The sequence below is a fragment of the Zootoca vivipara genome, chromosome 3, assembly GCF_963506605.1.
Source record: "Zootoca vivipara chromosome 3, rZooViv1.1, whole genome shotgun sequence".
Classification (NCBI taxonomy): Eukaryota; Metazoa; Chordata; class Lepidosauria; order Squamata; family Lacertidae; genus Zootoca; species Zootoca vivipara.
In genome coordinates, this window is record NC_083278.1 from 60859763 (window position 1) to 61085153 (window position 225391).

The window sequence follows — 225391 nt, forward strand, 5'->3', positions numbered from 1 at the left end:
TTGGTTATTAAATAAATGTCCACCACAACATACAGCAAATTTTAACTCAATGCATATTTGGGGATTTGTAGCTATTTGTGTGAGTTTGGATATTTGAGGGTACCAGTAGAACACTTTAAATTACTGCTTTCATGGGTACAGGTGTTAAGATAAAAATGGAAACTCCATGGGGGTTTTACTCATGGGGTAAGCCCAGCTTCACAGCTGACATGACAGATAAGTATACCAGCAACTGAATACATGCTCAGCTGTTGGGTAGCATCTCTCTCCACCCCCTAATGAAGGCTTTGTTATTTTTTAAAGTGCTGCATGAGTGCACATATCCATCACCTTAGTTGTTTATTTAGAGGGAACTCTATTTAGAACAGGGACGCGGGTGGTGCTGTGGTCTAAACCACTGAGCCTAGGGCTTGCTGATCAGAAGGTCGGCGGTTTGAATCCCCGCGACGGGGTGAGCGCCCGTTGTTTGGTCCCAGCTCCTGCCAACCTAGCAGTTTGAAAGCATGTCAAAGTGCAAGTAGATAAATAGGTACCGCTCCGGCAGGAAGGTAAACAGCGTTTCCGTGCACTGCTCTGGTTCACCAGAATCAGGTTAGTCATGCTGGCCACATGACCTGGAAGCTGTACGCCAGTTCCCTCGGCCAGTAAAGCGAGATGAGCACCGCAACTCCAGAGTCGTTCACGACTGGACCTAATAGTCATGGGTCCCTTTAGAACGCAAAAACTGCTCAAGGGATGGAGAGGGAGATTTATTGGTGACATCACAGGGACCAACCAATCAGCAGCACTGTGCATAGCTACTAGGGCTGGGCAATATAACAATATGTCGTCCAAAACTGGTTTGAAGTTCACATTGTGATAATTGTTTCATATTTGAGCTGGCAATATATCGCGAATCACAATGTGTGCAAGGGCTAAGCGATATCTGGTTTTCAACATTGCGATAACTCACCTCACTCATTTCATGCCATATAGAACACACACCATTCAGATGATCATAGTGTGTTTATTCCTTTCTACAACAGAGCCACTTCATTATCTTCCTAGTCTCCACCACATGCCAAAGCCCAAGCGAAAAACTAAAATGTGGCAATCTGGGAGACTCCAAAGAGGTAAAAAGCTGGGCTGGAATTATTCCCTCCTGGGCTAGAAACTGAGTTTATTGGGAACTTGATGGAAACATAGAAGAAAAGGGTATAAACATCTAAGCATTGCTGAGAGATGTGACTGCTGAAATAGACCAGCTGAGAAAGCAATTCTGGGATATTACAAAAATGTGCCCAAAATTCTCATGTTGAAACTGCAAGTATTGATACTGAAATTTTACTTCCAATTTGAAAATTTGATCAACTTTGTGTTAAGATGTCATTAGATGTCATGTGATGGAGTTGAGGGCATTCTCCATGGCTGGCTGGTTGTGAAGGGGCACGCTCATAGGTGAGCAAAAGGATGGGGAGATTAATCTGGCTCCTGAGTGGAATTGCTAAGGAGCTGTGTGCATGTTAAGATTGTTAAGTGCATATCACAAATGTGTAATTCAGTGTGACTGGAAGCAGACTGAATTTTTATACTGTTTTGATTGATTCCTTGTTCATTCATTCATTATACTGTTTTGATTGATTCCTTGTTCATTCATCTCATCTTTCTATGCTATCGATATGCTATTCTCCTCTTTCAGCCAAAAAGTGGTATATAAATCTTAACAACATGTGGGGGTTTGTATTAGAGATGCACCAGGGTTTTTTCCCCCCCTCTTAGTAGCACCTAAACTTTCAGAGTGTGAAGAGTCTTGCTCCCTTTTCTAGTCTGTGCTATGCTTTTGCTTCCCTGACTCTTTTACCACCTTAGGCAGCATTTTTTATGACTCCTGCTGCTGCTTCCTTCTTGAATTACATGTGGGGTCTTCCCATATATATATATATATATATATATATATATATATATATATATATATATATATATAAATTGTAGACCGCCCTTCATCCAAAGATCATGGGGCAATTTACAACCTTAGAACACTTTGGGGGAATTTGAAAGAGAAAGAAATCCTCAAGGCTCATTTCCCTAAAGTATAAAGACACATATTTCCACAACAAAATATTCACAACATTCTTAAAAAATCCTGAAAGACGGAACTTCACTAAATGCTTTCAAAACATAAAAAACCCCAACCTGATAGCAGTTCCTGCTCATTTTTAGAACATTGTTCTGATCCAGCACAGCTGTTCCTAAGGACTATCTACTGGCCAGCCAGGTGTCCCAGAAAAGCCCACAGGACAAGAGTGCAAATGTTATAACCCAAAAACTGGTATGCAGAGGCGTGTTGCCTCTTATCTTCTTATAAACATCATGATTAATAGCCACTGACAGCTTTATCCTCCATTTAAAATTTGCATTGAAAATGAAAGTCTATGCCTGGTGCCAAATATTTAAAAAACCACAGAGATGTATTTTCTTGTTTGGCTGATTCTTTAAAGGCTGAATTAATCATTACTCTCACAATCAGATTTTTAGTTAAGCTCCATCAAACTGTAGGAGACCCAACATCTGGACCACATCTTCATGGGCACAAACAAAAGCCAAGGCTTCATCTATTCTACATTTAGACAGTTGTCTGTGTCACTATAGAGCCATTCCACTCAGATTACACTGTCTCCACTGTGTTTGATAGAGAGGCTGCTGGGGCTGACATCATCCCACAGCACAGAGATACAACTTTGCTCAGAATACGCCATCAAAACATGGCAGTTTCTCAATCTGCCAGTTTAAAAGGAAACCTGCCTGCCAGAAACCAAGGAGCACATCAGCATGCTCGTGAGAGAAAGAGCACTGGCAAAAGAGACGGGAATGAGAACGTGGCAGGTGCTTCCCATGTAGACAACTCTCTTGGAAACCGGCCATTTTGAGTGAAGGGATAATAATAAAACTTGAGCATTGCATCCAGTCTGAAAGTGAGCTTCAATTTTCAAAGCGACAATGCCTTCCTTTATGCATACAAGACATACCTAAACATATAATGCAAAGCATTTACCTCAGAGATGTTAGGCTTGCCCTCTTTCCTTTGAGGCTGTAGGCCACAGCTGGATAGCTTGAACCAACATGTGGGAAGGCTTGGCAGACTCCTCTTCTTCTTCATTCACATCTGGAGTTGGAAAGGGATTTTCCCTGAAGTAAAAAGAAAAAAAAAGCATGAGGTAATTTGTTCAGAGTCTTTGGTTATGTTTTTTTCTTTCTTTCAGGGTTTTGTATTTGTAAATCTAGTAAAGCCAGCTTGCTTTCAGCAAGCATAGTTGCAGTCCTGGCTGCCACTGGAAACATGCCCTCTCTCAGACCAAGGATTTTTGTCTTTAATGTGTGAAAGAGAACTCCAGTAGCATTCAGTTCTGCCACATGCACTAGTGGCACGGAGCCACCTTCCTGACACCAGTATTGCTGCAGCTTACCTAGGCAGAGTGGTGCTGAGTCGGGGCTGTGCAGACACACACTGGCAGAGCTAATTCAGTCTGCATAGCCTGTCCCTCACCTCCACCCTGTCCATCCAGGTAATCGCTGGTAATCATGAGAGTGGCTCTGAAGTGGCTTGAACCAAACTTCTATCTAGCTTGCCTCACTTCTGCAAGCAGCAAAAAGTTCCAGGTGCAGCAACACCAGCATTATTTTCCACCAACTGAGAAAGCATTAGGGACTTCCATGATGCCTTTGTAATATTTGCTTGAATTATAAAGATTAGAAGAGCACAGTAGAGGCAAATCTACTTATTCTACACACACAGAGAGACCTGTCCAAGAGGTCACCCCAGTTTAGCTGACCTCCAGTTAAATTCTCCACTCCTCTCCAAATTTGAAAGCTGGCTGTTTCTCACAAAATATATGCATTTGCTGAAGATTGCCCCAGGTCTGCAGGTAAACTGACTGTTCAGAAAAGCATTACCAGTCATTGATAAGCATGAAATAATTTGGGGAAGTTCCTGACTCCCACAAGGCAGCCTATTAGGAAAAGACCATAGTAATAGAGGCAAATTCAAAGTAATCAAGACAGCCCAGACTCAAAATGCTCTGTTATTCCTAAACAGCCACCCCAAACGGAGGTTGATTCACATTTACAGGTGGGAACACACACACACACACACACACACACACACACACACACACCCTGCTGCACTTTAGCTTCTAGTAGTATTTTGCTATGTTAGAACTGCATCCCATATGTGGAAATAATAAGGCGAATTGATAGCTCAGATGGTATGAGACTCGGGTGTACCATCTCGGCATACCATCTCAGGACTGTGGGTTTGAGCCCCAGGTTGGGCAAAATATTCCTACATTGCAGGGAGTTGGACTATGATGCTAAGCACAAGACTGGTGTTAATCCTGAATCGAATATTAGCTATAGTTTTTCCTCAAGGACTATGTGGAGGGAGGGCAGGGTGTAAAAAGTGGTGGTTTCAACCCACCTTTTAAAACTTACTGGAAAAATCAGGAATGGGTAGAAGTTTATTGTTCTGAAGGAAGTGATAATATTTGGACATTGGTTTCTATTTTAGATCTCCTCTGAAACAGGTGAGGCTAACAGTGCAATAATAAAGCACCTGGCAAGTGTTGAATGCATTGGGCATACAGCAAACCTTGAAGCAAGCCTCAATATTACAGGGTAGTATTCATCCTAGGACCAAGGAGATGGGCAAGCAGAAATGCTTGTGCTGCTGGACCAAACAGTACAATCATCCCCCATCAGCTGTACTGGGGGCTCGCCCAACCCTCCAGAGCAGTTCTGAAGGTGGGGCATGGAGTGAAGTCCATGTACTCACTTCCACAACTACTTAGATGAATATGCCCCTTAATTCCCATGTTGCATGTGGAGGGGGAAATCTTTGCTTAAGGCCTTTCAATTAGCTTTTAGGAAGTAGCCAGAGCAGAGTTCTTTCTGGGCTGCCTCTGAATTGCACTACTCAGTTCCTCCTTGTGTGCCTACTGCTCTGATCAATTTAGATCAGTGAAAGGCACTGGAAACATTTGAATTATAAAAAGTGCACTCAAGGCTGAAATGAGATGTGAACAAGGAATTTCTAGCTCATTCTCTTAGCTACTGCACTAAACTATAATACAGTCTATTGTCTAAAGATGAGGTTATTTTGATGGTTATGGCTGTTGGTGTTGTGTAAATCTAATTTACATTTAATTGCAACTACAGTTGTCATGATTCTTCAAAAAATGTGGGTCCCAGGTCTGCTGTATTTTCTGCAGAGACAAGATCAGGCCCTTGCTAACTTTTTAAAAGAGAGCTTGGATCTGTGGCTTGGGTCTGTGGCTGCTGTTGCTGAATATCAGGTCCACTCTGAGTGAGACCTTCCTCATCCAATATCTGATTATGGATCAGGAGGCTGATCTGTTCTGCATCACTGAGATCTGGGTGGATGAGCAGGGTACAGTTGGTCTCACCCAGCTGTGCCCAACTGGCTACTCAGTGCAGAATCAGAGCAGACTTGATCAGGGAGGGGGAGTTGCTGTGGTCTATAGAGATTCCATCTCTCTCTCCAGGCTCTCTGCCTAGTTGAGGGGGAATCTAGAGTGTGTGTTCCTGGTGTTGGGCAATCAGGCAGGTTAGGGATTTTGCTAGTTTATTTCCTGCCTTGCTGCCCAGCAGTCTCCCTGTCTGGGCTGACAGAGCTGGTTTCGGAGGTGGTGTTGAGGACTCCCAGACTGCTGGTTCTGGAGGACTTCAACATCCATGCCAAGGCTCAGGACATCATGGCTGCCATAACAACCACAGGGCTGTCCCAACATGTCACTAGCCCAACCCATGTGACAGGCCACACTCTGGACAACTGGGCAGGAAGAGGCACTTCTTCCTGTGCCTCCCCTGTCAGAGGTCTGGAGAGTGGCAACACAAAAACTGGCCTTTTCTGCAGTGGCTCTGCATTTGTGGAATGCTCTCCCCAGGGAGGTTCAGCTGGTGCCTTCATTATACACCAATAGCCACCAGGCAAAAATGTTCCTCTTCTCCCAGGCCTTTGGCTAACTAAGCAATCTATGGCCTTTTACACTCTGTGTGGGGTGGGGTATTGTTTTTGTTTCTTATTATGGTATAATCCAGAAACACCAAATGGCAATCCCCCCAGAATTGTATATACAATAGTAAATTCCTTGGATATAGTAAGCTAGAATGTCTGGGAGACAATGAATCCCGTTCCCTTGCCCCTGTCAACTAGCTTTCTATAGGCAGAGATTTCATGATGTTATGGGGTATTTCATCAAGTATTCTGAATGGCTGCCATATTGTAGTCTCAGAGATGCTGTACTTCATGTTACCTTATGAGCATGTGGCTTTTTAGATAATTGGAAATGAACACACTTTAAATTCACCAACCATTCATTTTTGTGCACTAGTTCTAGAATCTTAGCTGAATGAAGTTGAGTCCCAGCTGGCCAATTACTGAAATGTACCATTCCTGTATAGCACTGAATCAAAATGAACATTTCCAGTGACTGGTGGAGCAAATACCAATTCGCAAAAGTACTCATAAAACAGAAATTGCCTTCTCCCTATCCCGCACCCCCTCCTAGCCTTATTTGGGAGCACAGATGAGCTCTCAGTTCCAAGAAAATATATTAGCAATGTTAAAAATAGAATTTCCACCAGACAGCAAAGAAATTAAGAGGCACAGCTATATGGCATGCTCAAAATCTTCATGCAAGTTACTTGTACCCTGAGTACATATATAAAAGCTGAGAAGTAAAGAACATAGCATTGCCTTATTTTGCAAAGTATTAGCAAATTCGATTGATGTTTAGTACTATTAAGGCAGTAGATCCTATAAACCTATTGTGCAATAAGATTAAACTTTCAAATCTGAAAGTAAATGTGCATTCTTTAATGACTGGTAAGAGAGTGGCTTATTTCAGAGCTGGGGATGGGGGAGAACATATGACCCAATGCTGCTGGGCTCTAATTCTCATCAGCCCCAGTCAGCATGGCCAAAGGTGATGTTGGGAGGGTTGATGGGAGTTGTAGTCTAGCAACATCTGGAGAGCCACATCTTCCATATCCCTATTTTAGAGGTACAAACGCGCCATGTTCTTGTCTACTTGCAGGCAAGTTGTCATGACAATAGACATAGTTGTCTCAGCTGGCTTTAACCATTTCACTCACTTTTCCGTGGAGCCTCTTCCTGCTATACCAGCACATCTTTCAATCATTTGAAGGCATCCCTTGATGCTGCTGCCTCACCATCCAGCAATTCTGCAGCTGGCCATAAACTCACTTCCTAACAGTGCCTCATGGATAACATGACCATGGGGGTGGGCTGAGTCTACACGTCTCAGTCCAGGCCCATTAATATCCAGAATGGATGGGCTTGTTGGCACCCATCATGGTGTGTGGGTGTGGGTAGGTGTGGGTGGGTGGGTGTAGTATCCACCCAACAAAAACACAGCCCCATTTTCACAGAACTAGAATTCCCAAAGATGTTTCCAGCCACAGAAAGAGGCACTCAAAAGATAGTGTGTATATCTGTACTGAAGGAAACTAGGCCTCTTCTGCAATACTATGTTCCTGCTGATTTGTGTGCTCAGCTGTGGTAAAAGAGCTCCCTTCATTTCAAAATGAAAAAATAATGTTTTTGGCTGGTCAGAGGTATAATTTAAAATTTGTGTTTCCCCACCTTAAATAATGTGGTTGTTCCCTGGTTTCTGGTACATTGCTAGTAATTAAGGCAGCAAGGCAATATGAAATAAAAGGTAGATTTCATGGCAAGATGAATGTTTTTGAAAAGAATGGTTTAAGTTTAAACAATTCTTTAAACTCTTTTGTGGTTTTAATTTTGCTGATATGTTTAATGGTTTCATCATTTAGTTTATTGAAGGATACTAAGTTCTCTTTCCATGCATGATACTGTGAACCCAATTCTAACTCTGATATTGTGATTTTTCAGCAGAAAGGAAATCTCTAAGTATATTATTTATCATTTCAGCTAATACAAATACAATGTATAACTTATGGTGGCAAATTCTTACCACCAGAACTTACCACTTAAATATTAGTATCTCATTCAAGTAATCTGCTGTAGGTGTAACAGTTTTAATGCCTGCTACAATAGAATCCCTTTCATTTCAAGGCAATTAATCAATCCACATGCCCATTTCCATCACATGTGCAGATGGGTTCCTTCCATTGAAATGAATGGGCACTATTCTCCATTTAGGAGTGACATTGGAACATATGTAGCATTCTGGATTGAAAGGCAAGAGATGTTTCAGAAATAGAGAGATTCTAACTTGATTCACAAATTCAATCTTGGGAAGTTAAAAGCTTTCTCCTAGTTTTTAGGTGAAGCCATTAATCATATCAGTAAAAAGGACTTCAATAAACGTTCCAAAAGTAAGTTTTTAATTTAGAGAAGAAATCACCCTTCCTGAAGAAATGTCCTTCACATGGCCTGAAACTAATCTGGATAAAGCACTATAGCAACACAGTGGAATGGATTCAGGTGCTATTTCTGTGGTTCTGACCTCCGTTTTCAGTTGCATTCCTGGCAGTCCCTTGGAAATATTAAGAGACATGCCAACACATTACTGGGCTGTGTGAGCTGTGGAATTGAAACCCCCCCTCCCTTTTTTCTTCATTGATCATTTATTAAAATCCAGTAAGGAGGGAAAGCCAACTTTTAAGTGCCTGCCTGGTGTCCTCATTCAAGTTTGTGAATCCTTCCTGTCTTACTTAATGAATGGTCTGTAATTTTCTTACATTTCAAGGGCAGGTCTGCATAAATCCACACTGCGCTGGAAACCTCATTTTGGATTCTTCTAAGGAAAGTTATTTTTACAAAATATTTTTCTTCCTCCCTTCTCTTTCAACAGGATTATCTGGCTTTTTTCATATCTTATGTTTTCCTCCAGTCACTTTTGCTTCGGGAAAATAAATCGCTCCCAGATGGTATCCTCCTTAATGAGTCTGCCAACCCAAATAAATGGCATGCCATTTACTGGCAAGGTGGCGGTACTGATTCAGACCCCTTGGATTTTCCATCAGATCTCTCTTGGCTTGTACAGAAAAATTCACACTAGGACAGGGGGAAAGATTCAGTTCGTTATATATTTATTTGATGGCTAGGCAGATATGTGGCATGGGAGTGTTATTCATCTAACAAGCAGGTTTCACCCAAGTAAGTAGGCAGTGGCTGTGCTGCCTTTATTTCAGTCCCTCATTGAGAAGGGACTTGGTCTGATGACAGATGCTAGCCATTTATTACAACCGCTTTCTGAACTGAGCCAAATTTAAAGCTGGCTCATGCATGGATGTTCATGACGAGTACTCCACACTTCTTGACCTGAAACTGAGTGTGTGTGAGATAGAGTGTGCAGATATAGATTCTATTTGGACATAATGTCAAACTATGGCTTGGTGATATGAGAATATCACCTATGGCGTGTGCACTCTAATTTCCCCTTGAGATTAGGTTGCACAATCCAGGATTCCCCATCCTTGTGCCCTCCTGATGTTTTGGATTACAAATCTCTGATCATGGTCATGTTGACCGAGGCTGATGGGAGTTGTAGTCCAAAACATCTGGACTGCATCAGGGTGGGGAAGGCTGGTGCAAACCAAAGTTGTCGGTGTGGGCTCTGAAAGAATTTTTGCAATGAGCCACAAACTGGAATCTTGGCACACAAGATTGCAATTCCCTCACTCCAAATGGATAAAGGTTTTCCCCCCTTCATTGTGTATCCCACACAATGATGGTTTACAAGCCATAAGGAACACCATTTCAGATAAAACCACAGCGGACTTTGCTACCAAACTCTGCCACTTTGTCCTTACCCACAACCACTTCAAATTTGGTGATGACCTGTTCCTCCAGATCAGCGGCACAGCCATGGGCACCCGCATGGCCCCACAGTATGCCAACATCTTCATGGCAGATTTAGAACATCGTTTCCTAGACACCTACCCACTCAAACCTCTCTTGTACCTACGATACATTGACGATATTTTTATTATCTGGACACATGGACAACAGACCCTGGAAACCTTCCACCAGACGTTCAATGACTTTCACCCCACCATCAACCTAACAATGAACCAATCTATGCAAGAAATACATTTTTTGGACACTACTATAAAAATACAGGATGGACGTATAGACACCACCTTATACAGAAAACCAACTGACCGACAAACATATCTACATGCTTCTAGCTACCATCCCAAACATACCAAACAATCCATCGTATACAGCCAGGCCCTACGTTACAACCGTATCTGTTCCAACTCTACAGACAGAGAATCTCACCTAAGAGATCTACAGCAAACCTTTTTAGAACTAAAATATCCACCTGATGAAGTTAAACAACAGATCAACAGAGCCAGACTGATACCTAGGGAGAACCTGCTGCAAGACAGACCCAAAAAAGAAAATAACAGAACACCACTAGTCATCACATACAGCTCCCAAGTTAAAACAGTACAACGCATCATCAGAGATCTACAGCCTCTCCTGGACAATGACAGCTCCCTTTCTCAAGCTCTGGGAGGAAGACCTTTCATTGCCTACAGACAGCCACCCAATCTTAAACAACTCCTCACCCACAATAATACAACCACCAGACTTAACATGGACACTGGTACCAGAGCCTGCAATAAACCCAGATGCCAACTTTGCTGCCACATACACCCGGACAACATCATTACTGGCCCCAACAACATCCAACATACCATCTCAGGACTATTTAATTGCTCATCTTCTAACATTGTGTATGCCATCAAATGCCAACGGTGCCCTTCAGCTCTCTATATTGGACAAACAGGCCAAACCCTACGCCAAAGGATAAATGGACATAAATCTGACATCAGGAACCATAAGACTGAAAAACCAGTAGGAGAACACTTCAATCTCCCAGGACATTCTATACAAGATCTCAAAGCAGCAGTTTTATTACAGAGAAATTTCAGGAACAGACTGGAAAGGGAAGTTGCTGAATTGGAAATCATTACCAAGCTTAAAACCATGGAAGCACCTGGGATGAATAGAGATATCGGATTCTTATCTCATTATGCATGATCAAGCTTTCTTTAGCACCTCAGCCCAGGACTAATTGCAGCCATCAGCAGCCATTAACACCCATCTACAGGTTTACCACTCCCATCAGCCCATCTCCCATTCCCACCCACCCCCACCACCCTCTGTATATATATAGGGTCTGACACTTCTGTTTCTAGTGTATCTGAAGAAGTGTGCATGCACACGAAAGCTCATACCAAAATATAAACTTAGTTGGTCTTTAAGGTGCTACTGAAGGAATTTTTTTTGGTTTTCCCCCCTGTTCAACATTGGCCCTGTGAAATAGTCCAAGGGGAGTAAAGCTTCTGAAGGGGTTCATGGAAAGTGCCCCCCATGATTAGCTGTTCCCTCCCTCCTCTGCCAAACAGCTTATTGGCATGATTACCAATTGTCTGGAAACATTTACATGTGGGCACCATTTGATCAGAGCTTTCACTGTCAGGCTAGTATCATTCTGACCTAATCCTTCCTAATTATGCCTTCCAATTATTATTATTATTATTTATATATTTTAAATCCATATGTCAGCAGAAGAGAAAAGCAATTAGAAAAATAGATTCTTTTTGGCAAGAATTATTTGTGAGCAGACCAAAAACTACGTGAGTCCAATAAGCTTTAAAGATCTCCATAGTCTTCTCATCACTGACAGCATAAAAGTAACTAAAAATTGGAAACATTCCTGGCCTCCCTGAAGTCCATATAAATCACATATCTTTGTTAGCCTTGACTTTGTTTCTTCTGAGGGAAGGATGTTGGCAAAACCGAACAGCGCTGGAGGAAATCTAGTCATCTTACAAAAAAAACCCTAACCCACATACCATGTATCCAGCACAAGAGCTTAATAATGAGTTTTGAAAATCTCGTTCAGGGAACACTTAATATTTTTCAACTGGAGTAATGAATTCCATAAACTTCTATGATTTATATGTACATTTTGTAAGTTTGGCAATTTTGAAAGGAGAAGGTTATTGAGGCCAGGAGGACTGCTTAAAGTGGGGTGGGGGTGCATTTCTGACAAGGCTGCCATCCAAATGTAGGCTCAATGCAAAGTGGGCAATGCCAAACACTCACATAATCTCTCTCTCTCAACACACACACACACACACACACACACACACACACACAGTCATTTAAACCTCAAAAGCTGCCTCATACTGAGGCAAACCATCGAGCTCAGTATTGTCTACTCCGAGTGGCTGTCCAGAATCTCAGTCAGGAGATGCTGGAGATTGAACCAGGGACCCTCTGCATGCAAGGCAGTTGTCCTACCACTAAGCTATTAGCTGTTCATCACCGTATCCACATCCTCAGCTCTGTGTAAGGATTCCTGAACAGGATGGCTAGTTACAAATTGCCAAAAAGGGGAAGTGTGTCAGCTCCATAGCTGCCAAGTTATCCATTTTTTAAGGGATTTTCCCTTATGCTGAATAGGCTTCCTCGCGAGAAAAGGGAAAACTTGGCAGCTATGGTCAGCTCCACAAGAGGACACAGATTTCATAGACTTTGCCTCGGCTAATTTATATGTAGCAGGTGCACATTTAGAAAGAATTAAACAAAGGGTCTGCCGGTTTCTCTTTAAGGTTTCCAGACTCAAAAGAGAGCAGGGCAATTAAAGGCACAGAAGTCCTGTCCTCTATTGAGTCTGGCAACCCTAGCCCTGCCTCCTCCAACATCCCTGTGTGTGAAGGCCCCACCCCTCTGTTCCCAACTTTAATATACAATGTGGATGTCTGAAGACTGCCGGGAAGTCATACCACATCCAGCTTATTGCAATGGGTTCCCTGATTGCAAGAGAAAAAACTAGCTATGGTTCAATGGAAAGAGGTGGAATCCTCCTTTAAGACCTTCACACTTAATCTGCAATGGTTTGGAGAGGAACCAAACAGATGTTGGGATGTTGGGGTGGGGTCTAGCTCTACTCCATCTTCACTTTAAGCACACCTGTGTTATTTTGGATGCCTGAAGAGGGCTATAGTCTTTCCTTTATTGTGTCAAGTAGGCTTGCATACAAAAAAATCCTAGTGAGTCTTATGAGAGAGTTGATAATAGCTGTGGCATGCAGAGGTTTTAACAAAGCCACATGGGGTAATTCTAAGCAAATCTGTTTCCATTTTTTATCCTCTTTTTGATGGTGTATGAATAGCCACCCTTTTCAAAAACGTGGGTCTCAAGTACAGGACATGTAAATGGGACTGGTGAGGAATGCCCATGTATTCACAAATGGCATTTCTTAATGGATGTAAACTCAAGAGTAATTATTGAATTTGCAAAAAGAAAAAAAGTAATGTCTGAATTAGAACTGAGCTTTGTTTTCATGTACATGTTTATCGCTTGATCTCTTGCAATATCAAAAGATTACTTACATGTGTGAAAGGAAAAATAAGTAAAAACAGATAGAACTATCGTATAGCCCAATGCTTTTCACAGGAGGCAGTTTTTATATTAAACTATTAGCCATCGACAGAGGACGAGATGGTTGGACAGTGTTCTCGAAGCTACGAACATGAGTTTGACCAAACTGCGGGAGGCAGTGGAAGACAGGAGTGCCTGGCGTGCTCTGGTCCATGGGGTCACGAAGAGTCGGACACGACTAAACGACTGTTGTTGTTGTTGTTGTTTAGTCGTTTAGTCGTGTCCGACTCTTCGTGACCCCATGGACCATAGCACGCCAGGCACTCCTGTCTTGCACTGCCTCCCGCAGTTTGGTCAAACTCATGTTCGTAGCTTCGAGAACACTGTCCAACCATCTTGTCCTCTAACGTCCCCTTCTCCTAGTGCCCTCAATCTTTCCCAACATCAGGGTCTTTTCCAAGGATTCTTCTCTTCTCATGAGGTGGCCAAAGTATTGGAGCCTCAGCTTCACGATCTGTCCTATTGTTTAGACTAAACGACTAAACAATAACAAATTAGCCATCAAGTGTACACTGCCATAATTAAGCATAATGACTCCAAGTGATATTTGTGTGTGTGTGTGTGTGTGTGTGTGTGTGTGTGTGTGTGAGAGAGAGAGAGAGAGAGAGAGAGAGAGAGAGAGAGAGAGAGAGAGAAACAGTCCCAAGAATGAATATGACAGATTAGTCAGTTTTACACTGAGTATATTTCTGTTGAACAGACACACAAGAAATAGAGCAATGTTTTGCTCAATATATCTACTGCAGAAATCTGAAATGTCATTATTTCTCTTCTATTATTTCCCACTAATCTTATTCAAAACCAGCACTTGGTTTTTTGTTATTAAAAAAAAAACCACAATCCTTAAGTGTACACAGTTTTACTCGTAAGGGGAGGTTAAAAGATTTACAATGAATAATCCTGTTTCTGCACCAAATCCAGTTTTGCTTAAGGGCCAGATTTCCATAACATCTGCTTTTATAATACAACTCTCTCTTCTTCTTTTTTCATCATAAAGTAAATGAACCAGCTGAAAAAAGTTCCTTTGTTGTCCTTCTGCTAGGAATCTGAGAACAGCCTAGACAGCGCCTGCTGACATGTTCCATGTGCTAAAGCTTATAAGGGAAAGAGAATGCAGAGCAGCACCTATCCCGGCACTTGCATTTCACTGCTAATATTTCACTCTTCAAAGAGTTCATTGAGGAAACAGCTCCCACTTTATACATATATGTACAATTCCAGGTCTTATCAGTTTGGTCTGCTCTATAACATAAAAATAGTAGGTTGCATTTGCGGTAGCCTTGCCTTCACACATGTTTGGCCCTGAGGTCTTGTGAGGCACCCCAGTTTGGCCCATGAGACTGTTATTCCAGGATTTGGAAGGGGAATGCAGGAATAATAGAAGAATGCCTGTGTTAGGGACCAAGAAAGGGTTGAACTGAGGAAACTTAGTGACATGTGCAGGTGCCAACTCTATGGGACTGAGGACAGCTCAGCGCCCACCCACCCCCCACAAGTATATGGGGATGGGGCTGAGCCCCTCCCCCATTCTTCAGGTGAAGGGCCCCACCGGGCCTCCCCCCAGTGGAGGAGGGCCTCCCCAGTCTTCATGGCCTCCTCCTGTCACATATGTGTGTTGCACTTGTGACATCACACACACACAACAAGCTCCCCCCCCCCCGGCAATGTCGTGTGGAATTTGGCACCTCTGGTTACATGTGAATTGCACTAGTCAAATGAGAGGGAAAGTGTTGCTGAAACCAACGAGTTGCCTGGCTGTGAATTTGTGGCCCCAGGCAAAAATGTGGTAGTGTGGCCTGTCACAAGCACCAAAGTTTTTGACTTTCTAGTCCTTTTTACAAATCTATTTTAAACCTCATGTAACTTGCATGTACCTACAAAGCCAGTTCAGCTATTTCCCATTCCCCAAACAGGTCTTCCTTGGCTAAGGTTAAATCACAGTTTCTATTAAAAGGAGTGGGCTGAATCGGAGAGCCTTGCTCTGCCACTGTCCATGCTACACCTGTTTTGTGGATAAATGGGAGGTTTGTTTCCAGTGTTGTCCCTTTGGCATTTCTCCCCACCAATAAACATGCCTTCTAATAAAATTTAAAAAGTCACTTCGTTGCAGGATTTCATCATTAATCTTGTTCCGCTAGACCATTAGGATGCCAAGATTAACACCAATCTTAGAAAAAGCAATTGAACTGTAAAGGTATGTTGGCATCCTGTCTGGCACACAACAGGCATTCATTCTGGCCAGCCCAGTGCTCCCCGAGCTTCTCATAAAGGGGGGCTTTAAGAAGGCTATGTACAAGATCCAGATATAGAAATGTGAGACCAGATGGCGAGGTAGTGCTTGCTGCATTGACATCAATGAAGCAGCGCCAGTTTGCACTAGCTCAAGCCAGAGCTAGCATGGCTTGCTAAGAGCAATTTGTTGTATAGAAGCGACATGAGCTGAATGATCACATTATGCTCCCTTCCAGTTGACATAGGCAGCCATTGCCGTGTGATTGTTTACATGATCCAACTCCAGATGGCCTCATGGGCCGCAGTACGATCTTAAAAAGACCATAAATGTGCCTGAGATGTATATTTTTAGGACCAACCCTATTTTGTGTGTGACTACATACTTTGTAATTGCAAGGTTTTTTTAAAAAAAATCGTTGCTAATGTTGCATCTTAAATTGTTGTGATCTGTCTGGGGGGATCTTAAGTGAAGATCAGGAAATAAATTAAAATATAGCAACAACAGTAACAGTAATACAGTCGTACCTTGGATCTCAAACGCCTTGGCTCCAGAACAAATCGGCTCCTGAACGACTGAAACCCAGAAGTGAGTGTTCCGGTTTTTGAACAAAGCTGTGCTTTGGTTTCCGGATGTTTTGGAAGTCGAACGGACTTCCGGAACAGATTCAATTCAACTTCCAAGGTATGACTGTAGAAGAAAATACCATCATTATGTACCAAAAAGCAACTATGAATCAAGTGTTCCAATAGTTTTCCGCTGTAGGACTGCTAAAAGTGACTAAATGTCAGTGAGAGTCATGTGGCTAAGCTTAACTAGGTCAAACCTCTTCACATGTTGAGCTTCTCAGGTAGACTGGGGGCTTGACTACCTTGTTCCTGACAAAGTGAGGGGAAATGGACATAGCTAAACTGGGCATGACAGCTTACTCTATGGTATTAACCCCTACATGTGTTAATTAGACTTGCTTATATGAGGCTGGTTATCCCACAGCCTTGCCTTAGGATAACAGGGTGCTTTTGTGCTCCGCTTTCTCCACAATTCCATGCACAGCCACTAGGATCTACCTCTCCTCCCTGACTCAGAGGACTCTAGTCCCAAGATCCACATTCATGCTGCAGTGTTTAGCAGCCCTGTCAGGTCCAGCTTTCCTGGCACCTAGGATCAGATTTGACCTAGAAGTTGCTTCCACTGGGAATTCAGACCGTCTCCTTTCCCAAATAGATGTTCCTTTGTGCTACATCTCGATGGGACTATAATAGATCCCAATCATTTTCACATTGAGAGTTAGTTCAGTGTTTTGACCCACTTTGGGGTACACCTCTAAGGCTGTGTAAATAATGGCATGGGGTAAGGATACTCTTAAAATAAATTGAAACATTATGATAGTTGAACACTTAATCCTTTTTTTAAAAAAAATGCCAAAAAAAGTCCTCTGTTGTTTCTTGGGATGCTGCTTAATGAGTTGACCAGAGTCCAAGGAGACTGAAGTGCAGCAGATGTTTAGCACTTCCTTTTGTTGGATGCGAACGCAGTCCCCATTATTTCCCGATCATGAGGAGCCTCGCCTCTTTCTGGGAAAGGAACCCTTTGCTTTTGCTGTCTAGCAAGTTTCTTTGTTTATCAGTGACATACTCAGGCTTTGGCAACCAGCAATGTAATAGAGACATGTCAATGGAAACTGAACAACAAAATGGGAATTCCGAGAGGAGCCCTGGCTCCATCATTTTGTCTCTAATTTGGGTGATTTACAGCTTTACTGGAAACAGTAGACATCTGGGATTATCACATTTCATTCCATGGATACACAGAAGGCTGATAATGCACCTAATAACAGGCCTGGGAAAACTTTGGGCTTGGTCTGATACGTACAGAAAAATGTTCAGTTATGACAGCAACTGACATCATTTGGTTGTGACTCTGAGCAGAATATGCTGGGAGAATCTTGAGGTGGTGCAATTGTCTATGCCAGTTTGGACTACAAGTCTACGATGCTGCTTTTGAATCTACTAAGCACCTCCCTGCACCTAAAAACCCTAACCCTAACCCACCTATCCCCTATCTGCAGTGTGTAAGAATAGTAAACTCATGTTTTTACCACATCAGAGCTCAACACCACATTCTACTGCATGTGTAGAACCAGGACTGAATCTACACTGACCTTTTTAACGTTATTAGAACGATAATGCCAGTTGTCTTTGTCCATGGAGTTTTCTTGGCAGGGATACCGGAGTGGCTTGCCAGTTCCTTCTCCAGGTGGATCACGTTTAGTCAAAACTCTCCACTATGACCTGTCCATCTTGGGTGGCCCTGCATGGCATAGCTCATAGCTTCTCTGATCCATGCTTCTTGGGAGAAAATCAATGACAAACCTAGACAGCATCTTAAAAAGCAGAGACATCACCTTGCCTACAAAGGTCCGTATAGTTAAAGCTATGGTTTTCCCAGTAGTGATGTATGGAAGTGAGAGCTGGACCATAAAGAAGGCTGATCGCCAAAGAATTGATGCTTTGGATTATGGTGCTGGAGGAGACTCTTGAGAGTCCCATGGACTGCATGAAGATCAAACCTATCCATTCTGAAGGAAATCAGCCCTGAGTGCTCACTGGAAGGACAGATCGTGAAGCTGAGGCTCCAATACTTTGGCCACCTCATGAGAAGAGAAGAATCCTTGGAAATGTTGGGAAAGATTGAGGGCACTAAGAGAAGGGGACAACAGAGGACGAGATGGTTGGACAGTGTTCTCGAAGCTACGAACATGAGTTTGACCAAGCTGCGTGAGGCAGTGCAAGACAGGAGTGCCTGGCGTGCTATGGTCCATGGGGTCACGAAGAGTCGGACATGACTAAACGACTAAACAACAACAACAACAAGAACAATAATAAGCTATATTGTTTTAAAACATCACGGGGTATACTGCTTTAAAAAGTTCATTACCTTAACGTTGGTTCCTCCATAACAGCAGTTTCCCTTACTGCCTGGTTTCTGGTCACTCTGCAGCATCATTGTCACATTTTAATAACACATTATTAATGTTCTAAGCTAAACGTAATGTGTCACTTACGTTTTGAAAATCTTTCCTTAACCCTTTCTTAGCATTATAAACCATGAATGTAGATCTGCCCCAGGTCCACTTTCTCTGCTGAATCACACACATTGGCCCATCTTGCAATTATATGCAAGAACAATAATGAACCTTGGGCTCACATGCTCTCCCACGCAGTCTCCACTCCAACACAGCTGTGAGGAGACTGGAAACATCAGTTTCCACTTTTAAGCTAACTAGAGTTTCCCATTAGATCCAAACTTAGGTTAAACTATGGGTTTGCTAACAAGCAAGGAACATGACTGTGGTTGATCCTGGCTCGTTCAAAGAAAGTGGAGTTTTAACAACAACAACAACAACAACAATATCTTTATTATTATTATTATTATTATTATTATTATTATTATTATTTCTATCACACCCATCTGGCTGATTAAAAAGACATTAAATCAGTCATTAAAAACTTCCCTCATTCTGCCCGGACACTGAGGTCCAGCACCGAGGGCCTTCTGGCAGTTCCCTCATTGCGAGAAGCCAAGTTGCAGGTGATTAGGACAACGCATGAGGAATTTGTTATAGACAAATGTGGGTGGCAGGAGGGAGGGTAAACCTGCACATCTTCTTCAGCCTTGGGCTCCTAACTACAAATGGAATTCATTATCTGACGACGTGGAATAGCTCTGTGTAGAATATTATCTGCAGTTGCTACTGGACAGCCAACAGTAGCAACAGAACTTCCCTATGATTGGTGGCAGACGGGCAAAGCTAAAGTGTTGTCCAACAAAACGCAACCACTAACATCAGTAGAGTTGTTCAGATGATTAATATTTATTCCTGAGAACTTTATTTAGTTATTTTTATTTGCATGGAAAGTTCTGTAGCCACAATCTGTTGGTTAATCTTTGTTCTGAAGCCAGAACATTTTCCCATAGCATCTACACAATGTTGTTGGCATCAAAATGGAAGCTCAGGATACTACCGGTAAATCTAGAGGTCTAATTTCAAAACAATATGAATTTCTCCCAGAAGATGAATTTAGCAATTTAAATGGTGCTAAGCTGATGTGGAAGAAAGACCTAAATTGTTCCATCAATGAAGATGACTGGAATAGTCTGTGAAGACAGCCACCATACAAAATCCATCTCCATGAGAAAAAGAGAATTAACTCTGGAATTAATCCATAGGTGGTATTTAATGCCTTGCAGACTGGCATATATAGCTCCTACGTCCTTGCCAAGATGTTGACAAGAAATATATACATATGTGATGGTCCTGTGCCAACATACAACCCTCCTGGAACTCAGTTTTTCAAGAAATAAGTTAAATTATTAACCGTATGATTGCTGTTTCCCACCAGATGACACTTATAAACTGATTTGAAACTGGACAGTTACTTACACGCTGCAGAAAGGTGGTATCCCATTTATTATTGGCCACCAGGGCTATTATTGTCGGACACTGGAAAGATTTAAATGAGGCTAACCACACGGTACAATAAAGTGTGGGAGATAGTCCTATTGGGGAAAAAAATCTACTTTCAAATTAGAAGAAGAAGAAGAAGAAGAAGAAGAAGAAGAAGAAGAAGAAGAAGAAGAAGAAGAAGAAGAAGAAGAAGTGGGGAGGAGGAGGAGTTTGGATTTTATATCCCGCTTTATCACTACCCTAAGGAGTCTCTTTTCCCTTCCTCCCCCACAACAAACACTCTGTGAGGGGAGTGGGGCTGAGAGACTTCAGAGAAGTGTGACTAGCCCAAGGTCACCCAGCAGCTGCATGTGGAGGAGCAGAGAAATGAACCCGGTTCCCCAGATTACGAATCTACCGCTCCTAACCATTACATCACACTGGCTCTCTTCTTTGAGTCAAAGGATGACTCACACAATTTGAACCCATATCCAACATTCAGAAGTCTATGGTCACTTTAAGAAAATACAGGTGACAATCTGCCCTCTCTACATGCACCAATGTATAAGTGCAAAACAGACTCTATTTTTTGTTTACTGTTAAGAAATGTATAAATAAGCTTCTGATTGGTATCCTTCCCCGGCACCCTGACCTTTTAATTGTTTATTGCATAATTCTTCATTATTATTTTTAGCTGCCATAAATTTTTGGAAACTTTATCCCACAATTATTTTGAATTTCTGTATCTTTTTAAAATAAATAAAGATTACTTTAAAAAAAAAACCAACCACCCCAAAATGGATGCTCATATTTTTTCCCCATTTAATCTGGAAATATCCTTTCTGGGAGAAATCTGCTAAATTAAAAAAAGAGAACTTGGTGCCAACAACTCATTTGCAATGTTTCAACAACCCTTTTAAAACATGCCTCTTGAATTTTGCAGTCAAACTCTCTATTCCTAAACTATTCCTCCTCACGTGTACATTCTCCAGGAAAACACCACAAACGTCCTGCCCTCAATAGTCTCTCCTCTTTGTCTAGGCAAATGTGCCAGTTTCAAGAACTGCAACTGAACCCTGAGAGGAATAAGGGCAGAAAGTTATAAGCTGCCTTCAGAGGTGAGAAGAGGCCAGGAGGTCTGTCAGTATTACTTTTGAAAGAGGTTTACTAAACTAGAAGCTGTGAATGGCCACCCAAAATTTAGACTGTGTACCACTGGGACTCTCCCTCCAAACACTCTCCCACAAGCAAAGTCCTCCGCCTTGCTGTAGCTACAACTAGAACCTTCTTTCTGAGAAAAGAACACAAACATCTCATACACAGAGAGATCTCTGGTACTATTCTTTGGGCCAACACTTCAGATTTCTAGGAGCACCAGGACTCCTGCCAGCAAGACTGGAAGAAAGCTGCTTCTGTTCACCAGCACACACAGCATCTGTCTGCTTGAGGTTTGCCGGCAAGTGGAAAGTGCAGGGATGTCTTCAGTCATTTTTGAAGAGAAGGCATGGAAGGAGGAGATACCCAGACTTAAAATGGTGGCTACTCTACTTTGTTTTGGGTTTTCAGCGCTGCACAAGATTACAATTGCACGAAGGGGAGTGCACTTGTTGGTCACACCCCAGACAGACCACCCCTGCCACCATCTCTTCATTGGGACTATTTTGTGTACATAGGTTTCCCTCACAAACGAGAACCCTGACTAGGCAGGGGGTAAAATCGTTTGGGGAGTCTAGATATGTAGGGTGGGCTCCTTCTTTTATACCTTCAGCCCCAACTCATGGCCATGGATGGAACCAAAGGATAATGACTCAAGGCAAGGCCAGAAAGCATGACCCCACTCTCCTCCTTTACATTATGGTAATCACACAGCCCATAATGCCTGAATAAGTCTTCTAGCTCTGAGCCATGCCTTCATATACTTGGCACTCAAAGTCTCTCAGAGAAAAGGGAAGTAAGGGCAAGTAAGGCAGGATTTTTTTGTTGCTGTTCCTTTGACAAACCTTTGGGGTTTCTATAAGATTCCCCAGGGACCCAGGAAAATACAGAGAAATGCTGTAAGCAGGGTACAGTTTTGTTACCACAGTTTTCATATCAAATATGTTCTTACATTAACATCTACCAAGATTATTCATAGGTGTCTGCCTGATCAAGGTAGAGAGAGAGAGAATGAGAATTTGAGTCCTAAATAAAACCTGGGTCATAACTACTCCAGATTCTTGTATGCTCAGACATACCGTCCAACTTTTTCAGACCCAAAACTGGGATGTGCTCCCAGGCTAGTCACATGACCTGTGCCTTGCTCTTGCCTGGAAAAAGTGCTTTTTTGGGTTGAGAGTACAGTGTGAGAGTGAGAGATAGGCAGCCGAAATGGCCAGTGCAATCTTGCGCATAGAAATGGCACGCCTCTTTTTTCGGGGCACTTGGCAGGTATGCTTGGACTGCGAAGGTAACCTCCAGACTGTCAGTATTTTGAGGGGAAAGATTAAAGTGCATACTGGAAATTTAGGTTTGCACAACTAACATGGGTAACACTCTGTTTGTACAACTAATGTGGGTAACCCTAGTGCAATAAATCCACTTTTTAAAAGTCAGATTATTTATTTACTTATTGTATTTAGGAAAGTGACTGGAAAATCTGTGTACTGAAAAGTGTGAGATGAATGATTAATGAGAAGATGTATAATCACCGCAGAGTAATGCTCATTGCTGTCTAACGAGCCAGAACAAATGCTCAATAAAAACAGGGCATAGTCTGACTTCTGCATAAGCATTGTGCAAACAAATAAACAGATCATGGGGAGGAACTCAAGAACACTTCTAACCATTCCTATATCAGCCATACTCCCCTCATGAACACTGGAATAAAGTTACTATTATGAGCTGCACCCAGAGCCTCACTCAGCAGGATACACTGGCAAGAGGAAAGGAGTAGTCTACTGGTCCTCTTGGCTTGCTTCACCTGGAACTGCCCGAGTCAGTTCTCACATGCTATGCTTTTAGTTTTAGTTCTGCATTACAAGCCACAGTCTGCCTGTAGGTGTGCTGGCTGGGGCAAAATATCTGGAGGGCTACAGGTTCACAAAAGCTGCTTGGATTAATGGTCCAGTTTTCTAAGACTTTAAGAACTCTGGATCAAAACAGCGGGAAGAAACTAATTTTTGAAGCTCCATCAAGAGTCCCTCTGCCCAAGATACAAAAGCAGATTTTACTTTATTTTGCTCTAGGGATCTGGGAACCAATCCACATGCCCTCTCTCTCTGTCCAAGATGTGCTCACAAGAGGAACAGAGAGCGCTGTCTTTGCTGGTTTTGCAAGAGGTTTACTAAAGAGAAGGCACTTGAGAACTTGTGGCTGCTTGCTCTAATACATTCCTTTGAATTGAGATATCTTTGCTTTTCAGCTGTTGTTGAGAAACTGCAGAAACCCCATGTACCCAAGAGGCCACCAATTGCACTCATTTGTAGAAAAATTTTTTAAACAAAAAAAGTCTTATGGTCACATTTCTAGTTTTCGTTCCACACTTTTCTGAGAAATAGTCTCAAAAAACTTATTTTCTAAGGATTTATGCACACAGTACTGTCTCATTGCAGCAGAGCAAGACCCAAAGTCACAGCAGGATCATTCATAGCTGACTAGCAGCCTTGAAAATGTTCCATGAATTAAGCTAAGTGTTGTAAGAAAATGAAGACTCCCTCATTTCTGCTATGGAAGGTTCCATATATTACAGAATATGGCTGTCACTTCCCTGTTCTAATCCAACTCATGTCACCTTTGGGACATTCATATTATTTCATTCTCTCTCTCTCTCTCTCTCTCTCTCTCTCTCTCTCATTTGTAAGAGCCAAATTTAATCCAGAGTTTTTCCACACTTATTTGCTAGGCAGGTATAACTAGCCCAACATCTTCTTCTAAGGGCCTATTCAAGTGGCTTGTCATTGTGGTTGTGGCAAGGTCTCACGGGATTACATATAAAGGTGATTTGTTGCTGTGGCCGCTGTTCCTGCCTGCCTGAGTACTTGTACAAAGTGCTGAATAGTCCATTCATAAAGGAGGCCTCCCTGCCACCAACACAGCAGCCGTTCGTACTCCTGACAATCTGCAAGAGTCAGAAAGCTCTGCAGTATGGCCGAGCGGGAGCTTGGTTCCTTCCCCTGTCCTTACATCTGGTTTCAATATTTCTTGCCTTAATCTTCAACACTGACTCTTCTTGTTTGGCCCTGGCCCTGGGCTAGTCATTGGAAATCATCATGAAGACATTTGGAAGAAGTGCTAGGGAAAATGCTTACTTTTTATGAAGGATGTGTCCCAAACTAGTTACATAATATTTAATTTCAGCTTCAATACAGTGGGTTTTTCTTTTAATCTCATTATCCTACTGCATTCAAATCCTTTGCTTCTGTCTGATAAATGAACGAAACTCTGCACCCCAAATCCTCATCCCCAACTCAAACCCTCAAACTCAAGGATAATGGTAAAATTTGAAAAACACAATACTGTACAATTAAGTTGTTTGAGGGTCCCTTCAGACTGGTTTTTATTGTGGGTGTATTCTGCATCGTGTTCTTAATGCAGTAACAATCCATTAGTAGTGGATTGATTCTGCTTTAGTTTGTTTTGCAATGTTTCCTGTGTTTTTGCTGTCTGGAGAGGCTGTAGCAGGACAAAAGTAGGACACAGTAACTTTTGTGGTATAAGAAGTTGTGGAATTGCAGTAGGATGTTATGGAGCAAGCACTGGCTAGAAGTGAAGCAGTGTGACCACCCCAAAACTTTTGCAGTGACAAAGTGGAATTATAGGGTTGCCATATTTTGAAGAGCAAAAAAGTGGACATATTTGCTGACTTCTACTTTTAACTATGGATCACTATGATGACTCATTTTACATGCCCATGAAACAGAGGATGTGTCCTGGCAACCCTGCACAACCCCCTCAATAGCATCAGAAATACAAAGCGACCTGAATGTGCAAGAACAAAAAGATGTCAGCGGGTTCCTTGATCTTTCACACTGGAAATTAAAATAACTAACAGAGCACTGGTTTTGCATGGTTTGTTCTTCAAGTTTAGTCAACTGGTTTTGTTTTGCTTGACCTCCCTGGTTATATTTATTCTTAATTTCTTGAATAATTCTCTTAGCAACCCTTCTATTATATATATGATTTATTTAGAATATTTTGTTTCTACTAGAAATGTGGCCTTTGACCAAAAATTTAGGACATGGCTCAGTCAAAAATTAAGCACTAATAAGTTCATTGTTTTCAACTGGAAAGAATTAACAGTGCAATCCTGTGCACATCTACCCAGAGGTAAGTCACATTGACTTCAATGGGGCTTACCCCCAAGTAAATGGTTATAGGACTGCAGCTTTAAGAACATCCAAATGCTTCCACATAAATTAATGGGATGAAAAAGTAATTCTCTTTGGTTGGATTGCGGTTTTGCTTGTGCACACTGCAGGCTTCTTGTTGTTTAATTATTTTTCGCAAGATTTGTACATTCTGTAGCTTATAGAATGGGGCATATGGGGATTTCCAGTTCTATTCCACATTGCTACAAATGAGCCCTTTGGGGCCTAGAAACTATTTCTTGTGAGACAAGAGTCAGACCATTGGCCAACCTACCTCAGTCTTGTCTACACTGACTGGCAGTGGTTTCAAGCAGGGGGCATTCCCAGGCCTACCTAGAGATATTAGGGATTGAACCTGAGGCCTTCTGTATCAAAGCAGATCTCACTTATACACCCTTGATACATCACTGAGCTACAGCCTACCCATGTTGTTTTGTATGAATAGTATGAATATATAGTAGTAGAAATATCATAGTTCAATAGTATAAATATGCTGATTTTCAAACACAACCTTAAACCTGTGCAATACATAAATCCCGCTGGCATCTCTTACCATAACTTCTCACAGTACAGTAATGCATTCTTAAGGTACATTTTAAAATTATTATTAAATGAAGAAAGAACAAAAGAATGAATCAATGAATGAATTGTTGGACATTTAATAAGGCACAATGGTTTTTTAAAAACATATTTTTATTAAAGATTTCTTGATTTACAAAAGTATGTGCAATGTCTCTTTTTTCAAGTTACATTTTCTACATATCAGTTTCATTTGTTGAGACATTAGTGTTACATTAGAAAGAAAGGGGGAGAAGAGGTGGATTGGGGCATGGTGAGTGGGAAATTGTTTAAGTCACAATGGGCTTCCATTTTCCTGCCAAAGTAATGGATAAGCAAAGAATAATTGAAAAGTCAATATAGTCTGTAGATTTTAGACTGGAACCAAGACAGACCTGGGTTCAAAGCCATAAGGCTCACTGCATTGTTGGATGAGTCACTCTTTTTCCTTCTTACCTCCTTTCTCAAGGTTATTATGGAGATGAAAGAGGATAAAATACTCAGTCCTGAGTGGGAGATGAGAATTCAAACGTGATGTGTCAACTTTCCTGAAACATGTGGGCTCCAGCCCAAGATATTTTGTTTCCTCTTCAGCTGCTGGGGAACCATGGAGCAAAATTCACTTAATAGAAACCTGGTTATCCTTCCTGAAGTGAACTCTGTTATGCATCTGAAACTGATTTGCAATTCAAAGTCAAGATGCTTTATAGCATTCCTACTTCCTTGTGCATATAATGGGAGTGAGTGCTTCTACTGGCTTCAATTCCAATAATTCTGGCAAGTCTGGCTTGGGAACAACTGTATTCATGATGATATTCTAGTTAGGTGATAATGTCTTCTCCATTTGGATTATCACGTCTAAAAGTATCTGACAAAGATGGAGATAAAGATTCTTCTATTGTTGTGGAACAAGCTCCCCACATTTTTGTCCACACTTTTCACTTCTGGGTCTCTCTCTATTTAGTCACCGAAAATAGGCAAAAATAATAAGATCTCTGCCCTGATCTAAATTTCCATAGGGAGGGAGAAAACAAAAGATGAATATAAGGAAATGCATTCATATCTGCTTTAGGTTCATCTCAGTGGAGTGAGGAACAAGTATAATGGCCATTATTATGGGAGCACATGTTGCTTTGTTAAAACCTCTGCATGCCACTGCTATTATCATAGAACAGGTACTTCATGTACCACATCTATTTTCCATACCAATGCAAGCAAAGGTTTTGCAGAGTTGCATGAAGGCAACTTCCACACCCTCTTAGTGGCAACTGAAGTAGCTATGCAGCGTTTGTTGAGCCATTAATCCTGGGCTGAACTTAACATCTGATAGTGTCAAAAGGCTGTAACTGTTTAGGAGACACAGGGAAGGGTAAATTCTGTAACTGGACAAGGCAAGCACAGAGGATAAGAGGTGCTTCCTTTCCCCAAGACAGTAGAGCCAAAAATGTCTTGCACTACCTCTAAACCCCAAAAATGGTTTGTATAGGTGGATGTAGGGCCAGTGTGGCACAGAAAATCTGAAGGTAAATCTCTGCTTTATCTGAGCAGCCTGTTGGACTCACCTCTGTAAGATGGAACATGCAAAAGTGAAGAAGCTTGGGCTGGGTAGCAGAATGAGTCAAGGAAAAGATGGTGTTCCTTCTCTAGAGGGAAAACTTGGTATAGTCAGAATATATATTTTGGGGGCCCAAGAAGAACTCATATGCCTGTATGTCATACCCTGAGACAGCATAGGATAAAGAATCTGCTGATTTGGCAGCAAGGCAACACTGGTAACCCTGGTCTTCATACAGCATGGAAAGCCATGCAGATGTCAATGATATTATTCTTCAAGTGAATTTACAGAAACTTTCTTTCCCAGATGTCATGCCTGTGCTCCAGTGTTCGCTTATGTATCCCCTATCCATTGCAGGCAGAAATGAAATATCCTTTGGTGAGTGAATTTCAGTGGGGAATGCAACAATGAGGATTCTCTGAAGACAAAAGTGAAGGATGGCTTGTTTTGAAGTGGTTTTTAGTTCCAGGACTTTGGTTTCTTCTGTTCATTATGGATTCATTTAGGCTTCTTTGTGTCTCAAGGCTTATTTAATTTTTTGATTTTTTAACATGTAGGATATATATATATATATATATATATATATATATATATATATATATATTCCCTACTTTTAATGAAATTTCCAAGAGTTTGGATGTAATCCTTGATGCCTCCCTTTCCATGGAGACACAGGTTGCAGCAACAGTCAAAGTGATAGTTTTCTATCTTCGCCGTATCAAGCAGTTGGTCCCTTACCTTTCCCGCCCCAATCTGGCCACAGTGATCCATGTGACAGTCACCTCCAGGCTTGACTACTGTAACTTGCTCTACGTGAGACTCCCCTTGAAACTGTCCCAGAAACTCCAGCAGGTGCAGAATGCTGCAGCGAGGCTCCTCACGGGGTCCTTACCATGGGAGCATATTCACCCAGTGCTCTACCAGCTGCACTGGGTCCCGGTGGAGTATCAGGTCAGGTTTAAGGTGCTGGTTTTGACCTTTAAAGCCCTATGCGGCCTAGGACCCTCATACTTACGGGACCGCCTATCCTGGTATGTCCCACAGAAGACCCTAAGGTCCATGAATAATAATAGCTTAATAGCTTAAGGCCCTAAGGAAGCCAGATTATCCTCCACCAGGGCCAGGGCTTTTCAGTGATGGCTCCGACCTGGTGGAATGCCCTGTCCCACGAGACTACCGGTAGGACCCTGTAGGACTTGATCTCCTTCCGCAGGGCCTGTAGACAGAGCTATTCTGCCTGGCCTTCAATTGGAATTAGCCTGACCCTCCATTCCCTTTTCCCTTTCCTTTTTCTATGAAGAAACCCTTCTGGGACCCCACATTTAAACTCTTCCCTGGTCTCCTTGCTGGCTCTAGCAGGACCAACTTGGCCAGTTAGCCCTGGTGATCACTTGACATTTACTGAACTGGGTAAACGACCCTGAATTTTTTGAAATTTATTGACATGGATGCTACATTTATGTTGTATTTTATGCTGTTTTTAAGAGGTTTTTAAGTTGCTTTTAATTAATGTTTCATATTTGCTGTTAGCTGCCCTGAGCCCAGTTTTCAAATCGAGCAGGGCGGGGTATAAATAAAAAAATATTATTATTATAAAACTGTAGGTTCCAACCTGGGGTCTTCTTCCATGGGAACTTTAAATTGCTTTCTCTCCCCCCCCCTTAAAAAAATCCATGAATTTTAAATTGCTTCCTACCAGTAGTTACTATTTTTTTGTAGATATTAATTTTGTATCTAGATTCCCCCCCCCTTAAATATTCCCAAAAAGGGCTAGGGAGAAAGTTTCAATATTCGAAAGAAGTTTCAATATTTCAAACAGAACCTTTGTGAGCTGCCTATTTATGGGATCCCCATGCTATCGATAACAACAAAGGCTTGGGAAGCCATTCCCCCACCCCACCCCACTTCACCTAAAAGGGGCAACAAGTACTGCTTTCTGATTAAATGAGATCATTTTGACAGTGAGAACTATTCAAAATAATGGTGTTAAAGTCTACTACAGCCCACCGAAATGAAGCAGTAAGTGCCTTAACCAGCCACACAATGTCGGGAGAATATTACTGCCCAATGGCAAAGATTGCTTTGGAAAATGATCATCATTCTAAATAAATGAATCCAGCCTGCCACTTGCTACCAAATTGATTCCTGTTCTAGGGTCAGGGCAACCCTTCCGTTTTTCTCAGTTTGACTTTTGGTACTTTTGGTCGAAGCATGTAAATATTATGTTTCCTACAGTAGGTGGCAGAGAAGTGCTGATTCACCCCCCTCCGATTTCTGAGTGACAGAAAGCTAGAGCATTCCACTCAGCCTGTCTTACAGGCAGAATTCCCACTTGTTCAACTCATGTCCATCAGGAGAAAATCTGAAACCCTGCAGGGATTCCCCCATTGCTTTAACATTTTGTGCATTCTGCTCTCAGCTTTCCACTCTGGCTCCACGCCTGATTTGGGTCTCTTCAGTTGCCACCCAGGCATTTCCATTATTGAAATGGATCCGGTAGCAGCACCACAACCCCCCACTCATTTCTTTTAGGTTTGTGGGGACCCATGCAGAAAACAAAGGGCATCCAGGGTCCGTGCCTCACCAGATTTAGTATTGATGTGTTGCTAATGCTGCTCAATTATGGCGCTTCTCAAGTTGCCTACTTAAATTATTTACACTATAAAATAATTACCTGCTATAAAATAATCATGAAAGGGAAATGAACTCCTAAAACCTGACAAGACAATTTGCACACTGGGTGTGGTGTCGCATTATTGTAACATTTGATGTTATTGTAGCATCCTGTGATGGCCTGTTTGAAGAAGGAAGTGCTATTTGTCTCCCATCCTTCCTCCAAGGAGCTCAGGCTGGCGTCTACGGTCTATCTCAGGGGTTCCCAAACTGTAGTCCATAGACAACTAATGCTCCATGTCTCTTCTACAGTGTTTCATATGGCATTCTATGTAATTCAAATTGTAATACAATATATGGAATAAAAGGAGCAATGCAAATAAAGTTTTAAGATATACAACATCTAGCACAGCAGAGTCCAATGCTGGAACAGGCAGAAAAACCATTAAGTGGCCTGCCAAAACTCTCTGCAATTTTCAAGTGGTCCAGGTTGGGGGCAGGGGCATTGGGGAATGACTGGTCTAATTCAAAGGCTTATTCAAAAGTTTATCTTAGCCACATGAATGAAAACTCCCATCATGCCTGGCTAGTGGCATTTTCTTCTGGGGACAAGCAGGGTTGCAGCTCAATTCTCATGATCCCAAGTGGGCTTTTATTCAAGCACATAATGCCTTCTTTTCGTTTTATCAACTCACTGACCCTTGTTTCCCTCTTTTAGCATACATCACAATATTTTCATCTCTGGAAGAGCTATACAGTTCCCGTTGCCTTAAAAAAGCAAATAATATTTTGCAGGATTCAACTCATCCTGGATATAGTCTTTTTGCACTGTTGCCTTTGGGCAAGAGATACAGAACAATTAAATCAAGAACAAATAGATTAAAAAACAGTTTTTAATCCAAGAGCTATAACCATCTTAAGTGCTGTAACTAAATAATATCATCTGGGGGGGCTGCGATGTGTGTGTTTTATGTATATGGTATGTGTGGTTGTAACTCCTGTAACTGTGTTTTTGTTTTTATGGGATGGCATTCAATTTCGTTGTACTATGTACAATGACAATAAAGTAGCTATCTATCTATCTATCTATCAGATCCAATGAGCTCTAAAGCAGTAGAGTGCTTTTTGTCCATAGCTGTTATTTAAGGCAAGTCCTTAAGAAAACACCATCTGTAGTAGTGCTATGGAAAAATGAGTGTTTCACACTCCAGTATATAACTTAGTTTCATATTGCATAAAGCTCAGTCCATAATAATGCTTGGAAAGACATACCCCGAAGGGCAGAAAGGCAAGACACTTTAGAAAGGATTCTTACCAAATCAGATAAATGTATCTTAAAACTAAAAGTACAGAGCGCATTTTGTTCTCTGCAATACCAGCTGATGTTGCTCTAAATATAGCCCATCTGGCATAAACGGGTTACATGATGTTGTGTGGTGCTATAAAGTTTTAATAGATGCTTATTCGATTAGACCATAATCATTCATTCGTAACTCAACTACTTGTGAGTCTTGAGCAATGTGGCTGGTTTGTATTTGGGGCCATTAAAAGTTTTTTATTACACCCCATGCCATTATATAGCCTTCCTAATAGTTCCTCCTGCAGCCCCCATTGGCCACCTGCACTCTCAGAAGGATTAAATGAATGACACGTATAAAAATGGCAGCCTCCATTTTATATTATATTCAAGCCAATGCAGTAGACACAATCAAAAGGCTTAACATTTTCTCATATGCTACAGAGAGCAAGATAAATGTAACATGTCAACAAGACATGCCACCTGTGCCCAGTTCACGCTTTAAAATATTTGTGTGCAGCTAAACTGACAAGTAAAATAAAACCACCCAGTATGTGGGACTTTCCAAACAACCCACAGGATACTGTAGTTCTGTTTTTGCATCAGACATTTTGCATATAAAACCATCTCACATGTTGTTGTTTTGCTTTGTTAACAGTGTTTTATTGATTGTAATTGTTGCATTGATGACTTGTTAATTATTCTGTATGATTTATGCTGCATTTGTGATGTTATGTTTTATCATGTTATTATTTATTGCTTTGGGATTAATTTGAATGAGAAGTGGCATAGAAATATAACCAATCAATCAATCTCTCATACACACCCTCACACCCCTCACCTGATTCAGGTTTTATACAAGACTAATTTCCTTCATGGATAATACGCCTGGGTAGAAGACTGCACATGTACATATAATCATATGTGATGAGCACACGCATGCCTGCTTTGCCATGCCTACATGTATCATGAAGTCCCTAATGGCAGGCACCATGCTGTGTGCTTTTATCGGTGAGAAACTCATGCTCTTAACACTCCTTATGTGTTTTCTGCTTGAAAAGCAGTTTTCTGCTTTGAAGCAGAATCCATTTGGTACAGTCATATTGTAGGCTGTAGTCCTAAGTCCTGGAATGGCTTCTGTCATCCCAACAGAATTTCCCCACCCACAAGGAGAAACCACAAGAGGAAGCTGACAGAGGCCAGCACTAAGTGCTGCCTGGAACTTCAGATGGCAACAGTTTACTGATTCATTTGACAATTGCCAAAAGGGGCCAGAGCTATCAGACCAGTCAGAGCTGGAGGTAGGCAATCCTAGCCACTGAGGCCACCTGGACCTCAAATGACAATGTTGGATCCAGAAGTAGCCCCAGCAACAAATCTTCTTTCAGGATACAGGTAGGTAGCCGTGTTGGTCTGGATCGAAGTAAAATAAAAAAATTCCTTCAGTAGCACCTTAAAGACCAACTAAGTTTTTATTTTGGTATGAGCTTTCGTGTGCATGCACACTTCTTCAGATCTGAAGAAGTGTGCATGCACACGAAAGCTCATACCAAAATAAAAACTTAGTTGGTCTTTAAGGTGCTACTGAAGGAATTTTTTTATTTTACTTCTTTCAGGAGAATGCAACCCCATCCAGAACAGGCCATCTTCCCATCTCCTGCTATCAAGAACAGCTCTGTCCTTTCAGGATTCAGTTTTGATTTGTTGGCCCACATCCAGCCCATCACTGCCTCCAAACACCTGTCTTCCACCACAGCCATCCCTCCTGATTCAGATGGAACAGAGAAATAGATATGGGTGTTATCCACATATTTATGACACTTTACTCCAAAGATGGCAATTTTTTCTCCTGCTAGTGTAAATACTGTGTTCTGCTAAGGTAAGGAAATCTTTGAACATTCCTACCATATCCAGCAAACATAACAAGGATAGGGTTGCTTTTCTCGTGCTCTGAAAAGTATCACATTTTATTGTGTGTTTAACCAAGTTGCTTTGGGCTGACGAGCACCATACAAATAACATAAATAAAGGTGTTCTCTTTAGGCCAATCAGTGTATTGTTAATGCACAAAACCCCAGCCATGCCAGTTTGTTGTGGTCAGCTGGCAACCATAGCCCACATTCCGATATAATGCTGGGTTGAAAGCCTCACTTGTATAAAATAAGATGCATAGTTGTGAGAAGACTCATTGCTTTCGTATATAACACTGACAGAGAGTTTTATCTTCTTTGTTCTCACTACAACAGCTCTTGGTCTATTAATATGCCACATGCGCAAAACATATAGTCTAGCACCATGAAGTGGGAAAAAGTGGTAATGAGAAGCATCTCAAACCTCAGGTTCTTCTGTAAGGCACCAAACTAACTCTGAATAATCAGTAGCGCAGTTGGGACTGCAAATTCTAAGAGGGTGGGTGGGGAAATTAGCCTAAATTAAGTAACACTCTCTCACTCTCTCTCACTTTCACTCTCTCTCTCTCTCACACACACACACGGTGGCCCATAAGAAAAATGGCATGTCTGCTACCTCCTCCCACATTCCATAATTAAGACTGGTATTCGATGCAGACTCCAGGGCTCCATCAACTCTCTCTCCCCACCCTACCCCACTATCTTGCCTGAAGTAGCATTCTAGAGAACTCAAAAGCTTGCACACTTGTTTGTAACATTTTGGTTGGCCTAATAAAGGTATTGCCCAAATATAGATTCTGAAAATTAAGGTACACCATGTTCTGAGTTAGTTCAAGCCAGCTAACTCAACCAAGAACAGTTTAGGGCCATTTCAGCATGTAGGTGTGACCATTTTTATTTTATTTTTGCAATCATCCACACATGGCTTTCATGTTACCCAGTTTTTTTGTGTGTAGATCACTGCAAGTAACAATTACAAATGTCTGTACTGTATATAAATATGCATCTTGAGTAGCTACGTCTGGAGTGGGTGAAGGTTCCTGAGATTATACTGGACACCAGCAGATCATACCAGCAAATTACACATGTTCACTGGCACCATAGGTGCCAGCTCCTGGGGGGCTGAGGCACTTTCACCCCAATGTTTTTTTAGGGGACAGGCCCCCTCAATGATCAAAAGGCATTTGGCTCTGCCCCCTGGCTCCTCACAACGTCATGTGTGTGACATCAGGATAGTACAACACTGGAACCCTCAATCATCTTGAGAAGATGACGCCTCTGACTGACACAGTGTAGCTTAGTGAGCCATAATAAGCTCTGAACCAAAATATATGCATTTGTCATCTTATGTTATACTCACTTTCACCATGTCAGGAGAGGTATTGCAACAGTCACCCTTGGATCCCTGGAAATTAGCACCCTTCTTACTTGTGCATAAGCAGAATCAGACACAGTCTGTGAATTCTGGTTTTGTATGCAAAGAGTGTAAGAAATATCTGAGCAGAAGAAAAAGAGAGGCTGACTTGTTTCTCTTCTTCATCTTTCTCTTATCCCAGAGAGGTTTCACATTATATTAGTGTTACCGAGGGTCCCCTCTGTACTCTCCGCAGCCAGTGCCTAGAAGCAAACCTGATGATAGTCAGTCTCTAAGGATGAGAATGGGAATCTTGTCACAAAGTGACAGTGCTAAGAGCCTTGGGCAGAGAGTCTGAAGTCAGCCAGCTGACAGCAGCAGTGACACCGGACGGCAGCTCTTTTCAACAAGACCCACCATTTCCAGCTGCCCTGAGGTTGGTGTTTCTCAAGGCAGCTCTCTAATCTGACTTTGACAGCATGTCTGGCTCAGCGTCCTTCATTGTACATCTTTCCCCATATGCAGAAGACAAAGACAGAGGAAAAAGGATAGATGACTACACGGTCATTCTCACATAAGCCAGAGAGCTTATCTTCTGACATTACTGAATCTCAACAAGATGATAATGTTTCTGTGTCAGGGCACCATTCCACCATGCATTTCTCACTCCTTCCTTTAACCCTGGGCATGAACACCACATGGGCTTTGTTGAGAGCTGCAATCACGTAATCTTCCTTAGTGGTGGGGGTTGGAACTAGTTCTGTTATGAACAGATGGACTACAAAAAGATCTCTGCTTGTGGTAGAAGGGACTGCCTTTCAAAAACACACCAGAAACTTGTATGGGTTCAAAATGTAGAGGCCAAAGTTTGGTTCTCATTGCTCAGAACACATAACTCTGTTTCTGTGTCAATTTCACTGTCTTTTGGTTTCTGAGCTCAGCAGAAAGTACTGGTCTTGGCCTTTAAAGCCCTAAATAGTCCAAGACCCAGTTACCTTGAGGACCATTTTCTCTTATATAGTCCTCCCATAGAGGCCTTGATCTCCATGCCATTGTCTTAGGCCCTTTGATGAGTGAACACGAGTCATGAGTCCTTTCTATTAGCAGCTTTGTGGATGTAGAAAGAGTGAGGAGACCTATCAGGATTTATTTATTTTGAACAGCAATTAAAAACTTCTTTAGCAACAGGGATTTGATGTTTAATTATATTCCTTCTCAGCTCCTGTATTTTAGACTGGTGCTTTTGCTTAATATAATAGTTGCATTGGCAATTGCATTGGCTTTAGCTTTTTGGGGGTACCCACAGATGGTCAGTATTTTGCACATACCAGAACTTTAGGTCTGCACAATTAAAAGTGGATTAAAGCACACAGAGCACAACAAATCCACTTTTCTATAAAAGCAAACAAACCAAAAACTGCCTTTTTGCACTTTGGAAAGTGACTGAAAAATGCGGGCTCAATAGACAGTTAATGGGAAGATGTGTAAACATAAGCAAAATCAGGATGAATTTAGGGTGAATTCTCATTATCATATACTTGTCCAATAAACAAAACCAGAGAAAAATGATCTGTAAAGCTCAGGCACAGTTTAATCACTGCATATGTTTTGTGTGAGCAAATCAGGATGAGAGTTGAAGAAACAGGTCATCTGCGGGAGGCCTTGATATGTACCTCTGCTTTGTTTGAATTACTTATTTCATGCAGTTTCTCTGAGTGCTATGTCACTGCAATCAGGTACATGTAGGGCTGCCTTACATGATCTAAACATTTGAGTTGGGCAGCATGGATGTTAACTGGGACCAGCCAATACAATCATATTATGCCAGGCCTCTGTCATCTTCACTGGCTTCTACTACTTATTTATATACTGTATAGATATTGCCCCAGTCCATTAGGATCCAACAACTTCTGGAAAGCCACAGATGTTGCATCCCTGATATAAGCACATAGTACCTCACCTGGCTCAGAGGCCTTTTTATTTCTTGGGGTATACATTCAAGAAAAGCAGGTAGCAGCATTTTGTCACAATTACATGCTTTAAGATTTTCCAAGTTAAATCAGTGCGAGTTAATTGCATGCTTAATTATCCTGTGATTTTTTTATTGCATAGGATTGCAAACATGATTTGCGCTCTCTCTCTCTCTCTCTCTCTCTCTCTTTTAAGCACTTTAATCCTACCTCTCCCGCCGTTTAAAAAAATAATAAAAAAATAACCCCGCCTAGCATGGCCAATGATTAAGGATGCTGGAAACTGTAGTCCAGCAACATTGCTGTTTTTGTAAGCTATTTTTAATCTGTATTTTATTAAAATATTCATTATGTTGTATAAATGGCCTTAAGAAAGTTTTTGTAGGGTAGGATATAAATCCTGAAATAAAGAAATACTACAACAGCATTATTCCAAAAGTGCTTAGTTTGAGCTGAATTATGTCCGTGCTTCCTAACAATACTACTGAGTAGAATGGGATTCTGTCCTTTTCCCAAAATGGCCATACTATATCATTATCCTCTTCTCGTTTTCTTACAGAATGTAACTGTGTCTTACCAGTTCAATGAGCATTAAGGGACTGGAAATTAGAATGTCACATACATAATGGAATACACTGAAGAAAAACAGTGAAATGGGTTGAGAGATGTGGAAGCAGCAGCCCACACACTCTCAAACAAAATTGTCTAGCAACAGGGATATTAATAACTACTCTCAGCCATTCTAGAATATTCTTCCGTGGCTCTTGCTGTATCACCTACTCAGTTTCACTTTATAAGAGAGATACCATTCTTTTCTTGGGTCAGAATATTTTGGTCTCTTCTAATTCTTATTTAAAACCCCACCACCACCTTACAAACAACGAGGTCATGCCACAAAGTATCAATCATGCCACAATGCCAAACCAGAATGCCAGGTACCTCTTTACACACCCCATAAGAAATAAGTGGCGTCCTTCCCGATTTGCTACAGAAATGAAGATTCAAAACGAGCACACAAAATAATAGCTTCAAACCAGCCTCCCACTATGTAATGCTTTCCATATGCTTTGGATCACAGCTCCCATCAGCTGTGCTAGTTGGGGCTGATGAGGCTTCACTCATGGGCACATGAAACAGCCTACCAGAAAAAAAAATGTATAGACATCATAGGCACATCAGTGCTTAGTCAATAAGTAGCGCAATGCAAGTGGTTCAGATCAGGGCAATGCCTGCAAATCAGGCATCAAAGTGGTGAAACAAGCTAGAAAAGCAGTAAAGGGCAAGGTGAGCAAACTTTGCAGAAATGGAGAGGCGTGGCACCTTTGGGTGTAGGACCACGCTGTGTAAATCTGGGTAACAAAACATGGAACTGATTGAGAAATCATGGGGAGATAAAACACAAGATTTGGGGATGATTTTAGTACTCCTTGGTGCCAGAGAACCCACATTATTTGATCTAACAAAAAAAGACAATGGAATGTCTTAGGCAGTTTGTGGGCTATAAAAAGGCCTCTGTGCATCGCAAGTTTCCAGGCATATGTTGCCCACCTGAGAGAGTAACTGCTTAAGGTTGCAGTGGGTTTATATGCTTCGGAGTTAAGCTATGCAAGGAGATTTACAATACCTGGAAAAAGAAGTCCTTTGGCTGAATGCAGGGCTATAACAAAATGAAAATGGGTATTTCTATAGCTCCTTTTATCCACAGATATCCCTCTAGTGCTCTTGAAACCATTAAGATAAATGTAAAAAAAGGAAAGAAACCCTGAAGCACATGATGCTGACAAAATGGAAAGCTATGTAGTTTTCTATTTAGCCAGAAATAACCTCCTTTTTAAAATGACTCCTTTTCAAAACCAATGTCAGATTCTCTGTTGACGTGCGTACACAGGAATTGAGCCATTAAAATGCATGAGCCTGCCCCAGTTTCGAAGAGGAGAGATTTGGGATCTTGATGGCTGTGCAATACTGGATATAGGAATGAACCCACATGATGGAAAAGCTACCACTGAATTTCAAATAGATCTTAGAAAATAGTAAATGCTCGACCCTGGCTGTCAAATCAAGCAGTAAAACTCGAATATGAGGAATTAGACATCAAATATTATTGCACATCAAATACTGATAACAAATATCAGGTGTCAAATATCAAATACTGACAGCACGGTCAAATGTTACATTGTCACGACAGTCTATTCCTCCTGCCAGCATGTCACAGTATGGGAAAATGGAAAGAAGCAAAAGTGAGGAAATACTAGGCTGAGACAAAGAGGCATTAAGAGAAAAAAAAATTAAGAATGGAATACTAGTCTGAAGGGAAAAGATGTTACGTATATATCATCCCTGCCCTGCAAAGAGGCACATCCTTATTTCATGTGATCCACATTTTTACTCCTTACTTGGTTTTGTCTTTCATAGGAACACAGAAACCTAGGAAGCTCCCTTATATTGGTCCATCTAACTCAATATTGTCAACACTGACTGGCAGCAACTGCCAGGGGTTAAGGCAGGGTTGTATCCCAGGCCTACTTGGAGATTGAGCCTAGGACCTTCTGAGTGCAAGGCAGATGCTATGGCCCTTCTTTTTTTCAATACTTTAAATCAGCCTTCCCCAACTTAGGCTGTATACTATGGGATGGGGGTTGACGGGAGGTGTACTCCAAAGATGCCTAGGAAGGGCCGGGTTGTAGAAGGCTGCCTTAAGTGAATCCCATTCAGAGCACCCTAAGAGAGACTTTCTTCTGCCATCTCTGTTAACAATTTTCTTCTGTGTTTGTGACAGACAGTAGGTGAGGGAATAACAACAGACAGACAAAAACATGGATGGAATTCTCTAGCCAAGAAAGAAAAGGGTTGGCCTTAGGTACATCTTGCAGCCGTTTCTCTCTGTGAGGAGATAAGGAAGGCTCAGGAAGCACATGGCTGCCTTTTCTTGTTGCCATGCCTCTTGGAACAGAGTATTTCAGAAACTGCTCTTGAGCTTAATTTTTCATTTGTTAGTGTGCAGACCACCTTTCTGTATAGAAATCTTCAAGGCAGCGGACAGAGCATAAAATCAAGCTATTCTATGTACAACCAAGGGTTCCCTTGTAGGCGTTATTCTGCTGTGCTTGTTACAATGTGTCCAGAAGGGACAATTCTGCCACAGCGAGATCTGGGGAAACTCTTGCTTTGTTTATGAAAGAAACTTTCTGACAATATTGCCAGCAGAGAAAATGCTACTAGGATGGGTAAAATGCAGAGACATCTTTTTTTTCCTGGCTTTAACATTGGAATTGAGCTTTTATTATACTGTATCTTCATCCCATCCTTAGGAAGTCTTGCTTAAATCTTCTCTATTCTGACCTTGGCATAATTTGCTTCAGTTTATGAGCCTGGAAAGGTGGGAATGTTCTTGGGGTTTGCTGTCCTGTTCAGTGTCTGAAAGTCATGTGTATAGGGTTTATGAAAGAACCTTTGTCCTCCTAGGAATGCTTTCAGAAAGCCTCTTTCATAAGTTGCATGTGCATTGCATTCTCTCAGTAGCTACAGTACCAGAAACATGCAGCTGGTGTTTACTTTGGGGGCAAATCCCCCCATTGACACCAGTGGGGTTTTTCCTCTCAATGCAAAACCACCTTCTAGATGAGGGATGACGAGCACTTCAGCAGGGGAAGAAAGGGTTAAATTTCCCTTACACAGCTGACAGTGTTCCTGCTACTGGTCAGCCACTGCCACCCCCAGCTGGTGCTAACTGCACCTTTCAAAACCTGCACCTTAGCATGCAAGTAGCATCACATCAAATTTGACCTGAAGACATTGCACATGTGAAAATGCAACCTCACCTTTGCTTCTTAATTACAGTTTTGCCGTTTCTTTACCATGACAGGCGTCATCAATATTTTTGGACTAGTGGGCACATTTTGAATTCTGAGGGAATGCTAGGGGTGCCGGTCACAAAATGGCTGCCATGGACGCAACACAAAATGGCTGCCACAGGGCGCATAGCATAACACAAAATCACAGAGAGACAACAACAACTAAGAGCCCTAGGCTTTCCATAGGAAATCAGCTATGTCCTGCTGGTCCTGACTATGGAGATCACTCTCTGACACACAAACATCAATGTTATTGCTATCTAATAACAACAGGGAGAATTCCTTGGTACCAGGAAAAATATGCAAGGAAGCTGCACCAATCTCATTTCACAGAGTGTATCTGCATTTTTTTTGCCTCATAACTTTTTTTCTAAGAGGGCTGGAGACTTGATTTTTAAGAAAGTGATAGCTTAGAGTTTGGGGCACCCACCCAGGGGCCTTCAGAGGTGCCATAGTACCTATGGGCCCCAGGTTGGGTACTTCCATATGATATCAGGAGAAAAGGACTCTTAAGTACATGAAGAAATATTCATTTGAGGCCCAATTGATTTTAGCAATTGTGAGGGACACAATAGATATGAGAAATAAATGGGAAATGCAATAGTAGTGTACAATGCACTATCAACGTCTTATAGTAAGTAAATATGAAAGTAATTATAAAATTGTTTATAAGAGCTCTTGTTAAGCAAAAACTAGAAATATAAAACAATATACACTGAGGAAAAAAGCAAATTAAAACCAGAACAAACCTCTAGATTGAAACAGAAAAACCCTAATAAGATGTAATTATTAATTATTACCCTAATTAATTGAGATGCAAGCTAGAAAACTTTTCTCAAAGCAATCTAAAAAATGATGTCCACATTTTAATGATACAACCAAATATCTGTAAACCAATGGTTATGAATAATGCTTACCCAGTAGAGAACTCCTCCTGCAGGAAACACGCAAAGGCCAGAACCAGTTGCCTCAGGAGGAAACCTTTAACAGGTGCAACGATTAGAGTTAATGGGGGGAATGTTGAGAGTATTTTAACCCTTTAATGGCTTAAAGGAACTTGAAGAGCTAAATGCATTTAAATGCCTGGACATAGGTGGCAAAAAAATGGGTTTTCTCCAATTTGACATTTGCTCTTAGTTACAGCTAAAGGCCAGGTAAAAGAGCAGGGCAAGGGGGTAACTGCTTGTAGGAATTGTGGACGGGCCCTCAGGTGAAGGTGTGTGGCTCAGCTCAGCAATGCACATCTACCATAGTATGCCATGTTATCAAGTGAGACACAATCCACTGCTAGCACTATCAAGCTGAAATAGCTCTTTAGGATCTGACAGCTAAAGGCTGTGGAGTTTTATCACTGTATCCTTCATCTGAATGCTCTGTGGCAACTTCTCATCTGAAAGGATTTTTTCCCTCCTGATTTTAAGGGGTTTTTTCCATTTGGAAAAATAGTGCACATGATAGGATATGTCGCTTCCCCCCCCCCCCCCCGGGCCTGGAGGAACAAAGTGGGTGGGTCTTTTCCATAGCTGTCAAGTTCTCCCTTTTTAAAGGGAAATTCCCTTATGCTGAATAGGCTTCCTCGCGAGAAAAGGGAAAACTTGACAGCTATGGTCTTTTCTCCCACCCTCCTGCTACCTAAGCACAACTGTGCAGCTGTGACATTTCTCAATGTATAGGAAAATGTGATCCTTTTCACTTTTCTTCGGGGATGAGGCAGCCCTTTCAAACACAGAAAAACTCCTCCCTGGATGATGGACACACCAAAGAAGGTTTCAGGCTGAAGCAAAAACTATGCCGTCGCTTTCCACTGCACAATTTCAATATTTGCTCATTGCCTGGTTCCTTAATACTGCGTTCAATTTAACACTGTTGCTTTCAAGGGCTAATGCATACCTCTGTTTTGTATTCGTTCAGTTAGGGCATCATGTCTTGCTACTGAAATGTGCATGAGCTGATCAGCTGGCATTCAAGGGTCAAAGCGTATAAAGTAGCCTTCGCCAACCTGATGCCCTCCAGCTGTTTTGGACAGCAACTCCTAATGGCCCCACCCAACTTGGTAGGACTGACTGGTGGAAGCTGTAGCACAAAACTTCTGGAAATCATGAGGTTGGTGAAGGTGTCTATAAAAGTTGGTGGTGGACTACAATTCCTATAGTTCCTGACCTTTGGCCATGCGGACTGGGGCAGGGACAGGTAATCAGGTTGCCTCCTCACATATAGGAGCTCTCAGCATGTACATCTTTACCCCAAATGGCTTCTAGCCCTGTATACCGGTACCTGAAGGAGCATCTCCACATCCATCATTCAAAAGAAGCCATGAATGTGCAGATTTGATCTGCCCCCCCCAACAGGGCTGTAGTTAGGGGGTGGTGAAATGGGCAGTGGGGGGGTGGGGCGGCACAAAATTGGCTTTAAAAAAGATGCCCGTAAAGATTGATTGTTGCCTCATAAAAATTGGTTTTAAGTAGAGGGTGAATTGAATGGGTGGAAGGGGGTTGGGGTTGGAGGACAGGCAGAAATAAGAGCTACATAATTTGTCCATGGCTAGGGGGCGCAATCTGGATGGTTCTGCCAGGGGCGCAAGATCACCTAGCTGCGGCTCTGCCCCCCAATAGTGGGCTTAGCATCAGAAGTAATAATACTGATAGCTATTTAAGGACAGTTGCAACCATCTATCTTTCTTTCATAACTTGCTTTATTTTTCTTTGCATCTGGTTCCATTTATGACTCATACTTCCCAAACATCCATATGTTGCTGCAGAAGGACTTCAGCTTTACTTGCTTCATAGTGAGTTGTAGCATTGGCTGCCAGCCAAATAAATGTAATAAAACCACTCCCCCTCCCCCAATCCAAAATAAAAATGAAATCTCATTTGCAGTGAGAGTTAATTAGCAGTCTGTAAGCCATTTAAGCAACTTGTGTTGTGTTGTTAGAATCATAGAGTTGGAAGAGACCACAAGGGCCATCCAGTCCAACCCCCTGCCAAGCAGGAAACACCATCAAAGCATTCTTGACATATGCCTGTCAAGCCTCTGTTTAAAGACCTCCAAAGAAGGAGACTCCACCACATTCCTTGGCAGCAAATTCCACTGCCAAACAGCCTGATATGCACCTTCCAACTCTGTTGTGGCTTTTCATTAGCTACAATATGGAAAAGGCTGGCTGCACATTCCAAACCTTGGCTGCTAGAGTAAATTTTGGACAGTCCCCCTGTGGGCTCTCTGGGTGTCACTTTTTGCATCACCTGTTCAGAGCACAGTGACACTGGTGAATCTTAACGCTTTCAATATGGAGCTGACAACAATGATTTTGAGGAAATAGGCAGCTTGTCAAGAAGCTTGTGTACGAATGTTGTTTAGTTGTTTAGTCATGTCCGACTCTTTGTGACCCCATGGACCAGCGCATGCCAGGCACTCCTGTCTTCCACTGCCTCCCGCAGCTTGGTCATACTCATGTTCGTAGCTTCGAGAACACTGTCCAACCATCTCATCCTCTGTCATCCCCTTCTCCTTGTGCCCTCCATCTTTCCCAACATCAGGGTCTTTTCCAGGGAGTTTTCTCTTCTCATGAGGTGGCGAAAGTATTGGAGCCTCAGCTTCAGGATCTGTCCTTCCAGGGAGCACTCAGGGCTGATTTCCTTAAGAATGGATAGGTTTGATCTTCTTGCAGTCCATGGGACTCTCAAGAGTCTCCTCCAGCACCATAATTCAAAAGCATCAATTCATCAGCGATCAGCCTTCTTTATGGTCCAGCTCTCACTTCCATACATCACTACTGGGAAAACCATAGCTTTAACTATACGGACCTTTGTCGGCAAGGTGATGTCTCTGCTTTTTAAGATGCTGTCTAGGTTTGTCATTGCTTTTCTCCCAAGAAGCAGGCGTCTTTTAATTTCGTGACTGCTGTCACCATCTGCAGTGATCAAGGAGCCCAAGAAAGTAAAATCTCTCACTGCTTCCATTTCTTCCCCTTCTATTTGCCAGGAGGTGATGGGACCAGTGGCCATGATCTTAGGTTTTTGATGTTGAGCTTTAGACCATATTTTGCACTCTCCTCTTTCACCCTCATTAAAAGGTTCTTTAATTCCTCCTCACTTTCTGCCATCACGGTTGTGTCATCAACATATCTGAGGTTGTTGATATTCCAGTTTGGGATTGTGTACAAATGCAAGTGACTAAAAATGTCCTCACTACTGAAGTTTTAGAATCTGAAAGACCTGAAAGACCAGTGTGTGTGTGTGTGTGTGTGTGTGTGTGTGTGTGTGTGTGTGTGTGTAAGAAGAGTTGGGGAACACCATTTTCAAATTACTTTTTAAATGTGATGTTTTCCATTCCTATAATTTAGCAAGACCTCGCTAGATATTGTGGATGGTATGTCTATAGTCGAAATCACTCCTAGCATCATTTAAATAAAAATATATATTATTTGGAGCATATTTTTTTTAATGAGCTTGGGTGCCTTAAGAGTTTTCCTTCCCCCAGGAAAATGTATGCAAATTTCACTTTCCATGAGGGAAGACTCTCAGGAGCCCAACCTCTACTACAAATTGACGTTGGAAGGGGTAAGGGGAAGATGGGCATCATCTCACCTCTAACACCCTGCATGCTTTCAGATCAGGATACCAAAAGAATATCTTTTCTGGCATAATCCTGCCCATTCTTTATGATTTGCTGGGGAGGCACTATTTTGTATCTCATCCAGATCTGAACAAAATAAAAACTATGGCAGACCAACATGGCTACCTACCTGTATCCAGATCCGAGACGTGTTTGGTAGAGACAGGTGGCTGGTAGAGAGGTGGCTCCCTGGAGATCCCTCTCCTTGACATCTTTCTATCACCTTCTTCAGAGGTGGCTTCATTTCTTATTCATTCATTAAATTTGAATGCTGCCCTTCATCTGTAGATCTCAGCTGGGTTTGCAACATTACAGCATAAAATACAAAATACCGTACATGATAAAAACAAGGACAAAAAACACAAACCAATAAACCTCCCTCCCCTCCCCCTCCCATATCAAGATATCTTAAATGCATATCTTGATATGCATTTAGTTTTTAATCTCCTTTTTAGCAGGCGCATCACATAGTGAAACGATGGAATTTGTAGCAATGGCCACCAACTTGGATGGCTTTAAAAAAGGGTTAGACAAATTTACGGAGGAGTAGGCTACTGGTGGCTTCTAATCCTGATACTTACAGTATGTTCTGCCTTCACTGCTGGAGGCAGTAATGTTTTTGAACACCAGTTTCTGGAAACCACAGGAGGGGAGAGCGCTCTTGTGCTCGAATCCTGACTGTGGGTTTCTCACTGGCATCTAGTCGGCCACTGTGAGAACAGGATGCTGAACTAGAAGGACCGCTGGCCTTTACCAGCAGACTCTTCTTAGGTTCTGAATTTTATTTTCTCTCTTAGTCACTTTAATCCTGTTTAACTATTACTTTTATTTTTAGCTGCTTGGGCCTTTTCCTAAATGAAAAGGTGTGTTGAGGATGTACTGAAATAAACAAGACTTCTGCTGATTGGTGTTTTCTGAGCGATGTTTTCCCAGTTTGAGCAAGAGCCATTGAAACATCTTCCACAGGAATGTGTGGGGTGCTTGTGGGTGGTGGAAAATGGAGGGATGGAAAATCTCCTTCTCCCGCCTTTCTGTGAATTACTCTGGGTCATAAATTCTCATTGCCAATTATTGATCCAGTTGCTGGAATTTACCGGGTTACTCTTTCCAAGTTGAGGTCACCACATGTCTTGTTAGTTGCATGCCCTGCTAGTTGTGACTAGAAATGAAGGGATCTGCACATACCCATACATACTTGCCCCATCACACCTGCTCCATGCCAGCCTCTGGGATTAAAGGAAACCTCTCCAAACAGGCAGCAGCAGAGACTGGAGTTAAGTGGGGGTGGCAGAAAGAGCAGTTCTAACCGTGAATGCAAAGTAAAGAAACCCAGGAGACTTGAGTAAACGATTGCAAATGGCAAGAGCCTGGAAGCTTAAGCAAGAAGAGTTTGGTAGATACAGCGAGACTTATGGGAAATGGAAATTATGTTCAGCAGAAAAATGAGAAATTCCAGGACATACAATGAAATTTTTCTCGACCTTTTTCTTGATTCCTGGCCAGATGTCTTCTTCTGACCATCTGCAGTGCTCCCAGCTATCACCCACCATTTTATTTGTACTGTTGTAAAAGAATTTGATGCATATAAAAAGAAAACAACAAAAAGATGCAGCAATGAGAGACTTGCCATTTGGAAATGCACAGAGATATTTGTACTGTTAGAATTTAGTATGCAAATCTTCAGTTTGGAAGAGATTTGGGACAATGTTTCTGCATCCCTCTGCTTGTGAAAACTTAATTAAACCCTTTGGGACTGTACTAGAAAGGCAAGTGTGTGTTTAGAAGTGGAATCCACTTGCTTAGTGTAGGTATTCAGGTGCCGTCTTCTACAGATATTTTCACGTAGTGAGATGCTGGATGGATGATATCATAAAGACTGCACCAGATGTTTCTCTGGGAATGCAGAAAAAATATCGGAAGGGGCTAGAAATGTGTAGGCCTATCTTTTCTTCATGAGTGTTTGGAAGCCTGAATAGGTATTTTATTTATGAACCACTTATAGCAGGAAATCAGAAACACAATAGCAGGAAATCAGGATCACACCTCCCCTATAGATATGATGCACTAAGGCAAGCATTGAAACTGTTTACATATACTGTATTTACTTTTTAAAAGCATAAGCCTTATTTTTTGTGTTACAGAATTGGAACATCCTTTTTGTTCATGTTTTATTTCTAGTTCAGTGGATACTAAATGCAAACACTTAAAAGTATCTGCATAGAGATGAATAGCTTGCTGTTTACATTTTTATGTGCAGATCTCAAATCCCTTGGAAATGGATGGCCCTGTTCTAGGACTTGTCTGAAAGAGAGGGAAGAATTCAGTTTGACAGTACAATATGCAAACTGGCGTTTGCAAGATGCAAAGCTGCTGCTTACACAGAAGGCTGCCTTACTGAGCCAGACCACTGGTCCATGTTTAGCCTTGTGTTCATCAACTGGAAGCAGCTCTTGAAAGTTTCAGACAGGATTCTTTCTCAGACATAACTGGAGATACCAGAATTGTATGTGGCATCTTTTGCAAGCAAAGCATGTGGTCCAATACTGAGCTACATTCCTTTCCCCAAGTTCTGGATACTCTTAGTTGAAAACAAGCTCTTCTGGTACATAAATGAGTTCAAATTGCTACCATATAATGAAGCCTGGGGTGAGAGAGAAATACAGTCAAACCTTGGTTTACGATTACCTCGGCGAGCGACCGCCACGGACCTGGAAGTGTTTACATCCGGGTTCCACGGCGTCGGGTGCACAGAAGCGTGCCTTCGGGGAGCGACCGCCTCCATGGAACGGATTGCGGTCGCAAACCGAGGTACCACTGTACAAAGATTATGGCACCTACCAATTATAGGAACGATCCCAGATAACTATTGTGTCATGCCAAAGGGGTTGTCCCTGAAAAGTGATATGGATAAACCAACCCAAAATAGCCTTTTTGTGTATATGTCTGTCCAGGAATGTGTTCTATATATTATTGTGCAAAAATGAGGGGGAGCTGGAACTATATTGGAATTATTATTATTATTTATTAAATTTGTATACAGTCCTTGTATACAGTATACAGACCCGTAGATCTCAGGGCAGTTCACAGCAATCAGCTCAAACACGTAGCAAACACAATGAGGAAGAATACCACATCCCTGTTCCTTAATTTAACCAAAGATATCCACATTTCATTGACATTTTACCAACAAATTAAAAGAAAATGAGCCTAGGGTAACAATGACACCCTGTGTCTCTTGTTAAAAGCTACCAAAGAGAGGTAGGTCGTCTTTTACCAACATAGAACACGGTATCGGCAGAGACTTAGCACTGCTAATCCCCCCCCCCTGCTTACTCTTAAGTACCTGGACTACAATGGAATATAGAGGTAAGTGCATTGCTTATTTAAATCATTGCTGGGTTGTAATCCTGAAATATGTGCAGATTAATAATTACAGATTTGTCAGGTTGTTTACAGACAACAAGCTGTTGCAGACTCATCTCTTTGGAAGATACTCAGGTCAAGAGGTTTAAACGTTTGAGTATGGGCGGTGCTCAGATGATGTTTTATGCTGATTTTTTCCTTATTCAGAAGTGTGCAATGGATATAAAATATTTGGCAGAAACATAGCGATAGGCAAGACAGCCAAAGCGTCAATAGCCCATAGGCTTTTACTGTTATTTCATGCAAAACCAGGCCAGTTACATGCGTGCTCATGCCCAACCAAATGTCACATTATGCAACATGCCGTCCAATCCTATAAGTCTTTATTTGGAAGTAGACTCATTTCTATGGGGCTTATTCATTCATATAGAAGCATAGGATTGCAGCCTAAGAGAGCGTCATTGCTAGCCTGGAGGAAAAAAAATAAAACACATGAAAACTAGACGCTAGGTATGTAATGTAACTGTATATTTATTTCTTTTTTTAAAGAACACTCCTTAAATGTATTGCAATTCAATATACAAACTTTTTTCACAGAATTATAATCCACTAAATAGCACAGAAATAGACCCCAGAATTTTCTTGACTTGCGTGTATGTATATTGGGGAGGGGCAGGGTGAAGGGAGCAGCCTCCATCATGCCTTCCAAACAAATAAGCAATGGTTCTTTCCTGTCTCCTCCTGAAACCACTGCATGCTATAAATGCCCTAAATCTCGAAGGAGAGAATTTATTTTCTCCGCTGACCTTTTCCCTTAGATAAGACATATGGGGATGGTAATTTTTATTCTGGTGAAAAAATGCCTACCGGTTGTCTTGGTTGTCCAGAAATGGCTGTCAAGCCTTCGTCTAAAATTCCCTCCCCTAACCCACCCTAAAGTCCCCACATACGAGTGAGATAACTTGGCAATATGACTAGGCTCCTTGGCTATCAACTGGTATGGAGCCCCCCCCCCCCCAGGTCATTTCCATGGCTCCACCTGCTGCATGCAGTGCCCAGCACTGACGACCACAACTACCGGCCCCGCCGATAACAGAGATCTATACAGTCAAACATGCTTTCTCACCTGAGCTGGAAGCCTGATTCCGCTATAGTCAAAGCCAAGGGAGCCAGAGTTCCATTCTTCTTCTTCTTTTCTTTTTTAAAGACACTTTAATAAAGATATGTGGTGCCCTATCACCTGATCCTGCTTCCGTCCAAGTCAAATTCACAACTTCCACTGACTTCACTTGGAGCAGGGTGAGGCTTTTAAGTGTCCAAACAATCTACATGAAATTGCACCGCTTTTTTTTCTTTTGCTTTTTTTAATTCGCACATATTTACATGGGGTGGAATGTTTTCCCATTTTCTTTTAAAGGAGCATATAGAGCAACATGTTCACATAAGACCAAATACTTTTAATATATTTATAACTGTTTTATAAAGCTTTGAAAAAACTCACAATAGCACATGGTTTTACTTTAATGCTTTACGGTACTATCTTTTTAAAACCACAATCAGCACTTTTAAGTTATAGTCGATCCAGCAAACAAGAGACAAAAAATTACAAGAGTTAAGAATGGACTGATACATCCTTTTATCTTATTTTTGTTTTAAACTAATGCATAAGTGCAGAATAAGATACTCTAGTTTAAATATCTTGTTTACAATATACATTTTTTTTGTTCTAATAATGCAACAGTAAATCCCATGCTTCACATAGAAAAGCAATCCGCAACATTAAGAAAAAATGTACAATTTATGAAACAAAGTAAATAAATATTAGTATTACAGAATCAGAGCTGTACATAAAAGCTGTTCAGTTTTAATCATATAAAAATATTTTAGTGCAACCTCACATATATATTGATGCTTTTTTTGTTTTTTGCTTTACATCGTTTAGGTCAAAGTGTCCAAAAAAGGAAAGAAATTACATTTATTACAAAGCAGATACACAAATTCTAAAATATGTACAAATTACTGCTAAAAAAATGCTTATAAGAATATAAGCAAAAGTAAAGAAAAGGCACAAACATCTGTACAGGTTAAAAGTACCAGACCCAATAAGAACTTTGAAATTTCATTTTGGTCAGGCTCATGATGACTCGTAGTTTTACTCAATTCTTTTGATATAACAAAAGTATATATAATAGCAAACTACTGTAACTTAGAACCGGCATGCTATAAAGATGAATACTTCCTTCTATCACTAGGGGAGGGGAGTCGGGGGTCGAAGTAAACACATGTATTAAAGTCTTCACACATTTTCAGATCGCTGTGGGTTGCTTTTTTCGGAGGGTGATTCTCTTCTTTCCGGTGTGCTTGATGGGGAATCTTTCTTACTAAGATAGCCTAACTGTCTGACATCCGCACTGCTTTTGCTGTAAAAGGTGGAATGAGATACTGCAGTCTGTGATGTACCAAAAAGGTCCTTTTCGCCACTGTGCAAGTCAGGGGAGGTGGCTGAGGCACAGATCTGGCCTGGCTCAGAGCCACTAAAGTGTTTAATGCTAAAATGTGCACTTTCCGAGGGTTCCTGCGGAGGCTCAGAATCCCTCTGCGACTGCTCTGTCCCATGTAGGCCTTCCTCGGCTGCGATTCGGAGAGAAGCTATGGCTTTTGTACAAGTCTGTATGTTTTCCTCCTGCTCCCTCTCGACGACGCCGTCTTCCGAAGTGCTTTGTTGCAGCAGCAGCAGCTGAGAAGGCGATGCAGCGCCTTGAGCCGCAGTGTGCAGAGCGTGAGGGCAGGTGCGCTTCTCATGGTGCTTCAAAACAATGCACGATTCTTGAGTGATGGTTTCCGAAGCTGCCCTCTTCTTTTCACCAGAGCCCTCTTTGGGGAGGGACAAGATGGACGGAGGATGTAAACCTGAAAGGGCTGAAGGTACCGAGTGGACCATTTGGATGCCGCCAATGGGCATCATTGGGATGGGTGCACGAAGCTGCTGCTGAGAGTGTAGTGGGAGGTGGCTGAAGACATAGTCAGTAGGACTCTCAGGGAACAGGTTAGATCCGTGATGCTCCAGAAGTCCCTTTTCTCCAGAAATATTGAAATAAGATCCCTGGAACAATCCTGGTCTTGAACTCTGCAAGCAGAGAAAGATATTGACAATTAGCAGCAGCTATCACAAGACTAGCAAATCTATTCTACAATGCTACCTACGGTTCAGCAAAATGTGTCATAAAGGACAAGAGGTAACATGCAAGAGACATTGTGGCTACAAAACCTTGCCACTCTGCCATCTAGAGCAAATTGCCACTATAAGATGCTCTGCAGAGCAAATACTATCATTCAAGCAACAGTAGCCCTCTTTATACATTTTAAATTTGCCTTCCGAAATATCACACACAAAGGCTCAGCTTATAAACAAATGTCAATAGCTCAGACACATATGAAAGCAATGTTGATAGATCTGCAGGAACACAGACATGTCCCCTATTCTTTGTTTTCCTCTATTTGTCAGTTCTTGTAATGTAATATTGAGAAGGAGGAGGAAAACAGCCGAGGCCAAAATAGCCGACTGGTTAATTAGAGGCAATGCGCCCCTTTCCTTTCTGTGACAGTAACAATGGTGATTGGTTTTCAGTTGTTGCCTTCTTCTTCCCCCCTAAGATAACTGAAGGCAATAATATTAAGGTCTGTGGGAGTGCTCAAATGCATCAGGAAGCCCATTCAACGATTCAAAAATTGCTACTCTTGTGCATCCAAAATCAATTCTTTCCATCCACAGGGAATAATCCTAATTGTGGAGAACAAAACAGATGATAGAAAGGCAGCTGTACTAGCTTGTTCTAGGAAGGATCTTGAGAGTCTAACTCCTGGCTTGCCCTTCCTGGGACACTTTCCTGAGAAGCAGAGAGTGAGGAAGTTAATCTCAATCAGCCATTGCCAACCTGCTGTCCTCCAGGTTGCAGGTTTGATCTCCTGAAGGGAAAGCTACATATTCCTGCATTACAGGGGGTTGGAGATGATCCTAAGGGCCCTTTCCAACTCTATGATTCTAGAGTTCAGATCCAATGATGTTTTGGACTACAACTCATCTTCAATGTTCTTTCCAGACAAAAGCCAGCAAGTCAAGGCACACTGAACCTTCACTTGCCTATGTACATGGATGTTCTTTCTGGTATTTGCCAATGGAAAGAATGATAAGGTGTAGAGTCATTTTAACACAGTACGATAACTGATGGGGCACGGGAGAAGGCTTTTTTTTGGGGGGGAACTATTCAGCTCCCAACAATTGCAACAGGACTACCAGGATGCTGTTGAGGAGACCCCTGTTGATCCTTCCATTAGTTGTCTATGCCACATGGTTTTCAGCACTCACTGCGGCCTGCCAGTGACTCTTCCATAAGGTTCTGTTGTACAAATCACTGCCCCTTTTATCCATTGTACCTCTGACTAGAATAAATAACACAACTCTGTTTTATGCTTTGCTTATGCCAACAATTCATAGTTACAGAACACTATCAGATACATAAAGTTCACGTTTTTGATTACCATGTTCTTTTCAACTCACCGACTGTCCCAATGGAACTGATTCCGACTGCAAATACTGGCCCATGGGCAATGTTGGGTTATGGTACAACCCTCTTCGGGGTGATGCTGCTCTAACTGAGGCCAAATACCTTCTCTCTCTTCGTGGAGACAGATCTCTTCGGGAGGATGCGTCTTTCCCAGGTGACATGGGTCTCCTTGGTGATAGATGGCGTCTTGGTGACACATCTCTCCGTGGTGATAACTCTCTCCTCAGTACAGCTTCCTTCCTGGGTGATACGTGTCTGATGGGCGAAATCTCTCTCCTTGGTGATAAATGTCTTCTAGGTGACAAATCTCCTTTGGGCATCAAATACCTCTTTGGCGAATTATCTCTGTACGGTGAAGAATCATACCCAGGTGAGGACTGTCGGCTAGAAGATGAAAAGTCTCTAGGAGAGTTGGACTCCAAAGAAACAATGTAGTCTTCATCCATGCAGCAAGGTATGTCAAGTCTATCTTTGTCCGGTTCTGAATCTGTACTTTTGTTCTGGAAAAACCTCTGATATTCTGTCATCTGTGAATCATCACAAGTGTCACTTGGTGTGAGGAGCTGAGTAACCTGAATGCTTGGTAAAGTGACCAGTAAACTTATCAAGGATGAATGTCCCACTGAACTGTCAGGAGAACCCCCATAGGATGCTGTAGCAGCATTCACAGATGAGGAGAACCTTGGGGGTTGGGGGCTAGTGCTTCGGGATCTTGTTTTGGGTGTTGAATCTCCAAGGGTGTCATCAAAATCATCCTCGTCTTCATCATCATCATCGTTGTCCTCTCCATCATCTCCATCAGATTCCTCAGCATCAGAGAACTGGTGCTCCATTGACGAGCCAGCCATGCTGCTCTTCTTGACTTCGTGATGTGTGTCATCCATATTTTCTGAAACAATTGTGACAAATCATAAGTCAGAGACATACTTCCAGACTTGACCATACAGCTTTCCCACACACAAAGCAGCTGTCACAATCAAGCACTAAAATACCATTGTTTTCTATAGTCTCTAAAACTTCAGCATGGTAGGATGAGAACCCAAGTCACATGGTGACTGGTAGGGGTTTGACAAAATAGCACTTACAGGGTCTTGAAAAGCTACACAAAATAGCACTTACATGGGTTTTGAAAAGCTACACAGTAACTCTCAGTGAACTCAATGTGACTTACTTCCAAGTAGACATGTTTAAGATTGCACAGTTAGCCAATCGGTGCTTGGCATCTCAAGTCTTTACCTATTAAAGATTTACTCTGTAAGCATGAGGCCTAAATTAAGATTTTCCCTCCCAACAGAATTAGGAACTAGGATTCTCAAGTGCCCAAGGATGCATCAAACTGACAGGAGTATAATCTGGATTCCACAGTTTGCAGAAAAATTCTGCCCATTATCACCTTGTACACCTTGGACAGGTCTCAAACAGCTTGCGAGGCGCAGAATGTTTTCACACTAATTGGGAATGTGTTTGCATGTCAACCTTTAAGAATACTCTGCGTGCTACAAGCAATGTTTATGCTCCATTCGGGATGGGGTGGGGGCAGGGAAGCCATTTTCACAATCAAGGAAACCCTACACTCAGTAAGCCTCAGACAAAAATGTCAAAATTGTTTCGATGCTTTGTGTTGACATGAGAAAATCGGGGGGGGGGGGAGGTTCTTAACACATCCTCTCTTGTCAGCAAGTGATAAAATGTGATGCGTCATTTGCATATTGCAAAGGCCACAGCAAGTCACTGAACTCATTGTGACATACCTGCTTCTTCTGTTTCAGCATCATCCACCGATGTCATAGATACCCCCAGCTCCAGGCATTTTTTCATGTGTGCCTTAGATTTCATATGTTTTGTCAGATTTCCTGTGGAAAGATGACACTAATTAGATGGCACTGGGAATGGGGAACTTTGTTGGCGTTATGCAGTCTCTCCCCCCCCCAAAAAAAAACCTAGATAGAGAACAAATAAACTGGACAGACAGATGCAACATATCCACTCATTTTGAACGCCATTGTAGCAAGAGTAATTGCATATACAGTATTTGCATGTATGTTCTCAGGTGCTGGTATTCTTAGTCCTGGTGCTCAGGACTGTTTAGCCTATCTTCTTTTTACTGTGCTGCTCAGACAACCCTATTATTATTATTATTATTATCAGCAGCATCAGCAGCATCAGCAGCATCATTATTTCAATCGTGTTTAGCATCATCCTTACAATCAGTCGGTGATTAGCTGACGGAAACATGCTGGGAAAGGATTGCCACTCAGTTGTTTGCATCGGATCCTAATACAAGGCCCCAAAACAGGGCCTTTAAAAGACAAAGCACCAAGGGACAATCTAGGAATGATTTAAGACCAGACTGGGGTGAATTCTGATGCTGCCTTTCCACGTGCAGAACGGCTTTTAATTCTGCAAAGGTAATAGAAGGGAAGGTGATTTTTGTCCCTCTTTCCCCTGCAAATCCCCCTCAACTTCTGAAAATTAGTTTCCAGATGGTTGTGTGATTTTCCAGAATAATGTGGCAGAAGGTGACACAGTGGGCTGCAGAAGATTCTAAGATGGTTACTTCCCTTTCAGCTGTGTTAGGGGATGCCTCTGCTGAATCAAAGCCACTCTGCAAGCAGAACAGCAGCACTGATTTTCAGCCCCTATCTTCTAGCTATGTTGGCTGAAATACAATTCAGGAAGAGACTTGTGGAGTCTCTTATGATCACACAAGCTTTCGTGGGCAAAAGTGGGCTTCATCACATGCTTCACTTCTACAGACTCACAAAAGCTTACACAATAATGACTTGATACGCTTGGAGGTGCCACAAGAGCCTGTCGTTGTTTCTGCCGCAACAGACTAGCACAGCCACCCTTTGCAATTTGTTACTAAAATATAATCCATAACCATATTTGCCTGAGAATTTGAGTGCACAAAGAATTATATTAGTTTTTAAAAGTCTCCCCTTGGTTCTTCGTTGTCATGGGTAACACCTCAAAAATGTACAGCCAGAATTTAGGTAGCATTTAGAGTTTTAGCACGCTATTCATTTTTGTTTGCTTATTTATTTTGCAATCTACCCAGAGTAGATGCAAGATAATAGAACATTTATTTATTTGGAGCTGTGAGGACAAGATTGGAAAGGAAGGGCATAAGTACCATTAATTTAATAAAATGAATGATGGAAGCCAGGTCTTGGTCAGCCCCAGTTGCGGCAGTGTTAAAGATATTCTTGGCTGCTGCAACTACTGTCTCCACCAACAAACAGAGCAGCTGCGTGGCATCAAGGACCACCACCCAAAGACATGTGTACTTCTGAAGGAGAAGCATAATGCCATCAAGGATGGACAATGTTCCTGACTGCACATTCTTGAAACAGCTAACTATCCACCATCTTTGAATTGTATGGCGCTTTTGAGAGTTGGAGCCCAGCAACATCTACCAGGGCCACCAAAGCAGCTTCTGTCATATTAATGCTGCAAAACCGGCAAGGACCTGCATCTTTCATGCAATACGTGCACACACACTACAACGTCACCATGGCCAAGAGGTATATTAGAAGCAGGGTTTGCCAAGATTTAGGGAATGTAAACAATAAAAGAAAATGCCAATGAAATATCCCTTTAAAGGATCTGGTTCCATGGGAAATCCTGCTCCAATGAGTACTGCTATATGTATTGCCTCAGGCTGACAAATGGAAGTTTCTCCACCACCCCCTCTTTTGAGTTGGTAAGTACATGTGAACACAAGCTATCATATCTCAATCCATAATTAATACCACTGTGGATGGAGTGGCCCATCTGGAGTCTGTGGATTTCTGCATTATTTATCAATGTGAAACTGACCCACCATAAACGCAGATCAGGAATTCTCTGCCCTGCAGCTAATGTTCTGCTTCTGCAATGTGCCACTGCAAATGTACAATCCCCTAATGTAATTAATACTTGCACCATAACATTTGGAGCACAAAAGTAACGTTTGCCAAGGCAGTTTTTCTTTTTCTTTTTTTTAATTTTATGCCACTACATTTCCTTTGCAGACAGATGGGCTGGGCAGAAGCCCATATTTCTTAATTAAGTTATACAGAGTGGCTCTCCGTCTCACATAAATCCTTGAATCACTTAGATAAAGAGGTGAAAGTTGCATTTCAAGAAGAGGTCTCGTTTTCATAAATAAAACCACCTTGCTTTAAGAAAACCTCCTTTGCATTTGGAAAGATGGTTGGCAGAGAGCCAAGAAGAGACCACCCCACCCCCGCCGCCCCAGCATAAGAACAACTAAGTACCTTTTGTTTTGAAGGCAAAATTGCACAACTTGCATATATAAGGCCGTACATCTGTATGAGTTCGGATATGTTTTTTGAGCATGCTTGGCTTCTTGCAGCGAATCCCACATTCTTCACAAATGTACTTTCCACGCCCTCGTCCTCTGACATATACATAATCCTCGTTGGATTTATACCTGTTGGAAGAAAGGCAATATCAAAATGGTGTTTTTAAGCATCCAGATACACAGCCAGTACCTTACAGCAGCATCTTTAGTTTTAGGTCACATTCTGTGGCTCCACTAAGAAAATCAATAAGGTTTCTAAGCACTGAGCATTTGCAAGATTAGGAACCAACTTGGACTTGGAAGAAATGCTACTCTCATGCAGGCTGGCACCCAGCCCTCTGAAGAATGCACTCTCTGTAGGGCTGTCCTTCGGCTTGGCCTGGAAGCTCCAGCTGGTGTAGTACATGGGGGCTGGGCTGCTGATGGGAGCACGTGGCTGACAGCATGTGACACCTCTGCACAGGCTACCCATAACCTACCAGACCAGAGTCAAGGTTTTTGTGTTGCTATAAAAAGCCCTGAACAAACATGGGCCTAGGGTCCATTAAGGACTACCTCAGCCCTTATATCTCAGTTCGATCACTGAGATCATCGGGGAGAGTTTAGTTATGGAGGCCTGAGTGGCATTCACTAGAAGTGGGGCCATGCAGTGGAACACTCTTCCAGCATCCTTACTTTTGACTTTCAGGCATCTCTTGAAGACCTTTTTATGCTGCTGGGCCTGTGCACTTGTTTAAATTGGTTTAGCCCATCACTTTAATTATCATGTGTATTTTTTATGGTGTTTTACGTTTTATAGTTGTGCCTTACCCGGGTATTTTATGAGGGGGCAGTATAGAAATGCTTAAATAAATAACCAAGAGCCTTTACTTTCAAGACATTCACCAAAAGGGAGAATCTGATCTGACTCCTAAGTCAGGTGCTAGAATCTTAACTACTGTATTTTTTTTAATCTTCATGATACGTATGCTATTTTTATTGTTGTTCTAGCCAAGACCCCATCAGTATGATACTCTGAATTTTCCTTCTCCCGTAAAATCTCATAGACTAACCTCCTTACTCTTAAAAAAAAACCTCAACACCTCTCCTATTTGCCCGAGCCGATTCTTTTCAATGACACAGGATGATCTGCAGAATTCAGAACAATATCAACTGAGCTTACTAAATTAGTGAATTTCCTGAAAGGTGGCTTCTGAAATCCCCTTGGCATTTGGAGTTGCAGGTCATCGAAAGCAAATTTTGCTATTCAAATGTCTTCATTTGAATCATGCTACCTATCAGTGGCTAATGCTGTTTGAATGATGATAACAAGACAGCTTTCACCACCCAGGCACACTAAGTGAACTTGCAAAAAGAGTAAACTCATTGCTGATATATAAGTTTCCAGAAGATAAATGAACTTCAAACCATAGTTTCAGAAGCTGCCTCCATCTTTAAGATTAACCATTTCAGTATTACATCCAAACCCTAAACTGTGGTTAATCGAAAATAGAAGCAGAATCTGCTCATGGCCATGCTGGAGAGAAAAGGAAAGGGGTAGCCTATGAGTCTGAGGCTGCTTGTTCTTAACATGCTAAGCCATGTGAACCCTTCCATTTTAGTAAACCACTGTTAAGGCTAACTACAGTTTCCTGGGTTTGGATGGTACAGCAAGCTGTAGATAGTTTTAAAAAAATGTATATGGATGCTTCAAAACTCCTCCTCATGGTTGTATTGGATGGGAAGGACAGAGCTGAGAACTGTTCCTCATACATCTGAACTAGTTCAATATGCTTTATTTTAAAATATTTTTGAAGAACGGGGGGGGGCTAATATTAAAATTTACTTGGGCAATAATGAAGCAAAGACTTTTGTCTACAAGTTATTGTTTGAAATTGTATAAGGAAGTGTTTAAATAAGACACAGGAGGAGCTGGTGGGAAATGCGTTGACTGTGGTTAAAATAGTAGCAGCAGGAACTGGAGAAGTAATAGGAAGTTGTCTGTTGAGGAATGTCTTGGAAAATCCTCATCTGGAATACCAAAAAGCAAGCTGACTGCTAGTGTATATATATATGACTGGGAAGGGCAAATGTTGGTGCTTAATTTAAAGCAATGCATCGTTTAATGTTTACTGGAATCAGAGTCAATCTATAGAGGAAATACTTCAATGGATCTTGTCAACAGTTTAATGAATAGTACATATCAAGGGAAATCATAGGAGTTACTTGTTTCTTTATTAGCTTGTGACCCTGCTCTTTTCCCTAAAGGGCATTCAGAATGCCTTTAGTTCCATCTTCTTTGTTATATTTTATATGGTTGTTTTAACTCACTGGTAGCATGCATTTTTGTATTGTTTTGCCATATAAATGTTTTATTGTAAGACCACTATCTACCTAAACCCTTATTTATAAAGGCAAAAAGTAACTTACAAATGGCATATTTCAAAATTACAGAAGAATAGCTGGGATACAAACAACCTCTAGACTTTTGCCCATAAATCCAATCTAAAGAATTTTAGATTCCTTTTCATGACAGGGTAATTTCTCCCATCCTGTCAATGCCTGATAATAGTTTCAAAAGTCAGAGGTGGTTGATGGCTCAACTATTTAAAGAAGAAGAAGAAGGAAAAAAGCAAGAATTCCAGTGGATTTTTAATTTCTCGCCTTTACTCCCTTAATTCATGGTGCAATATCCCAGATTTTCAGCAGTTGTCCATTCAGGTAATGATGAGATCCAGACCTGTTTCACCTCAGTTCACTTGGTCGACTCAAGACCATGATCTTGGACCTAGCACAAGCTGCTTGCATGAACCCTAAATTGGACCCTGTTCTAAAAAATAACAGAACACACATGATATTTCCAAATGTATTTTCTTACCCTCCTTCAAAAATCTTAATTCGCATTGGCTCAGTTTGTTTGGATACGATATCTTTATCACCATGGCTGTCTCCTTTAATTCTTTCTTTGATAACATTCCCCGCTACTTTCTTTTCAAACTTGCTGCCGTATAGGAAGAACGGCTCCTGTTTCATCTGTGAAATGGAAAAACAACAACACAGAGTCACTAATTGTTGTTAATGCTTGAAACTCGGAATCAGTGCCACAAACGTAAACAGTAAACTGCATTGTGTCATATTACTGTAAATGCTTTAGGACATACTTAGACCTTACATCATCCTCAGACTCAGAAAAGCCAATTAATCTGGCCCTTTGACTTTGTCAAGGAATAAACAAGATAGGCAAGAGGCAGCAGAGGAAAGTTTTTGAAGTGCCCAGGGATGCTGTAAGCACAACACCTCATCATGCCGCCATATAAACACAAAAAGGGAAAGATAAAGGAGACTTACTAGGCGATCAAAATCTGTCCACTGCTAGCACTGGGATTTCAAGGCACAGTCTGCTCAAAGCCATCTGGCCCATCGGGGTTGGTGTGGTTAAGACACACTAGTTTCTCTGCCTACAGTTCAAAAGGCAGTGATGTGGCAACAACCCATGTCCAACTGCCTTTGATCTCCCCAACCCAAAGCATTAGGTACTCATTCATAGCTGAGACATAAACCCACAACTTCATGGGAAACAATCATGTGCTCTAACTAGGAGGAATAGTATAGTCATGTCAGGGCTGGAAATATCCTGGGCCATTCCACATTTATTGCTAGTGCCTCATTATCTAATTTATTTGGGCTTTTAAAGGATTGTCACCTACAATGTTTTGGTTTGTTGTTGTTTTTTTTAAAAAAAAAAGGCTGGTGCCTTGAGCTGGACATGTTTTTCCAGCCATAGTCGATAGCTTCCAAGTTTCTAAAGCCCATGACTAGGATATGCAGATTTATCTTTAATACAGCACTAACTTCTGGCAACAACCTGTCTAATTTTCATTTATTCATCTTTTAACCAAGAGGTATTAACAACACTGGAGAAAATGAACATGGAAACTAGGGCCTCCAAAGTTGTTGTCTAGATTTACCAGTTTTTCAAAGCCATGAATTTTATCTGAAGGCAAAATGATATACAAAGAGACAACAGGGTTAAAAATAAAATAAACAGAGGCCACATCTATTTCTCAGAGTATGAGGCACTTATATAGGTTCATTGCGTTCTGGTTAGAATCCAATCTTCTATCTTGCACTTGGGAAGAATTTATATATAGTGTATTACAGCTATTAAATATATATATACTGTGTGTGTGTGTGTGTGTGTGTGTGTGTGTGTGTGTGTGTAAAATTTAAAATAAGTACATCTTCTGACACATTCTGAAATACCAGATGTACTCATTTTTTTCTGGTTTTTATGCTTTATAACAAGCCAGTTTTAATGGCTCTTTGGAACAATTTCTGAATATACTTGGAAAGTGTTGAAATTGTTCGGGGTGAGATCCATGACCAGGATGCCACATCCTTGTTTGCTCCTGCTTCCTGAGAAATCCCCTCAGAATTTGCATTCCAAAGAAAGGTATTCATTACTCATTACACTGAAAAGACTTGAGTGCATTTCGGTTTGCTGTATACTGTAAGGTCTAAATAAAAATGTGTGACTCTTTAAGAATTGGTTAGTTACCTGAGCAAACTGTTTCCATGCACTTGATGATGTCAGTTTCCCTGTTCCGGGCCTATACATTGGAGCCAGTGTATACATTTCCGTGCTGTTTTTCTGCTTAGACCGTAGGAGGGCAAGGGTAATCTTCGTACTCAATCCTGATGGGTTTGGGTTACAAGAACTAATGCACCATGAAGCATAAACAGAAGATTTCAGGGTTGTTTGCTGAACAAAACTAGGCTTTGTGTAGTTTAAGAAGCACCAGCTCACAGTTGTGGTAGTGCGCAAACTAGGGAACTGTAGGATTTGCTGGAAGTCTGTGAGATCTGTCAGGAGAATTGTCGAAGTCACCGCTTTCCCACTTGGCTGCGATGCCATTTTTACCAACATACCAAACGGCAATTTCTGTTGCTTGGGTTCATCTTCTATCTGGCTTTCCGCTGATGGCAACCTGGTGGGGCTGAGACTCATGTCAGATGATGCTTCATCTACGTCCAGTTCTTCTGGGGATTCTTGGCCTTCCGAGGTACCACTAGACTTTTGCCCTGGAGAAGCAGAGTCAAAGCTAAGGAGCTTCTCCCTGCTTACTGGGGAAAGTTCAGTGAGAGGCATGTTGGTAGCTGGCAAATCTTGAGATGATGAGGACGGCAACGGAGAGGAGGACGGCACACTTTCTTTTGGCTCAGTAGTACAGCTCTGCCTAACCAGCTGAGGCTTTTGAGGTCTGGGGAAGCTTTTCTTTATGTCTGAACTGGTGAGTTCTACAGCACTTAGCTCCTCAACAATCTGCCCATACATCTTTTCATCCTTTACTCTCTTTTGTTGCTTGGTTTCCATGAAGAGCTCCAGGCTGCTTGCCGGTGAAAGCATTCGCTTGTTTCCGCCTAGGGTAGAGGCACTATCTGAGCTGGAGGTTAAGCACAATGGGATGGAGGGATCTAAGTTCAGGGACAAGGTCTGCGGTACTTTCCACAACCCTCCATGCTGGCCTAACATCTGCGCTATGTTGAATCCTATGTCATGCATGGTTGCACTGGTGGCTAATGTCCTTTGAGAAAGAGTCTCGTCGACTTTGCAAATGACAATGGCAGGGCTGCTGCTCTGAGCAAGAATCTGGGAAATGCTTGTGTACATAACACTACCATAGGATGGCACATGGGTCTGGATTCTGACGGGAACAACTGTGCCCGGTAACGATTGGGCAGGCCCAATATTCTGGGTTTCAAAATCCACCTGTAGCTGTTGTTCAGAAGAGGTATCGGTTGATTTAATGCTACAATCGGGCTGGTATGTTGCAAGTGCATTTTTAGAATACTGTCCTGATGTTCCTGAGTAACGCTGGTAGGTTTGCTCTTTAGCATGCACATAATCAGCAGTTTTCTTTCTGATATGCTCCTGAGCATATTCCAGGTGGTAACCAGGGTGGCTTTCGGTTGAGAAAGGTTGCTTGGAGTAAGTTTTCTGAAGCTGCTGTACAAAATGATGTGGAAAGGGGGACTGAGAGAGTTCCGAAGGCCACAGGGGCTGAGAGGGCAAGTGAACCATGCAGACCGACGGATACGGAAACTGCAACAACGTGTTCTGGAAGGGGAGAAAGGGAACCTTTTCCTGCAGTGCAAACAGATGTTGCTGTTCTGTTGAGTATTTGCTTGGAATATAAGGTGCTTGCGGGATTGAGGAATGGGAAAGTGGAGATAAACTGGTGCTGCGTGGGGGACAAGAACTGGCAGACTGCTTCCCAGAGTCATCCGATTGGACAGAAGAAGGGGAATGAGGCCAAGCCACATGGGAAGACCGAAGGCCGGCGTGCCCGTGCTCCGTTTGCTCTTGCTTTATATTTTGTTCCATGCTTGGATCAGCTTGGGAAATCTCCGGAGAACCACTGAAAGAAGCCTGGCGAACCAAAAAGCATTTTTTCCTTTCTCTTGCTGGAGATAAAGAGGTAGGAGGCAGACCTACTGCAGAAGCATGAGTCAGATTCCCGTAGTCAAAGGATTTGCTTCGGATCTCAGGGATTTCAGCAGGGTGGGGGCAGGGCATCTGTTCGGACGAGCAGCGCCTCATTTCCTTCTGTTGGTGATGCCCAGGGACAGAGAGTGAGTAACCGCCAGCCGGGACGGTTAAAAACTCAGACTGTTTGCCAAACTCATCCTGCCTTGTTGACGTTACGAACTTGATACTGTCCTCCCTCTCGAAGGACATGGACAAACTGGAACTATGGGACAAATTGCTCTCTTGGCTAGGGCTGCGAGAAAGGCTCGTCCCCGTGGACTCAAAGCTGGACTCTCCAGAGGAGTGCTCCAAGTCGGCCAGCCGCAAGCGTTTCTTCTTCGGAGGTAGCTTCTCGGCTGGCAGCTGAGAAAGGGTTTCACTCCTCTGTGGCCACTGGAACTCTTCTGCAGGCTTCTCCGGCTCTTTGGCTGGGGCTTCCCTCTCTCTCTCGGGTTTATCGGGCTCCTCCGTCACACGGATTTCAGGTACCTGTATATTATGCTGGCGAACAAGCCTGGGCTGCATGTGATATGACTGAGAATGTTGGGACAAAGAAGGCTGCTTGCAAACAATGCTGTCCGCATTTTCCATTTGCGGGACCCTATCTGGGCTCATTGGGGAATCTGCAACCTCACTTTCACAAGTCTCAGACGATGAATACATCTTATCTTGCTGGCAAACGACAAGCTCTGTAGATTCAGACCTTTCAAACGAGTTGGGCCGGCTTAATGAATTTGTGTGTTGAATGACAGAGATTACGTTGCCTTTTCTGTTCAGGGACTCTGAAGCCTTTTCTTGATCGCTTGTCAAGGAGCATTCTTCTAAACTTGTGGCTGGGCTTCCAGACTGCAGGTGGGATCTGCAAATTTCAAAGCGGTCCGGGTGAGAGTGCACAGAACTGTCGTGGCTTTGGATGGCATATCTGGTCCTTGGTGCCTCCTGGACCTGTAATTTAGGATCAAAATCGCCACTCATAGGGCTGCCGGAAGCACCGCTGCACAGGGATGGAGTGTCTTCCTCATCTCCAACACTCTTTTGTATTCTGCGCTTTCTAGTTTCAAAGGTAATGCTATATGAAGAAGATACCGCCTGCAACTGTGCAGATGATTCGGGATAAAATTCTCCCCCTTGCTTTGACCCGCCCAGAGATGGTGTGTCTCTATAGCTTTGCTTCAAAGGCCCATAATCTTCCCATTTCCTGTAGTGCTTTCCAGAGGCATCCCCCTCGTAAAACGGCCTCTCCCCTGTTAGCAACTTCTTCTCTCTCATGCCTGACCCTTTTTCTCCTACAGTTGACCTGCTGGAAGCCACCATAATGTTCTTTGCTATTCTCCCATGGTACTCTGAATCCGAGTGTCCTTCCTGCAGCGATGGCAGCTCAAAGGCTGCTTGTCGTATTAGCATGCGCTGGTGGGGGGTTCCTATTGTCCCAGGGTAAAACACATCATCAGAACCAGTCATCCTCTCATCAAATGAATGGCTTCCTCTTAAAGCTGGAGGGACATTCAAGTTGGTTGCAGATGAAGTTGGCATGGAGTTGCTTCTAATAAGTGGGTTTGTATCTGCTGGCGGCTCTAGGAGAGATGAATCACTTGGGTGGCTTCCTGGATAAAGCATTGATTCACTTTTGATGGATGATGTGACATTCTGAGACTGTTTGGATTCCATACTGCTGTCGTTAAAGACTTGGCTACTTTTTATAGTGCTCATTTTGCTAGGATCAATTAGTGCTTCTTTATTTGGAGACATTCGCTCTTCGAGCATCTTCATTTCTAATCTAGGGTTTGTGAGAGGTAGGGGCTCTGCCTTGCCTTTTCTACCCATCGAGCTACGATCCTGATTGGCTGTCGCTAAAGGTTGTGCCATCCTTTGATTAATCCTATAGAATTTTCCAAAGATTATTTCTTCATAAGACTTTGCGTTTGTATTTGGTGGGCTTATTTGCTGCTCGGCACTCTCTGAGCGCGAAAAATAACCAGAGTCAGTACTTCCTTTGCTGTGGGGGCTCAAGAGATTTAATGACTGCTCAGAATCCTGCCCTTTTTTCTCAGATAGTCTTAGTGCAAGTCGCTGCTTAACTGTGTGAGAGTCATCAGACTTACTAATTAATGTGTTCTGCAGATTGTCAGATCCAATGTGTGGGGAGCTTTCACATGGTAACTGCACGCCACTTTTGGGAATAATCAAAATGGGGACTTTCATTGGGTTGCCCAGGGATTCTTCTATGGATGAGTGAAAGCCACTTCTGCTACCAATGTCCAATGGAATCTGCGGAACGGGGCTCAGTTTGTCAGAACCTTCGACAAATATCGAAGTCTCTTCATCAGTATCTGTACTCTGCTCGCCATCTGAATGTATCTCTGCCTCCACATCGATAAAACTGGCGTCTAGGTCCAATTTAGATACCGCCGACTCTGTGAAAGGTACTAATCCCGCTTTGATCGCATGGGCATGCGATTTCCTGTGCTTGTATAAATTGCTCTTTGTCTTAAACGAGAAGCCACAAGGGACACAAGGGTACGGACGTTCCCCAGTGTGAGACCGAATATGTTTCTTAAGTACACTAGGTTTGGCACAAGCCCGGCTACAGTATGGGCAAATGTATTTGCCAGGCTTTTTGGGTTTGTGTTCTTTCTTATGCCCATCTTCCGAATGTTGCTCTATACACTTCTGAGAATACTGGCTATAAGCAGGGTTCAGACTCGAAATCTTCTTCCTGGAGAAGCTTCCGCTATGGCCATGCACGTGAAATGGAAACAAGTCCTCGGAGGCAACCGGCTGCAGGTGGCCAGGAAACTGCCATTTGTGGCCTTCTAGGCTCTGATGCGGTTTCAGGTTGTGCAGGAATCCTTGTGGCAATGAATGCTGGGGGAAAGAAAGTGAATGTTGACATGAGTACGGACTCGGAAGGTGCTGCGTGTATTGCTTGTCTGTGGCTTGCTGGGCAACATCGCTAGATGACACTCCTTTCCCAGAATTGAAAAGCTGTGCAGATGCCGGGTCCCCCATGTGTTCGGGGTCCCTTTGTGTCTGTCCTTCCAGGCTGCCAAGTGCGCTCATCTTAACATTAGCCGAATGTTCCTGCCTCCATCTACTTGGTACTTTAGCTGTTTCTCCAGACCTTGAGGTAGCATTTTGCCCTACAGCTGTATCTCCGGAGTCCATTTTGTCGTGCAAGGTCTTAAGTGCTAGTTCACTTGAAAGCTGTTCAGGCACATGAAGTGTCTCCAGTGCTGTGCTTTTTTAAAGTTAAGTTGCTCCCATTTCTCCAGAGCTGTTCCAAGTTCACAGACTTCTCTTTCTCTGTGGAACAGTCCACGCAGTAGTCTTATAGGCATTAGATCTTTCGTAGCTCTATGCTAAAAAAAGGCTAAATTGTCACACAGTTCTGTTCATGGCAGGAAGTGTCTCTGAACAGTTTTATTATACATCCATCAAGACTTGCTGTGGCATTTGAACATTATCCATGGTTTTTAAGTGTTCAGAAGAAGAATGATCCAGGGGGATATATTTGCTCGTCAACTAAAGCAGGCTTCTAGACATTCCTCCCAAAAAGATGCAGTAGTCTGTAAGAGAGAAAGTTAAAAGAGATCAATGCGACAAAATACATAAGAGAGAAACATTCAATCGAGTGAATGAGGCTGGAACTAGATGTTCTCTGAGTCACTTGGTTGTTGCTGAAAGCAGCTGTCTCCCATCTCTTCCTCCTTTTTTCCTAATGATATTCAACAAGCCAATGTGGTGTGCAGTGGTTAGAGTGCTGGACTAGGACCTGGGAGATCAGGGTTCAACTCCCCACTCAGCCATGAAGTCTCTTGGGTGTCCTTGGGCCAGTCACCAACACTCAGCCTAACCTGCCACACAGGGATATTGTGAGGATAATATGGAGGTGGGGGAACCATGAACACAACCTTGAACTCTTTGGAGAAAAGGTGGGATATAAATGTAATAATGATTTCCTTAAAAATAAAAATAAAATGGAAAGTGTGTGACGCGGTGTTACTGAGCTCTGATTTTCCCGAATCTTGCTTCCACTTGATAACAGCTCCTTAAAAGGTAAAGGGACCCCTGACCATTAGGTCCAGTCATGATCGACTCTGGGGTTGCAGCGCTCATCTCGCATTATTGGCCGAGGGAGCCGGCATACAGCTTCCAGGTCATGTGGCCAGCATGACAAAGCCGCTTCTGGCGAACCAGAGCAGCACACGGAAACGCAGTTTACCTTCCCGCTGTAGTGGTACCTATTTATCTACTTGCACTTTGGCGTGTTTTCGAACTGCTAGGTTAGCAGGAGCTGGGACCGAGCAACGGGAGCTCACCCCGTCGCAGGGATTCGAACCGCCGACCTTCTGATCGGCAAGCTCTAGGCTCTGTGGTTTAACCCACAGTGCCACAGCTGCTTAGAGGTGCCAAAAAGCTCACAACATCATGCTGCTAGATGTTACAGAGGAAGGGGAGGACCAAGGACCACTGTTTACAGCAATAACAATGCAGCTTCTACAATGTCTAGTTCTGGCCTGATACCACCAAATATATCTATTAAGAAACAGTGCTTCCACTCAACCTATCTGTGCAGACAATATAGGGAAAATATCTATATGGAGAAAATGCTAAAAACAAACAAGCAATGGCTCGAATGGAAGTTTGTGAAGTTGCACACAAAAATATGTTTGGGTTTTTGTTTTTGTTTTAAAAATGAAACGACATAGATTGGAATAATAATAATAATAATAATAATAATAATAATAATAATAATAATATATTTATACCCTGCCCATCTGGCTGGGTTTCCCCAGCTACTCTGGGCGGCTTCCAACAAAATATTAAAAATACATTAAAACATCAGTCATTAAAAACTTCCCTAAACAGGGCTGCCTTCAGATGTCTTCCAAATGTCAGACAGTTGTTTATTTCTTTGACATCTGATGGGAGGGCGTTCCACAGCGCGGGTGCCACTACTGAGAAGGCCCTCTGCCTGGTTCCCTGTAACTTGGCTTCTCGCAGTGAGGGAACCACCAGAAGGCCCTCGGAGCTGGACCTCAGTGTCCAGGCTGAACGATGGGGGTAGAGACGCTCCTTCAGGTATGCTGGGCCAAGGCTGTAAAGGTCAGCACCAACATTTTGAATTGTGCTCGGAAATATACTGGGAGCCAATGTAGGTCTTTCAAGACCAGTATTATGTGGTCTTGGCAGCCGCTCCCAGTCACCAGTCTAGCTGCCGCATTCTGGATTAGTTGTAGTTTCCAGGTCACCTTCAAAGGTAGCCCCATGTAGAGTGATTTGCAGTAGTCCAAGCAGCAGATAACTAGAGCATGCACCACTTTGGCGAGACAGTCCGCAGGCAGGTAGGGTCTCAGCCTGCATACCAGAGGGGGCTGGTAGACAGCTGCCCTGGACACAGAATTGGAAACCACACCAGTAAGCATATATTATCCGTGGAACAATAGCAGTAATTGTGATGGGCAGCAGGACTACCTCATGTCAGAAGCAGCAAAATGATATAGTGCTGGAAGGGACTATGGGAGATAACGACCAACTAAAAGATACTCTGAATAGACCCGCTGAAAGTAGTCAGCTTAAGTCCATTGATTCTACAGGGTCTACTCTAAGAAGGATCATCTCTGTGTTTCCACCTGGCTCACAAAGTAGGAAGGAGAAGCTATGTGTCCTGCCAGACACTGGCTTTTAAGGGAAGATGATTACAAGATATGCATATGCAAATCTTGTTCTTGTGGCTCCCTACTCATATCCACACAGATTAGGTCATGCTAGGTCCAACTTACGTGTGACATGCAGTGGGTCTCTTGATGTTTTGAAATTTTACTGAAAAGCAGCAGCAGGGGGGCACCAAACTAGACCCTTTCCACTGAGGATTCTATTCCCAATCTAAATCCCCTACAAACTGCAATTAGCCCACAGCTGCTCTGTTCCAATTCAGAGCCCCTGATATATGGTTTAACATGTAAAGAATTAATATACCAGGAATTCAGCCCATACATTAGCCTAGTTTGGTCCTTACAACTTATGCAGCAGCATCCGGTGCCAGCCTGTTTGTTGAAGACCTGCAGCTAGCAAGATTCTTTGCAAGTCTTTGAATGCAGAATATGCAAAACTATCAAACAACTAAGGCAATTACTAGATCAGGCCATTGGCATCTAACCCCAAAAAGCTGCATATGTCTAAGTTTTACTTAAACAGTTTCTGCTTGTTTTCCGCATAAATACCCTGTTTCTCCGAAAATAAGACGTAGCCATAAAATAAGCCGTAGCAGGATTTTTAAGCATTCAAGGAATATAAGCCATACCCTGAAAATAAGACATAGTGATAGGCACATCAGCAATGTCAGCCACAGCAGCAGGAGGAGGAAAAAATAAGACATCCCCTGAAAATAAACCATAGTGGGGGGTTTTGAGGAAAAATAAATATAAGACGGTGTCTTATTTTCGGAGAAACACGGGTAAGAGCCATGATACATGCTACTAAGGATAGGATATCTCCATTTCGTTTTGAAATCTTTCCTGTTCTAGTGCCAGAGCAAAGGATATCTTTAATTTGAGTATTGTTGTTTTTTAAGTTACCTGCATCTTCTTGGCATCTACTGTACATGACTATCTTGAAGCTTCCTAGAGGGAAAGAAAAGACAAAACAAAAATAATTAGGAAAATGTTAAAAATTTATATGGACCTTGGAGAGAGAGAGAGAGAGAGCGTACTATTTTAAAATTGTTCCAGCGCTTATCCATCTTCAATGAATAGAAACTAGGGTGGTTTTTTGGGGGGACGGACGGACACATTACCTTCTGTTCTGAAGAATATGTTTTTTAAAAAAAGTCCTAGCCAATATAGCTTTTTATGCTACATCTTTGAGTATACAGTCAACAAACTCCAATATCTCTGCCACTGGCCTCCCCAGCAGTGCTAAATAAGGAAATGAAGCTGTTGTATAGTGAGTCCAGGATGGGGGGTGAGAGACAAAAACTGACAGAAGAAACAAGGGATGGAGGAGGGGAAAGACCTCTGCAGGAGATCAGTTCTTACCTGTGTCCGTGTAGGGGGTGGGGAGAGAAGTGGGGAAGGCTAAAGAGGTGGAGAGATGGAAGGGAAGAGGAGAAAGAGGAAGGGAGAGGGAGGGAGGGAACAGGTAGAAAGGAGAGCGCAATGCAATTATGCAACATTGCAAATCCCACCTACATTTGTCTTTGGCTCCACACACTTTTGGATCTAGATCTGCCCCCCCATTGGTTGAAACTCTGTTTTCCCAGTAGTCAAAATGTCCTCAATGAGGAAAAGTCCCCACACCCCTGTCATAAAAGGAACGTCTGTTCAAAAGGATGGGAGAAATCAATAAATTATTTTTGCACCATACTTACTATGTTTCTGAATACATGGCTTCATCTAAAGAACAGGTGTTGGCTTACAAATAATTTTCAAATTGCAATGTACAAAATACTGGCTTCATTAATAAGCTAATTAATTATCTCACTAGCCAAGCACCAAATAAATAAAAAGGCACAGTTGCTTGGGGGAGGGAACTGACTCTGAAGAAAGCCAGATGGTTACGAGCAAAATAACGACGCTATTACATAAATAAAGGAAATAACATCTTTCCTTCTTACCAAATATCTCTCTCGGCCACAGTGATGAAAATGTAGGTTTATTGTACATTTTGCCACCATTGCCGCTCCCCTGACTAATCTGTGTAAAAAAGCATTGCCCACCAAAGTAACTTGGACGCCAGAGTGTCAGCGAGCTTTTGTGTTGTTGAAACAAGCCCTGACCAGTAATAAGGTGATGCTAGCCCCGGACCAGCAGAAACCCTTTGTGGTCCAAACGGATGCTAGTCATACAGGGCTGGGAGCAGTCTTGCTTCAGAAAGATCCCGAAGGGGAGTTGAGACCAGTGGTTTACCTGAGTAAGAAGTTATTGCCCCGTGAACAAAATTACTCCACTGTGGAAAAAGAATGTTATGCGCTCCTATGGTCTCTCTCTAGGCTGAAGGTTTACCTTTGGGGGGCGGAGTTTCAAGTGCAGACTGATCACTCGCCTTTATGTTGGCTATCACGCATGAAAAACTCCAATCAGAAATTGTTAAGGTGGAGTTTGGCCTTGCAGGATTACAATTTTACTGTGGTTCATATCCCTGGAAAGCAGAATGTTGTGGCGGATGCCCTCAGTCGCTTGTACCAGTCTGTTGAGTAGCTGTTATGTTTATTATGATCCTCACAGGCTGGGTGTCCTACCTTACAGGGGTGTGCGGAAATGTGGGACGCCTTGACCCCAAATTTCCGTTAGGGAAGGGGGTGTCATGGATTTAGGCACAGAGCATCATGGGAACTGCAGAGATTCATGGGACTTTGGCCATCGAGAGGGAGAATGGCCTGGGAAAGTAAACTTCTGAACCTTAAGAGAAAGATTTCTGACTCCTTTGATCCCGTGTAACCTTGCAGCTGTGAAATCTCCCATTCCTGTGCGATAAGAAATTAGGGAGGAAACTCTGTCCGGTGTGCTCTGAGAACTGAAGGCGTTAATTGCCCTGCAGGTTGATTAATGGGTAAACACAAGACATCTGTGTAGCCTCTATTTGATTGACAAGACTAACGGTTGTAGGTCCTTTGATTGGATTATTCAAACCTCAACTCTAACGTAGATTGGATAATGATCCATAAGCCCACGTGGAACACCTTAAGAGTTCTGGGGATTTAAGTCTGTTAGAGATGAGCTTCTTTGGTTCCTTTTGTCTTGCAAAATGGCCCAGCAAGGTACTGCTGTTCTGTTCGTCTTCAAAGAGCCTGAGAGAGACTGAGGTCTGCTGATGGCTCTTGACTGCAATTTGCCAGGATGGAGAGATGCAGTCTTGGATCAACCTTATTCTAAGTTTGTACTTGTAAGTTAGCTATTCTTTTCTTGTTTTATCTTTGTATTCCCTTTACTTGAGAACTGTTGCATGTTACCTTGTTTAAGCTATTTTATAATAAATAGTTAAAAGAGATTTCTTGTGGATCTTGGTCCTTTCTGGTTGCATTGCTAAACCCAGTCCTAGGCTGCTTTGCCCTCTACCAGGCAGAACGTGTATTCTTTGTCCCGGAGGTCTGTAAGGGGACCCTCCCGGGTGGTGGCAGCGATACCGGTTTAAAGAAGTGTTTTTGAAACCCCGTTCGAGCCATAGAGGTACAGCCAGACCCTTCCCCGGGTAATAGAGCAGCCCAGCAGCCTCCGGAGGGTGAGTGGGCAGTGCTAAGGGGAAAGAGGTTGAGGGTACTGACGGGCACGAACATCACAGCGGCCCTCCAGATGTTTTGGCCTACAACTCCCATGATCCCTAGCTAACAGGACCAGTGGTCAGGGATGATGGGAATTGTAGTCAAAAACATCTGGAGGGCCAAAGTTTGGGGATGCCTGTTATAGAGTTTCATCTGCCTCCATGCAGCAGGTCTCCATAAGTCAAGTGCTGCATGCTGTGCCTATAGCATCCACTAGAAGTTACCTGTGCACTGTCACGATCTGATGGAGAGTCTCTCTGCTTTTGCCAGTTGTGCCTGGCAGCAGTGGGGGGGGGGGTACCATAGCTCAGTGACAGGAAAGGTATCCAATTCAAATAGTCTGACCTGGTATGAGGCATCTAACATTCTGACTAACACACAAGGTTCTCCAAGCGACAGTCAGGCAACTCCAAGCAGTATAACATTTGGACTTCAAATTGCAAACCTGTAATAAAAGGAGGGTCTGGTATTCTACTCTTCTCATCAAGCATTATTGAGAAACAAAGTGAAAACTTTCTTTGGATATATCAGTGATGGAGTAGTATTTATTTTACCAGATCAGATACATTTTATTTCAGATGTTCAATATTTACTTATAGAGCAGGGGTAGAGAGAGGTTATAAGTCTCTTATGATTGTGGCTTTGTAGCTGGCAGTCTACACTGTTTCCCAAGTTTTTCCATGTAGGAATGTAATTTCCAGGACTTTTCACTGGCTCTTCATGAAAGATTGAATGGTTGTTTCACACACACACACACACACACACACACACACACAGAGAGAGAGAGAGAGAGAGAGAGAGAGAGAGAGAGAGAGAGAGAGAGAGAGAGAGTTATACTAGCTCATTAGCTCATATAGAATCCTTTTCCACATGCAGAATGAACTCAACCAGGAGAAACTTTTTAAATGTAGAAAAGGGTACACTCTACTTCCAAAACTTACTGAATATTTTAAAGTTCTCCCATGCTAGAAAAACCAAAACAATACGATTCATTAAGCTTAGAGAAAGTGATTTCCCCAAAGTTGCAAAGCATGTTCCAAGACCAAGTGGGGATTTGGACTTCAGCGTCCCAAATGCCTGGCCATCATAGTAGCAACTGCACTACACTGGCTCTATTGCAGGCTTGTCCGTAAATATTTACATACAGGCAGCAACCGTTTTGGGTGCGTCCAATATGTGAGCAACCACACACATCACACTGAAGCTGGAAGTGTCCCAAAAATGTCACCAAAAAGGGGCGGAACAGGGTGGACTTACACAGGCCTTGCTGGTGCATGCAAAGGCCTGGAATGCAGCAAATCGGTCACCACCTGTATATGTTTGCTCACCTGTGTTATATATGCTGCTCCATCTAACTAGATGCTGGTTTTCTGAAGCAAATCGTATATTAAAAACTACACTAGATATATTTGATTTAATACTCTTTTGTACGTTATTTGTCGACAAAGGCACATCTGCCAAAATGTGCACATGGGAAAGGGCAATCTGATGCAATTACACCCATGCTGCATGCCTATGTGACATGTTCACATGCATTGTGTGAAGCAGCCCCTGTGCCTTGGTGCTGAGCCGAGCTCTGCCACTCAGAAACATTTAAGAGAAATCAGCATGCATACGTCTCTTCTCTTCTCCCTTCCACATTTTAGGGCGCCTTGAGATGGTGAATCACTACAAGCCAGTCTTCTTGCTTCTTTCCTCAAAAGACACACAATAGTTGCAAAAATAGTTCATGCAAATGAAGCTCCTACAGCGTCACCAGCCAGATGAGCGTGGGTGATCAGAGAAGACTCTGCAGTTGCAAAGAGCAAACTGTTTAAGGCGAGCAGTTGTCTTTTTTTGCCGGGGGGGGGGGGGGGAGAGATTGCTCTTGCTGTTCACTGTTATATTAAGCTTTGTTCTTCCTACCCCAAAAACCACCCATTTGCAATGCAATGATAAATGACACCTGACAAGATCTGATCCTCCTTTCCTACTAACACAGGAAGCAGTGCTTTGCTGAGAACCGAAGGTACACTGGAGGTGTCGTTAAAAAATAAAGGCAAGCATAAAATCTAAATATAGCCAGGACTACCCACTGGGTATGACTGTATTCATATTTTTAGCAAGTCTAACACTTGATGTTTTAGGTGGTGTTTTTTTTTTAACCTCACCTAAATGCAAAGCAGCATCCTGGTTTTCAATACAATTGTCTGCTTGCTCAGTTACATTCTTATACATGGCAGGTTCTCTGTGGTGCTGCTAAGCACAGTGACGTTGGTGTATCTAATATGCATCCTTGAGATCTATACTAACTGAAGCTCCTGCAATTGTTACTTTTCACTCTCTCTCTCTTTTATGTAGGAGAAAAAGATAAAAACCCACATTACTTCAAGATATCTCTAAAGAACCAGGGAACAGCTACTTATTACAAAATTCAGATAAGAAAGCTAACTGAGCTAAGGAATGAAGGCTAACAAACATAAAAATCTAGTGCCATTTCAAAAACGAACACCTAACAAGTCCAACTGCAAATCATAAAGGTATTATATACTAGATGACAGCATGCTACAAACCAAGAGAAGTATTGAGAAAATTCTACCTGAGCGGGCTGAAGGAGTCTGATGTATTTCCATCTCTGAAGCTAATGTGGTCTAGGCCCCAGGTAGTAAAAGGGTGAGAGACCTCTTAGGGACACCCTCTCATCACCCCACCCTGGCCTCCTCACAGAGAAGAGTGAGTTGCAAATGCATCAATGAAATAAGGAACAAATGTTATGTTCAGGTAGTTCAAGGCATGCCCCCACGCGACTGAGGGAGAGGAAGGAAGAATGTCACCAACCCTTATGACTGGGTCTTTCCACTTCCACCTATGGCCTATAATTAGAACAGAGGTAGTCAACTTAGTTCAGTGAAGGGCCAGACTTCAGCGGAAGGAACTGTGAAGAGAGGCACAGATTTGTCATACTGCACATGTAGTAAGGTCACAGAAATCCACATAAAGATTTATTCTGAATGTGGGCACGCTCACTAAACTGTATTTAGTTTCCTTCTGCCGGCTTCAGCCATCCAGAAGTGATGTACTGTATATGTCTCAAGAGAAAGACCCCCTTGAAAAATCCAGAGTGGTTCACAAATCTGAATCCCTTCCTCCCATGGCAGCAGGTAACTTCTTCCCAGTACCAAACATATGGTTCCCCCTCTTCCCCGGACGTAACATTTTTAGCACATGGTCTGTTTTCTGGGAGTGGAAGCAGCTTATCGGCAGGTTTCCAATTACAGTGGTACCTCTACTTACGAATTTAATGCGTTCCGAACACACATTTGTAAGTAGGAAAAAAATTGTAAGTCGAATCCCATAGGAATGCATTGGGAGAAAAAAATCGTAAGTCGAAGCAACCCTATATAAAAATTCATAAGTATAAAAAATCCTATCTAAACCGCATCCAAGATGGCGGACGGAGCTCCATTCGTAAGTAGAAACATTCGTAAGTAGAGTTATTCGTAAGTAGAGGTACCACTGTATCCTCATTCATTTCCTTCTCCCACATCCACCAGCACCGTCTTCTTGGACTGTCCTCATCCTGCACCCTCTCCCAGACCACATGATGCTGCTTCCTACCTGCTGCTTCCTGTACCTGGCAAGCCTCATGCTCTCTCCTGTCCTCAAATCCGTAACATGCAGACCCAAACACTAAGCCATTCATGGCATTGTTACTGTCCCCCGGCTCTCTCTGTTCCTCTGACAGGTCAGTCAATGTTTAGAGAGGGTATCCAGACAGTCAGAGAAGGTGCCATGCAGCGTGCATGTCCTTGGCACTGAAATTTGTGGGTCCCCAGAGCTAAGGGGTGCCCAGCCCCTTCATGTGGATTTTGTGGGTGCTTGGACACCCAGGGCCCCAGGGAGTTGGCACCTATGGCTCATGGGCTCTCTTACCAAGAGAGAGAGAGAGAGAGAGGAAGGGAGGGAGGGAGGGAGGGAGGGAGGGAGGGAGGGAGGGAGCTTGTTGAAATAATCTTTCCACCTGTCAAAATGTTGGTAAAATTATTGTTTACCTGATATGGTTAGTTGTGCAACTGCAGCATGACTCCTCCCTTTGAACCACTGATGATCTCTGGGTTCCTTGTGAACCCACCAACAAAAAACAAAATATGGCTTTAAAATATAAAGATTATTCCTTTACAAAAACACTGGTGAGGTATTGATCCATAGCAGAGTCCTAAGTAGTCCCAAAGTAACTAGGGTCATGGGGAGGATTCAGGAAAGATATGTGTCAAGTTAAGCTCAAGTGGAGGAAATTCTGGAGACATCCTGAGTCAAGTTAATTGAGTGTCATGCCACAAGATGAAAGCCAAGCCATGGGGCAGCTCTGCCCTACTAGTGCTCCTGCTTTCGCTAAAAACTTGGGAATTCTAAGGAAATGGAGAAATTATGGTCCAAATTGTGCTTGAGGGCTGGGAACCATTTACACACAATGCTACTTGTGATTGGCACGGACTGGGATCAGCATTTACTCACACAACAGAGGCTCTCTCTCATGACCACCAGGGCGACTTCATTGCTCAGAGCAAAGCTAGATCGCACATAGTCTTCGGCTGAAGGGTTTCAACTTCCTGCCATGAGCCATGAAGGTGAACCCACCAGTCACAGTAAAAGATCTGAAAGTTTGGGCTCCGGTCATGCTGGGACAGGTAACTTCTTTGTTTCATGCCCTGTACTTCTTACTCCCTTCTGCATTTTCTCAGTTTTGCCTACCTTTGCTCTCATGAGACAAGAAAACTACTGCTTTGCATGTAACCTTTCCCCCTTCCTGATTCTTTCACTTTCCTCCAAACAAAGACTCTGCCTCCATATTCAGAGATTCTCTGTTTCGGTTTTCTGCAATAGCAACTAAGGTTAGGGTCCAGGCAACTAGTGGTTGGGTTAGTCTGTGTAACACATTAACCCTTTTAATTCTATATGTTATGTTTCTGTACTGGAAGCAGAGCAGTGTGTTGCTTATACAGTGGTACCTCGCAAGATGAATGCCCTGCAAGACGAATTTTTCACAAGACGAATGCGTCTTGCAAACTGATGGTGACTCACAAGATGAATTCGTTTTGTGAAAAATTCATCTTGCGAATCACGGTTTCCCATAGGAATGCATTGAAATTTAATTAATGAGTTCCTATGGGCAAAAAAAGAAATTTCAATGCATTCCTATGGGAAACCGTGATTCGCAAGACGAATTTTTCGCAAAACAAATTGACTCGCGGAACGAATTAAATTCGTCTTGCGAGGCACCACTGTAAATCATTTCATATTGGCACATTGGTACTTTTAAAACTTCACACCTTTTATAAATAAGTCAGACAGTCAGGTTGCGAATCCATAGCAGTGACCAGAGGAGGAATGACCACTGCGAGGAGCACAGAAAGAAGAAACGAGGCAGCAGCACAACCGGGTTCCTTCAACTGCCCTAGCTGCAACAAAACATGTCTCTCATACATCGGTCTCTACGGCCACAGCAGGTGCTGCAACTTTCCAACAGTCTGACTTCACCCCCAAAGGCGCACTCCTTTATTGTCTCCTGGGATAGACGGATGCCAACAATTGCAATAATGGTGTGGTTCCTGCTAGCTCTCCAAAGTAAGCAACTGATGTTGGTTTCCTTATTGGTCAATGCCAGGTTCTCCCAAAACAAGCAAGGTCTTAAAAGCCAATGCAATTCAGTCTATGTTTACACAAATGTCTCGAGTCAAGATCAAAAGAAATGCACTGCTCATTGCTAATTCTCCAGTGAATACATGGCCAGAACAGATGTTCACATTCATGTGTGTACATGGCACACTAGCAGATCTTGCAACACCTACTAACCTTCTATAATTGCCCACGAGTTTAAAAAGCAGGCAGGATGGGCATGTATATGTAAAAGGAAGATATACACTGGGCATGTATATGCAAAAGGAAGATATATGCATGTATGGCATTGCAGGCAGGCAAGATTATCGTGGTAGCAATTAATTATTTACAGCAGACGAAGCAGTTCCTGTTGAAGTGATGAGCTACACATAGTGGGCTGAAGTTCTTTAAGTTCCTGATTGGTTAATATAATGCATAATGTATAACACAATGTAATGAAGTAATGTGGTATGTAATTAGAGATGCCATAAAACTCTTGTGTCTTAGCTGGCCATAACTGTTTGCATCCTGCAAGCCAGGCGCATAAATATTTTGCCCAGTCTAGGACAGATATTTCATGGGATATGGTTTATTATTCAGGAGTGCTCTAACCCTTTCACAAAGTATCCTTCCAGTCTTCTTTCGGCATATTTCATGACTAGCTGTCAGGAAGTGACACAGCAATTTCTGCAACATGAAAGTTTATGTATAATTCCTACCCTGCCCTTTTACCCCCCCCCCACACACACCAAAAAAGAAAGTTTTATTGAGTACCCATTTACAAAGTGAGCACTTACAGTTTTCCAGATATCGCCCCTGCATTCCAGACTCCACCAGAATCAAGGAAGGGTTTGAAAAAAAGCTGTAAGCCATGATACAGAACACTGGAGCCTGCTGAGATCTGCCCTACCGCCTCATTTGGCCTTCCTCATAAGGAAAACCAAAAGGAAAAGACTGAATTTGCAGGAAGAGTTATTTCTTCTTCCAGCCCTCCTCTCCTCCCATGTTGGGGCAGCAGCAGTTACCTGACCACCTGTCACCTACTCACTGGGGAGTACCAGGAAGGAGATGGGGCAGAAAGGTCACCATGGTGTGAACGCACTGGAAGAGCCAATCCAGGGCTCCTACTGGTGTGTTTGCCCCTCCCACTGTTACTCCCAGTGCGCCACGGCACCATGGGTGGCTAAAGGTCAGGTAAACGCTGTCAACCACTGTTGCATCTATCTCTTCTCAATACCACAGAATGCCTCTTACGTTTCAACAGAGAAGACAGGGGCAAGATATTCCGGCTAATTATCGGACAATGGCGAAAGGTTCCGAAGAACCATAAAGGGAGGAAATTGCATCATCATCATAGTGATTGCTACTAGTTTTTCAGGGATTAAATTATAGCAGTTTGGCACCCATACAAAGCTGCTAGCTAGACGGTGGAGATAAGGTGAATGTAGGGTTGCCAGACTCAATAGAGGGCAGGACTTCTGTGCCTTTAATTGCCCTGCTCTCTTTTGAGTCTGGAAACCTTAAAGAGAAACCAGCAGACCCTTTTGTTTAATTACCAAGCAAAGGGTCTGCTGGTTTCTCTTTAAGGTTTCCAGACTCAAAAGAACAGGGCAATTAAAGGCACAGAAGTCCTGTCCTCTATTGAGTCTGGCAACCCTAGGTGAATGTGATCCCAATTTTTCAAGTTTTTTTTTTTCAGGGCCATCTCTAAAGACACACATCCTCCTTGTGGTCAAATAGCAAGAATGTCGCTCTTCTCCCCAGAACTTGCTGATCTCCTGATGATCCCTCACAATTTCAAGCTCCGGAAGCCACTAAAGTAACTGCTGATCCTTGTTTGCCTAGATAAGACACCAGCCAACACAGGAGCATCCAGGTCTCTAGCGCCATCATGTGGCAAGTCCCCAAAGGCCACACTACATTTATTTAAATGTAAGACTTCTTAACCTGCCCTTCACCACATGGTACCAGGGCAGGTTACAATGCAATAGGCAAGTTATAAAAACAAGCAAAATAATTTTAAAACAAGTAAGACAGTAAAAACAAACAAACCATAACAACATAGATTCAACAAAAGCAGTGGGTCCCACAAAGCAAAATAGAATAAGTGTCAATGGTCACTGGCCAGGCTAAAGTTATGGTGTGGAAGATCCAAACTAGATTGGAGGAAGTTCAGTCCTTCAATTGGCATCATTTCCCTAGTTAAAAACCAACACCCTTCCAAAGCTTGCCAACCATCTCCAAAGTATCTGAAAGCACCAGATTTTATGGTTTGCCAACTGTACCATATTTTACGTATTTATTCACATCTATAATTTTGTGGAATAAACCAGGTGTGGGTTTGTTGTTGTTGTTTTTGCTTTGTTTTTTTGAAGTAGAGGGTTTAATTTAGCCTCCTAATGAACTGGTGCCCAGATCTGCCAGGCTTCAACCTATAACCTGCCAGACATGGCTATGCTCTCTACCTCCTGACCCACCCAGACCCACCTAGTGTCCACTCAAAACCCACCCCTGCATTTATCCACTGACCAGGTATTTTTAAAATCCCTGATCTGGCGAATTATCCAAGGCGAGTGCTGGGTGCTATCGATATATCGTCCAAAACCAGTTTGAAGTCTATATCGTGATATCAGTTTCATAATTTTTGGCCTGGCAATATATCGTGAATCATGGGATGTGTGGGTGTGTTTGTTTATGCAAAAAATAATGACATGGGGGAAATTGTGAAACCAGCCAGTGCCTCTACATAACTCCATCCTTATTACAGACATCGTGATATATCAGTATATCACAATGTTTAGCTGGTGATATATCGCAATGTTGAAAACCAGATATTGTCCAGTCCCAGACCTGAGACAGCGAAAGGACTTTCCCATTCCCTAGATGCCTGCCCTTTATAACTAGAAATGCCCAATGTTGAGCCTGGGGTCTTCATCATCCAAAGATTGTGCTCCATCGCACCTCCCTCCCCAAAAGAGAGGACAGCCCTGCTCTCCACCTAGGTAGCATTTAAATGTTTATGTGTTTGACTGACACGTCGGATAAGAAGCTTTATTCGTAATGCACAGAAATATATGTGGATGATTTCACCCAGGAAACCAGTACAAACATGGGAAGCACGGTGCCACAGGCACTGTTTGTCCTGGAGAATGACGTACATCTCCATTGTTTGAGGAAAGGGCAGGGCCAATCAGGTGCCTTGTATTATTAAAATTGCGTTCCCTCATTTGCTCGTTACGTAGGCTATTCTCTGCCTACGTATTTCACCAGGTTAAATAGATGCACTTGCATTGCAAAGGCACACTGACCTTGCAAAAGGCTCCCCAGTCACAAAAACAAAACAAAACAAAAAGGGGTATAGAAAAGAACCATATCAAACCAAGTCAGTTTAACTGGGATTCTCTGGCTAAAATAGGAGAAATATGAGATGTGTGCCTGACAGAAGTAATAATTATAATGCATTATTAACAAAGCTCTGGTTTCATCATTAACAGTGCTCATGTTTCCACAAAAGATCACACTTTAACCATGCCCAAACCTGCACTGAAGGCAGTCCTCACTGAGCATCAAAATTATATATATTTCAAGAGCTGGAAGCACCAAGCTGATGACTAGCAGGACAAAGGTTCTCAGTAAAATGGCCATTATTTATTTATTTGGGAAGCTTTCCGCACTCAACATCCAATTCTTGTTTTTGTAGCAAATATTTATTCAAACAACCCTATGAGCATGGTTAAAATAATACATATATTATATATTTAAATTTTGTTTTCTATCCCACCTTCCCTCCAAGGAGTTGAGGGTGGCATGCATGGTTTCCCTCCCCTCCCCATTTTATCCTCACAACAACCCTGTGAGGGAGGTCAGGGCTAAGAGACAGTGGCTGGCCCAAGGCCAAACAGTGAGATTCATAGCACTTAAATAAATGGTAGCACTTAACAGTACACACACTGAACTTAATGAAAATGACTAAGTTAGGCACCTTAATTCCCGTAGTCCTTCTCTGAGTACAACATAGTTGAATAACACCCACATATGTAAGCTCCTTGGAGCAGAAACCTATATTCTCTCTCTCTCTCTCTCTGAATGGATGAACTAATGTAGTGTTACACATACCGAAGATGCTGAATAAAGAACATTTAAACAAAAACCACACATATTTAAGCTCTTCTTCTGCTCTCTGAAAAACGTATTTGCTCTCCCTCTTTCAATGTTTGTCATCGCATACTCCTTTGCCCATTCCTGCATGCAATCTGTTAGCCCTTTGCCTATTGAACATGTGAAATAAGTGGCTAATGGGAGCAGCAGTGGTATTCTATAACCCTACTTGTGATGTGTGTCAGAAACTTCAGTTAAGATGATCAACTCCAGCAGGGAAAATTTATAATCCCATTAAGAGATGAAAAACTAAGGCGGAGTGTCACCTGCTTCGGACTTTACAAAAGCTTGCCATTCAGCAGAGAATTGAATGCAGCACCTTCACGTTTGATTTCTACACACTCTTTAGCAGATCACACTGATTCAAATTGCACATTGATGAGGTCTCATTAATTTGGCTCTTTGTGAGGATGCATAAAGACTTAAAGACCATCTCAGATCACAGTCTAAATACAATACAAGGTGCAGCATGGCCGTTAGAGACTTCTCCAAGCCACAGGCGAGAACAATTTTTCATGCGTGTCTAGATGGGTGGGTGGAAATCATGACCTGAACTGCACACAAATTGCTCTGGTCACACAACGTGACCAGAGGTAAATTCTCAACATCCGTCTAGCTGTAACCTGCCTCAAATTTGCATGTGATCAGGACTCATGCACACAAGTAGCATTACTGACATCACAGTGGAAAGGGGGCAGGGGGGGGGCTACTTCCTAGCACTGAGTTCATTTTATACAACCCTCTTCTGGGTCTGGCAGCTGAGTGACTCAAACTATAACCCTCTTACTCAAATATCCCGCCAACTCATTCCACAGTTTCTTGTAGACAAAGCTCTGTGCCCTCCCTCATCTGCCAACTGGCTTGGTTTGGGCATGAGGTGGGGACAAGGATGGAAGGCAGGATAAATGTAAAAGGAAACAAGGGCTGAATTCAGAGAGTCTGAGAAACGCTATCTAGACAAGCACCTTATATCTTTTGGCTAAACAAGGACAAAGCTTTCTATTCCTTGATTTAAATATTGCTATTAGCTTTCTACAAATAATTTGCTATGACCTATCTAAAATGTAACATAACACACACACACACACACACACACACCCACACACCTCTCCATCATCCCAAAAAGAGGGAAAGCACAAACATTACACAAAGGGTCCTTCTTCTGCTATAGCTGATAATATGGTTGAAAAATGGAAAGTTTTAGTGGCTTTTGTTGTTGTTGTTGTTGTTGTTTGTTGTTGTTGTTGTTGTTGTCGGTTTCAGATGTTCCTTCTGTTTCCACTGACATATGTACAGATGCAACAGCATGTATATTATATTACATTTTAGATAGGCCATAGCATAGATAGGCAGGGTCAACCTGTGGCAGCGTTGTCCCCAAAGGGAGAGACATCAAATGGGATTCCCCTCCCCCCTTTTGGTCTACACTTCAGTAAGTTTCCAGTGTGCCCACCCTGCCTGTCAGGATATGAAATTGTAGGCTTTGCACTGTGGACAATAAGCCTGTGACCTTTACCTAGGGTGAGAGCCTGAGAGATGGGACGTTTGGATTGGTGATGTTCCCCCTGAGTGAGAGGCAGAGAGAAGTGTTGCAATGGCATTATTGCATTCTGCCTGGCAACGTGAGGTACTTGATACAGCTTAATATTTGTGACCCTATTTGCCCAGCAGCATATAATCATGATGGTGCTAGGATTTGTCTTGGTGGGCAAGTAGCAGGAAGTTGCAAAGGTGCTGCCCCCATTTCAGTGGTGGTGGGAAAGAAAGGTAAAGTCTGAATGGAGGGGCTGACCACAATCTGAGGCCCGGGGCGGGAGTCTTGTTAGAATAAAGTTATAAACTCAAACGACAGAGCTGCTGGTCCCTGGCAGGGCCCCTGGGCTGAATTAGCTCTCCGAGGCCCTGGGGAAGTGTACCCAGCTGCCCTCCCTACACAGGCCTGCCTAAAAGTTCCTTCAACTTTCCCGTGTCCCCAGAAGTTGCAGGTAGTTTATCTATTGTGTGTGAATGTGCACAAATTATATAATTTCAAGTATGCCACATATTTGGGTCTCTGTTCCATGAGAACTATCTGCACTAGCTTAGATCAGCAACATTTTATACATCCTCATTTATATTTGGTCTTAACTTGAAAAAGTTAACGCCATCAGAAAATATCAGGACAGGAAAGCTTTGAACTCTTCCCTCCTACATGCAGTCCTCGCACAGCTGCTGGCAGGTTACCGTTGACAATTTCCTGTGTAGGGCAAACTGCATGCCACCTCCCCTGCAGAAATAAAAGACCCAACTTGCTCTTAACTGCTGATGGAAACACTGTCATATTTTCCACGAGTCAAGCTTGGAACCATTACTGAACTAACATTCTCACATTTTTCCATATTTTGCAAAAAATAAAATAAAAACAATTCAGTAAACAGCTGCAACCAGAAACAACCAAGGGTTCCTGTCACTGTTCTTTCACTGCACAATGTGGGTTTTTTTTTCCATATTGGAAGCCCAGTTCTGATGAATATAAAAATCTGAACAGGACCCAACTGTCCAGGTTTAGCTGTGCAGACACTTTTATGAGCAGCACAATAACTTGTACAGTTTGGAACGGCATACTTCTAGGAAAAGATTGCTTCCTGCAGATTGCTCAGCTGTGTCTTTTTTGGATGAAATTCAATGAAGTTCATGACTTGCAGTCAAGTTACATTTGCCAGTCAAACTGCTAAAACTGAATGCACACAGAAAAACAAACACACATACACACCAGTGTTTGCTGCCTTATTGCCTCCCTCGAAATACCCCCTCCCTCTCTCATTCAGCTATACCATGTGGCAAAGATGGCCACTCAGTGCATTGCATAGTTTTTTGTTTTTTGTTTTTGGCAAAAACAAGTGGAATAGTATACCTCATCAGCCCATGTATGCTTGTTCCACTGATGCTTAGTTCAAAACAACACACCACCATCTGGTGAAAGCTGCTAACATGGATCTGAGTTTGCTTGCCAGCTCGGAACATATTCAGCCTCTGAACTAGATGGCAAAGTACCAATGGATCAAAACGAAGACACGATACAGGACACAGGATTGTCACCGTGCAATGAGCTTTGAGACTGCAAATGTTAGTGAGGCAAGTATAAAGTGAGTTAGCTCCCAGTAGAGAGCGTTCGGTAATTATATCATTTGAAATGTGACTTACAGGGTAGCGACAATCATCATATGCTGCTACTGCTGCACTCGTGATTCTGAACAGAAGGACAGAAGGGCTCTCACTCTGGAATTTGTCCCTAGAACAGTCACTAACCCTGTTACTTGACTCAAATCTTTAGGTCTGTAATTCAAAGTATTGTATTGCCAAGAGGTTTGGCACTGGGAACGCTGCAGAAGCAGGGGTTCCACAGAACAATAATAATTCAGTGAGTCCCCACCCAGGGAGTTTGCAATCTACATTAGACAGATATGACTAGGGGAAAGGCCGGGAAACAACAATGAGGAGTGAGAAAAGGAGTGTCAAATAGCAAGGGAAGGGCAGGTGAGGTGAGGCCATTACAGTTCAGGAAAGGCCTTTGGCATGCGTGGACCAGCTGTTCTCTCCCTGGGCTGCGTTCCAGGGACAGCCGCTGTAGTCAACACTGCATTCTAGAAGAAATTGCTGGTTGGGGCTCCACTTCTAGGTTCAGATGTTGACTCTGTAGCTCTGTTAAAGAGATACTAGGTAAGCTGACAGTGTTGGCTCTCACAACATTGAACGGCAGGCTCAAGGTGTGCACGTTTAACAAGATACCCTCTTGGGAAGTCAGTCACCCAGGCTTCCTGGTTCAAACAGCAAACTGAGCGATGCTCCCCTGCCAGTGAATCTGGTGGCTGGGGCAGAGTGGGTCTACTCTTACGTTGTAAAGATGAAACCCTTACTCACAACCCTGGCACACTCATATGCACGTCAGCCTCTGACTGGCTTCAAGGGCATTGCATCTCAAAATCTTGCCAAGAATAAGATACAAACACTTATGGTTCTTTCAGGAGAGAATGTTAGCTATTTCAATACACAGAAGTGCATTCTATATTTTGGGATCAGAAGCTCAGTTTGTCGTGCCTGAATTGACATCCATGCAGACAGACTCTATTCAAACAGGTTTGTATGGCACAGTACAAAGTAAAGGTCTTTCTCTTCATCAGGTGTTTGGTACAAAATACCTAAATCACAGAGGCAAACTCCAGAAGGAAATACTGATTTCCCTATTACTGACAAGTAACAAAATATATTATTTAAACACTTGTAAACATCAGCTATCCCCAGCAATAAATCAATGTGAGCATATGAATAGAGTATACAGCTAGTTCATCAATGAAACTTAAAATGATTTACCACACTGAGTTGCTTTTCATAATAATAATAATAATAATAATAATAATAATAATTTATTATTTATACCCCGCCCATCTGGCCGGGTTCCCCCAGCCACTCTGGGCGGCTTCCAACAAAACATTAAAATACAGAAATCCATCAAACATTAAAAGCTTCCCTAAACAGGGCTGCCTTGAGATGCCTTCTAAAGGTCTGGTAGTAGTTGTTCTCTTTGACCTCTGGTGGGAGGGCATTCCACAGGGTGGGTGCCACTACCGAGAAGGCCCTCTGCCTGGTTCCCTGTAACTTGGCTTCTCGTAGCGAGGGAACCACCAGAAGGCCCTCGGCACTGGACCTCAGTGTCTGGACAGAACGATGGGGGAGGAGACGCTCCTTCATTATTAATTTGAGTGTGTTTAGGAAAGTGTGTGTGTTTAGGATGAAGGGCCCAGCAACACTTTCCCTTAAGTCCCTATCTCTTTGCCCTGCTTCCAATATTGTCCTAGGCTGGGTTTTCCCACTTGTGATTTTTTACCTCAGGTTTTACTTGGCCAAATACTCCTGAAACCCTTTGTTTTCCCATTCATTCTTCCTACAATCAATAGTCTGCTTATTGTGTCATCTCCACCTTCAGCTCTGCTTAACTATGGCAGAGAGTCAGAGAATCAAAGAACTAGAGAACCAGAAACTCATAGAATCAGAAACGCAGATAATCAGGCAATGTGAAGGCGGGAGTTGGGAGCAAGTCAGCAACAACTCATGAGGTGTCAATGTAGTTAACACTTTATTCAAAGAAACAAAACAGGCCTAGTGATCACAGTGACTTTTCTCAGTAGGTCTTGCCCCAATGAGGCTGTTGTCAGAACTGAAGTTCCCTGCTTTCCACCACTCTCTAAGGCTCCTACTCCCTCAGGTCCTTCCCCAGCAACCTGAGGCTCCTTTGTCTAGTGTCTCTTTGCTCCACCCTCTTCATACCTCTTTGGGTTCTGGGAGACCAGGAAGGAGAAGAGCTAGTCATTGAAGGAGGTGGAGACTTCAGCAGCCTGCCTCCACTCTGCTTCTGCCTCAGAGTCTGAATTGCTCTCTGCCATAGCCTCTTCCTGTTCACTATACCGTTACCTCTTCAGTGTCCAACATCTCCTCCTACCAATCGGTACCCTCTCCTCCCTCTGACCACTCATCACCGTCCCACTACCAACCCCCTAACTCTGAGCCTTCTTCCATTGGGCGTTTGCTTGGGGGTTACCCAGCTGTTGCCTCTTACCACTCCTCTGCATCCAGCCAGTCCATGACAATCAATCATTCAACATAAACCAAAGGAGCCAGGACCCTTCCGCTACATCAGTGGTGGCCAAACTTGGCCCTCCAGCTATTTTTGGACTACAACTCCCATCATCCCTACCTAACAGGACCAGTGGTCAAGGATGATGGGAATTGTAGTCCCAAAACAGCTGGAGGGCCAAGTTTGGCCACCACTGCGATACATATTATTTAATACTTACGGTATTATTAAAGACTAAAAATAAAGCTGTGATGGGAACCATCACAACCAATCAAAACAAACAAGCCAGAACGAACACACACACACACACTTTCCACACATATTGTTTAATTGCAATTTAAGCTTGTCAAGAAAACTGGAAGTGCACTGCTTGAAGCTGGAGAGACAACTGGGAAAATTATCTTGCAGCAGTAGGCAGAGATATAATGAAAAGAGGTGGGAGTCGACAGCCCAAAACACAGCTCGAATAAACAAATACCATTCAGGAGTGTTTTAAGACCAGTTCAGAAGAAAACATATTTTCCTTCAGGTTTTCCATGGGTTGATGTTTGTTCCAATTTAGCAGTAAATGGTAGGTTTCCTCAAGGAAAACAGCAGGTCAAAGGAAAACGCCTCTCAGACGCATGATGAGAGATCAATACAAAATATTAGAACTCTCAGGACAAATGAAACCGTGACTGGGCCCTAAATGGGAGAGTGGGGAACTTAAGCTCATTTACATGGAAATAAGTTCCGCTGAGATCAACAGGACATGCTTCCAAACTAATGCGGTTACAAACAGGGTGTTAGGCAATTTATACACACAGCAGAATTCTGGATTGCTTTATTTACTATTGTACGAGGAAAGAAGACTGTGTAAACATAGTACTCTTAATGGTTTAGTGTCAATACAGAATTTCTCCTTCAGACTATCCTTGTCTGTCTGCATTTTAGTTTCAAAACAGTGCCAAAAGGATTTCAAGAACTGTCTCCAAATACACAGAGTATTAATGCCCTGCAAGCACTCAGAATGCTTCCTCACATTGAAAGCTGAAATATATGCAACAGAAACACAGATGTCTTATTATTTCCCCCTAAAATTGGTTTAAACTTTTTTTTTATCACGGTCTCATTCTAAGAAACCCTGGGAAAATAAACCATTTGCAGCACAAGTCCCCAGCACTTCAAAGTTGAATGAAGAAAGGCTGGCATCATCAGATGTCTAAGCAGCAAACAGTAGTGCTCATAGGTTTGGGAAAAGGTATGGTTACAGACATATTTGGAATGTATATCCCAGGTCTGGGAAACCTATGGCCATCCAGATGTTGCTGGGTTGGGTTAGTGGGAGTTGCAGCCACACAGCATCTGTAGGGCCACAGCTTCTCCACCCTTTTGCTCTCCATTCTGGAAAGCAGCAAATACTATAGACAAAAGACAAGCAGGATTTCCTAGTCTATGAATCACTGGAGGATCACCAGAAAGATGCTTGTAAGCATTAGGCAGGGCTAGTCAACCAAAGCAGAAATGTATCTGCAGAGTGAGCTCCAGAACGTTCTAGATCACAGGCTGTTCTGACCTACTGAGTTATGCAAACCAGAATGATCAGACACCAGAACTAATACCAAGGCCTACATACTACCTTGATGGTGTCTGTGTGTCTATGGCTTCTTTGCACTGCAAGGAACATTGTTAAGGATTCTACCCACACACCTGCATAGTCAACAGCTTCATCCCAAACAGATGTTAGACACTTGTCTGCAAAGACACCACATTCAAAATGCAGGTCTCGGGAGAATCAAGTGACATTTCCCCCCACCTTCTCCCATAATAAACAGTGTATGTGTTGTGACGTGGGGTTTGTGATTTCAGCTCTCTTGACATAACATGCTGGAGACAGTTCTCTAGTAACAGCTCTTTATTAAAGTGAACAAGACTGAAGACTGAGGAGAGGAAAGCTACATTTATAGGGACAGGGGACTAGCTAGGAAGGGATACATTTTGGAGGGAACAATATCAAGCAATCACAGTGCTGCCTTTTGGAGGAAACCAATAAGACAGAGGATCCAAATACAGCAGCTTAAATGAACCAATAGTAGCTGTACCCTCTGGAACCAAAAGGCAGTTACTTTATCCTAATGCAAATACAGACAATAATAATACAGATATAAAATCCTTTGACTCAATACACAACACCCCTCCCCCCCTAGTGAGCACAGCAGACGTAATCCCTCAGGTACTGTGGGGTCCTACAACTTCTACCTGATCTCCTGACAACAGGTGTTGCAGGTTCTGGATTGGGTGTTACCTGTGGTGGAGGGGCTGCTATAGGGGTTTCGTCAGGAACAGATGGAGTCCCAGACATCTCGGGGTTCCCGACCTGTACCTCGTCATCCTGAGGACTAGCAGACCCTGGTTCATTTGCTGAAGCCCCTGGTGACTGCACCTCTGGGCCATCTTCACTCTGGTCTCGCAGCTGTGCGTCATTAGCCAGGGATGAATTATCTGACTCCTCCCTGCTGAGCGCCCGGCGCCTCAGCTGATCTATATGTCTCTTCCAAACTTGCCCATTTTCCAAGGTCACATAATAGGACACAGGTCCACTAGCCCGGGTGATCACACCGGCCACCCACCGCGGACCTCGTGAATAGTTCCTCACCCAGACCAGATCTTCAGGGGCGAGATACCTTGTTGTGTCAGTCTCAGCCTGGGGGGTTGCTCTTGAATTACGGTTTGGCATTTTATCTGGGTGGACATAATCCAGCACCGTTACCAGTCTTCTACCTAAGAGCAGCTCGGCTGGCGACTTGCCCGTCGCAGTACACGGCGTCGCATGCTGCAAAAATAACATTCGCGCAATGCGAGCCGACCAGTTACCCTCCATTAAGCGCGCAATGGATTCTTTGGCTGTTCTTACCATGCGCTCAGCCTGCCCATTGGAGGATGGGTGAAAGGGCGCGGATGTGACCCCTCTTATAAAGTTATCAGCCAAGAATGCCCTGAATTCTTGGGATACAAAAGCTGCCCCATTATCTGATACAATGGTCTCAGGTAACCCGTGGGTAGCAAACAGCTGCCTCAACACCTTGATTACGGCAGCTGATGCCATGCTAGGGACCATCGCCACTTCTAACCATTTGGAATATGCATCAACGATAACCAAAAAGACCTTCCCTTGGAATGGCCCAGCAAAATCTATGTGCAGCCGGCTCCAGGGAGTCCTGGACTGCTCCCACCAGTGGACTGGTGCTCTGGCCACTTCTGGCCGCACCTCTTGGCATGCCTTGCATGTTCGTACCCATTGTTCTATGTTCTGGTCCATTCCAGGCCACCACACATAACATCGGGCTAGCGACTTCATCCTGACCATTCCCGGGTGTCCCATGTGAAGCGTCTCAAGAACCCTGTTTCTCAGTGGTGCTGGGATGATCACCCTATCTCCCCATAGGAGACAACCCTTATGCATGGACAATTCGTGCTGCCTTGTCGCATAAGGCCTGAATTTTTCTTCATGCGGACCACCTGGCCACCCCCTCCCCACCCAAGTGAGCACACGGGAGAGAACAGCATCTTTCCTAGTTTTCTCAGCTATATCCGTAGCTGTTACAGGAGCCCCCGGAAGTGTTTCTAGCATCATAATGTGCTCCGCCGGAGCAGGATCCTCATTGCTCCCGCCAGGAAGGGGCAATCGACTCAGCGCATCAGCATGGCACAACTGTTTCCCCGGCACATGGGTCAAGGTGTACTGGAACCCATTCAGGAATATTGACCAACGCAACATTCTGGGGGAGAGAATTTGTGGCGTTTGTTTGTTTGGGTTGAACAACCCTAACAGTGGTTTGTGGTCCGTTTCAATGGAGAAATGGCGACCGTACAAATAATCATAGAACCTTTTGATTCCGGACACAATAGCCAGTGCCTCTTTATCAATTTGAGCATAGTTGCGCTCTGTGGGCGACAACGTACGGGAATAGAAAGAGATGGGCTTTTCCGACCCATCCGGTTCCCTATGACTCAGCACAGCCCCCAGACCGTATTGAGAGGCATCACATGCCAGGACCAGCGGCTTTGACTCATCATAATGAGCAAGGACGCTCCTGCTACTCAGCATTCCTCGCAAGGAGTCAAAAGCCTTCTGCTGCTCCCGCCCCCATCGCCACACATTCTTTTTCTGCAATAGTCTATGTAATGGTTCAGCTACCGAAGCTTTCTGGGGTAAGAACGAATGATAAAAGTTAATAAGTCCCAGGAATGACTGCAACTCCGTCTTGTTCTGTGGTCGTGGTGCCTCGATGATGGCCTTAATCTTAGCATCTGTGGGGTGGATGCCTGATGCATCAATTTTAAACCCCAAGAAATCCACAGTTGGCACCCCAAAACTGCATTTTTCTTTTTTCAGTTGCAACCCCACCTCCTTGAACTTGAGCAACACTGCACGGACACGCGCAACCAGTTCCTGTGGGTCTTTTCCAGCAATCAAAACGTCATCAAAAAATGGCAAGACCCCCGGCAGACCTCTTAACAGGCGTTCCATGAGCCCTTGAAAAATCCCTGGGGCCACACAAACTCCGAACTGTAATCTGTTAACTCTGAACGCCCCTTTATGTGTGACAATAGTCTGTGCTTCCGCTGATTGTGGGGTTACTGGCAGCTGTTGGTAAGCTTGTGCCAGGTCAATTTTGGCGAACACCTTGCCCCCAGCCAGTTTAGCCAACAGATGTGATACAACTGGAATGGGGTATGAGTTTCCCCTGAGTGCCTTATTGATAGTACATTTGTAATCTGCACATATCCTGACTTCCCCATTTGCTTTAAGGGGCGTGACGATTGGAGTCTCCCACTTAGTAGAGTCCACGGGTGAGAGAACTCCCTGCTTGACCAATTTATCCAGCTCTGCCTCGATCTTGGGTTGCAGTGCAAATGGCACTCGCCTTGGTTTGAGTCGGATTGGGGCCACACCGGGGTCCAACTCGAAGTCAACTGGGGGCCCTTTATAACAACCCAGTTTTCCATTAAAGAGACCAGCAAATTCCTTGCATAATGCCTCGCTCATCTCAGGGCAGGTTTGGATTGAATTAAGCCCTGAGATACTCAGTCCCAGGGCGGGGAACCAGTCAGTGCCCAGGAGACTGGGGCGACTGCCCTTCGCAATCACCAGTTTGAGTACAGCCTGTTTGTCCCGGAACTGTACTCTCACGGCACACATTCCCATAACATGGATGCGGCCTGCTGAGTACGACTGCAAGGTTGCCGGGAAGGGCTCCAGAGGGGGCAACTTACCCCTGGGGAAGAATGTCTTCGCGGTCTGGTCCGACACGATGGTGAATGCAGATCCGGAGTCCACCTCCATGTCGCACTGCTGACCCTCAATCTTCACCTTGACGTGTGCCTTGCCTTGCGCTGGAAACTGCACGGCCCTCCCGTTGATCTCCGTTACGTAGTGGCAGTCCTTTAGAAAACGAGTTGCTGTGGGCGGTCTGCGATGCTCCAGTCTAGGTGCTCCTGTTGCTCCCGACGCCGCCGATCTACAGACCCTGGCGATGTGACCCGTCTTTCCGCACGTCCGGCACATAGCATCCCTGAAACGACAACTCTTCCGCTCATGGTTTCCGCCACAACCTGGGCAACTGCCTCGGCGATCTTTGTGCACTGTGCAGGCCTGACGCACCAACTCGACCCCACGGACTGGGCTCTGGCTCGGAGTAGCCTCTAGCTCGTCCATGGCATGCGCAACTTCTATCTGTGGCTTAGTGGCCTTGCGACTGGCATCAAGCTCCTCTCTTTCATAATTCTCCGTGGCGGTGGCCTCCTTCAAGGCTGAAGCAAGGGTAACCTCTTCTTTAGCCACGATGCGTCTTCTGGCTTTCTTGCTGCTCAGACCACCAATAAACCGATCCAGGAGAGTCTCTTCCAGATTTTGGAAGCCGCAGTGCTGAGCGAGCTTCCGGAGTTCAGCCAGAAATGTGGATACAGACTCCCCAGCATGCTGCTGCCTCTTATGGAACTCCATCCGCCGGGCCATCTTGGTCTCAGTAGGCGCCAAGTGGCTTGTTAGGCAGGCAAGAATATCTTTGAGAGATGTCTCACTCAGCTTCGCTGGAGCAAGTAATGCCTTGGCCAGCTTGAAGGTCTCGGGCCCACAGTAGCTCAGGAATGTGGCCCTTCTTTTGCTGGCATCGGTGATCCCTTGAGCCACTGCAAAGAACTCGAAGCGTTCGACGTAGTCTTCCCATGTGTGGGGCTCTGATGGCTGGAAGGGCTCCAATACCCTTGGACTCTCCATTGTCCTAGCGGGCAGGGTCGTCTTCTCAGCTGGCCAGTGAGTCTTGTTCTAAGCTGCAATCCGGACTCTGAGGCAGGGCTGTGTTTAACCGCTCCTCAGCATTCCGGATCCCACCTTCGTCGCCAGTTGTTGTGACGTGGGGTTTGTGATTTCAGCTCTCTTGACATAACATGCTGGAGACAGTTCTCTAGTAACAGCTCTTTATTAAAGTGAACAAGACTGAAGACTGAGGAGAGGAAAGCTACATTTATAGGGACAGGGGACTAGCTAGGAAGGGATACATTTTGGAGGGAACAATATCAAGCAATCACAGTGCTGCCTTTTGGAGGAAACCAATAAGACAGAGGATCCAAATACAGCAGCTTAAATGAACCAATAGTAGCTGTACCCTCTGGAACCAAAAGGCAGTTACTTTATCCTAATGCAAATACAGACAATAATAATACAGATATAAAATCCTTTGACTCAATACACAACAGTATGAGTCAACATTCTCTAATACAAACCAATCCCTATATATACAAAAAAATAACACAGCAGGGACAAGGGTTCTCCTCCAATCTGAAGTAGCATAAAAACTTTACCTCTGACAAATATACGAAATGGCTCTCAGTTTTCTTGCCGGAAATGAAAACTAGAATCTGTTTTTGGTGGTGGTGGGGGTACAATCACTACCACTATCTCACTTATAAAAGATCTTTTGCTCACAGGTTCAAGGCAGCAGGAGGTTTGCCTGCACTCTCTGAACCTACTAAAGGAAATGAACTTCTCTTCTTCAGAAGCAGCACTGAAATTAGGCCAAGGCCTTTGACATGGGCGTAGGCAGGGGGCAGGAGGGGGCAGTTGCCCCCCCTAGAAGCAGGCAGGGCCGCTGGCCAGCCTGCCCCACTGCCCGCCGCCGCCTGGTGCCGTCTCCCTTCTCCCTGGCTGGCTGTGGGGCGGGTGGAGAGAAAGCCCCAGAGCCGCGCAAAGCGTTTGGCTGGCTTTCCCTCCGCCCGCCCCACAGCCAGCAAGGGAGAAGGGAGACGTCCCTTCTAGCCGGGCTTTCCCTCCACCCGCCCCACAGCCAGCCAGGGAGAAGGGATGTCTCCCTTCTCCCTTGCTGGCTGTGGGGCGGGAGGATGGAAAGCCAGGCAACCGCTTTTCGCGGCTCTGGGGCTTTCCCTCCACCCGCCCCGGCGATCGCGGAGGGGCAGGAGGGGATCAGAGCAGCTCGATTTCGGGCTGATCCTAGCACCCCCTCGCCCCTGCCGATCGCAGAGGGGGAGGGAGTCGGAGCAACCCGATTTCAGGCTGATCCTGGCGTCCCCTCGCCCCTGCCGGTCGAGGAGGGGGAGGAGGGGGTCGGAGCAGCCCGATTTTGGGCTGATCCTGGCGCCCCCTCACCCCTGCCAGTTGTGGAGGGGGAGGAGGGGGTTGGAGCAGCCCGATTTCGGGCTGATCCTGGCGCCCCCTCGCCCCTGAACGACCATGGCTTTCCTTGCCCCACTGTGGCCCCTCCCCCCGCTCCTTGGCCCCCCTAATTTTCATCCTGGCTACGCCCCTGGCCTTTGAAGTCACTAATCTTCCCCTCCCCGCCTGCCCACTGAAAAAAATGTTACATAGGTCTACAAACTACTCTGCAAATTGCTCTATAGATCTATAAACCACCCTGCAAACATTAAACATTTGCTTTCCATATCAGCACCACCGGCATAACCTAAATTCAGACCACCAATAATGTGTACCTAAAAATCCAGCCACATGCATGTCTCTTATATTGAGAATAGATAGATAGATAGATCAGGCACACTCATTATCACTGATAGTATTATAAAGATACAAAAGCTTTATCTACATGAGCCTCAATTCACAGAAGGACCATAAACTCTAATGCTAATGAAAGCTAAAAGCCCTATTTTAAAACACCACTTAAAAGGAACCGATGAAACTCTTTATCAGGCTGCATCATAGGAAAGGGCATGTTTTCCCTAAGGACCGCTTGTCCCAATGCTGAGAGGTAGCCATTCATTCTGATGGCTTCCTATTTAAGTCCCTGCTGACCTCTCTCTCTGCGCTGTTTCAGTAAGTTAGAATTGGCTGGGACTGTGCTACATTCCTCAACAGTCTAACGAAAAGCGCCCCATGCCGTTGTTTACATTTTTAAATGGCAAGTGATATTGTGTGCATATGGCATGTGCATTCTCTTAGAACACGGAGCACTCTCTGAAGTTCTGGGAGAAGAGGAGGAGATGCTGCCTCTTGTTATCTTTTTCAGACAATCGCTACAGAAGCACAGGGCAGGATGTTATGCCTAGATAGGATGTTATCTTGCTTCCTCCCCAGGCACTCCATTCTTTCCCCTCAGCATGCTTGGTCCTGCCTCTTCCCCACTTGATGCCTAACAAAAACTATCTGGCCAGACTCCAATATTTGCGGGGGGGGGGGCAGGCTGACGTATTATATTAGACCATCTTAAGCAGTGAGAGTAAGAGAGGGAGAGACAGTGCAAGCTTTGGGGCTTTACGGAGAACTTTGGCAAACATATGTTTCTACTTAGGAGAAGAAAAACTTTCCATTGTGGTTGCTTTAGCCTGTGGTCCACAGGTTTTATTCTCTAAGGTCTTGTAAGGTAACACACCCCACAAACTTTGGAAGCAATATTTTGATGTTTTTACTGGTTATCCACCAGAAGCGAACAGCACACTGGAGATAACTTTGGTCCCTTTCTGCGCATAAGTGAGTGGAGTGAGATGCAAATGTGCGTGAATGCATAGCCAGTTTTTCCCAAACCATGGCGGAGTGTTAAAAATCAGCCTAGCGGATGCTGCATTTGTGCTGGAGAAATCCAGACACAAGACACACACACACAACATTGAGGGGGGAATAACGTATTTTCTTAAAGGTTTTAATGTTATTCTACATAATACAATTCAAATAATTTTTTTTTTTTTAATTTTAAAAATAAACTTTATTGAAAATCTGGTTTTAAAAAAACGAAGAAAAATACAAACAAAAAAAACTCATCCATACTCTTACAAAGTACAACTCATAATAAAAAATAAATCTTAGATTAACAATATCCACAAATGAAATTAGCTTAATATCCATCCCTCCTAAATGACTTCCCCTCGTCTCTCTCTCAGGTTCCCTAAATTTTGTTTATCATTACTGCTTCCCCATATATCCACCAATATATGCCTTAAAGTAATTTATAAATAAAAATACATCAATTATCATCCTAATCATGTTTTAATCAATCTATGATATTCAATACAAGAACTAAAAATGAACCCAGGACTTTACCGTGGGGCACTGTTTTTTTATATAGTCCCCAAATTTGGCCCAATTGAGTTGAAATTTCTTATTCGAATATCCTCTAATTGAATTCGTCAAATTGTCCAAATCTAAATATCCAAACAGCTTTTCCCTCCATTCCTCAATATTAGGTATATCTTTGGTTTTCCAGTACGATGCGATCAATGTTCTTGCCGCTGTTATAGCGTACAAGAACAATGTCTCGTCTTTTTTCTTAATTGTGTTGTCCATAATTCCCAAAAGGAAAAGTTCTGGGGTCTTTTTTATATTATATTTAAACATTTTTTTAATCTCTTCAAATACTTGGGTCCAAAATTTCTTTATTTCCCCACAGTGCCACCACGCATGTAAGAATGTTCCTGTTTCTTTTCTACACTTCCAACATAAATTGTCCCTGGTTTTATACATTTTATGAATTTTTACAGGAGTTATATACCATCTATAAAATAACTTAATCATATTCTCCCTTATTCCCTCTGAGGCTGAAAATCTCCAAGTTCTTGTCCATAACTTCTCCCATTCCTCCGTGTTTATATTTCTCCCTACATCAATAGCCCACTTTGTCATTACTTCTTTAACCATCTCGTCCTTGGTCTCCCATTCAAGTAATGTGCTGTACATTTTAGAGATTAATTTGGTGTCTGGTTTGATTAAATTTTTTTCTAATAAAGACGGTTCATTCAAAAATCCTTGTCTATGTTTGTGTTCTTTAAATTTACTGTGGATCTGATGGTATTGTATCCAACCCGTTAGGTGCTGTTTTATCTCTTCATACTCTTTAATTTTCAAGATTCCATTTTTTTCCTCTAGCAGGTCCGAGTAGTTTCCCCACCTCCTCTCTAAATTTACCTTTTTAACTGTAATTATTTCCATGGGGGACGCCCATCTAGGTGTTTTCGGCTCCAGCAATCTCCTATGTTTATTCCAAATACCCATAAGGGATCGTTTGATGATGTGGTTGTTGAACCCTTTATGGACTTTCAATTTATCGTCCACAAGATAAGCGTGCCACCCAAACTTATTTTCAAAGCCCTCCAGGTCCAGAAGTTCGTTATTCTCTAATGTTAACCAATCTCTCAGCCAGACAAATCCTGCTGCATCATGATATATTTGAAAATCTGGGAGTGCCAATCCCCCCCTTTCTTTGGCATCAATTAATAATTTATACTTTATTCTTGCAGGTTTGCGGTTCCAGATGAATTTAGTGATATCTTTTTTCCAATTTTTGAAAATGTTATTCCCTGTTCCCAGGATTGGTATCATTTGAAAGAGAAACAGCATCTTGGGGAGTATATTCATTTTCACTGCTGCAACTCTCCCTAATAGTGATAAATTTAATCTCTCCCAATTGCCTAATTCTTTTTTAACTTCCTTCCAAACTCTATCATAATTATCCTTCACCAAATTATTTGTATTATTGGTAATCCAAATACCAAGGTATTTTGCTTTCTCCACTACTCTTAAACCTACTCTATCTTGCAATTGGCCAATTTCTTCCTTTGTTAGATTTTTTGTAAGCATATTAGTTTTGGTCATATTTAAAGTAAATCCTGACAGCCTGCCGTATTCATTTATCAATTTTAAAGTATGGGGAATGGAATCTAGCGGCTCCTCCGTTGTAATAATAACATCATCCGCAAATGCCTTCACTTTGTGGGCGTCTCTCCCAATTCTTACTCCCTTAATTTCCTCATCATTTCTAATCCTCTCTAACAAGAATTCAAGGCTCAATATGAATAGTAAGGGCGATAGGGGGCACCCCTGTCTGGTGCCTCTCTGGATAGTAATCTCTCCTGATATCTCATTATTTATTATCAGTTTAGCTCTTTGTGTTCTGTAAATTGCCTCAATTCCATTACAAATTTTATCTCCAAATCCCAGATGTTTAACACTTCCCTTCATAAAATTCCATGCTACTTTATCAAATGCTTTTTCAGCATCTAATAGAAGAAACGCTACTTTTTTGTTTATCTTTACACTCAAATACTCTAGCAGATTCATTATATTCCTCAAGTTGTTATGCATATATCTTTTTGGTAGGAAGCCGGATTGATCTCTATTTATTAAATTTCCCATTACTTTTTTCATTCTCATAGCTAATAGGTCTGCGAATATTTTATAATCATTATTGAGCAAAGAAATTGGCCTAAAATTTTTAATTCGAGTGATGTCAGCACCCTGCTTAGGGATCACAGTAATAAAAGCTTCTTCCCAGGATTTTGGTATCTCTCCTCTCTCCGTAATATTGTTCATTAGGTTCTTCATTGGTTCAATTAAAATTTTTTCAAATTTTTTATAAAATAGGGCTGGCAGCCCGTCAGTTCCCGGTGATTTGCCGCTTTTTGCCTTCCTGATTATCCTCTGTATTTCCATGGTCGAGAATGGATCATTTAATGACATAGTAGTCTCTTCCTCTATTCTTTTTACCTTTGTCTCTTCCAAATAACTTCCTATTTTCCCTTGGTCTATTTTATCTTCCCTATACAAATTGGTGTAAAAGTGAACAAAAGATTCTTTAATTTCTCTTGGGTCTACTATCACTCTACCCTCTTCCATTAATTTATCTACAATTTTTTCTTTCTGTTTTTTCTTCAACTGCCAGGCTAGGTATCTCCCGGCCTTATTGGAAAATTCGAAATTTTTTTGTTTTAGATATCTTATCTTGTTTTCTATCTCTTTGTCTAATAAGGAGGACACTTGGTTCTGCAGAATTTTTATAGCTCTTTTCAAATCTTCCTTCCTTTGACCTTTTGATTTACCCAAATCAATCTCTTTTCCCCTTAATTCCTTTAATAAATTTTCCAATTTCTTCTCCCTTTCCCTCCTCTTCCAGCTACTTTGATTAATAAAAAAAACCCTCAAAACGGCCTTCCCGGCGTCCCAGACCACATTCAATGGCATGCCTTGCGTTAAGTTCATTTCAAAGTACTCTTTTAATACACCTTCTGCTTTTTTAACAACGCTTTCATCCTCCAGTAATAACTCATTCAATCTCCACCTTCTTTTTATTACTCCCTCCCCTTTTATTTCCAATATAATTGGGTTGTGGTCTGAGATACTTTTTGGTAAAATTTCTATTCTCTTACTTCTCATTAAGATCTCTCTTGAGGCCCAAATTTGGTCTATCCTGCTTTCAGAGTCCTTGGGATGGGAGTAAAAAGTAAATTCTTTTTTTAATGGATATTTGCATCTCCAAATGTCCTGAAAGTCAAATTTTTCTATCAATTGGAAAAAACTTCTCGGTAACCTACCCTCATTTTTCTTTCCCCCACCCTTTGATTTATCCAATTCCGGTGATACCACCCCGTTAAAGTCCCCAAGAAGGATAATTTTCTGATCGCTAAAATCCAAAAGCAGATCTTCCAGCTTTTGATAAAATTCTGCCTTAGCTTCATTGGGGGCATAAATTCCCACAACAATAATTTTTTCAAGTCTCCCCTGTATTCTAACCATCAATATTCTCCCATCGTTATCTTTATATACTTGTTCCGGTTTCCATTTTGGATTTACATAGATTACCACTCCTTTTTTTTTGGTAACATCTGATGTTACAAATTCCTCTCCTAATTTTTTGTTCACAAGCAATCGGCGATGTTTCCTTGTTATATGCGTCTCCTGTAGACAAATTACGTCTGGTTTTTTTTTCCTTAGAAAATGACCCACTCTATTGCGTTTCACCTTGTTGTTAAGACCGTTCACATTACACGTAATAATTCTTAAATCCATATTTTAATATCTTGTTAACTTTATTATACCTTTCAAACTTAATTTCCTCTACGGGAAAAGGAGATTTCAACCCAGCTATCAAACACCTGCGAGGGAACAAAAGAGAAAAAGGGAACAAACAAAAAAGAAAGAAAAGAGAAGAGAGGGGAAAGGAAGGAAGAGCAGCCTCGCAAAAACAAACCATCAAACAATAACAAAAACAAGAAAAAAAGAAAAAAAAGAAAGAAAGAAAGAAAGGAAAGAAAAGAGAAAAAAGGAAAAAGAAAAAACCCCTTCCAAGGGGATCAAAAAGACATATCTTAAAACTCCTCTAACTTATGTTAAATCAGTAAAGCGAAGTAGCTAATTCACTTAAGTATCTTGGTCTTCCTCACTCTCTGAACTTTGTTTATCACCCTTGACTTCCTTCTTGTCTCCACTCCTTCCCCCCCCAAAAAAACTTTGCATACTTCCTCCAGAACTTATCAACCTCTAGCTCGGTGGTCAGTCTTTTCTTACTCTGTTTGTAGGTAAAGATAATCCCTTCAGGGAAGTCCCATTTATAATAAATGTTGTTCCTGCTTAGCGCCTCCGCCAGAGGCTTATATTTTGATCTTTTTTTCAACAGTCTTGGTGGGATTTCTCTCATGATGACTATATCAGTACCGTCTATTCTTAATTTCTGGGTTTTCTTGCGTTGCATGATTTTGTCCCTCAATATTCTCGAGTTTAGAAAAACTAGGCAGTCCCCTGGCCAATTATTTGCCCGTGCTTGTTTTGATCTTATTCTGAATGCTCTGTCAATGCATATCGATATATCTTCTTCTTGAAGTTGCATCCACTCCGCTAGTTCTTTAATGATGATATTTTCAATATTTTCATCCGCCTTTTCTTTCAATCCTCTAAATCTCAACGTCAAATCATTTTGCTTTAATTCCTGCATCGCAAGGGCATCCCAGAGGGCTTCTTGGTTATCCCTTAACCTCTGGATCTCCTCCTTGAATTTTTCTTGATTTCTCCTGTACTCTTTACCATCTTCCATAGATTTTTTAACCACCTCTTCTTGTTTGATCAGTCTCTCTGTTAAATTCTGGGCGCCTTTATCCACCTCCTTATTCTTCTCTTGCAGGTCTACAACTTGCTTTTCAAGATCTCCAATTGCTTTGGTGTTCTGTTCAGTTTTTTTCCAGTTTTCTTCAATCCTATTCCCCATCTTATCTAGTTTTTCATTTAGAGAATCCATTTTCTCGGTTAATTCTGTTTTCAGTCCGAGAATTAGCTCTTTAAGATCTAAAGTCTCTGCCTCCATGTTGGATGTTCGCCTTTGCGTATTGGCCGGGGTTGTTACAGATTGACTCTTAAATTTCTTATTATCATTCATCTTGTGAAGATCTTTCAATTTCAAATTTAGTCTATGGATCTCTTCTATCACTTTTTGGAGGTGGAAACAGCGCTTGATTATTCTTCAGCATAAAATGTGGGGGGGGGAGCATGCGTTGTTTAGTTTGCCCCCATATCTCTGTTACCGCTATTAGATAGGGGTAGGATCCGCATGAACACCAGCTCTCTAACAGGCGTTATAGGGGACCGCCACTGGGTGTCACTGTTTGGCTCCTCCTTTGTCGCTCCCTCTCCTTGAATTCTCTTCACCCCCCTGTCGTCTGCTTCTTCTTCCTTCTTTTGACACGCTGGGTTTCACAGAGTATCCTGGTTACAATGAGTCAGCAGTCCCCTGCCGCCATTATACCACCAGTTCACTCTCACTCCCCGGCCACCGGACCTTCGTCCTGCCCCGCCTTTGATTTAAACGTTCACAGTCTTAGGGTCTTTCCTTTCCTTTCCTCTCCTTTCCTCCTAAATTGCTCTCCAGGTTTATCGCTACTTTAGTAGCTATCCTTTACTGCTTTCTTCGCTACTTTGTAGTCGCTTTAGTTGCTCTCCTTCCTCCCCTCTCCTTCACGATCCAAAGTTCCCCTTTACTCTCCGCTTGTTACTTTGTATCCTTCCGCGTCTCTCCAGCAGACAGCCACCCCTCACTCTCCCCCTTTCTCCAGAGTTGTTTATAACACTCACTTTTAACGATGTTCACCTCGTCCTTTCCCCAACAATCTGGGTACCTCCAGACTCGGCACAGGCTGAGGGGGGTGGGGGTGGTTGCTCAGTTCTTGGCTGTCTGGATCCCTGGAACGCGTTCTTTGCTGTCTCGTACTGCTTTTTTTTACGCAGTTCGTAAGCCCACCGAGAGTAGAGACGAGCTCCTTTGTCGTACCTTAATCCGTTGTTGTTACTAAAATAAAATTGCTGAGTGTAGCGGAGCTTTCTGGCTGCAAGACAGCACCTTAAAATACCTTCAGCTCCGCTCTTTAGTCCTTCACTTGCGCTGAGGTACTATCGCTAAGCTGTGCTCCGTCCTGAGGCAGCTCATAGGGGAGCGGGCCGTTCCAAGCGCCAGGGCCCTGTGTTATTAAGCTGGAGAACCCCTCGTTTTCGCCCCTTTTCAGGCGCCGCTTTTGCCCAAGGACCTCGAACTTTTCCTCCGAGGTTTTGAGGATCCGCTGCCTTCGGAAACCCCCTTTTCTCCTCCTAAAATGAATCGCGCTGAGTCTCCTCTCCGCGATTCCAACGCAGCCTCAGCAGCGACCAAACCGGAAGTTAACATGGCGGAGTGTTAAAAATCAGCCTAGCGGATGCTGCATTTGTGCTGGAGAAATCCAGACACAAGACACACACACACAACATTGAGGGGGGAATAACGTATTTTCTTAAAGGTTTTAATGTTATTCTACATAATACAATTCAAATAATTTTAAAGATGTTTTCATATGTGGCTAACTTTTAAAAAATCATTTTTAGCAGCTGTAATTCTAATTCAAATGCTACAATGGCTACATTTTCTAAATGACGTTTGCTGAGAACTGGGTGGAAGGAATACATTCCTGTTGATTCACTCAGCAGCATTCGATACCTTTGACCACAATATGCTTCTGGACTGACTGGTATGGCATTAGCAGGAACTGCTCTATGATAGCTCCAGTCATTTATTGAGGGATGGTTCCAGGAAGTGATACTGGGAACTTCTGCTCAGTGCCTTAGCCATTGGCTGATGGTGACCTGCAAGGTTAATCATCCCTTGCCTTATTTAGCAGAGACTGTCCAAAGGTTTAGGGCATGGGTTGGCAAACTAAGGACGGAGGCCAAATCAGGCCCAATTGCCTTCTGGATCCGGCCTGCGGACGGTCTGGGAATCGCCATGTGGATCGCCAGCGTGCGTGTTCTTTCCCTCTCCCTCCCATGGTGGTGGCGGCAGCACCACCTCCTGCCTCCTGGCTTCTCCCCGCCCTGCCTAGAGGAGGAATGGGGCTGGGCTTTGTTGGTGCCAGCAACAGCAGTGCTCGAGTGGCCGCCATTTTACGCAGCCCCTCTCTAGAGCCCTTTCGCATGCCACTCATTGTCCCTCCACTGCCGCCAGCCCCTGCTGCTCTCAAGACACAGGTAAGCAGCCACCAGGGCTCGTGGTGCTCTTGCATCACCCCCCCCCCAAAAAAATATAGTCTGAGGGACAGTGGACCGGCCCCCTGCTGAAAAAGTTTACTGACCCCTGGTTTAGGGTGTGTTATACATAATATGCAGATGACATGCAACTCTATTTCTTCCTTTCACCTAATACCAAGGAAGATGCTGATGTTCTGTATCAGTAGCTGGCTGGATAAGGGCTAACATATTAATGCTTAATCCAGACAATACAGACACCCTCCAGATCAGGAAAGGGCCTGACTCAGGTATAGGGATTCAGAGTATTTTGGAGGAAGCAATAGCTCCCCTGAAGAAACAGATTTGCTCCTGGCTTTAGCTTTACACGAGGATGACCTGGTGGCAGCTGTGCCAAGTGTGCTACACCAGCTGTGCCTATTCCTGAAGAGGTCAGAGCCAGCCATGGGAACACTGGTCTTTGAAAAGGCCACCTTTGAACAGGGCCGTCTTAAGCCCATCCAGTGCCCTGGCACTAAGGTCCCTCCAGCGCCCCCCTCTAAAAGTGCAGCACCAAAGCGATCATGCTGAGGCAGCCGCCCTTCTATGAGCTGGTGGGCTACAAGCAGCCCCCTCCCGCCTTGCTGGCCAAACCAGCTCCTGAGCGGCCAGACTTGGCTCCAGAGCCTCTCCAAGGACCCGGGAGTGCCAAGCAGCAGCGGGAAGACTCCACGCTGCGCCTCCTTCTTGTTTCCCCAGCGCTGGGTTCCGCTCAGTCAAGCTTCGCCACCAGCGCGCGCACCGCGGGACCAGCAAGAGCTGCTTGGGCGCTGTGCGCACGCTGGTGGCAAAGCTCAACTGAGCGGAACCCAGCGCTGGGGAAATGAGAAGGAGGTACAGCGCGGAGTCCTTGGAGAAGGAGAGAGACGCGGCACAGCCTCTCAGCTCGTGGAGCGCAGTCCTGGCCAGATCGCCGGAACCCTGCGCTCACTTGGCACCCTTCCAGCGCCCGGCACCGTGGTTCTCCACGCCACTAGCCTCTATGGCTAGGACGGGCCTGCCTTTGAAAAGTTTCTGGAACTTCAGCTGGTCCAGAACACAGCTGCAAAGATGTTACAGGCATACCAGATCATGCTGCCCAACAACAAATACTATAATACAACAACAACAACAACAACAACAACAAAGAACTGTCAATGTATACCTCACATTATATCATGTCAGCCCCCTGCAAAGGCTAAATGAATAGAAAAGTTTGCAAAAAAGCCAAAAACTAAGCAATGATAGCATCAATCTGCTTTGCACCAGAAGGGTACAATGCCTTTGCACCAGAAGGGTACAATGCAATATTTTAATGTTTTATATATTTAAAAGTACTATTTCATTTTCAGTACCTAATCTCTGAAGGTTTGACCTGAACGTTATTGTGCGTCTTTGGAAAGGTCTTCCTACAGAGAAGAAGAGGTCTTCTTGTTTTCACAATTGATGAATCAGATATTACTAGCAGGATCAAGACACTTGCACTGTAGTCTCTGCCTTGCCCCACCAAGTCTGGGTTAGATTCCACCAGTACTAAGCTGCTTCTAAAGACCACGTTGCTATTCAGAGCAGGAGGTGGGGTGCTTGGACTGCTTTCCAGACACTCCCCCTTTAAGGGAACCCTAGCAATATCTTCTAGCAAATCCATGCATAATAGGGCATGTTGATCAACCTGTACTCTTAAGTATAAAAGCAGTTAAGTCCTGAGTAGGCAGTTGCTGTTACAACAACTTTCAGGGACCCTGCCTGCCCCCCGATAGCCAAACCATTCTGAGCATCATCCTCGACCTCATTCTCCTGGTGCCATTATATTCTGCAAAGGTGTAACCTTTTGATTCTTCCCAATGATCTGCTGCTATTGTACCCCCTGAACCCAGCTCCAGTGTAAGGCCAAGATATTGCATTAACAGCATTCAGAAGTGATGTGTTCTAGACAATAAGTTTTCTTAGTGTGACATGTACAAACAAAAACAGCAATTAGTGTATACGCAGTCCCAATCTTGCACATGAATGAGTATACCAAAGAAATGCATAACTGAAACACTGGCACATAAAAGCAATGCCCTCTCATCATAGCTATGTTAGCATGCTGGAAATAGCATATGGCAACTGTTAGTTTCTTACCTCTCTGTTGATGTCAGAGATGAAAGTGAATAACGGTGCGACGACTACTTGGTTCATTAATCCAGTTTAGAAATGGCTCTCCAGAATATTCTGCACCTATTTAAAATAATAAACAAACAAACAAATAATAAAAAGGTTCAGAGGAAGTTGAGCAATATCATCCATATTTTATCACAGTCTAATGTACACAATACTGTTGAGGACTGTACAGAGTTTGCTTTAGAGTTCCTGAGTAAATTGTTTTTAAGTTGATAAATAGAAAGCACAACTTCTTAAGCAAATTCCACTTCTGTACTCATAACAAAAAAAAATTTTTTTTTAAATCCTTCCAGTAGCACCTTAGAGACCAACTAAGTTTGTCATTGGCATGAGCTTTCGTGTGCATGCACACTTGTTCATGTACACTTATCTGAATACAAAATATACACAAATCAGGTCTGCTTGAAGGAGCACATGTCTAGACACAGATAGTTCTCCCTTTAGGAGACAGGAGTAGGGGGGAAATCTAACCCTTTTTTTGGTTGTTATTTTAAATAGGGCGGGGAGAGCAATTTACATGCATGTGCAGGTCAAAGCTGACAGGCTGTTTTGGATACACAATGTAATAAGTGTCCCTAAGTTACAATACATATGCAAAAGAGGCTGCAGGGAAGGTACCAAAATGTGGTGTTAGCACCAGCAAAGGATGCAATCTCAGTCACCAGCCATGGTACCATGAGCAGCCACAAGATTGTGGCCTTTCCAAAGCAGTAACTGCACAACCAGCTGTTATCAGTTGTCCAAGGGCACTGGCTGTTTTACATTTATTTATAGAATGTTATGGCAAAGAATTTTCTCTCCCCCCCTTCTTTCCTTCCATTTTTTAAAAAAGTGCAATTGCTGAAGGAAAAATACCCCTCCCCCCCATACCCCTCAGAGACTAAGGGAGATGGCTAGACGTAAAACTAAATAAATAATTGAGTGACACATATCAAATAAAGTTGTTCATTCCCCCACCCACCCACAAAGCATATAATTTTAACAATGTGCTTGTGCAGATTTCAAATTGTGATATAAACATTTTCCCTAGGCTTGGGCTCTTACACCATTCTATCTATGGTTTTAATAACAATTTCTTTTAAAAAAATAAAAATTAGCTGTTGCCAACTGGAAAATGTGCTTTTGAAAATCTGGGATCACTCATTTTGTATGCGTATCTCACAGTCATTTGTTCTTAAAATGGCTCCTTTTGCACTGCATTAATTGCCTTCCAAGAAGTTGTGGAAGCATCTTGCAAATTTACATTCCTGGTGCTTTAAGCTCGCAAAAAAAAAAACCTCCAAATGCACTTTCAGGGCAGTTATTCCAAATTGTTTTGCAACAAATGGCACATTCATGTTTTATGGATGTTCCAGATATGCACGGAGATTTTAATATCTATAAAATACTTCTAACCTTCTTCTCCGCTCATATTTCTAATGCATGTTAAATTCAGTAAGTAGGTAATAATCAACAAAACAACCCCAGTTGAGCAACTTGAACCCAGGGTATGCTACCCAGGAGCCTAAATGCTGCTTGCAATTTACATACAGTACTTTCAATTAGTATGCTTTTAAATTTCAGATGGAATTGTTTTCTCTTTAGGAACAACACTTCCAAGAAATTTAGTGTCTTGGGTTAAAAATTTCATGTCAGCCCTCACAAAACTAATTGACCCCATCTCCGCTCAACTATCTGTCCTAGGAAATAGATCATGGGGAAGGGATGAAAGAGGGTAGAAAATATAACATCTATTGCTGTTTCTAAATTAAGGCAATTTAATCTCCCCCCCCCCATGCTTTCCATTAAATCTGAGAAAGAATGTTTTTTTTAGATATATTGCTAAGGTAGAATCCTCAAAGGTAGGCAGGAACAAGCTATATTGAATTCTGCTGTGCTGATGCAATGGAACAGAAAGAATCCTGTATTATACACACATACTTAAGAAACCCACATTATATTTTAAGGAAACAAAGCTTCTAGACCTCATAAAGCATACTTATGTGATACATCCTCTAATGGTCCCTTCGAGCATCTCGTTGTATGATTTGTTTACACATTCAGAGGTACTGTACAATCTGAAAGCAGGATCAGGAAGGAAAACAGACCCCAAACACACATTGTCTGTTGATACATTTCTGGTACAATGACAGTGAAATAATGGAACGGTCAGATGGGTTTCAGAATTTACAGCGAGTTTCTAGAAAATGGCCAGAGATACTGAACAAAGGTGTATTACAATCTTTGTGATTCCTAGTACAAATATATAATTGTTACTAAAGCAGGATAATAATTTCAGGTGCTGAAGTAAAGAAACAGAAGGGAATTTGGAAATATGCCAGCTGTTCCTTTAGAACAGAGCTAGGTCAGGAGTCTGTTTCCCTCCACATGTTGCTGGACTACAACTCCCATCATCCTGACTACTGGCTATGGTGCTAGGGCTGCTGAGAGGGTAACAACATTTAGAGACCACAGGTTTGGCTGAAGCTCAAATTTTCAAAAGGTCTGGGTCATGTTTCCAGGGGCAAGAGGGAATTTTCTATTCTCTGCCTTGGGTTTGCCAAAGCAGGGTACGGGTGCACAAACTCTGAGCTTGAGTTTTTAAAATAAATAAATAAAAGGAACACTCTTAACACTTGCAGAATGAAAATTATGCGAGATGTGAAGGTGCTATTCGAAGCAATTGTTTTGCGAGATATGAGCCTGCTCCTGCCTTTCAGTGTTTTTAGCCAATTCATAGCTATTGAAAAAATTAAACATGCGTCAGGGAAGACCAACCAAGAGGCAATACAGAAGGAGCTTGTTGGTTTTGAAGCTGTTTGAGGGGTCTTCCTGGATACATGTACATTTATTTTTTCTGGAATCAATGAAGAAGAGGCTACGTGTGCAATTTTAAAGGGACATCTTAGTTCATTCTGGAACTGCTTTTTCTTTTCATTGTCCCTGGTAGAGAAGTGAGAATTATTATTTTTGTCAATTTGAAATCATTGTAGCTGTGATTGAACAGTAACGTGTCCTTCCAACAGCAAAATGTGGCAGAAAACTCATGTGCATTCTATAACTCGGGTTTCGTTCTATGCAAAAATGATACTGTTGTTTTCTTAGTATGTAAACATTTTTTTAAAAAAATACCCTGTTAATGTGAATGTAAATAAACTCCATACTTAGTTGATCCATATTGCTGGGGATGGACCATTATGGTTCGGAGAGTGTGGCCTACATGAACCCCTGTATGAACTGATGGAACACCTACAGTGACGGAACAGGTTTACAACTCATGAAACTTGAGATCACTGCCTGGTTTAGGGTTGGCACTGAAGAAGAACAGGGCTCTTGTGAGAAGCAGAAACTGGTGAAGCCTTTTCTGAAACGGAAATGTGATTCTGGAGAAAGTTTCACCTGGTTACCTTGAGCTTAGGGCGAGTATGTGGGCTCTTGGAGAGATCACAGCTGCTGTGCTCCTTCTAAAGTCCTCTTCCTGCTGCACTGCTGTGAGCTAAGACATGACTGGGCTTACCACGTCATCCAAATCTAGGCTCATGGTTTGCCTCGCCCCAGACAAAACCATGAGCTGCGACCAAGTTTTGTTCTTCGGTTTATGTTTTGTGGTTTGGCTGGAGCAAAACAAACCACAAGCCCCAGTTTGTATAGTAGGCTAAGCCAAACCATTGCTTAGCTCACAGCAGCACAGTCATAGGAGGAGCGGGGAAGAACGGCAACAATTGTGATCTCTTCTCCAGTAAGCCTTGCATTAAGGCTGAGCTGCCGTTTGGCTTAGTGTTAACTTACTGTTATGGGCTACCCCAATCTCTGCTGAGCAGTGCAAGATTCCAGGTCTCTTGGTATTTAACCAGGGTTTGTGTTTCCTTTGGATAAATGAGGCATAGCAGAGACTGTAGTGTCTTAAGAGATGTGGTTTTATTTACACATATATGCACCTGAGCCTTGATGGTGGGAGTATGGAGCATTACACACCAAGACTGTCTCTTGTTGCTTCTCCCATAGCTTCAGCAAACTTGAGTCCAGAGTTGAAGCCAGCCATGCCCCCCGGTCTCTGGGTACAACCTCTCCCAGCCAGTCTGCATGGAGTCCTGTCCTGTCCTCCCTCCCTTTCTTCTTGCTCTTTTCGAAAACCCCTGCAAAAGGACACTTTCTTCCTGTGGTGACATCATGCCCACTGTAACCCTGGCAACCTCCCCTTCCCAATTTTCCAGTGTCTGTCCATTACTCAGAGCCAGGGGAATGACAGCATTTGCATTTTCAATTGCTCTCAATGGCCCAGTAATTTGATCTGTTTCTTAATGGCACCTCTATTAACTGATCTCCTGAAAAGGAATACAGGTATAGCATTTATTTTGTTTACACTGTGCCTGGCATCTTCCCATAATACTCCAAATATTAGCTAAATTATAACATTGACTAAATTAAGAATTTAGGGGGATCTGCTACAAACCACAGGAAAGACTTAGTGGGCCCATTGCTCTGTTTTCATCAAAAGAGTTAAATGCATAAAAGTATGTAGACAAGACATCAGATTAGAAAAGGGATTCCCACAATCTTGCAGAATGCAGATGTGGTTTTGAAGGAATACAGTGTCGAAATGTAAAGGATAAAACAGGTCTGGAACCCATTTGCAACTGGAGGATTCTGAATATTATTCCCCCTCTCTCCCTTCAGTGTTTGCTATCTGCAGCAAGAACAAACCAACAAATGCGTTACTAATCAGTAATGTAAACAGTGGTCTCTACAAGCATTTGGGCATATAAGAAAACATATGTTTTGGCTTCAGACCCCTTGCATTTTATCACTTCATTATGTAATTTTCTAAGAACATTTATTTTGTAACAGAGGCAAAGAAACAAGAACACCAGCACATACTGTAACTGGATCCCCAGGACTATTATTGGCTAGACCTAGTGCATGCTTGTCCCACCGCAGGAAGTTGTGGTGCAGGCAAAGGGTGGCATTACTAAAAATAAAACAATAAAGGACTGGTAAGAACACGGTGGGTCTAAGGTACCGAGTTCTAATTGGGTCCATTGTGATGAATATTCATGTAATATTCATTTTTTAATTCATATGTCTGGGAGGCTTTGGAAGTAAGTCCTGTCTAGTTGTGCCACTGAATAATAATCCCCTATACAATTTCATTTTCTTTTTTATGTTTAACTAGCTGTACCCAGCCACGCGTTGCTGTGGCTCATCTCTGTGACTCACCCCACCCCACCCCACCCGACCCTGTCCCGACCCATGACCTGTCCCGACCCTGTCCTACCCCCACCCCCAACCCAGGCAAGCCCCCACCTCCACTCCCTGTAAAACTGAGCTGAGGTGTTTTGGAGAGGAAAGCTTTTCTAGCTGCAGTACCAGTGGAGTCACTTCTAGAGGGCGATGTTTTGCAACCTCTCCTGTTCCTGTTTTTCTGATTTTTCAAAAAAAAAGCATGTTTTTACCTGTGACAGGTGTGACATTTGTATAATCTAAGTTTATACAAACACTCCCATATTGGACCGCAACGTTGTGTCATTTCAACTCAATCGGTCAGGCGGTTTCGGAGCAAGCTGAGCACACACAACCTGGCATTTTACATTTTTATTTATATACATTGGAGGGATTGTCAAATACACCTCATTGTTTTGCTTTGTTTTAAATAAATGAGGCCTATTTTATCCCAGTCTCAGATTAGGCAAATGCTTTTTAAAAAAAACAAAAAAATGCTAATTTTTGCTTTCTTTTGAGTCTCTTTGCTCCTTTTTCTGTAAACCTAGTATTAAAATGTATAAAATATATTTTCTTTTTCTTTTATGTTTTTCTTGTTTGGAATAATAAATAACATTATTTTTAAAAATTAAAAAAGTTTATATAAAACTACCTCAAGGCATTGAAATGTGGCAAGCAATAAATTCTAAGTTCCATTATGTGAAAATTTAATAAGTACTCCAAAACCTTTAATTACAATATAATCTTTGCATAGTTTTAAAAGGTGGAACAAGTTGTGGGTGTGATCCACAGAAAGCCTGTATAAACATAAATCCAAACAATGGGGGTCTCACTGATTTTTAGTGGCAGTTAAGTGTACTACATATCCTTTGGGTTACCCTCCTGTGGGAAGCCAGGGCCTGAGGGAATAGCCCTGAACACGGAGGTGGAAACATTACCATGGTGACAGAGAAGCAAAATACTCCATGGTTCGAGAGAGGGGAATCTCATGGGGATTTGTGGGAGAGAAAAGAAGGTGCAGGTTACATTAGTGGAGGCAGGCCAAGGTGGAATCCCACAAAGATACCCTCGGTCACTTTCTGCCTCAGTTCAAGCTCTTGGGCCTCACCTGTGAGGGTACCCACCATAGCTGCCAAGTTTTCCCTTTTATCACGAGGAAGCCTATTCAGCATAAGGAAATTTCCCTTAAAAAAGGGGATAACTTGGCAGCTATGGTACCCACCCCCTGCTGTATTGTGACCTAGATGAGTAGATATCTGAGCATTCTCGTCAATGGACTGCTTTTAAGAAATGTGTTTCAGCCCTGCAAACTAAGGGTCAGAATATGACCAAGGCATCGTAAAAATCAAATGCTGGGAATGTTCAAAAGCGGTGTCACAGTGCATAGTGCATCAGCTTTTGTTTTATACATTGGGAAGTTATTTTTCTCCCTAACACCCCTCCTAAAAACACACAACAACAACAACAACAACAACAACAACAACAACAACAACAACAACACTTCAGGTAGACCAAAATGAAGCAGCCAGATTACTGACTGGGTCTCACTTTTAGAACTCAAACAACCACTGTTTTAAAGCAGCTGAATTGTCAAGCCACTTTGGTCCCAGGCCCAACTCAAGACGCTCACATTAGTGTTTAAAGCCCTAAAAACATAGGTGCCAAATACCTGGAAGACTGCTTGCTTCCCTACAATACTTCTCAGATGCTCAGATGCCCTCTTGGTAGTTCCAGCTGCCCTCAAATGTTTGGAGTGGGTGAGTGGGTGACCTGGAAATTCTTCAAGGTTATGGAATTCACTACCCACAAGGTGTGTCTGATGTTGTCATTTTATAGTTTCCACTATATCGTGACACTTGAGAGATGTGTTTCACTCTATTTCTGTGACTAATTTGCTTTAACTGTTTTTCATATTGAATGTTTAATTGTTGCAACCCAACAATAATGGGATCTGATGATGAAAGGTGAGAAATACATTAAAATAACAATAACAATAACATACAGTGGTGCCTCGCTAGACGAACGCCCTGTAAGACGGATTTTTCGCTTAACGAAAGGATTTTTCGAGCGGAGGTTGCCTCGCTAGACGAATTCGTTTTATGAAAAATTCGTCTAGTGAATCGCGGTTTCCCATAGGAATGCATTGAAATTCAATTAATACGTTCCTATGGGGGGGGTTTCAATGCATTCCTATGGGATTCACTAGACGAATTTTTCGTTATAAGAATTGATCCGTGGAACGAATTAAATTCGTCTAGCGAGGCACCACTGTAATGGGAAGTTTATCACTTTACCAACCATGGAGTGTGTAACACTGATATCATGTCACAACTGAGTATTCTTATATTTTAACAGAGAGAGAGAGAGAGAGAGAGAGAGAGAGAGAGAGAGAACACTCAACACAGGGATACCATTTACAATGGCAACCCTGTGTTAACTGTAACATGCAATTCTAGAGATAAACCTCTTTTGTGTGCTGGTTCCTTCAGCTACTTGCAGATAGCAGGGATGTAACCCAGGAATGCCATCAGTAAAGAAAGAACTAGATGTAATGCTTCTGAATAGGCCTTCTTGGGAGAAACTGGTCATTGTAGAAGACCAGGTGATTCCTGTTAAAATATGCTTACAAAACTGATTGGTATGGTATATTACATGACTAGACACTGTCTATTTCACAGGTGGAGAACCTCAGGGCCTAGAGACTGGATGTGGCCCTTCAGAGCTCTCCACCTGGCCCTTTGACCACTCCCCTGGCCATGCCTCCTTTTCAGGACACACTCTTGCTGCCTATGCCACACCCACCAATACTCCTCAAGTGCTTTTGTCTGGCTGGAATGTGTTCTTGAACTTTGAAATGCCTCTTGGTTGCCTGGATGGAGAAGGGAGTATGTTTAGAAACCATGATTTTTGCTGAAGCATAGACACCTTCCTTGCTCCACCTACTTTTTGCCTCTGGCCCTGGCTACCACTAGCATGCAGCCCTGGGAAGACTGCTCAGGAAGAAATGCAGCTTTTGGCCTGAAACAAGGTTCCCACCTGTGCGCTACTTCCACAAAGAATTCGCATTGCCATTTATAAAGTAACCCATCCGTCTGCAAAAAATAACAAATCAGTCATACTGCTTTCCATTCTATGTCAGGAAATCTATTGCAGCTCAAAGCAGGCACACACTCTTTTCACTAAACAAGTTCATTTAACCTAAGGTACCACCTTAACTATTCTGGATTTTATTTAGATCAACAGGCAGCACAATCATAGCACTACACTGTAGGGTTCAGCAATGCAAACAGCGGCCAGTTGCTATTGTAAGGATAAGGGTAAAGCACCAGCAAAGTAGCATCAATGGTGGTGGTGGGAGGCAGTTTCAACCACCAAAGTGTCCCTGGGGCTAGTGCTTTGAACCATCCACTCCATCCTGTTTACTGCTTTGCTTCTGCAGTCTCTCCTGGCATCATACTGTGAGATCCTGGCTAATCACAGAGCTCAGTACAGAAGATGCTGCTTACATTCAATTGCCTGTACATTCATCCATAATCTTTTATTGACATATTTGTTTTGAAATAAAACAGCTCATTGAAAACAAACTTCTAAACAGCTGGTTCAAACTGTATTAAATGCAAATCTCCTAGAAACTCCCTATAAATAAAACCATTTTTTCTGCCTGTCCAGAGCACCATTTTTATGCTGCTCTTCACAAAGCCAGTTCCTTTATTCTAGCCAGAGGCTAAATTAGAAAGTGCACATCCTCCTAACCACAAACTTCAGTGCAAATAGCAATTTAGACACCACCAGCTGGGATTCATGCCCTAGCTAGCCAGGCTTGATGTGCAAAAACAGCAGGATGGCTGATGCTGTATCCACATGTAGAAAGGAAGGAGGAGCAACACCAAAGAGCAAAACACAAAAAGGGCAAAGCCTCAAACTGGTAGCCCCCAAATTATCATTTTTTCCCCTACATGCAAATTGCTCATTCTGTTTGGATACAAAAAGAAAGTATTCAGGAACACTGTAAATTAAAAACATACATGAAACAATCATTAAAGTGAATATAAAATGCTAAAGCAAATCAATGAACAATGTCTGGCCCCAGACGATGTTCCCCATGCAACTCAAAATGCCAATAAACAATCCTGTATCATCGTATGTGGAACAGGAAAAACATGTAATATGGTGACATCATAGGATGGCCAAAGTATTTCTGTAAGTTGCAGGAGGAGAAAGAAGAAGAACACACAGCATCAGCTGCCACAAGACCTGGGCTGTTGCCACCCCAACCCTGCAGTTGCCACCCCAACCCTGCAGTTCTTTCTGCCACTATGACACGATAGGAGTCACTATGACAAGTAAAAGATAACACTTTGATGCCACAGATGTGGGCTAACATGCCATCTCTGCCACAGTGACCTCAGGCTCAAACCTACCAGGGCTGTTAAAGTGTACAAACAATGAAAGGTGAGCACAATAAAGACCATTATTTGTTTGCTTGTATTTGATTATATGCTGTTCTTATATTCAATAAATAAAATATTTTTTTTTAAAAAAAGACCATTAAGTACTTTGCAAATTCAAAGCACTGTAAGAACTTGCCACTGAAAAACTTCCAGCTTGCCTTCTGACGACAGGGAAGCTAGAAATGTGCCATACAACTGAGAGTCAAAATTGGAAGTAAATACTGTATAGAGGCATTTGCAGCTGTCAACAGGAAAGGCTGTGAAGCACCGGGTGCCTTAGATGCTACTAACAACCACTTAGGATGGCAAGAAGTATCTCCCAGGAAAGGCACTCTGTGGGAGCCTGTGCCCACTGCAAAATAGCTGGCAGAAGCACTAGATCTCCGCAGTCAGAACAAATGCTAACCTGCCCTGAGAAGCTGGTGATTAGCCAGGGATGGAGAGCACCAGCCAGAAAGAGAGATGCCCAGGAACAAGAGAAATCTGTCACCATGGAAAACCTGCAAATTCCTCCAAGCTGGCCTTCTCTCCCTACCCCCCGGACGTTTGCGTTGCTAGGCACAGAAATTGTTATCTGAAAATAAAATAGAGACTTTCTATCTTTGCATATAACTGCCCACCCTTTGTTCCCTATGCAGCTAAAATACATTTGAATCAAACTTCTAAAAGCCGTGTTATGTGCAGAATTCAGCCTGGGCACAATCAAAACACACTTGGTGCCAAATCCATCAGACAAGGCTCCTGTGTACAGACACATTACTGCACTGAGGCTTCATTAACAGATGGGAAACGAACCCTGTGACCTGTATTTTCGCAGAAGGGTGAACAGGCATGCCTGCCACACCTGGCCATTTAAGCCCAGCTAGGTGGAGGAAGGATGGCCATATTTTTTTTTGGAAATTTTATGTAGCTGATGGAATGGATGGGGGTGGGAGTAAGCAGAAACAAGTTTACATTTGTGGGTTTAGACCAAATGTTTAACAAAAGGCTTTCTTTCCAAACAAAAATGTCTAAAGAGATGGAATGTGCCCCTGCACATCATGGCTGAGCGTGAGAAACAACAGCATGTGAGTGATGAACAAATACATAACAATATAGAAGCAGCCTTTGCATAAAGATGCACTATTATTATCATTGTTGTTGTTTATTGAGTTTATATCTTGCCCTTTCTTTCAAAGGAGCCAAGGAGATATGTATAAAGATTAGCTACCAGGTCACATTCTGGGTTTTCTGATTGACTTATAAACCCCCAAACAACTTGCAAACAGGTTACCTGAAAGTCTGCTTCCACAGAGCTGTTCAGCCACTTAGGTAATTGCAGCAATCCTTTTAGTGTTGCAGGGAAGTGACCCAGAAGCAAGCGTTTCAATGGTGGTCCCTGAAGTCTGAATCTACAGAGTTCAATCATCACCATCAATCATCTGTTATAGGCTGCTCCTGAAAACTCCCCTCCCCCACCCTCAAACCTTTCCTGGCCTCTAATGTTGGACTTTTCAAATCTCTTTATCTTTGTACTTCTGCCAAAGGTGGCCCACAACACAAACGGGGGGGGGGAGGGAAACCTCAAATAATTTTGCAAAGTGGTATTGAAACATTTATCCCTATTTTCACATCTCAGATGTAATTATCATGGAACCCAGCCACTCACTGCCTTTTGGCAATTTTTCACCTGCCATTTTTATCTCTCTCTGTACTTGTAGTCCTGAAATGAAAACCAAAGATGTGGATAATAGCTTTGCATTATATGAAACAGTCCAGCAGAGAAAGATAGGACAGACTCACAATATTCTTAGAAAAACGTTTATAAAATAGGAATGGTGCACTGTATCATTCACATTTCAGTTTTATTTTCATTTAACAAAAGAGGTGACATTAAGGCAAATGCCTCCAAAGTTCTACATTCTTCAATAGTATTACCAAATATCATCACTGGTCCCTAGCTGTTTGGATGCAGAGGCCACCTATAATTTATGAGGTCATTCCCTATTTGCAACTAAGCAGACAAAACATCTTTAAGTCCAAGCCACTCTCTACTATGGAAGTCATAAATCTCTTCTGCACAGTGGCTACAATCCAACAATATGTGCCTGCCATGTTGTCATATGTGCATTTTTGCTTGTCAAGTCAGAAGCACACCAGCTGCTTTTACATTCCTTTGAGTTTAAAAAAGCAACTTGTAGTTTAGCAGAGAGCTGCTGGAGAAAAGGAAAGATGAACTTGTCGATTACTTTTCTATGAGTACACCTCAGTTGATTGGGGGCAGAGTTTAAGACTGAGGTGTACAGCATTAATTTAAGGTATACAGGGTGAAGCACAAAGTGTTAATTAATATGTGTTGTGCATGTGAACACACACACACATTCAAATATAATTGCTTAATAAAATCATAAATTTTTATTTAAAATGTTTACCCCATATTTCCTTTAACAATGAATACCAAAGTGTCTAGCAGCATATTTTTAGCTACACACATCATTAAAAGTAATAATGCAACAAGGAAAAGTAAGGGGTGAACGATACTATGAAATATTATCTTTTTGTTGTGATAAGCAACAATATGAAGCTAAAATCTCAGCAACAGCTAAAAATCAAAGTACAATGAAACTAGTTCTTCATGCTTAAAGGCACTTTGGGCTTATATGCTTCAAGCCTATAACTAGAGGGACTTTTAAAATAGGTTTCTGATATGGCTTTTAAATTGGCTGTTCTAAGGGGAGGAGTAAATAATTCCCACATGGTATGATTTAGGAGTTCTTTGGATTCTGGACAACATGGCTAGGCTGTGTTTTACAAAGAATGCCATTGGTCCAAGCGCCAAAAAGTTACTTGGCTATGGATAATAGGACATTGTGGCATGTCTTGATTAATTATCCTTTTAGTTTATGCTCATTCTAATCACCAATTTAAACTTGTCGTGTGTGGGTCTTTGTCCATACATGTCACGCTGGAGGAGGGAATGACTTCAGACTTTTGGTTTCTATCCAAGTTGGGATTGCCAAAACTTGGAACTTCTGAATCTTGAAAGTCCCAGTGCTTGAATTACAACATCTTGGCTAAGCAATCAGCTATAACGTGTGACTCTTAAAACTTTTGCGGCTAACACTGACGGGGGAAGGGAGTTTCAGGTAAAAAACCAAAAAGTTTAAAATGATCCTATTTTAAAGTATATCAGTATAATGGACATTTATGCAAGGTTGGAGCAAGCAGGGCAGGGGAGTAGCTTTCTTTTCGTCCAATAACCCAGGGATTGCGGCTGCCGTGAGTGCTGGAAGGAAGACCAGCTCCCTGCTGCAAGGCCCATTTCCACCTGGCCTAAAGGGTGGGGCCCAGACTCACTTTGAACAGCTAAAAGGTTCCTGGGAGGCTGGAGGGACATTGCTGGAACAACTCTAGGTTTGGGGCAACTGGCTAAAATGTTTTACAGTTCTAATTTTGGTTCCTCTGTTTTTGTTTCGTTGGGTTGTGTGTTTGTTAAATGTTTAGTTGGGGTTTGCAGTTATTTAATTTGGGTATAACTGTTTATTATTGTTGTTATTGTTGTTGTTATTATTGGTTTCTATTGATTTATTTGTTGCTTGTATAGGATATTTTTGTTTTTAATGTTTGATGTTTCGTCGTGTTTTTATATATGTTGTAAGCTGCCCAGAGTGGCTGGGGAAACCCAGCAAGATGGGTGGGATATAAATTTTAAAAATGTTGTTGTTGTTGTTGTTGTTGTTGTTGTTGTTGTTGTTGTTGTTGTTGTTGTTGTTGTTGTTATCCATTCAGATATGAAAAGGCAAATTAAAGAAGAATGCAGCTAAATTTTTCCTGAGAAAGAACACTTCTTTGAAATGCAGAAGGTATTTTCTAAGTAACATATCAATGTACAAGAAATATACCTTGTGCCTTCAGTCTTGGTCTTTTGGGTCAGAAACATTTTCATGGTGGTGCATGGTTTGAAGAGCTGCCAAACCACCCCTTCAACACAATCATCACTGCTGCTTGCCTGCATGGGGTTGGGATGAGGCAGGTCGGGAGCAAGGTTTGGACTGTTCAGGTACATTGCCTGTGCACCTACAAATCTCACCGAAACCCAGCCCCAATTCTTTTCAAGTTAGAAACAGAAATTCTGGCATTGGGAGGGCATCTCCACCCCACCATACATGGCACTGCTGGATTTACCATCAATTTACTATAAACAGAGCAATGCAAAAAGCTAGTCTGAAACAAAGTAGCTGCCAGCTTGTAAACTTTTGAAAGGAAAGCTCTGTGCTGCAGTGGGCAAACAAAAAACCAATAGGGATTAGAAGACCACTCTGCCACCTCATACATTCAGTAGGATAAATGCAAAGAACCCACCCCGCTGAATATTCTCCAAAATTCTTCTGCACGCTGCAAAAATGGCAGAAAAAAATTTCACAGATAGCAAAGGCTTTTGCAAAAGTAGGTGCAGCATTCAGCACAGCAATAGCATTATGCACAATTTGTGGTTCAGACAAAGTGGTGAACTGTTGTAACTAAAAGCACAAACTCCAGATCCTATTGGCTATGTCAGAGGAGGAGAGGGGAGGAGCGTGTTAATTCAGGAGAAGGCTAGTCTCATCCAGGTAGAACTAAACCATGGTCTAGTGTTATTCTAAACAAAGACTCTGTCTTCATGAATTAGAAACCAGTAACATTTTTACAGGGACCCAGGTGGCGCTGTGGGCTAAACCACTGAGCCTAGGGCTTGCTGATCAGAAGGTCGGCGGTTCGAATCCCTGTGACGGGGTGAGCTCCCGTTGCTTGGTCCCAGCTCCTGCCAACCTAGCAGTTCAAAAGCACATCAAAATGCAAGTAGATAAATAGGAACCGCTATAGCGGGAAGGTAAACGGCGTTTCCATGTGCTGCTCTGGTTTGCCAGAAGCGGCTTTGTCATGCTGGCCACATGACCTGGAAGCTATACGCTGGCTCCCTCGGCCAATAATGCGAGATGAGCGCGGAACCCCAGAGTCGGTCACGACTAGACCTAATGGTCAGGGGTCCCTTTACCTTTACCTTTACCTTTACCTTTACCTAACATTTTTACAAGTCCTATTACTCTCATTTTTTTAAGGTTGAGCATGGATGGATTCTATTTCTTTTTATATCATTTTCATCTTGTTTTTCTTTTATCTCCGGCACATAAACAGCACTGTGAAGAAACATGGTTTAAAAGTGACATTTTCAAAGCTGAACAAAATTGTTTGGTTCTTGGCCCATGGGATGACTCAACAATCTATATCTTAATATTCAAACCTCACATGTTCATCAGCCTAAGCAAGGTATTTATTAATTGAAGGTTTCAAATCGGAACGTGCCATGACAAAGAGACATACATACCAATCAGTAAGTTCAGTTTGTTAGTTTTAGCTCAGTTCTCCAAACCATTAAGGTCATATTGAATCCTGATTCTATCTCCTGAGGTATTATTAGCTACCCATGAAACCATGTGAAGGAAGCACACACACACAAAAAAAAAAACACATGCAGAAAACAAAACTGCCTACACAACTTTAGAGGGAAAGGTAAATTTAATGATAAGTCAAAACGAATTGAATTAGAGAGCACCACAGGGATAACGTGAGATGAGCAGCTGACATGATGCTCCTGAGTACTTAATAGTGTAAAGTCATCCTTTCTTGAGAAGCCCCTGACTAAGCAATTTATTTCCTTCCTTGATTTGGGAGAGACCAGATTTATTTTCTGTGTAAATTTGAGCTGGATTCAAAGAATGCTTGATTACAACACAGCCCTTTCATCTGAACTACTTCATAAGAAAATAACTCCTGCACATCGTCACTGGCTGCGTTCTACCAATATGATTTTATAATTAGTCTGCTGCAAGAGCTCTGGACTGTTGTTCTCTAAAACAATCAAAAATGCTGCTGCAGCCTAAATTGACACACCACACCAAAGATGGGTACCTAAGGGACATGGCGGAAATCAGATGAGATGTGGACAAAGGAAGGCAAAGCTTGGACTAGAGGCAGTTATTTCAGACTGACTTTAATCCTAAAGAACTGTATGGAATGCAGTGCTATGTATTATGCGGGACACCTATGCAGACTCAGTCCTGAGAATGTAGCTTCAGATAGCTGGAATGGGTTCATAACTGAAACAGAGCACAGTAGGAAGGACCTATCACACTGCTACCCTCAATATGTGGCTGAAGCTATGTCAATCCGTGTCTGTTACACCTTAATTCATCAGGGAAAAGAAACTAAAAAGCTCACAGCAGAAAAGGCTCATTACCATGTGGTGTGTGTGTGTGTGTGTGTGAAGTGTATTTATCTCTTAAATAAAACAACATTACATTTATATATTAAGTAACTGAGATGTGCTTATCTAGCAATTAAACATGAAGCTTGCCAACTACTAAGTAGTGAAGAATCAAAAAGTACAAAGTTACGAGCTATTGTTTAGGGATTGGTATGTTACAGATAATTATGCTTAATTAATACAGAACTCTGGGAAGATGACAAATATAAATTAACAAACCAATATTCATTTGATGGAGGAAGCCCTAACCCTACCCCACCCCCTACAGGAAGGAAAACTTGGCTGTGCCAAGATAAGGTTATTTGTTTTATGAGTCAATTATCCAATCTTTTTTGAACCCTACAGAAAAAGGAATGTACCCAGCCACTCTATAGCATATAGGAGGGGTGTGTGCCTGCACTGTGTACTCCAAACTATGAAGCAAATTAGGGTGATTTGAAGAATGTTTCTGAATCGAACTGTGCAGTTACAAAAGTGTCTTGAGGTGGATTAGGGACTCCCTAACCTTTCACATAGCTCTGTGGCCTTGGTTGGCCAAAAAATCCACAACAGTTTCTTCTGTGTCTTCAGAGAAATGAAGCCAATCTTACTTGGGAAACACCCACATCTTGAGAGGGGAACAGGAGGAGAGCTTTCCTTTTTAACAGAAAGGTCTAGCTTTAAATCACAGTGAATTATTGAATTATTTTCTGAAATCACTCCATTCACATTGCTTTGAGCTGTATGTTTACACATGAATCTATGTGTTTCTCTATACAACCCAATGGAAAGATCACAACTGTATCCCTAAAAACCCATCAGGGCAGATGCCATTTCCTACCAATAACCTTTGGGGGTAACAGGGTCTGAACTGGGAGTGTGACCTTTTCCCTTCCCCAGCCATTCCTGAAAATTTATATTAGTTTTACATCACTCCCTTCTCCAATACAAGTCAAAGGAGAAGTCGCTCACTGAGAAAATGGGATGTATCCCCCAAAATCTGGTGGGTGGGTGCGCACACACAGAGAAGCCTACCCCACAACTAAGGACCCTTGGAGCAACCAGATCCCCAAATCTTCCTGGGAATTGTGTCCTCAGCCCCATGGTATCTATTCTTCTCATGAAAGAAGAGCAACATTTGCCCTTGTGGAGAAACCATTGCAAATTTCACTTTGAAAATGGACAAGCTTCATTTCCTCAGAAGGTATATCCCACCTCCAAACTACCCAATCCAAATTCTGACATAATTTTTTTAATAAAAAAAATCCATTTAAAAAACAAAACAAACTGGAAAGGTACCCTGCACAAAATTCACTGGATAAATCTACCTATGATTAGGCAGGCTTAATGCACTATTGAGGGACTGTGGCATCTGTAAATTCCATCTACTTCTGTGGAAAGGGGGGGGGAGTTATAGCTGTTATAGGTTTCACATTATAATGAATAGGAAGAAAACAGTTCTGCTTCATTTTTAACAAATCTAATGTGGTCCCAAATAACAAGTTGACCTGAAATGACACAGGGTGGCTCTGAGGCAGAGCTGGCTGATTACCAAAAACTACAGATACAAGTTGGATCTTGTGGCTACCTATTTTCCCCTTCACTTCTTCCATCTTTAGAGGGAATTCCTGAAGATGCTAAATGGAGGACCACTTCAAAGAGTCACCCTCCTCTCTATCCTGCTGTGCATCTGGCAAGAACTCCAAGGAGTCTTTTCATTGGTTGTGCCCGGACATTGGAACTCTACACTAAGGGAGGTTTTGGGTCAAGGGCACTATGTCTCTGAATATCAATTGCTTAGAATCACATGTGGGGAGGGTGCTGCTGCACTCATGTCCTGTTTGTGGGCTTCCCAGAAACATCTGGCTGGCCATTGTGAGAACAGGATGCTGAGTTAGACCAGATGGGTGTTTGTTCTGATCCAGCAGGGCTCTTCTTAAGCTCTTACGTCTTCCACCAACAGGTATAACTTTTGAGTTAAACAGATACAAGAACTAGTGTTTGCTGGTGCTCCTGTGTTTTGATCTATTTTATTTCATTATGTTTTTAACTGACTGTCATTGAAAGCGAATCTTTTGGCAGCATTTTTTAATGGAAAGGCATATCATCAGGGGTTACAAACCTATGCTAACCAGAACAACCTTTGTGGCTGCCACATATTTGCACTCCATCCAAGCACCTAGCACACAACTTGTTATACTGGCTGGAATATAATGCTTCTGTTAAGCCTGATTTCAGGGGGTGGGGTGGTTCTGAGGAGAGGATCCTTTGGTTGCCAAGTAAGGCAGCAGGAGGCTTGGAAGAAAACAAAAAACCTGGAAAGAAACAACTGATGGGAGTGGCACAATTATAATTAACAAGTCTGTGTAGCCTACACAACATCAATCTGTCACCCAGAGATTACTTCAAGTGGAGGATTAGATCTTCTGTTTAGATCTTGGAAAGGCACTGGCCACAATGCTTCCTACGTGCCACAAAATGCCAACGTTCTCCAATAACTAGTAAATATTGTATGAACACCTAATCCCATTTACACTAATATTTTACTGAAGGCTTTGGAAGGATTTCTCACCTAATATTTGTTCTTGCACACAATAACATTCATCAGTATTGGTTGACTTGATATCCCAAAGCCTCAGCTGATGTCCATGTTCCCTCCTCAGACCAAGCATTGCTGCATTTGAAAACAATTCTCCTGTTAGCTCTGCTTCTGTCATCATCCCTTCCTCTTCCTCTGTTTGTCTCCCCATCTGTCAAATTGCAAGCTCTGTGGGTCAGCAGTGTGTACACTGTTCTGTACATCCTGAGGTAAAGTTCTTAACCCGAGGTACTACTTCCGGGTTAGCGGAGTTTGTAACCCGAAGTGTTTGTAACCAGAGGGGTTTCTACCTCAGGTTACAAACTTAATTCATTCCGGATGTCCATTCTTAACCCAAAACCGTTCTTAACCTGAGGCACGCTTTCGCTAATGGGGCCTCCCGCCGCTGCCCCACCGCCGCCACACAATTTCCGCTCTCATCCTGCGGCAAAGTTCTCAACCTGAGGTACTACTTCTCGGTTGGCGGAGTTTGTAACCCGAAGTGTTTGTAACCTGAAGTGTTTAACCTGAAGCGTTTGTAACCCAAGGTACCACTGTATTGGAATATTGTGTTTTTTACATTTAAGATTTCCCTCCTCAGCTGGGCCAATCCTAACAATAGGGAGAATGAGATAGGCACCTCAGGCAGCTGGTTTCAGGTGTAACGAAGATAGCAAATTGTTAGGTACTTAATTCGTTGTGTATTTTTACCACTGGGTAGGGAGAGAGGTGCATCTGTTAAAATGACTAGCCTTTGGTACTCATCAACTAGGACACAGTTCGTTTTTAAATGATTATTGGATTAAATTGCTTGCCATCCCTGAGCACTATGCACTTTGACGGTGGTCATAGCTGCCAAGTTTTCCCTTTTCTCACGAGGAAACCTATTCAGCATAAGGGAATTTCCCTTTTAAAAAAGGGATAACTTGGCAGCTATGACGGTGGTGGGGGGTGGGCAGGCCTCGTTTCATGCTGCACCTCATGCAGCAAAGTGTCTTGGGCTGGCACTATATCCTGCCATATGTCAACAGCTCAGGGAAATCCATGACCTGTTCTCATTAACTATGATTTGGAATGCCACACATTTTAATTGGGGCATGTGGCAAGTTCTAACACTTTGATTTGGTATCACAAAAAGGCGTCGATAATTTCCACACAAAGAAAATGTGTCTGAATCTTACACCAGCTATTTTTGCAACCTCTTACAGGTGAACATTTTCTCAAGGTCATTTATGCCATGTCCTTTAAAGAGGGACACTTTTAAAAGATGAAATTTGAAATTATAGTATATGGCCTTCTTAAAAACAAAGAATATGGTGCTAATTGGGGATCATGTCATTGAAAAATATTTACCAATGATAGTAAGAATTTTAGAAAATTGACTTTTAAGTGTTTATAAATGCAAAAGTCATTAGCTGCATTCTAGTTATTCATAGGAAACAGCTATGTGGTTTTGAAGTTCTACAGAAGCCCAAAATTTGGAGTCAAAATGAGAAGGGTGGACTTGCATTTGGCCTTTCTTTTACCTCCATCCTATGAAAAGTAATTAATTATATTAGTTGGCACTTTTTACATCTATACCCTTCTCTAACAGCAACTTGGAAAGAGCTCTCTACATGAAGTTAAAATAGCTAAGAGGTACAAATATGAGTGATAGATCATTACTTTCTTGGTCTGAAGGATGAAACAGAGGAAATAAAAGTGCTCAACTCACTTATTAATAGGAAATTTCTGTGACTAAACGCATAAGCAGCTTGTTTTCAAAGTCCATAAAATAAGTGAGATTTTATCTATATTTACTACCCCAAAACTAGTGTATATGCCTGAATAATCAATGTGAAAAGAGAATATCTGTGTGATGCTAGCTCAAGAAGCTGAAAACATGCTTAGCAGTACCATGGCATGAACAATTTATTTGTGAAAGAGATAACTGCAGAGTTTGACACAAACAGACAGGCGTTAAGCTGTCAAAATATAGCTTAGCCAAAAGGCTTATTGACCATTAAAATGCATTATATAACCCAACTTGCTTTATGTCATCTCTGAACTTCCACTAGTCTGATAGGCTTTACTCATCTTTTCCCCATGCTATTCTGAGTAAAAGAGGAAGTCGCCTTCCTTACACATCACATTGCTTTGGAGCATCTCTGATGCTCTGTAACAGAAATTTTATGTGCGCAAGGGTGTAAAGATGTCAGGGAGAAAGAACAAAATTACCATAATTATAGAGCTCAACAGCTGGCAATAAGGCTATAAGCTGCACATATGCCATGAAGTCATGATTCCAGTGAAATTAGCAGGATGTCCAACATCTGTTTCGATGGAAACACAATTTTAGCATGTGCACACACACATAGACAGACAGACCGACAGACAGACACAAACACACACACACCTACAGTCCTTATTTGTTTTTAAAAAATCCTTACTTGTGGCTTGGAACTGCATTTGTACATATCCACTGCTGCTACATTGAAGTTGCTGCATGATTAACAAACATTCAAAGGGCTTTCATGAAATGTGTATTATTTCATTACCAGCAATGTGTATATCAGTTTAACTATGCAAAGTGCTTCACAGTCCCAAACTTGGGGTCAACTGAAATCCACATGACTTAGTGGCTGCGGGCTTCAAATTAACCATATGTGCAACAGCTTCAATTTGCCATGGGGCATGTGTGTTGAATCATAAGTAATAAACACTGTATATGGAATAGTGACTTTTGCTTTCATGGTGCTGCATTAATTGTGAATCCTTAATTCAGGCTGTCTCTGCAAATCCGGGATAACTGATTAAGCTACTGTAAATGGTAAATCTAATGGGGGGAACTATGCAATGTCGTTTTGATGAGGACAATGTTGTGTGTAAGTTGCAAAAAATGTTCATGCATGAACAGAACCAAGACCACAACAAACTGGCACAAGGAAGCACACAAATATATTCCATGCTGCTTTGTGGAAAGGAAAAATGCAAATGTCAAAATCCGTTCCATGGGCAACGTTTGTCACTCACAATATTGAGAGTGGCTTCACACACACACACATTTCAATCCCACCTTTCTTCCAGGAGGTCTCCCACCAGACACTGATCATCAGCCCAGGCCCACAAACCTTCAGCAAGTTGCTGCTTCATGTGTGTTCAGACCATGCCCTGGGACTTTGAGTAACAATAACGTTTTGCTGTGGTTATACACTTTATGTATTTATCGTGAGCAATACCAATAAATTTGTGCAGCTGTGATGGCCAAGTAGAAGACAAAGCAGCTTTCCTGCAAGCCCTTCAAAGACATATTACACTGGAGTCTCATCTTCATGTTATACTTGAATAAACAGCCACATCCGGCTTACAGTTCATGCAGCAATTGTCACCTTATTAGTTCAACTTTCAGTTTTATAGCATCATGCAATAGTGCTGCCGACACAACGGCAACATTCAAAAACCTGCTAAAGCTTGTACGGTCAGAAGGCATTGCCTTTCAGAATGATTGTTATCGTTGAAGAAAATGTTAATCTTAAGTCCTTCCTTCTTGAAACCATTAGCTAAGATTAAGCCAGATACATACATTGAGCAACTGCTGAATATGGTTCTCTGAAGAACAATACATCATAACAGCCATAATCCCAAATGCGCTTTCAGGACCACACAGCACCACTGGTCTTGTTGCTGCTCTACTTCCAGGAGCAGAGCCTGCTTCACGGCATCTCAACTGGGAGACAGTTCCAGAAAAGAGAAACTCAGAACAGAAATCATGATGCACACAAAGTTTAGCCAGAGGGTTGGGGTTCGCAACCAATTCTATACCCATAGGAATCAGAAAAAACCACAACATTTTTATACTGCAGCTGCATTAAGATGCAATCCTAACATAAACCCATTGGTTATGGGAGTAAACCTCAATAAATTCAATAGGACTAACTTCTGAATAGACATGGGGTGGTATTCAGAGTAGTCCCATCAAAATTAATGGACCAAACTTAGTCACGTTCATTAATTTCAGCGGGTTTATTCTGAGTAAAACTTAGTGTAACCCCATCCACTGTTAGGATGGCATTGTTAATCAAACATCATCCCAGTAAGAGATTCCATTCTGAGGAGTTTCTAGCAAGCAGAATTGGAAGACAAATTCCTACTTCTGATTTAACTTTAATGCTGTTGTGGGGAACTCCCCTTTCGCCTGACTCTATGAGCTCACACTTAACAGTGTTTTAAAAAATTATAAATAAAGTTCCACTAAACTCAATGGCACAAATATCAGAGCATACAGTGCTGTTAGACTGTAACTTTCCCACATTTTTTTGCTCCTTCTTGTCTTTTTATACATATTTTGCATTTCATGCCAAACACACTACCACAATAATTTCTCACAAATTTAAATTCATTAATTGTATCAGTAATATATTTTTAAATCATATTTTTAGGTATCTGAATATCTAAGGTGCTACTGGACAATTTTTTTATTTTTATTTTTAAGTCATGTTATTAAGAAGGAGGGTTCAGCTTATTAAACCAAGAAGAGCAGTGACAGAAAGCCCTTTTGTAATGGCAGTTTCATTCCTTTCTGATTTTACTTCATTTGAACATTCTGCATAATTCAACGTTGCGCTATTTAATAAATGCTTATGAAACTACTACTTCTCTGCTCTTTCAGTTTAATTAGGTGATTGACTTCAGGAATGGCACAAATTAGAATGACAATTTAATTACCTTTTTTAATGTGCTCAGTTAAAAGATTTATAAACATGAGCAACACTGAAAATTAAAAAGTATGGCAAAATTAACCAGTTAAAACTTATTTAATACAATGCATTTCAGAAACATCAATGACACCTAAGTCCATTAAGGCATAGACCATTCATGATCAAAGTGTTAAAAAAGAATCCTGCATTCTCTACCAGAATCCATATGGTACTTTTTAAATCATACATTCACATGTGCACGCTTATGCTGCTTTGACAGTCATTCCCCATCAAGCTATCCCAAAGCTAGAGGAAGGCACTTCACATCACTCAATGCCATCTCAAACACAATACAGTGGTACCTCGGGTTACAGACACCTCAGGTTACAGACGCTTCAGGTTACAAACTCTGCTAACCCAGAAATAGTACCTCGGGTTAAGAACTTTGCTTCAGGATCGGAACAGAAATCGTGCGGCGGTGGCACGGTGGCAGCGGGAGGCCCCATTAGCTAAAGTGGTACCTCAGGTTAAGAACAGTTTCAGGTTAGGAACGGACCGCCAGAACGTATTAAGTTCTTAACCTGAGGTACCACTGTACCTTTCAGTAACTTGGATCCAGAGATGACTGACTTGTGTGTGTATGGAAAGGAACTTCCACTTCTGCAATACAGTGGCCTAGTCCCCCCCCCCATCCCACTGCAGCCCCCTGTGCCCCTTCACACACCATTCCAGAGGACCCCTTAACTTCAAGAGTGGCTTCGTGAGGTATGGGGGACTGTAGTGCAGTGCTGTAGTGTATGAGCAGGCTCATGCTCACCTTGTTCTGGATCCAACTCAAAGAATTAAGTTTGCACGCTAGAGCCCAGCTCACATACACAAATATACTGTTCGCTTACACACATATATGGAATACGTGGCTATATTATGCCCATTCCTCCCACTCCTATCCTCCATGAAATCAGAACTGATGAGCCTTCACACAGATATGCTTAATACCGTGGCCATATAATTCTGAGTGTGGCATGACTATGGCCCAGTTTGCACGTCATGGTAAGCCGCATTCCAAACAAACTTTGTCGTACCAAACACTCAGGATCTCCTCCTGGTTGGTTTGGGAAGAAAGCAACCACGAGCTACTATGCTAGCATTTTCGTTTCCTTCTTTGTGGCTTGGAAATGGCAGGAGAGGGGTGGGTGGAATATGAATACCATGCCTGTTCATGGTAAACCATCATTTGCTTAGACTGGGACTTACTCTAACATGTGAACCAGGTTGTCATGTAGTCAGTGTCTTCAGACATCTGCTCTGCATGCAGGTTATTTCCTCCATTTGGATTGTGGCACAGTTGTAGTCTACGTTGCGTTGATCTGTGGGGGCTTGATATCATATGTGTATTCTATGGCTTGGTGATGGATGACTTGCAAAGGCGCCTGCAGAAAAGGGGTAGAGGCTCCAGGGTTCAAAAGTGGTCTATGAGGCTGTCTCCTCCAAACCATGCCCACCTGCCCCCACATCTGACAACATATAGGATGTCAGATGTTGGGCAGGGGGAGATGCCTTAAAGTGTGCATTAGCAAGCGAACGCAGGCTTCGGCTCTACTGTTCATCAGCTGATTGGGTGGTAAAGCCACAGTCTGCTTTGGCAACCCGCCTGTCAAATTTGCCTCACAGTACCAGTTTCCCCAGCCTTGCTGTACACCTTAGGCAGGTATCAGTGTAAAGGGCATGGCAAGGTGGGTTGGTCCTGTAACACCTCCGCTATTTCGAGGCACACAACATTTTCCCTCCAATTCTCCCACACAGTCCACTGCATTCTCACATTGAGTGCTTTCACTTTTAAACACCCCACTGTAACTGTTTAATAATGTCTATCTTCACTCATTGTTATGCAATTCATATATGCCCTAAGGCCTAAACCCAACATCACAGAGGAAAAAAGTACAACAGAAGGAGCCCTGCCTGGGATAGTGAACGGCTGCCACAAATATTTATAACCCATTTATAAAAATGAGTTCTGCACAATGAGCTACTTCAATTTTAAACTTTGGTAGGGTAAATATACTGCGAAAAGTCTGTCCACATGACTGCAATACTTCTCAAGAGTCCTTTGTTTTGAGCAACACTCCTCACTTAACAAAGTTCAATTGGCTCTCTAAGTGTTCTAGAATGAGCAAGATGAGCTTTAAGATTTATGTATTTTTAAATTCTAAGAATCTGGTATAGTATTCAACTGAAGAGCCACTCTCCTTGTCAAAGACCCCTCACACATTCCAGAAATACCGGAGACATACCTTTATAGGCTTTTGGTGGCAGTCGTTCCTGAAACACGAGAGATAGCCATATCACATGAAAATGTTTGGCCTTAAGTTGCTCTGCTATTATATATGCTGAAAAAATATGTTCGCTATGTTAGAAGGAATACCACAGGCATTTGCGATGAAGCAGTCTCCTGAAACATGCAGTTGAGACTGAGGGTTGTATCAAACGCTGCTGTTCCACTCACACAACAGATTTCTGCCTCCACAACGTAACTTTCAAAGACACTTTCAAAATCTGCTTGAGGGAGCTGGGGACTCCACAAAGCAGATTTTAGAAACGTGCAGGGAGAGGAAGGGGGAGTCCCCTTGTTCAGCATTGGATAAAACTCTGAAACTTTTACTGGATCTACTCTTATTTGTAAACTATTTCTGTCAAGTATCAGAAATGAAGAAATGGAGTTCAGTTTCTTTTGCATTCAAAAATATATCTAGAATTCTTCTTCTGTACACAGATAACTGGGAGGAAGACCCACTGAACACAACAAAGCTGATTTATAGAAGATTATATCCATTCTTTTCTTTATAAAAAAAGAATGTGTAAGTTTTTAAAACAAAAGAAATAAACTCATGGAAGTTTGCAATAATGAAATATCTATTTATAAAGAAGAAACAAGGTATAAAAACAACAAGAATACAGCATTTTATATAATCAAACCAACAATTCCAATAAATAGCCAGGTCAAGAATTCATACAACTGTAATCAAGGACTGCACTGTGGAAAAAGAAGCCCTTTTAATAGAAACTCTGTATGGTAGAATAGGAGATTTATTGAAGGCCCATTAATTTTCTTGAATTTACATTCATTTGGTATGGTAACTACAGAATACTTCTTGGTATCTTCTTTTTATTATTTTTGTTTTAAAAATGCAAGCAAAGGTCTCTTCCCATACACAATATCATAGCAGAACAAATTTCAGTCTCCCAATTACTAACTTGTTTGCCTCCCTGCAATGCAATAGATCAGCGTTCAGCTAACACAGTGTAAAACTGAGTGATCCAGGGTGCTTTGTCTGGAGTTTCCGTTTCCAGAAAAGTTGTGCAATGCTAAAACAATGGCTCTCCTATTGGGCTACTGTTTCATGTAACCTCACTGTACAGCTGATGATTGATGATGGGTCAAGAGGGCAGTAGACTTTGGGTGCATGACGCTTAAATGCTTTATCAAAAATGGCAAGGGGCCATGTGCTACAATAACACAGCAAATACTTCCTTTTACTGTACAGCAGACAAATTCCTTCCTCTCAGTCGGCTAAATCTACAGCTGTAATTCATGACTTGCAGTTCAGAGAAGGCAAGAATTAACAAGCCACACACTGTCCGCAGGTAAAAAACGATAACACAGACCCCCAGAAAACCTGAGACTGAGCGCCTATGCGAACTCTTACTGCCCCGATACCTCCAGCCAAAGAGAAAACTCAAGCTCATCACCAACATCCGCTTAGAGCATGTCACTGTTTTCTCATGAAGCCAAGTCTCTTGGGAGATGCTGGATCGTCAGATGTGCACAAGGAAATACAACATAAGATAAATACATGAATATATATGCACTTACTCCATCGGAAACACCCTTTGTATATAAGACAACCAAGACTAAACAAACCTATTTAGACTAGGTTACTCAAGAACAAACAGAGAAAAGGAAGTTAATATCAAGACAGGGGTGGGGCGGGGAGACACTTTCTAAAAAGGCTAATATTTAAAGCATAAAATCTTAGAGCAGCAAGCAGCTCTGCAGCCTTGTGGTGACCTCCGACTCAACCTAGAAAACCCCAGGAAGTGGTTTGAATGAGAAGCTGGACCAGGTTTCTGTATGTAATCAGCTGATGTCATAATACACACATAGGTATGTGGGGGAAATTCAGGTCCATTCGCATGAACCTACCTCATCTGTTCTTCCCAAATGCAAACAAGAACTCAGACATGCTTTGAAATGCACAGGTCTCTGAATTTTTCAGTGCAGTTATCCATCAAAAAGTGTACAAAAATGCACGGACTGAAATAGGACACCAGAATGCACAGCATTTGAGGAAACTGCATGTAAGGTGTGTGCATTGGGGAAAATGGCATACAAAAATGAGTATATTGGGAAGAAACATGCACTAAAACGTTGAAGAATTTATGTGAGGACTTTTAAAAAATCAAACTGATGTTAAAATGTGGCAAACTGATTTTAAGATTAAATTAAAACACACAATGCACACACATTAACACATGTCTTAAATATTCAGTTATTCCTTTTTACACACACCCCAAAAGAAAAATTATGCTCGTTAATTATTTCGTTAATATCTTGCAGGAAGAGGGTAAAAATAGTTTTCAGTATTTGGAAGGGTTTGTTGTGTTTTTTTAAAGTCCAGAGGAACATTTCTCTAACTTTCAAAACAGTTCTGTTGTTTGATGTCTGCAGCCAGAGGTCCATTCTTTGCCTCAATACTTTAGTTCAAAATTTCACTTTCAGTAGCTTTTACACATTAAACAACAACCGTTCCTCAGTTCCTTGCATGTCCATTCACATTGTGCAGCACTCACAGTATGCAGGCACACATTTCAAGTAGCAGGACCCGGAATTGTTAAAAATACAGTTTTCATTTTTATTCTAAGATGTAGCCAATTCCAGGATGGGAAACAAGCTTCTGCTACTCAAAACAAAAGAACTTTCCCAGAGGAAAAACAGCTGTTTGCTTCTGCTGGTTGTAAAAGCCAAGAAAGCGAGGTTAAGTCTAGTACAGGACCAATGCAACTTTGCAATTGATCAAGTTCACCATGGGTGGGAATACGTTCCTATCACATTATTATACTTCTCCTTTAATAGATCATATATACGGAAAATTGTAAACAGTTTTTTAATTGTAGGGTACTACCTCGGGGGCGGGGAACCTATGATCCTCCACATGTTGCTGCAACTCCCATAATCACAGACCACTTGGCCTACTGGCCATTTCTTATAACAGCTGGTTCCCTGCTGCTACTGCCTCCCAACATCAATGGGAACTACCTGGGAGGCAGAGATGATCCAAAGTTTTCTCAGCAACTTCACTTGTGAACCATTATTCACATGTATTCTAATACAGTGGTACCTCTTGTTACGTGCTTAATTCGTTCCGGAGGTCCGTTCTTAACCTGAAACTGTTCTTAACTAGAGGTGTGCTTTCGCTAATGGGGCCTCTTGTTGCCGCTGCGCCGCTGCCACACGATTTCCATCCTCATCCTGGGCCAAAGTTCTAAACTCAAAGTAACTCTTCCAGGTTAGCCAAGTTTGTAACCGGAAGCGTTTGTAACCTGAGATGTTTGTAACTCGAGGTACCACTGTAATTGCTTCCTTCCCACAAAGGAACATAGGAGTTGCTTTGTGCCCAGTACTGTCTTCTATGACCAGCAATAGCTCTCCTGGATTTCTAGTCTTTCCCATCACCAGCTACCTGATCCTTTTTGAACTGAAGATGCCAAGCCTGAACCTGGGACAATCTTCATCCAATGTATGTACACTACTAGTGTGCGGGAGCCTTACTTCTCACCTTATTCATGCACCTGAACAGGTGTGGCACCGCACTGGCTTACCGTCCAGCAAAAGCATTTTAACCCATGTGTTCCTTAAGTTAATTAAATAAGGAAAGGAGGTAATGAATGATTGGGAGCACAAGTGTAACGTAACAGGGCATTGCAGATGGCCTGTCAGTGGCAGGCCCTTTGAACAGTAATGAGCTGAATGGGGAGGGACAAAATAGAGAGCTGAGGCACAAAATTTCTATCGGTCATTTTAAGCTGTAAGGGGAAGAGGTCCTTGCAATCTCGTCATAATAAAAAAGAGGCAAAAACGTTCTCCCAGTCAGCACACAGATGAAAAGGAAGAGGAGGAATACTTTGTAAGAGCTTAACACTTTACAGAGTCCTGCCCCTCAAGCTGGTAACTCTCAGAAGATGTACTGAACATAACATTTAAATTATATTCACACAGTGTGATCCTAAGCACACTTATTCAGAAGTTAATTCCAGAGGATTCAATGGGATTTATTCCCCGAGACATGTTTAGGACATCAGTTTCTTTTGATTTATAAAATGAATTATCTTCAAGTGAAACTTCCAATAGATGAGGAAGGGAATATACAAAATAAGCAAGGGAAGAAAGCTCTGAAAATCTAAAATAGAAGTTTAAGCATAGTATGCTTCCTTTCCATAATTTTCTATTAATGTTCTAAAACATTCTCTACCTAGGGCAAGTAAAGCACATATAATTCAGCCCAAATTCATTGTGTCTAAGGGCCCATCCACACTTACACTTGCCCTGTGCCTAGAAATCATGGGTCAGAGCGGTTTTACCTTTGCCCCACTGCTTTCCCCCAGAAAGCTTACTCTTTAGTGCTAAATCAGAGCAAGCATCAATGCAAAGAAAACTCCCATTGACATTTGCTCCGATTCAGCGGTAAAGAGCAGGTTTCCCCAGGGGGAAACAGCAGGGCAAGCAGAAGTGTGGATGATCCCTCAGTTATGTCAATTTCCTTAGAACAGCTATAAGCGTGTGGATTATTCATGCATTTTAACTGAGAGGGGAAAAACAAGTGTTTAGCTCTGGATTCCTTGGGGCACTGAGAGTATTGTATGCTTAAAATCCTCTCTCTGAAACTGATTGAGCTAAAATAAAGTGTCTAATTTCACTTGGATTATGCCCATAATGTAATGTCCCTACATTCCTATTTATCCAAACAAAGGAAATTCAGTTTGATTGTGCCCATAATTGTTAATATATTGTCTACCACTAACTTGATTTATTCAAACAAAATAACTTCCCTTTCTTATCAACACCAGGAAACATTAGCAAATATCATTTTGAATTCCTATTGAGTTAGTTGTTAATATTTCAGTGTGGTTCTTAAAATATTACCATTCCTTATTTGATATTCAGATCTTTGATATTTTTAAAAAAAGAAATCATTCGAAAATTTGCATGACAATACTTAATCTAAATTCATGGGGAGGCTGAAATAAATAAAAATAAAAATGCCCTCTGGTTTAGGGCCAGATTCTGCCTGTGTTATAGTCAATGGCATCTTTCCAGCTGGGCCTGGAATGAATTCAAGAGTGTCAAAGCATGCCAAATTTCACACTTCAAAAGAGAGGTTATGTTTAAATCAGAAATACAGCAGCTGCACTACTCAACCATAACCATGTTATGGCAGGGTGGCTACAAGGTCATGATTTGGGATGAGAATATGACAGAACATCCAATTAAAACATCGAGGGCAGCTTTGATAAACTGACTTATCAATGCTTTGCAGTATTTACACTAAAGAACTTCTAAAATTTCAGAAGCAGGTTGTGCTTTTGAAACCCACTGGGGATAATTTTGCTTTCATTTTAAAGGTGGTGTCCCTGATCCCATGCATGCCTACCTGAATGCTGAGTTAATGCATGCCTACCTGAATGCTGAGTTAATACACTACATTCCCAAGTAGGTGTGCATAGGATTGCAACCTAAGTGAAAATACTGCTCCAAAATTATTGATTACAGCAGGCATAGGCAAACTCAGCCCTCCAGATGTTTTGGGACTACAACTCCCATCATCCCTGACCACTGTTCCTGTTAGCTAGGGATGGTGGGAGTTGTAGTCCCAAAACATCTGGAGGGCCAAGTTTGCCTATGCCTGGATTACAGTGATTTTAAGAATTCATGCCCAAAGCGCTTGGTAAAATATGAACACATCTTCCAATTATTGAACAATATGCTATCTACTTGGTGGGATCAAATGTCCCTGAGAGGTCCAGTGAAATCAGGGTCACCTCATACAATGAGCACTAAGGCAGTGGTTTTCAAACCATTTCTCCCAACAGTTCTCTTAAAAATTGCCAAGGGCCTTGGCAGATCACTTAATGGTTTTTGTGCAACTGTAATGTGCTGTGCTAGAATCTGCATGATTTTTTATTGCAATTTTACATAAATACTGCAGGCCACCTGAATGAAGCTTCTGGATGCTACCCTAAAGCAACCCAACTTATCTAGGAAATCTAGATAATTACCATCATCAAGGAAAACATGGAACTTAGCCTCACGCCTCCACAAATACTTTGTCCAGGAATGGACAATCGTGATTTCTATCAGAGGTTTCAAATGATGGATTCTTCAATCAGGAACATACCACCTTCTCTTTTAATGCAGAAATGGAACAAGTGTTTGTTACTTCTGTTGTCTAGTCCCAGCATAGCTATCCTTATTAGGCAAGGCAAAGACCAATCATGTCATGCACCCCACAAAGATGCCTTGGAGAGGGTGGTCAGAGGAATGGGAGATCGGGGAGCTGGAGCTGAATGGCCCCAAGGAAGGTCCTGGTGGGATGGGGAAGGAGAGATCAGGACCTCAAGAGATCAGAACCTCAAGAGATGTCTAAACCAGAGGAGGGGCCCAGTGAGCTGGGAGGTGAAGGTTCGGGTTCCAGGGAGGGGCCAAGCAGCCAGCCAGAAAAGTGTTCCACCCCCAAGACACTGGGTATCCCAAGCCTCAAATCAGCTGCGGTAGAGCTGCCACTAGCGATGAAGCAAAATGTGCCAGACATGGAAATAGTAAAAAAAAAACTTTTGTCATCTTTTTTTAAAAGCACGGGTCTAACCCAAAGAATCATTTTAACTTGTTTACTGATTCATTTGCTTCCAGGATAGCTCTGACTTCAAATTAACTTGTCACTCCCAGTGCCTTTCTGATGGATGCTGCCAATGCAGCTGGTACTGTGGACAGCCTAAACGAAAGCTAAGAAAACAAAAAAAGGAACTACAGAACAACCATCTGACATTGCATTGTTTTTTAATATATCTCTGCTGAACACTGACCATTTTTGTAATTATTGGGCATAGTCACTTGAAACACTGCACGTGCTATGGGAAAATTAAGAGAAATCATGGTAAAATAAAAGGCAGCTCACTCTCATTCTGGAAAATGGGTACCTTTCACTGGACAGCCTGCTGACTAGTTGAGACAAGAAACATTTGGAGTGCGGAAGAATCTGCTCAGTACAGACTGGACTCCATAATTAATTGCATGATTTGCCAACGTGGAAGGGAACAGTACTCACTTTCCCAGTCTTCTCCAACCATGTACATACATTTCATACATATTTGGCAGGCCAAATTCATATCCAAAGCCAAGAAGCAGTTCCATTTGGGTACCACGTATGACAGCATAGGTGGCGTTAAACTGTTCATTTTCGGCATGATTCGTGACTATGCCGCCTCAGGAGTTTTCCCCAGAGTGGACAGCATGATACCACACAACATAGGATATGTGTCAATCCAAGTTCAGAACTTATATTTAGAAACCGAAAGGGTGGCTAAAGGGGGAAAGAGGGGAGGGCCCTGCACCTTTGATAGTTATTTACAGAAAGGTTATTGTTACAAAAGGATTATACTGATACTTTGATTTTAGGACTTGGTTGAATTGTAGATTGCTTTAGATTTTATAACTTCTGTTTTGGACAGTTAGCTGCCTTGAATTTCTTCTGACAAACAGGTGTAATATATAGTTTGAAATAAATAAATGCAATGCCCTCTTCTACATATTTATGAAAGGTGCAGAAGCCCAGTTCTCTTTTGCATCAGGCCACAGATGGGACATATAAACATGATATATCATTTTATTTGTATGCTGCCTTTCCATAGTTCAAACCATGCTCAAGGCAGCTTTCAACACAAAAAAATACATAATTACAAACATGACCCAAAGTAGTCATAAACAATAAATAAAACATCAAAAGGTACACAACCAAAATTTCAAAATGTCCATATAAATCATAATAAGAATGAAAATAAAGATACAAAAGATTGATATCAACAACAACAAAAACACCCGCCCCAACAAAAACCTCTAAACAATACCCCAGCCCAATAGTCTGTTCAGCAGCCTTGGCTGTTTCAGCTGGAGTCAGTCAGGGCCCTGCCCTCCCAGGCCAGGTGGAAAAGGCAAGCAAGGGAGCAGGTCTTCCAGAACTCACAGCCAAGGGGATCTGAAAAGGTTCTGAAAACATGTAACTTTGAAGTACAGCAGCCAGGAGTGGAATTAAGCCCCACAGCAACTCCTATTGTCTGATTTTTACCAGATATTAATTATGAAACAAGTCCAGGGATTCTTGGAATGCTGCAGTCAGTATAGTGGAAGGGACCAGTTCTGTCCACCCACTAGCAATGCTTTCCTTACCAAATCATCTCCTTGCAAAGTCATTCCACTCACCCACTTAGTACTGCTCTCAAATCGATCTACAGTACAAGAGGTCTGCACAACCTGTGCCCCACCTAGCCAAATTCAGCCCACAAGTCGCTTCAGGCAGCCCATAGGGGGCTTGATACACACACACACACACACACACACACACACACACACACACACACTGCTTACCTGGGTCTCCCAAAACAAGGTAATTATTGACTGTTTTGCATTTGGTTTTCAGGTCAAAACAACGCATATAGCAGGAAAAGACGAACACAGACCAGGAGCACTAATCAATCCGGTCTCAGGGCAATTCTGTTAAATCCTAAATACAGCTGACTATGAACAAGCCTGTCCACTGAATTCTCCACATAAACTTTGATAGAAAATCAACAGTAATACCCACATCCTATTTCTAGATGAGCCTTTGACACCACCTGCTAAGGGACCCATAATACACAGAAGCGCACACATAAACATTACATTTCCTAAACAATGAATCCCAGAAGAGTTCAGTGATTGGTTTTCCCAGCAAATGACTCACAGTCCCATCAAGATTTTGAGTTTAACCTTTTACTGTGAATTATATAACCAGCTTGGCATTAGTCATCATAGGTTCTTGAAATAAATAAGCAATAAATAAATATATACCTGGCACAGTCAAACCATGGTACTTATTTGCATTTTCTAAGCTTTTGGCTTGTTTGCACTTACCTGGAGTCACTACTCCTGAGTAGACATGTTATAGGACTGCATTATCAAACAGTTTTAAAATAAAAAAATCCTTCAGTAGCACCTTAAAGACCAACTAATTTTTTATTTTGGTATGAGCTTTCGTGTGCATGCACACAAAAGCTCATACCAAAATAAAAAATTAGTTGGTCTTTAAGGTGCTACTGAATGATTTTTTTTATTTTGCTTCGACTCAGACCAACACGGCTACCTACCTGTAACCCAAACAGTTTTAACTTAAGCTCAAAAGTTTGCTAATGATAAATGAATGGGGAAAGTGAATTGGGAGTTGTACAATTTCAGAATTGTACCTGGGATGTTATTTGGGCTACTCAAAACCAAGCATTATAAATTACAGCCTTATAATTTGGGTATACTGTAACTTGGGATACTTAAATCCAGCATGAGTTTTGCCTGCTAGTCTCAGAGAGAAGCTATCAAAGTGTCAACATTGTATCTGTATTCTGTCTTTGTCTAATAGCAGGTATATGAATGGATGACAAGAAGGGAGTTGTTGGTATAATAGCTTAATAGGGTAAAATATCATTTATGGATATAGATCTATGGGCTTGAGGAGGAATTTCTTCGTATGATTAAAAGAACCTGTGGCACCACTGCTCTTATTGAAGACGTAATAGATGGTAGGGTTGCATCCTTAATACCACAGAAATAATAAAAATAAAAGAAGTATAAGACTGGTTTGTTGTTGTTGCCTGTTTTGCAACGACCCCTGCAAGAGACAATGCAGGGCTACGAGGAATCCCTCATAATGAGAGAGGCATCAAGGAACAGGGAAAAGACCATTACTGTGACCCTCCAATTATACAGCCACTCGGGATTTCGTGCACCTTATTGTCATTTTCTTGACAGCCTGAATGCCAGCCAAAGAGCTTGACAGTCCTGAGGTCAGAGGTCACTGAGAGTTGAACGTGGCATCCGCTGCCATCACGTTTGTGTCAAACGGAGTAAACATGAGGGAGAAAGGAAGGCGAAAGTGCCTCAAGCTGGCTCCAGCTCTCAGCTGTCCTCACAGAGTGTGCTTCACAGAGATGGAGAAGAAGAGGAAAATCTCACAAGCCTACCGCAGTCTCATTTACACATGTCATAGAGGGAGGGGGGCAAGGTGGCAAGGGTGGGAGGAAAAGGAAGAGAAGGGGTCATTTACTAATATGCCTTTTATAATCGCTACTCATTTCCCTACCAGAAATAACTTAAAAGAGAGCAGGAAATTAATTGCTACCAAAAGCTCAGCAGGTCGCAGAGGCAGATGTAACCTATCAATTTAAGAACAGCCTTGCTTGCTGCATGTTATGATTTCACCTGGAGAACATCTGGACTGAACGCCCTGCATCAAATGCTCGCCATTCCGTACTCCTATATTTTTAAAAAAAAACAGACGCAGAAACACAACAACAACCTGAAAGAGCACACAAACACTTCCCTCCTCTGCTGCTTTACATTCCACAGCATCACTCTCAGCAGAGCTGCAGGAAAAAAAGCAAGCATTCCTTGGATAAAAGATCAGCTAACTGAACCATACACATTGCTCCTGCTACACTCCAGTACATAGATCACTAGGAAACAATGCAGCCAACACATCACGTCCTGAAATCCAATTGCAGTTTCTTCCGTAGGTTCGGGAAACATACCTTTCCCAGTGAAAACTGAACAACAGAGATAGGATTTACTGCCGTTCAGACAAGGAACACCTCCCTTTCTCCCCCTTCCCGGTTTCCCAGTGAATGCCATCCCCGGTACTACCTGCATTTATCAGCAATGCAATCGCCTCTTCTCTCCAGTCACTCCAAATAACCTAACAGCCTGGAAATTCCGGTTGCCCATTATTCGAGGTCACAGATAAAAGCTAAACAGCAGCAGTGACTCCCATCAATCATAAGTCACTCAGTTATAGAATGTTTGGTAGGAGACCTACTGATGTAAGCTAGTCACCAGAGAAAATACCCACTGATGACGCATATCCAGGCATAAAAATAGTTACAGGGCCCCCAAAGGGATTATTCAACAGCCTACATTTAGATATTCTTACAAGAGACCCAAAGTCAATTTGCTGCTCTTAGGTGGCTGTGAAAGGCTGGAGTTTAAGCATCTTCAGTGGACAGAACCACAAGTGGCTGGTTTAAATAAACAACTGCAATTACAAGCTGTTTCTGCATTTTTTGACACTGCAGTATAGGGACGAAGTATAAAGGGAGAGATGCAGACTACAAAATTCTACCTATAAGATGTATCTTTACAATGCTGCTTTTCATTTACAGTACTAAAAATATATATATTATGCCGTGCACAGGTTAACATTTGCCTATACATTTCTAAACGTGCTTTCTATCCTCCTCCCCTTGGCCCCTGCAGAGGAGCCTGGCTTAACACTTGTATAAAAGCAACATCACAAAAAACGGGTTTCGGTTCCGTAATTCGCTTAACAACAAAAGTAGCTTCCTTTAAAGAAATTTGACAGCAAAAACGTAGTCCCAGATTAAAGGATCTAGAACGGCGTTGGGTGAAATGAAGGTTCTGAATCACAAGTCTTCCAGAGACTCTTAGGGATGAATTGCAGCTCTGCGTGTTTTGCACACAAACATATATACATTGTGCCTCAGAGAAACCTGGACCGTTCGGGATGGCAGCTCGTATCATGCCAGTCCTCCAACCCTGCTGCAGTGCTGTACTTTCCCCCATAGGACTAAACTTAACCAGTCCCACATTTATAGCAGAGAAAGTAAAGGAAACAATTTAGGGTTGCTACTAGGGTTTGGAGCTAAACTTATTCCCTGACACTGGTAACCCTAGTCATGAAGAACCCAGCTTGCTCTGTCATCTGCCTAACTCCACCTTGGCTTACGACTCTTAGGTGCACTCGACTGTAGACTAGAACACTGGGGACTGGCTTTCTAACATAGTGGGTGAGATCCAATGGCTGCTTGCACAATGGAAATCCACTTACACAGTGGATTTTTTCTCTCTCCGCCCCCAGCCTCCCCCTGAACTTTGTCATAGGATAAGATCCATGGGAGCAATGAACATGTTGCCCAAAAGTGGCATGTTAAAAGGAATGGGCTTGGATACAGGATCCTACTAGAAAAAGTACAGGCTGTTCTCTCCCTTGAAAACCAGTTTAACAGTTTTATAAATTGCCTTAATAAAGTACAGTGGTACCTCGGTTTCCGACCGCAATCTGTTCCGCAGAGCTGGTCGCTCCCCGAATCGGTGGCTCCCTGATAGAGCGCTTCTGCGCGTGCGCGAAGCGCCAATAGAGCGCTTCTGCGCACGCGCACACTGCACAGATTGCTTCTGCGCATCCGAGTGCCGTGGAACCCAGATGTAAACACTTCCAGGTCCGCGGTGGTCGGAAACCAAAGCGGTCGCAAACGGAGGCGGTTGCAAACCGAGGTTTGACTGTAGAAGAAATTCTGTAAATCGTATCAGACGGTATGAAATTATTAGTCACCCTAACAAAACTTTGGAAAAATAAGCAACCTTTTTCACTTCAAGGTTAGTATATTTAAATGGGTACATCCCAATAATGGACAAGATTTTCCTTCAACTAAAAATATATTAATTCCTAGGCACCCTGATAATTTTACAGTATAGGAAAATGTTTTCTTTTCTTTTTTACGTGCACAAAGTTGATGAAACGTTTTCCAAAAGGCCACCAAGGCTGTAATCATATACCCACTTACCTGGGACTAAGTCTCAATGAACTCAAACAGAACCTATTTCAAACGCTTGACGGAAACTTATGAAGATAACTAGTGTTGCCATACATTTAACTTACTTTTTTGTACTGTATATGGTAAACCAACAAAAATTACTGGTATAAACTAAAAAGTGTTTCAAAATGTGAGTTACAGCAGCTGGAACTTATACCCACAAACCCATGTTTTTTGTTAGAGCATTGAGCTGATAATGTCAAGGCTGCAAGTTTGAACCCCATATGGGACAGCTGCATATTCCTCCATTTCAGGGGGTTGGACTAGATGATCCTCAGGATCCCAACTCAACTATTCTATGATTTAAAATAGCTACAATCATTCATTTTCTGCTTTTCAATATGAAGCCATATTCAATACGAAGCCATGTTTTGTTTTTTAAAATGCAAGACTTAATAGAATTTTGGAATGTACTTGGCACCAAAATCCATAGGAATACAGTCAGATATATAGTCAGATATATACAGCCTTATTTGAATTCTTCTGTGTAATGAAAATCATTTGGCTTCATGAAGCAGCCAACAGTAACTACTGACCCTCACTTATAGCAGAATGCAAGTCACTGTTATTTAGAACAGTGAAAAAATCTGTGTCTTTATCCCTGCACTGCAATAAGCAGTGATGAGAATCTTTTTTGCCCTGCCATGCACAATTCTGCCTAACTTTCATTGACGATGATTACATTGTTATAAATAAAAGTGCAAATTATATTTAGCACAGAGATTTTGCTAAGCACTCACGTTTCTCTCGTGTGTAAACGCCGGCAGTTCTGTTTGCCCTAGTTTAACAGCCCTCTTTAGAAATATTCATTGGTGGATTCTAGCTGATTTATCCCAAGCAGGTTCCCAGTAGAAGTCTGATGCTTATTCTCTCCTCCAGTCTCCTATCAGCATCTCGCCTCTGTTGCCCCCTGTAATTGTCACCAGCATCCGAGAAAGCAGCAATTCATTTCCTACAGAACATGGGAGATAAAAACAATCACATTTTAGGGCAGGGCAGGGCAGGGCAGGGCAGGGCAGGGGGGAGGCCCCCCAAAACAAAGATTAACATAGAAATATTAGATGGGTTCAAAATGTACACAATATGTCATCAAGAAACTGGGAAGATTTATGTGTTCTTTCAACAGAGTGAAGTCAACCCTACAACATTGTCACCAAAAAAAATATCTCGCCAGCAAGGAGATTGAACATTTTCCTCCTCCCACCTATGAGGATCTTGAAATACATGAGTGGAGCTAATGAACTCTAATCAGATGTCTTTAAAGGAGAATAGATTCAATTCTGAAATATATATTTTTAATGAAATAATCCATAACATTTAGATTTGGTTATCTGTTTCTACAGCTTTATATTTTTCCTATTCTAATTCCCCCCCCCCACCCAGTCTCTTGTATCATACAAGCAAGGATGTCCAAGGTTGGAAAATTCCCAACTGACCAAAAACAGGATTGAACTTTATGCTTAAAGACCATGGAAAGAAGATGCCCCACGCTGCCATCTGCTCTTCAGCAAGGCTCCTTATACCATTTTTTGTCAAGCTTCCCTAAATAGAAATCCTGTTACCCAACAGACACAACTTGCAATGCACTCTGCCAACGCAACAACAGCCCTGGGTCACCTAGCTCCAATCTCTGCTATTAGTCTCTTTTCCATTTTCGAGCCAAGATTCCTAATGTAGAAAGTAACTAAAGGCAGCAGCAACAGCAGTTTTTGCCAACCTTTTCTCTCATCTGCCTGAAAATTGGACACAACCGCAGCAGAATAGTCTGAGTAGGATATAGTTGGGTTGCGATTCCCATTGAGAATTACCAATTTGTTCTCTTTTGTAAAATATGAGCCCCGCTCAGGAAGGAAATTCCGTAACTCAATGGAATGCTTTTCTTTATATTCACCAGGTTATCAAGCACGAAACAGAGTCAAAATTGGCTGAGCCAGCTGGCAGGGGATTCCCTATGCCCAGGGAAAGCCATAGCTCAACCAGTATAGGCATGACATCAGCAGCTACCTCAGTCATCTGCCAGTCAAGCTCAGTTCAACCATCACTTGGATGATGGGGTTGCTGCAGACCCTACAGTTGCTCCTGCAGAATAGTTTGAAGCATGCCTGTCACCTGGCTAAAGCAATCTTAGCGACTTTGTCACATAAATCTGCATAATTCTACATAGGAACAAAACAGCAGTTTTGAAGGGTATAGCAATGCTTCAGACTGCAAAAGAGATAAAAGTGGAAATGGATGCTATGTCCAAAACACTGTCATACTGACAGCATCTAAGAAGGCATAGTATTTTGGAGCTGCAAATGTCATCCTGTCTGAGACCCTTCACAGAGCTCACCATGCTCCTAATTTAAAGCTAGGAACCTTCTCTCACGGGCATCTCCAAAGAGCTTTTCACAGTTCCCTGTACCCTAGCTCCTTTCTTGCCCAGTTGTCATATGCCTACGCAGCCCTGCATCTCTCTTGCCCTTCTAATACCTTCTAATACCTGAATTAAGATTTTGCACCTAGAAAGAGACTAGCTCCAACTGCAGAAATGGAAAAACATTACTAGGACCCCACAGTCAAGCCCAAGTTCATTTTCTCTGTCATGTCATTGGTTTCCCTGTCATTAATATAACTATGAAAACAGTTTGACTGGTTAGTCACCCAAGCCTAAATTCAATTCCTATGTGGGGGTTTTTTAAATAATCACAGCTATGTTGTACAGAGTGACTGAGTTCTCAGTGTTCAACCTTGAAAGCTAGCTCTCAGACTGAGCTGAACTTTGAACCTCCCATTTTCACTTAATTCTGAAATAGCACCCCTACGGAGAAAATGAATCTGGCATGCCATAAGCCAGAGAAGAGAGATGCAGCAGAAACTAAATATTTATTAAGTATCAACATTGGTCGATTCCGCTTGTCCATTCTTCCTCAGAAACTCTGACTAGCTAATACTTTTGAGTTCCAGAGTTCCAAAGACATGCCACTCCCAGATAGAGGAAAAACTGGTAGAAATAAAAGCTATATTAGAAGACTAACTTGCTTCCTTGAGATATGCTGGGCACAATATGTCCACAAAGGAAGGGAAACAGAGTGCTCTCCCTCTCTTGGTGCCGTCCTCAGTCTCTAACATTGACTGTGATGGAATAGGACTTGAACCCATTTTGTACTGGAGTTTTGGCAGAGAGCATACAAGACTTTGGACAGCACCAAGGGGTCCTGCTATGGCAATTAACAAGCAACATTGTCTCTGCCTGGAGCAACAGCCAACTGAAGCCTTATCTAGGCTGCATAGGCTGCACAGGCTTGAAGCCACATGAGCTGGCTAACCGACTAAACAGCCCTCACCTTATTTTGTAACCTTTGGGGCTTCCATGAGGCTGCAAGCTCTGGCCAGCAAGACCCTGAATAAGTTACAGGAGGTTCTGCCCCTGGGGAAGTATCCAAACATCTGAGTTCTCTACAGTGCCATGAAAAGCCCCCAGCTTGCATATCACAATACAGTCCTCTTTGGGATCTATAAGGAGCTGGGCCTTGCTCTGTTTATCCTAGGGTCATCTATTCATAATAGTGCCATCTCTCCAAAGGTCTCGCCTATTCCTGTTACTGGAGATCCTGGAGATGGCAATGGACCAGGGACATTCAGCATGCTGCACATGAGCTATGGCCCACCACCTAAGAAGCAGTGGATTCTAAAATTAAAAGTAGTAAACTCCTCATCGGAGTAGGAGAGGCGGGAAACATTTCGTGCTTTCCTGAACAATGACACCCAAGGGAACAAAGGGAGCAGAGAGTAAGAAAAGCCAGAGGGGGGAATTTATTTTTGGAAGAGGAGTGGGACCGTATTTGATGTCACTGTTTCACAACTGCTCTGCGCTCTGCTTACAAGCAGGCAGCTTTCAACAACAGGAAGCCTGAGGACTTCGAGCCCCATGAGTGGGCGTATCAGCAGGCAAGTAATAATATGCAGAGAGCAGCACTGGCAGCAACTTCATCCCATCTCCTTCCAGCCACTACAAAGGCTCATGCTGGCAGGGCAAAGCTTGCCAGGCATCTCTCAACTCCCACAGGTTGAGACTTTAGCATTTGCTGCTCCGCAGGCAGTCACACGTTTCATGTTTCCAGGGCCAGAAGGTGCTTGACATTTCCACTTTAAAAGCCAAGGTGCCCTAAGCCCCAAAGTGAAAAAGTTTGCCGTAATGATAGAGACACAAACAGAAATAGGAGGCACTTGAGAGTCTAGAGAACTGGCTTCACCGCCACATTACAGTAACCTCTTGAAAACTGATACTTAGGGAAGTAAGTGAGTAATGCAAATTAACATGTACTGTGTTGGGGGGCTTGGTAGGTGGGGGGGGGGCGTTACACAGCAACCTGCCCCATAACAATAGTGGAAAATACTTCCATCATTGTAAAAAAGAAAGAAAGAAATAAGGATCTGATCTGAATAATAGGAATAGTTCTGATAGATCCTGATGTGTCTAGAGGGTAACTAATTCTTTGTTTGTCCTTGGAAGTCTATGACTATACATACAGAAAGCACCACACCACCCTCCAAGCCAAACACAACCCCCTGAAACTTTATTGTGGCCTCCCAGGTGTTTTGACACACACACAAACAAACACCTATTCCACTCATGGGTTGCTAGTGCACTGGCACACCTGGCTGTGGTCTACTTTCAACCTCTGTGGAGCGAGGTGGCACAGGTATGTAAGCCTGGTGCATTGAGACATTATATTTACTAGTTCCCAACCCCAAGGTATACCGTGTCAGACAGGTAAAACATAAGAAGTACAAGGCCCAAACTGAGTATTAGCATGCAAATGCATGTGTAACTTTCTGAGAAAGAAGTTTCAGGGTCCTAACCCCTTCCTTTCAAAGGTATTATTACCTGCAGCTTCAATGTAATTGGGAAGGGGTGGTGCGAAATGGAGGTGCACCAAGAGGGAGGGCACATTTATGTCTTCTTCCACCTGCCATTTAGCCAAACCCTTCCCCGTTACTTCTTCACCATCAACCCCTGTGGGGTTCCAAATGTGAGGATAAACCTCATAGAGAACCTTGTAAGAGGAGATCTATTCCAAAAAGAGAAGCAGAAAGTGAGGAAGGGATTAAGCATTCTTCCCTCTCTACTGTTCGTGCTGCCTCTTCCCAAAGCTCCTTTTGGGGTCGCACATCATGTATCTGGTACATGCAACAGCACATACTGAGATCAGAGGAAGTAAGAAATAATTGACATGGGAGTGGAAAGGTCAGCTGCGTAAGTCATCTAGTCCCAACACAGTTGATGAATTCTATTTAGGACAAGATGCTGGACTAGATGGGCCCCTGGCCTGATCCAGCAGGCTCTTCTTATGTTCTTGTATAAGAGACACACGGCAACTATACCTAGTCTAAGAAAAAAGACAGCCCATATGAAAGGCACATTCCTTACAATTAGGCAGCTAAATAACAGAAGTGCATCAAAATATGCTATATATTTTCCTGAAAACTATATTGTGTAATTTATTCAACCTTCTAACACATTAAAATTCCAAAATGCAGAACCCCAGGCATTCTAACCCACTACATCTGAGTATTATATATAGCTATTTATTTGGTACATGTAGAGTGTTTTCACAAAACTCAAGAATTATGCATAGATACATTTTGAACGCTCAGCTGAAACCACAAAACTGATTTTTCCTGCTTGAGGTGGCTTGATCTCAGCTGATCCAATGTAATAATTTTACTCTATTACAATTCACCTGATCTACATGGAGCTTTGATTTCAGTTCTCCTACTGGGATAGAAGAAATAATATATTTGCCATCAGATAACGTAATATATGGGGATTCCCTCCTGCCACTCAGCCTACACAGAATACTAAGTGTTCTCCTTTAATCTCGTTTCCCAGTACAAAGCCGTTTGGCTTGCTCTCTTGAGATTCCCTGCCTTGCTAACATCACCTCACTGACCTTTATTCTGGGCCCCCAACTTTCCTCAATGCTTAGCTTTAAAAACTATTTATTAGCATTTCTACATCCTGTTTGCTTCTCAACTCATAACTTTTCCCCTCATCTTTTCCTTCATTCAGTCTTGCTGTAGCTTAAAGCCAGACACACCTTTCCCCCACAACCCCAGCATTTTTCAGCTTGCTTTCTCCAAGTTCATAGTAGATGGGAAGCTAAAACAAAAATAAACAAATCACAAGCTACAACAGCATCCCACTTTTGTTTTGCATTCTCTCCATTTCTTGGTATTTTATCATTGCTGGTCATCTCCATATTCACATCAGTTACATATGTTTAGCTGTCATGCCCCCCCCCCGTCAAAAAAAAGCATTCTGTGGGCTGCAGGTTGCTACAGTTCTGAGAATTACCTGCTAGAAATCATTAGATTCTCCCCATCATACGAACCCAGATCTATAGCTCCAAAGATACCCAGGGAAGAGGAATGACCAGGAAACTAGTTTTAAGTCTAATGTAGGCACACCATGTATAATCTATTTTCCGTTCTTTTTCCCACTCGTGTCTCTTACTTTCCCCCCTTTCCTTCTAAAGCAATTCTCATTGGTTCATCATTTTCATTTAACCCTGAGAAATGGATCTGTGAGCAGGTTCATAAAACCTGCTTTACTCAGATTACAATCCCAGTTCTCCTGAAGGAAATGCTGAACCTGATTTTACAATGTACAACTCACAAGGCCCCACAACCAATTCATATCGGATTTATGTTCACTATAAACAAAGAAGTGAGGAGGAAAAGGCATAAGGAGCCACACTGTTAATTTTACTATAAATATTTTGTCACACTATTTGTCAATTCGTGCAGTATACAGAAATTCTGATTAATGGGGAGGTCTTCATAATGACTAAAATCCCATATTATTATTTTTGTTAAATCTGCCTTGGGACTTCTTAAAAGCTGTGTTCCTGCATGTGCACAGGCTGCCTAAATCCAACAGACTTTGATGACATCTGGTCCACCAAACTATGCCCAGGTCCACAGCTTTGACATGACAAATATTATTATTATTATTATTATTATTATTATTATTATTATTATTTCATTATTTAAATCTATATACCGCCCTTCAGCAAAAGATCTCAGAGCTGTTCACAAGATAAAATAGTCATGATGATGGTCTTCCACATGCAGCTATGGATTTTCCATCATTATGTTATATAACAACAACAACAACAACAACAACAACAACAACAACAACGATTTATTATTTATACCCCACCCATCTGGCTGGGTTTCCCCAGCCACTCTGGGAAGTTTCCAACAAAATATTAAAATACAATAGTCCTCCAAATATTAAAAACTTCCCTAAACAGGGCTGCCTTCAGATGTCTTCTAAAAAGTTCTTCAACAGAAGCTAGGCCAAGTCAAACATGACATATTTGCACCCACACTGTTGCTTTTCCAAAATGATCTTGCAAGCACATACACAGTTGCAAACAATTCCACAAAAGTTACTAGACCACAAAATATTTTATATGCTTGGCTGCATGCGTACACTTACGTTAGCAATTTGTGGTCTTTAAAAAAGCAATGTAGTAAGCTTTGCCTGTTGCCTAGCAGCAATTCTTACTCGCCACAGGTGACCAGGCAAGTGGTTTTTTACAAGCCTGCACAAAGATATGTTACACAGGAATCAGAACACTTGCTGGAGTGGGATATGCAAGCAGAATCTGTCGTCTCTACAGAGTGGCACTTGCACATTCCACTGCAGAAATCTTACGTTGCTCAATGCCTAGGTAACGTCTTCATACTCCCTTAAAAAGCACACAAAACATTATGTCAGAATGAATCCATTACAGCTCCTGATATTATTCTTCCTACCGAAAAGTGAACACAAATATAAAGTTTAGTGACTGATTTTAGTGTTTGGGATGTATATAGCAACAGATTCTTTTCAAAGAACACAAAAGAACAGAGATTCCTATTCATCTCACAGTTAACACTTGTGTTACCCTAATGAAAACAAAATGACATATTCTACTTTACTGCACATTCTGGTGCAAAAAACAGCTGCAAATACATCTTCATTTACTCAACAAAGCCAGATTTATGTCTGCCTGGTTAACTTACTGGCACTGGCACTCCATATGCTGCTACTGCAAAAAGCAGAGATTCTCCATCTGGCTGCTTTGAAACCCTGACATTCTCAACGAGTCCCACCTCTGCACTGCACACAATAAACCAGTGTCAGAATCAGAAACAGAAATACTGTAGAGTGTCAAGGCACTATTTACTTGCTTATAGCTTCTGTAACAAAAAGAAAGAAACAGACCACTGGGAAGATCTCCGCTTCTCAGTCAGGGATGGCAAGAGGAAGCCTGCAGGAGGCAGAGGGAAAACAGCAAGGAGGATACGATCAGCAGGAAAGCATTGTGTCTCGGGGAAAAATACATTCCTCTTCTTCTGTGTACCCTTGCCTAAACCTGCATATCTTGGGCAACACCCCATAATCTCAGGGGCTATTTTTATTATCTTGAGCTCATATTTCAGTGCTACAGCCAAATAAAATCTGCAACGTTGTTGGTTTTTAAATCCCTTTATCGTGTCAGTATCTGCAGTTTGTTCTAAATGATGCGGGGAGGGAATATGTCTACAGTACTATGAAGACCAAGGGGAATGTGTAGGTCGCATCACATTTTGCCAAAGTACACTAACTTTTATTCTAGATTAAAAGGATTAAATAGAAGTAAAGATTCTGAATGCTCACTTCCTGTTCTCCCCCCTCCCCCCAACACACACACACAACACTAACCTCTCCTTCTGAATGTATTAATAATACCTACACCTTGAACACAATTGGTCCTTCTGTGTTGCCATGGAACTGAAACCTTTGCAGCTTAGATGGCGATGTATTCCAGGGAGCAGGCTGTTCCTACACTTTCCTATCACAGAGGTAAAATCACTGCATACCATTAACTCCTTTCGTATCACAAGCTTCTTGTCTGCACATCGCTTTGCATGCTCCCCGCCCCTCCCTTCTCTTCCACCTCAATAAGCAACATATATCATGCTTAGCTTGTCTTATCTCATCAAACGTTTTGGAAATACAGTGCAGATAGCATCATGCTGAAAAATTCTCTCTCTCTCTCTCTCCTGGTTCAGGTAATCACTTCAAGTTCGACTGCAGTTTAATTAGTCACTTGTGTCAGTCATCTATTAGATGGATAGAGAATCGCTCGTGCGCTGCTGAGGAGACTGTGACCTGCCTGGTCCTGCTTTACTGGAGAAACAACAGTTATGGAGGTCTAAGTATATGGGCTGGGTTCTTGCACATGTGTGGCCTGCCGACTGTAGTGTTGCCTTCTGGATCATAACAATGAACAGGCAAGGATAGGTTGGTTTGGTCAGAGGCCGAGTAGATGCCTCCTTGAGAAAGGGTCCATTCCAGCCACTCTGAAAGACTGAAATAACTATTTGGATGCCTGAAAACAATGCCTTTCTTCACAATGTGCTCAAGTGGGTGGTTGCTCCGCAACTTCAAGATATCCTTGTTAAGACAGATTGATCTAGATCCATTTCCACTGGGTTTCAGCCATTTTGGCAACACCATTTTGGGGGGGGGTATTGCTATGGCTCTGCCCCCTTGAGCAAGCCTCTACAGTTCAGTGGTCTTATTGAAAAAAGGAGTTTTATGGATCCTAGTCTCACAGTCAGAATGTTAGATTTTCCTATGTACAGATGTTCTGAGCAAGTCGTAATTTTACAATTAAAACCAAATGTTGGAGATTCCTTCTTTCATTTTCCAAGAAGTCTGTGACGCAAGTGTTTTGGGTTTGAAGGCAGTAATCCTCCAAATCTTGTTTTATATTATGTGTTATGAAGAACATACTGTATTAACAGTCCTATCCAGATTTTTCGGCTTCACTGTTTGCCCAGCATTCTCACTTTGGTTATTGTCCAAAACCGATTAACAAAACACTTCATGCTATGAAGGTATGCAGAATATTTGCCATGTACATCTGGGCTTCTGTCTTTCTTATAGTTCTCAACGATGGATTCTGTCTTTCAGAAGTCTGAAATTTACTGAACAGAGCTGCCTTTAAATGAACCAAGTATCTGCCTTCACACAACTGCTGATTTGGGTCACTTCCAGACGGTCACCCTTTTGTGGGTGGGATTCAATCGTACACCGGCAAATTTAGCTTGTGCCATTAAATTGAATTGTGCTCTCTTAGGCAACAAACCAACTTCCCAAAATTAAATATGACTTTTTGCCATAAAAAAGTGATGAGGAAATGCAGTGGAAGGTGTGGGCTAACAAATAAGAACAAATGTTCAACAAACAGCAGGTGTAGTAAAACAATCACACAAATTTTATGAAAGCAAATCAAGATAAATGGTCAATAAAAAGGTAGTCTCAAATAACACTTGGGGTTATTGGGTTGTGGGGAGAAGTGACAATTAAGTTCCCCACACAGACGAGCACCATTTTATTTTCCAATATTAACACAGAAGAAATCTGTGTTCCTCTTAAACACATCTGACTATTTAACTACCATAACAGAAAAAGAACCAACACATTGCTATTGATATGCTAAACTTGTAGAATCTATGTCCTGCTTTATTTTGTATCTTTTAAAATCCACCATGTTATACACCCATCTAAATGCAATCTGGGGTTTCAGAGTCCACCATGACTGTGGAAAGACATGCAATAGTCATTCGGCCCATAGGGAGAATAAATGTATATTCTAAGAACCAACTGATGCTAAGCATTCTGAATGTCATATCTCCTCACATGAAGGAAAGCATATTCTAATTAAGCGGCTGTTGTGGGACAATCTGCTAAAAGCAAAGTATGCTGAAGCATGCTTCTTTAATAATATACTTGTATTCATATGTGAATCTATGCAGATAATCAGTTAATTAATGACGAGTCAGCAAAAAACACAATGAGAAGTCTTATGTAAATTCCCCAATGATATAGAGGAAAATGGGGACAGGGGTCCCCAATCTTATAGAGCAGTCCTATTAACAGGATTAACAATTGAGGTAATGGGACTTACTCCCGGGTAAGTATGTATGGATTATAGCCTCAATTGCCTGAATACAATGGGCTTTCACCAACTAGCGTCACATGCAGTTTTCCATGGAAAATTGTAAACAGTAGTGTGGCATACTATGAAAATATGTCCAGAGTTCAAAAGACATCTTGGATCAACAGTAGTTGTTGCACATGACAAAAAGCAAATATTAAAACATTTATGATCGCCATGCAAAAAATTAGCTTTCACACTTGAGGTCAGTGCTTTTTTTCTAAAAAAAACATGTTTAGGGGTACTCTCATTTTGACTCAAAATAATTACCATTTTATAGTTCAAATTTGGGGAAATACAGTAAATGGACAAAAGTACAAAGATTCACAAAATGTTTAGGGGTATGCGTACCCCTGCGTCCCCCCAGAAAAAAGCACTGCTTTAGGTCATGAAGATTTCATTACACAACATTTAAAGACTAATTTCTGTCTTGAAAGCAGGAATGGGGGAGTAATTTGCTTTTATTTGAATTTTCATGAGACTAGCCAATGTGCACTTATCAAACCAATGTGCAAACCAAAGCACAACTCTCCTTCAGTATTCACACATCTCTGGATTTTGCTATGCAGTTCTCCAATCAACCAATGTGTACAAAAATGTGTATATCAGGGTCAAGCATATATAAACATGTGTGTGTGTGTGTATTACTGAAAATAGCATACAAAAATGAATTTTATTGGGGAAAATTGCTTGCAAAAATGTGTCTGTTACCTGAAAGGGCATACACAAATTTTTCCTAAGGTTTTTTTTTATTGAAAACTGCTGTGGAAATACAGAGAACAAAATTCAAGACTGGATAAATGAGCAACTGAAAGAAATCAAGATTGACTTGTCTATCTCTACTTGTGCGCCTATGAAGGGTGGTGGTGGTTAGAACCGTTCTTTCACACATGGAATAATTTGTAATTTATTGTACTAAAGAGACTTTCTCGAAGTGAAACTATTCCAAACACCTTTTGGTAACAGGAGGAGACAAGTTCTTCTGAGGGCATGATTTTTTTAACAACTGCACTTGTGCAGATTGGTTTCCTGTAATCTTGTGCAATGCAATATAGATAGGCTGCCAAAAGAAAACCCATTCCTGTCTTTCCCTTCTGCAGGCTTTAGCAGGCACAGAAAAATTCAGGAGTATGAGCTTCGTAGGGAGTGCCAAATATGCAAGAATACAAAGCTTTTGTCTTTTATATAACTTCTTATCACTGAGACCTCAAACAAACCCTAACCAAAAGTAAAACTGCAGCAGGTACGATATTCTGTATACCATCTGCTTAACAACACAGATGGCTTAGAAGCAAATAACACAGAATTATGCTCTCTGCAGCTGGCTGCCTCTTAAAAACAAATTTCTGTTCAAGACTTCTTTCCTGCTACATTGTGAACTCTTGCGTGCAACAGAGAACAGTCAAGACATATTTAAGTACTTCCATTTCATACTACTTTCTATTTTTTTCAAGTCATAAAACAGAGGATGATCTCCATTGTTAGTCATTCCCAGAGCAGACTCGGATGCCATCCATTTCAATGGGTCTACTCCAAGTATGACAGACATGGACTATTTAATCCCAGAGGCATATTTCCACAATGAAATAAAGGGTGACTGCTGAACCCAAGCTCAGGGAAGACAGGAATGACTACAGATCCTACTCATCTCTTTCAACATGTATAAAAAGTATTTAGTCTAATATCCACATACCTACGGTAGTCTAAATAAGTACATTTTTAGCCAGGCAGACACACACACACACACACGTTCACGGTTGCTGATATGGGGAGGAAGTCTGAGTTGTTACACAGACAGAATGTTTAATCACAATTAGTCCTAGCCACAGTTCATAACCTTAACTTTGGTTAAGATCCCAAAACATACAGTGAAATTCTGATATATATATATATACTGTATATATATATATATATATATATATATATATATATATATATATTGCTAAATTAAGCCCTGACCTAGAAAAATATAAGGAGGCATGAGAAGTCCTTGCAGCTGGAGAAGCTGAAGAGGTGGAACAATGGGTTCACTGACTGCCATTGTGTCCGAACACAGCAAAGTACAATTTGCCGAAAGAACACTTTGTCTTCAAACCAGGATCCCAAACCACATCTTGATATTGGTTTAATTGCCCATAACTGCAAACCATGGTCTTCTGATAGCTTGAAAAGAGACAGAGTGGGGTGGGGGGGGGTGAGGTCAAGTGGAAGTGTGCTGCTAACCCAAGGTTTGCTGCTATACTCCATGCTGTACGCTCATGCCATCCAACTGAATGAACTCTTTGTCCTAACAACTTCAAGCTATGGTTTTACATTATTCTTTTCTTAATTAATCCTTACATACAATTTAGATATTCAGATGGCATCATTAATAATATTTAAGTAGTACAACAACAACAACAACAACAACAACAACAACAACAACAACAACAATTTATTATTTATATCCCGCCCATCTGGCTGGGTTTCCCCAGCCACTCTGGGCGGCTTCCAACCGAATATTAAAACAGTACAGCATTAAACACTGTATTTCCCTAAACAGGGCCGCCTTCAGTTGTCTTCTAAAAGTAAAATAGTTACTTATTGCCTTGACATCTGCTGGGAGGGTGTTCCACAGGACGGGTGCCACTACTGAGAAGGCCCTCTTTCTGGTTCCCTGTAACCTCACTTCTCGCAATGAGGGAACCGCCAGAAGGCCCTCCCTGTAGTGCTGGACCTCAGTGTCCGGGCTGAATGGTGGGGGTGGAGACGCTCCTTCAGGTATACAGGACCGAGGCCATTTAGGGCTTTAAAGGTCAGTACCAACACTTTGAATTGTGCTCGGAAACGTACTGGGAGCCAGTGTAGATCTCTCAGGACCGGTGTCATGTGGTCCCGGCGGCCACTCCCAGTCACTAGTCTAGCTGCCACATTCTGGATTAATTGCAGTTTCCGGGTCACCTTCAAAGGTAGCCCCACGTAGAGCGCATTGCAGTAGTCCAAGCGGGAGATAACCAGAGCATGCACCACTCTGGCGAGACAGTCCGCGGGCAGGTAGGGTCTCAGCCTTAAACCAAGGTTAAGCATTATATCTGCATCCTAAACTACTATTACAGACTCTTAGGCTGGGGTATTGTTTAGGGGATTTTGTTGGACAGAGGGTTGCCGCTGTTATCAATATTAATTTTTTAAAATATTTATTTTAGATCTTATTATGGGAAAATTGTTTTATTTGGTCATGTGCTTCTGATGTTTTACTTATTGCTTGTGACTACTTTTGTCACGTTTGTAATTATGTAATTTTCTCACGATGTAAGTCGTCTTGAGCGTGGTTTGAACTATGGAAAAGTGGCATACAAATAGGGAGGTAGGCATGTAACTGTATCAGCCATATAAATTACAATAGCTTAGGAGAGTTTAAAATGGTGCCAAAATGTTTGCCTGCAAGGCGGCTCTACATCCAGGATTGAAATGCACTTTCTTCACTATTTAAGACAATAGACCAGTCCGGTGGTGCTGAAAGTTTAAAAATGGTGGGGACAGAAAATGACTGCCTCCTCCCCTCACCCAAAAAGGAAACTGCCACAGGTGAGGGATTCTGATGCCTCCTGGCTCTGCTCTCAAAAAGCCCCTTGGTACTACCTTACCTACAGTGCATACATAATCAAATTACTTTACTGCTGCTGTGTTGTCCTTGGGTAACCCCTACCTTGCTGGGAATTCTACAGTGGGTAACTCTCATTTTGGAGGATATATTTCAAAAACATATATCATCCCAATAATGTAAATAATTTCTTTGAGGGGGCAGAGCAGAATCAACTATATTAGAGAAGATTTATCTTTTAAATTCATTGCTTCAGTTTGTTTGCTTTTATACTTTTCCCAGACTTTAAGATGAAGAGTCCGCTTTAATTATAAATTCAGAACTTTCTAGAGTTTAATTCTGCTTTTGAACTAAGCATTCCTTGTTCTCTTCTTCCTTTTTTGTTTTTAATTATAAAAATGTGTTCACTAATGTGTCCCGCTCTGCTTCTTTTGGAGCTCTGTTCCTTTAACTGTTAGCTTCTTACTGCGAATTTTCATGAGACATGATCACAAACTGGCCAAACACGAGAACAGTCTCAGTCCTCAGATAGCCTCAAATTCAGAGATAAAACCAATATTAAACAGTACAGGCATCTGTGACAAGAAGCCCAAAGAAGAATCAGCATCTCTGAGAACAGCAGAGATCCACCAATTTGTCCCTTGTCTACACCACAGCAAGTGCCAATTTTTATTAAGGAGAGTGACAAATCATTTTTTAATTATTTGTATTCTGACATCACAAAGATACAATACTGCTATTTAAAGATCCAAAGGGGCATGTGATACGTCACAGCATGCGCTGAAAGAAAAAGATGCTACCAAAGTGACATACAGTGGAACCTGTTTATGAACACCTCAGTTTACGAATTTTCGGTTTACGAATGCCACGGACCCATCTGGAACGGATTAATTCACTTTCCATTACTTTCTATTGGAAAGTTCGCTTCAGTTTATGAATGCTTCAGTTTATGAACAGACTTCCGGAACCAATTACACCCATGCTTCAGGTTAAGTACGCTTCAGGTTGGGTACTCTGCGGACCCGTCTAGAACGGATTAATCCACTTTCCATTACTTTCAATGGGAAAGTTCGCTTCAGTTTATGAACGCTTCAGTTTAAGTACTCCGCAGACCATCTGGAACAGATTAATCCACTTTCCATTACTTTCAATGGAAAAGTTCGCTTCAGTTTATGAACGCTTCAGATTATGAACAGACTTCCGGAACCAATTGTGTTCATAAACCGAGGTACCACTGTAGTATTTTTGTTTTTGAGGTTATGCCATTTGATAGTATAGCAACTAGAACAGGAACAGAATCGCAACAGTAACATATAGAAATGTGTCTGTCTCAATGTCCCATCTGCAGACTGTTCACAATACAGTCATACCTCGGTTTAAGTATGCTTCGGTTTGAGTACTTTCAGTTTAAGTACTTCAGGGACCCGTCTGGAATGGATTAATCCACTTTCCATTACTTTCAATGGGAAAGTTCGCTTCAGGTTAAGTACGCTTCAGTTTAAATACTCCGTGGACCGTCTGGAAAGGATTAATCCATTTTCCATTACTTTCAATGGGAAAGTTCGCTTCAGGTTAAGTACGCTTCAGGTTAAGTACAGACTTCCAGAACCAATTGTGTACTTAAACCGAGGTACCACTGTATTGTCCTCAAATGCTGATTAACCTTCTAATTACTGCAAATGTGCAGAAAAAGCATAGTGACTACCACTGATCTTAATCCGGGGCATGAAAACTAACGATAGGGCAACTCCATCTCATGCTGCAACTTATACTTATCAATATGGCTACATTTCCATAGCAGAATGCAGCATACATACTAGCTTTCACTCTGCCAGCCTTGAGCTGCTTCTGAATTCATTGTTGCATGTGGATGTGCTAAGGTGACTAGCAGCCCACTTCACAAACTTCTTCAAAGAAGAAATGCTGTCTTTTCACCAATATATTCAACCATCCATGCCATTTTTTATTTTTTATTTTTTATGTTTTGCAACACATCACACACACGTCTGCATTTGTCAGCTATGTGCAAGCTCTTCTATCAGGGGCATGTTTGGTTTCTGTGTCGATGGAAAACTTTCCTTTCAAAAAGTCAACGACAAAAGCAGAGGATTTAGCCCTCCAACGGTCACTGTAGTACATCTTTGCAAAGCAAGATTTCCTTTTAATTTGTAAAAAAACAAAACAAAAAAAAACCCTCTCATCCATTAAGTATATCACAGGAAACATATGGAGCTATGGCATATGGTAACATTGCTTGAAATGTCTGCTAAATTAATTAAAAGTATACTTTAAAAACTAATTCGCACACACATAAATTCGACGTTGCAGATTTTCACACACAGAAAGTCATGCTTCTGTTCTCCCCTGCAGCCCCTCAACACACACCAAATCTGTTCCATATGGTTCCCCCAAACCAGGTTTGGGGGTGCATGTGTGAGCTGCAGAGGAAGAATCCTGTTGAGTGACTGTAAGTCTGCTCTATTCACCTACAGACACTGTATTCACCTACACACACAAAAAAAAACCCCACTTTCCTTCAGCCTTTTACATACCATTACAATACTACAAAGATATATTTCAGGTATTAAGTTGAGAGTCAACACCTCTTTTACAACTTTTTTGTGGGTTTTTAAATTATGTACATGACTGCACCTTATAGCAGCACATACAGATCACAAGCTTGTGTTTTACAAACAAGTAGCATAATCTGTTTTTACCTTTTGCAGTGTTCTACAAACGTTAACATAATGTTGAAGTGAAATTGAACACCATTAAGTAGCCAGCTGTAGTAGTAAGACTCACTCGTTCTGCACAGGAAACATAAATGGAGTGAGTTTTGTTTGTGTATACAGTTGCATTTTTTTTAAAAAAAAAATTCTTTTCAGTCAGATATTTAAATGACATTTTCCGGTGATTGCTCCTCCCAAAGCGATTCCTGTCTTTCTATCCCTTGACATCCCTTCCATCAGGTTTTTGTTTGTTTGGTCAGCTGAGTTCTGCAGAATTTTATTCCGGACATGTTTCAAGGTAAACTTTTCCTCAAGAAACTATTAAGCAAGTCTATTGAATCTGCTCAGCCTCTCAGTAATGCTGCTTAGACCAAAATAGTCCTTTTCTCTCAGTCAGCATTTCTGGCTGAGTAGGTCTACTGCCTCAGTTTCAGACTGAAATAAATGAAGGCTTTTTGGCACTAAAGTTGAGAGGGTGAGGATATTATTGTGCCTTAATTCACTGTGTTACTTTAAGAATTTACTTTGCCACATGCTGGGAGTAAAAGACCTCCTCCCCGGTCCCCGGAATATATTTTAACTTACTTGATGAACTTATATCACATTTTCCAATCAGAGCGGCTGACAGGGGGAGAGGGAATGTACAACATACAGAATTGAAAACATTGGGTTTTTTAAAATTATTATATACATGCTTATAAAGCATTTTTAACAGACAAAAATACAAAGAACAAACCAAACATAAAATGCAGAGGAAACAACATTGACTAAACAATAACACAGTACAGTACACCAGTACCAGACAAATAAATCCAAAGAGCAAAGAAATACACATAAATAAGTTGGTAAATGTGCCAGAATGACATTATTGGAAAATATCTTACTATTATCTTGTTCCCTAGCTAGAGTGATTGCAAAACTATTTTTGTTAAAGCAGCAAATCACCATCATTGAGCCCATAGATAATAAAACACATAGATTAAAACATCAGACTATTAAAAAAATTGAACAAAATTCAAAGGCCTCCTGTAATAAAAACCAATTTAACCTGGCATCTGAAACTGAACAGGGACAATGACTGCCTGATTTTTAATGGGAGGGAGTTGATTAATCCCTCTTGTTGTTTAAATATACCATAAATTTCACTTTTTAATTGATAATAATGTAAATTATAAACATAGTGTACAATGAAGGCTAAAAACAGATTTTCAGAAATAAAAAGGAAAAGGGGAAATGCAAAATAATTGAGGTTTTATGTAGCACATAAAGTATTCAAACTTCTGCACAAGCATTGTTTCAAACTTCTTTTTAAAGGAATTGTTGTCATACCTTGGAACTCAAGCTTACGGCCCAGTCCCTTGGATGCCTACTCTGAAATAAGTGCTACTGTGTTCTGTTGGGCTTACTCCAAGTGTATAGCGTTCTCTCTCTCTCTCTCTCTCTCGCTCTCGCTCTTGCTCTCTCTCTATATATATATGTTCAATTCGCTAATGTTATAATAGTGCTATAGAGTTTCAACCTTAACTTTTATCTTTTGGGCTAGTGTCTTACTGAATAATCTGGCAAAACCATAAACTATTCAGCAGAGGAAGGAGTGTTGATAATTACCCCAACAACCCCATGAAACATCTGATGACAGCATACATTTTACCACATAATTATATACTATTGCACAACATATGCCCATCTGTACTCATTAGTATCATTTCTCCAACAAATTTCTGTAGAAAGACAGTTGCCAGTGCCAGTTCATACATATGTAAACTCTTTGACTTGTATCCTAAATTTTCTTCTGTGAACAGGTGCATCCGTTCACAAAGCCAAAAGTTAGGATCCACATCTTTCTCTAAAAAAGATAAAGAGAGGAAGCCCTTTTTCATAACACATACAACTTTGAACATGACACAGTTATCTCTTGGGCTTGGGAAATATGGTACCCATTGCTTTTTTTATATATAAAAAAAGTACCCTTCATTTATACCATATACTTTCCTAAATTCATATTAGGGCAATACCTCTATTAGGACAACCAACGTATCACAAAATAAATGTACAGTGGTACCTCGGGTTGCAGACCCGATCCTTTCCGGGGTACCATTTGCACCCCAAAAAGCAACCTGAGTGGCGCTTTTGCGCATGCGCGAAAGCACAATAGAACGCTTCTGCGCATGCGTGCGCGGCAAAACCCGGAAGTAAACACTTTCAGGTCCGCCGCATTCGTAACCTGGAAAAACGCAACCCGCAGCGGTCGCAACATGAGGTATGACTGTACAAACATTTGGGTCCTCCCATTTTGATTGTGCTAATAAAGACACTGCCCTGGTATTACTTTATTTCCTTCAGGGCAAACACCTTGAAAAATTTCCTAGCAAGCAGTGCAATATCTTCAACATTATTCCTTGTATCCTTGGGGGTTTTCTTAAGCAGCTTCCAAACTTTTTTCCTTCATACACCCTTTGGTGCCAGAGATCACAGAAGAAAATCTGATAAAGAACAAACTGGAAGCTTTGTCTGTATTGTAGAAGACCATTCAGATTCTGCCATGCTAGCTCAGTGACACAAGGTCACTCAAAGACTGGGATCACCATTGCAGTGGAGGTGAAAACTGTCCATGGCATAAAATGTAAAGGTAAGCAGTTTTCATAAGATTTCTATTCCCGGCTCCGATTTGTCAGAAATAGTAATCAAATCTGAGTTTCCAGAAGCACACAGCTTTAAGTGGAGCATCTCATCAAATGTAACTAAATGCACTGAGGCTATGAGATTGCAGGAAAAATAATTCTTAAGATTGCAAGAGTAGGTGTGAGACATGGAATAAGGGTGGGCTGGGGAAGAGAGAAGAGGGAAAAATGGAATCTGTCTGAAGCATAAGGAAGCAATGGGATCATTACTAAGAGCCAAAACGTAGGGATGGATAGGACTGGCTCTGCAGAAATCAAGTTAGGTTAGTAGTATATTAAAAAATAAATACAATTTGCCAAGACAATGCAAGACCACTTGTGTTACTATTTTTACCCACCAGATCCTCTATAAAGACGTATGATAGCTGAATTCCTATTTCTCAGTGTTCAGATTATAGGACTTTTTACTTCATAGAATCCTATAGCCTTCACTAGCAATCCAGAAATTCAACTTGCAACATATAATGTACGGTACACAACCCATTAGACTTGATGGCCAGGCATTACTGCTCTCAATTTTTTCTTTAAATCACAAGGCAGTTCTCATTTCTTTGTGACACTGGAAAATGAAAGCCAGTTTGAGATCAGTTTAAATTTCAAAGCAATGTGGCATAAAAGGAGAAGGAAGCTCAAATGCAGTCAGGTCCAAAGACTACATGTGGAAAAAAATTCTGCCTATAAGATCCTGAGTATGGAAACTGCCAATGATACTTTTCAGTAATTCATATTAAGTACAGTGGTACCTCGACATCCGAATGCCTCAACTTCCGAAGGTTTCGACTTACAAAGTGGACAACCCTGGAAGTCTTTTTGCCGCGTGCGTGTTCTGCGTGGTCCGTGCCTGCGCAGAAGCACAAAAGCTCTCTCTCAAAGCCTTTGTGAGTACAGGGAATGGCATGTATGAAACAGTCCTTGCTATATGGATTTATACAGGGCCTAACCAACCATAAATTTTAGATAATTAATACAGTGGTACCTCAGGTTAAGAACTTAATTGGTTTTGGAGGTCTGTTCTTAACTGTTCTTAACCTGAGGTACCACTTTAGCTAATGGGGCCTCCCACTGCTGCCATGCCTCTGCCACACGATTTCTGTTCTCATCCTGAAGCAAAGTTCTTAATCCGAGGTACTATTTCTGGGCTAGCGGAGTCTTCAACCTGAAGTGCCTGTAACCTGAAGCGTCTGTAACCCGAGGTACCACTGTAATTTTAATATTTATATTATAAATGAACTAATAAAGCTTAGATTTTATGTAGCATTTGGGGCTGCAAGCTTGAGAGTAAGTGAACTCAATGAGACTTGTGTCTGTGTTTATATCCATATTTTACTACATTTATATCTTGTTTTTCCCTGCCAGTCTCAAGGTGACACACATGGCTCACCTCCTCCCCATTTTATCATCAAAACAACATTATAAGGTAGGCTAAGCTGAGAGAAGGTGGCTGGCCTAAGGTCACCCAATGAGTTTCATGGCCAAGTGGAGATTTGAATAGTCCAACGTTCTAACCACTATACTACATATAATCTATAACATGTAGAACTCTGCTGTTAGTGTTGCCAATGCACTTCACATTATCTCCATAGCTATTGAGCAACCCTATAAAGATAACATACGATCATGAGTTGCGTGGGCTGTGGTTAAGAGAACAGTGGCGTGCGTTCATCTTTCATTCATCTTCACCCTCCTCCATAATTAAGTTTTTTTAAAAAACTGTACTTTTTCATGTATAAGACTAGGCTTTGTTTTACTTTAAAATACATTAAGGTTAAAAATCTGGGGGCATCTTATACACAGATAGCGTATATGCCCATTTTCTGAATTTGGGGTCCCCAAAAGGAGGGGGTGTCTTATGCATGGGGGCGTCTTATACATGGAAAAATACGGTACCTCTGAAAAGCACCTCTGGTGAGGATCCTCCCTTAATCTAATCGCCCCTCTCTATTTTTGCTGCTAAATTCATGCAGAATTTAAATGGCAAGCACACATAGGACTTTTCGCAGATGCAGGGCACGAATTGTTGACTGTCAGCCATGTCCCACTGTGCCTGCATCCTGCTGCTGTTCACAGCTCTCGCCTCAGCTCTTTAAAATGTAACTGCACTAAGGCAGCTCAGGCTAAACCACATACTATCTCAGAAGAGCCTGACAGGGCCACCCCATATACATATTATGCTGCCACAGTGCCAGGAACACAACTGCCGTATCAAATGCATGCTCAGACCAGGAAGGGGAAGGGGAGGGGAAGTACGTGCACACACAAAGGTAGAAAAAAATTTAAAAGTGGGGGAAATGAATACACTGCTGCAGTCCAGCAGTCAGGGACTAGACCAGTCACAATGCCCACATGCCATCGGACCTGAAGTCAGGTTGAACAGGCCAATTCCCAGACATCACCATGCCCCACCCCAAGATGCAAAAAAACACAGAGCTTTCTTTTTATGTTTCGCTGGTTGAAGCTACAACAGCAAGGACCGCCTGGCCTAAAAAAAAAAAAACCAATAACTTTTGTCTGTTCCCCAGCTCCTCCTTGTGTTTCCTGAGCTTGCTATGGTTGCCAATAGTTCCTGTATTCCGAGCCAGGAACGAATTTGCCTGTAGACAATTTGCTCCATCTAGAGATTTTGCCTTCCCCATAACAAAACATCACAACTTTGGGCAGTTAAGGCATTGGATGGAATCCTAACCATCAAAGCTTTTGGGTGAAGCGGTGCATCACCCTATCCAAAACCAACAGCATATTCAGGGTACCCCATTAGAGGGGTCTCAGTGGAAATCTCTGTCCAAAAGCCAAGCATGTGGCAGACGGGCTGTAGAGCTTCCAGCAGCAGCTTTTGGATGGCCACTTCAGTAGATGGACAACTTGAGGAGGCCATAATCCTTGGCACGACGCTGAAAAAGTTTCAGCCCTCAGCCCTTTGGCCTGAGCCAAAATTCCACCTGCAATCAATAAAGCTACGGCCGTTTTTAATCCAGACTGTTGTCTGCTTCAGTTTATTATTACTTTAGTCACTTCCTCAGTGGAGGGTGGCACTGGGACTGGGACTGCAATGACCGATTTATGCATATCCAATTTATGCACGGCCGCTTATGCAAACACCGCAGTGACCTGCAGGTGGCTGGAAAAGGGGGTGAATAAGGGTACAGAACAAGGTGGGGGTGGGGGCGTAACAGGCGGAGCAGCTTTGTGTGTGCTCCGCCCTTGCACACCATGATGTGCAGCCACCACGCAAATCAGGGGTTGCCTATGTTAGGATCTCTTACTTTCGAGTAGGACCCTGACAGAGACACATGCCCGACTGGCATGTTCCCTCCCTCCTGGGCGATCGTTCTGAAGCTTCAAAAGCTTTCTTCAGCCCGAACATCACAGCGACTGATGCCAACTGACATCAGCACACTTACAGATCCACAGAGTTTGCGCAGTTGCGTAACAGAGCACAGCATTTGGCTGATCTACGTTTATTTACATATAAACACACATAGAGCACTGCAACATGGCTCCCTCTCTCTCTAGCATCAGGCAGCAAAGAGAATGAACAAAGGACAATAGTCCCACTTCGGGAAACACAGTAACACAAACATCCTGTCTTCGTCACTTCCCACTCTGTGGAATGTTAACATATACCATCATGTGATAAACAACAATCCCATGAATGCAAACACGGGGAATAAATCTTCAACAGCCTGTACTTTAAAATAGTACAATGTATCTTTCAGAAGAGTGGGGGAAATCCATTACCAATAAGTACACTGACATTTATAAACAGAAGCGTAAACACCAAAATTAATTGTGGCCATATATTTTCTCAAAAAGGAACATCAGAGAAAAACAGGTAGAATTTCTTTTACTGAACTTATTTATTTACAGACTATATTTTTTCTCACCATTTCACAGAATTATCTATTGGACAGAATGGGAAGAGGATTAATTTCCACCTATTATCCTTGTCATTCCGAATTATTTAGTCCTCAGGCATGCTGCAAATTGGCTACATCTCCATTCTGCTCAGCTTAATTCAAAAGCTCACAACCTCTTTTGTCACTATTAAGGCAGATAACATGCTTTGAGCAGAGGACTGCTAAAAGTGATCCACCCCCTGGGCATTTTCCTATAGCCCCACGTTCCAGGATTTATAGTGTCAGGGCACTGGGCACAATACTGTCTTGCTCTTTTGACCAGAAGCAGCACACAATCCTTTGCAAAGCATTCAAGGATCCAAGCAAACTGACTGGAAACAGTTCCTTAGCCGGACAGGTTTCACCAACTTGCCCTTTCACCTAGCTTTCATTGAGGATACTTTGAGGACCTATACATGATCCAACTCTCTGGAAATGTCTCCTGCCATTCATACAGGCAAGTGGTTGCCACTTCATAGCACTGTTGTATAATGCAAACATATGTTTGTCAATATTGTCATATTTAAAGATAAACAACTATCTTCTCTTGGGGTAACCTTTCTATGCATGCAGAAGATGAGGAATTTGCAGTGAGGTGGGTGATAAACGTAGTGAAGGTCTCTAGTCAGGGTAGAGAGCCCCCATAATTGTCAAAAACCAATGCCCAAGAGGAAATTCCAAGTAGCAGGGAGGGTCAAGCAGATGCAGATGCCTGGTCAGGATTCATTGGCAGATTTGGGTCTGGAGTGCTCAAGGGATGAAATATGTTCACTGTGTTTAAGAATGTAAGAAGAGCTGTGCTAGGTAAGACCAGTGGCCCATCTAAGACATCAAACTTTTCTCACAGTGGCCAGCCAGGTAAACAGAACTTGAGCTCAGCAGCACTCTCCTCTCCTGCAGTTTCCAGCAAATGGTACTCAGAAGCAAAATGCTCTGATTGTAGAGGTAGAACACAGCCATTTGGTTCTTTAAAGCAAACCCCTGCAACAGAACGAGGGAATAGGGGAAGGGAGTACAAGCTCAGCCCTGAACTCATTTTGGGGGCACTGAAAACCAGGATTACATCTCTCAAGAATGCTGTGAATGTGGCACCAACCTCTCAAGACTCATCTCACCCACCAAATAAGGAACTCATGGCAGAAGAGAGAAGGAAGGAAATCTTGCCAACGCCTTGTCTAACCTTCCCACCCTACAAGTTGCTTGAAGGTTCTAAATTATGATATCATGAAGCTTATCTGCCTTAATTTGCAACACACACAAAAATCTGTACTCCAGTTGCTTGACTAACCAAAAGTTGGGTTGGCATTCACTTTCCTAAACCCCTTCTCTAGAGAACAGCTAATAAATGCATTCACAAGCAAAAATTTAGCAATATCTTCTTTTCTGAAAAATATGACTTTCCACCCCTTCTCCCCTCATTAAATTGAACTTCATTTGCACCTGCTAATTTCCATGCAGCACATCCTGTGCAACTAAGTAGTTAGTGAAAATTATATTTTTACAGTTTTTAAGCTAGCAAATGATAAGGTATAATTGAGAGGAATTATTTCAGCTTCCACAGTGGAAAATTCCTAGCATTAGATGCCAAATGAGGATTTAAAAAATAAAAAAGAGGTTTCAATATACAACCAAGGTAGCTTGCGATATGAGTCACAAACTGCTACAGCACAAGTTTCTGCTAAAGAAGCCGTCATTGTGGCACAAGCACCATGAAAAATACTATTCAACCCCTTGGCAATACCTTGTACAGGCAACAACCAATTTACACACATCCAATTTATGCAAAACCATTCACATGTGCATCGCAGCAACCTGGAAGTGACCAGAAAAGGGAGCAGAACACAGAACCGGGCAAAGCGGGCTTAAGCATGCTCTGCCATTGCCCGTGATGACATGGAACACAACACCCATGAAAATCGGGGATGACTTGTATCCAGCAGGAGAGAGGTGAGGTTATTCTCAGAAGGTTCTGCAATAGGGGCCAAGGGTTATCCATTCCCTTGGTGTTTCTCTTTCCTCCTCCACTCAAAGACCTTTGTGCAGGAGTTCTGCAATGCACTGAGAGTTTCCCTGGCAAAGAAGTATAAATGGCTACTACTGCCATCCTGTAAAGTGTGAAACCATCTCCCATCACTAGAATTAGGGGCACAAGGAGGGTCCCTCTCACCCCCTTCTGGAATACCAACACAATGTATGGCAATACTGTGATGAAATGCATAGTGAATTATTTGTCAGATCTCAGGATAAGCATGGGGGATCTGTACCTTGCTTTCATAATCCAATTAAAGTTATATTAAGAGAGTCTTGCTGCTGCCCCGGCAAAGAACTTGAGCACTTTTTTTTTTAATTAACGCTACTAAGTTGATAATTGGCTTTTGAGTTAATAGACGTGGTGTCACAGTTAACCAGCTGTAATATACAGCATGGCCAAACAATGGAACCAAAGTTTAAAATATTGTCTCCTAGGTCCAAAGCAGGGTTTTCATCCAATATGGACAACTGGTTCACAAAATGGAAAAGAAAAATGCAAGAAACACACTCTGGAAAGTTTGATAATTTGGATAAATGTGAGAGGAAGCCTCCCTCTCTGGTTTTTTTTTTTAACCGTTCATGCAAATTGTAAAAAGGAAATGTCACTTGCACAAATAGTGCAGTAAAACAGAACAGAACAGAACAAAGCCACAAAACAAAAAGGCATAGCGGCCAGGGTGTCACCCACAATGAACGACTGTTATGCTGCTTCTGCTCATTTCCATTTTTGTGCTGCTTATACAACAGCGGTGCTTGGGAGACTCATCTCTACAAGACAGCCTCAAATGTCCTGAAGCAGGGGTAGCCATTGTGATGTTTTCCACTTGTTGGATGGACTACAATTTCCATCTGGCCTGGTCATCATTGCCAATGATCGGGGATGATGGGAGTTGTGCTCCAAAACATCTGAAGAGCACCATGTTGGCTAAACCTGACCTAAAGATTACTTTCATGCCTTACGTGGAATAAAGCCCAAGTACTGTATCTCAGTCCATGTGAGTTCAGCTCTAGGTCTCAATGCTAAATTCTTCACGCTACCAAGTGATTTAAACAAAAGCCAAACAAAACAAAACAAATTTTACATTGTAGCCACCAAGTTGAAGCCACAAACAAATGCTTCTGCAGCTGTTAACAAGAAAAACATCCTCCTTAAATGACATCACATAGGTGGCTTCCATAGAACCACCAAGTATCAACAGGTACAAGCAGGCACTGGTATGAAAACTGCGTGCAGCGGTAGATGCAAAGAGACAAGGACATCTGAAATGCTCAACTCCATCCTTGTGCAGTTGTTGCAGGGTGAAAGTGACCTCTACCTATTGAGGTAAATTTGCAGGTTAGTGAAGAAGTACAGTAAAAACGGATCAGAACAGCCAAATGCTCAGTTGCCAGGGAATTGCCAAATTATGAAATGGAGCGACCTTTGGGTTTGCTGTTTTCATTTCTTGAACCACCAGGAGACTTTACAAAAAAAATATTAGTTGGCTTACGAAAGAACGCTATGGCAACCTCTTTCCCCTCACGTTAAAATATTATACACACCCATGTATCCCCCAGGAACCAAAGTGTCTTTGGAATGGAACTCAAAACTGCACTCATAGATGCCTTATATAATTTCTGCATGACAAAATGAGGGGGAAGCATCTCTTGGAAGAAACTGGGGTGGAGAAAGGAGGAGGAGGGTCTTCTTATAGTTCAGGTCACACAGTGAGGGTCTTGGTTGTTTGGCTACATACATTATCAGTTGCCACAGAGCTTAACTAGACTGTGTACACATCACACATTAAACCACAAATACCTCCCCTCAAAAAAAAAATCATGGGAACTGCAGCTTATAGAGCTACAATTCCAGAACACTTAACAAACTACAGTTCCCAAGATTCTTGGAGATGGGTTGTGTGCTTTAAATATATGGTGTGCACACAACCTTAGTGCCTATCCATGTTCTGTGCTTAGAACAGTGCCTGGCTCCATAGTTGTAAATAATTTTAGCATGTTGTTATTAATAATTGTTATAAATATTATTATAAATAGTGTTGTTATTGGGATAATGGGAGGTACTTTAAAATAAGCTCTCTCTCTGTGTGTGTGTGTGTGTGTGTGTGTGTGTGTGAGAGAGAGAGAGAGAGAGAGAGAGAGAGAGAATACAATACTTAAGAAAGACTGATTCCAAAAGCAATTATTCTTATTGAGAGTGCACTCACATAACCCTCCCTTTCCCTCTTACATAAACCAGCTATAAACTCTCCCAAGGGGTATGTTTGTCGTAATACGTTCATGCCTAATGACCCTACGGGGAGTTCTGTTTTAAAAATTATAGAGCAAGTGTTAAGAGCAACAAATGACTTTATTTCTTCTCTTTAGCCGTAACTAAAGAGACTTTAGACACATTATCCTGTAGTGGGTTTTTTTGGTCTGGAAATAAAAACAGCCCCACCCCCAAAAAACCATTTGTCTCTTGAATCTCAACATAAGCAATCAAATGTTCATCCATTCAAATCATTCCTGCTTCCAATCTCAAAAGTAGTTATAATATTCAGCCGTAAAACCTAATGATATAGTTCTATGAAAGAACAGCTGTACCGTTTCCTTTTCGCTCTGCTCATACATAGCCAGTGAAACTAGTACAGAATTCTGAAGTGTAAGAGCTCCAGCTGTACATTCCCCTACTTTAGGGATGGCACCAACTCCTGCCATACTACACTTCTGCCCACAACCACCTTGCTATAGAAGAATGTGAATATGTATCTCTAGGCCAGTGGTGGGAAACCTGTGGCTCTCATCCACAAACCACAGCTATCCACCTACCATTACCGAATGTGCCAGAACGAAATGAACAAGCAAATAAGGGTTTAGCAGAACTTCAAGGCCGGTCACTCAAGGCTTCCTGTAAACTTCACAACATAGCAGGTTAGTGGGTTATGGGGATCCCTTGGCGAAGAACGCACCTCATAATTCTAACGTCTTCACAGACTGGTATCAAATGCAGCTTCTTCTTTTTATTCAACAATGTGTATGTTGAACATAGTGTCCAGAAAATACAACCGATGCAGAAAGTAATTAACCCCATGCAATGGTAATAACTCTACCATCTAACCAATATTTATGCAAACATACAGCTATTCAAACCAAACTGTCTACCAAGGAAAAGAGCAAGAATGTTAATAACAACAGGAGCAGAGATAAAGGTAATTGTAACAATACGTCCTTAATTTTGCTTTCATTAAGTTTAGAGCTAACATATCATTCTTTTAACTAATTACACCTGTTACCATCAAGCAGTTAGAGCTGGCATTATCCATATATACTGGGCATGTCCTAAAATAAAGGAATTTGGATACAAGTACCAGATCGTATGAGCAGTTATAAACTCCCATCAGATATGTTGGGTATTCTTTTTTTGTTATATAAACATTGGCAATCCCCAAAGAAGACTGGGAAATGATCATTTGTCTCTTCACAGCCACTGGACAAGTTTTTAAAGGCTATCAACAATCCAGCATATCTTCTGCATAAGAACTTATGAAGAACACTATACAGTATATCACTAAAATTCATTTTTCGAACTGGCTGAAACATATTTTCACCACTGCTGATCCTGATCCAATGCATCCTCTAGGAACACAAGTAGGACCTGCTGGATCAGGCCAGTGGCTCACCTAGTCCAGCATCCTATTCGCACAGTGGTTAACCAGATGCCTAAAGAAAGACCACAAGAAGTGCTCTCTGCACTTGTGGTTTCCAGCAACTGCTATTGAGAAGCATGATTAACCAATTTTGTTAGACTAAGGTAAGGAAGACAAGGGTCGACAGGCTTTCTACAGCATTTCACCATGCTCAGCTCAGCTCAGCTTCCAGACCTATTCCCCCAAAACAAATCTACTTGAAAAGAAGCCACACATCATCCCAAGCTCATCAAAAGTGCAGTGTGTGCTACAAGTGATCAAAGAAGAAGAAGAAGAAGAAGAAGAAGAAGAAGAAGAAGAAGAAGAAGAAGAAGAAGAAGAAGAAGAAGAAGAAGAGGATTTTTTCCGTACATCCCGCCTACAAACCATTTTGCAGAACTTCACAGATCCCCAATGGTCACTATTAATATCAGTCGTTTTTTTAGGGGAAATGTTGAATACACTCATTGGCAGCAAGCGTTGATAGTCAAACTTAGTTAAATCAAGACATTCAAACTTGGGAGTTAAATAATGTAACAAATAGTTATCACATCACAACAGAAAAATCCATTACAGCTGTAGTCTTTAAAGGGAACAGGGAGGAAGGTTAAACTGGTTTTCACATACAAAAACTCTGCTCAGCTTTAATACTTTTAAAGAACATATTAAAACGGGGTTCTCTTTCAACCATTAGCTTAAAATGTACCTATTAACCTAGATAGCATCTTAAAAAGCAAAGACATCACCTTGCCAACAAAGGTCCGTATAGTTAAAGCTATGGTTTTCCCAGTAGTGATGTATGGAAGTGAGAGCTGGACCATAAAGAAGGCCGATCGCCGAAGAATTGGTGCTTTTGAATTATGGTGCTGGAGGAGACTCTTCAGAGTCCCATGCACTGCAAGAAGATCAAACCTATCCATTCTGAAGGAAATCAGCCCTGAGTGCTCTCTGGAAGGACAGATCCTGAAGCTGAGGCTCCAATACTTTGGCCACCTCATGAGAAGAGAAGACTCCCTGGAAAAGACCCAGATGTTGGGAAAGATGGAGGGCACTAGGAGAAGGACGCCAGAGGCTGAGATGGTTGGACAGTGTTCTCGAAGCTACGAACATGAGTTTGACCAAACTGTGGGAGGCAGTGGAAGATAGGAGTGCCTGGCGTGCTCTGGCCCATGGGGTCACGAAGAGTCGGACACGACTAAACGACTAAACAACAATTATCCTTTTATTTTTAAGTGCTGTTTCTGCTACATTGCATCACCAGCAAAGGGCTAATTAGGAGGTTTTATTTTAAAGATTTCTTGGGGAATCCCATCAAAGAAAACAGTAGTTTTCTCCCCTGACACTTTCCCAAAGAAATGGGGTAGGGCTGGGGGGTTATCTTATTTCTGACCCTCACTAAAGCACAGTAGCTGCAAACTGATTGGTTTGTTGTGCTGGATGGAGACATCAATCACAGCAGTGTGCTAGGACTAGCTCAATACAGAGTGCAGACCTGAAACTAGGTCTCAGCCAACTCTAAGGCAAGGGAGGGCGGGGGACCACGACACTACTTTCTCATAGCAGGAAGAAGGGGAGGCCACTAGCGTTTCCTGTTGTGCAGATGAAACAAGTAAAGACGTCATTGCTTTTACACTCCCTTAGGGTGTCAGCAAATTAAGGGCCAAAGTTCAACCATTTCCAATGTATTGGGAAAGGAGGGGGTGTTCTCTCATGTCTTTGTTATATAGAAGCATCTGCCAAAAGAGGCAGAGAGACTTTCTAAGCTTGCACGGCAAACAAAGAAGGAGATGCAGTTTGCCAGGCTCAATGGCAAAACCCTGTCTCTCTTGATAGAAACTATTTTTGCTCAGAACAGAGAAGGGCTTTTGTGTGGAGCGTTCATGACTTCCAGAGAAACCCAAAGCAAAGTTGCAGCTTGCTGTACCTGTGCTGAAGAACAGAAAATCCTATTTTTGGATGCTCAGCACAATCCAAGTTCCATTCTCAAGTCTTATCTACACAGTTAAAGGGGAAAGGAAGGGAGGAAAAAGAGACATTATGAGGCAATGTTACGATCAAAAGTGATGCCAATTTTGAATATCATCTCCTGTGTTTTTGAGGTATGAGGCAGGAAATGGAGGGACACACTTCTGTGTTTTCTGATGTAGAGAGACCTCCTCGCAAGCATTCAGACAATCACTGCCAACTGCTGTGAGTAGGAGCCAAAAAAATACTGTCCTGCCTTTGTATATAGCACTACCTTCTGTTGTACACATGAACATTTGGGAGATGGCAAGAATCAAGAATAGAGACAATTCTGAGTACTAACAAATTCTAACCTTGTTAAATGCCTCAAATTGAGTCATAGAATCATAGAGGTGGAAGGGACCCTGAGGATCATCTAGCCCAACCCCTGCAATGCAGGAATAAGCAGCTGTCCCTTATGGGGATCGAGCCTGCAACCCTTGGCATCACACTTTAGCCAGCTATATGAGACAATTGGTTCATCTAGTTCAGCCCATCTAAACCTAGCGCCCTGAACATGATTTATTTTGTGTTATTAGTTTGTATTTTTATGTTGTGAACTGCCCTGTGATCTTTGGGTGAAGGGCAGTACAGTTGTACCTCGGATCCCAAACACCTTAAGAGTCGAACATTTTTGTTCCTGAACGCCACAAACCTGGAAGGGAGTGTTAGGGTTTGTGAACGTTCTTTGAAACCTGAACGTTCGACGTGGCTTCTGCAGCTTCCAATTGGCTGCAGGAGTTTCCTGCAGCCAATCAGAAGCCACACCTTGGTTTCTGAACACTTTGGGAGTCAAACAGACTTCCGGAACAGATTCTGTTCGACTTCCGAGGTACGAATGTTATTTTCATGAGTCTGGAGAAAGCAAGCAAACGTTTCAGGTTCAAAATACATGAGGAAGGACCATAGCTCACTGTCAGAGTACATGTTTTGCACCCAAAATTTATTTAGTATCTATGGTCCTTCCTCATGTATTTTGAACCTGAAACGTTTGCTTGCTTTCTCCAGACTCAGCATGAAAACAACTGGTAGCTTAGGTTTTCAAAAATGTGATAAGGGAATTTACTATAAAGCCGAAGGTAAAATGAAATTCCCAGCACAGCAATTAAGAAAAAAAAATCATGGGAGCCATTCACACACATGACAAAAAGTGAAAAAGTTCATTTAAGGACACTGGTGGATTGAGGTCAACATAAAGGGTGTCCTTCACAGACCCAATGGCAGATATATTTTAAATCAGGACAGCTGAAATACAAGTAATCTCACAGAGCAAATAGAAACAATCATGCAACGGTAAGGAAGGAAGAAAAACAGGAAAGAATATTATGTCTTTGCTGTTTTAAGGTGAACAGCAAACACAGCAATGGCAGCACTAGGTGTGGGCATGTTAAAACCCATTGCTGAAATGCTACACGTGTTAACAGCAAAACGTAATAAGAAGCTGTAGTACAAGTATCCACGTGCTGAAAGTTAATCTTTTGGTTAATTATCTCATGTTGATCTATGTCACTGGGAGAACTGTATTAAACCATCCCTGGCAAAGATCTGCTGTAGGAAAACACCATCTGCTTGTCACAGTAAAATACAAATCTTGAACCTTATAAAATAGTATTAAAACAACCAATACTAATATCATGGTGGTTTATGACCCACTGAAACCACAGTTCATACAATCCAGACTGAACAAATTAATTACCTTGGCTTATCCAGTGTTATATTTGAACTCTGGGGCTGGAAGGGGGCTCATCTAATCTAACCCACTTACGTGAAGCAGAAGACTCTATCTAAAGATAGGTACAAAGAGCAGTAACTGACTCTTTGTAGAGGAGGAGGAGAAGAAGAGTTTGGATTTGATATCCCACTTTATCACTACCCGAAGGAGTCTCAAAGCGGCTAACATTCTCCTTTCCCTTCCTCCCCCACAACAAACACTCTGTGAGGTGAGTGGGGCTGAGAGACTTCAAAGAAGTGTGACTAGCCCAAGATCACCCAGCAGCTGCCATGTGGAGGAGTGGAGACTCGAACCTGGTTCACCAGATTATGAGTCCACCACTCTTAACCACTACACCACACTGCCAGCACTTTTAAATATGCCCTGCCTGGATCCAGAAGAGTGTGACAACTACCAGTAGCACTCAGTCACTAATATCCCCTTATTTAGCAAGGTGGTGCAGTTCAAGAATGTTGGGACAAAAGAGATTTTCTTTACACATTTCAATCTGGCATCAAGCCCAGATTAAATCTGGCATCAAGCACTGATTTGAGACCTGATGGAGCATCTTTGTTGGGGGGGGGGAACCCCCTGGAAGAATGACGCTGTTGTTTCTCTTTGACCTCTCAGTAACTTTTGATACTGTTGACCATGGGATGCACCTAAAGCAATTCTGTGGGTTGGGAGCATCAGGCACAGTGAATCTGCTCCAGCACTTTCAGTAGTAATAACATAAAAGTCATAAGACTGCTCAACCCTGTGCAAATTATCCAGTGGGGTCCTGCAGGGTTCAACCTGGTCGCCCATGGTTTTCAACATCTATACGAAGATCTCTCCACTGGGATAGATCCCTGGGGATTTGGAACTAGGTGTCACAAATACAAAAATACACTCAACTCTATTTCTCTGTATCCTACGAAACAGGTGAGGGAGAACAGGATCCGTACCACTGCCTGAAAGCAGTTATGTAGGACAACAAACTGAAAATATAGAGAGAAGCTCTCAAGTCCAGGAACTGGAGAGAAAGCCTATTCTAGATAGAATTGCATGCCTCTTGAAGAAACAGGTATGTAACTTGGTAGTACAGCTCAGTCTTGCCTTGTCGCGTAAAGCCCAGATGTCAAGTGGCAAGGAGCACCTATTTCAAGCAACAGCCATGGCTGCTCCAGTCTAGCCATAGCAGCTTCCACAATGGATTGCTGCAATGTGTTCTACATAAAGCTGCTCTTGAAGATGGGATTTTAAGTGGTAGAGCTAGCCAGAAACACATAACACCCATCCTGAAGGAACTGCACTAGTTGGTGATACGTGTCTGAGCCTAATAAAGTTGATATATGAAGCCCTAAGTGACTTGGCACCTAAATATCTGAAGGAATGCTTCCTCCCATATCAACCTGCCTGTACATTACAATCAGCAGGGAAGGCTCTTGTTGTGATTCTACCACGAGGGAATGTTAGGACATTGTTGGTGTTGGCCCCTTTCCTTCCAAGGTGCATCTGGCACAGACACTGTTGACTTTTCATTGGTGGCTAAAGATGTGCCTTGGTGCCCAGGCCTTTGGGGGGAAATAATAATATGCCAGACAGTTAGAGTTACTTTTCATTGCCTGCTTTTAACTATATTGTTATGGGGTTTTGCTGATGACTATTTGTAATGGTGAGTGTTTATGTTGTTAATGTCTTTCTGTTGATATTTTATTCTATTTCAATGCTATATGTACCCCACCCTGGGGACACCTGCTGAAGGGCAGGTATATAAATCCAATAAATAAATAAAGCTTGTATCAGTTCTCAGTGTAATGGAAGGTGATTCCATTATCCCTGCAGGACACTGTTTTCCACTGTGGAACTGATCCTGCAGTTAGGAACACATTCCCAATATTTATAATCTATGCTAGCTAATTAGTTATGCCTCAGTTCTTCATGGATAGGATTAAACCATCTGTTCTGACATCGATTTTAAACTATTTTCTTCACTGTTTTTTTTCTGTCTGCAGGCAAAGTGCATCCACTTATAGGGAAATGATGGCATCTGTGATGGGCAGACGTCCATGTCTGCCTAAAAGTGAGCTTGGGATTGGAGAAAAACACCCGGCAGAAAGGCAAGGGATGGGGCAGGCTTTGCTCCCCATACTCATTTCAATGTTGACCCCCTGCCCCACCCTGGGTCCTCAGCCCCTTCACTTCATGTGTGAAAATGGCAGACACTGGATAAAGCAGATATAGCTGACCCATCACATAAAGTTTGGCCCTAGGACAAGATGAGTATACCTGCTGCATATATAACGAATGGCCTGTTTCACATATCCCACATGCTTAACTCTGCTCTGTGATAATTAAGTGGAATATAAATAGAAGGCTATGTAATGAATTCCAAGAGACAATGCTTGGAGTGAGTGGGGAGAGGAAGTTTAAAGTGCATGCAAGACTGCAATGAAGCCTGAACCCAGGAGGCAATATAACTATTATCACAATTACACACAACCCACTTGTTCAATCTACCACATCAGTAGGAGGAAGTGAAACACTGGCCTTTAAAGCAGATATCTTCAGGCCTCTTAATCTCTGCCCTGAGCACCAAGGAGATGTGGTCCACTTGTTTTGGGGGTTGAAACTCTAGTTTCTTGCGTGCATACATTGCAAACGGGTTTTGAGCGAAGAGGGCACATGCAGCTGCTTTTGGAAGATCTCTGCTCAAACTCCTACAGAAGTCAAAACAAGTCCTTCTGTAAACTTCAACAGGGTTGAGATAGAGCTCTAAGGAACCAGCAGAATGTGGCTCACCACAGAAGCTTCTTTCCTCACCACACCCAGTCACCCTGAGCAAGGGTGCCTTGAGCCAGCAAGAAGGCTGTGGTGGTATTGTTATTCGCTTTCCTTCACTCTGCCTCTCTCAATACAAGTTCATGCAAGTGTTTACCTTCAGATGCAACTGAAGAACTTAGCATGAACAGTGAGGACTGCAGCAAATTGTACAGAGATGGTTCAACTGAATGAGGGGAGGGAAGAACTCACGTCCTTCATTGTTGCAATGGCATGTATTTTACTCTCACACATGGAAACAGATTAACAATGTACACACACAAGCCTTACGTAAACCTATATTCTGGTGTAAGAGAAAGGCAGGGTAGGACATACTTCAGAAGAGCTATGAACACTTCCAGTGAAAGTTTTAGAATTAAATCTCCAACTATAGCAGAGCAGATTTCAAAACAAAATCAAGAACTGTGGGCTAAAAAAAAAAAAAAACCAGCAACCACAGACTTTCAAGCTTACAGTATTTCCTGAACATTTCATTCATGGAAACAATGAGAAAAACTCAGCAGGAAAAAAAATAAGGGGGAGGGGGAGAGTCAGCTTCATAGCTGCTGTCTCATAAATTCAACTATAACCTAGGCAACAATAATATTTACAATAAAATATATTTCACAAGGGAGCAAGCATTTTCACTGAAAATGACCAGATGATATCAATTAAAAGTAATAGAATGGTTACAGCAGGCCAAGCTACTGAGTATGTTTGGTGGGTTGATTTCTTTCCACTTGATTATTGCCCATAAAGAAACATTTTGAGTCTCACTCTCTCACTATTTATTTATTTTTATAATTTCCATCCTAACCATTTTTCTAAAAAGACAGAGGACAGCTAAAAAACAGTAATAACAACAGAACAAACATGATCAGTTAAAGACACAATATATACTCAAAAGATCAAGCAAACAATATCTAATACGTTAAACAAATTCCGGCAGCGCAAAAATAACACAGAACTAAGCCAGCAAAAATGGCATAACCAATTGTTGGGGGGGGGGGGTTAAGCGTGAGCAGGATAGTGATGAAGCCTGAAGGATTTTGGTCAGCATATTGTTCTACAGAAGAGGTGCCACAACTGAAAAGGCCCACGCCTAGTTGACACCAGCCTTGGCTCCTGAGGTCAAGGAATTTGGAGTAGGGCCCCAAATGATTACTGAAACACGCGAGGAGGAACATATGGGGTGGGAGAGTTCTTAAGATATCCAGTTCCCATGCTGCAACCCATGTTTGGTTTAATTAATTATCTCCTTGGTTTCCCAATCTTTAGTTCGGGATTGGTTGACTGGGAGGTACTGTGCCCGCCCTAAGCAACATAGTTTATGTGCTACTTTTTTTCCACAAGGAGAAGGCAGGGGAAGGAAGGCACACATACCAAGACCTACACCAGATTAAGAGTTTCTCCACAAAACTTAATGAGATAACAGACCCCAGAGCAGTGGTTCCCAACCTTTTTTGCCATGTCCCACCTAAGCATCTCTAAAATTCTGCTGCCTCCCCAACCTGTGACATATCATTCTTATTATTCAAAAAGTGAACTCCTATTCACGTGGAGGAAGCCTAAAAGGCCATTCACTGTTAATAACTCATTCTCAAATTGCCCCCCTGTGGGGCGTGTTCCCCACATTGGGAACCACGACCCTAGAGTCTCATGGATTGACTTGTGCTTACAAGAGTTCAGACTGATTTTCAGAGAACTGAAGAAAACAGAACCAAATCCAGTTAATGCATATTCTAGCCTGCAATAATTTTCTAAACTTCTTCTGTATACCAGGATAGAAATACTGTTTTGCATTCTTTTACAGGCCTCAGAAGAATTTGCATCTCCTTTCCATTAACTGGAAGAGAAAAACAGAGGCATCCAAGTCTTTGATGCTCAGTATGAAAAAGAAAGGTGGGAAGAGAACCTAAAGCTGGATTAGCAAGTGCATAAACATGGAATATCCTGGAAAATGCCAGCTACAGCCTTTAGAAAGGGCTTACACAGTCAGTTGTACACGCCCCCCCCCCAAAAAAAGTAAATTAGATGGAATCAGGCATAAGGATGACTTGAGATAATTGTACCCAAATAAACAATATCTACATGGAAATCAAAACTTGTAGATTATCACGGCATTCTTAATGGGAAATCAAAAGGATTTAATATATACTATATATATATATATATATATATATATATATATATATATATATATATATATAACTTTCAACATAATATGCCATCTGCTCCATTAAAAACACCATTAGAGAAACCACAGAGGATACAGCTATGAAACGTCACTGCAAAAGAGCCAAAATTGGGTACAGTACAGCCCTGGAAGCTAGCACAATTATATACCTGCAATTATAGAATGTGGCCAGAATCAACATAAAGCTCTAGTAAGAACCCACAGCTTTCTCAGCACACAGAAATGAAACAGATATTGCCACTTCATTGTATACCCATTCTTGAAACCAATTTGTTAAAGGTTAATATGGTACTACCAGGATAAATGCCACAGTACTGTTTCAATAACTTATGATGACTTTTCTGTATCAAGTTACACATTACAGGTACTTCTAGAATTTCATATAACCTTCTATAGGTATATAAAAATGTTCCCACTGCGTGCACGGACATAACACCCTTCCTCTGTAACCGCTGAACCAAATTGCATCAAATTAGGACAAAGCGTACCTTGCCCACCAGGGAGGGATCTGGCATAATTTTTTTCCAAAAAAGCACACCTTTCATACCTAAAATTAAACACAAAACACAAAAACGTGGGGCCCAAATTACACATCACCAGCAGAAGCTCTGAAGACTCCAGCAGCATATTACATCAAAACACTAACCAAGTTATGCAACCATTACCATTCAAAACACAAATGACACAAATGACATCAATACACCCCCCCAAAAAAGAAAACCCACAGCAATGCGTGGCTGCGTCAGCTAGTTACTTATAAATTTGGTTGGAAGCTTGTGGTGGCTGGAGGAGGATATAATTTTTTTTCTTTAAAAAAAAAACCTGCTCCAAATAAGCAACTTCTCTTTTATACTCATGTGTGTGTGTGTGTGTGTGTGTGTGTGTGTGTGTGTGTGTGTGTAAAAGATCCTATATGTTGTTTTATATAGATAGTTACTGATGTACAAATGTATCACACAATATTACATAAGTTTCTAAAATTGTTTTCCTAATATATAGGCCATTCCTGAACTAAGTGGAAATATCATAATTGTGTAAATATTATATAACATGCAAGTCTTTACTCGCAAGCTAGTAAACTCTAGAGTGATTGCAATTCTACTGACATACCTCCGGGTGTGCAATAAGGAAAGCAGTCAAAACAGAGTGCTTCTAACTCTGAGTAACTAGTTCTACAGGTTCAGATATTTAGTTTATCAGATTATCTGGTTACTCAGTAATATGCTTATTAACTGACCTCTTTTGCCCAAGGTTATATTTTTGTGCATTCCAGCATATTTTTCCCCAGTGTTATTTGGTTACAACAAAATTATTGCCCTTTCTTTCGTTCAACCAAGCCTCCCACATTATCCAATAATAATAATAATAATAAATTTTTATTTATACCCCGCCCTCCCCAGTCAAAAACCGGGCTCAGGGCGGCTGACACCAACAGAACCACAATAAAACATAAAAACAATTAATTAAAATACAGATTAAAATACAGTATTAAAATTTAAAGTGCAGCCTCATTTCAAGTAGGCCATAAGTGGCTGACACCAACAGAACCACAATAAAACATAAAAAAATTAGTTAAAAATACAGATTAAAATACAGTATTAAAATTTAAAGTGCAGCCTCATTTCAAGTAGGCCATAAATCCAAGCCATGAGGGAGAAAAACACAGGGGTCAGGCTGAGTCTAACCCAAAGGCCAGGCGGAACAGCTCTGTCTTGCAGGCCCTGCGGAAAGATGACAAATCCCGCAGGGCCCTGGTCTCCTGGGAAAGAGCGTTCCACCAGGTTGGGGCCAGTACTGAAAAGGCCCTGGCTCTAGTAGAGGCCAATCTAGCCATCTTATGACTCGGGATCTCCAGAATATTATTGTTTGTGGACCTTAAGGTCCTCCGCGGGGCATACCAGGAGAGGCGGTCCCGTAGGTACGAGGGTCCCAAGTCGCATAGGGCTTTAAAGGTCAAAACCAGCACCTTAAACCTGATCCTGTACTCCACCGGGAGCCAGTGCAGCTGGTAAAGCACTGGATGAATGTGATCCCACGGCCAAGGCATACAGTTAAAAATGGGAAAGCACACGTGGATGTTCAACAATGCTCAATTGTTGCGGGCATTTTCTCTGTTTCAAATTACTTCTTATTATGCTTAATTGGTCAGGGTTGGACTAGATTACCCTCACAGTCCCTTCCAACTCTAGAATTCTATGATAGGGTGCAACACTTGCAATATTCTGTCACAAACTGAGTTTCTGCAGCAGTCATTACTTTAACTCTTGCCTGTTAGTAACAATACAACATTGCTTTTTCAATAAATCACTCATTCAGTGCAGACTTCTAATTGCTGTACAGTCATACCTCGGTTTAAGTACGCCTCGGTTTGAGTATTTTCAGTTTAAGTACTCCGCGGACCTGTCTGGAACGGATTAATCCACTTTCCATTACTTTCAATGGGAAAGTTCGCTTCAGGTTAAGTACGCTTCAGGTTAAGTACGGACTTCCGGAACCAATTGTGTTTGTAAACCGAGGTACCACTGTACTTCTACAAAGTATAACGATTTGGGAACAAACATTAAGGAAACTGGGTTAAGAGATGCAGGTCTTTTCATATTCTTTAGTCAATTTCAACTTTCCCAGATGGACAGGATATAAAATAATAATAATAATAATAATAATAATAATAATAATAATAATAATAATAATATTTAGAGCCATGAATAAAGTATCATCTGAAAAGCATATTGCCCTTTCCACAGTAATGTTAATGAATGTATTTCAGCTCTCTTCATTTTAACTCAAGAAACATTTAATAATAATAACGACTGTTTTATGTTTTGTATACATTGTCTCAGAAATCATTGCAAATCCTTGTAAAAGAGCTCAATATCATGATCATGCCCATATTGGGGGACAGGGGAAGATTTCAGAAAATAACACATTGACTAAAGCCACTTCCCTAGCAATGTCCATGTAAGATTTGAATGGAGGATTTCCCAGTTCATGCGAACAAAACACTAAGACTGCAGTCCTAAACCCACTTACCTGGACATAAGGCCTATGAATTCAATAGGACTTACTTCTGAGGAAACATGGTTAAAGGTAAAGTTAAAGAGACCCCTGACAGTTAAGTCCAGTCAGGGAAGACTCTGGGGTTGCGGCGCTCATCTCGCGTTACTGGCCGAGGGAGCCAGTGTACAGCTTCCGGGTCATGTGACCAGCATGACTATGCTGCTTCTGGCGAACCAGAGTAGCGCACGGAAACACTGTTTACCTTCCTGTCTACCTTCCTTATCTACTTGCACTTTGATGTGCTAGGTTGGCAGGAGCTGGGACCAAACAACGGGAGCTCACCCCATCGCGGGGATTCAAACCGCTGACCACCTTATCAGCAAGCCTATGCTCTAGCTTTCGGAACTTTTCTTTCGGAACTTTTCTATCAAATTCTAACATAGGTCTCAAATAATCTGGAATAGTGATGGGAACTGCCAGGAATCATATGCAACAGCCCCCATGTATAAAAAGACTTGGCAGTCTTTGGAAAAACCACTGATTATCATGGGTGTTCTGCTGCAATCACTATTCCATACTCACACTGGACAGCACAGCCTGCTTTTATGTAGATCCCATTCATCCTGTACCACTTAACACAGAAAAGCTCTCTCAAAAGCTCTCTCAATGGTACCCAAAGGACTACATTTACAAATAGCTGGCACATCTAATATTATTATACACTTCATTTATTGACAGTATACAGAAATAAAGCATAGATGCCACTCCATGCCAGAGAAAAGCACTGCTGAAAGGAAGGTGCTAATTAAGTGTTTGCTCTACATTAATGCATTGCAGCTGCTAACATCTGGCCTTCTTGGACGTTGAAATTTTTTTGCGAAAATATCGATTTCTACTATACTATCTGACAAAAGTTGTCTTTTTCCAGCGAGGAACTGGGCCAGATTTCTTCCATGTCATCCAAATAGAAACAGCTTAACACCTTTTAAAGTCTGTTGGGCTGTTTCTGCCTAGGTAGCAGAACTGCAATTAAAATTATCACCATATCGCCAAGGTGCAAACATCAGCATCTACAACACACACACATCAACGACCTCATGAAGATACAGAGGACAGCCTACACTCTGTGAAAATATGGAATAAATATCTGCATTGACTCCCAGAGACATTTCCTTTTTATCACATCACAAGATGCTATGGTTATTTCTATTTCAGACCTGCCTTTCTTGTAAATTACAAATTGCTCTAAAGAAACATTCTTGAAGTACAACAGCAAGCCAAGTCTTACTAAATATAGTTTTAGGAAAGACACTTAGCTAAGTATGCATTATCAATCTGGTTTCCAAAATAAAACTCCAGTTACCAGAGGTTGATTTCCCAAGTCTTATGCAAACCCAAACCTATCTGCATCTGTGTAAGTAAATCTTTCTGTCTACACCATCATCTAAAGTGGCCCTGATCAGGCAGACAATCTCTTGCAGCATATGATCCTAATTTTGCTTGCATTTACATTCCCAATAATTATTGGCCCAAATTGTGGTTGTTCCAGATATGCTCAGCAATTTGACTAACAGCCCAATCTATTTATGCATATTCATAAATATATCCCATTCATTTCCAAGTAAATTTGTATGGGACTTCATCCCAGCACAGACCCTGACCAAACACAAACCGAAGGCTGCTAATAATAAAAGTTAGGTGTTGCACAATCATGTAAGCTTTGGAAAACTAGCTTATCTTAACCCTAGCCATTCATCTGCAACAATGGAATAATAATACTCCCTTGCTTTACATGAATGTTGTAATGGTAAATAAAGTAGAATATGCAGTCTTGAAGTGGGGAGGGCTTTATTTTATTTTTTTTAATGCTGTGAGCTGGATATATCCAAAGATGTGTTGCCTAAGCAAAAAAGCACTTCCACTCACCCAAGGTGGTCCCCCAAATTCTGCTACATGCACCCCACTGTGCCCCATTTCAGGGAGTTCCTTGACACAGGAGGCTGTTGAAGGAAAGCAGCACCAAGAGAGCCCCCAGTGAATTAGTAGATTTCTGCTTACACTTCCCTAGATCCAAACCTGCATGTATGGGAAACAACTCCTACCCCCACTGCCATACACTCATCACTCATGTCCAGGAACCTGGTGTTTGCAAGGGATACATGTCTGGAGTATAAAGAAACACAACGTTTTCTCAAGTGAACAGCAAGCTGTATAGAAATGAAGACCAGATTACTGAGGTCCAGATGAAAGGGGTTTCACTACATATAATTTCCAATATAGCAGTTTTAGGAGAAGACACTATTTAAACCTGTAAACACGCATTCAAAAGGAATAAAAAACAGCTATTTGCAATCCTTCCTCCCAGACCATGACACTAAATGGCTTTTCCATATCATCAGCCTGAAACATATGAGGACCTTCTGTGCTCCAGCACACACAGGCTGTAAATAATCACAGTGTCTATTTATTCCTTCCTTTGGATTGCCAACCACAATCCACTTGGTTGACAAAGTGTCATGTGATCCAGATTGTCCTCCACTATTATAGCCTGTCTTGCGGACTTGAACTATTGACCAGGATCAGGTGACACGCTGCAGATATATTAAAGCAAAACTACACTGAAGCAAACGTAAACAGAAATAGGCTTTAAACACACTTCATGAGGCACAGAGGCCTGGCTTAACATTCTTCAGCAAAACTGAACTAGTTTCTATATACTGTAGTATGAAACACAAAGTGTCAATACAGAAGAAAATGTAACACTTAATAATAACAGTAATAATTTGTATGCTGCCTTCCATCCATAGATCTCAGGGTGGTTCACAACATAGAAATTCAAGATAAAAAAGCACGAAGTACATAATAAAAACAAGAACAAAAGCAAACTCTAAAAAGATCCACTGAATAAATGTCATCCACAGCAAAAAAAAAAAGCAATCTGTATAAGATTTTGAATCTTCACATTCTACTAAAAACAAACCTGGGATGGACTTGTTGCAAAGAAGTCTTTTTGCAGGGAAAAGAACTTGTCTCCAGATTCAGTCTAGAAATAAGTAGTTTGAAGCATTGCCACTTTGCCATGTATGTAGGATCCCAATTCGAGTACCAATTTCAGGACAGGGTCAACAGCAAATGGCTTACTCCTAGTCCCTGGGGCAGAGCTGTAACTATGGCGAGGTTAGCCATTTTTTTTGCCCAGGGGTGCCACTGAGACTCTCAGCCTATGTGTGTGTGTACAAAAATGCACATGGGTGGGTCTTTTGCCGCCCAGGTAAAACTGGGTCTTTTGCCTAGGTAAAATAAAGCCTAGTTTCGCCCCTGCCCTGGGGGTGGAAAAGGAGGCCTGGTATCTAGGCCATGTGTTCATAATGGTCAAGGCCAGTCTGTCAGACTCCATGCAATTCCTGTTTTGTGGCCACCGTGCAGAAACTGCCACAAAACTCTGTTGTGGACGCAACTCCACACTGTACCCACAACATGCAAGAGCTACCGCTACAGCTGCAAGTCTCCATATAATTGCAGCAAGTAGCACATCTCCACACATCAACGGAGCACAATAGCAGTCTCAGCTAAGGCTAGCATGGAGGCTGTCTAGACAACATGAACAGTTAATTAATGTGGTGAGCCAATCTCATACATCATTACTGCCATGTGGAGCCACTGCCACACAGCACTCCTAGGAGTTTTCATGTGGCAGCCATATCCTAAGCACAGCCCCATATCTTTGTGGTCTCTAGTTTGTATGGACATTCAGGCAACATCCACTTTCTTAAATTCATAGCAGAGCTATACAAACTATTAAAGACAAGAGAAAGAGAGGAACCCTAGCATATCTGCTCAGCCCTGTTTCAGTCCAAGGTCTAGCTTGTTTTCTACCAGGAGATTGATGCATACGTACCCTCAACCCTGCAAAGGAGGTCTACATTTCCCATTGCCATCTGACTCAACTTTTCCTCTGTTTGCCTGGTAAGTTTAAAGTTGCCAGATATTTGGGGGTGACTTGGCCATGACTTACTGGGGAGGGCAGACAGGAGCTGTTACACTTGTCTGGAACAATTACGTCCTTGGATATGAATGCTAGGATGGGTTTTCTATTTAAAAAACAGCACCCACCCTACAAGATTAATGGGCCAGAACACATCAGTTGGGAGACTTTCCAATTTTACTAGGAAATAGCAAAGAAAAATGAAGGACTCATCACGACTTTGCAAACAATTTTGCCGTGTACCCACAGCAGTGACCAGAGGAGGAATGTACTCTAGGAGGGATGCAGAGAGAATAAACAACATGATGCATCTGCAACAGCACAACCTTAGTTCTGCACTGGGATGGAAAACGGTTATAAAGCAAAGGTGCCCAACACAGGAAATGGATGCAAAGGGTAACAAAAGAGCACCCATTGCTCAGACTTCAGGAGACCAGGAACAAAGGAAGGTTACAAATGGTTTTTGTTCGCTCAAGTCAACTAGACTAAATGCCTGTCAGGGGTCAGTGGCAGAAGAGTACAGGTCTCAAACAAGATATACTACAACAGATCAATAGATGTTTGGCCAAGGAGGAAACTTTCACAAACTAACTCAGTCAGATACTGAATGTGTAGCGCCTGCATCAATTCATGCTACTAGTCAGGATGAGGACTAAGCTGAAAAAGCTACAGCATATTAGTGCAAACAACTTGTAGTCCTGGATGCTGATGTTCCTTCTTAACTCTTCCTGCCATTATCATTATCCCTGGCAGTGTGGTTATTATAAGAGAATAGAAAGTACAGGGAAAGATAGTTCTCGGACAACTCCCATCATCCCTGATCAATGGCCATGCCGGCTGGGGCTGATGGGAGTTGCAGTCCAGCAACACCTGGCATCACGCTGAGATCTGGGAACCCTATGGCCCTAAACTCCTTGGTCCCCAGTTTCCAGCTTTCCAAACAATAGTTAAAACTTCCTGTCTCTATGCCCCTCTGCGTAGCTACTTTCCCACTGACTCATCATTTTTTCAACTCCACCTTTCCACCATGCCCCACATCCTTTAACAACATGTCTTTTGAACAAGCTCTTTTAGCACTTTTCTCTTTCCTCCCACACTGTACAGCCTCTCCATAAGCACTATGAAGCTTCTTCAGACACTACTCCTCAGTCAACTACTTCTTGCCTCAATTTCCCGTCTCCTCTGCCCTTTTAACTCATTCACCACCTAACCTTCCTTCAGATGCTGTTTTCATCCTCTGTTCTACACCCTTACTTCAACATAAGCTTTACCCTGAGCTCCCTGTCTTTTAGTTTCACTACATCCAGAGACTCTTCTCAGTCTTCATTCTGCCCTTCTGTGCTGTTTTAGCCCCAGCCAAACTAGCAATTTTCCTTCCCTTACTGAAGCTGGACTGCACTGTTTAGATCCCTATGCAACTGAATATTTGGTGCCATCACAATCACTATCAGAGAGGGTTCACTGCCAATGAAGCGCAATATACTATAAGCTGCCCCAATAAAGGGGAAGCCCCCAATCAGAAGTTTACAACTCTATTTTGGAAGTTTTACATTGCTCTAAATAGCTGTCATTATCTTGTGATGAGTTGTTCATCTGCAGCAACTCATTTCCCCCCACATCACAACAAATGGTTTATGCAAGTTTGTAGTGATGTGAATAACAGAACCCTATAAATCACTGCTTGCAAATGGCTCACCATGTAACAGACACCATGTGGAGCAATATGAAAAGACTTCCATACTATGTAGATAAGCCCCAAACCTGTACAGAGATCCTTGAATTAATGTTTACTAAATTATTTAAGTCAGGGCAGAAATCAGATGAAAACTATTAGTATTCAATATTTTTTACTCTAAACAAGCATTTGTATTATTCAATACTAAATAAAAGTCAAGCATCTAATTTCGGTTCCAAAAAGTGATTGGCAGCCAGCAGCAATATATGGAATCCCAATACATTTCAACACCTACAAAGAGTACAATTCTTGTTTTTAAAAACTTTAAAACACATTACTTTTCTCATATTTACATTCATCTTCCTTGCCATGTAACTGATCTTATTGACAAGCCTCCTACAGTGTGTGGGTTGATTTAAATCACCAATAAAAAAGGGCAAATTCTAATAAAATTTCCAACTTTCTTATTAATAACTTCCTTAACACATATGCGTACTAATATGTTGGTATAATAAATAAACCATATCTGTTCACAACAGAATAAAGCCTTTATACCACTCAAGAAGCACGTCTTTTGCACTACTATTTATATATATTTAGAGCAGGAATAGCCAACATGTTTTTGGGCTACAATTCCCATCAACCCCAGTAGCATAGCCAATGGTCAGGGATGATGGGAGTTGTACTCAATATCATCCGAAGGTTAAGCATTTGGCCCCCTTAATGAAGGAGGGGGTTTATCGCACTGACTCTTCCAGAGTGTTTTATCTGCTGAACAATTATAGCAACAACATTGTGGAGAATGTGGCAAGATTTTTGAGTGACGCCATGAAATTATGTCACCATAGGTCCTAGGAGCCATTTTTGTAACTCACGATATCTGGACAGTTTTATCCTAAAGTATCTCCTACTATGTTTTGTTAACTGTGTTATGTTCTGATCCATGTATATGATGCACTTTTTCTATGCCAATAAAGGAGATTGATTGATTGAACATCCGAAGGTATCACATTGGTTAGAGGAAGATTAATCAAGAATTGTGTTTGGTTTTCTCTATACATATGCAAAGCCATGAACCCATATTACTTACTATACAATTTAGACTGTAATCCTAAACACACTCACTCTCAAGCAAGTTCCACTGAACTCAATGGTACTTACTTTTAAACAGACATACATACCACTGCATTATAAGTGTACAGAATTTTAGAGGAGAAGGGCTAGTAAGTTATTGGCCAGAACAGTGTTACTCCATAACATGGAAGTTAAATGTTCATGCTGTTCACAATTCGCACAATAATATGTATTATTTTGATTGGGCATACATGCTAAACCATAATTCATTGTGATGGGAATGAGGCACAGAATCCTCAAGCTTCCTCCTTCAGTACAACCACAAGGAGGGGATCAGAAGCTTTTGCTTCCTTTATGATTAAATACAGTTTAGTGTTACATCCAAACCCCATGGTGGTTAATCTTAACTATGGTTTATTGAAACAGTTCAACTTCATATCCCATGGCTTGGAGTTTCCTTGTTGGAAACATTGTGATCAGCCACAATTTATTGTGTTACAAGCTGCAGCTGATCAAAACCACAAGTGAAAGCTTCTGAACTCCTTGTGGTCTCACCATAAGAGAAGATTGCACAAGCCTAAGGGACTCACTGCTGCTGCACATTACTGTCACAATAAACCATGGTTGATCTTAAACTTCATCATACCATCCATATGTAGCATTTATGTCATATTTACATTCTTTGACCTCTCAAGTCAAATATTTCATCCCTGACTTCTTCTTTTACATAGAAAACCTTTAACACAATGTTTTTGACAGGTGTGAATTCAGTTTTAAGATATCATTAATATAGATTTTAATGCATTTGCACTATATCCAGATATGATTTTGAATCAAGTTATTTTTAAAGGACATATTATATAACTGGCTTTTAAATAATAAAATCCAAATTATATAAAATTTTGAATAAAAGCTGCATCCTTTATTTTAAAAAACATTAATTCTATTTACCCTGCTACAGTAAAGTTTTTCAATGAGATTTAATCTCTCCTTTAGATTTATATTACAAAACTGTTGATACACAAAGATTTATATTCTGGCCCCCTTTTCTACAACCTTAGCACTGATAACTTCACATTTTCCCCACTAATGGGGAAACTGAAGCAAAATGGTACAGTACTTGCCTCTTTTAGGGTTGCATAAATTACATTTTTCATTAATTATCGATATAAATAAAATATGTACATCTGGTCAAGTGTAGTGATAGCTTTTTTCCTTATATCAGAGGATACCTCCAAGGTTTTAAGGCCAAAGTTTATTTTGATTGCTAGTCGTCCCCCCCCCCCCCGAACTGATTGAAAAAATTAAAATTCAACTCCTCATAATATTGTGGTGTGTGTGTTTTTCTTGATGGAAGGCCACATTAGTCTACTAGTATAAGTAATAATCCAGTATAAGATATTAAGACAGACAGACGCACAATTACTCAGCAAAGCCAACATCCATGCATATTTTTCTGTGTTTTGTCCTCATGGTAACAAGGACTATAAACAGATCTCACACATGAGAAAATATACAGTAATCAAAATCCTTTTGGGCCATTTGTACATTGTTGCCACAGAGTTTGGATTAATTATATGAATATTAGGGAGGCATATATTCCAAATTTGCTTTATTTGGCCGAGTTACATTTGGTCATTTATGCCAACTGAGGAAATTGGAACATTTTGTGTCACAGTCTTTTATAAGTGAGATTTCCGGCCAGTGATTTAGCTGTTGACATCCAGTCAGTATTCACCTTATCCCATACTTGGCCACCCTGCCCCTTCAACTTAATCTATGGCCCCTTACATGCCCCCCCTCCCAACAAATATATCCTGAGTCTCTTAAGGTTTACAGAAGATATCCTACCCCAACTTTCACACTGCCCAGCTCTGTTCCAACTTCACAACTCTCAGCCTACTTGCTTCCCCCACATCCATGCTTCACTTGTTATAGACTGTCAACAGCATGTTCAGCCCCACCTGGCCCTATGCCTCACAAAGTCTACCTTAAATTAACCGGTGGTTTGCTTTTCAACATAGCCACACTGTTTTATCAACAGTCTACCAAAAACTTTTCCCGCCCAATGGAAGCAAAGAGTGTGCAAAAATACATATATTAAACACACAGACGGAGCCAGTGTGATGTGGCTTGAGTGTGCAGCTTGGATGTGGGAAACCCAGATTTGAATCCTCATTTAGCACCAAAGTTGACAGGGCACCCTTATGCAGGCCACTGTATTTCAGCTTAACCTATTTTACAGGGCTACTATGAAGCTCAAATGCAACAATAATATGCAGAGTCCTATTTGCATAGGCCGCAATAACTCCTGTGTCTCATATATTCGGATACTTGTAAAGATACCATACACAAGGCTGGCCTTACAAAATTTATGGCAGAACCTTTTAGACTTCTACAATGGTAGGACAAGAGGCAGCAGCTGTGCTAGTACAGTGGTCAGGTTCAAGCAGCATGGGATAATTTGTCCTCAGATGACAGTATTAAAATATGTCAGTCCAAGGAATGGCTTGTAGAACAGTCTTCACAGGCATGGACTTTGGGATCATGAGAATGTTTAAAGTATTTTTACTAGAATTTGGTTCTCAGTCGTGTGTGCACGTGGATGCACACGCACATGTACACAAACTGCGTAGGAAAGCCAAGTAAGACAAAATTTAAAACCTCTATCCTAGCAAAAACATTCTGTTGTATGATGCATACAATCCTTTATTTCCATGCCAAAACATTTTTGTTTCATCCGATTTGTCAAGATCAATTTGTGATGTTGTTTTTTGTCTTATGAACATTGTATCAGAAAGGAAAAACCAAATCAACTCGTGCTTTCTGGCATTAAAACACTATATCTCTAACTACATTAAATTTCTGAACATTAAGGATGGAATCTTATACCCATTTAGCAGGAATTACTTCTAAGTAGACCTGCACAGCTTTGCTCTGTAAATATTCCTGCCATCTTTCAGACCTCAACCACAATATTGTCACTGAAACACTACACCTATACAACTTCCTGTTTCTTAACTTTCATGCGGAAATTTATATTATCTCTAATAAAAGCACATCTAAAATTAATAATAACAGAGCTCAAAAACCATATTGGAGGTAATGCTAGAGTCAGAGATTAGGAAATGGAAATATAAAATAACCTTAAGTACTAAACAAATATAACTTTTACAATGAACATAAAAAAGTTTCCAATAATACATTTTTATTAACGAAAACTGACAAAATACAGGAGCCCAAGCAAAATTTCAGAATGTTTACATAAGAAAAAAATTGAACTAAAAAAAATTGATTTTATGAACTGGCATCAAATGCCAACTATGATCAGTGCTTTACCAATGACAGTGCCAAGATTCCCATGGAACTTTAACCCACAGATATTCTTTGGACCAATAACTTTATTTAGATAGCATAATAAACTATACCACATCCTGCACACTTATGCATAGACATTAATTTATTTATCTTGAAAGTATGGATATAAATCATGTTTCCTCTTAGCAAGCTACAGAATATACCATACTAAACTAAAGCTCTACTATGCTAAAGCTCCTAAACACATTTACTTGCAATTCCACTGAAACCAGTGTCATATAGGAAGACCACGTCATTCATTATTAATATTCATTATTAACATTTGTATAGCACACAATGGCTAATATTCTCTAAAGCATATGTCTATTAATTCTGTAAAGGGAAAAAAACCCAACTGATCACTTTCTGTCAATATAATACATATTAGCACATGTGCAGTTTCAAACTCCAATAGCAATATTTCAATTTAATTCATATGTCTGATAATGAAGGCATAATGAGTTTAGGAGAGAAAAAAATCAGTCAGTAACTGCATCCCAACGAAGTAGAAGTGTGCGTGTACACATATACACACACAATGACGTAAGTGCTTCATGTTTTTAATAAGTACAACATACACAATCTAAAAGGAAAAACAACAAAATTATTGTGGCATACAAGCAAGTGTGGAGAGGGAGACCAGGGTCTTACTAATTTATAAAAAATAAACAGATTCTTACATTAGGCCTCTGTTACTGGATCGATAGTAAACATTTTTGCATATTTTTCTTAAGAGCTACAATAAACATGGGTGGAGGGGAGCTGCCATCCTTTTTCACAGCACTCTGTATAGTGTATGGGGTATAATAATATTTATTGGAGCTCAGGGACATTGCAGGTTGAGAATCATATTAAGGGACCCTTTTTGAAGCCTGAAAATGACATACAGTACATGTTTCTCTGAAAAATAAACATGGAACATTGCCGTCCAGGCTAAACCAGGGATTTCCCCTTGAAATGCCAGCTTCCCATCATTACAGGGGTAATAAATTCTAAAGGGAAACTGCCAGGGAAACCAGCTATATCCCTCCCTGCCTGCCTCCTCCAGTTCCCCCAAAGGACGCTCTCAGGCAAGTAGATGCTTAAGGAGGGGGGGGGGGCTCAGCACAAGCATGGATGTGCGCGTTACATAATCATACCCAAACATCCATATGCACACGCATTATATAAGAAATGCATTTCTCTGCAATCAAATAGGAGAGGGTGGAAGGGGAGGATGACGGAGGGGGTGGGGGGCGAAACCGCCTTCGTTCCAAACCCCTCAGGGGAGCCCATGTGCAGAAGTGGGGAGAGAGAGGGAGATCACATCTGCTTTCGCAGCAGCGGCAGCAGCAGCAGCAGCAGCAGCAGCAGCAGCAGCAGCAGCAGGCAGAGCCCCTTGTTAACCCCCTTCCTGTGGCTTTTACACGTCATGGAACATTCCCGGAACGGGCCAACGTTCCACCCACTTCAGGGAACAGACATAAAGGCGCAACACACCAGATAGCCTTCTCCCTTTACCCCTGTCCGCCCTGCGCACATTCGTCGCAAACCTACACCCCCCCCGCCACCCTCCTCTTCCCCCGCGCGCACAGCTGCTGCTGCTGCCGTCGCCACGAGCTGCTGCTGCTGCTGCTTCCTCCTCCTCGGCCCCCCTCCAGGGGCTCCCACATGCCACCTCCGCCCCACGGCCGCAAGGAGAAGACGACGTCGAAACGAAGGCAATTCAGGCGGCGGCTACTGCCAAGTCACCCTGAGCCCTTGGAGGCGGTGACTGAAATTCCTTCCGACAGCAATCGCCCCACACACACACCGCGCGCCGCCCTTCAAGGCCCCCTCTGCCCCCTCAGCGAAGCAAGCGCGCGCGTACGCGGGGGGGGGGGTTTGTCCTCCCCTTCACCTCGCCGCCAGCTACCTTGGCATGGGCAGAGCGGTGCTTCAGCCCAGCAGCGGCAGCCGTGTCGCGTCGCCTCCTCTGGGGCTTTCTCTCTCTCTCGCTCCCTCGCTCGCTCGCTCGCTCTCTGCTCTTCCTCCGCCTCCTCATCTGCTCATTAGTAACCATGCACATACTTCTTCCCCACAGGAGGAGATTACGCAAGGCAGCCTGCGCCTCATCTGCATACACTTACATGCTGGGTATTCCCCACATTCCCTAGCAGTAAGGCCACTAGCGAAGACCTTCCCCTTTGCGCACAGAGAGAGAGAGAGAAAGAAGAGGGAAGCAACGGCAACTTGTGAGGGAGAGACGGAGGGTTTTCTGGAGGGGGGGGGAAGGGAAGGGGATGGGAGGCGGTTCCCAGCGAAGGTTGCCAGATATGAACTTCTTATAAACACGAAGCAAAAGCCAGCCTGGATAGACCCGAGCCTTTCCCGAGGACGTGGTGGTGACAGACCCTGGGGCTGCCTCTGCCCTCAAGGCTTCCATTAGTCGCTCTATCGACTGCATCGGAAATGCTTGAGCATCCCAGCGCAGCAGCGAAAGGAGACCAGTACATATTCCTAGTTTCCCCCGGCCCCATCTTCCTCAGCACCATCTCCCCAAAGGAAACTGGAGTTCAGGGAAATGGGGGGGGGGAGTGATGCTACCCATCCGAACACATTAAGTCCCCCCCCCTTTTCACCCCGCTGGCAAAACCTTGAGCTCTCACCCCTGTGTATGTAGCCTATATTATTTAAAAGTCTTCTTTCAGTACATGCACGCAAGCCAGCAAAAGCACTTGCGCTCTGACTACCAAAGGGGGTGGGGGTGGACAAAAACAACCAGCGACATGACACTGCCTCTCTCTCCCCTCCACAGTGACAGTAAAACCCCTGACCGTGGCCATCAAGACCACCTCAAAGGGTTGTCAGTTGCTTCGAGCCCCACAGGAAAAAGAAGGGGATGAGTATTTGCAGCAGGAGCTCACCTGGGAGTCACCGAGGAGGAAAGCCCTCTAACTGCCGCCCTTCTTGTTGCTGCTGTGCTGCTGGTGGTAGTGGTGTTGTTGTTGACGACCGGCCCGTGTGTGATTTCTTGTTGCTCTCTTGCTAAGCCTGGGTCTGCCTTTAGATGCCTTGCTGCATTGCTTTATATAGAGAGGCAGAAAGAGATATTCCGACAGCCAAAGGGCGTCTGATTCGTGTCTTTCTATTCAAACCGATCATTCATCTTGCTTGGCTGTTTTCCGCCTTCTCTTTTCCCTTTCTCTCTCCGCGTCAGCTCGACTTTATTACCAAAAAACAACAACCACCCTATACACGCATATATAGATGTAGATATATATGCACACGTATCAAGGGCAGGCCCGAGAAGCCGCAGTTGTAGTGTGTGTGTGTGTGTGTGTGTGTGTGTGTGTGTGTGTGTGGTGTGGCGTGCGTCCCCCCCCCCTTTTCTCCTCCCTTCTGGATGATAGGAGCCTCTGATCTGCAGACAGACTGGGTTATTCCTGGCACCACTTCCCAGAACAGAAGTTACAAGGGGAGAGCGAGCGAGCGAGGGGAGAGCTCAGCCAGTGATGTCATCGGATCCCCCAGCGCGTCCCAGGGAGGGAGGGAGGGAGGGAGGCAGGCGAGGAGGCTGAACCAGAAGGCGAGCAGCGCGAGAGAGCCGCCGCGGGCTCCGCTGCTCGCCTTTGACAGGCGGAGTGCGTAGGAGAGGGGCACCAAGGCGGGGCTGAGAGAAAGAGAGAGGGAGGGAGAGGAGGAGAGGAGGCGGGGCCTCCCTGGGAGCGGAGAGCTAGGCGCCTCCCTCGCCGGTCAGGGGAGATCTCGCTTCCTCTTCCCTCCCCCGCGGAGGGAACTCCCAGGAGAGCCGGTCTCAACTTGCCGGGCAAAAAAAAAAGTTGTGCGACTTCCTCGCATGAGAATTTCCTTTAAGGATGTGGGTGGGATCTTCTTTCCCGCGGCCAGGCTCTCCTTCCTCCTCCTCCTCCGCCCTTTTTGGCTGCTTTCCGTCCCCGGTCTCCGCCTCCCTCGCCTGGCCAAGGTCATTCCTGCGGCATTTCTTCCTTGCTTTCTTTTTTTAAAGTTCGCCTTTTGCGGCTTCTTCCGGCCTTCTGGTGCAGGCGGCTGCGCGGCGAGTCGCCTGCCCCGCTGCTCTTTTCCCTCGATGCGCCCGGGGGAAGTTCGTCTGATGCTGGCGGGACCTCGTTGTTGTTCCTGCGGCCTCGCTGCTTCTGCCTTGTCCTCGGCGGCATGCGATTTTTGAAAACAAAATGTCTCACTTAGCGGCGATGCTTCAGCAGTAGCCGGTGTGGCTTTTCAGGCGGGAAGCGATTAGTTTAGGGAATCTTCTTGCTTTGACATTGGTGATTAGCCGCAATATTTACCATAGCTGCCAAGTTTTCCCTTTTCTCGCGAGGAAGCCTATTCAGCATAAGGGAAAATCCCTTAAAAAAGGGATAACTTGGCAGCTATGATATTTACTTGCGTTGTTGGGGGGGGTCTTTTTTTCTCCCCATGGCAGGTAAATAAATTCATTTTAAAGAGGTGCGGGGGGTGGGTTTCGTAATAAAAATATTGTTTGGTTGATTTGCAGATTTATAGAAATTGTCCAGGTCAGATGACGTTTTTTCATGCATGTTATGGGAACGCCAGCAACTCTTTCTTCAAAGGACTGTCAGTCTGAATAGTATGAACTTCGGAGTTTGTCTGTGTTCTCTGAGCCAATCCAAATTTGCAGCTCTTTACCTCAGCTGGGTTTGAACCATTCTCAAGCAGATATGGAATGGAATTTGAAAAATGGGATTTAGTAGAATCTAAATTCACATGACTTAAGTTTGGATCACACAAAACCATCAGCAAGCGGTGCCATAAAACTTACGGAACCAAAACTTGTTGCTGCAGTAGTATAAAAAAATACAGGCTCAAAGAGACATGGAGCCCCATTCCCCAAGCCATCTTCAAAGCCACATCCTTTTCTATGGACTTAACATAACTTAATAATAAAACAGACAAATAACCTAATAATAATCACCATGGACTTATGATTCAGAGAAGAGACATGGCTTTGGGGTATAGCATCTGCTTTGCATGCAGAATGTCCCAGGTTCAATCCTCAGCATCTCCAGGTAGGGTTGGGAGAGACCCCTACTTGAAATCCTGGAAAGCTGCTGCCAGGCAGTATAGGCAATACTCAGCTGGATCAGGTGGTCCAGGTGCACCTGTGCATTTGTGGATGAAGATGGGAGTCATCACATCCACCACATTAAATATTGGTATTGTTTTTACTTGTACTTTTATTGTTTCTTTTATTTCTTATATTGCATTTTATTGTGTTGGAATTTGACTTCTATGGAATTCAAAATGTAAAACTGCAATTGCATTTTGTAATACTACAAAATACGATTTATAAGAAATAAAAGCAGCAGTAAAAGTACATCACATTACAATTGCTACAACAGGCAGAAAAATCATTAAGTAGACTGCCAAGAGCCCAAGACCAGCAATTTTCAAATAGTCTTTTTTTTTTTTTTTGCAGGGGGAGGGTAGTTTGGGAACCACTGAGCTAGATGGGCAGTAGTCTGACTGCATAATACATCTCCCCATGTTCCTTTCTACCAAGTAGTATTATGTGTCTTCTCTGAATATGACTAAAGTTGATTATCCCACACAAAACCAAGAATCTGAAGCATGACGACACAGTCTATAGACAAAGTTGTGATTTGATGGTGGATTTGGAGAGACTCCATACAAAAACTACGCCTCCGGTTTGTGTTTTTGTGCCACTGTGGCACTACAAAACATTGCATTGGTTATTTTTACAGTGTGGTCTGTGGGCATGGATTTGAGCTGTTGATCCATCTTTTTCAACATAGTGTACAATTCTTGTAAGAAACTATAGGAAACACACATTATTATATTTGAAATGGAAGCTCTTGTAGTTCTCTGATTTCTGGGTAATTTGCAGCTACTTTCGATTTTCACACATCCTGCCAAGGCTTGGAGTTGGCTTCTATAGTGTAGAGTTGTAATTTAAAACCACCACCTCAAATTAGAGTTTAGCCACACTGCCACAACCTTGGACTGGTAGTTCGGAAGAACTGCAATCTGTTTGTTCATACCAAAAGCCCTTTCCTGGCTATGTGAAATGCAGTACCCTCTGGGATTGGTCCTGAGTGTCTGTAATAATAGTAGGAATTAAAATGTTATGTGAATAGTGGCATGGAAAGAAGCAGCTCTGGGGAACTCCAACCAAGAAATGTGACCTAGGAAAGTAATCGTTCTGAGATCAAGTTGTTAAGAATCACACAGTGTTAAGTAAAGTTTGTACCACGCTTGGATCCCCTGTGGCACCATTTTATACTGTTTGCAGCAGCAAATATTACAGTGTTTTAAGAGGTGTTTTTTTTAAAAGCAAAATAGTCTAGTTAAAGCCTCCAGGTCATTGTTTAAAATAAACACTGATAAAAAGTGGAAAATATTGGGGGGGGGAAGCATTTATTTACAGAAAGTTGCAAAAGATAAGGACAACAAATTTCAGTCAGTAAAAAGAAACAGAAGAATTAAGGGGTATCTTACAATTTTCCATTTGGTGAGAGAGGGAGTACAAATTTTGACATACCTGAAGTGTTCTGTGTACCCAGAAGAAACACTACATATACAAGTTGCAAATTGTTCACAGGAATTCAAAGTAAAGGAGACCATAGAGACTCGTTTCTGATTCATTCAAAGCTGTTTGCACATATTTATTCATTTGGGGAGGTGTGTGAATCCCTTCCAATAAGTGACTTATTAAAAACTGCATAGTGTGTATAGTATAAGAACATACACATGGTGTCTAGAAATTGTTTAATCTTGGAGTACACCAGATACTAGCGCATCCATTAAGTACATGCCCAAGTCATTCAACTTTCAGGCTGATGGCATGATAGGTAGAATCTCACCCTTTTAGGGCTGCTTGGGTAGTTGTTCTATGTATTTTCTGTTATGTATAAATGCAGTTGTTTCAACCATTTTGCGTATCACCAAACCTAAGAATCACATTAAACATGAGTCAGCACAGAAGCCCCCCTGGCTGGGCCACTGGAATGCCAGCTCTGCATGAGGGAGTCAATTGGCATAGTAAGTACCGTACTTACAGAGTATGTGTGCCATACTGGCAAGCATTTTACCAGAGCCAGCATGGTGTGGTTAAGAGCGGTGGACTCGTAATCTGGTGAACAGGGTTCGCTTCCCCACTCCTCCACATGCAGCTGCTGGGTGACCTTGGGCTAGTCACACTTCTCTGAAGTCTCTCAGCCCCACTCACCTCACAGAGTGTTTGTTTTGGGAGAGGAAGGGAAAGGAGAATGTTAGCTGCTTTGAGACTCCTTAAGGGAAGTGAAAGGTGGGGTATCAAGTAAAAACTACTTCAGAGGTCAGCAAACTTTTTCAGCAGGGGGTCGGCCCACGGTCCCTCAGACCTTGTAGGGGGCTGGACTATATATATATTTTTGGGGGGTGAATGAATTCCTATGCCCCACAAATAAGCCAGAGATGCATTTTAAATAAAAGCAAACATTCTACTCATGTAAAAACACCAGGCAAGCCCCACAAATAACCCAGAGATGCATTTTAAATAAAAGGACACATTCATGTAAAAACACGCTGATTCCTGGACTGTCCATGGGCCGGATTTAGAAGGTGATTGGGCCGGATCCGGCCCCGGGCCTTAGTTTGCCTACCTCCCTTCTTCTTCTTCTTCTTCTTCTTCTTCTTCTTCTTCTTCTTCTTCTTCTTCTTCTTCTTCTTCTTCTTCTTCTTCTTCTTCTTCTTCTCCTCCTCCTCCTCCTCCTCCTCCTCCTCCTTCTCCTTCCCATTTCTTCTGTTGCATCTCGTCTGGCTGTTCTGATGCACACCAGTGGTGTCTGTAGCATGTATAACAACACTCGCTTGATGTGTGTGTCCATTTTAAAACATATTCCATGTCATATATGCTTTGCATGCAGAAGGTCTCAGGTTCAATCTCTGGCATCTCTAGGTAGGGCTGGGAGAGACCAGTCTGAAATCACAGAAAGTCACTGCCAATCAATGTAGACAATTCTGAGCAAGATCTTACTCAATATATTGCAGCTTAATATTTTCTCAGTAACAAGGCAATTAAATAGCCCCTACCACTGCCTTTTCTGTAGTGGCTCTCCACTTATGGGATGCTCTTCACAGGGAGACTTGCCTGGTACCTTTGTTACATATCTTTAGGTGCCAGGCAAAAACATTTCTCTTCTCCCAAGCCTCTGGGTAATTAAACAATTTACGGCCTTTTTAACTGGGGGATTGTTTTTGCCTGTTACTACGCTATTCATTTCTGTGTTTCTATATTGTAAACTGCCCTGTGGTCCTCGGATGAAGAAAAGTATAGAAATTTAAATAACAAAAACAACATATTACATTTTAAGAGAAATGTATGTGGAATATCTTGTGCAAATGCATCTTATCAGTTCCGAGGACCTTTGGGAACCCCTCAGTTCTCTAATTCCATGATGATATTATGTTATTCGAATCTCCTCGAATAAGATGAAGGGTGAAGGATCTTAGCAAAGGGGAATTAAGATGAAGGGATATGCTACAGTGTTTGCATAGCAATGGCCAGATCAAATCATTTAGCTGAGGAACATGTGTCCCTGCTCTGGAGCGTTGCATTCTAAAGCAAGTTTTATCACAATATATATGCATAAAATCTATACCTACATATTAAACAAGTTCTGAGCAGAACTAACCTATGCTGCATTAATATGAGTTATTATTTGACATAAATGATAAGGACATCTAACCAAATACAGAACAGGTAGGATTATTAGACAACTGTAATTATTGATATTGAGCCCTTAATGGGGGAATTATTTTTAAGTTCCCCTGACCCTGAAAATGTTGAATTTAAATAATGCAGTTTTTACTTGTCAGATCCCCCTTTCAGCTAAGTAGCAAGTTGAACAGGAGCTGCCTGAAAAATCTGCCAAACCATTATGAGCACTCCAAATTGAAGAAAAATGAATCTCTTGAGTGCCACCCCCAGCTTGCCTTGAATATTCATTTTTACATTTTATTTTTACAGTATTTGATGAGTGAAAAAGCATTATTTGACCATTTACAAATGTGCTGGTATAAAAAATGCAAGATGCATCCAAGAAATCAGATGTACATGAGAACAAAGTGACAAGTTATGAAATATTAGCAGAAAAATGGGTTGTAGGCAATGTTACTTCAGTTGTTATACTTCTGTAGGTTTCACAGAATAAAGGAACAAATGAAATTCTTTTTCTTATTGGGCCAAGTATTTGTATAAATGGTGCCCCTAATTTAAGGCTGCGTCCCTAAGCAAGCCTTCTCACAGGTAAGCATCATTGAATACATTGGAACTTACTTCCGAGAAAACATTCATATTAATGTGCTACAAAAGGTGTAATGTTTGTCAAGTGCAGGTAGCTGATCTAATGTAATATATTATTTCACCCGTTCTTTGTCTCTCTTGATTTTTGCCATTTAATCTTCACCGAGACAGAATGTGGCCAACTCCCTTGAGCGCAGTGTTTGTTTCCCAATATTCTGATGGGCATCAGTAGAAATTATAAGCTTCAAACATTTATTCTATTTTGCCCTCATCTTTTTTATGTTCCATTTTCTATCTAGGTGTACTGTAGAGCTCAACAATTTTCCTTAAAGATTTCCAGAATTGCAAAAGCACAAAAGGGGCTGAGTCAATTACAGCACTATTGTGATCTGCAATGTAGCTTTATTAGAGGTCGTTTTGGTTTTTTTGGTTTTTTGTCTAGGAATGAAATTAATTAACAGCAATTACAGTGTGTGAAGCAGATACTCTTAACACCTTTATATTGTGGCTGCTTCAGACAAAAGCTGTCAATGCAAATGGAGTTTGAACACCAGTGCGAACATTTGGTTTACGGTAAGATTCAACTAGAACACTTTGTATATTGTTTAAATTCTTTATATCTTATCTTCAAACTAGCCTGCTTGTGTAGTAAGATCTTCTGTAGAGGCCTTTCCCCAAACACTGCTTTAACAAAGGTCTATTGTGTAGTCATAAAGGAGAGAGCCCTTTCTGTGGTGGCTCTCTACCTTTAGAATGTCCTCGCAAAGGAGATGTGTCTGGTGCTGACTTCACAATTTGTTGGCCTCAAGTTAAGATTTTCTTATTTTTCCAGGTATTTTAGAAAGAATTGCAGTTGGAACTGCTTTTCAGGATTTATACCCAGCCCATCAGCCAAAAAAAAAGCTCTCAGAATGGCTTACAAAATTCAAAGGCAGTCCCTTCCCAACAGCCTACCAGCTAAGAAGATACGGCACACAAGGAAAAAAGAATGGGAAAGAGGAGGAGAAAGCAAGCTTAAGCACAAGTTCTTATAGTTGCAGTCTTGGTAAAGAGCAGTCCCTTCCCTGAAGCACTCTTCCCTCTGATGAGATCCAGGAGTGGAACTGATGACAACATCCAGAAGTTCTGGTCAGCTCCTGCCACACAGTTCATCCCTCAGACAGCTGCCTTGATGGCTATTGATGATTCTAAGGAGGGGACATGATGAAGTTATCCTCATCCATCCCCAAAGTCAGTGGCAGTTCAGAAAACTCTTCCCTGTGTTTATAACCAAGACCTCGGCTGTACTGCAGAGGTGGCAGCAAAGCCATGTGCCAGAATTTCCAGAAGACCTCAGCGCTTGAGCATGTATGTTGGGTGTTGATCACTTTGGAAAAATCTGGCCCTCATTTCTCTGCTGAGCATTTGACAATCTGGCCTCAGCTCCTTGACGTGAAAATCTGGCTCTGTACGTGGCAGAAATTAGTCAGAGTAGCATTTAGCACTGCAGTTATGCAACAGACAAACTGAGAAGCATTTGACAAAGCTGCTGAGTTTGTTCTCTTGCTGCGTGTCAGTTCTGTCCTTGATTCCTCCTCAGCTGCCTGCTTCAAAATGTACTATTATAGGACAGGGAGAATTGAATATTTCTGCTGGGTATATTTGCTTTGGGGGTGGGGTGACAACAATGAAAACTCTGCCCTTTGTTTTTTAAAAATCAAATTGTTTTTGCTTATTAACCATACCTGTTTTCTTCTCTCTCTCTCTCTCTCTCTCTCTTGAAGAGGCATGCTAACATTTAACTATTTGAAATGTGGAGAAAGGCAGTAGCTCAGTGGTGGAGCATCCATATTGCACATGGAAGGTCCCAGCCCAGGTTCAATTCCTGCCATCTCTAGCTAAGGCTGGGAGCATCCTTTGTCTGCAATCCTGGAGAGCCACTGCCAGTCAAAATAGACAATACTGAGCTAGGTGGACACAGGTTCTGACTTGGTAAAAGGCAGCTTCTGATGTTGTCCACTTGTGATTAGACGTACTGTATTAGCACAGTAGTGGGAATGGCTCCTTTTTATGATGAATACATGCAGCCTCCAGAGGCAGTGTTCAGAGGAGTACCTCAAAGTACCCATTGCTGGGGAGCAACTGTGTGAGATGGCTGTTGCCTTCAGTCCTCCTGGAGGATTCTGAATGGTCATTGTGGAAGGCAGGGTGCTAGACCAGATGCACCCTTGATCTCATTCAGCAGGGTCCTTCTTGGATTCTTAAGGAGGGATATTAGGGGAAAGATTCAGTGCTGCTTTTCAAATCTTTCAGCAAACTGATTCTCCCATGACCACTTCCTGCCACGTGGGTGCCAACAATGGCAGATCACTGTGAGTGCCCTTGGGCTCAGATTTTGTTTTCTGCCACAAACTTTAATGTTCAAATCAGTATGGAACATAGACAAGCCAAGGATCACTGGTGGAACAAGTGTATGGCAGGGCTAAGCAAACAAAGACATTCATTCAACAACTGACACACACAGCTTCTATCATAAAAGGAGTGGGCAGGCATGACTTTAGAGTGGCAAACAGGATGTGGCTCAGTTCTTGCAGGCAAACAGGAACTCCACCTTGCAGGTAGGGCCTGAGCAGTCGCTTCACGCCAGCCCTGGCATCTCCATGGGGACGGACAGGGCTGGTCCTACCATTTGGCAGAGTGAGGTGATTGCCTCCTTCCTCTTCAACCTGATTGGACTTGAAGGTCGCTGTTTCGGGGCTCAAGACAGCTGAGCTAATTATATGCACTGCATCACCAGGTCTGAAAGATCTTACAAGTGAATAAATACAGCAACACATAAAGATGTCATGCTAGTGTTAGAATTGTATATTATTGCAACTGAACTGCACTATATGGACATTTCCCCCCTTTTATTGATTGACTTGCTTTTTCTGCTGCTGCAGTGAAAATGTTCAGTTGTAGAGTCTATTCTGCAGTCTGTCCTGGTTGTTTAAAAATATAATGCAACCACAAGGAGAACTGCGGTAGTGCCGTAGCTGAGAAACTGTGCTATGAATCAAGAATCATGTTTGTTGCACAAGAGCACCAAATCCGTTTTAAACTAAACTTGGAAATTTCTACATCCAAATCATGTGCTCTACCAATGAACTATAGCACCTCCTCCTATACTGCACCACTTTCATTCTTGATTTTTGCTCAGTATACTCAGATCCTCTAAGTGCCAGTCCTTCAATTGGCAGAACTGCACCATCCACTCACTACCACCACCACCACCTTAAAAATATCCTGTTCTCCTTTAGACAGTACATATGGGGTTCCTAATAGAATCCAACACAGGCACTTCCCAACAACTGCTGGAGGGCTATAGGGTTCTCATCCCTGTATTATAAGAACTTTACAGTCCCTAATCTCTGGTAATGTGTTTTAAGAAGACAGATATAAAACACACACACAACTAGTATCGTCTGAGTTGCTCCCTAATCATGATGAATAAGCCACATAAATCACTATGCCAGAGCAATAAAGGTATGCTAACATCGAGCACTTTCCCTCCAATTTATATCTTGTTGCTGTAGAAAGGCTCTATTTTGGCTGGCGTGCATTGATAAAAATGAAGTAAACGAAGAATGATAAGGGAATCTCATTCACTCTCACTAAAGCCGAATATGATAAGTGCAAAAGGCAGGTGGCATAAGCGCTAAAGTAAGGATGGAGACGGCATGCTCCAGAGAATCAATCTGCTACATTAATGGCTAATGGCGCTCTCTGTATTTATTCATTATTTATCACCCAAAGAAGTACATCCCGTCTAGACTGTAGGGGTGCTTTTGTAGGGGAAAGGCAAAGATGAACTTAATGAATTAACTGAAATTAGTGAGTTGTAGCTAACTCAATCTGGCATATAAATTCAAAACAACACTCTACTTATAGTCCCTAATTTAAATGTCAATAAATACTTCCTCACAAAAATTAAATCATTATCCACAACTATCAAGGTTCTAGAGCTCCTGACATAATGCAATAATACTTCTAGTTCAAGTTTTGGATTAAAAAGATGCAAAGCAATTCAGCTTGCCAGGTGGAATGATCCCACTGCCGCTATGTGCTCTTATGGAGTTCCCCTGAGCCCCACCCTAGCTGGTTTCAGGGGCACAGTACGTGGGGGGTGAGAAGCCCTGTTGTGCAAGAAAAAGTCATTGCAGAGGCCTTCAATTGATGTGGTTTGTTAGGTGAATCCTGTCCTATGATTGCATCAAATGCCTTAAGCCAGAGGTTCCCAAACTTTCTACTCCCAGGGCCCACTTGCAACTGCAAATGACTAATACCCACCAATCACAAAATATTGGCAGATGCATAATCAGTGAGTAATTTTCTACTGCTACCTAATCCATCTTTGGAAATGGCTAAATTCTTTGCCATGGTGATTTCCTTGTGGCAAGGAGTTCCAGAGCTCAGCTTTCCTCAGGCTAAGTATAGACATTTTTGCTCTGGAGATATTGTGACTTAGCCTCCCCATTTTAGGCAGGGGTCATCTTATACACGGAAAAATATGGCATGCAGAGGACAATTGTTTCACTAATTCTAGTATAATCTATTATATGAGCATCTTGCAGGAAATCTGGCAAGAGCTGCATCCTGAGTAGTTTTTAAGAGACTGGAGGTTTTGTGACAGATTTATGGAGTTTTAATCAAAAATAAAGTGACCAATATTCCACTCTGAGGCAACTCATGGAATTTGATAAATAGCTCTCAGTTGTTATTCATAGTATACAGGGTAATATAAGGAAAACAACAGCAACAACCCCAATATATTATTGTATGAATGGTTTAGAATTGTTAGCATTTCCAGAATTACCGTACATCTCTGTAGCATTGCAATTAAAAACCCTACTTTTCCTATTTCAGTGTACACACAGTGAAAAAGCTACATTGAAAATCTACTTATTAGATCAAGCTCTTGTCTTGATTCCTTTGGCATGGAATCCTTTGGGATTCCTTTGGCATGGGGATGGGAGCTCATGTCTGATGCTGGCAAGATCTGCATTACAGTAATTTAAATGGAGAGGAGATGTGTGAAAGATTGCATTGCTCCACCGAAATGCCCAAGAATCCATATGTATTTTTTTTGTATGTGTACTGTATCTGAACAGTGGATGCACTGGCTGGAAGGGGATTCAAGTTAGTAGAGCAAGATGTTTTCCAGTATCACAAATAATTAAACTTTATGAAGTTCTTCTCTGTATGTATTCACAATATTGGCAATACTCAGAAGAAAATTAAATAAAATGCAATAGGTCCTGAAATACCTAGGGTTTGGCTTGTTCCGCAACTTGCTACTATGACAGTAAGGATAAGGAATCAAGATGAGGGAAGGTACATGAGAAGAGTAGGAATATGTTGGGGAGCATTTAAAGAGTTATAATAGTCAATGAAACTTCCAAGTAGGGTTAGAAATATGAGCAGCAGTTAAAAACAACCAGGTTAGTGTACAAAAGGACTTGGGTCATATTAGAAGGCTATGTAGCAAAATAACAAACAAACAGGGAACCATGGAGGTGCGGACATGGAAGTCTTCTAATACGAGATTAATGAAAGTAAATGTAAGTTGTACATATCAAGTTTTGGAAAATGCATTAATCATAATCAAATACCATAGTTTGGCTTCATAATTCCGGGTGCTCGGTGACAGAGACTCCAGGGCTAGAAGCAGGCTTGGACCTCACTTGGTGAGTTGCCTGTACGTAATTTCATGCCTTCTTTGGGTACAGAAAGAATATAAAACACTGGACCCTACAAATGATAGGTGGCATAATTTGGCATCAAGGAACTGCTAGCCTATAGACCTTCAGACCACCAAGCCTCCCCCTCAACCCAGTTTACTGGCATCAGCAGCTATGAAGGTTCTAGTCAAAATATCAGGACCCTAACCTACTCTGCCTGGTTATGGAAGTAGCGCAAGTAGTATTTCTTAAAGGAATTGGAACTGTGAGGGACAGGGGATATCGCGAAGTCCCTCCCCTCCTGAGTTCAAGCCAATCACCGAGCACAGGGGAAAGCAGAGAGAGTTCCGATTCCAGTAGGGAAGCAGGAAGTCGGGTCCGAGGCTCAGGCAAGGTAGAGGAGCCAGGGTCCCAGGCGGGACAGGAAGGGGCGAATAAGGGAGGGAGACCCATCCCCCCAACGCCAGAACTACGCAGAAAGAGGAGGGGAAAGAGGATGGGTCTGCCAAAGCTTTTGTGTTGGAGAAAGACGCGCCAAAAGCCATTAGGAGGTTCTGAAACCGACTGATCACATCACTCCGTGTAAATAGCAATGACTTTAGCACTGTAAATACGCAGCACCAATAAAAGAATAAAATGCAGAGCTGCGTAGCGTCGTTACTCTGAAGTAGTCCGCTCCGGCCACTGTGACAGCAACCTCCTAATCCTTTTTGGGCTACTTTGGAGTTGCCGGGATGAGCGTGTCAGAGGCGGAGAAATGGCGGCAGATCGCGGAGCAAGCCCAGCAAGAACTGCAGCAGCTGTCGCTGCAGGCGCAGGGGGAATTGAAGGCAGCTAAAGAAGAGACTAGGAAGGTCCAGGACGACCGGCTACAACTTGCGGAACAGGTGAGAGCGCTACAGGAAAGAGAGCAGGAATTAAGGGCGGTGGCGGTAGACCTCCAAAACAAGCTGGATGCAGAGAAAAGCAAGGCGGGAGGGGCACCCCAAGTCCAAGTGCTGCCAGGAAGGAGAGCCGGGACCCTAGTAAGCAAGTTCAATGGAGACCCGAGGGAATATCAGGGCTTTGAGACTGAGATTGTGTATGCTCTTGAGCTGCACCACGCTGAGTTCCCTGATGATGAGCACAGGGTAGCGTTTATTGTGGAGCACCTTACCGGGGCAGCCAGGGAGTGGCTAAGACCGTTAATCGCAACAAAGAATCCTTGCATGAAGAATGTCAAACTATTTCTAGAAGGTTTGAAAACGATGTATTCGTCCGATAGTCATATGGACCAGACTAAGGAGGAACTTCATAATTTACGCCAAGGAAATATGACAGTTCGCGCGTATTGGGCGAAATTCACCATGCTGGTGCACAGATTGGGGTGGGAACTCGAGTCACCCCCAATGCAAGCGGCGTTCTACTTGGGGTTGCATGAGGAGGTGAAGGATGAGCTCTCAAGAGGTCCAAAGCCCAGTAATATGGATCAGCTGAGCAAAGCGGCTCTGGCGGTGGGGGTGAGACAGGAATCCCGGTGGAGCGACAAGCAAGCAACGCGCGCAAAGCGGGCTTGGTTCCCACGGTCGCAGGAGAAGCCACTCCCCCAACAACCCTTTCAAGCCACGCCTGGGGCCAGTCAGGACCAGGAACCCATGCAGATTGATAGCGCGCGCGCGCGGGCTTTTCAAACCCCAGCGGCGCCAAGACGCAAGGAGGGAAGGGGCGGGAATTGCTTTCTCTGCAACTCCCCCCAGCATCTCGTCAGAGACTGCCCACATCGCAGGGAGTGGCAAGGAAAGGCGGGAACGGTTGTGCCCTCCCCCACTGACGCAGCACCACAGCAGGGAAACGGGAAAGCCTGGCTGCAGGAGACAAGGGGCAGCAGCCAGGCACAGTCAGCAGACAACAGCCCCAGCCCACCCACCCGCACAGAGAGGAGCAGAGCCAGCCCACCCCTCCCAGAGCAGGAGTGGTTCTAGAAGTGACGCTCACGCTCCCAAATGGCTATCCCCTGACGGTCCTCGCCCTAATTGACAGTGGGGCGTCAGCGAACTTCTTCTCGAGAAACTTTGCAGAAGAGCACCAGATCCAGCTTCTGCAGCTGGATTTTCCTCTGCACGTGGCAACCATTGACGGCAGAGAGCTGCTGGGAGGGGCCATCACTCATCAAACCCCCCCCATGAGAATGACGGTGGGGAGGCACTCAGAGACACTGGCATTCAACGTCACCACCATCTCAGACCCCCCCCATCGTCTTGGGCATGAGCTGGCTGGCGCACCACGACCCCTCCATCAGTTGGCACCAAAGATGCATCACTTTTGGATCGGACTTTTGCCTGGAACATTGCATGCAGCACCAACCAGGGGAGGGGCCTCCGATAGCCACGGTGGCCACCATGCACGTCAAAGGGGGTGAGGCGATACCCAAGCCGTACTGGGACCTGCAGGAGGTCTTCAGCGAAGCGGAGTCCGACCACCTACCCCCACACAGGCCTTTTGACTGCCAGATCAACCTGGTGCCAGGGGCAACTATACCCCCAGCCAAGCTGTACGCCATGTCAGACCAGGAACTGGAGGATCTGCGCGCTTTCATCGACAAGAACCTCAAGCGGGGGTTCATCAGAGAAAGCAAGGCAGCAGGGGGCAGCCCGGTCTTCTGGGTGGACAAGAAAGACACGCAACAGCGCCGTCTTGTGGTGGATTTTAGACGACTGAATTCAGTGACAGAGCCAGTGGCTTTCCCCATGCCCAGAGTGGATGATCTCCTGACAGCGGCACGCAGGGGCAAGATTTTCACCAAGCTAGACCTGAGGGGGGCGTACAACTTGATCAGGATCCGGGAAGGCGATGAATGGAAAACCACGATGTTCACGCCTCTGGGCTCCTTTGAATATCTCGTGATGCCCTTCGGGTTGCAAGGGGGCTCAGCATGCTTCCAGGCCTTCATGCACCACGTCCTGGGGTCCCTCCTTTTCAGGAAATGCTTGGTCTTCCTGGATGACATCCTTATCTACTCCGATGACCCAGTGCAGCATGTGAAGGATGTCAGGGAGGTGTTGCAGCGCCTGAAGGAGAACCACCTGTATGTGAAGCTGGAGAAGTGCAAGTTTCACACCAAGGAGGTGGACTTCCTAGGCTACAAGCTGTCAGACAAGGGGCTGGCGATGGACAAGGACAAGGTGCAGGCCATCCTGGACTGACACAGCCCCAGGACGCGCAAAGATGCCCAACGCCTACTAGGCTTCGCCAACTTCTACAGGAAGTTCATCAAGAACTTCTCTCGCGTTACGGCTCCCATCACTGACTGCCTGAGAGGCAAGCAGAAGTTCAGGTGGACACCAGAGGCGCAAGCAGCGTTTGAAAGCCTCAAGAGGGTGTTCGCCTCAGACCAGAACCTGTTCCACGTGGTTCAGGACGCGCCCCTACGCGTGGAGACAGATGCTTCTGATAAAGCTGTGGGCGCCATTTTGTTGCAACTGGACGCCAACAGAGAGTGGAGACCCTGTGCCTTCTTCTCCAGGAAGTTGACCCAGCCAGAGCGAAACTACACGGTGTTTGATCGGGAACTTCTTGCGATCCACGCTGCGTTCCAGCACTGGAGACACTTCCTGGTGGGCGCCAAGCACCCCATCCAGGTGTGCACAGACCACAAGAACCTGGAGTTCTGGAGAACTGCCAGGGTGCTCAACCAGCGGCAGATACGGTGGGCAGAGTTCTTCTCGAACTTCAACTTCTCCATACACTACATCCCGGGAGAGCAGAATGTCAGGGCGGATGCCCTCTCCCGCAAGCCAGAGTACATGGAGGAGGAGGCGCCACCGGCACCCAGGCACATCTTCCCCCCGTCAGCTTGGTCCTGCGGAGCAGCAGTGGTAAGCGAGGCAGAACTCACAGCACTGACGGCAGCGGATGAATTTGCCAACCGCATCTTCAGAGAACTGAGAGGGGGGGGGAGCAGGCAAAAGACTTTGCAGAACGCAGGGGGCTGCTTTTCTACAAGGGTGCACTGTACCTGCCCACCACCCAGCTCAGACGTACGGTCCTCAAGCAGATGCACGACAACCCAACGGCGGGTCATTTTGGGAGGGATAAAACCACTCACCTAGTCATGAGACACTTCTGGTGGCCAGGGGTGCGGGAGGATGTGAGGGATTATGTAAGGGGCTGTGACACCTGCCAGCGGGCAAAGGTGGTCAGAGCGCCACCAGCAGGTTTGCTGGAGCCCTTAGCCACACCGCACAGGCCGTGGGAAGTAGTGTCCATGGACTTCATCACAGACCTGCCCTCATCCAGGGGCAAGACCGCAGTGTTGGTGGTGGTGGACCTCATGTCCAAAATGTGCCACTTTATACCGTGTGCCAGGGCGGTCTCTGCAGAAGAGACAGCCAAACTGTTTGTGGATCACGTATTCAGACTGCATGGATTACCTTTAAGGGTTATTTCGGATCGTGGCCGCCAATTTGTTTCCAGGTTCTGGCGGCGGCTCATGAACCTCCTGCAGGTGGAGGTCAGCTTGTCGACGGCTAGACACCCGCAGACCAATGGACAGGCGGAGAGGGTCAACGCCATTCTGCAGCAGTACCTGAGATGCTACGTCAGCCAGCGGCAAACGGACTGGGTGGATCGCCTGCCACTGGCAGAATTTGCCTACAACAATGCGGTGCACGTCTCCACAGGGGTGTCGCCCTTTAAGGCCAATTACGGGCGTGACCTCAGATCTTTCCCAGAGAGGGAGGGGGAGGAGGAGGAGGAGGGCCCACAGGCTGAGGATTGGGCAGAGGAACTGGAGACGGTGCACCAGCAGCTCAGAGAACACTTGGAGAGAGCCAAGGAAGCGTACAAGAAGGGGGCAGATCGCCACAGGCGACCGGGGGAGGTCATTAGGGTGGGGGACAAAGTGTGGTTGTCCTCGGAGGGCCTTCCCATCAGAGGGCGATGCAAAAAGCTGGCGCCCAGAAGGTTGGGCCCCTTCACGGTCACGCAACAGGTCAACCCGGTGGCATACAGGCTGGCACTGCCAGAGGACATGAGGGTGCACCCTGTGTTTCATAGATCGCTGCTGTCGCCGTACAGGGAAAGCAGCAGGCTCCGAGACAGCGAACAAACCCCTGAGGGAGGGGGGGAGAGGGAAGGCAGGGAGCAACTCAATGAGGCCACGGCCATCCTGGATTCAAGGTGGGGGGTGGGGGGACTGGAGTACCTCATGGCATGGGAGGATGCTCCACCGTCCCAGAATGAATGGGTCCCAGCCACTCAGATACAGGAGGAATTCCTGGTAGAAGAATTTCACGCCCTCTTTCCCCATAGACCCAAGCCCTGGCACATGGAAAGGGAGGGGGAGGGGGAGGAAGCACGGGAGAGCAGTTCACCATGGCGCTGGGAAGCGGAGTTTGAGGAACCAGAGGATGAGGTATGGGTGTCACCGAGATCCACCCAGTCAGAGGAAGGAGCAGATTGGCAGAACATTTTTACCCCCACCAGCTCTGACGCCACGGACTTTTTGGGATTCCCATCCTCCCAGGCGGAAGGGGGGGGCTTGCAGGACTGGGGGGAGGTGTTCACACCAACGGGCTCGGAAAGCACTGAGTTCTTAGGCTTCCAGTCGTCACCGACACCTGGGGGGGACCTGGGGAGGGGTGAAGGAGAGCTTGGGAGGGGGGTGGATGTGAGGGACAGGGGATATCGCGAAGTCCCTCCCCTCCTGAGTTCAAGCCAATCACCGAGCACAGGGGAAAGCAGAGAGAGTTCCGATTCCAGTAGGGAAGCAGGAAGTCGGGTCCGAGGCTCAGGCAAGGTAGAGGAGCCAGGGTCCCAGGCGGGACAGGAAGGGGCGAATAAGGGAGGGAGACCCATCCCCCCAACGCCAGAACTACGCAGAAAGAGGAGGGGAAAGAGGATGGGTCTGCCAAAGCTTTTGTGTTGGAGAAAGACGCGCCAAAAGCCATTAGGAGGTTCTGAAACCGACTGATCACATCACTCCGTGTAAATAGCAATGACTTTAGCACTGTAAATACGCAGCACCAATAAAAGAATAAAATGCAGAGCTGCGTAGCGTCGTTACTCTGAAGTAGTCCGCTCCGGCCACTGTGACAGGAACACAAGCTCTGACCTCCATGACGTTTTGGTACGAGTTTCCACACATCCTTCAGGCCTTGACTTTTGTACAGCCATGCCCGATCTTGACTGGGTCTTGATACTCTCATATTATCTCATTGTTCTCAAAGCAGTCCTGGTGGTCAGTGATCAACAGCCTGCAACGACATTGTGAAATTCATTATGTTCCTTAATTACTATTCACAGCGTCTTTCCTTCTTCTAAGTACTTGTTAGGGCTTCTGTATTTAGCTTCCTCCCAGCACTCTTCCCACACTTTACCTCCAAGTCCCACATTTCTCGTCACCAGACATTAGTCATCCTAACACAGAAAGGGCCGAGTCTTGCTTAAACAATAGTTCGCCCAAAGGTCTTAGATGACTCAGAATGTCAGGATTTTCTTCTAAAGCAGCACTTAATATATAGTCCCTAAAGATTAATTCTCACGCTTGGCAGTTCACACATTCTATGAACAGATGATAGGTTGTCATCAACATTCTGTGAAGAGTCAAGTGTGAGGCTGAAATATGGGCCACACAACTTTCTGGCAACCATTAAAGAAACAGGATTCTAATGCCTTTAAGACTTATATAGAAGACCTCTCACTGCCAAATAACTTATTGAGATTTTCTATATGAACATAATATAAGCGATCATTAAAAACAATCATAAATATGCATTAATAAAAACACAGTAAAACTTCCTGCTAGCATATTTTATTTTGTAGTCTGAGTCTGTGTGCGCTTACATGAAAGTTGCCCCCACTGAGGTAAATGGGACTCGCTCCCAGATAAGTGTGCATAGGGTTGCAGACTTGGGGATTTTGGAAAATGTAGCTTGTCAAGCAAGCACAAGAAAAGGAGTCCTGCTTGAATTTTCTTTTCTAACCATTGTCTATCTGGACATAAATAATCATTATTCCAGAAAGTTGAAGGGATGGGGGAGAAATTTGGCTCAGATTTTAATGTGAGCCTACACAACATGCACTTCCCAAAACAATAATCAAATCAAAACATAGCTACCTTTTGAAATTTTCAATTCTCCAAATTTTGTGATGCGAAAATGTTGGTGAATTTTAATTCGGACATACAAAATAAAATAAACTGCTGAAGAAATGTGAAGACCAGAATAATTTAAGGCAGGAAAGATGAAAACCTGAATGAAACCCAGATTGTCAGATCCATGCCTAGGTAATTCAAGAGGCTTTGTAGTTTATGGTGTATACACCATAAATTACAAAGCCTCTTGAATTCATGTTGCAGACATCTCTGATAAACTGATTTTGCAGTGTTTCATCGTGCTTTAAAAATCTGCACAACCTGCTTTAACAGAGTTCATAGTACAGTAGAACAAAATAAATGAGGGTTTACACTAGAGTAACTATGCCTTGCCTGTCAGACTGCTTTCATGCCTCTAAACACAACTGTCTGTTCTCCTCGACCTTTTGACACCTACTCAGTTCCTCCTTCCTTTTCAAGTGGATTCAAAGCGAAAATAATTATAATGCATTTAATACATATACAGTACAATATTTTAAAAGTTTTGAAACCACTTTACTGCAGCATGCCTGGAACACTAGTTTAGTTCAAAATATTGAAGTGAACTCATAAACCCTTTTCTGGAAAGTTTATATTTTTAGAAGATGGTTAATACCCTATCAGACCATGGAACTAGCATCCTGCACAATTAGATTACAGATTTGTAAAAGCTATTTACTTGCACTTTCCCTTGGACTTTAGGCTTTTACTAAGCAAGAGACCATCTGACTCACAGACTATTTGTAGACACCTGTTTTAAATGAGCCAAAAGGATATGGCTATGTTGTCTTTTTGTAATTTGATCCCACAATTAGTTGGATGCAGTATTGTCACCTGATCTATTTAAAAACAAATTTTAAAAAGTCCTATGTTACTCCAGAGAATCTGATGCAATGCTGTCTGAAAACATATACTGGAGAAACGCTGCAACACATGCAATCTATATTTTCATTTTTAAAAGGAAGTATATTGTTTAAGGTATTAAACAGTGATTGCTGATATACAGCAAAAATGCATTCAACATTAGTTTAGTTTGAAGAAAGAATTTATGTTCACCAAATATCATGATTAAAATTAAATTAAAACAAGCACCACAGCCTCAATTAACCTTTTAAAAAACCCAAAAGCTAATGATTCTCTACTGCTTTGTAGACATGACACTTTGCCAACTGAGTGAATGGCTCAAAAGAAAAAGAAATTAATCCAAACATGAATTGGGGTCATCATCCGTTAGAATATGTTGTTGTTTTTATTTATTAAATTTGTATACTGCTTTATATCCGCAGGTCTCAGGGCGGTTCACAAGATAAAATCACAATGTAAAAATACAAAATACTTACGTAATTAAAAACAAAAACAAGAACAACTCAATAATCCCGCCCCACCCACACATTTTAAAAGGGCATAGGACAGGGGTCAGCAAACTTTTTCAGCAGGGGGGCCGGTCCACTGTCCCTCAGACCTTATGGAGGGCCAAACTATATTTTGAAAATAAAATAAAATGAATGAATTCCTATGCCCCACAAAAAACCCAGAGATGCATTTTAAATAAAAGGACACATTGTACTCATGTAAAAACATGCTGATTCCTGGACCGTCCACGGGCCGGATTTAAAAGGCGATTGGGCCGCATCCGGCCCCCGGGCCTTAGTTTGGGAACCCTGGCATAGGATATCAATCAGCCAAAGGCCTGGTTAAAGAGGAATGTTTTTGCCTGGCACCTGTAGATGTATAATGAAAGTTGAACCTCCCTGGGAAGAGCATTCCACAAATGGGGAGCCACAGCAGAAAAGGCCAATTCTTGTGTTGCCACCATCCAGACCAGACTTCTCATGGAAGAGGCACACAAAGAAGGGCCTCAGCAGATGATCTCAAGGTCCAGGTAGGTTCATATGGAGAAAACTGGTCCTTGAGATATTGCAGTCCTGAGCAGTTTAAGGCTTCATAGGTCAAAACCAACACTTTGAATTGGGCCGGGAAACTAATTGGTAGCCAGATAGACCAGGATCAGTGTAATATGCTCAAACCGTGAGCAACCTGGCTATAGAATTCTGCACTAGCTGAAGTTTCTGAACCATCTTTAGAGGCAGCCCTATGTATAATGCATTGCAGGCCCCCTGAGCCTTACGCGACAGCAAAGGATCCAGGAGTACCCCAACTATGTGCCCACTGCTTCACAGAAAGTGTAACCCCATCAAGAGCAGGCAACCTCCCAGCCATCCAGTCTAGAGGATGATCCACTAACAGTGCTTGTCTTATCTGGATTGAGTTTCGGTTTGTTGGCTCTCATCCAGTCCATTATCGAGGCAAGGCACTAGTCCAGCACTTCGTCTGCCTCACCTCCAGATGTAAACGAGTTGAATGTCATCAACATATTGCTGTTATGTGCAATACCAGATTTTATAAAGAAAGGTGAGATTTATTTATGGAAGATTGTCAGTATGAAGACTCCTTTGGATGGAAGGTCCGTCCTTACCCAGTAAGCTGCTAGAGGAGGTTCCTTCTTCTGGGACAGTCTTACATTTGGCAACAAGATGGAATGCTGGTCCCTTTCTAGTCTCACTCCACCTTGCGAAACAGCAGGCCTGGTCTCTATTTCCTTCTAAGGGTCAAGAGCCTTTGCGGTCAGAAGCTGAGTATTCTAAAGCAAGATCATTTGTGATACTAAACATTTTCAATAGGATTTTTTTTATTTTGATATACTTAAAGATCCTTTAAAACGGCATTTTACCACACTTTAGAGAGAGTTTATATTGTATACATACTTGACTTGCTCACTACCATGTCATTAGCTCTTTTAATGTAGAGCAATTAGCTTCCTCTGCCAAATGTAGGCATGTAATGATCATATGTAGCTCCCTATCTTTAATGAACTACAACCAAGTGTGGTTACAGGTAGGTAGCCGTGTTGGTCTGGATCGAAGTAAAATAAAAAAATTCCTTCAGTAGCACCTTAAAGACCAACTAAGTTTTTATTTTGGTATGAGCTTTCGTGTGCATGCACACTTCTTCGGATACAGTGAAATGGAAGTTTCCAGGCACTTATGTAGAGAAGGGGTGGGGAGGGGTGGGGATGGGGAGGGGGGATCACTCAGAAGGGTGGTGGAAATGGGTGATTGACTGACTGATAGCTGTTGATGACCGCAAACGACTGCAAATGGTTTTGCATGAAAAAGCAAGGGTTGAGATGGCTGAAGATCGCTTATCATGTATAATGAGATAAAAATCCGATATCTCTGTTCAAACCAGGTCCCTCCATGGTTTTGAGCTTGGTGATAAGTTGCAATTCAGCAACTTCTCTTTCCAGTCTATTTCTGAAATTCTTTTGTAGTAAGACAGCTACTTTGAGGTCTTGTATAGAATGTCCTGGGAGATTGAAGTGTTCTCCTACTGGTTTTTCTGTCTTCTGGTTCCTGATGTCAGATTTATGTCCATTTATCCTTTGGCGTAGGGTTTGGCCTGTTTGTCCAATATAGAGAGCTGAAGGGCACTGTTGGCATTTGATGGCATACACAATGTTAGAAGATGAGCAATTAAATAGTCCTGAGATGGTATGTTGGATGTTGTTGGGGCCAGTAATGGTGTTGTCTGGGTGTATGTGGCAGCAAAGTTGGCATCTGGGTTTATTGCAGGCTCTGGTACCAGTGTCCATGTTAAGTCTGGTGGTTGTATTATTGTGGGTGAGGAGTTGTTTAAGATTGGGTGGTATATAGAGATTCCACATCCATAGTGGCTAGTATAGTATTGTTAGGAAGATTGTTCAAATATTGTATTTTCCTCAGAAAATCTGTGGTGTCACGTACGTAGCTGGGAGCACTGATAGCATATGGTTTCAGAACAGAGTCCATATAGCCGGAAACACCCACTGTAATGGTGCCAATACCTGAGATGATGGGGCGTCCTGGGTTTCCTGGTTTGTGTATTTTGGGTAGAAGATAGAAAGTTCCTGGCCGAGGTTCCGCTGGTATGTTTGTGAGGATCTGTTCTTGGATGTGTAGGGGTAGCTCCTTAATAATCTTGTTCAGTTCTTTTTTGTATGCTTGTGTGGGGTCTGAGTCCAATTTCATGTAAAAGGCAGTATTGGAAAGTTGTCTGTGGGCCTCCTGGATGTAATCAGTTCTGTTCATGATGACGACAGCTCCACCCTTGTCTGCCTCTTTAATTATAATGTCTGGGTTGTTCCTGAGATTTTCTATGGCTCTCCTTTCAGCATGGTTTAGATTTTGTAGTAAGCGATGGTGTTTTCTGGTCACATCCGTTTGGATTCTGTGGCGGAAGCATTCGATGTACAGATCTAGTGTGGTATTGCGTCCATCAGGAGGGGTCCATGTGGAGTCCCTTTTTTGTGTAACTTCTTTTCGGTGGTAGTTGGTGGTCAATGTTCTGTTCATTGATGCGTTTGGAGAGTGATGGTTGTTCCCCAGTAAGTTGAGAGGTGTTGTGTTGTGGGGATGTAGTTTGTTCTACTTTGTCTTGTTCTTGTGTGTGATGAAAATACTCCTTCAGGCGTAAACGGCGGAAAAATGCTTCCAGGTCCCCGCAGAACTGAATCATGTGTTGGGATTTGGCAGGGCAGAATGATAGTCCCCGTGAAAGGACGGATTCCTCAGCTGGGCTGAGTGTTTGCTGTGAAAGATTGACAATGTTGTTGATCTTGTTTTGATTGGTAGCTTGTAGGTTGGAAAGGTTGCAGAGTTTTTTATTTTTCTGGTTCTTCAGTAACTCCAGTTGAGAGTGGTAAATGGTTTGTTTTTCCTTGTGGAACTTCTGCCAGGCCGGGTGATTCCTGATGGAGTTCTCCAGTGCAGAGAGTTCCTCCTTTATTAACTTCTGTTTGGAATACAGAACGCCGATAAGATGTTTCAGCAGTTTCTTAGATAAAGTGTGGCATAGTTTTCTGGCATATTCTGTGGGATAAGTTGATTGAAGAGGGTTCTTAATTCTAAGACCCTTAGGTACAATGTCCAGGTTTTTGCATTTAGATAGAAAGAGGATGTCAGTTTGTACCTGGGCAAGTTTCTTGGTGAGGTTGATGGACTTCCATTTCATGCGGCTCAATGTGGTGCCTTCCATAGTTCTGGTTACAGGTAGGTAGCCGTGTTGGTCTGGATCGAAGTAAAATAAAAAAAATTCCTTCAGTAGCACCTTAAAGACCAACTAAGTTTTTATTTTGGTATGAGCTTTCGTGTGCATGCACACTTCTTCGGATACAGTGAAATGGAAGTTTCCAGGCACTTATGTAGAGAAGGGGTGGGGAGGGGTGGGGATGGGGAGGGGGGATCACTCAGAAGGGTGGTGGAAATGGGTGATTGACTGACTGATAGCTGTTGATGACCGCAAACGACTGCAAATGGTTTTGCATGAAAAAGCAAGGGTTGAGATGGCTGAAGATCGCTTATCATGTATAATGAGATAAAAATCCGATATCTCTGTTCAAACCAGGTCCCTCCATGGTTTTGAGCTTGGTGATAAGTTGCAATTATTGTGGGTGAGGAGTTGTTTAAGATCATCAGAGATCTACAGCCTCTCCTGGACAATGACAGCTCCCTTTCTCAAGCTCTGGGAGGAAGACCTTTCATTGCCTACAGACAGCCACCCAATCTTAAACAACTCCTCACCCACAATAATACAACCACCAGACTTAACATGGACACTGGTACCAGAGCCTGCAATAAACCCAGATGCCAACTTTGCTGCCACATACACCCAGACAACACCATTACTGGCCCCAACAACATCCAACATACCATCTCAGGACTATTTAATTGCTCATCTTCTAACATTATGTATGCCATCAAATGCCAACAGTGCCCTTCAGCTCTCTATATTGGACAAACAGGCCAAACCCTACGCCAAAGGATAAATGGACATAAATCTGACATCAGGAACCAGAAGACAGAAAAACCAGTAGGAGAACACTTCAATCTCCCAGGACATTCTATACAAGACCTCAAAGTAGCTGTCTTACTACAAAAGAATTTCAGAAATAGACTGGAAAGAGAAGTTGCTGAATTGCAACTTATCACCAAGCTCAAAACCATGGAGGGACCTGGTTTGAACAGAGATATCGGATTTTTATCTCATTATACATGATAAGCGATCTTCAGCCATCTCAACCCTTGCTTTTTCATGCAAAACCATTTGCAGTCGTTTGCGGTCATCAACAGCTATCAGTCAGTCAATCACCCATTTCCACCACCCTTCTGAGTGATCCCCCCTCCC

At 42.5% G+C, this 225391-nt stretch overlaps 1 protein-coding gene across 3 annotated transcripts; it reads right to left on the reverse strand.

Moving 5' to 3' along the window:
• Positions 1-45668: 45668 nt before the first annotated feature.
• HIVEP2 (HIVEP zinc finger 2) lies at positions 45669-200683 on the reverse strand. 3 transcript variants are annotated; one of them, XM_035108846.2, is made up of 10 exons: positions 199980-200683; positions 146427-146638; positions 107518-107613; positions 70539-70583; positions 61990-67526; positions 60310-60464; positions 57406-57581; positions 54895-54996; positions 53137-54032; positions 45669-51705 (listed from the first exon to the last, which is right to left on the reverse strand). In XM_035108846.2, exons 5-10 carry the CDS (start codon positions 67123-67125, stop codon positions 50875-50877), a joined length of 7296 nt encoding a protein of 2431 aa, XP_034964737.1. In that variant the 5' UTR covers positions 67126-67526; positions 70539-70583; positions 107518-107613; positions 146427-146638; positions 199980-200683; the 3' UTR covers positions 45669-50874. The 3 variants fall into 3 exon arrangements, with proteins under 3 accessions (XP_034964737.1, XP_034964738.1, XP_034964739.1); XM_035108847.2 differs by lacking the exon at positions 199980-200683 and adding an exon at positions 198989-199959; XM_035108848.2 differs by lacking the exon at positions 199980-200683 and adding an exon at positions 163011-178238.
• Between the last annotated feature and the right edge of the window lie 24708 nt (positions 200684-225391).

What these genes read in the sequence shown, in the direction of transcription:
- HIVEP2 (XM_035108846.2), bottom strand. Translation starts at nt 67,125, where the DNA reads ATGGACTCCGGAGATACAGCTGTAGGGCAAAATGCTACCTCAAGGTCT. An exon ending in ATTAAGATTTTTGAAGGAGG is followed by an intron (nt 57,582 to 60,309) that starts GTAAGAAAATAC and finishes TTCTTCCAACAG; the next exon opens with GTATAAATCCAACGAGGATT. An exon ending in CAGTTCCATTGGGACAGTCG is followed by an intron (nt 51,706 to 53,136) that starts GTGAGTTGAAAA and finishes CTCTGCTTGCAG; the next exon opens with AGTTCAAGACCAGGATTGTT.